This window comes from Ascaphus truei, chromosome 2 (genome assembly GCF_040206685.1).
Source record: "Ascaphus truei isolate aAscTru1 chromosome 2, aAscTru1.hap1, whole genome shotgun sequence".
Classification (NCBI taxonomy): Eukaryota; Metazoa; Chordata; class Amphibia; order Anura; family Ascaphidae; genus Ascaphus; species Ascaphus truei.
This window is the reverse complement of record NC_134484.1, coordinates 7,588,895-7,877,252: the sequence shown is the minus strand read 5'-3', so window position 1 is coordinate 7,877,252 and position 288,358 is coordinate 7,588,895. Positions and strand designations below refer to the sequence as shown.

The following is a 288,358-nucleotide window of genomic DNA, read 5'->3' as shown; positions in this document are numbered from 1 at the left end:
TGTAACTTCCCTGGGAGGGCAGAATGTGTGACTGGCACCAATCATTGTAACTTCCCTGGGAGGGCAGAATGTGTGTGACTTGCACCAGTCATTGTAACTTCCCTGGGAGGGCAGAATGTGTGACTGGCACCAGTCATTGTAACTTCCCTGGGAGGGCAGAATGTGTGACTGGCACCAGTCATTGTAACGTCCGTGGGAGGGCAGAATGTGTGACTGGCACCAGTCATTGTAACTTCCCTGGGAGGGCAGAATGTGTGACTGGCACCAGTCATTGTAACTTCCCTGGGAGGGCAGAATGTGTGACTGGCACCAGTCATTGTAACTTCCCTGGGAGGGCAGAATGTGTGTGACTTGCACCAGTCATTGTAACTTCCCTGGGAGGGCAGAATGTGTGACTGGCACCAGTCATTGTAACTTCCCTGGGAGGGCAGAATGTGTGACTGGCACCAGTCATTGTAACGTCCGTGGGAGGGCAGAATGTGTGACTGGCACCAGTCATTGTAACTTCCCTGGGAGGGCAGAATGTGAGTGACTGGCACAAGTCATTGTAACTTCCCTGGGAGGGCAGAATGTGTGACTGGCGCCAGTCATTGTAACTTCCCTGGGAGGGCAGAATGTGTGACTGGCACCAGTCATTGTAACTTCCCTGGGAGGGCAGAATGTGAGTGACTGGCACCAGTCATTGTAACTTCCCTGGGAGGGCAGAATGTGTGACTGGCACCAGTAATTGTAACTTCCCTGGGAGGGCAGAATGTGTGACTGGCTCCAGTCATTGTAACTTCCCTGGGAGGGCAGAATGTGTGACTGGCACCAGTCATTGTAACTTCCCTGGGAGGGCATAATGTGAGTGACTGGCACCAGTCATTGTAACTTCCCTGGGAGGGCAGAATGTGTGACTGGCACCAGTCATTGTAACATCCCTGGGAGGGCAGAATGTGTGACTGGCACCAGTCATTGTAACATCCCTGGGAGGGCAGAATGTGTGACGGGCACCAGTCATTGTAACTTCCCTGGGAGGGCAGAATGTGAGTGACTGGCACCAGTCATTGTAACTTCCCTGGGAGGGCAGAATGTGTGACTGGCGCCAGTCATTGTAACTTCCCGGGGAGTGCAGAATGTGTGACTGGCACCAGTCATTGTAACTTCCCTGGGAGGGCAGAATGTGTGACTGGCACCAGTCATTGTAACTTCCCTGGGAGGGCAGAATGTGTGTGACTTGCACCAGTCATTGTAACTTCCCTGGGAGGGCAGAATGTGTGACTGGCACCAGTCATTGTAACTTCCCTGGGAGGGCAGAATGTGTGACTGGCACCAGTCATTGTAACGTCCGTGGGAGGGCAGAATGTGTGACTGGCACCAGTCATTGTTACGTCCCTGGGAGGGCAGAATGTGTGTGACTTGCACAAGTCATTGTAACTTCCCTGGGAGGGCAGAATGTGTGACTGGCGCCAGTCATTGTAACATTCCCTGGGAGGGCAGAATGTGCGACTGGCACCAGTCATTGTAACTTCCCTGGGAGGGCAGAATGTGTGACTGGCACCAGTCATTGTAACTTCCCTGGGAGGGCAGAATGTGTGACTTGCTCCAGTCATTGTAACTTCCCTGGGAGGGAAGAATGTGAGTGACTGGCACCAGTCATTGTAACTTCCCTGGGAGGGCAGAATGTGTGACTGGCACCAGTCATTGTAACGTCCCTGGGATGGCAGAATGTGTGACTGGCACCAGTCATTGTAACTTCCCTGGGAGGGCAGAATGTGTGACTGGCACCAGTCATTGTAACTTCCCTGGGAGGGCAGAATGTGTGTAACTTGCACCAGTCATTGTAACTTCCCTGGGAGGGCAGAATGTGTGACTGGCACCAGTCATTGTAACTTCCCTGGGAGGGCAGAATGTGTGACTGGCACCAGTCATTGTAACGTCCGTGGGAGGGCAGAATGTGTGACTGGCACCAGTCATTGTAACTTCCCTGGGAGGGCAGAATGTGAGTGACTGGCACAAGTCATTGTAACTTCCCTGGGAGGGCAGAATGTGTGACTGGCGCCAGTCATTGTAACTTCCCTGGGAGGGCAGATTGTGTGACTGGCACCAGTCATTGTAACTTCCCTGGGAGGGCAGAATGTGAGTGACTGGCACCAGTCATTGTAACTTCCCTGGGAGGGCAGAATGTGTGACTGGCACCAGTCATTGTAACTTCCCTGGGAGGGCAGAATGTGTGACTGGCACCAGTCATTGTAACTTCCCTGGGAGGGCAGAATGTGAGTGACTGGCACCAGTCATTGTAACTTCCCTAGGAGGGCAGAATGTGTGACTGGCACCAGTCATTGTAACATCCCTGGGAGGGCAGAATGTGTGACTGGCACCAGTCATTGTAACATCCCTGGGAGGGCAGAATGTGTGACGGGCACCAGTCATTGTAACTTCCCTGGGAGGGCAGAATGTGAGTGACTGGCACCAGTCATTGTAACTTCCCTGGGAGTGCAGAATGTGTGACTGGCACCAGTCATTGTAACTTCCCTGGGAGGGCAGAATGTGTGACTGGCACCAGTCATTGTAACTTCCCTGGGAGGGCAGAATGTGTGTGACTTGCACCAGTCATTGTAACTTCCCTGGGAGGGCAGAATGTGTGACTGGCACCAGTCATTGTAACTTCCCTGGGAGGGCAGAATGTGTGACTGGCACCAGTCATTGTAACGTCCGTGGGAGGGCAGAATGTGTGACTGGCACCAGTCATTGTTACGTCCCTGGGAGGGCAGAATGTGTGTGACTTGCACATGTCATTGTAACTTCCCTGGGAGGGCAGAATGTGTGACTGGCGCCAGTCATTGTAACATTCCCTGGGAGGGCAGAATGTGCGACTGGCACCAGTCATTGTAACTTCCCTGGGAGGGCAGAATGTGTGACTGGCACCAGTCATTGTAACTTCCCTGGGAGGGCAGAATGTGTGACTTGCTCCAGTCATTGTAACTTCCCTGGGAGGGAAGAATGTGAGTGACTGGCACCAGTCATTGTAACTTCCCTGGGAGGGCAGAATGTGTGACTGGCACCAGTCATTGTAACGTCCCTGGGATGGCAGAATGTGTGACTGGCACCAGTCATTGTAACTTCCCTGGGAGGGCAGAATGTGTGACTGGCACCAGTCATTGTAACTTCCCTGGGAGGGCAGAATGTGTGTGACTTGCACCAGTCATTGTAACTTCCCTGGGAGGGCAGAATGTGTGACTGGCACCAGTCATTGTAACTTCCATGGGAGGGCAGAATGTGTGACTGGCACCAGTCATTGTAACGTCCGTGGGAGGGCAGAATGTGTGACTGGCACCAGTCATTGTAACTTCCCTGGGAGGGCAGAATGTGAGTGACTGGCACAAGTCATTGTAACTTCCCTGGGAGGGCAGAATGTGTGACTGGCGCCAGTCATTGTAACTTCCCTGGGAGGGCAGATTGTGTGACTGGCACCAGTCATTGTAACTTCCCTGGGAGGGCAGAATGTGAGTGACTGGCACCAGTCATTGTAACTTCCCTGGGAGGGCAGAATGTGTGACTGGCACCAGTCATTGTAACTTCCCTGGGAGGGCAGAATGTGTGACTGGCACCAGTCATTGTAACTTCCCTGGGAGGGCAGAATGTGAGTGACTGGCACCAGTCATTGTAACTTCCCTAGGAGGGCAGAATGTGTGACTGGCACCAGTCATTGTAACATCCCTGGGAGGGCAGAATGTGTGACTGGCACCAGTCATTGTAACATCCCTGGGAGGGCAGAATGTGTGACGGGCACCAGTCATTGTAACTTCCCTGGGAGGGCAGAATGTGAGTGACTGGCACCAGTCATTGTAACTTCCCTGGGAGTGCAGAATGTGTGACTGGCACCAGTCATTGTAACTTCCCTGGGAGGGCAGAATGTGTGACTGGCACCAGTCATTGTAACTTCCCTGGGAGGGCAGAATGTGTGTGACTTGCACCAGTCATTGTAACTTCCCTGGGAGGGCAGAATGTGTGACTGGCACCAGTCATTGTAACTTCCCTGGGAGGGCAGAATGTGTGACTGGCACCAGTCATTGTAACGTCCGTGGGAGGGCAGAATGTGTGACTGGCACCAGTCATTGTTACGTCCCTGGGAGGGAAGAATGTGTGTGACTTGCACATGTCATTGTAACTTCCCTGGGAGGGCAGAATGTGTGACTGGCGCCAGTCATTGTAACATTCCCTGGGAGGGCAGAATGTGCGACTGGCACCAGTCATTGTAACTTCCCTGGGAGGGCAGAATGTGTGACTGGCACCAGTCATTGTAACTTCCCTGGGAGGGCAGAATGTGTGACTTGCTCCAGTCATTGTAACTTCCCTGGGAGGGAAGAATGTGAGTGACTGGCACCAGTCATTGTAACTTCCCTGGGAGGGCAGAATGTGTGACTGGCACCAGTCATTGTAACGTCCCTGGGATGGCAGAATGTGTGACTGGCACCAGTCATTGTAACTTCCCTGGGAGGGCAGAATGTGTGACTGGCACCAGTCATTGTAACTTCCCTGGGAGGGCAGAATGTGTGTGACTTGCACCAGTCATTGTAACTTCCCTGGGAGGGCAGAATGTGTGACTGGCACCAGTCATTGTAACTTCCCTGGGAGGGCAGAATGTGTGACTGGCACCAGTCATTAAAACGTCCGTGGGAGGGCAGAATGTGTGACTGGCACCAGTCATTGTAACTTCCCTGGGAGGGCAGAATGTGAGTGACTGGCACAAGTCATTGTAACTTCCCTGGGAGGGCAGAATGTGTGACTGGCGCCAGTCATTGTAACTTCCCTGGGAGGGCAGATTGTGTGACTGGCACCAGTCATTGTAACTTCCCTGGGAGGGCAGAATGTGAGTGACTGGCACCAGTCATTGTAACTTCCCTGGGAGGGCAGAATGTGTGACTGGCACCAGTCATTGTAACTTCCCTGGGAGGGCAGAATGTGTGACTGGCACCAGTCATTGTAACTTCCCTGGGAGGGCAGAATGTGAGTGACTGGCACCAGTCATTGTAACTTCCCTAGGAGGGCAGAATGTGTGACTGGCACCAGTCATTGTAACATCCCTGGGAGGGCAGAATGTGTGACTGGCACCAGTCATTGTAACATCCCTGGGAGGGCAGAATGTGTGACGGGCACCAGTCATTGTAACTTCCCTGGGAGGGCAGAATGTGAGTGACTGGCACCAGTCATTGTAACTTCCCTGGGAGGGCAGAATGTGTGACTGGCGCCCGTCATTGTAACTTCCCGGGGAGGGCAGAATGTGTGACTGGCACCAGTCATTGTAACTTCCCTGGGAGGGCAGAATGTGTGACTGGCACCAGTCATTGTAACTTCCCTGGGAGGGCAGAATGTGTGTGACTTGCACCAGTCATTGTAACTTCCCTGGGAGGGCAGAATGTGTGACTGGCACCAGTCATTGTAACTTCCCTGGGAGGGCAGAATGTGTGACTGGCACCAGTCATTGTAACTTCCCTGGGAGGGCAGAATGTGTGACTGGCACCAGTCATTGTAACTTCCCTGGGAGGGCAGAATGTGTGACTGGCACCAGTCACTGTAACTTCCCTGGGAGGGCAGAATGTGTGACTGGCACCAGTCACTGTAACTTCCCTGGGAGGGCAGAATGTGTGACTGGCACCAGTCATTGTTACGTCCCTGGGAGGGCAGAATGTGTGTGACTTGCACAAGTCATTGTAACTTCCCTGGGAGGGCAGAATGTGTGACTGGCGCCAGTCATTGTAACATTCCCTGGGAGGGCAGAATGTGTGACTGGCACCAGTCATTGTAACTTCCCTGGGAGGGCAGAATGTGTGACTGGCACCAGTCATTGTAACGTCCGTGGGAGGGCAGAATGTGTGACTGGCACCAGTCATTGTAATTTCCCTGGGAGGGCAGAATGTGAGTGACTGGCACCAGTCATTGTAACGTCCCTGAGAGGGCAGAATGTGTGACTGGCACCAGTCATTGTAACGTCCCTGGGAGGGCAGAATGTGTGTGACTGGCACCAGTCATTGTAACTTCCCTGGGAGGGCAGAATGTGTGATTGGCACCAGTTTTTGAAACTTCCCTGGGAGGGCAGAATGTGTGACTGGCACCAGTCATTGTAACTTCCCTGGGAGGGCAGAATGTGTGACTGGCGCCAGTCATTGTAACTTCCCTGGGAGGGCAGAATGTGTGTGACTGGCACCTGTCATTGTAACTTCCCTGGGAGGGCACAATGTGAGTGACTGGCGCCAGTCATTGTAACTTCCCTGGGAGGGCAGAATGTGTGACTGGCTCCAGTCATTGTAATGTCCCTGGGAGGGCAGAATGTGTGACTTGCACCAGTCATTGTAACATCCCTGGGAGGGCAGAATGTGTGACTGGCTCCAGTCATTGTAACTTCCCTGGGAGGGCAGAATGTGTGACTTGCACCGGTCATTGTAACTGCCCTGGGAGGGCAGAATGTGTGACTGGCGCCAGTCATTGTAACTTCCCTGGGAGGGCAGAATGTGTGTGACTGGCACCTGTCATTGTAACTTCCCTGGGAGGGCACAATGTGAGTGACTGGCGCCAGTCATTGTAACTTCCCTTGGAGGGCAGAATGTGTGACTGGCTCCAGTCATTGTAATGTCCCTGGGAGGGCAGAATGTGTGACTTGCACCAGTCATTGTAACATCCCTGGGAGGGCAGAATGTGTGACTGGCTCCAGTCATTGTAACTTCCCTGGGAGGGCAGAATGTGTGACTTGCACCGGTCATTGTAACTGCCCTGGGAGGGCAGAATGTGTGACTGGCACCAGTTATTGTAACTTCCCTGGGAGGGCAGAATGTGAGTGACTGGCACCAGTCATTGTAACATCCCCGGGAGGGCAGAATGTGTGACTGGCTCCAGTCATTGTAACTTCCCTGGGAGGGCAGAATGTGTGACTTGCACCGGTCATTGTAACTTCCCTGGGAGGGCAGAATGTGTGACTGGCACCAGTCATTGTAACTTCCCTGGGAGGGAAGAATGTGAGTGACTGGCACCAGTCATTGTAATGTCCCTGGGAGGGCAGAATGTGTGACTGGCACCAGTCATTGTAACTTCCCTGGGAGGGCTGAATGTGTGACTGGCACCAGTCATTGTAACTTCCCTGGGAGGGCAGAATGTGTGACTGGCACCAGTCATTGTAACTTCCCTGGGAGGGCAGAATGTGTGACTGGCACCAGTCATTGTAACTTCCCTGGGAGGGCAGAATGTGTGACTGGCACCAGTCATTGTAACGTCCCTCGGAGGGAAGAATGTGAGTGACTGGCACCAGTCATTGTAACTTCCCTGGGAGGGCAGAATGTGAGTGACTGGCTCCAGTCATTGTAACTTCCCTGGGAGGGCAGAATGTGTGACTGGCACCAGTCATTGTAACGTCCCTGGGTGGGCAGACTGTGTGACTGGCACCAGTCATTGTAACGTCCCTGGGAGGGCAGAATGTGTGACTGGCACCAGTCATTGTAACTTCCCTGGGAGGGCAGAATGTGTGACTGGCACCAGTCATTGTAACTTCCCTGGGAGGGCAGAATGTGTGTGACTTGCACCAGTCATTGTAACTTCCCTGGGAGGGCAGAATGTGTGACTGGCACCAGTCATTGTAACTTCCCTGGGAGGGCAGAATGTGTGACTGGCACCAGTCATTGTAACGTCCGTGGGAGGGCAGAATGTGTGACTGGCACCAGTCATTGTTACGTCCCTGGGAGGGCAGAATGTGTGTGACTTGCACAAGTCATTGTAACTTCCCTGGGAGGGCAGAATGTGTGACTGGCGCCAGTCATTGTAACTTCCCTGGGAGGGCAGAATGTGTGACTGGCACCAGTCATTGTAACTTCCCTGGGAGGGCAGAATGTGAGTGACTGGCACCAGTCATTGTAACTTCCCTGGGAGGGCAGAATGTGTGACTGGCACCAGTCATTGTAACTTCCCTGGGAGGGCAGAATGTGTGACTGGCTCCAGTCATTGTAACTTCCCTGGGAGGGCAGAATGTGTGACTGGCACCAGTCATTGTAACTTCCCTGGGAGGGCAGAATGTGTGTGACTGGCACCTGTCATTGTAACTTCCCTGGGTGGGCACAATGTGAGTGACTGGCGCCAGTCATTGTAACTTCCCTGGGAGGGCAGAATGTGTGACTGGCTCCAGTCATTGTAACGTCCCTGGGAGGGCAGAATGTGTGACTTGCACCAGTCATTGTAACTTCCATGGGAGGGCAGAATGTGTGACTTGCACCAGTCATTGTAACATCCCTGGGAGGGAAGAATGTGTGACTGGCTCCAGTCATTGTAACTTCCCTGGGAGGGCAGAATGTGTGACTTTCACCGGTCATTGTAACTGCCCTGGGAGGGCAGAATGTGTGACTGGCACCAGTCATTGTTACGTCCGTGGGAGGGCAGAATGTGTGACTGGCACCAGTCATTGTTACGTCCCTGGGAGGGCAGAATGTGTGTGACTTGCACAAGTCATTGTAACTTCCCTGGGAGGGCAGAATGTGTGACTGGCGCCAGTCATTGTAACATTCCCTGGGAGGGCAGAATGTGTGACTGGCACCAGTCATTGTAACTTCCCTGGGAGGGCAGAATGTGTGACTGGCACCAGTCATTTTAACGTCCGTGGGAGGGCAGAATGTGTGACTGGCACCAGTCATTGTAACTTCCCTGGGAGGGCAGAATGTGAGTGACTGGCACCAGTCATTGTAACGTCCCTGAGAGGGCAGAATGTGTGACTGGCACCAGTCATTGTAACGTCCCTGGGAGGGCAGAATGTGTGTGACTGGCACCAGTCATTGTAACGTCCCTGGGAGGGCAGAATGTGTGACTGGCACCAGTTTTTGTAACTTCCCTGGGAGGGCAGAATGTGTGACTGGCACCAGTCATTGTAACTTCCCTGGGAGGGCAGAATGTGTGACTGGCACCAGTCATTGTAACTTCCCTGGGAGGGCAGAATGTGTGTGACTGGCACCTGTCATTGTAACTTCCCTGGGAGGGCAGAATGTGTGACTGGCACCAGTCATTGTAACTTCCCTGGGAGGGCAGAATGTGTGACTGGCGCCAGTCATTGTAACTTCCCTGGGAGGGCAGAATGTGTGTGACTGGCACCTGTCATTGTAACTTCCCTGGGAGGGCACAATGTGAGTGACTGGCGCCAGTCATTGTAACTTCCCTGGGAGGGCAGAATGTGTGACTGGCTCCAGTCATTGTAATGTCCCTGGGAGGGCAGAATGTGTGACTTGCACCAGTCATTGTAACATCCCTGGGAGGGCAGAATGTGTGACTGGCTCCAGTCATTGTAACTTCCCTGGGAGGGCAGAATGTGTGACTTGCACCGGTCATTGTAACTGCCCTGGGAGGGCAGAATGTGTGACTGGCACCAGTTATTGTAACTTCCCTGGGAGGGCAGAATGTGAGTGACTGGCACCAGTCATTGTAACATCCCTGGGAGGGAAGAATGGGTGACTGGCTCCAGTCATTGTAACTTCCCTGGGAGGGCAGAATGTGTGACTTGCACCGGTCATTGTAACTTCCCTGGGAGGGCAGAATGTGTGACTGGCACCAGTCATTGTAACTTCCCTGGGAGGGAAGAATGTGAGTGACTGGCACCAGTCATTGTAATGTCCCTGGGAGGGCAGAATGTGTGACTGGCACCAGTCATTGTAACTTCCCTGGGAGGGCTGAATGTGTGACTGGCACCAGTCATTGTAACTTCCCTGGGAGGGCAGAATGTGAGTGACTGGCACCAGTCATTGTAACTTCCCTGGGAGGGCAGAATGTGTGACTGGCACCAGTCATTGTAACTTCCCTGGGAGGGCAAAATGTGAGTGACTTGCTCCAGTCATTGTAACTTCCCTGGGAGGGAAGAATGTGAGTAACTGGCACCAGTCATTGTAACTTCCCTGGAAGGGCAGAATGTGTGACTGGCACCAGTCATTGTAACGTCCCTGGGAGGGAAGAATGTGAGTGACTGGCACCAGTCATTGTAACTTCCCTGGGAGGGCAGAATGTGAGTGACTGGCTCCAGTCATTGTAACTTCCCTGGGAGGGCAGAATGTGTGATTGGCACCAGTCATTGTAACGTCCCTGGGAGGGCAGACTGTGTGACTGGCACCAGTCATTGTAACATCCCTGGGAGGGCAGAATGTGTGACTGGCTCCAGTCATTGTAACTTCCCTGGGAGGGCAGAATGTGTGACTTGCACCGGTCATTGTAACTGCCCTGGGAGGGCAGAATGTGTGACTGGCACCAGTTATTGTAACTTCCCTGGGAGGGCAGAATGTGAGTGACTGGCACCAGTCATTGTAACATCCCCGGGAGGGCAGAATGTGTGACTGGCTCCAGTCATTGTAACTTCCCTGGGAGGGCAGAATGTGTGACTTGCACCGGTCATTGTAACTTCCCTGGGAGGGCAGAATGTGTGACTGGCACCAGTCATTGTAACTTCCCTGGGAGGGAAGAATGTGAGTGACTGGCACCAGTCATTGTAATGTCCCTGGGAGGGCAGAATGTGTGACTGGCACCAGTCATTGTAACTTCCCTGGGAGGGCTGAATGTGTGACTGGCACCAGTCATTGTAACTTCCCTGGGAGGGCAGAATGTGTGACTGGCACCAGTCATTGTAACTTCCCTGGGAGGGCAGAATGTGTGACTGGCACCAGTCATTGTAACTTCCCTGGGAGGGCAGAATGTGTGACTGGCACCAGTCATTGTAACGTCCCTGGGAGGGAAGAATGTGAGTGACTGGCACCAGTCATTGTAACTTCCCTGGGAGGGCAGAATGTGAGTGACTGGCTCCAGTCATTGTAACTTCCCTGGGAGGGCAGAATGTGTGACTGGCACCAGTCATTGTAACGTCCCTGGGTGGGCAGACTGTGTGACTGGCACCAGTCATTGTAACGTCCCTGGGAGGGCAGAATGTGTGACTGGCACCAGTCATTGTAACTTCCCTGGGAGGGCAGAATGTGTGACTGGCACCAGTCATTGTAACTTCCCTGGGAGGGCAGAATGTGTGTGACTTGCACCAGTCATTGTAACTTCCCTGGGAGGGCAGAATGTGTGACTGGCACCAGTCATTGTAACTTCCCTGGGAGGGCAGAATGTGTGACTGGCACCAGTCATTGTAACGTCCGTGGGAGGGCAGAATGTGTGACTGGCACCAGTCATTGTTACGTCCCTGGGAGGGCAGAATGTGTGTGACTTGCACAAGTCATTGTAACTTCCCTGGGAGGGCAGAATGTGTGACTGGCGCCAGTCATTGTAACTTCCCTGGGAGGGCAGAATGTGTGACTGGCACCAGTCATTGTAACTTCCCTGGGAGGGCAGAATGTGAGTGACTGGCACCAGTCATTGTAACTTCCCTGGGAGGGCAGAATGTGTGACTGGCACCAGTCATTGTAACTTCCCTGGGAGGGCAGAATGTGTGACTGGCTCCAGTCATTGTAACTTCCCTGGGAGGGCAGAATGTGTGACTGGCACCAGTCATTGTAACTTCCCTGGGAGGGCAGAATGTGTGTGACTGGCACCTGTCATTGTAACTTCCCTGGGTGGGCACAATGTGAGTGACTGGCGCCAGTCATTGTAACTTCCCTGGGAGGGCAGAATGTGTGACTGGCTCCAGTCATTGTAACGTCCCTGGGAGGGCAGAATGTGTGACTTGCACCAGTCATTGTAACTTCCATGGGAGGGCAGAATGTGTGACTTGCACCAGTCATTGTAACATCCCTGGGAGGGAAGAATGTGTGACTGGCTCCAGTCATTGTAACTTCCCTGGGAGGGCAGAATGTGTGACTTTCACCGGTCATTGTAACTGCCCTGGGAGGGCAGAATGTGTGACTGGCACCAGTCATTGTTACGTCCGTGGGAGGGCAGAATGTGTGACTGGCACCAGTCATTGTTACGTCCCTGGGAGGGCAGAATGTGTGTGACTTGCACAAGTCATTGTAACTTCCCTGGGAGGGCAGAATGTGTGACTGGCGCCAGTCATTGTAACATTCCCTGGGAGGGCAGAATGTGTGACTGGCACCAGTCATTGTAACTTCCCTGGGAGGGCAGAATGTGTGACTGGCACCAGTCATTTTAACGTCCGTGGGAGGGCAGAATGTGTGACTGGCACCAGTCATTGTAACTTCCCTGGGAGGGCAGAATGTGAGTGACTGGCACCAGTCATTGTAACGTCCCTGAGAGGGCAGAATGTGTGACTGGCACCAGTCATTGTAACGTCCCTGGGAGGGCAGAATGTGTGTGACTGGCACCAGTCATTGTAACGTCCCTGGGAGGGCAGAATGTGTGACTGGCACCAGTTTTTGTAACTTCCCTGGGAGGGCAGAATGTGTGACTGGCACCAGTCATTGTAACTTCCCTGGGAGGGCAGAATGTGTGACTGGCACCAGTCATTGTAACTTCCCTGGGAGGGCAGAATGTGTGTGACTGGCACCTGTCATTGTAACTTCCCTGGGAGGGCAGAATGTGTGACTGGCACCAGTCATTGTAACTTCCCTGGGAGGGCAGAATGTGTGACTGGCGCCAGTCATTGTAACTTCCCTGGGAGGGCAGAATGTGTGTGACTGGCACCTGTCATTGTAACTTCCCTGGGAGGGCACAATGTGAGTGACTGGCGCCAGTCATTGTAACTTCCCTGGGAGGGCAGAATGTGTGACTGGCTCCAGTCATTGTAATGTCCCTGGGAGGGCAGAATGTGTGACTTGCACCAGTCATTGTAACATCCCTGGGAGGGCAGAATGTGTGACTGGCTCCAGTCATTGTAACTTCCCTGGGAGGGCAGAATGTGTGACTTGCACCGGTCATTGTAACTTCCCTGGGAGGGCAGAATGTGAGTGACTGGCACCAGTCATTGTAACATCCCTGGGAGGGAAGAATGTGTGACTGGCTCCAGTCATTGTAACTTCCCTGGGAGGGCAGAATGTGTGACTTGCACCGGTCATTGTAACTTCCCTGGGAGGGCAGAATGTGTGACTGGCACCAGTCATTGTAACTTCCCTGGGAGGGAAGAATGTGAGTGACTGGCACCAGTCATTGTAATGTCCCTGGGAGGGCAGAATGTGTGACTGGCACCAGTCATTGTAACTTCCCTGGGAGGGCTGAATGTGTGACTGGCACCAGTCATTGTAACTTCCCTGGGAGGGCAGAATGTGAGTGACTGGCACCAGTCATTGTAACTTCCCTGGGAGGGCAGAATGTGTGACTGGCACCAGTCATTGTAACTTCCCTGGGAGGGCAAAATGTGAGTGACTTGCTCCAGTCATTGTAACTTCCCTGGGAGGGAAGAATGTGAGTAACTGGCACCAGTCATTGTAACTTCCCTGGAAGGGCAGAATGTGTGACTGGCACCAGTCATTGTAACGTCCCTGGGAGGGAAGAATGTGAGTGACTGGCACCAGTCATTGTAACTTCCCTGGGAGGGCAGAATGTGAGTGACTGGCTCCAGTCATTGTAACTTCCCTGGGAGGGCAGAATGTGTGATTGGCACCAGTCATTGTAACGTCCCTGGGAGGGCAGACTGTGTGACTGGCACCAGTCATTGTAACGTCCCTGGGAGGGCAGAATGTGTGACTGGCACCAGTCATTGTAACTTCCCTGGGAGGGCAGAATGTGTGACTGGCACCAGTCATTGTAACTTCCCTGGGAGGGCAGAATGTGTGTGACTTGCACCAGTCATTGTAACTTCCCTGGGAGGGCAGAATGTGTGACTGGCACCAGTCATTGTAACTTCCCTGGGAGGGCAGAATGTGTGACTGGCACCAGTCATTGTAACGTCCGTGGGAGGGCAGAATGTGTGACTGGCACCAGTCATTGTTACGTCCCTGGGAGGGCAGAATGTGTGTGACTTGCACAAGTCATTGTAACTTCCCTGGGAGGGCAGAATGTGTGACTGGCGCCAGTCATTGTAACTTCCCTGGGAGGGCAGAATGTGTGACTGGCACCAGTCATTGTAACTTCCCTGGGAGGGCAGAATGTGAGTGACTGGCACCAGTCATTGTAACTTCCCTGGGAGGGCAGAATGTGTGACTGGCACCAGTCATTGTAACTTCCCTGGGAGGGCAGAATGTGTGACTGGCTCCAGTCATTGTAACTTCCCTGGGAGGGCAGAATGTGTGACTGGCACCAGTCATTGTAACTTCCCTGGGAGGGCAGAATGTGAGTGACTGGCACCAGTCATTGTAACTTCCCTGGGAGGGCAGAATGTGTGACTGGCACCAGTCATTGTAACGTCCCTGGGAGGGAAGAATGTGAGTGACTGGCACCAGTCATTGTAACTTCCCTGGGTGGGCAGAATGTGAGTGACTGGCTCCAGTCATTGTAACTTCCCTGGGAGGGCAGAATGTGTGACTGGCACCAGTCATTGTAACGTCCCTGGGAGGGCAGACTGTGTGACTGGCACCAGTCATTGTAACGTCCCTGGGAGGGCAGAATGTGTGACTGGCACCAGTCATTGTAACTTCCCTGGGAGGGCAGAATGTGTGACTGGCACCAGTCATTGTAACTTCCCTGGGAGGGCAGAATGTGTGTGACTTGCACCAGTCATTGTAACTTCCCTGGGAGGGCAGAATGTGTGACTGGCACCAGTCATTGTAACTTCCCTGGGAGGGCAGAATGTGTGACTGGCACCAGTCATTGTAACGTCCGTGGGAGGGCAGAATGTGTGACTGGCACCAGTCATTGTTACGTCCCTGGGAGGGCAGAATGTGTGTGACTTGCACAAGTCATTGTAACTTCCCTGGGAGGGCAGAATGTGTGACTGGCGCCAGTCGTTGTAACTTCCCTGGGAGGGCAGAATGTGTGACTGGCACCAGTCATTGTAACTTCCCTGGGAGGGCAGAATGTGAGTGACTGGCACCAGTCATTGTAACTTCCCTGGGAGGGCAGAATGTGTGACTGGCACCAGTCATTGTAACTTCCCTGGGAGGGCAGAATGTGTGACTGGCTCCAGTCATTGTAACTTCCCTGGGAGGGCAGAATGTGTGACTGGCACCAGTCATTGTAACTTCCCTGGGAGGGCAGAATGTGAGTGACTGGCACCAGTCATTGTAACTTCCCTGGGAGGGCAGAATGTGTGACTGGCACCAGTCATTGTAACATCCCTGGGAGGGCAGAATGTGTGACTGGCACCAGTCATTGTAACATCCCTGGGAGGGCAGAATATGTGACTGGCACCTGTCATTGTAACTTCCCTGGGAGGGCAGAATGTGTGTGACTTGCACCAGTCATTGTAACTTCCCTGAGAGGGCAGAATGTGTGACTGGCGCCAGTCATTGTAACTTCCCGGGGAGGGCAGAATGTGTGACTGGCACCAGTCATTGTAACTTCCCTGGGAGGGCAGAATGTGTGACTGGCACCATTCATTGTAACTTCCCTGGGAGGGCAGAATGTGTGTGACTTGCACCAGTCATTGTAACTTCCCTGGGAGGGCAGAATGTGTGACTGGCACCAGTCATTGTAACTTCCCTGGGAGGGCAGAATGTGTGACTGGCACCAGTCATTGTAACGTCCGTGGGAGGGCAGAATGTGTGACTGGCACCAGTCATTGTTACGTCCCTGGGAGGGCAGAATGTGTGTGACTTGCACAAGTCATTGTAACTTCCCTGGGAGGGCAGAATGTGTGACTGGCGCCAGTCATTGTAACATTCCCTGGGAGGGCAGAATGTGTGACTGGCACCAGTCATTGTAACTTCCCTGGGAGGGCAGAATGTGAGTGACTGGCACCAGTCATTGTAACTTCCCTGGGAGGGCAGAATGTGTGACTGGCACCAGTCATTGTAACTTCCCTGGGAGGGCAGAATGTGTGACTGGCACCAGTCATTGTAACTTCCCTGGGAGGGCAGAATGTGAGTGACTGGCACCAGTCATTGTAATGTCCCTGGGAGGGCAGAATGTGTGACTGGCACCAGTCATTGTAACTTCCCTGGGAGGGCTGAATGTGTGACTGGCACCAGTCATTGTAACTTCCCTGGGAGGGCAGAATGTGAGTGACTGGCACCAGTCATTGTAACTTCCCTGGGAGGGCAGAATGTGTGACTGGCACCAGTCATTGTAACTTCCCTGGGAGGGCAGAATGTGTGACTTGCTCCAGTCATTGTATCTTCCCTGGGAGGGAAGAATGTGAGTGACTGGCACCAGTCATTGTAACTTCCCTGGGAGGGCAGAATGTGTGACTGGCACCAGTCATTGTAACGTCCCTGGGAGGGAAGAATGTGAGTGACTGGCACCAGTCATTGTAACTTCCCTGGGAGGGCAGAATGTGAGTGACTGGCTCCAGTCATTGTAACTTCCCTGGGAGGGCAGAATGTGTGACTGGCACCAGTCATTGTAATGTCCCTGGGAGGGCAGACTGTGTGACTGGCACCAGTCATTGTAACGTCCCTGGGAGGGCAGAATGTGTGACTGGCACCAGTCATTGTAACTTCCATGGGAGGGCAGAATGTGTGACTGGCACCAGTCATTGTAACTTCCCTGGGAGGGCAGAATGTGTGTGACTTGCACCAGTCATTGTAACTTCCCTGGGAGGGCAGAATGTGTGACTGGCACCAGTCATTGTAACTTCCCTGGGAGGGCAGAATGTGTGACTGGCACCAGTCATTGTAACGTCCGTGGGAGGGCAGAATGTGTGACTGGCACCAGTCATTGTTACGTCCCTGGGAGGGCAGAATGTGTGTGACTTGCACAAGTCATTGTAACTTCCCTGGGAGGGCAGAATGTGTGACTGGCACCAGTCATTGTAACTTCCCTGGGAGGGCAGAATGTGTGACTGGCACCAGTCATTGTAACTTCCCTGGGAGGGCAGAATGTGTGTGACTTGCACCAGTCATTGTAACTTCCCTGGGAGGGCAGAATGTGTGACTGGCACCAGTCATTGTAACTTCCCTGGGAGGGCAGAATGTGTGACTGGCACCAGTCATTGTAACGTCCGTGGGAGGGCAGAATGTGTGACTGGCACCAGTCATTGTTACGTCCCTGGGAGGGCAGAATGTGTGTGACTTGCACAAGTCATTGTAACTTCCCTGGGAGGGCAGAATGTGTGACTGGCACCAGTCATTGTAACTTCCCTGGGAGGGCAGAATGTGAGTGACTGGCACCAGTCATTGTAACTTCCCTGGGAGGGCAGAATGTGTGACTGGCACCAGTCATTGTAACTTCCCTGGGAGGGCAGAATGTGTGACTGGCACCAGTCATTGTAACTTCCCTGGGAGGGCAGAATGTGAGTGACTGGCACCAGTCATTGTAACTTCCCTGGGAGGGCAGAATGTGAGTGACTGGCACCAGTCATTGTAACTTCCCTGGGAGGGCAGAATGTGTGACTGGCACCAGTCATTGTAACTTCCCTGGGAGGGCAGAATGTGTGACTGGCACCAGTCATTGTAACTTCCCTGGGAGGGCAGAATGTGAGTGACTGGCACCAGTCATTGTAACTTCCCTGGGAGGGCAGAATGTGTGACTGGCACCAGTCATTGTAACTTCCCTGGGAGGGCAGAATGTGTGACTGGCTCCAGTCATTGTAACTTCCCTGGGAGGGCAGAATGTGTGTGACTTGCACCAGTCATTGTAATTTCCCTGAGAGGGCAGAATGTGGGACTGGCGCCAGTCATTGTAACTTCCCGGGGAGGGCAGAATGTGTGACTGGCACCAGTCATTGTAACTTCCCTGGGAGGGCAGAATGTGTGACTGGCACCAGTCATTGTAACTTCCCTGGGAGGGCAGAATGTGTGTGACTTGCACCAGTCATTGTAACTTCCCTGGGAGGGCAGAATGTGTGACTGGCACCAGTCATTGTAACTTCCCTGGGAGGGCAGAATGTGTGACTGGCACCAGTCATTGTAACGTCCGTGGGAGGGCAGAATGTGTGACTGGCACCAGTCATTGTTACGTCCCTGGGAGGGCAGAATGTGTGTGACTTGCACCGGTCATTGTAACTTCCCTGGGAGGGCAGAATGTGTGACTGGCGCCAGTCATTGTAACATTCCCTGGGAGGGCAGAATGTGTGACTGGCACCAGTCATTGTAACTTCCCTGGGAGGGCAGAATGTGAGTGACTGGCACCAGTCATTGTAACTTCCCTGGGAGGGCAGAATGTGTGACTAGCTCCAGTCATTGTAACTTCCCTGGGAGGGCAGAATGTGTGACTGGCACCAGTCATTGTAACTTCCCTGGGAGGGCAGAATGTGAGTGACTGGCACCAGTCATTGTAACTTCCCTGGGAGGGCAGAATGTGTGACTGGCACCAGTCATTGTAACATCCCTGGGAGGGCAGAATGTGTGACTGGCACCTGTCATTGTAACTTCCCTGGGAGGGCAGAATGTGAGTGACTGGCACCAGTCATTGTAACTTCCCTGGGAGGGCAGAATGTGTGACTGGCTCCAGTCATTGTAACTTCCCTGGGAGGGCAGAATGTGTGACTTGCACCGGTCATTGTAACTGCCCTGGGAGGGCAGAATGTGTGACTGGCACCAGTTATTGTAACTTCCCTGGGAGGGCAGAATGTGAGTGACTGGCACCAGTCATTGTAACATCCCTGGGAGGGAAGAATGTGTGACTGGCTCCAGTCATTGTAACTTCCCTGGGAGGGCAGAATGTGTGACTTGCACCGGTCATTGTAACTTCCCTGGGAGGGCAGAATGTGTGACTGGCACCAGTCATTGTAACTTCCCTGGGAGGGAAGAATGTGAGTGACTGGCACCAGTCATTGTAATGTCCCTGGGAGGGCAGAATGTGTGACTGGCACCAGTCATTGTAACTTCCCTGGGAGGGCTGAATGTGTGACTGGCACCAGTCATTGTAACTTCCCTGGGAGGGCAGAATGTGAGTGACTGGCACCAGTCATTGTAACTTCCCTGGGAGGGCAGAATGTGTGACTGGCACCAGTCATTGTAACTTCCCTGGGAGGGCAAAATGTGAGTGACTTGCTCCAGTCATTGTAACTTCCCTGGGAGGGAAGAATGTGAGTAACTGGCACCAGTCATTGTAACTTCCCTGGAAGGGCAGAATGTGTGACTGGCACCAGTCATTATAACGTCCCTGGGAGGGAAGAATGTGAGTGACTGGCACCAGTCATTGAAACTTCCCTGGGAGGGCAGAATGTGAGTGACTGGCTCCAGTCATTGTAACTTCCCTGGGAGGGCAGAATGTGTGATTGGCACCAGTCATTGTAACGTCCCTGGGAGGGCAGACTGTGTGACTGGCACCAGTCATTGTAACGTCCCTGGGAGGGCAGAATGTGTGACTGGCACCAGTCATTTTAACTTCCCTGGGAGGGCAGAATGTGTGACTGGCACCAGTCATTGTAACTTCCCTGGGAGGGCAGAATGTGTGTGACTTGCACCAGTCATTGTAACTTCCCTGGGAGGGCAGAATGTGTGACTGGCACCAGTCATTGTAACTTCCCTGGGAGGGCAGAATGTGTGACTGGCACCAGTCATTGTAACGTCCGTGGGAGGGCAGAATGTGTGACTGGCACCAGTCATTGTTACGTCCCTGGGAGGGCAGAATGTGTGTGACTTGCACAAGTCATTGTAACTTCCCTGGGAGGGCAGAATGTGTGACTGGCGCCAGTCATTGTAACTTCCCTGGGAGGGCAGAATGTGTGACTGGCACCAGTCATTGTAACTTCCCTGGGAGGGCAGAATGTGAGTGACTGGCACCAGTCATTGTAACTTCCCTGGGAGGGCAGAATGTGTGACTGGCACCAGTCATTGTAACTTCCCTGGGAGGGCAGAATGTGTGACTGGCTCCAGTCATTGTAACTTCCCTGGGAGGGCAGAATGTGTGACTGGCACCAGTCATTGTAACTTCCCTGGGAGGGCAGAATGTGAGTGACTGGCACCAGTCATTGTAACTTCCCTGGGAGGGCAGAATGTGTGACTGGCACCAGTCATTGTAACGTCCCTGGGAGGGAAGAATGTGAGTGACTGGCACCAGTCATTGTAACTTCCCTGGGTGGGCAGAATGTGAGTGACTGGCTCCAGTCATTGTAACTTCCCTGGGAGGGCAGAATGTGTGACTGGCACCAGTCATTGTAACGTCCCTGGGAGGGCAGACTGTGTGACTGGCACCAGTCATTGTAACGTCCCTGGGAGGGCAGAATGTGTGACTGGCACCAGTCATTGTAACTTCCCTGGGAGGGCAGAATGTGTGACTGGCACCAGTCATTGTAACTTCCCTGGGAGGGCAGAATGTGTGTGACTTGCACCAGTCATTGTAACTTCCCTGGGAGGGCAGAATGTGTGACTGGCACCAGTCATTGTAACTTCCCTGGGAGGGCAGAATGTGTGACTGGCACCAGTCATTGTAACGTCCGTGGGAGGGCAGAATGTGTGACTGGCACCAGTCATTGTTACGTCCCTGGGAGGGCAGAATGTGTGTGACTTGCACAAGTCATTGTAACTTCCCTGGGAGGGCAGAATGTGTGACTGGCGCCAGTCGTTGTAACTTCCCTGGGAGGGCAGAATGTGTGACTGGCACCAGTCATTGTAACTTCCCTGGGAGGGCAGAATGTGAGTGACTGGCACCAGTCATTGTAACTTCCCTGGGAGGGCAGAATGTGTGACTGGCACCAGTCATTGTAACTTCCCTGGGAGGGCAGAATGTGTGACTGGCTCCAGTCATTGTAACTTCCCTGGGAGGGCAGAATGTGTGACTGGCACCAGTCATTGTAACTTCCCTGGGAGGGCAGAATGTGAGTGACTGGCACCAGTCATTGTAACTTCCCTGGGAGGGCAGAATGTGTGACTGGCACCAGTCATTGTAACATCCCTGGGAGGGCAGAATGTGTGACTGGCACCAGTCATTGTAACATCCCTGGGAGGGCAGAATATGTGACTGGCACCTGTCATTGTAACTTCCCTGGGAGGGCAGAATGTGTGTGACTTGCACCAGTCATTGTAACTTCCCTGAGAGGGCAGAATGTGTGACTGGCGCCAGTCATTGTAACTTCCCGGGGAGGGCAGAATGTGTGACTGGCACCAGTCATTGTAACTTCCCTGGGAGGGCAGAATGTGTGACTGGCACCATTCATTGTAACTTCCCTGGGAGGGCAGAATGTGTGTGACTTGCACCAGTCATTGTAACTTCCCTGGGAGGGCAGAATGTGTGACTGGCACCAGTCATTGTAACTTCCCTGGGAGGGCAGAATGTGTGACTGGCACCAGTCATTGTAACGTCCGTGGGAGGGCAGAATGTGTGACTGGCACCAGTCATTGTTACGTCCCTGGGAGGGCAGAATGTGTGTGACTTGCACAAGTCATTGTAACTTCCCTGGGAGGGCAGAATGTGTGACTGGCGCCAGTCATTGTAACTTCCCTGGGAGGGCAGAATGTGTGACTGGCACCAGTCATTGTAACTTCCCTGGGAGGGCAGAATGTGAGTGACTGGCACCAGTCATTGTAACTTCCCTGGGAGGGCAGAATGTGTGACTGGCACCAGTCATTGTAACTTCCCTGGGAGGGCAGAATGTGTGACTGGCACCAGTCATTGTAACTTCCCTGGGAGGGCAGAATGTGAGTGACTGGCACCAGTCATTGTAATGTCCCTGGGAGGGCAGAATGTGTGACTGGCACCAGTCATTGTAACTTCCCTGGGAGGGCTGAATGTGTGACTGGCACCAGTCATTGTAACTTCCCTGGGAGGGCAGAATGTGAGTGACTGGCACCAGTCATTGTAACTTCCCTGGGAGGGCAGAATGTGTGACTGGCACCAGTCATTGTAACTTCCCTGGGAGGGCAGAATGTGTGACTTGCTCCAGTCATTGTATCTTCCCTGGGAGGGAAGAATGTGAGTGACTGGCACCAGTCATTGTAACTTCCCTGGGAGGGCAGAATGTGTGACTGGCACCAGTCATTGTAACGTCCCTGGGAGGGAAGAATGTGAGTGACTGGCACCAGTCATTGTAACTTCCCTGGGAGGGCAGAATGTGAGTGACTGGCTCCAGTCATTGTAACTTCCCTGGGAGGGCAGAATGTGTGACTGGCACCAGTCATTGTAATGTCCCTGGGAGGGCAGACTGTGTGACTGGCACCAGTCATTGTAACGTCCCTGGGAGGGCAGAATGTGTGACTGGCACCAGTCATTGTAACTTCCATGGGAGGGCAGAATGTGTGACTGGCACCAGTCATTGTAACTTCCCTGGGAGGGCAGAATGTGTGTGACTTGCACCAGTCATTGTAACTTCCCTGGGAGGGCAGAATGTGTGACTGGCACCAGTCATTGTAACTTCCCTGGGAGGGCAGAATGTGTGACTGGCACCAGTCATTGTAACGTCCGTGGGAGGGCAGAATGTGTGACTGGCACCAGTCATTGTTACGTCCCTGGGAGGGCAGAATGTGTGTGACTTGCACAAGTCATTGTAACTTCCCTGGGAGGGCAGAATGTGTGACTGGCACCAGTCATTGTAACTTCCCTGGGAGGGCAGAATGTGTGACTGGCACCAGTCATTGTAACTTCCCTGGGAGGGCAGAATGTGTGTGACTTGCACCAGTCATTGTAACTTCCCTGGGAGGGCAGAATGTGTGACTGGCACCAGTCATTGTAACTTCCCTGGGAGGGCAGAATGTGTGACTGGCACCAGTCATTGTAACGTCCGTGGGAGGGCAGAATGTGTGACTGGCACCAGTCATTGTTACGTCCCTGGGAGGGCAGAATGTGTGTGACTTGCACAAGTCATTGTAACTTCCCTGGGAGGGCAGAATGTGTGACTGGCACCAGTCATTGTAACTTCCCTGGGAGGGCAGAATGTGAGTGACTGGCACCAGTCATTGTAACTTCCCTGGGAGGGCAGAATGTGTGACTGGCACCAGTCATTGTAACTTCCCTGGGAGGGCAGAATGTGTGACTGGCACCAGTCATTGTAACTTCCCTGGGAGGGCAGAATGTGAGTGACTGGCACCAGTCATTGTAACTTCCCTGGGAGGGCAGAATGTGAGTGACTGGCACCAGTCATTGTAACTTCCCTGGGAGGGCAGAATGTGTGACTGGCACCAGTCATTGTAACTTCCCTGGGAGGGCAGAATGTGTGACTGGCACCAGTCATTGTAACTTCCCTGGGAGGGCAGAATGTGAGTGACTGGCACCAGTCATTGTAACTTCCCTGGGAGGGCAGAATGTGTGACTGGCACCAGTCATTGTAACTTCCCTGGGAGGGCAGAATGTGTGACTGGCTCCAGTCATTGTAACTTCCCTGGGAGGGCAGAATGTGTGTGACTTGCACCAGTCATTGTAACTTCCCTGAGAGGGCAGAATGTGGGACTGGCGCCAGTCATTGTAACTTCCCGGGGAGGGCAGAATGTGTGACTGGCACCAGTCATTGTAACTTCCCTGGGAGGGCAGAATGTGTGACTGGCACCAGTCATTGTAACTTCCCTGGGAGGGCAGAATGTGTGTGACTTGCACCAGTCATTGTAACTTCCCTGGGAGGGCAGAATGTGTGACTGGCACCAGTCATTGTAACTTCCCTGGGAGGGCAGAATGTGTGACTGGCACCAGTCATTGTAACGTCCGTGGGAGGGCAGAATGTGTGACTGGCACCAGTCATTGTTACGTCCTGGGAGGGCAGAATGTGTGTGACTTGCACCGGTCATTGTAACTTCCCTGGGAGGGCAGAATGTGTGACTGGCGCCAGTCATTGTAACATTCCCTGGGAGGGCAGAATGTGTGACTGGCACCAGTCATTGTAACTTCCCTGGGAGGGCAGAATGTGAGTGACTGGCACCAGTCATTGTAACTTCCCTGGGAGGGCAGAATGTGTGACTAGCTCCAGTCATTGTAACTTCCCTGGGAGGGCAGAATGTGTGACTGGCACCAGTCATTGTAACTTCCCTGGGAGGGCAGAATGTGAGTGACTGGCACCAGTCATTGTAACTTCCCTGGGAGGGCAGAATGTGTGACTGGCACCAGTCATTGTAACATCCCTGGGAGGGCAGAATGTGTGACTGGCACCTGTCATTGTAACTTCCCTGGGAGGGCAGAATGTGAGTGACTGGCACCAGTCATTGTAACTTCCCTGGGAGGGCAGAATGTGTGACTGGCACCAGTCATTGTAACTTCCCTGGGAGGGCAGAATGTGTGTGACTTGCACCAGTCATTGTAACTTCCCTGGGAGGGCAGAATGTGTGACTGGCACCAGTCATTGTAACTTCCCTGGGAGGGCAGAATGTGTGACTGGCACCAGTCATTGTAACGTCCGTGAGAGGGCAGAATGTGTGACTGGCACCAGTCATTGTTACGTCCCTGGGAGGGCAGAATGTGTGTGACTTGCACCAGTCATTGTTACGTCCCTGAGAGGGCAGAAGGTGTGACTGGCGCCAGTCATTGTAACTTCACTGGGAGGGCAGAATGTGTGACTGGCACCAGTCATTGTAACTTCCCTGGGAGGGCAGAATGTGAGTGACTGGCACCAGTCATTGTAACTTCCCTGGGAGGGCAGAATGTGTGACTGGCACCAGTCATTGTAACGTCCCTGGGAGGGCAGAATGTGTGATGGCACCAGTCATTGTAACTTCCCTGGGAGGGCAGAATGTGTGACTGGCACCTGTCATTGTAACTTCCCTGGGAGGGCAGAATGTGAGTGACTGGCACCAGTCATTGTAACTTCCCTGGGAGGGCAGAATGTGTGACTGGCACCAGTCATTGTAACTTCCCTGGGAGGGCAGAATATGTGACTGGCACCAGTCATTGTAACTTCCCTGGGAGGGCAGAATGTGTGACTGGCACCAGTCACTGTAACTTCCCTGGGAGGGCAGAATGTGTGACTGGCACCAGTCACTGTAACTTCCCTGGGAGGGCAGAATGTGTGACTGGCACCAGTCATTGTAACGTCCCTGGGAGGGCAGAATGTGAGTGCCTGGCACCAGTCATTGTTACTTCCCTGGGAGGGCAGAATGTGTGACTGGCACCAGTCATTGTAACTTCCCTGGGAGGGCAGAATGTGTGACTGGCACCAGTCAGTGTAACTTCCCTGGGAGGGCAGAATGTGTGACTGGCACCAGTCATTGTAACGTCCCTGGGAGGGCAGAATGTGAGTGACTGGCACCAGTCATTGTAACTTCCCTTTGAGGCACATTTTCAGCAGCTGCAATTTCCAGAATAAACTACATGATTAAAAACGGTCAGCATTACCAAGAACATCAACATTGATTCATGATGGTAAAAACATGGCAAACATATATATCTTTTTATGTGAGCAGATTACTGGCTGAAAGCCAACGTCCTTATGTATTTTTCCCAGTTGTTACAGGACAAAAGACTACATTGAAGATTCATTAATTAGATTGTAAGCTCTCTGGGGCAGGGATTTCATTTCCTATTGTCTGACTCTTGTGCGTATTGTTCCCTGTACTGTTTTGTCTGAGTAAGGAGCTGAGTATACTGTGGGCACTACTGTATATAAATAAAAATATACATACATAAATGCAGACTCTAATACACAAGCTCCAAGTGTGTTCTAGGTTATTTACTTTTGAGATGTTGCTAAACATGAATATAATTTGACTGTGACACTGTATTCTTGATAGTTGCATATTTCTCCAATCACCAGTCCATGGTGGGTAAAGTGACCCAGTGAGCACTATAGAACTCTATGTAATATGCTTCCGCACTGAAAGGGTAGACTCACCCTGCCATACCTGACCTAGTTTCCCATCTGTGTGCGCTGAGGTCATTGTGCATGGAAACTGGGGCAACATTCCATCTCCATGCTGTCTGGCTGGATTGATGTTCATATCCCAGACACCCACAGGAACCTTCCTTTTTCAGAGAGCCTTTATAGAGCGAGTTGTCTATTCAGATCGTCTATTGTCACAGTGATTGCACAATGTGGGGAGGCTGTGAAGGAACAAGTATGACAGAGAAGTAAGAGATGTCAGAGAAAGGCTGGCTGCTCCCCCTCCCTCCCTAGCCTTCTCTGCTACTCCCCCTCCCTCCCCAGCCTTCTCTGCTTCTACCCCCTTTCTCCCCAGCCTTCTCTGCTGCTCCCCCTCTCTCCCCAGCCTTCTCTGCTGCTCCCCTTCCCTCCCCAGCCTTCTCTGCTGCTCCCCTTCCTTCCCCAGCCTTCTCTGCTGCCCCTCCCTCCCCAGCCTTCTCTGCTGCTCCCCCTCCCTCCCCAGCCTTCTCTGCTTCTACCCCCTTTCTCCCCAGCCTTCTCTGCTGCTCCCCCTCTCTCCCCAGCCTTCTCTGCTGCTCCCCTTCCCTCCCCAGCCTTCTCTGCTGCTCCCCTTCCCTCCCCAGCCTTCTCTGCTGCCCCTCCCTCCCCAGCCTTCTCTGCTGCTCCCCTTCCCTCCCCAGCCTTCTCTGCTTCTACCCCCTTTCTCCCCAGCCTTCTCTGCTGCTCCCCCTCCCTCCCCAGCCTTCTCTGCTGCTCCCCTTCCCTCCCCAGCCTTCTCTGCTGCCCCTCCCTCTCCAGCCTTCTCTGCTGCTCCCCTTCCCTCCCCAGCCTTCTCTGCTGCTCCACTTCCCTCCCCAGCCTTCTCTGCTGCTCCCCTTCCTTCCCCAGCCTTCTCTGCTGCTCCCCCTCCCTCCCCAGCCTTCTCTGCTGCTCCCCTCCCTCCCCAACCTTCTCTGCTGCTCCCCCTTCCTCCCGAGCCTTCTCTGCTGCTCCCCCTCCCTACCCAGCCTTCTCTGCTGCTCTCCCTCCCTCCCCAGCTTTCTCTGCTGCTCCTTTCTCACACCATTCTGACACTTGGGGTCTTATAGAGCATTGCTCTGCTGCTGGGATGCAGTAGGAGCAGGTTTCAGGAACCTGCGAGAGACAGGAGAGGCTTGTGTTTTAGTTACTGCAATCTATACAGCTAAGAGATTATTTTTACCCCCAGAACCGTATTGTGTTAACACAATCATCGGATAATTACTAGTGACCTCATTAACCTGTGTGTAAAGCAGCCCTGCTCAGTCTGATAACACTAAAGGACAGATTCATCAAGTGCTTGCCCGGGTTAGAGCTCCTGATTCAGGCCCAGATTCACAACATGGTGCAAAACGTTAGCATGTCCTTACCCCTAATCATGGTGCTGGGATTAAAGGCGTGCTCACCCTTTTGTGGATCTGTGCCCTAGTGTTAACTCCCATTGACATGAATTGGAGGTAACGCCAGATCTGGTGCACTAACCCGTGCCAGCTCCCGATGACTATGCCCCTTTGGACGGAAGCCACTAAGCTCTGATACGATGTATGGCAGCGATATCCCGAGGTCACTGCCACGTACTTCCCCCGTGCGATACATTGTATCGGAGATTAGGGTATTGTATCTCCTGCTTTGAGATTGCAATACAGTTAAAGCACTAACTCACTATGGTTAGCTCCATGAAATGCATGGGTCATTTCTCGTTACAACCAGCTAGACACAGTTTCATTATTATGTCCACAATTAACAGTATTTACAAAATCCATTTAGAAGGTGGTTTCATTCTCACTGCATGGAAGTACACAGTAATTGCATGAGGAACTGTACAGAGAAGTCCCCCCCCCCCATCACCTCTTCTAGCTGCTCTCTTGTCTTTCTCTACTTCTACTTTTTCTCCTTCCACTTTAATCATTCTTCCGTGGTCCCTCTCCCTTCTCCCTCTCTTACTGTCCTTGTCTCTACCCATCACTACCCCTCCATATTTCTCTCTCTGATTATCTTAATCAGTTCTCCCTCACCGCTTACTTCTTTACTTACAATCCCTTTGCTCTTTTTCCTTTATTCATTCTGTTTAGGGTTTGTTTTCCTCTCTGAAGCTGGCAGTCCCCTTTTCTCTCACTCACTTTCCCCCATTCTCCCTCCTTTCCCCTTTTTGCCTGTATCTCCCCCGTGCATTGTATAAGCTTCCCACTTGGATAGGGACAATTGAGTCTCCTTTACCGCTCCACAGTTAAAGAGTTAACCACTACACAGTGAACTAGAATCCTGCAGCACAAAACTGAACAATGCACTCCAGGACCCCGAGGCAGGGAGTGGGTTAGTGTGGGCACAGCAGAGGCAGCGGAAAGAGCTGTATAGACCTTGTGTTTCAGGGATGCCTTATCACTTTCTGTGATCGTTGCTTAGCAACTTGTCAACGTGGTTTCATGTACACAGCACCAAATTACCAGGTGTCAACATAAATATCCAGACTTCCTACCCTACGGAGTGCTACATCCACTTCATCATCGTCAGTAAGGGTTGAAAAGCTATTGTCCTCTTTACAGCACCCTCATTGTGGCCAGCCCTCCTCTTCCCTCACCCTCATTGTGGCCAGCACTCCTCTTCCCTCACCCTCATTGTGGCCAGCACTCCTCTTCCCTCACCCTCATTGTGGCCAGCACTCCTCTTTCCTCACCCTCATTGTGGCCAGCACTCCCATTCCCTCACCCTCATTGTGGTCAGCACTCCCCTTCCCTCATCCTCATTGTGGACAGCACTCCTCTTTCCTCACCCTCATTGTGGCCAGCACTCCTATTCCCTCACCCTCATTGTGGACAGCACTCCTCTTTCCTCACCCTCATTGTGGCCAGCACTCCTATTCCCTCCCCCTTATTGTGGACAGCACTCCTCTTTCCTCACCCTCATTGTGGCCAGCACTCCTATTCCCTCACCCTCATTGTGGCCAGCACTCCTCTTCCCTGACCCTCATTGTGGCCAGCACTCCTTGTCTCTCACCCTCATTGTGGCCAGCACTCCTCATCTCTCACCCTCATTGTGACAGGCACTCCTCTTTGCTCTTCCCTCATTGTGGCCAGCACTCCTCTTCCCTGACCCTCATTGGGGCCAGCACTCCTCTTTCCTCACCCTCATTGTGGACAGCACTCCTCTTCCCTCACCCTCATTGTGAAACCTTGAGCTCACATGCCATAGGTCTGAGTGGGATCCCCACTTGAAATGTCACGATCATCCTTATAAAAAACAAAAACAGTTAACTTTGTAGTCTTTAAGTGTATCAGCATGCTGGAAAGTCAGGATTACGCTCTTGCATACATTTACTCCACAGATTTCCAGGGCTGAGCATTATTCCTTTGGAAGTCAGGCTGATAAACTTTCAGCTGTCTTCAAAAACCGCCACAAAATCAACCATTTGCAAACATCATTTACCCTCAAACACTTAATGTACATCCTTTTCAAAAGTAATACCTCCCCCACCCATCTTACATAGGGAGGCCAGTAGGCTAATCTTGCTGCAACTTTAACAGAAACAAACATCCAAACCTCCGCCTTCTCAGGCACTCTCCCCACCTGAGGATGGAGGGTTTTGCATAAGTGACCCTGTTCTGGTGCAATGATAACATCCATAGTTACCGTGACACCAGAGGGCTACAGCCCCTCATGCATGTAGCGAACACGTGATCACTCCACGGCGATCACTTGTTTGTGTCGCCTTTGCAGTAATGCTATCAGATCACAATCTCCCTGTTATAAATGGGCAAAAAGGTGACAAAGCTCGATGACATACTCAGGATTTGGTAAATCTAGGATTAATCTTAGTGAGATTACACCTATTCGGTGTCTTGATGTTCTTATTTATGTTGTGTCTTTGTCCAACATTATTTTATTAGTACTACCTAATAAAGGTTACATTTGCATTAAATCATATTACTTGATATTGAGTGCTGAGTATAGGGCTCTTTTCTTCTTCTTCTCTACAAGATGTTATTTTCTAAATAAAATGAAGAACTGAGTGAGGAGTGTTTGTAACAGCTCATACTGTACTTTGTGGCAAGCTCACTCAACATTTTCAGTATTTCAAATCAGAATAGATAATAGTCCAGAAAGGGATATGTGGGGCTCCAAAAAATGCTTAAACACCATATATCTAATACATCTTCTGAAGACAATGAATGGACGAGGTATTCCTTTAGTATGTAATTATCACAGGGAAAAAAGGGGGCTGGTTAAATTGGAGATAGCACCTGCTTAGAACAAACAGATAATACCAAGCATTTTATATAAAGGTGCACACGGTTTCCCCTAACCCTATTCACATGCAGCTTTCCCCCTCCACTTGGGTTAATGCATAAATATGTCAAAAGGAGAAGTCTTTTACTCACTTCTTGCGTGGGAACTGTGTTCTGAGGATTACATTGGAGACAGGAATACTCCGGCGCGCAGCTCCGCTGAGTAGATGCAGGAGAATAAGAGAGAAATAGCGACGCACACCATCCCATCAAAAGAGGGCGACCAAAAGGTTAAAAAAAATACTTGGTTTATTGAGACATGTAGTACAGAGGAAAACGACCTACATGTTTCGTACTACACGCTTGTTCACTGTCTGTAAACCGGAATCCAAATCTCTAAACCGGAATCCAAATCTCTAAACCGTAATCTGAATCTCTAAACCGGAATCCCAATCTCTAAACCGGAATCCAAAACTCTAAACCGGAATCTGAATCTCTAAACCGGAATCCCAATCTCTAAACCGGAATCCGAATCTCTAAACCGGAATCCAAATCTCTAAACCGGAATCTGAATCTCTAAACCGGAATCCCAATCTCTAAACCGGAATCCAAATCTCTAAACCGGAATCTGAATCTCTAAACCGGAATCCCAATCTCTAAACCGGAATCCCAATCTCTAAACCGGAATCTGAATCTCTAAACCAGAATCCCAATCTCTAAACCGGAATCCCAATCTCTAAACTGGAATCCCAATCTCTAAACCGGAATCCCACTCTCTAAACCGGAATCCCAATCTCTAAACCGGAATCCCAATCTCTAAACCGGAATCCAAATCTCTAAACCGGAATCCAAATCTCTAAACCGGAATCCAAATCTCTAAACCGGAATCCAAAACTCTAAACCGGAATCCAAATCTCTAAACCGGAATCCCAATCTCTAAACCGGAATCCCAATCTCTAAACCGGAATCCCAATCTCTAAACCGGAATCCCAATCTCTAAACCGGAATCCCAATCTCTAAACCGGAATCCCAATCTCTAAACCGGAATCCCAATCTCTAAACCGGAATCCCACTCTCTAAACCGGAATCCCAATCTCTAAACCGGAATCCCAATCTCTAAACCGGAATCCAAATCTCTAAACCGGAATCCAAATCTCTAAACCAGAATCCGAATCTCTAAACCGGAATCCAAATCTCTAAACCGGAATCCGGTTGTCTAAACCAGAATCCAATCTGTAAACCGGAATACAAATCTGTAAAGTGGAATCCCAATCTCTAAACTGGAATCCCAATCTGTAAACCAGAATCCCAATCTGTAAAGTGGAATCCCAATCTGTAAAGTGGAATCCCAATCTGCAAAAAATGGAATTATGGGAGGAGGAGTACTGTATATAAATAAGGATGCAGCCTCAAATTTAGGGTAAGGGCTTTCTCTTTATACATCCGACTCTCTCCCTTCCCCAATCCCCAGCACACCCTTTCCTTTCCCTCCCTCACCAGAGTGGGAGTAACAGTATATAGACCTGCGATTTTGAATTGTTTGGAATCCGCAGAACGGGTGCAAGTGGAATCGAGCGATATTTCTTTAAAATCCACGCGACTGAGACCCAATGACAGATTTTGCAGAATCCGGGTGGTTTTAAGAGGAAGCAATCCGACTATGGATTTAATTCCATGATCAGATTGTGGCGGGAAGGTCCGGGAAAATCCACGGAACTGATTCAGCCACATGCGCCCATCCCTACCTTGACCTCAGGTCTTGCGGAAGGTCCCAGTGACAGCAGAAATATTGACTCATTTAACCATTTTTGGAGTGCCTGATTATCAGCCTCACAGAGCATTGGTGGAAGGTTGTTCTTGAGAATGGTCCACTACTGGACATTCATTCAACACTTTGCACCATCATAATACCAGCAGGAGTGCTACCAGGAGTGCTACCAGTCGTGACCACCAATACATGCTAAGATAACAGCACAAGGCAAGATTCACATTGTGACCTTCAATACTGCAACCAACACGGGGATTCATTGCAACTATTAACCCTTTCATGTTTCTTAGTCAATCACAAATTGTGACTTATTTTCTTACGTATTGCGGACATAAAGTGAGAAGCTGTCACGCATTGTTAAATCAAGTCTTATATTATCGGCTTGTTTGTTGAAGGTGCTAGAAGCCTTATTGGGCATAGAAAGAGTAAGATACTTTGTTGGTTGTGATACCTTTTAATGGATTAACATCTCAAATGTAGAAGGTTTTCTGGTTCCGTAGCTTTGTGGACTCAGTCCAGAGATGTCCATCAGATGTAAGTGGAGAAGGAGGCTTTAATACAGCACATGAGGTTCATCAGAGCAGAAGCCTTTCCTCTGGGAATGAGGCGTTTAATTAGCATAGTGTAGCTGAGGTATTGTCATGTGGTGTATTCATCCCTGAAGGAGGTGTTGAGAGAATAAATACGCTGAGGGAGGGGTATTGTCCTCAGGTGTCAATGGGAAGTGTGAACAGGCAGAGGTGTGAATAGGGCTGTAGACTGTATGTTTTAGGCTGTCCCCAGTGGAGGCAGCTGCATTTGCGCCTGGCGTCCTGACGGCGCGTGCACAGCTTAAAACTGCGATCGGTTGGGAGCCATGGGATCCGCGGGGGCGTGGCCTGCTGCACTCCACTGCTGCTGCGCTCCCATTGGTCCTAGTATATCTGCCCTCGTATTGGCACCCAGTGCACCACGTGACCACGTCGCAGCACTGGAACACAATTGTGTTGTATCCCCTGCTGGCGGACACACCACAGCACCGTGTGAGCCAACACGCGAGAACACACTGGGGCCTGCCACTATTGAGGTGAGTGTTGGTGTGGGGCGCGTGCCGCCGTCCCGACCGGGGACCTAGCCTAACTCGGCAAAGCTTCTCTGCGGCAAAAACTAGATTTAAAAAACCCAGCAAAACTGTTTTTTTTTTATCAATTTTATCAATTTATCAAAAAGAAAAATCCTATTCCTTCCAGCAGGTTTTCTTCTTTGATAAACTTGTTGCACACTTCCAACGTAGCGGGGTGGTGCTCTGTCGATCCAAATTTCCTGGATCTCCCATGGTCAGCCAGCAAACAGCGTCTAGAAGTGTTGGCATCTGTGTATGAATGGGATATGCAGAGTTGTTTTGCCAACAAACAAACAGTGCATCAGGGGGAACATCGGGAGACACACTCATTAAATGTTTCATGAGTACAGTGTCACCACGTCTGAGATTTGTCTTCAATTTTGCAGTATTCTCTTTATCTCTTAATCTGATTAGTTGAATCACTCCAGATTCTGTCAGACATTCTTATGGAGCGAGACAATCTCTGGGGTTTATATACAGTAACAATGCAAAGAAAACCCTGCTTTGTCACACTGCAATTTCTTTTGCTCGTGGTTGTGTCAGATGTAAGAAGCTTGTATAAAATGTTTATTAGATTTGATTCACGTTGTTAGACAGAGCGGTGTTACAATTACAACACATAAAGTTAAGACGAGAGATACAGTAAAACCGGGACCTTCTAGCCCCCCGCCCCCTCGCACAACAACCAAGGTGCCCATGTCAGTACTCTATCCTGGACCCCGTAAATGCTATCAGTGGGCCTGGTACCACAACCTGGACTGCCTCTCCCCTCAGTCAATCAGTTCCAGCAAACCATAAAAATATCTCAAATTCTTCTTCATACTCTACTTATTTGTCCATCTCAAGCTTCATAAACCGCGTTACCTTATTTTATCATTCTTTCGGATTCGCTTGAAAATGGCATAAATGCCAAAAACAATTCCAGATTACAGGATGTTACCATTTTCTTTAATGAAATTCCCATTTTCCCCGTAATCCAAAAACAAGAAATAATTTTCACACCAAGTGCACAACATTACTGCTAAGTAAATATGGACCTATGTCTTAGAGGAGCAATTAAAATATGCATTTTACCTGAAAATAGTTAGTATAAATTTGCATTAATTTTATCTTTTAAGAAAGCTTCTGACCGTTATATTTTAGAGTTTTGTTTTGTTTGGCCTGAGCTTGTGTTATATTCAAGTTCCTTCGTTGATGAAGTGATAGATTTAGTGAAACTCGTTGGGTTCTGTACAGGTAGCAGCTGACTCTGTTTTGGGTCCATTGTGGCTTCCATAACGGGTTCACTATAACATCATTCCGAAGATGCAGAGTTTTGGACGTCGAACCGCAAAGACCCTATATGAGTTACATAGTCGCATAGTTACATAGTTACATAGTAGATGAAGTTGAAAAAAGACGTACGTCCATCAAGTTCAACCTACAGTATGCTAAATTTAGAAGAGATACTTTATCCTAAATTTGTACTTACAGTATATTGATACAGAGGAAGGCAAACAAAAAACCCCAGTGACACATTATCTAATGATATCTCATAAGGGGAAAAATAAATTCCTTCCCGACTCCAAATATTGGCAATCGGATTAATCCCTGGATCAACATCTTTCCCATGTTTACTTATTTGGTATATCCCTATATACCTTTCCTTTCTAAAAAGATGTCCAACCTTTTTTGAACATATCTATTGTATCTGCCATCACAGTCTCCATGGGTAATACATTACACATGGTAACTGCCCTTACTGATCCCTTTCCTTTGTTGCTGGTGAAATCTCCTTTCCTCCAACCTTAAGGGATGGCCCTGTGTCATTTGTACTGCCCTTAGGATGAATGGTTCTTTTGAAAGCTCCTTGTAATGTCCCCAAATATATTTGTATATAGTTATCAAATCCCCTCTTAGATGCCTCTTTTCTAAAGTAAACAAATCTAATTTAGCTAGCTTCTCCTCATAAATCAGATTATCCATCCCCTTTATTAATTTGGTGGCTTTCTCTGCGCTCTCTCTAGTTCTATAATGTCTTTTCTAAGGAATGGTGCCCAAAATTGTACTCGATATTCAAGGTGTGGTCTTACTAATGCTTTGTAAAGGGGCATCATTATGTTTACTTCCCTTCCATTCATTGCCAGTTTAATGCAAGATAAGATCTTGTTTGCCTTTGCAGCTACTGCATGACTTTGGGTACTATTGCTAAGCCTGCTGTCTACAAGCACTCCTAAATCCTTCTCCATCAAGGATTCCCCCAATTTATCCCCATTTAACTTGTAAGTTGCCTGTTTATCCTTGTTTCCCAAATGCATAACCTTACATTTATCTGTATTAAACCTCATCTGCCATTTACCTGCCCACGTTTCCAGTCTCTCCAAGTCCTTCTGAAGAGAAATTACATCCTGCTCTGATTCTGCTACCTTACACAATTTAGTATCATCAGCAAAGATGGAGACTTTGCTCCCGATCCCAACCTCAAGGTCATTAATAAACAAGTTAAAAAGCAGGGGTCCCAGTAGCGATGCCTGAGGTACTCCACTCACGACTTTAGGCCAACCTGAAAAAGTTCCATTAACTGTATGACAACCCTCTGTTGTCTGTCCTTTAACCAGTTTTCAATTCAGGTGCATATATTATTACTGAGTCCAATTTTCTTTATTGTGTACACCAAGCTCTTGTGTGAAACCGTATCAAAAGCCTTTGCAAAATCTAAGTAGATCACATCAACTGCATTACCCTGGTCTAAATTCCTACTTATAATAATAATAATAATAATAATGTTTATTTCCTGTGTAGAGCTGCACATATAATGTTGCACACACATTTAGTCCCTGGTCCAGAACAGCTTACAATCTATGTTTTGGGACACGTAGAAGTAAAGTGATGCCCGATGTCAAAAGGAGCTTCACCCCAGTTCACTGCGAGATGTTCCTTAACAATGTGGTCCAGGCTCCTTTGCCAGTGAAGAGTTAACTAACCAAGGCTCTAAAAACTCCCAATGATTTGTGACAAGCACCTTTCAAGTATCTCTAATCAGTAGAGAAGACTTGTTCGGAGGTGCCCTCACAAGAAGGCGTTGGCCCCTGGCTGATCCCCCTGCTTATCAGCAGAGACTGGGCTTTGACAGCTGCCCATGTCCCTATCCCTGAGGATGGGCAGAAAGCCAACAGAATGAGAAATGAGAGTGAGCAGTGGTATAAATCAGTCAGCAGAAGGAACGCTGACAGCTTGGCAGGTCTACATACGCAGCAGGCTGGAGAAGCCTGCAGAATCCTGATGGGGAATGTCCATTCATTGTGCGATATCAAGCTAAATCAATACAAAAGACATGACCCTTTCCAGCGTCATTCTCCAGTGTGACAGGAGCAGCGGTACCTAGGTTGATACTTTGTGTCTGGCCCAAAGGACAATGGTATTGTTATATGGCGCTGGCAGTGTCTGTAGAGTTGCACAGGATGCAATGATACAGGGATGGCAGAGGCTCAAATCTAAATTTCAGCATGTGAGGGAAAGGCAGGTAAAAGTGTGTGTGTCCCCCAGTGGATATCTCCCACTTCAGAGGTCAGTATTCACAACTACTTTTATTTGTAGGAGTCTGTTGATCAGACGGTGGTAAGACTTCGGGACCTTCATTTATTCTGAAGCTGCGGTTTGTTGTCCCTCTGGCAGTGAAGGGGTTAATGTGTGTTTATACCGCAGAGAGGAAGGCGTGTGGACATGTGATAGAAACCTTTACAGAATGAAGATTATTAACAATGTACGTTTGACACAGAGAGAGAAGCGTTGGGTGAGAGGCTCATGGGAAATGTGAGGAAGTCCTTCTTCACTGAAAGGTTGCTGGATACATGGAACAGCCGCCCAGCAGCAGTGGTAGAGGTTGGTGCAGTAATTGCATCCAAACTGTGGCACATTGACCAAGCATCCAGAAGATAGACACAGCCAGAAATCACCCGGGGTCTGAGACTACTTTGGTACACAGGGATATAGCTAATAAGTAAACATGGGAAGGATGTTGATCCAGGGATTAATCCGATTGCCAATTATTGGAGTCAGGGAGGAATTTATTTTCCCCTTATGAGATATCATTAGATGATGTGTCACTGGGGTTTTTGTTTGCCTTCCTCTGGATCAATATACTGTAAGTACGGATATAGGATAAAGTATTTGTCTTTATAAATTTAGCATAGGTTGAACTTGATGGACGCATGTCTTTTTTCAACCTCATCTTCTGTGTAACTGTGTAACTTCACACAGGCAAAATCTGCAGGGTAAAGGCCGGATCCATAAAGCCCCATTAACCACTTCAGTGCTGAAGGGTCCTGCCACCTTCAGGGTCACTACCCCCTCCAGCTCTTTCTGATCATGCGGTCACTCCAGAGCATGGCCTTCATGTCCTTCCAGTAACATTGGTGGAAGAGCAGGTCCTACCTTTCCATGCATATCACTCCAGAGCATGGCCTTCGTGTCCTTCCAGTAACGTTGGTGGAAGAGTAGGTCCTACCTTTCCATGCAGATAACTCCAGAGCATGGCCTTCATGCCCTTCCAGTAACGTTGGTGGAAGAGCGGGTCCTAACTTTCCATGCAGATCACAGGAACAGACGTTCGCCATGTGTGATATGCCTGGCGAATAGGAATTGTTGTCACCAGTTACTCGTTTCTCTGGCATTATTAGGTACCGTTTGCCAGAATAGACACGTTTATTATTTTCTTTGCCCTGTCTTCTATGCCTGTGATTTTCACATATCCTGTTTATGGTCAAACCGTAGACACAGATTTCAGCCGTCACTTTTACACTGAACACGGGAGGCTGAGTGTTTACATGGAGTTGTCTAACAACCACTGGGACCAGTCGTGGGTGTAGCGGAGGAGGCAAGGAGTTAACTGATATGATGTTCAGTACTGAGTTTATGCCCCTGCTTCAGCCCCAATGTCTGTCCCCCCCACAAATGTATATTGTTTCCATTCTCAGTCTTTGCACCCACCTAGGCACTAGGATCAGGTCGGGAGGGAAATGGTTAATGATATGGGTGTGTTTATACCCCTTTCTCCCCTTTCCCGCCTTTGCAGTCTCCATTTTGCAGCATCTCCATAGGCCGCCATGGGAGCCCCATGTAACCCTATGGAAATTCCGGCGATTTGGGACCAATATCCCAAAAGACCTGCAGGTGGCGCCAGAGAGAAAGAGCGGCGGTTCCCCATTGAAAGTCAATGGCGCAATGTGTTTCAATGGGGATTCCTCGATGCCGACTTCCGGAGACGAACTGGCAGCCAGCCAGCCCGCAAAACCACAAGAGCGGAAGCACTATCAAAAAAAGCTTTGATCAATCCCCGGTCAAGTTCACGTGCAATTGGCGTGGGAAACTTACAGTAGCGACATTATTTATTCTTACACTTCCTGCACGGCAGGATGCGTGCGGGAAGCGTGGTGACGCGGCTTGTTGCGGCGCACTGTGTCATCACAGTCACGTGCGCGCCCGGCTTCCCCGGCTTCCCCGCTTCCCCGACACCCCTGGAGTTTAAAGTGAGGTAAGCGGGGGTGCGGGGAAGCAGAGGGGCAGAGCAGGAGCCGGGTTCATGGTCGGGAAGGGGGGCTAAAATGCACCCGAAGTGGAGGGGGGGTGCGTGGAGGAAACACGGCGGTGCGCGGTCTAGACTGGCGCCAGCCGGAGTAGATCCCGGCATGCTGCCGGCATTGGTAAGAATAAAGGATGCCGCTACTGTAGGTTCTAGGGAACCCCGGAATAAAGTTTTTTTTGCCCCTAGATCCTAGGAACCCCCCCACTCGACCACAACACGGTCCGACGGTCGATGACCCCGGGAAAGTGTCGCGCTAGACCGGAGGGTCCTACCATTGACTCGTATGGTAGCGGAGGTCCCATTGAATCCTATGGCAGCGCCGACCCATGCATTTCCTATGGCGGCGCCGGCCCTATTGATTCCAATGGAGGTAAAAGCCGCGTGTTTAAATGGCTAAGTAAAAAGCAGGTAAAACTGTAGCCCCGTAACTCCGGTTCTGTGGAAACTAGAGAGCCAGGATTTGGCCAGCAGGTAGTCATAGCACCGGCTTGATTGCATGGCAAATCCCGACCCTCTCTGATCAGCAGAACGGAGTTGTGGTAATTGTTGAATTGTGTGATTCTGCCATTGACTTCATGGGCAGAGAAATGCATCTTTAGACAAAGGGCATTTAAACCCATTTTCTGTAACTCCACTTCGGTGGGTCCTAGCGAGCTGAAATTTGGCCACAATGGAGAGTACCCTCCGGCATTAGGGTCTGGTAAGTTCTAGCCCGCTCGGCCCAATGGAATGGATTATTTTGATATAACCATGATTGTCAACATATATTGTATTTTGTGTCTGGCATAAAAGCCCAGGAAAAGAGATGGGCTCTGTAATATGCTAATGGCCAGGGTGCGACAAGTGGTCTACAATAGGCCCCTCGTCAAAGGCTCTCCCCCACCCTGCTTGTGAATGCCAGGGCGGAGGAGAACAATCCCTGGGTACTTGTGCAAAGTATTGTGGGTCACACCTTTAACAAAGGCTATTATGGGCCAGTGATCAGTCTGGTAGACCCAAAGACGCCTTTGATTTAGTGTGTTGAAATCCCATGCTAGGGTATGGGACTCAAACCCTATATAAATAAGGGTCAGACCTATACCCAGTGTTAATCGTTGTGACTTCGTTTTGTATCCTGAATGAATTGCCAGTCCTGTACCTGATTGCTTCATTTCCCAAATCCTAAGTAAGTGTTCATATCTTGTGCGTTAATTGTATAATTCTGTGTGTTCATCCTTTTCCAAGGAATAAACTTTCTTTATTATATCTTACTTGTATTCAGTTCAACCCAGTGAAATATTTTTGATGTGTATATTATAACCTTGTCCGATGCTACCGTCACAGTGGGTCACTGGCGTTTCCCTGCACACCAACCTAGGAGTTTGATCCTCAGAAGATACACATTTTTTTAACGTGCCGTTATCTCAATTTAACGTATCCATATCCGTAACACATTTCCCCACAGCTGTTTAACACTACGATGTCCTGGCTGCCCTTACTCACATCCACAACCTGCTCATCATGGCGTTATTTCTTGGAATAGCCTGAAAGCAATGTAACGAGGATTGATGGACAACCTTCATTTATTTTAACAGTACATTAATTAATAAATGAAATATTAATTCATTTTGTTGAGGTATGCATGGATATGCATAGTTGTACACTTTATACAGTCATTGTTACATTATATACACTATATGATTAAGTTGAAGAAGTGAATCTGTGTAAAAATGATACATTTGTAATACAAGAAGATTTGCATTAGCTTTTGGTAACACACATGAACATTTCAGGTCATAACGTGCCTTAAAGTTTGACCCATACGCGGTGTATTGGAGAACAAGTCTCAGCACTACGATCATCCCCGTTCCTACAGGTAACGGAAAAACGGGGCTTTTGCTAGCGGACCTTATTTATGCATATGATGAACTTTAGGATCCCTGTTAAATGAAGGAGAAATAACCTCCGTTAGCTAATAAGTTAGTAGCACACCCCACAAAGTAATCATTGAATGCATTTGCAATGTCGGTGGGGGTTTGTCAGAGTAATATCGCCCTTAGTGATATTACTTGGCTGTTGAAGGTTAGAAGGCTGGAATATGTTGTTGATAACCTTCCAGAAGTTAGCTGGGTTTGATATATTCTGAAGGAGATTATCAGAGTAATATTGTGCTTTTGCGTGCCTTGTTTGCCTTGTGCACATGTTCCGCAGGCATCTGTAGTGATTGAGATCCTTGGTAGTGCCAGTTACTTTGTAGCTTTTCCACAAGGTGTCCCTGAACTGGTAGAGTGCTATAAGGTCAGGTGTAACCCATGGAAGGTGAGCACCCCGTACCCTTATTCTGCGTAGTGGAGCATGGGTATCACAGAGTTTTAAGAACTCGGACTGGAAATAGTCGAGCGCAGAATCAGGGTCAGAAATTAAATCGATTCTGTGCCAAGGGCAGTTGGTAAGGTCATCCAGAAACTGTTGTGGGTTAAAGTTTCTAAATGTTCTAGTGAGGAGAACTTTAGAGCTTGATTGGGGCGGTTTAATTTTTCTTACACAGTACACTATTGCATGGTCACTGAAAATGTCAAGAAGGATGCCAGAGCATTGGACTCTGCTGGGATTTGAGGAGAGAATCCAGTCAAGCAAGGAATGGGTGTGCGATTTCAGGTTTGTCCGTGTGGGTTGGTAAATGAGTTGCGATAGGTTAAGCGATTTAATTTGTGTGTGGATTTTGTGGATTTTAGGGTCAAGCCAATTGAAGTTGAAATCCCCAAGAACTAGCAGCTCACTCTTCTCATTCAGAGAGGAAATGGAGCCAAGAAACTGGGTGATATCAGTCAGGGACTGTTGAGGGGCTTTAGGGGGGCAGTAGATGCAAGCAAGCAAGACGGGCTTAGAAAAGGGGAGGCATATTCTACCAACTAGGATTTCAAAAGAGGTTGGGCTTGGGGGGCAATTTAACAGTGTAACTTGTAGGGTGTCTGCAATATAAAATAACACCCCTCCTCCTCCTCTTCTCGTTGACCTATCTCTCCTAGAAATGGAGTATCCCTGAATGGCAATATGTGCATCAGGGGTTTTAGGGGTTAGCCATGTTTCTGTAAGAACGATGGCTTTGGGTTTATGCATAAGGCACAATGCTCTTAGTTGGTCCAGCTTGGGCAGCTGGCTCCGGATATTTATATGGGCGACAGATAGCCCTTTTTGGAATTTGAAGGGGGTATTCTCAGGGGTGTGGGACAGAGTTGTAATGGGAGGGCCTTGGTTTAAATTGTGGCGTTACCTCCTATCCAAACAAAAGTCCTATTTCAGTGTCTGGATCGCAGCAATGCCAAGTTTAGGTATAACACAACGATAAGCGATATGATATGGAGAGGAGGATATGAGAGTGGATATAGTGGATATGAGAGGTTATGATAATAACTCATTTAATGTCATTTTCACGAACATATTGCCCCGTTACCGTCATGCTCTTTACGGGGAAAAACATGGCTTCATGTTAACTTATTGTCCTGCGAGCATACACAACAGGTCCTAACACCACCTTAAGTTAGGTTAATGCCACATGAAATGACTCAGCGCTTAGTAGATCGGGACCTAAAGAAGCGAAGAGATTCGTAACTAGCTCCAGCTCTGGAGGCCATGTACGTGCAGGGAGACACTACCTGGGTTACTTACTAAACTCTGTGCCGCAGACAACAGCTTTGTATCAAAAAAATGAACCCCATAGAAAAACAATGGCGTTTCCCCTGTAATACATCGGGGGCTATTTGTTTACTTTGGTTTTGCGTGAGATTTGCAGTCGGGAGACTTAGTAAAATATTATTACTTGGTATTATCATTTATTTGTAAAGTGCCAACATATGCCGCAGCGCGGTACAATGGGTGGTACAGAGTTATGTATATTACATAATCAGAGTTATATCCCAACTAAAGACAAACAAGAGCAGACACATACAGAAGGGAATGAGGGTCCTGGTCCTGAGAGCTTACACTCTAGTAAATGACCCCCTAGTTTCTGCAAACTCCAGTCCTCAAAGGCCTCCAACAGCTCAGGTTTTCAGGATATCCCTATTTCAGCACAGGTGTCTCAATTAGTCTCTGCTTCAGCACAGGTGGCTCAACCAGGCTCTGCTGCAGCACAGGTGGCTCAGTCTCTGCTTCAGCACAGGTGGCTCAATCCATCTCTGCTTCAGCACAGGTGGCTCAATCTTCGACTGAGCCACTGATGGAGCCACCTGTGCTGAAGCAAGGATTTCCTGAAAACCTGACCTGTTGGCGGCCTTTGAGGACTGGAGTTGGCCACCCCTGGCTTAACAGGTAACCCCCGATGCTTTTATATAACACCTATCTACTGGTGCCAAACAACAGCCCTTCTCCCTTGACAGTGAACGGGATACAGGTGCCGCTGCTGGGCCAATGTCTTCGCCCACCGATCCTGCACCGTGATGTGAAACCCTGTGCTCGTTACTTACTGGATATATCGACGTCCAGTCACTTTTTCAGGGACTCATGCAAATAGCCCCGGGGAATTGTGTAAGAACTGCTTTTGATCAATGCAAATTTGGATTTGCTGGGTCAGTCTTTCTGTCCCGTTAATCAGCTCCTAATCAGTCCTTTATACTCTGTGATTTCAGTTAGGTTTCTGGGTGGGATATCCCACACATTAACTCCTTAGCTACCAGCGACGCATCGCTTTCTGACAACACATTTAGTCTAAAAATATTAAAGGAGCAGTGCCTCCTACTAAATTCCTCCGAATTAATTGTTGTTCTTACCCCCCTAGGGTGGGAATTGGGGGTCGGGGGGTTCAGTTTCCTTGAGACAAACATTACTATTTTCAGCCGGTTCCCAAAATGCTTGCCTGCGAAGTTACCGGGTTTAGATCTCCCTCAGGGGAAACAAAATGGCGTGCAGATCTCGGCCCAATAGGAAGCTGCGACATCATCGGTTGCGGCTTCCTATTGGACGGCTATGTAAATCCCCTTTAAAAACCACAAAGTGATACCAGGAACTTCCCCAGTAAGTATATCGGGAAAGCAGTGGGTCCCCAGAACTGAAAATAGTGCGGACCCCCTTTCCCAATCCTGTAATAAGTAAATAAATAAAATGTACGGTATACCTGTGAACACATGACTTGTTATGTGACAAGGGTTAATACACACAGCTATCCGCCGTATCCTTAAAATGAGTGATATCTCCCCTCAAACCATCACAATATAACCTTTAACTCGCAGCCACCACCAAGGATAAAAAAACCTTGTGATAGATAAAAAGACCATGTGACAGAGGCTTGGGGGAGAACAGATATGACGTCATTGAAAGCCTGTCACATGGTACTAGAGCCAATCAGAGTAGGGATAGACTTCCCAGGCTCTGATTGGCTGCCGTACCATGTGAGGCCGGCCATGTTTGTTTTAATGACGTCATCTTAAAGGCAATTGAAGCAAAGCCATTCTGATTGGCTGTGCTTTCATTGCCTTTAAGTGACGTCATCATTTTTTTTTTTAATCGGCCAAAGCACATGCTTTTCACGGCCCAATCATGGCCGTGAGAACCATGACGAAAATGTGACGTCGTAGGCCTTTAAAAGCCTATGTCGCCTCATTTTGAAGCCAGGCGCCGAGGAGGAAGGACCTCCTGAAGAAGAAGAAGACAAGGGCGTGGCAGCAGACGGAAAGAAGACCCCGGAATAGAGCCGAAGCTGAAAAAAAGAAGAATACAGATTAAGATGGATTACAAGTAGAAGACCCGTGGATTGTTTTGTTTTATTATTTTAATGTTTATTATTTTATGGGTTCCTGTTCGTGGATTGGTTCGCGAGTAAGCTGTTCAACGGGAGTCGGTGAGTGGGTCAAGTAATGGTAAGTGAACAAAAGAAATGTATTTTATGTAACTTGTTTTTTTTTTTTTTTTTTTACATGTGTTGGTTTTTTTGGGTACATCATTTCTTGCCACTGTATGTATTTATGTATGTATGTCTAGAGAGATATATACATACAGGGTAAGAAATGATTGTGTTTTAAAAGCTTGCTTTGCATTAATTGAAATGATTTTGGCTATGCTGCTATGCATAGATGTGTGTTGAATGTATTTTATAATTAGATAGATGTAATTTTTGGGCTTGTATGCTGTACTTTAGGTAATGGTGCGGCTTGTTTTTGTATTGTATTTTTTGGTGTCCTATTTTGTATTATGGTAACTTGTTCTCTTTAACGGTTGCTATAGTTAATTGTGTAATTGTATTGATGCTATTTTAATTATTTTGGGATGTAATTAATGTATGCAAATTGATTGATGGTGACTTTCTTGGATTACATAGTATACTTATTTTGATGTTATGCTATTTTCTTTGGAATATTGTATTGTTAACATTGATTTGCAGCGTCTACATGTAGCTTAAATATTATGCATCACGTATACAATGTAAATGCAATGTTTAGAGTGGCATTTAAGGCTTTTGATGGCATTTGATGCTTTAGATTGGATGATTACATTTGATTTGTTTAGGAAATAGCATTGTATTTCATTGTGGATGTTATGGAGAAGTGGTATTTTTATTTAAGTATGTTTTTGTTAACCCTGAGACATTTATTTGTATATTGGATCATCATGTGCATATATATATATATATATATATATATATATATTTATTTTTTTTCACGATGAAGCCACTGTACAAAGGAATGTGTGAAGGGTGGGTATGTGGCTAGGATGGCTTAACCTCTTAATTACCTTTGCGGTTAGTACCCGGTAAGGTGATTAAGGGGTTCATTGATATGTGAATGTCATTGCAATGTATTGGCTATGTATTATTTTGGCAACGGACGACAATGATGATGCTGGCGACAGGGCCTTCTTATTGATGAGGTCAGTAGAATTTTCTTTATTTTACTATGCTAGTTAATGTGTTTAATAATGGCCAAATAATGTATTATCCCTATCTGGATAATAGTTATTTGGCACATTATTGTACTGTATGTGTTGGGGTGGGGGGAGGGGGTATTGGCCCCAAGGGTATGTGGTAGGCCTCCCTTGTGGGTAGTGGGTGAGGGTGGTTAGGCCTCACGGGGTGGGGGGTTAGTGTGAGAGGGTATGTAGTACTACCGAGTGGTGGGTGAGGATGCGTTAACCCCTTAATGACTGTAGCGGTTAATAACCGCTATGATGATTAAGGGGTTAGGGGACATTACATTGGATGTTTTTATTCTTGTGTCTGTTTTGCAGAAGCAGATGGGGCATTAGCAGGATGAAGATGAGGATGGCCTTCATCGTGGCAGCCGGACATGGGTGAGTGCTATATGTATTTAATGTATTTATTGTTCTTTATGTATTTTAAATGGACAACTGCACTATTATCCATTTGTGGATAATAGTAATGTTGCCCATTACTGTATTGTATGTTGTGTTTTGCAATGTTTATTGGGGGAAATAGTCCCCAATAAATATGCTATTATGCGTTAACCCCTTCATTGCCTTAGCGGCTATCCGCTATGGTAATGAAGCAGCATTAATGTATTTTAATAATATTGTGCGGGAGCAGGGGGTCCCCTGAGCTGAACCGCATTGATTTGTGACTCAGAGACCCCCTGCTTCCCAAGTTACAGGCCCCAGTTTGGGGCATCGGTTACAGTGTCGACGCTATCTTTATTGTGTCCGAGAATGCAATTACTCTCTTCAAAACGTGCAAACTTCAATAAGAGCCCAAAAGACAATACTTATTACATTTTAGATTTAATATCCAAAAGTAGAAGTTACAGAAAATAATGCTACAAGAAACATACAGTATAATATATGCAGACAGATTAATAAAATAACAGGGTAAAACAGAGAACCTTATACGTTATCAGTCATCAGTTCCCTCCCAAGAAAGTTCTTTTGCGTTAGGAAGGTAACAATTCACGTGTCTCGTTGGCATAAAACACCCCCCTTATTGAATTCTCATTTCTCAAATGCGTAGTTTCTATCCAAAAAGCTCTGTAATGGGAAGAGAATTCATACTTCCCTGTGGGGCATGTCCTTACACCCGATTCATACCTCCCTGTGGGGCATGTCCTTACCTCCCATTCATACCTCCCTGTGGGGTATGTCCTTACCCCCCATTCATACCTCCCCATGGGGCATGTCCTTACCTCCCATTCATACCTCCCCATGGGGCATGTCCTTACCTCCCATTCCTACCTCCCTGTGGGGCATGTCCTTACATCCCATTAATACCTCCCTGTGGGGCATGTTCTTACCTCCCATAAATACCTCCCTGTGGGGCATGTCCTTACCTCCCATTCATACCTCCCTGTGGGGCATGTCCTTACCTCCCATTCATACCTCCCTGTGGGGCATGTCCTTACCTCCCATTCATACTTCCCTGTGGGGCATGTCCTTACCTCCCATTCATACTTCTCTGTGGGGCATATTCTTACCTCCCATTCATACCTCCCTGTGGGGCATGTTCTTACCTCCCATAAATACCTCCCTGTGGGGCATGTCCTTACCTCCCATTCATACCTCCCTGTGGGGCATGTCCTTACCTCCCATTCATACTTCCCTGTGGGGCATGTCCTTACCTCCCATTCATACTTCTCTGTGGGGCATATTCTTACCTCCCATTAATACCTCCCTGTGGGGCATGTCCTTAACTCCCATTCATACCTCCCTGTGGGGCATGTTCTTACCTCCCATTCATACCTCCCTGTGGGTCATGTTCTTACCTCCCATTCATACCTCCCTGTGGGGCATGTTCTTACCTCCGATTCATACCTCCCTGTGGGACGTGTCCTTACCTCCCATTCATACCTCCCTGTGGGGCATGTCCTTACTTCCCATTCATACCTCCCTGTGGGGCATGTCCTTACCTCCCATTCATACCTCCCTATTTGACATTTCCTTACCTCCCATTCATACCTCCCTGTGGGGCATGCCCTTACCTCCCATTCATACCTCCCTGTGGGGCATGTTCTTACCTCCCATTCATACCTCCCTGTGGGGCATGTCCTTACCTCCCATTCATACCTCCCTGTGGGGCATGTCCTTACCTCCCATTCATACCTCCCTGTGGGGCATGTTCTTACCTCCCATTCATACCTCCCTGTGGGGCATGTCCTTACCTCCCATTAATACCTTCCTGTGGGGCATGTCCTTACCTCCCATTCATACCTCCCTGTGGGGCATGTTCTACCTCCCATTCATACCTCCCTGTGGGGCACGTCCTTACCTCCCATTGATACCTCCCTGTGGGGCATGTCCTTACCTCCCATTCATACCTCCCTGTGGGGCATGTCCTTACCTCCCATTCATACCTCCCTCTGGGGCATGTCCTTACCTCCCATTCATACCTCCCTGTGGGGCATGTCCTTACCTCCCATTAATACCTCCCTGTGGGGCATGTTCTTACCTCCCATTCATATCTCCCTGTGGGACATGTCCTTACCTCCCATTCATACCTCCCTGTGGGGCATGTCCTTACTTCCCATTCATACCTCCCTGTGGGGCATGTCCTTACCTCCCATTCATACCTCCCTGTGGGGCATGTCCTTACCTCCCATTCATACCTCCCTGTGGGGCATGTCCTTACCTCCCATTAATACCTCCCTGTGGGGCATGTTCTTACCTCCCATTCATACCTCCCTGTGGGGCATGTCCTTACGTCCCATTAATACCTCCCTGTGGGGCATGTCCTTACCTCCCATTCATACCTCCCTGTGGGGCATGTCCTTACCTCCCATTCATACCTCCCTGTGGGGCATGTCCTTACCTCCCATTCATACCTCCCTGTGGGGCATGCCTTACGTACCATTAATACCTCCCTGTGGGGCATGTCCTTACCTCCCATTCATACCTTCCTGTGGGGCATGTCCATACCTCCCTGTGGGGCATGTCCTTACCTCCCATTCATACCTCCCTGTGGGGCATGTCCTTACGTCCCATTAATACCTCCCTGTGGGGCATGTCCTTACCTCCCATTCATACCTCCCTGTGGGGCATGCCTTACGTACAATTAATACCTCCCTGTGGGGCATGTCCTTACCTCCCATTCATCAGTCTCCTGATTTTTATGATGGGGTGACAGGTTCTTTAAAACGAAAAAGGCTCAGAGTAAAAATTACCCCCTAACTTACTTTCTGTAGCTCCCAGAATGATGGGACCCGACTTACTGCATTCAGGGGAGTTTGCCGCAGGCATAGAGGTGAGTTTTTCCAGGACTACTCCTAATTTTGAGGGACAAACAAATATCTGACCTTTGCACCCTCTCAATTGTGGATTGTTTAGTATAATTTAATCCGTCAGATGTCAAATGTCGCAACGATATATTTTTTGTGAATGATACAAAATCCCAAATGTCTTATATTTAGTACACTGGTGCAGACATGGGAGATGTCTTCTTGGCCCCACCCATATCACTTGACGGATTCCTGTTAAGTTAAGAAAAAAAGACTGCTAATTTCCACTGTCAAAAAGAGTTGTGGGCCTATGTTTTGAATCACCCCACAATCCCAGACCAGGTAGCTCTTAGTTAACCCCACGTTTAGACAAACACAGAAAACTAGACCGGGGTCATTTTGGCCTGACCTCAATAAAACAAAAACATGTCATTTTAAGAAGTAACTGTGCAAATCAAATTAACCCATTGTGTGCCGAAGTGGTAGAATACTGAATGTAGACAGGGCCGCTCGTCACGAGGTTAGTTAGGATTGCCGGATGGGAGCCCTCACTCGGCATGTGACTAACACCTTTATGGATATGGACACCTTTTTAATATGCTGTGAAGTCACCTTCCCCATGCTGGAGAAGATTTAAGCCTTATTCCTTTGAGCAGCTCTGCAGTATATTGAAGAGAATGGTTGAATGCCATTAAATGCGCTGATAACAGTGCGTTACCCTAACTGAAATAAATACCTGAGACAGGCACCTTGAGACCCTGAGACCCTTTATAATCCATCAGGAAGGACGGACGAGTTCTGATGGTTAGCAAGAAAATCCATCTCATGAAGGCTGGCCAAGAAACAGGCTGATTTATACTTTTAATGCATGTCCTATTTCTACCTCCTTGCTATAAACCAATTGTGACAGGGCCTTTCCCTGGTTTAAAAAGGCAGCACACATAAAGCCTGTTCTGTAGCTGATGAGTCCAGCTGGGAGCTGGTCAATTGTAGCTAGAGTCAATTTGCCAGTCTCCACCTGGCTCATCAAGCAGGTTTCAAAATGTGCTGCACAAACGGCATGGTGCCTTAGCACAGAGGGACTGTGCTGCCATAGAGAGATCCCCAAAAAACAGATCTCTCTCCAAACACTGAATGTACCCTATTTATTTCATTCACATGCAACACACAAAAACTATTTGTGATGTATTTTAGTGGATTTATTAAGGGCGCTGTTATTAAAAGTTATATCTTAAATATGTCATCACTTTTTATGCCACCAGAGTGTATTTAAGATATAACTTTTAATAACAGTGCCCTTAAAATAAATCCACTAAAATACATCACAAATAGTTTTATTTCCAACTTTCACAATTAAATAATAATAATAATAATAATAATAATAAAAATATATATTTGGTGCTGTCCCAAGTGTGGCGGCTGCGGGGGGCCTGGTCAGCTGTCACTGAAAGTTGGGGCCTGGCTGCCGGGCCTCTGTGTCCTGCTGCCTCCCTTGTAGGGCCCACCTCGGCGTGCACTCCACCCGTGGAATCAGCGTGGTACCAGAAATGCCCCCCCCAAGGTATGTGTGATGGAGGGAGAAGTGTGGGGGGGTGGGGAGAGAGAGATGGGTGGGAGGGGGAGAGAGAGGTGGGGGGGGGGGAGAGAGAGGTGGGGGGGGGAGAGAGAGAGGTGGGAGGGGGAGAGAGAGGTGAGGGACAGAGGGAGAGAGAGTTGGGGGAGGGGGCAAGATGGAGAGAGAGGTGGGGCAAGAGGGAGCAGGCGAGAAGGGGGAGAGAGAGGAGGGGCGAAAGGGAGAGGATGAGAGATGGAGTGAGAGAGGGAGGGAGAGAGGGAGGGGTGGTTGTAGGTGAATGGGAGGGGGAGAGAGAGGTGGGGCAAGAGAGAGGTGGTAAAGAGATGGGGACAACAGGGGGAGAGAGAGGGGGGGGAGAGGGAGAGAGAAGTGGGGGAGAGAGAGGTGGAGGAGAGAGAAAAAGTGGACGACAGAGGGAGGTGGCAAGAGGGAGAGAGAGATGGGGGCGGGAGAGGGAGGGGATGAGAGGGAGGTGGTGAGAGGGAGCGGCAGAAAGAGGTGGGGGAGAGAGGGAGGGGGCGAGAGGGAGGGGGAGATGTGATGGCTAAAGGGAGAGAGAGAGAGGAGGGAAAGAGAGGGAGAGGTGGGGCAAGAGGGAGAGAGTAAGGTGGGGTGAAAGAGAGAGGTGGGGAAGAGAGAGGTGGGGAAGAAAGGGAGAGAGTTGGGGAAAGAGGTGGGTGAAAGGGCAAGAGGGGGGGGTGAGAGAGAGGGGGACGAGAGGGAGAGAGATAGGGGGCGAAAGGGAGAGAGATGGGGGCAAGAAGGAGAGAGAGGGAGGGTGAGAGAGAGAGGGTGGGGGCAAGAGGGAGAGAGAGGTAGGGTGATAGGGGTTAGAGAGAGGGGGTGAGGGGGAGAGGGAGGGTGCAAGAGGGAGAAAGGGGGGGCAAGAGGGGGGCGAGAGGGAGAGAGGGGGGCAAGAGGGAGAATGGGGGGAAAGAGGGAGAGAGAGAGGGGATGAGAGGGAGAGAGATGGGGGCAAGAGGGGAGAGTGGGTTGAGATGGAGAGAGACTGGTGGGGTGAGAGAGAGAGGGGGACAAGAGGGAGAGAGACAGGTGGAGGTGATAGAGAGAGAGAGGTGGAGGAGAGAGAGAAAGAGAGGTGAGGGGGAGAGAGAGGTTAGAGGGAGAGGAAGGGATAGGGAGAGAGGTGGGGGAGAGAAAGATGGGGGCAATAGAGAGACAGAGAGAGGTGGTGGTGAGAGAGGTAGGGCGAGAGAGAAAGAGGTGGGGGTGATAGGGAGAGGTGGGGGTGAGAGGGAGAGAGGCTGGGGCAAGAGGGAGACAGAGAGAGACAGAGGTGTGGGGGTGAGAGACAGAGGTGGAGGGCGAGAGAGAGGTGGGAGTGAGAGGGAGAGACAGGTGGGGGCAAGAAGTTGATAGAGGTGGGGGTGAGAGGCAGAGAGAGACGTGGGGGAGAGAGGGAGAGAGAGAGTTGGGGCGAGAAAGAAAGAGCTGGGGGGTGAGAGAGAGAGGGAGAGAGGTGGGGGCGAGAGGGAGAGAGAGGTGGGGCAAGAGGGAGAGAGAGGTGGGGGCAAGAGGAGGAGGGAGAGGGAGAGAGAGGTGGGGGCGAGAGGGAGAGAGAGGTGGGGGCGAGAGGGAGAGAGGTGGGGGTGAGAGGGTGAGATAGGTGGGGGCGAGATGGAGAGAGAGATGGGAGCGAGAGGGAGAGAGAGGTGGGGGTGAGAGGGGGAGAGAGATGTGGAGGGGAGATAGTGATGGGAGTGTGAGAAGTGGAGGGGAGAGAGAGAGGTGGGAGTGAGAGAGGTGGAGGGGAGAGAAAGAGGTGGGAGTGAGAGAGGTGGAGGGGAGAGAGGTGGATGAGAGAGGGGATAGACAGGTGGGGGAGAAAGAAGTGGGGGCGATGGGGGGGAGTGAGAGATGTGGACGGGAGAGAGAGGTGGGGGAGTGAGAGAGGTGGGGGCAAGAGGGGGTGAGAGGGATGGGGGTGAGAGGGAGAGAGGTGGGGACGATAAGGGGTAACCAGCACGTGTAAAACTATTGTATTATTAGAAGTGCAGTGTGTGCTCAGTGTGTGCTCAATGTGTGCTCAGTGTGTGCTCAGTGTGTGCTCAGTGTGTGCTCAGTGTGTGCTCAGTGTGTGCTCAGTGTGTGCTGTTGGGTAAACAAGAGAGATTTGCACATTTCCATCTCTGAGTTACAGTAGGTTCCCAAAATCTCTAACATTTCTTCTGTAAATACATCCCTTTTATAACCATGCAGTAACAGAGGAGGGAGAGGGAGTAGGGGGTATGATACATTTCATTTGACCAACAAGTAGCAACCTCTCAGGGTCCTTCATCAGGGTTTCCTGAGAGGTTGGAAAACTTTTAACAGGTCAACTTCTTGTTGGTCTAATAAAAGGTGCCACACCCTCTCCTCCCTCTCCCTCCTGTGCTACTACATGGAAGAGAGGACCAGCATGGATACCCGCCCTTCTTTGTATAACCTTGTGGGAACGTGAAGTCCCTGCGTTACTGTGCAATTTTATGATAACACCTTATTTATTTATCATCGGATTATAAGGCCGTGGGCACAGCATGCTCCAGGACCATTGAGTAGCCAATGTTTCATGCTCTTTATGGTAATGGAATAAACTGTATCTTTATACTGATTTCAAGTGCTGTTATCTAAAAAAAAATATCCTGTGATTCATGGGAAATTGGATTAGTTACGCTCGCTGATTTCGAGCAGTAACAATTTTATTCGTCTTCAATTTTTCAAGACAGAGGTGAGAGAGAAGGGGGGAGGGAGAGAGAGAGGGGAGAGAGAGAGGGGGGAGAGGGGGAGAGAAAGGGGAGAGAGAGAGAGGGAGGAGAGAGGGGGAGGGAGAGAGAGGGGGAGAGAGAGAGGGGGGGAGGGGAGAGAGGGCGAGAGAGAGAGGGGAGAGAGAGGGGGGAGGGAGAGAGGGAGAGAGGGGGAAGGGAGAGAGAGGGTGAGAGAGGGAGAGAGAGGGAGAGAGGGAGAGAGGGAGAGAGGGAGAGAGGGAGAGAGGGAGAGAGGGAGAGGGGGAGAGAGGGAGAGAGGGGGGAGAAAGAGAGAGGGGGGATGGAGGGAGAGAGAGAGGGGGAGAGAGAAGGGGGAGGGAGAGAGAGAGAGGCAGAGAGAGGGGGAGAGAGAGAGAGGGGGGAGGGAGACAGAGAGACAGAGAGAGGGGGGGAGAGAGAGGGAATGCTGGGGTGTTCCTTGAAAGGCTTGACTGCCCAAGCCATACATATTACAGTATTATTAATACACAACCTTTCAGCATTCGTTCTATTTTTACTGAATGGCCCATAAATGCTTGTATCCATTATCATTAATACCCTTTTCTTACTGATTTCTCTTTAATGTTCTGCACTAAGCCTGATATTCCATAAGCTTATTAAATTGGGTATCAGATTTTTATGCAGTATTGAACTCAGGAATATATGGCCTGGGAGTGTAAAAGGCAGCATGCTTTCTATTGCAGGTGTGTTGCAGATGCTTTTAAACCCTTAAAAATTGGGTATAAGGCAAATGTATTGTTCTTAATCTCAACACACACTGAACACACACTGAACACACACTCCCTCATGTACAGATGATAGCAAAGATACTATATCAGTGGGGGCCCTCATCCGCTTTCATTCCCCCCATTGTCACATCATATAGTGCAGGACTGGTCAAATCCAGTCCTCAAGAGCCATCAAAAGGTCAGGTCTTCAGGATAACCCTACTTCAACACAGGTGGCTTAATCAGTCCCTGCCTGAGCACAGGTGGCTTAATCAGTCTCTGCTTCCGCACAGGTGGCTTAATAAATCCATGCTTTAGCACAGGTGGCTCAGAGGCTCAGACGTCTAGAGTATATCTTCAAACATCCAGCAATGTCGACCATCTCCATCCGCACAATGCATCTCTGTCCTCTCCATCAGCACAATGCAACTCTGTCCTCTCCATCAGCACAATGCATCGCTGTCCTCTCCATCAGCACAATGCATCTCTGTCCTCTCCATCAGCACAATGCATCCCTGTCCTCTCCATCAGCACAATGCATCGCTGCCCTCTCCATCAGCACAATGCATCTTTGCCCTCTCCATCAGCACAATGTATCGCTGTCCTCTCCATCAGCACAATCCATCGCTGCCCTCTCCATCAGCATAATGCATCTCTCTGTCCCCTCCATCAGTACAATGCATCGCTGTCCTCTCCATCAGCATAATGCATCTCTCTGTCCCCTCCATCAGCATAATGCATCTCTCTGTCCTCTCCATCAGCACAATGCATCACTGCCCTCTCCATCAGCATAATGCATCTTTCTGTCCTCTCCCTCAGCACAATGCATCTCTGCCCTCTCCATCAGCACAATGCATCGCTGTCCTCTCCATCAGCACAATGCATCACTGTCCTCTCCATCAGCACAATGCATCGCTGCCCTCTCCATCAGCACAATGCATCGCTGTCCTCTCCATAAGCACAATGCATCGCTGCCCTCTCCATCAGCACAATGCATCGCTGTCCTCTCCATCAGCACAATGCATCGCTGTCCTCTCCATCAGAACAATGCAGCGCTGCCATCTCCATCAGCACAATGCATTACTGCCCTCTCCATCAGCACAATGCATCGCTGCCCTCTCCACCAGCACAATGCATCCCTGTCCTCTCCATCAGCACAATACATCGCTGCCCTCTCCATCAGCACAATGCATCGCTGTCCTCTCCATCAGCACAATACATCGCTGTCCTCTCCATCAGCACAATGCATCGCTGTCCTCTCCATCAGCACAATGCATCGCTGTCCTCTCCATCAGCACAATGCATCGCTGTCCTCTCCATCAGCACAATGCATCGCTGTCCTCTCCATCAACACAATGCATCGCTGCCCTCTCCATCAGCACAATGCATCTCTGCCCTCTCCATCAGCACAATGCATCGCTGTCCTCTCCATCAGCACAATGCATCGCTGCCCTCTCCATCAGCACAATACATCTCTGCCCTCTCCATCAGCACAATGCATTGCTGCCCTCTCCATCACCACAATGCATTGCTGCCCTCTCCATCAGCACAATGCATCACTGTCCTCTCCATCAGCACAATGCATTGCTGTCCTCTCCATCAGCTCAATGCATCACAGCCCTCTCCATCAGCACAATGCATCTCTGCCCTCTCTGTCAGCACAATGCATCGCTGCCCTCTCCATCAGCACAATGCATCGCTGCCCTCTCCATCAGCACAATGCATCGCTGTCCTCTCCATCAGCACAATGCATCGCTGTCCTCTCCATCAGCACAATGCATCGCTGTCCTCTCCATCAGCACAATGCATCGCTGCCCTCTCCATCAGCACAATGCATCGCTGTCCTCTCCATCAGCACAATGCATCGCTGTCCTCTCCATCAGCACAATGCATCGCTGCCCTCTCCATCAGCACAATGCATCGCTGTCCTCTACATCAGCACAATGCATCGCTGCCCTATCCATCAGCATAATACATCTCTGCCCTCTCCATCAGCACAATGCATTGCTGCCCTCTCCATCACCACAATGCATTGCTGCCCTCTCCATCAGCACAATGCATCACTGTCCTCTCCATCAGCACAATGCATTGCTGTCCTCTCCATCAGCTCAATGCATCACAGCCCTCTCCATCAGCACAATGCATCGCTGTCCTCTCCATCAGCATAATGCATCGCTGCATTCTCCATCAGCACAATGCATCGCTGTCCTCTCCATCAGCACAATGCATCGCTGTCCTCTCCATCAGCACAATGCATCGCTGCCCTCTCCATCAGCACAATGCATCTCTGCCCTCTCCATCAGCACAATGCATCGCTGTCCTCTACATCCGCACAATGCATCGCTGCCCTCTCCATCAGCACAATATATCTCTGCCCTCTCCATCAGCACAATGCATTGCTGCCCTCTCCATCACCACAATGCATTGCTGCCCTCTCCATCAGCACAATGCATCACTGTCCTCTCCATCAGCACAATGCATTGCTGTCCTCTCCATCAGCTCAATGCATCACAGCCCTCTCCATCAGCACAATGCATCTCTGCCCTCTCTGTCAGCACAATGCATCGCTGCCCTCTCCATCAGCACAATGCATCGCTGTCCTCTCCATCAGCACAATGCATCGCTGCCCTCTCCATCAGCACAATGCATCGCTGTCCTCTCCATCAGCACAATGCATCGCTGTCCTCTCCATCAGCACAATGCATCGCTGCCCTCTCCATCAGCACAATGCATCGCTGTCCTCTCCATCAGCACAATGCATCGCTGTCCTCTCCATCAGCACAATGCATCGCTGCCCTCTCCATCAGCACAATGCATCGCTGTCCTCCACATCAGCACAATGCATCGCTGCCCTCTCCATCGGCACAATACATCTCTGCCCTCTCCATCAGCACAATGCATTGCTGCCCTCTCCATCACCACAATGCATTGCTGCCCTCTCCATCAGCACAATGCATCACTGTCCTCTCCATCAGCACAATGCATTGCTGTCCTCTCCATCAGCTCAATGCATCACAGCCCTCTCCATCAGCACAATGCATCTCTGCCCTCTCTGTCAGCACAATGCATCGCTGCCCCCTCTGTCAGCACAATTCATCGCTGCCCTCTCCATCAGCACAATGCATCTCTTCCCTCTCCATCAGCACAATGCATCGCTCTTGGTACATGTAACAGGGGACTTATCCCTGTTCACAAATGTGCCTCTAATCCAGCAGTGTGGTGGTTAACTGCTGGTAGGCAATTAACTAACACCACCTGGTTGATTGCAGGTGGTAGAAAAAGCCTGCCTTTGAGACAGGAAGAGAGACTCCTTAGCTCACACCTGAGCTGAACTAGGAGACAGAGCAGAGATTCCTTAGTCCACAACTGGGCTGAACCAAAAAAGGACAGATGTCTTGAGTGACAAGCTGACCACAAGACAAAGGGGACAAGATTCTAAACTTGGAGACATTTCCTGTGCACACAAGGGTGCGGTTCCAAGAGAGTAGAGAAGCTTCACCTACAGCAGCCCAGCTAACAGATAAGACTTTTCGTATAAGACTATTATCTATGTCTATGTGTATTGATAAATGTCTCCATGATTTGGGGCTGGTAAATAGGTTAGCTAACCAACCCTGTCAGAGAGGGCTGAGCTACATGTGTAGATAGTCTCCAAAGCAGAGATAGGTTTTTTTTGTTTGGCTTATTCTCTTATGTTGATTTTTGCTGTGTTTAAAGTGACAGGCACAATAAAGCTTTGTTTTACTTTCACTGTAAAACAGTCTCCATTGTGTACCTCTGCACATGTCCTCCTACAGTACACTTCCTTGCAATTCAACACTTGAGAAGCAGTAGTGACAAGAATGTTGTGTCTGAGAAGCAACTATAACACTGCATCAGAGGACAGGCTATATAGGGGCTGGGATGGACTTTACAAAAGTCTTCAGGGAACTGTGCAGAATATGAGTCATGTGAAGGTCACCTGGGAAGGTCGTCAGTAAGACTTCATGATGAAATGCTGGATGCTCACATAGTGACTTCCTGTAGCAGGTAGTGAAGATGCTTTTGAATTCTTTGTGAAAACACCTTTAAGGCTACAGAGCATAATCTCTGGCACAAAAATGTAGTCCTCCTGCTTTAACCCCTTCCAACGACACCAGAACCAATGTGGAGAATTCCCTCAGGCCCAGATCCACAGGGGTCCGTTACTGACTTAATGAGGAGTTCATCTAAGTTACCACCTCGTTCGGTGCTAATGGGTATCTTCAAAGCTCACTCGCATTGTGTTAGGGGCGGTTTGTGGCCAGAAAGGGCAATGTGTTAAATATAACAGCCATTAGCGGTAGTTATATATGTAGCACCTCTACCCCCACCCTATGTGAGATTGGGTCACTACCTGTATGTTTCATGGTGCTGTGCATACCTGTGAGGCAACAGGAGAGCTGAGTTGCTCCACAATGGTGTGGGGAGAATCAGGACAGGCTTTTAGGATACTTAATGATTTGACAGTGCCTCCAGTCAGTATGGATCCTGTGACTTATGCAGGATGGACCATGATGACACTATGTTCTTTCCAGACGGTAAACCACACCTTGATATAGTTCAACCGGTATTGCACTTCATATATTCAGTTACAGCCTCTTTGCTTCCCCTTGAAGGTTACTTTAAGGCTTGAGGCCCATCAAAGTTCCCTTCTGGTGCTCGTCCTGTATCCCCTTGTGGGATACAGGATAGATGCTGTCCACTCCACAGGGGGGAGGGGGAAGAGACAAGAGACCCACTGATTTCTGAGAGTGCCAGTATATACCCTGGGGTTGGGATTGTAACCCTGCCCCATAACAGGGCAGGTCTGTTACTGATAGGCATCATATATTTGCATATGACCCAAACAGAATCCTGCCCCAGGCTGACACTCTCAGGCAGTTGCTAGGACTGCCCCTGGATGCAGGAAGTGCATCCAAGGCTGCAATAGCAAACAGGGTCTCCATGAGGAATTAACCCCTCCAGTGCCTGACCCTAGCAGGACTTATACTGTTAGGGCCCAGAGGAAGAGGTAGCGGCCCAAGGCTATGCTACATATATATAAAATAAAATAAGTGGTGTTCTCCTAACAGCGCATGTCCCCAGGGCTCTGTTGTAGTTTAACGTAGGGATTTAACCAGACACTAGTTTAGTTTGGTGAGAGAGAAAGCGCATTCAAAGAATGTATATAACTGCATATTTTCCAGGTATCTCATGGCTCTCAGGTGCCTCAGGTGTATACCTTTTTGTGCAGTAATCGCTCCACATATTATATAAAGGTGTGTTTGGGAAAGAACAGTATATAGGTAACTTTGTTCTCTAGTAAAGAAGTTTCTCTCCCTCCCCAGCCGAACCTCTATGTCTGGGTCTGGATGGGAGTGAAGCCACCTGTAGGTAAGAGATACTTAATGTGAGGGGTGTCATTTGAAGGTAACGCAGGGCAGTGTTAACTTAACATGGCGTTATGCTGATGCTAATGGGATATATGACGTCTGTTGGTTTTGCATATAAATTTGCATATAAATTAGCTTTGCTGATATGCATTAAACTCAGGAAATAATCTCCGTAAAGGATTTTGATAACAGTCGGTGTTAGCTCTGAGCTGACAGAGCTCTATGGAACTGGGCCAAAGAATACAACTAGCGCAGTACAGAACCCACAGTGAGCATCCATTATCTCCACGCCTGCATTGTTAAGGATATGATCTGAATGCCTTTTCTTTATTCTCTTTTGCTTTCGCTGTTAATTATTTAAGGATGTAGTGTTGAATACATCGTTAAACGGTTACAATTAATCTATGATACATGTGCAGGACTGCCTATTTCGCAGCCTTCTGTAAGTTTAAGATTATTTTTGTTTAACCAGTTTTATGCTTTGTTTTTTTTTATTGTTTACTGTATCAATAGACTGCACAATACTTTTCAATCTGAAATGTTATATTGCACTGTTTATTCCCTATGTTTTTCATCATCTATTTATTATTTGTAACTTACCTGGAGTGTGGCCAGGATTTCTCTGGTATTCTTTTTTGCTGTACTGTGTATATATTTTTATGAGGATTTCTTTCTGGTCTGCACTCATTTCAATGTTTAGACAACAGGAATGGTAAGAACAGCTCATATGGAGTAAAGCAGGAGGTGTATTTTCAGAGCCCTGTAAATCCACCCTGGGAAGCAAATAATTAAAAATGTAACCCCTTCTCTGCATCAGCCTAATGCATCACTGTCCTCTCCCTCAGCACAATGCATCTCTGTCCTCTCCATCAGCAAAATGCATCGCTGCCCTCTCCATCAGCACAATGCATCGCTGTCCTCTTCATCTGCACAATGCAACGCTGCCCTCTCCATCAGCACAATGCATCGCTGTCCTCTCCATCTGCACAATTCATCGCGGTCCTCTCCATCAGCACAATGCATCGCTGTTCTCTCCATCTGCACAATGCATCGCTGCCCTCTCCATCAGCACAATGCATCGCTGTTCTCTCCATCTGCCAATGCATCGCTGTCCTCTCCATCTGCACAATGCATCGCTGTCCTCTCCATCAGCACAATGCATCTCTGTCCTCTCCATCAGCACAATGCATCGCTGTCCTCTCCATCAGCACAATGCATCGCTGTCCTCTCCATCAGCACAATGCAGCGCTGTCCTCTCCATCAGCACAATGCATCTCTGTCCTCTCCATCAGCCCAATGCATCGCTGTCCTCTCCATTAGCACAATGCACCTCTGTCCTCTCCATCAGCAAAATGCATCGCTGTCCTCTCCATCAGCAAAATGCATCGCTGCGCTCTCCATCAGCACAATGCATCGCTGTCCTCTCCATCAGCACAATGCATCGCTGCCCTCTCCATCAGCATAATGCACCTCTGTCCTCTCCATCAGCAAAATGCATCGCTGTCCTCTCCATCAGCAAAATACATCGCTGCGCTCTCCATCAGCACAATGCATCACTGTCCTCTCCATCAGCACAATGCATCGCTGCCCTCTCCATCAGCATAATGCATCTCTGTCCTCTCCATCAGCACAATGCATCGCTGTCCTCTCCATCAGCACAATGCATCGCTGCCCTCTCCATCAGCACAATGCATCGCTGTCCTCTCCATCTGCACAATTCATCGCTGTCCTCTCCATCAGCACAATGCATCGCTGTTCTCTCCATCTGCACAATGCATCGCTGCCCTCTCCATCAGCACAATGCATCGCTGTTCTCTCCATCTGCACAATGCATCACTGTCCTCTCCATCTGCACAATGCATCGCTGTCCTCTCATTAGCACAATGCAACTCTGTCCTCTCCATCAGCACAATGCATCCCTGCCCTCTCCATCAGCACAATGCATCCCTGCCCTCTCCATCAGCACAATGCATCGCTGTCCTCTCCATTAGCACAATGCACCTCTATCCTCTCCATCAGCACAATGCATCGCTGTCCTCTCCATCAGCACAATGCATCTCTGTCCTCTCCATCAGCAAAATGCATTGCTGTCCTCTCCATCAGCAAAATGCATCGCTGCCCTCTCCATCAGCACAATGCATCGCTGTCCTCTCCATCAGCACAATGCATCGCTGCCCTCTCCATCAGCACAATGCATCTCTGTCCTCTCCATCAGCACAATGCATCGTTGTCCTCTCCATCAGCCGGGCCATAAGAGCTAGGTTAAGGCAGTCCTATTGGTATCACTTTCACTATGTCCCTGAACCCATCATGCAGGACATAGAGGACCATCGCCATAAGTGGCTGAGGTTAGCTGTTATCGATTACCTGCAGCGTAAGACTAGCCATAAAGTGTTTATTACTGAGTCACTTATTTGCTCTAACATGGGATAATGGGAGATAGGCACCTGCATTTATATGGATAGGGTGGAGGTCCGCCAGCAAGCTGGTGTCCCCAAAGTCTACTCAGTATGGGTAGAAGACTATGACGGACAGCCAATTAAAAAGCTGGATCCTCGACATTACCACTAGGGTAATTCAGTTAGTAGTGATAAGTATGTTGTATATTGTATGATTTATATTAACCTTGTACAAATGTATGTCATTCTGCAGATTCCAGGATGACAGATGGCGCAGCAAATTTGGACCCAAGCGGGGTCGTTGGGAGTTTCACCCAGGGGAGAGTGTAACATGAATGTCCATAAGTACCTCTCTTTCCTCCACAGTGTATCTGTGATGTAAGTCCCTAGTAAGTTTAGGGCCTTCATGGGTTAATCTATGTGCCATTGACTCACCTTTTAACCCACTTGTAAGTGATGGAAGTAAGGTGGTGACTCATGGCCTGTGTAAGCCTATCAGTGATGGGTACAGTCCACGAGCCCGCCCCTTCCTTAAGCTAGTGAGTAGGTGTTGCAAAGTTAGAGCTGTCTTGCTCTGCCTTCCAAGGTGAAAGCATGGGCTGTCAGCCTCTCCCATGGCGTGGATGAGCTGGCCCACCGTAGGCCGAAAGGCCTAGGGACCATCAAGACTCAAGGCCCCATACTATCAGGGTAAGCACCATCCTGAAGTCCTGGGACATTGGACTACAAGAACTATGCTGTGTGAAGAGGTGATGCAGCATGTCCAATAAACCTACTTGTTCACTATACCTGTGCCTGGTGTCAGTTCCTGGGCAGGAGGGGTAGGGAGCGCTGTGAGGGAGCTGACATCCTGCGTCCCAGGGGCCCATCATAGCTGGAGGCGCTGAACCAAGGAACAAGAACCCAGAGACCACCCAAAAGCCTGTCCTATTGCCCCTTACTATCGCGGCTACTCAGCTCTCCTGAACCAGCAGGTACGCTTCAGCACCACACTACGATAGTAATTCAGTCCTTGTCCCAGAGGGGGGGGGGGCATGTGTTACATAACCTTTACCCCTCCCTCAGATACTGAGCAGATTAAGGGGTGGTCTTAACTTTAGACAGAGCCATCCCCTACAGGGTGACTCTTCTGGCAACTTCCAGAAGCAGGGAGTGGCATGCACCTGACTTTAAACTGACACATAAAATATGTTACATGGAAAATGCAACATAAAGCCCTGGAAATTAACCCATTAACTCCCGTTAGCCCCAGGACTGGAGTAGGATCCCACAAGGGTGCTACATATTTATATACAGTCTATATAGAAAAGGGGGCGACAGATAAAACGGAGTGTCGGTGAACAAAAGTCGGATAAACGAGAGACTACTGTAGCATCCGAACCCTGAGTCTGTATATAGCATCTGGTCCCTGGGTCTGTATATAGCATCTGAACCCTTAGTCTGTATATAGCATCTGAACCCTGAGTCTGTATATAGCATCTGATCACTGAGTCTGTATATAGCATCCATATTTCTTCCTGTGATTTTGATCTCTTGATCTTCAGACCTTATTTATGTGGCTATTCAACAGAGACATTCGATCTCTGATTACATCTGTGTCCGACCCAATGACGGTTTTAGTGCATTTGTTTGTGGGGGCTTTGTCTGGATCCCATCGCAGGGGATCAGTTTTCTGTTGTTAACCAAGAAGTAACTTGAGAGAGCCACTTTTATAGGGATTGCTTGCGTACCCCCAGCACATCGAAGAAATGTCACTGACGTACGGTATGAAGAAACAACCAATCTTGTGATTGGACCCATGTGTACATGCATGGACTTATGCTTGGAAGTCAAAATAAATGTCTGATTTTTATGAAAAGGTCCTGGCGCTGTTTCATTTTACATGGTCACGTTGTCCGTCCCGTTGCCAAAACCAAAGCCCCTGAGAAGATATGTACTAGTGAGGAATGTTCATTGATTGTTTATCCCTATTGCTGGGTAAGGACAAATCTAATACCAACAGGGTACAACATGTCCAAAAATGGGAGTAACTGGGGACATCAAGGGATTCCGGAATGGCAGGAGCCACTCCTTCCAACCCTATATACATACCTGGGGTTCGGATGCTATATACACTCAGGGTTCGGATGCTACAGTAGAGTCTCGTTTATCTGACTCTTGTTAACCGACACTCAGTTTTATCTGTCACCCCCCCCCCCCTTCTCGCTTACTGGTGGCAGAAGAAGAGGAGGACTGCAGACCACAGGAGCGGCACCGGAGGAAGACAGCTGGCGGCCGGAGAAGAGGACTATGTCAGCGGAGGAATGGATTTAAGACAGTGGGCGGCGGCAGGCAGAAGACCAGCAGACCCTGTGTGCGGAGCAGGAGCAAAGTGGCATAGGAGAACAGCCGGGGGGTGTGGGGGGGAGAGTGCTGGAGAGGAGCCAGTGTCTGACTTCTGGTGTTACAGTGCTCTCCTCCCCGGCCATTTTCCTATGCCGCTCTGCTCTTGGTCTGCGCACAGGATCTGATGATCTTCTGCCTGCTGCCACCGCCGCCCACTGTTTTAACTCCATTCCTCCGCTGACATGGTCCTCTTCTGCTGCCGCCGATAAGTGAGGGTGGGGAGGGATAATACTTTCCGTGTTATCTGTCATTTTTAGTTATCCGCAATGGTATCAGTCTCGGTTAGGTTGGGTAACCGTGACTCTACTGTATATATATACTCAAGGTTCAGATGCTATATACAGATTCAGGGTTTGGATGCTATATACAGATTCAGGGGTCAGATGCTATATACAGACTCAGGTTTCAAATGCTATATACAAACTCGGGGTTCAGATGCGATATACAGACTCGGGGTTCAGGCGCTATATACAGACTCAGGGTTCAGTTACTATATACAGACTCAGGGTTCAGTGTGATGGTGAAGGGGTCCCCAGGCCACCAATTAAAGCATTATTCCCAGGTGGAGGGCCTTGAGTCATAAAAGGTGACTGTGGAGTGTCAGTTCTGCAGCCCAATTGTGGTATATAACTGTTGGTATAATAAAGATGTATGTGGTTTTACTGTTCCAGAGGTTGCCAGCAGGGATGTGCAGGGTGTGAGTTTTCGGGGTGATTTGATGGTAAAATGTTGTCAGGGTCTGTTTTGGTAGACGGGGGCCATTGTTGTGGGTTACCCCGAAACATGTACTCAGGAATCCCCCCAGATACCTGAGGACATGAGAAACACAGACCACCGGACAAAATCCTCCCCAGAATGCAGTTTGCAGCTCACCGTCAAATCCCCCTGCTTCAGCACAAACCAGGACAGTAAAGCCAGTCAGGGAACTGAATTGCATTAAAGGTTCTCGGAATATGCCCAAACCCCAGACCCCAGTGTGGGGTTCAATACATCTCTCACCAGGGATAAGGTGAAGAGAGTTATAGGGGTTTTAAGTTAAAATGTAGAATGTCAGCTCTTGGGCCCGGCCATTGTGTTTGCATTACTGTGACTGTGTGAAAAATACCTATAACCTACACGGGGCATAAGGGGATATTTATCCCCACACTCTAGTCAGGTCTAAGACTGAGCAGGTTTGTTTTATTAAAATAAAAGGTAAATGGATATGAAGGGGTTAAAATATCTCCGCAGGTATAACAGGGATTCCCCAGTATAGCAGAGGTACCCACATAAATGCACAGGTAACCTGAATCCAGTGTAGGGGTTCAGGGGGGAAATCATATCATGTGTTAAATGTATGAATTCTGATAACAATGTTTTCTGAATGAGGGGAAAAAATTAAAACCACATGAAAGCTTTCCTGAAACCAGGGTCACGAATGATGTATGAATAGTTCCAGTAAGCTTAACTCATGTCTCCCCTCTTCAAAAAGCACAAACAAGTCCTTTTCTCTTTCTTAGTTTTATTGAGGGAAAATCACAGGGAGATAGGTGCTTGTAGATGTAATGTAGGTAGAGAGTGCTTCTCTGTCTGAAGTGCAGTGTATCAAGGATGAGACAGTGTAAAACAAAAAGGCCTTGCTGGGGTAAATAGCAGGCAGTTACTCACTCAGAGGGTGAAAATTAAGTGAGGAGCAAGGGTCACACTAGATGGGAAGTGAGACTATACTAACTGTCAGCGAGGACAGGGGGGTAGGAATAGCCCACTCTCAGCTAGGAGAATATGAGCTGCAGGCAACCAACACAGGCTGTGTAAACAACATGTAGCAATAATGTTGCCTTTTCACATGCAGCAAGCTGCTGAGACAGGGAAAATAACAGACAGACAAACTAGGGAGAAATAAATCCCAAGCTGTAAAGGGGAACAGAGGAATGTGGAATCTGGTTCCAGGACAAAAGCCAATAGCTGACTTTAGTTAGGAGCATCCTCGAAAGATGATATTTGGTGTGTACATTACTGAGGTACGAACACATAAAGGGATTATTTTTTTGAGCATTAATGTTCAATCCCAATATTACATAAATGTCTCCTCTAATTTTGGTATTTTAAATTTATAATTGTAACGAAATTAACATTATAGACAGGAGGGGATTCGCCTTCATTCAGTCCAGAACAGGAGATGACACTTTGGGTGTGTAATCCTGGTCTTTGAAATGCAGGATAAGAAACCTCTGAGCTTCAAAGAAATAGAGGTGTGAGAGCCATTTGTTCAGAGGGGGGCTTATGGCTACTAGATCAAAGGAACATTTGTCCAAGAGGTGTTAAACCTATTGTTAGCAGGAAAGGCTAATTGGAACACCGTTATCCTAACTTCAAAGGGTCCCTTTGGCCTAGCTAGACTGAGCGGAATTCATTAAGAAGGCCGGATGCCATATGCCCAGTGACAGGTGGGCGGGTTCGAATAGTGAGTGAGCAAAATGATGGTTCGTGCACATGCTCTCTCACTATTCTGAAGCCAGCGATGCCAGGAGTTATCAGCCTGGCAAAACCTTGCTATAGGTGGGATAATTGGTTCCCACGCAGTGATTTGCTGCAGACTGAAAAGATAGACTTTAGGAGTTTTTAAAAGTTGGCGCAGCAATCAGAGGTCAGAGTCATCCGAGATTAAGATTCATCTAAATTCCATCTAAGGTCCATCATGTAAAGAAGATTCCATCATAACCAAAGATTTGTATCCGGTTTCCAGTATTTGTAAGGCCTAAGGATTGGCTAATTAATCCTGCATTGGCAGAACGAAATTCTTTTATTTGGCTGAAATATAGGGGTGGCAAGTTGCGCCCCTAGCCAAAAGAGTGTCCTGTTTCCTGCTTGCTGTCAACCCCGCGCTGGGAATTGATACCTGGAGACCGGATTGCATGAACTTTCATTCCAGAAACCCTTTATTTCGTTAGAGTAAGTGTGCTATTCATGATATTTTTGTAATTCAAGCTGTATGTGTTCTTTATGTGAATACTGTAAATACAATTTATTTTATGCTTTATTCAATCAAAGGATCCAGACATTAATGTTTTAATAAGCTTGGTCTACCATGACATTCAGTTGCTATATACAGACTCAGGGTTCAGTTGCTATATACAGACTCAGGGTTCAGATGCTATATACAGACTCTGGGTTCAGATGCTATATACAGACTCGGGGTTCAGATGCTATATACAGACTCGGGGTTCAGATGCTATATACAGACTCAGGGTTCAGATGCTTTATACAGACTCAGAGTTCAGATGCTATATACAGACTCAGGGTTCAGATGCTATATACAGACTCAGGGTTCAGATGCTTTATACAGACTCAGTGTTTGGATACTACTGTATATACAGACTCAGGGTTTAGATGCTATATACGGACTCAGGGTACAGATGCTATATACGGACTCAGGGTTCAGGCGCTATATACAGACTCGGTGTTCGGATACTACTGCATATACAGCCTCAGGGATCCGATGCTATATACAGACTCAGGGTTCAGATGCTATATACAGACTTAGGGCACAGATGCTATAATATAGACAGACTCATGGCTTAAATGCTAAACAGTCCAAGATGCCTCCCCCCTCTTCCTTCCCTCTCCCCCCACCCCCTCCCTTTCCCACCCCCCTTTTTCTTTCTTTCCATTTCGTTTCGTGTGTGTATATGATCAATGACATATCTTGAATAATCAACGACATCCAAAAACTTGTTCTGTTAATCTATTAGACTATGGTACGCATCCAATATATGTTATAAGTTTATATTTCATGTAGACATACTACAACTTTTGTGTCTTGTTCTGTTGTATATTACATCTGTAAAACTCAATAAAAATTAAAGTTATAAAAAAAAAATGCTAAACAGACTTCTGCTCTCCAGTAGTACAGGGGTTAACAGGCAGCGGCACTGTAAAGAGCATTGACATCATACAGCTGCATTACGGTTGGCCAGGCCAGCGACTGATGTCATCCCATGTCACCAATCAGGTTAAAAGGCACTGCAAAGGATTGTCTGGTTTATGGGTTTAGTGGGGGAGATGTGAGAGGCTGGAATAGAAGCTGCAGCTCAGGGACACTGGGTGCAGCAGCAAGAGCCCGGGGACACTGGGTGCAGCAGCAAGAGCCCGGGGACACTGGGTGCAGCAGCAGGAGGCAGAGCCCGGGGACACTGGGTGCAGCAGCAGGAGGCAGAGCTCGGGGACCCTGGGTGCAGCAGCAAGAGCCCGGGGACACTGGGTGCAGCAGCAGGAGGCAGAGCTCGGGGACCCTGGGTGCAGCAGCAGGAGGCAGAGCTCGGGGACCCTGGGTGCAGCAGCAGGAGGCAGAGCCCAGAGACCCTGGGTGCAGCAGCAGGAGGCAGAGCTCGGGGACCCTGGGTGCAGCAGCAGGAGGCAGAGCTCGGGGACCCTGGGTGCAGCAGCAGGAGGCAGAGCCCAGAGACCCTGGGTGCAGCAGCAGGAGGCAGAGCTCGGGGACCCTGGGTGCAGCAGCAGGAGGCAGAGCTCGGGGACCCTGGGTGCAGCAGCAGGAGGCAGAGCCCAGAGACCCTGGGTGCAGCAGCAGGAGGCAGAGCCCGGGGACACTGGGTGCAGCAGCAGGAGGCAGAGCTCGGGGACACTGGGTGCTTCTGCGGGATAAGAAGGGTATCTCCATCTAATTACCCATCACAGAGCATGCCAGCGGGCTCCCCAGTGACAGCTGTGTATGAGAGGCTGGCACACTCCGTTAGCTGTTCCAGCTCTAGAAAGCTGAGGCTTTGGCTCTGAACAGTGTGTTTCCCTGAAGGCGGGCGGGTTATGGAGGGGGGAACGTGGGACTGGCTGGCTTCCTACAGAGGCGGATTCTTCTGATGCTGAGCACACACCGCTGCTGCACAGGAGAGAAGTGCCCGGCAGGATACAGGAGAGCAGTGCCCGGCAGGAGAGGAGGGGAGCAGTGCCCGGCAGGAGAGGAGGGGAGCAGTGCCCGGCAGGATACAGGAGAGCAGTGCCCGGCAGGATACAGGAGAGCAGTGCCTGGCAGGATACAGGAGAGCAGTGCCCGGCAGGATACAGGAGAGCAGTGCCCGGCAGGATAGGAGGGAGCAGCTTCTGATGCTGAGCACACACCGCGGCTGCACAGGAGAGCAGTGCCCGGCAGGATAGGAGGGAGCAGCTTCTGATGCTGAGCACACACCGCGGCTGCACAGGAGAGCAGTGCCCGGCAGGATAGGAGGGAGCAGCATGCGAGAGCCGGAGAGCAGCCTCTCACCGGTCAGTCTCTGCCTGTCCCTTGTGCTGCTTTGTGTTGGACCGACATGGAATGCGTCCGGGGATTGTTCTACATGGCTGTGTGTTACTGTGTGTTACTGTGACACTGTGCGGGGCTGTGTGTTACTGGGACACTGTGTGGGGCTGTGTGTTACTGTGACACAGTTCTGTGGGTCTGTGTGTTACTGTGACACAGTGCGGGGCTGTGTGTTACTGTGACACTGTGTGGGGCTGTGTGGGGCTGTGTGTTACTGTGACACAGTTCTGTGGGGCTGTGTGTTACTGTGACACAGTTCTGTGGGGCTGTGTGTTACTGTGACACAGTTCTGTGGGGCTGTGTGTTACTGTGACACTGTGTGTGGGCTGTGTGTTGCTGTGACACTGTGTGGGGCTGTGTTACTGTGACACTGTGTGGGGCTGTGTGTTACTGTGACACTGTGCGGGGCTGTGTGGTACTGTGACACTGTGTGGGGCTGTGTGTTACTGTGACACTGTGCGGGGCTGTGTGTTACTGTGACACTGTGCGGGGCTGTGTGTTACTGTGACACTGTGCGGGGCTGTGTGTTACTGTAACACTGTGTGTTACTGTGACACTGTGCGGGGCTGTGTGTTACTGTGACACTGTGTGGGGCTGTGTGTTACTGTGACACTGTGCGGGGCTGTGTGTTACTGTGACACTGTGCGGGGCTGTGTGTTACTGTGACAGTGTGTGGGGCTGTGTGTTACTGTGACACTGTGCGGGGCTGTGTGTTACTGTGACACTGTGTGGGGCTGTGTGTTACTGGGACACTGTGCGGGGCTGTGTGTTACTGTAACACTGTGTGTTACTGTGACACTGTGCGGGGCTGTGTGTTACTGTGACACTGTGTGGGGCTGTGTGTTACTGTGACACTGTGCGGGGCTGTGTGTTACTGTGACAGTGTGTGGGGCTGTGTGTTACTGTGACACTGTGCGGGGCTGTGTGTTACTGTGACACTGTGCGGGGCTGTGTGACACTGTGCGGGGCTGTGTGTTACTGTGACACTGTGCGGGGCTGTGTGTTACTGTGACACTGTGCGGGGCTGTGTGTTACTGTGACACTGTGCGGGGCTGTGTGTTACTGTGACACTATGCGGGGCTGTGTGTTACTGTGACACTGTGTGTGGGCTGTCTGTTACTGTGACACTAAGTTCTGCGAGGCTGTGTGTTACTGTGACACTGTGCGGGGCTGTGTGTTACTGTGACACTGAGTTCTGCGGGGATGTGTTTTACTGTGACACTGTGCGGGGCTGTGTGTTACTGTGACACTGAGTTCTGCGGGGATGTGTGTTACTGTGACACTGTGCGGGGCTGTGTGTTACTGTGACACTGAGTTCTGCGGGGATGTGTGTTACTGTGGCACTGTGTGGGGCTGTGTGTTATTGTGACACTGTGTGGGGCTGTGTGTTACTGTGACACTGTGTGGAGCTGTGTGTTACTGTGGCACTGTGTGGAGCTGTGTGTTACTGTGACACTGTGCGGGGCTGTGTGTTACTGTGACACTGAGTTCTGCGGGGATGTGTGTTACTGTGGCACTGTGTGGGGCTGTGTGTTATTGTGACACTGTGTGGGGCTGTGTGTTACTGTGACACTGTGTGGAGCTGTGTGTTACTGTGGCACTGTGTGGAGCTGTGTGTTACTGTGACACTGTGTGGGGCTGTGTGTTACTGTGAAACTGAGTTCTGCGGGGCTGGGTGTTTCTGTCAGTGACTGTATATTACAGCGCTAACGCTACTCTCTGTTCTAATGAGAGCCTGTCTCTTACACTGAACGTAACTCTACTCTACTGAGGACCCCCACCTCCATCATCAGAACCTCTGACCTCCTCCTAATACACAGACATCAGGGACACGTACCTCCCAACTACTCCTAATACACAGGCATCAGGGACACGTACCTCTCACCCCCTCCTAATGCACATCAGGGACTCATACCTCTCACCTCCTCCTAATACACAGACATTAGGGACACTTACGTCCCACCTACTCCTAATACACAGGCATCAGGGACACGTACCTCCCACCTACTCCTAATACACAGGCATCAGGGACACATACCTCTCACCCCCTCCTAATACATAGACATCAGGGACACGTACCTCTCACCCCCTCCTAATACATAGACATCAGGGACACATACCTCTCACCCCCTCCTAATACACAGGCATCAGGGACACATACCTCTCACCCCCTCCTAATACATAGACATCAGGGACACGTACCTCTCACCTCCTCCTAATACACAGACATCTAACTGTGCATGCAATGTGTTCATTTATGTAACTGTATTTGTAACCATGTATTATTTGCCATATTTGTGCCCAGGACATACATTGAGAGTTACCTCTCGTTTCATGTATTACTTCCTGGTAACACATTTTATAAATAATAAATCAGGGACACATACCTCTCACCCCCTCCTAATACACAGACATCAGGGACACATACCTCTCACCACCTCCTAATACACAGACATCAGGGACACGTACCTCTCACCCCCTCCTAATACACAGACATCAGGGACACATACCTCTCACCACCTCCTAATACACAGACATCAGGGACACGTACCTCTCACCCCCTCCTAATACACAGACATCAGGGACACATACCTCTCACCACCTACTAATACACAGATATCAGGGACACATACCTCTCACCCCTTCCTAATACACAGACATCAGGGACACATACCTCTCACCACCTCCTAATACACAGACATCAGGGACACATACCTCTCACCACCTACTAATACACAGACATCAGGGACACATACCTCTCACCCCCTCCTAATACACAGACATCAGGGACACATACCTCTCACCACCTCCTAATACAGAGACATCAGGGACACATACCTCTCACCACCTCCTAATACACAGACATCAGGGACACATATCTCTCGCCACCTCCTAATACAGAGACATTAGTAACACATACCTCTCACCCCCTCCTAATACAGAGACATTAGTAACACATGCCTCTCACCTCCTCCTAATACAGAGACATTAGTAACACATGCCTCTCACCTCCTCCTAATACAGAGACATTAGTAACACATGCCTCTCACCTCCTCCTAATACACAAACATTAGGGACTCATACTGTCGCGGCCGAGTTTATTCTATCATTTGCCCGGTCTCGGCCGCGACAGATACCGGGCGCGCGCCGAGGTGTCCCGTGCGCGCGCCGGAGCCTCGGAGGATCGGTCCTCCGATCGGGGCTTCCCCCTCCCCTCTCCGGGTCCGCCGGGTCCCCCGGAGCCCCCCACCACCATCCCCCACATTACAGCAACCGAGGGAGCCCTGGGCACGCGCGCCATGCGCGCACGCTCCCAATGAAGCGTGACCGCGCATCGATGACGCGCGGCACGCGAGGGAAAAAAACGACGAAACCGGAACACCACGCGGCTTGCGGCTCGAGCCGAGTTAGAATAAAGTGTGCCGCTACTGTACCTCTCACCCCCCTAATATACAGACATCAGGGATACATATTTCTCACCTCCTCCTAATACACAGACATTAGGGATGTATACCTCTTACCTGCTCCTAATACAGAGACATCAGGGACACGTACCTCTCACCACCTTCTAATACACAGACATCAGCGACTCATACCTCTCACTGCTTCCAAATACACAGATAGGGGCACATACCTCTCATCGCCTTCTAATACAGAGATATTAGTAACATATACCTCTCATCTCCTCTTAATACACAGACATCAGGGGGACATATCTCACCCCTCCTAATACACAGATAGGGGCACATACCTCTCATCGCCTTCTAATACAGAGATATTAGTAACATATACCTCTCATCTCCTCTTAATACATAGACATCAGGGGGACATATCTCACCCCTCCTAATACACAGATAGGGGCACATACCTCTCATCGCCTTCTAATACAGAGATATTAGTAACATATACCTCTCATCTCCTCTTAATACACAGACATCAGGGGGACATATCTCACCCCTCCTAATACACAGATAGGGGCACATACCTCTCATCGCCTTCTAATACAGAGATATTAGTAACATATACCTCTCATCTCCTCTTAATACACAGACATCAGGGGGACATATCTCACCCCTCCTAATACACAGATAGGGGCACATACCTCTCATCGCCTTCTAATACAGAGATATTAGTAACATATACCTCTCATCTCCTCTTAATACACAGACATCAGGGGGACATATCTCACCCCTCCTAATACACAGATAGGGGCACATACCTCTCATCGCCTTCTAATACAGAGATATTAGTAACATATACCTCTCATCTCCTCTTAATACACAGACATCAGGGGGACATATCTCACCCCTCCTAATACACAGATAGGGGCACATACCTCTCATCGCCTTCTAATACAGAGATATTAGTAACATATGCCTATCCCCTCCTCCTAATACACAGCCATCAGGGTCTCATGCCTCATCCACCTCCTAATACACAGACATCAGGAACACAGACCTCTCACATCCTCCTAACATACAGACATCAGAAACACATACCTCTCACCCCCTCCTAATACACTGGCAACAGGGACACATACCTTTATCCTCCTCCTAATACACAGATAGCAGGGACACATACCTCTCACCTCCTCCTAATACAAAGACATCAGCGACAAATACCTCTCACTGCCTCCTAATACACAGATATCAGGGCCACATATCTCTCACCCCTTCCTAATACACAGGCATCAGGGACACATACCTCCCACAGCCCCACATGGACAACGGGGACACTTACCTCACAAATACTACGGGGAAATATACCTTAGCACAGGGGCGCGCAAACTTCTTGAGCTGCGGCCCCCTTCCCGGGAGCCGCAGCTTTCGCGCCCCCCCCCTCCCACCTCCCAATAGCTCAGCGTCAAATTACGTCGCAGGTCATGTGACGTCGCGTCACGTGACCACATCGCATCATTTTGATGTCACATGACACCGCGGCATCATTTGACGCCACATTACCATGGCGACGCTTCGCCGAAGACCTGGCTGGCAGCAGGTAAGGGAGTTACCGAGGCCTCACGCCTCCCCGGTATTTAATTTAAATGCTGTGGGGAAGAGCGCGGGGCCTCTGTAACCGCTCGCGCCCCACCATGAAATTCTCCCGCCTCCCTGTGGGGCATGTCCCCCAGTTTGTGCACCGCTGCCTTACACAGCCACACATGAACATCAGGGACACATACATCACACAGCCCCACATGGACAACGGGACACATACCTCTCACAGCCCCACATTAACATCAGGGACACATACATCACACAGCCCAACATGGACAACGGGACACATACATCACACAGCCCCACATGGACAACGGGACACATACATCACACAGCCCCACATGGACAACGGGACACATACATCACACAGCCCCACATGGACAACGGGACACATACATCACACAGCCCCACATGGACAACGGGACACATACATCACACAGCCCCACATGAACATCAGGGACACATACATCACACAGCCCCACATGGACAACGGGACACATACATCACACAGCCCCACATGGACAACGGGACACATACATCACACAGCCTCACATGGACAACGGGACACATACATCACACAGCCCCACATGGACAACGGGACACATACATCACACAGCCCCACATGGACAACGGGACACATACATCACACAGCCCCACATGAACATCAGGGACACATACATCACACAGCCCCACATGGACAACGGGACACATACATCACACAGCCCCACATGGACAACGGGACACATACATCACACAGCCCCACATGGACATCAGGGACACATACATCACACAGCCCCACATGGACAACGGGACACATACATCACACAGCCCCACATGGACATCAGGGACACATACATCACACAGCCCCACATGGACAACGGGACACATACATCACACAGCCCCACATGGACAACGGGACACATACATCACACAGCCCCACATGGACAACGGGACACATACATCACACAGCCCCACATGGACAACGGGACACAAACCTCTCACAGCCCCACATGGACAACGGGACACATACATCACACAGCCCCACATGGACAACGGGACACAAACCTCTCACAGCCCCACATGGACAACGGGACACATACATCACACAGCCCCACATGGACAACGGGACACAAACCTCTCACAGCCCCACATGGACAACGGGACACATACATCACACAGCCCCACATGGACAACGGGACACAAACCTCTCACAGCCCCACATGGACAACGGGACACAAACCTCTCACAGCCTCACATGGACAACGGGACACATACATCACACAGCCCCACATGGACAACGGGACACATACATCACACAGCCCCACATGGACAACGGGACACATACATCACACAGCCTCACATGGACAACGGGACACATACATCACACAGCCTCACATGGACAACGGGACACATACATCACACAGCCCCACATGGACAACGGGACACAAACCTCTCACAGCCTCACATGGACAACAGGACACATGCCTCTCACAGCCTCACATGGACAACGGGACACATACATCACTCAGCCCCACATGGACAACGGGACACATGCCTCTCACAGCCTCACATGTACAGCGGGACACATGCCTCTCACAGCCTCACATGGACAACGGGACACATACATCACACAGCCCCACATGGACAACGGGACACAAACCTCTCACAGCCTCACATGGACAACAGGACACATGCCTCTCACAGCCTCACATGGACAACGGGACACATACCTCTCACAGCCTCACATGGACAATAGGACACATACCTCTCACAGCCTCACATGGACAACGGGACACATACCTCTCACAGCCTCACATGGACAATGGGACACATACATCACACAGCCTCACATGGACAACAGAGACACATACCTCTCACAGCCTCACATGGACAATGGGACACATACATCACACAGCCTGACATGGACAACAGGGACACATACGTCTCACAGCCTCACATGGACAACGGGAAACATACATCACACAGCCTCACATGGACAACAGGGTCACATACCTCTCGCAGCCTCACATGGACAACGGGACACATACATCACACAGCCTCACATGGACAACAGGGACACATACCTCTCACAGCCTCACATGGACAACGGGACACATACCTCTCACAGCCTCACATGGACAACGGGAAACATACATCACACAGCCTCACATGGACAACAAGGACACATACCTCTCACAGCCTCACATGGACAACGGGACACATACCTCTCACAGCCTCACATGGACAACGGGACACATACCTCTCACAGCCTCACATGAACAACAGGGACACATACATCACACAGCCTCACATGGACAACGGGGGCACATAGCTCTCAAAGCTTCAAATGGACAACGGGATACATACATCTCACAGACTATGATGACACATACCTCACATGGACAATGGGGACACATACATCTCTCAGACTATGATGACACATACCTCACATGGACAATGGGGACACACCCCTCTCATAGACAACAGGCACACATACCTGTTGTCTCACAGACTATAGGGACACATACCTCTCACAGCCTCACATGGACAACTGGAACACGCCTCACAAAGTCTATGGGAACCTCTCATGCCCTCACATAAGCCACTCTGACAATGTCAGCAGGTCATATACCTCTCACTCCTGAACACAAGGACATTGGGTCACATAGCTTTCCTAACCTCATGTGTCCCCTTTCCACTTCACTATCTGAGATCAGACACATTGTAAGGAACCCCAACCCTCTCTAATAGTGCGTCGGAGATCAGATGCATTGTTATGAACCCCAACCCTCTCTAATATCGCGTCTGAGATCAGATGCATTGTAAGGAACCCCAACCCTCTCTAATAGCGCGTCTGAGATCATGCATTGTAAGGAACCCCAACCCTCTCTAATAGCGCGTATGAGATCAGATGCATTATAAGGAACCCCAACCCTCTCTAATAGTGCGTCTGAGATCAGATGCATTGTAAGGAACCCCAACCCTCTCTAATAGCGCGTCTGAGATCAGATGCATTGTAAGGAACCCCAACCCTCTCTAATAGCGCGTATGAGATCAGATGCATTATAAGGAACCCCAACCCTCTTTAATAGTGCGTCTGAGATCAGATGCATTGTAAGGAACCCCAACCCTCTCTAATAGTGCATCTGAGATCAGATGCAATGTAAGGAACCCCAACCCTCTCTAATAGCGCGTCTGAGATCAGATGCATTGTAAGGAACCCCAACCCTCTCTAATAGTGCGGCTGAGATCAGATGGTAAATTCTTCTGTATTTTGTAAATTTTTCAAATGACCTGAAATTTACAGGGAACTCTTTAGGGATGCCCGGGGAACGCAAGGGCTCCTAGGAACGCTGGTCATCGAGAGTAATCAGAGACTCAACAGAACGTTACTCCCAAACTATTGCTACAAAGATGTGGCACACATACAGAACACTTCCTAAATAAGTGCACTCAGACACGTGGCCCACACAACTTACACAATAAACAGGAACGATGTGGTTTCGCCTGCAGAAAAACATTAAACATTCAGCACATATTGTCTTTGCATGCACAAAGCTGTATACAAAGCCAGGTGCCGCTTGGCTCTCAGTTATCAGAGACTATATACAGTATAACGCCGGAGGGATGAGTGCTGCATTACTGAGCAGTGTGTGCCGGGTTACCTCCGGCAAAACAAACCATTACTAAAAAGAGTGATCTGTTTTCTAGTTGAACCTATTTTTAACAGACATTTCTAGCAATGTGGTTGTCTGACTCCTTCCAGGAGAAGCCAGCCAGTAATTATCCCGTAGCCTGTTTTGTATGAGAAGTGACGGGGTTTGTGCAGCGAGGCAGAGGTGTTTGCAAATTGTCACATTATGAGCGTCTCCGCTGTCAGATGGAACGGCGCTGACACGCTACACAAACCGGCGCTACAGAGGCTAATGTCACCTCAGGCACGGTGTAATTAATGGAAGCAGAGGAGGCGGAAATGCGTGTTTGTGAGAGGAGCAAAGTTGCGTTATAATGAGGAGCCAGCGGTTCCTCCCGTAAAGTCCCCTATAATAATCCCTTAAATCTCTCACTGAGTGTCCCGTCACCGCGAAGCAGGGCGGCCAGGAGACGCGGAAAGGAGATGACTCTGCCCGCTTCAGATAGACATCCAACTATCGTCTCCTTGAGGTGGCCTTGGGTGTAATACACTGCTTATTTCCCTGTCTAACTCTGCGGGCAGAGCGCGAGCCGCAAAAGTCTCAAACTGCTTCTTTGTGGTTGCGCTAAAGGCGGGGCGAAATTATATTAGCGGATGTAAGATTTCATGCAACCCGGTATTATTATTGTCCTTTTTTTTATCACTGAGAAGGCAACAGCATGTTCTGAGCGCTGTACAATGGTGATACGAGATATACATAACAATTTGTCCTGCAGAGGTTATAGTTTAACTTAGATTGTAAGCTCTTTGGTGAAGGGGCTCCTTTTCCTACTGTTGCATGTTATATTATTATGCAGGGATGCCACTGTCTATGGAAGGCTAACTCAGAGACTTTTTGCAAATAACATTGTTCACATTTATTTATATATTTATTTCTCTTACCTGCGGCATCTCCCGACAAATGGCGCGCGTTGCCATGACAATCACGCGGTGTGAAGTTGCCATAACGGGACGCCTTATGGTGCCGAGGCATCACGTGACGCCCCGTTGTCATGGCAACGGAATGCCTCGTGGTGACGTCATGTAGCGCCCCTTTTTCATGGCAATGGGTCCTCGGGTGACGCCACGTAGCATCCCGTTGTCATGGCAACGCAGCACCATTTGACATCGCGCTGCCATGTTGACGGGATTTGCAGGGGGAGATGCCGCCGCCGCCGCCCGGAAATTTTACAGGTAAACCCATAGCTCGGAGATACGCGGGCGAAACCTGTAGTCTTCGGGTCAAACCCCAATTCACGTGTACACTGGCGACACACTTTATTCGAGCTCGGCTAGTCCCACGAATTCGGGTATACCCGGGTGTATTGAGGTTTGTGACTGTTTTCTGCCCGAGTGCATTGAGTTATTTTCCGGCAGGGATTGAAGCATTTTATTCCCGCTGGCTGCAATACTGCACAGTACATATATATATACTGCATTACAATTCATGAATTTATGCCATCTGGTAGACACGCGAAGCATTGCAGCCTATTAAATCCTAATCATTATCATTTAACAGATCAGCCGCCCGTCAGCCAGGCATGAACCCAGGCTGGGAAGGCAAATGCAACGGGGCTTGTCAGAGGTGAGGAGCGGCGCATTCCAGGTATCTGCCAGGTACATACCGGGTATTTGCTCGAATAAAGTGTGTCGGTGCAGTATTACTGCTGCGAAGCGCTGTGTACAGGAGTGGCGCTAAATAGAGATATACATACACACATAATGGGAAAATATGGGTGTCAAGAAATCTTCCCTCACTACACTCGTTAATATTCCTTAAATTGCTAATTAATGCAAGCAAGTCTATGGGGTATATGCGCATATCTGCCAACTGACTCCAGGTTTACAATGATCCAGTCCTTTATATCCGTCACCTCGTCCTGTGAATGTTCCAGACGTCAGAATAACCAGGAAATCAAACCCAGGACTGGATCGTTATCCCACTGTGAACCTGGAGTGTGTGTGCGTGCGTGCGTGCGTGCGTGCGTGTGCGTGTGTGTGTATTCAGGCCACGGTGGTGCGATTATGGGGCCAAATATCTCTACCATATGTATCAAAGAAAGCAATCCCATTGAGATCACTATGATTTTTTGTTTGATACATATAGTGCAGTTAAATATATTATATATCAAGCTCTCTGCGTTCTGTTTGACGCGTTGCTCTGCGTTCAGTGTGATGCGTTGCTCTGCGTTCTTTTTGACGCATCGTTCTGTGTGACGCGTGGCTCTGCGTTCTGGTTGATGTGTTGCTCTGCGTTCTGTTTGATGCGTTGCTCTGCGTTCTGTGTGACCATTGCTCTGCATTCTATTTGACGCCTTGCTCTGCGTTCTGTGTGACGCATTGCTCTGCGTTCTGTGTGACCGTTGCTCTGCGTTGTTTGACGCTTCGCTCTGCGTTCTGTTTGATGAGTTGCTCTGCGTTCTGTTTGATGCATTTCTCTGCGTTCTGTTTGATGAGTTGCTCTGCGTTCTGTTTGATGTGTTTCTCTGCGTTCTCTATGATGCATTTCTCTGCGTTCTGTTTGATGTGTTTCTCTGCGTTCTGTTTGACGCGTTGCTCTGTGTCCTGTTTGATGCATTTCTCTGTGTTCTGTGTGATGTGCTGCTCTGCGTTCTGTTTGACGCGTTGCTCTGCCTTCTGTGTGACGCGTTGCTCTGCCTTCTGTTTGACGCGTTGCTCTGCATTCTGTTTGATGCGTTGCTCTGCATTCTGTTTGATGCGCTGCTCTGCATTCTGTTTGACGTGTTGCTCTGCGTTCTGTATGATGCATTGCTCTGCGTTCTATTTGATGTGTTGCTCTGCGTTCTGTTTGATGCATTGCTCTGCATTCTGTGTAACGCGTTGCTCTGTGTCCTGTTTGATGCGTTGCTCTGCATTCTGTGTGATGCGTTGCTTTGCATTCTGTTTGACGGGTTGCTCTGTGTCCTGTTTGACGTGTTGCTCTGTGTCCTGTTTGACGCGTTGCTCTGCATTCTGTGTGACACGTTGCTCTGTGTCCTGTTTGACGCATTGCTCTGCGTTCTGTTTGACGCATTGCTCTGCGTTCTGTGTGATGCATTGCTCTGTGTCCTGTTTGACGCGTTGCTCTGCATTCTGTTTGACGCGTTGCTCTGCATTCTGTGTGACACGTTGCTCTGTGTCCTGTTTGACGTGTTGCTCTGCATTCTGTGTGACACGTTGCTCTGCGTCCTGTTTGACGCATTGCTCTGCGTTTTTTTGACGCGTTGCTCTGTGTCCTGTTTGACACGTTGCTCTGTGTCCTGTTTGAGGCGTTGCTCTGCGTTCTGTGTGATGCGTTGCTCTGCGTCCTGTTTGACACGTTGCTCTGTGTCCTGTTTGACGCGTTGCTCTGTGTTCTGTTTGATGTGTTGCTCTGCGTTCTGTTTGATGCGTTGCTCTGTGTTCTGTTTTGCGCCAAAAGTTCATGTTTCTTACGTTTGGTGCAAAGTTTTCGCCGCCTCAGACGTGGCAAATGTTTTGATGCAAATAAAAGATTAAAAAAGACGCAGTTTTATACATCTCACGATAATCTCCACATCGTGTAACTCTTCCCCAACTCCTCCTATTGAAAATCACAAGCATATGGCATGTCATACACTGACACACTGTCGCAAAGAGACACAAGAGGAAAATGACACAATATTCAACAATGTTACACCAAATTTGCCTTGATACTGTACATCACCCCCTTTCACTTTACGCCACTTGGCTGCCATTCTGCCCAGTCTCCGATTTAGGGAGTGTCCTTAGGTTTTACTTACAAAAGTCTCCTGGCTGCAAAAACTGGGACTAAACCAGTGTAAAGAAGCAGTATAGGAAAAGAAAGGGCGCCCATGGAAAGCAGGGGTTTGTCTGCTGGGAGACTTATTTACAAAGATATAGAAAGGAGACTTGGCTATATAGTATTGATTTTCAATCACTTGTACTTAAAAGGTTAGTACTCTTAAAAGGTGAAAAAATAAACAAACCAGCAGAAGAACGTGCAGTCAGCAGACGCGCGATGGGCACGCGACTGGAATGCAGAACAGTAACCAAAGGGAAAAGTCTCAAGGATCTAGCATTGCATTGAGATAGTTATTAAAGAAGCAGGTACACGCAAGATTTTTCCATGTTGAGCACACGGCGCTTTTCCTTGCTAATCACAGACCTCTTTCTGTTATGGAGAAACATCAGTGAATAGGATTACTACTCCTTCCCCATAAGCCCACAAGGTTTAAACATGAGACAGAAAATGTAGAAAAGGAATAATGAACAATAGAAAGCCAGATTATTTAAAGTGGCTAATGCTCAGGTGGCATCCGCCACTCGCGTCAAAATAACGACATCGCAAAGGTAAGTGGAGCGTGAATCACAAGTAAAGATAACAAGACCCCAGAAGATGGTTACCAGTATATTGAATACAGAATCACATTGTAATTGGATAACAGCAAAAGTATCAAATGATCACACAAAGCCAAAATAGCATAAATCGGACAAGTAAATATTACATTTCAATGATATCATATACATATGAAGTAGAATATTAATGTGCTATCTGATTTTGGAGCCTGTGAGAACGTTCCCCTTCCCTCCCCGCAACCCGCATATAATAAATAAACACACAATGAAGGTCTGGAGGTAACAAGGCCACGGGTTTATATCCACAAATAATAAAACCTGGTAAGTGCCAACCCTGCCAGTGTGCTCCCCCTGGGTAAAGGCTGACAGCACCCCAACTATGGCCCGCAAGACCCACCAAGCCGGGCGCCCCACCGGCCTGGCCGTTAAGCGAGACTGGGCCCCAAGGAATCACACACAAATGAGCCCTGCCCACTCGCTGCCCCCAGCCACCAGAGAGCTTTATCGCACCATAGAGTCCCCCCTGGCAGCATTAATGCGCACTTACCCCCACTCCCCCAACAGCTGCCGCGAGGAAGGCAACACACGCCTTGGAATGCCCACCTCAAACATGGCGGACAGCAAAGTCTCGCCTTCATTTTCTTCCTTTGTACACATACAGTATTTTATTTTTTGGGGAAAGGGGACATCAAAATACAACACAACCATATACCAATATAACCATGCAATTGTCATGGTATCACACAAAACAAAAGGGACGGCTGGGAGGGAACTTCTCGGCAGGGGGCGGACTTCTTTCCGGACGCCTGCCCTCCTTTGAATCCCCTTAGCCCCGCCGCCTCCCCCGCGTCAAACCGTGATGTGGTGAGGAAAAGGGGGAAGGGGAAGCAGCGCGCGGTCCGGCCAAGCCAAAGTGAGGAGAGGGGGGTAGGGGGGGGGGGGAGAGGAGCCTTGCCCCTCAGGTGCCCCGTCGCCGAGGGGCTGCCGGCTGCTTTATCAGATTATAGAAACAATATTGCAAGCTGACAGCTGAGGAAAGACTCAGCGTTTCCGGATGAAATGAATGCCCTTTTCCAGACTCTTAAGGGCATAGTCTCGCAGCCCTGAAGTTGTCAGCGGCAGACCGCGGGGTCTCGCATGTTCACAAGTCGTCGAATGAAATGTGAGGAAAAAAAATCCTTTTCTCTGTTTCTTTGCAAATTTCATGGTTTAAACTGCATTTGTACAAAGGTGACAAGCAGCCCGGTGTAACAGCCACGACGCCGGCGTGTACGTGCTCTAGAAGCGGAAGGACCTGAGGTGATGCTAACTCCATCCAGAGCCTGACTTATGGGTGTGGCTGAGATAATGGGTGGTGCTCTCTCCCAGCATGACCCATATCTCAGGCTCCGCATGGAACTCGCAATACCAATGTCGCCACCCGAGAGGCGTCTGGATAATGGAGCCACGTGAATTCCAGTTGACGTAAAGAAATGAGAGTTGGAGGCTTTTTGGACAAACCGATTGACAGAGCCGGAGTGAAACTGCTTCTAAAACAAAAAGCCTTGTCCGCACGGATTGGACGTGCGAGAAGGAATTGCAGCAAAGCAAAGTACGTCAATCCCATCTGAAAGGGGTCTGACACTGCGGTGCTAGGAGAATAGGCCCCTTTGTGGGGTAATATTACTATGTGATTCTCTATTTGACATATTTTTGAGCATCTTCTAATGTCTTGTTATCTTTATTTGTGAATCAAGCTCCGTTGACATTTTCGATATGGAGAAATATTATAAAGTGTTATTATTTGTGCCATTATAATTGTATCCCCCGCTCTGATCACTGATTTACATGTGAGATTCCCACACGCCTCTGATAAGAGGCGTGTGTTTCAAATAGAATGATAGCTGGGTATTATGTTTTTGTATTCTGTGTGTTGGGCCTATATTTGCCATGTTGTAAACAGTAGCAAAGGTGTTTGTTACAAGCAGTGTTCGACAAACCTATACATTTGCTCGCCCCGGGCGAGTGGATTTAACCCCCGGGCGAGTAAATATTGGCCCAAGCAGCACACGTTTGATACTAGGTGGCGAGTAGATTTTTTTGTGTGGCGAGTAGATTTTTTGGTGATTTGTCAACCACTGGTTACAAGTAAAACTTTATTGACTTAAGAGTAGAGTTGCAAGGCGGTTTTTCCAGAAATATTGGACACAATGGTGAAAGGTGCGACGCGCTCGAGTCACACACACACCCCTCTCCGCTCCATGCTGTTTCCTTCTCTCCTTGTCCCCACCCACAGGCTCCTGACACTTCCTCTTGTTTGGCTGCGTTATCCAGCAGCAGCCGCCAATCAGGACAGAGGAAGCTGACCAGCCCCCTAGCAACAGCCCTGCTCAGGGAAATCCCGCGGCACCCCACGCCGGTCAGGTCACTATGTCTGAGAGGCAAATAAACAAAAGAGATACCGGCGCCTAATGAGTCCAAAAATAATGGAATCCTGGATATCCAGTAGAAATAGTTCCAGTTCCAAGGAAATCAACAGTCTCTGTATCTTGTGGTATTCAGATATGACTTGATGCAGTGGAAGTAGAACATGCAATGAAAAAAGAAATATTTAGTGCAACACAGTTAAACAATTTATGCAGACATAATTGCAACTGGCTGACATAAACAGACAAAACAAACAGACACAACTAGACAAACAACTCTTAAGCAAAGCTAATGATAAAAGTTATTTATTAAACTAGATGATAAAAAGGACAAATGGCTAACAGACCGCTCCGGTGGGTTAAAACCTAGATAACACTCACAGGACGGCTGCTGGTAATTCGCATAGTACCAATGGGGGCTGGTGACCGCGTGTGGGGGATATCCCCTGAGGAAGTGTGTTTAGACACACGAAACGCGTAGGGGATTTTTTATCTATATATAGGACATTTGGTGGCTTATATTTACAAGCAGTACAAGTACTGAGTGCATTCTTCCAACGACTGTGGGGCAAGGAGGTGCAGATCGCCGTTTCCTGTATCTTCCACTGGAGATTGCCAGGTTCTGACGTCACATCCGGCAACGTCATTTCCGGTCCGCCACGAGGACGGCGTCACTTCCGGTTTTTGCCAGTAGAGAGACGCAGAAGGAATACAAGGCGTCTGAGGCACCCAGCGGATCCCCCACACGCGGTCACCAGCCCCCATTGGTACTTTGCGAATTACCAGCAGCCGTCCTGTGAGTGTTATCTAGGTTTTAACCCACCGGAGCGGTCTGTTAGCCATTTGTCCTTTTTATCATCTAGTTTAATAAATAACTTTTATCATTAGCTTTGCTTAAGTGTTGTTTGTCTAGTTGTGTCTGTTTGTTTTGTCTGTTTATGTCAGCCAGTTGCAATTATGTCTGTATAAATTGTTTAACTGTGTTGCACTAAATATTTATTTTTTCATTGCATGTTCTACTTCCACTGCATCAAGTCATATCTGAATACCCCAAGATACAGAGACTGTTGATTTCCTTGGAACTGGAACTATTTCTACTGGATATCCAGGATTCCATTATTTTTGGACTCATTAGGCGCCGGTATCTCTTTTGTTTATTTGCTGTTTATTCTGATTGTACTGTCAGGTTACCACCAGGCTGCCTTGCGACCATAGGGCTCACCCTTAGAGTAGGGTCAATTGTTTGTAATCCCCATTAGCGCTATTATACATCACTCCCCTTTCCCATTATGTCTGAGAGGCAATACTGGACACATACATGTCCAGAATTACCTCTAATTTTTTCTGGACAGTGTCCAAATACAGGACAGTCCGGTTCCATACTGGACACCTGGCAACCCTACTTAAGTGATTATTACAAAAATGTGGTTAAGGCGCTCCTCTATGAGGCAATATATATATAAATAAATGGTGCTATGTGATTATAACCGAATACTTAATTCAAACAATAAATAATGCTTATCTATTAAATGTGCAAATGTGTTCAAACAATATGAAATATGGAAAACGCAGCTCAACCCTTTTGAGACGGTCCGAATCTCCTTCGCGGATATCCAAAGTCAGGTGTGGGGAGAGCAGATTTCAACATATGTGAAAAAACAAAAATAATATAGTGCGATCTATTTGTTAAAAAAGAGACATCTTGGTAACAGCAGAATTAGGGACTCACACTTTCCCAGTGGTAAAACAGCAGTGGATGTTTATAGTAATCACAGCTCAGGATGATCCCAAGGGGTAGATACTCAGTGTCTGATCAGCAGTAGATGTTAATGGCAATCTCAACTCTGCAGGATCCCACAGGGTGACTCTCAATGCAAGACAGAGAAAGTACACACTTAGTGCAACTTTGTTTGATCAATACTGCATTGTATTAAAATGATAAGTATCACACTTACATGGTATCAGTGTGGCAAATTCATATAAAGATTACAGGTGGCACAGAACCTCTGTGCTCTCCGACCGCGTCACGTCACTTCCGGCAACAATCCGCGTCACTTCCGGTCACGGATCCTTCCGTTGTATGGAGCCACGGATGCCGATAGTGCAGGGCACTTCTGGGAGCTTGTGTAGCCTAATTGCTTGGACTTAACACGTTTCGCTCATGGAAGAGCTTCATCAGAAGTCGTTCTGATGAAGCTCTTCCATGAGCGAAACGCGTTAATGCAGTATTGATGTAGTGCAGTATTGATAAAACAAAGTTGCACTAAGTGTGTATTTTCTCTGTCTTGCATTGAGAGTCACCTTCAATTAGTAATACCCAAAATAAAAGGATTAAAGCATTGTTAACTCGTCGTCATGAGTCAGAGGCAGACATCTTTGATTGGCAATGCCAAACATTATGCTGCATGTGTGCGAGTGGTTAACGTGCATTAGAACCCCTCACCCGTTATTATTGCTTCTGGGTCTCCCGAGCGGCACAGACATTGATGCTGTCGCCCAAAACAAAAGATGAGGACAGGTTTGTGCTGCTCGATGAGAAGCAGAAGTCGGGTGGTAATGAATGTCAGTGCCCTTCAGCATGAATAAATGACATCACAAATAAAAGATGGCCGCCTCCTGGCTCCTGCTGAGGGTGTAGCCTGTCTGGGACTATTTTAATTGTTTCTACTTCTAGAAATAAACGCACATGGCAGACCTGATATGATAATGAAATGTAACAATTCAGGGTTTTTTAACCGCCTTCCTGGCACTTCATATTTATTAACAAAAGCCCCCCTCAGTTTTTTACTTTGACTCATTTTATGAGCGGTTCCCATGACATTTAGGTAAAATTTCCAGTACAATTAGAGGGCTAGAAATGAGCCTGACTATTTCACGGAGATGTCAGCAGGAATCGGTGAGGCTAACGGAAACCCAGCGATTTATATCTGTGAGGCCCTGTGGATGTCAGTGGGATTGCTTATGCTAAATATCCATGAGACTCCCTGTAAATCAGCGAGCACTGGCACGCCTGGGAGACACACAAAGCCTTGCTGTGTGTTACTCGTATTATTAACGGGGTAGAAGTGCTCTGTCACGAACAGATTTGCAGTTGGTGATTTCTAGCGAAGGGGCCCTGATCGGCACTACCACCGTTTATAAAAGTCCCATAAACTTCAACAAAAACTGTATTATCCCCCCAAAATTCAAGTTTTTAAATGATGGGTTTTTTTTGTTCAGAAACCCCAAATCTCCCGGACTTGGTTCATTGAGGGCTTGTTTGCCAAACCTGGTTACAAACAAATGTTTCCTCCTCCCTCTCACCTGGGAGATGAAGCGTTAGAATAAGAAAAGATCGATATATCACTGTTAATAAAACTAATTACACAAATGAATGGCAATTAAAAAAAAAAAAAAAACTCATAAATTAACTCGATATTATATTCATGAGGAATAAATAGCAAAGTACACTGTAGAAAACATTTACGATGAAATGATATACTGTATAATTCAAAGTCATGATTACGGAAGTTGATCCTGACGTCCATTGGGGCCTAACGTTGGTGTTGGGACCACCCGTGGCCTCCCCTCTCCACCCGGGGGCCTACCTGTGGAGCGGTTGCGGGGGCTGAGGCCAACCCAGGCGGTGATTACGGAAGTTGGGCCTGACGTCCTTTGGGGCCTCACTTAGGCCATGCCTATAGTACCGTCGATGGCGACGGCGACACGGCGGGTGACGTCGCCCATCGCCCCCGGTGAAAGTTATGTTTCGCCGGGCGGCGGAGTCGCGGGATTCCGGCTATTTGATTTGTTCAAGGCCCGTCACGTGACACGACAGCCCTTGAAAAATCAAATTTTGCCGGCTTCCAGTCTACGCGAAGTCGCTCCGTTGCTTTGTCGCCATCGCGCGCACTAAGAGCGCACGCGGCAGCAATGTATTTGTTTTCGCGTCGCGTCGCCGGCACTATAAGCGCGGCCTTTGGTGTTTAGCCCACCTTTGTGGGCTGCTGCAACTTCTGGGCAAGGTCATGGATCACAGGTAGGGCCCGGGGAGCAGATGTGGAGAGAGGGGGGCCTTTAGAAATAAGTGCGGAATATTTTCCGCCACGTGGAGGATGGGGCCCTATAGGTTGGGCCCTATAGGTGCTGGGCCCAAGTAGTTTAGTCGCTGGTGGAAACCTCACGGCTGAGTCCTGTAAACTGGAGTATCTTTAAGAAATGTCATTTCTTTTTTTGGGGGGGTTGTGGCCAAAGGGGGATGATGCTGCACATCTGGTGGAGCTGCCCTCTGATTAGCACTCTCTAATCCTCTCTGGTCTCTCTCTGGTCGAGGTCCTCATCCTCATAAACAGGTCCATAGAAATAATAATTAGAACCGGACCCCTGGGTGGTACTTTTGAACAAACCACCCCAAAACATCACATTTAATGGCCGCAAACTTAACTCACATATCCTTGCAGCCGCTAGAAAAGGTCCAACCCCACACCGCAATAAGATAATGAATACAATCTGGCAAACACGTCATTCCCCCTCTTCTCTACCCCCCCCCCCCCCCATAGTGTAATAAACTCCTTAGAACTATAAATAAAGGATGAGTATTTTGGACAATTAGAGGTTAGCAAAGGTTAAACTTGATCGATAAGAGGTTGCATTGAATATTGTGTGGCCGGGGGAGATTGATTAGCTGGTAGGACGTTGGGGCCTGGTTAAGGGCATGGTTGTTCTATTTTGAACATGGCATATTCTTTACAACGGCAATGTCTCTGAGAGTTGTGCTTCCTTCCATCGGACCAACATCTGGAGACCCCCATTTCCCACAGGGTTAGTAACACGAAGCAGTGGGGTGGGTGATTGAATTGGAGACTTACTTGTGATTACTGAGAATCCTTTCCTGTGTGGACACCAGCTGGCATTCTGCCACGAAGACAATATGTGCCTGAGAGCAGAGCAGGTGGATGGATACAGTATATCAAGATAACACCATTTGTAAGAGCATTTGGCTGAACACCAGGAAAAAATAGACTTCTTAACGTGACCGTGGTTCCCTAAGTACCAGGAGATATTTCCTAAGAGAACATTAACTGTTACTTTGTAACTTTTCAGGAAATCTTTACACTGTCTAATTGAACAATGTAACTATGTTTAAATATAGTGTGTCCGTGACGTTTCATACTTCTTGTTGAATGATTGTACCTGAGTAATTCCAGTATTGTTTGAGATCAGCTAGTTAAGGAGGTCAGGGAGTGACCTTGTGATAATTAGCATTACCTCCCAAGGAAGATAACCTTGTTAACCCATTGTGCCTCAGCTCTGCAGCCTAAATTTTCTCTATACCGCGCAGTGTACTCTGTTCAATAAGAAACATCTGAGGGGTTTACGAACCGAGGCAATTTTGAAGCATAACTGGAACAAAAAGATGTATTTTCATCTTGAGTCTCTGCATCATTATGCAGGTACTTTCCAATGCTGCCCAGCGTGCCGCTGTGATTTGGAAAGTGTCAAGTGAGGAATAGCACAGTAGAAAACAGTTCCAATAAAATGATATATGATTAGAGGTATCAGCAGTGGTGTTTCCGCTGTGACTTTTCCCTTTCCGTGCGGGTAATGTATGTCAGGGGGGCGCAAACTTCCTGAGCTGCACCCCTTGCCTGACTGCCCCAGCGTTCCCGACCCCCCCCCCCCCTCCTCTCCAAGGACGCAGAATCATTTGACGTGTGTTGCTTGGCAATGCGTCACGTCACATGACCCCGCAGCGTCATTTGATGCCACGTTGACATGGCGACGCGTCGTGAAGAGCCGGCAGAGAGCAGGTAAGGGCCTTACACAGGCCTCACGCCTCCCCCGCCATTTAATTTAAATACGTCTGCGCACCCATGCTGTAAGTAATGGGGTTTTCATGGTATCTGCAGCAGTAAATATGTATTTCTATTTAATTCCAGTATACACCAGCGGGACGGATCTCTCCTTGTTCAATCTCACCACAGACTTGTTATACATGTTAGAGCAGAATAGGTACATCTTATTGCAGTATAACCCCAGTCCTGTTATAACCCCAGTCCTGTTATACATGTTAGAACAGAATAGGTACATCTTATTGCAGTATAACCCCAGTCCTGTTATACATGTTAGAGCAGAATAGGTACATCTTATTGCAGTATAACCCCAGTTCTGTTATACATGTTAGAGCATAATAGGTACATCTTATTGCAGTATAACCCAGACCTGTTATACTGTACATGTTAGAGCAGAATAGGTATATCTTATTGCAGTATAACCCCAGTCCTGTTATACATATTAAAGCAGAATAGGTACATCTTATTGCAGTATGACCCTAGACCTGTTATACATGTTAGGGAAGACTAGGTACATCTTATTGCAGTATAACCCCAGACCTGTTATACATGTTAGAACAGAATAGGTACATCTTATTACAGTATAACCCCCAGACTTGTTATATATGTTAGAGCAGAATAGGTACATCTTATTGCAGTATAACCCCAGTCTTGTTATACATGTTAGAGCAGAATAGGTACATCTTATTGCAGTATAACCCCAGACTTGTTATACATGTTAGAGCAGAATAGGTACATCTTATTGCAGTATAACCCCAGTCCTGTTATACATGTTAGAGCAGAATTGGTATATCTTATTGCAGTATAACCCCAGTCCTGTTATACATGTTAGAGCAGAATAGGTACATCTTATTGCAGTATAACCCCAGACTTGTTATACATGTTAGAGCAGAATAGGTACATCTTATTGCAGTATAACCCCAGACTTGTTATACATATTAGAGCAGAATAGGTACATCTTATTGCAGTATAACCCCAGTCCTGTTATATATGTTAGAGCAGAATAGGTACATCTTATTGCAGTATAACCCCAGAACTGTTATACATGTTAGAGCAGAATAGGTACATCTTATTGCAGTATAACCCCAGACTTGTTATACATATTAGAGCAGAATAGGTACATCTTATTGCAGTATAACCCTAGTCCTGTTATACATGTTAGTGCATAATAGGTACATCTTATTGCAGTATAACCCCAGACCTGTTATATATGTTAGAGCAGAATAGGTACATCTTATTGCAGTATAACCCCAGACCTGTTATACATGTTAGAGCAGAATAGGTACATCTTATTGCAGTATAACCCCAGTCCTGTTAAACATGTTAGAGCAGAATAGGTACATCTTATTGCAGTATAACCCCAGACCAGTTATACATGTTAGAGCAGAATAGGTGCATCTTATTGCAGTATAACCCCAGTCCTGTTATACATGTTAGAGCAGAATAGGTACATCTTATTGCAGTATAACCCCAGACTTGTTATATATGTTAGCGCAGAATAGGTACATCTTATTGCAGTATAACCCTAGTCCTGTTATACATGTTAGTGCATAATAGGTACATCTTATTGCAGTATAACCCCAGACCTGTTATATATGTTAGAGCAGAATAGGTACATCTTATTGCAGTATAACCCCAGACCTGTTATACATGTTAGAGCAGAATAGGTACATCTTATTGCAGTATAACCCCAGTCCTGTTAAACATGTTAGAGCAGAATAGGTACATCTTATTGCAGTATAACCCCAGACCAGTTATACATGTTAGAGCAGAATAGGTGCATCTTATTGCAGTATAACCCCAGTCCTGTTATACATGTTAGAGCAGAATAGGTACATCTTATTGCAGTATAACCCCAGACTTGTTATATATGTTAGCGCAGAATAGGTACATCTTATTGCAGTATAACCCTAGTCCTGTTATACATGTTAGAGCAGAATTGGTACATCTTATTGCAGTATAACCCCAGTCCTGTTATATATGTTAGAGCAGAATAGGTACATCTTATTGCAGTATAACCCCAGTCCTGTTATACATGTTAGAACAGAATAGGTACATCTTATTGCAGTATAACCTCAGACATGTTATATATGTTAGAGCAGAATAGGTACATCTTATTGCAGTATAACCCCAGACCTGTTATATATGTTAGAGCAGAATAGGTACATCTTATTGCAGTATAACCCCAGACCTGTTATACATGTTAGAGCAGAATTGGTACATCTTATTGCAGTATAACCCCAGATCTGTTATACATGTTAGAGCAGAATAGGTACATCTTATTTCAGTATAACCCCAGTCCTGTTATACATGTTAGAGCAGAATTGGTACATCTTATTGCAGTATAACCCCAGTCCTGTAATATATGTTAGAGCAGAATAGGTACATCTTATTGCAGTATAACCCCAGTCCTGTTATACATGTTAGAGCAGAATTGGTACATCTTATTGCAGTATAACCCCAGTCCTGTTATACATGTTAGAGCAGAATAGGTACATCTTATTGCAGTATAACCCCAGACCTGTTATACATGTTAGAGCAGAATAGGTACATCTTATTGCAGTATAACCCCAGACCTGTTATACATGTTAGAGCAGAATTGGTACATCTTATTGCAGTATAACCCCAGTCCTGTTATATATGTTAGAGCAGAATAGGTACATCTTATTGCAGTATAACCCCAGACCTGTTATATATGTTACAGCAGAATAGGTACATCTTATTGCAGTATAACCCCAGTCCTGTTATACATGTTAGAGCAGAATAGGTACATCTTATTGCAGTATAACCCCAGTCCTGTTATACATGTTAGAGCAGAATAGGTGCATCTTATTGCAGTATAACCCCAGACCAGTTATACATGTTAGAGCAGAATAGGTGCATCTTATTGCAGTATAACCCCAGTCCTGTTATACATGTTAGAGCAGAATAGGTACATCTTATTGCAGTATAATCCCAGACCAGTTATACATGTTAGAGCAGAATAGGTGCATCTTATTGCAGTATAACCCCAGTCCTGTTATACATGTTAGAGCAGAATAGGTACATCTTATTGCAGTATAACCCCAGTCCTGTTATACATGTTAGAGCAGAATAGGTACATCTTATTGCAGTATAATCCCAGACCAGTTATACATGTTAGAGCAGAATAGGTGCATCTTATCGCAGTATAACCCCAGACTTGTTATATATGTTAGCGCAGAATAGGTACATCTTATTGCAGTATAACCCCAGTCCTGTTATACATGTTAGAGCAGAATTGGTACATCTTATTGCAGTATAACCCCAGTCCTGTTATATATGTTAGAGCAGAATAGGTATATCTTATTGCAGTATAACCCCAGACCTGTTATATATGTTACAGCAGAATAGGTACATCTTATTGCAGTATAACCCCAGTCCTGTTATACATGTTAGAGCAGAATTGGTATATCTTATTGCAGTATAACCCCAGTCCTGTTATACATGTTAGAGCAGAATAGGTACATCTTATTGCAGTATAACCCCAGACTTGTTATACATGTTAGAGCAGAATAGGTACATCTTATTGCAGTATAACCCCAGACTTGTTATACATATTAGAGCAGAATAGGTACATCTTATTGCAGTATAACCCCAGTCCTGTTATATATGTTAGAGCAGAATAGGTACATCTTATTGCAGTATAACCCCAGAACTGTTATACATGTTAGAGCAGAATAGGTACATCTTATTGCAGTATAACCCCAGACTTGTTATACATATTAGAGCAGAATAGGTACATCTTATTGCAGTATAACCCCAGTCCTGTTATACATGTTAGTGCATAATAGGTACATCTTATTGCAGTATAACCCCAGACCTGTTATATATGTTAGAGCAGAATAGGTACATCTTATTGCAGTATAACCCCAGACCTGTTATACATGTTAGAGCAGAATAGGTACATCTTATTGCAGTATAACCCCAGTCCTGTTAAACATGTTAGAGCAGAATAGGTACATCTTATTGCAGTATAACCCCAGACCAGTTATACATGTTAGAGCAGAATAGGTGCATCTTATTGCAGTATAACCCCAGTCCTGTTATACATGTTAGAGCAGAATAGGTACATCTTATTGCAGTATAACCCCAGACTTGTTATATATGTTAGCGCAGAATAGGTACATCTTATTGCAGTATAACCCTAGTCCTGTTATACATGTTAGAGCAGAATTGGTACATCTTATTGCAGTATAACCCCAGTCCTGTTATATATGTTAGAGCAGAATAGGTACATCTTATTGCAGTATAACCCCAGTCCTGTTATACATGTTAGAGCAGAATAGGTACATCTTATTGCAGTATAACCTCAGACATGTTATATATGTTAGAGCAGAATAGGTGCATCTTATTGCAGTATAACCCCAGACCTGTTATATATGTTAGAGCAGAATAGGTACATCTTATTGCAGTATAACCCCAGACCTGTTATACATGTTAGAGCAGAATTGGTACATCTTATTGCAGTATAACCCCAGACTTGTTATATATGTTAGCGCAGAATAGGTACATCTTATTGCAGTATAACCCCGGTCCTGTTATACATGTTAGAGCAGAATTGGTACATCTTATTGCAGTATAACCACAGACTTGTTATATATGTTAGCGCAGAATAGGTACATCTTATTGCAGTATAACCCCAGTCCTGTTATACATGTTAGAGCAGAATAGGTACATCTTATTGCAGTATAACCCCAGACTTGTTATATATGTTAGAGCAGAATAGGTACATCTTATTGCAGTATAACCCCAGTCCTGTTATACATGTTAGAGCAGAATAGGTACATCTTATTGCAGTATAACCCCAGACTTGTTATATATGTTAGCGCAGAATAGGTACATCTTATTGCAGTATAACCCCAGTCCTGTTATACATGTTAGAGCAGAATTGGTACATCTTATTCCAGTATAACCCCAGACTTGTTATATATGTTAGCGCAGAAAAGGTACATCTTATTGCAGTATAACCCCATTCCTGTTATACATGTTAGAGCAGAATAGGTACATCTTATTGCAGTATAACCCCAGACTTGTTATATATGTTAGCGCAGAATAGGTACATCTTATTGCAGTATAACCCCAGTCCTGTTATACATGTTAGAGCAGAATTGGTACATCTTATTTCAGTATAACCACAGACTTGTTATATATGTTAGCGCAGAATAGGTACATCTTATTGCAGTATAACCCCAGTCCTGTTATACATGTTAGAGCAGAATAGGTACATCTTATTGCAGTATAACCCCAGACTTGTTATATATGTTAGAGCAGAATAGGTACATCTTATTGCAGTATAACCCCAGTCCTGTTATACATGTTAGAGCAGAATAGGTACATCTTATTGCAGTATAACCCAGACCTGTTATACATGTTAGCGCAGAATAGGTACATCTTATTGCAGTATAACCCTAGTCCTGTTATACATGTTAGAGCAGAATTGGTACATCTTATTGCAGTATAACCCCAGTCCTGTTATATATGTTAGAGCAGAATAGGTACATCTTATTGCAGTATAACCCCAGTCCTGTTATACATGTTAGAGCAGAATAGGTACATCTTATTGCAGTATAACCTCAGACATGTTATATATGTTAGAGCAGAATAGGTGCATCTTATTGCAGTATAACCCCAGACCTGTTATATATGTTAGAGCAGAATAGGTACATCTTATTGCAGTATAACCCCAGACCTGTTATACATGTTAGAGCAGAATTGGTACATCTTATTGCAGTATAACCCCAGACTTGTTATATATGTTAGCGCAGAATAGGTACATCTTATTGCAGTATAACCCCGGTCCTGTTATACATGTTAGAGCAGAATTGGTACATCTTATTGCAGTATAACCACAGACTTGTTATATATGTTAGCGCAGAATAGGTACATCTTATTGCAGTATAACCCCAGTCCTGTTATACATGTTAGAGCAGAATAGGTACATCTTATTGCAGTATAACCCCAGTCCTGTTATATATGTTAGAGCAGAATAGGTACATCTTATTGCAGTATAACCCCAGTCCTGTTATACATGTTAGAGCAGAATAGGTACATCTTATTGCAGTATAACCCCAGTCCTGTTATATATGTTAGAGCAGAATAGGTACATCTTATTGCAGTATAACCCCAGACTTGTTATATATGTTAGAGCAGAATAGGTACATCTTATTGCAGTATAACCCCAGTCCTGTTATACATGTTAGAGCAGAATAGGTACATCTTATTGCAGTATAACCCCAGACTTGTTATATATGTTAGCGCAGAATAGGTACATCTTATTGCAGTATAACCCCAGTCCTGTTATACATGTTAGAGCAGAATTGGTACATCTTATTCCAGTATAACCCCAGACTTGTTATATATGTTAGCGCAGAAAAGGTACATCTTATTGCAGTATAACCCCATTCCTGTTATACATGTTAGAGCAGAATAGGTACATCTTATTGCAGTATAACCCCAGACTTGTTATATATGTTAGCGCAGAATAGGTACATCTTATTGCAGTATAACCCCAGTCCTGTTATACATGTTAGAGCAGAATTGGTACATCTTATTTCAGTATAACCACAGACTTGTTATATATGTTAGCGCAGAATAGGTACATCTTATTGCAGTATAACCCCAGTTCTGTTATACATGTTAGAGCAGAATAGGTACATCTTATTGCAGTATAAGCCCAGACTTGTTATACATGTTAGAGCAGAATAGGTATATCTTATTGCAGTATAACCACAGACTTGTTATACATGTTAGAGCAGAATAGGTACATCTTATTGCTGTATAACCCCAGTTCTGTTATACATGTTAGAGCAGAATAGGTACATCTTATTGCAGTATAAGCCCAGACTTGTTTTTCATGTTAGCGCAAAATTGGTACATCTTATTGCTGTATTACCCCAGTTCTGTTATACATGTTAGAGCAGAATAGGTACATCTTATTGCAGTATAACCCCAGTTCTGTTATACATGTTAGAGCAGAATAGGTACATCTTATTGCAGTATAAGCCCAGACTTGTTATACATGTTAGAGCAGAATAGGTATATCTTATTGCAGTATAACCCCAGACTTGTTATATATGTTAGAGCAGAATAGGTACATCTTATTGCAGTATAACCCCAGACATGTTAGAGCAGAATAGCAGAATAGGTATATCTTATTGCAGTATAACCACAGACTTGTTATACATGTTAGAGCAGAATAGGTACATCTTATTGCAGTATAACCACAGACTTGTTATACATGTTAGCGCAGAATAGGTACATCTTATTGCAGTATAACCCCAGACATGTTAGAGCAGAATAGCAGAATAGGTACATCTTATTGCAGTAGAACTGCAGACTTTTTATGTGTTGTACCTTCTCTGTTTCTGAAAGCCCTGGAGAATTGACTGTATTTTAAAGACAATCAAGAAATCCTAAGTCATCCTGCCAACTGCGATTCATTGTCAGAGGGTTTAAATAGGAGCCCTGCTCATTCCTTGGCAGCTGCATGCGGGTGTACAGGTTACTGCTTCACAGCTGTATATCATCTCCTGGCGTTTATATCTTGGGAATGCAGGTCCAGTCCCGCTATTATTTTACTGCTGTTTTATGTATAACAATATAACTGCAATTTAATTCTTACACACAACAGAAGTCAATTAAAGACACTGTCCAGCTGTGAAATATATGTTACTAGCTAAAGTTCCCGGCGGGGCAGCTCGGGAATGCTGAGAAACCAAAAAATACTGAGATTTATAAATCGGGAATTATTTTTTTTAGTTTCTTCATGTGAAATCCCTGACTAAAACAACAACTCCACACACAATACTTTCACTGCCTCTGAGGTCCTGAAGTGTGCGAGCTAGAGCCTCTAATATATGTGTGTGTGGGACATGGCACTCCCATCCCAAACACTCAGGGGCTTATGCAGAGAGGTACGGTAGGGTATAATTAGGCACGTTTGCGCCAAAATTTTGTGTTTTGTAAGAGATAGTGGCGAGAATTTGGTGGGGCTATTCAAATTCGGCAGACGTGTGGCGAGAATCGTGATCTCGCCACTACGTAATAACGCTAGATTCCATTAGCTCCGATGCGCATGAACGCGCCAATCGGAGCTACTATATGGCGCGTTTTGTTGAAATTTTGCCCGCCAACAAAAGTTGGCTGTATTGTGGGCTATTACCGCGCGGCTCAGAATGGCGAGTTTCACGCCAAGTGAAACTCGCCTAATGAGCTATTTCCTACACTCCGAGCTACCGAAGTTCCCTGCATACCATCACAATATATTCAAATCCTGTGGCGAATTTTATCCGTACCTCTCTGCATAAGCCCCTCAGTCTGGAAGAACTTTGGCTGCTCCGGTATTTTTGCTAATGTTGCCAATTGGATTTTCAGAGAGACCAAGATTAAGTGGCAGCCTGAGGGTTGTGTGATGGGATCATGTAATTTGTGCTATCATATGTGATGTCATTGCTGATGTCATTTGTGAACAGAAAAAAACCTGCTCCTTGATGTCAGGAACCATCATGCAAAATTTTGTTACGATATCTTAAGAGGTGTCCAAATGTATACGACAAAAGACAAAAAATATCCAATGCTACATCCAATGTGACAAAATACATAGTTAAATACTTCAATGTTAGAATTCTCATGAGTAAGAGTCATTTAGTTAAACCCTTTGGCCAAAGCTTTATAAGCCTGCACCCATAGCACAGCATGACCAGTATGCAGGTCCTAACACTACCTATGAATATTCTCATTTACCTCTGCAGTGGTCTCAGTTGACCTGTCCTGCACAGGTACATGGAAAATCCTGCTACTTAAAAAGTGGGGAGGGGTGAGCTTAAACCCGGGGAGATGTCCAAATGCATAGCGAACAGACAAACAGATTTCCAAAATATACAGTAGATAACTGCACTATAGCAAAATTATTGACCCCTACTAGTCTCATGCAGTAAGCACAATGTGGTTGGGAAACAATGTGTCTAGGTTATTGGGTTCCTTGGACAGTTTCAGTGACACCTAGGGGCAGAGACACCAAGTGCGGTTATGGGTTCTGGCACCAGTTCCAATGTTAACCCAACGAGTGTGATAACCTGAGTCTGATAACCCAACGAGTGTGATTACCCAACGAGTGTGATAGCCCAACGAGTGTGATAACCCAACGAGTGTAATAGCCCAACGAGTGTGATAACCCAACGCGTGTGATAACCCAACGAGTGTGATTACCCAACGAGTGTGATAGCCCAACGAGTGTGATAACCCAACGAGTGTGATTACCCAATGAGTGTGATTACCCAATAAGTGTAATAGCCCAACGAGTGTGATAACCCAACGAGTGTGATTACCCAATGAGTGTGATAGCCTGTACCGGCACTTCATGTATGTGCCACTTTAAAGTGAAACTTGTCCGTGTCCAGAAATGTGTTCTCATCAGATAACTGTTATCTTCCACTCTTACGCACTCCGAAATGACCGCTCGTGCTTCTGTCGGTCACCAAACCTTGTTGCCGTTTTTGGAGATTTTCAGCCGATAGCGGCCGCTTTGGCATATATAGAATTAACCCCTTAGGGATCTAAAGGGGAAACCCAGAGCAAAGCATCAGATTTCAATGGGATTCCTTTCTTTGATAAATATGGGGCATTTTTTGCACTAGTTTTGTTCCAGTTTTGCAACCGTGAAATGTTAGCAAATAGACACCCTATTCGATATGCTGCTTTTCCATGTCAGGGAAGCTTTAATCAGTCTATACTTGTATACTAGTGAATCAAATATAGTTAGGTAACACTGTTAGGTTGGTATACACATACTGTATACCACCACCTGACTACTCCACGTGTCTCCTCTACTCTTCTAGTATTAGTGAGTCAGTTTGTTACGGGGGAGCTACTGCAGGGCTGGAGTCCAGCAACTGGGACAATCTAGCAGGCGGGTAGCCAGGGTCAGTGGACAGGTCGGAGACAAAGGCAGGCGACAGAGAAGCAGAGTCGGGATCACAAGTGAAGGTCGAGGCAGGAGGTAGAGGATCAAAGTCAGGGTAACATGTGGGGTCACAAGCAAGGGCCGAGGCAGGCGGCAAGCAGTTAATGGTGGTCATCAACAGATAGAGGCCAGGGCTGGAGAGAAGCAAGTGAAGATGGGTCCGAGTAGGGTCTGAGCAAGGGCTGAGCAAGGGCTGAGCAGGGGCTGGTACACAACAACAAATTAGGTATTGCGCTTGCTTACAAGGAATAACCAAATAAACATGCATAGAGGAACAAGAAGGGGAGGTTTATATAGGGCTGCCTACTGACGAGGGACAGGTGCTTGTAGTGAAGTCATAGAATCCTCCGAAAGTTATCTGTAGGAATCAGCAGAAGGGAACAAAGCCCCTGTGGCTCAGAATGAGACCTGCTGACCAGGAGCAAGCAATACCAGCGTTCTAATCCTAAAGACATCCCTGGGACGTCCCGGACACGGTTATAGTTGGGTAACACAGTTGGGTTACCTGTGTTGAGTTAGCAAATAGATATTCCACTATCTGATCACTGTGTCTGTTTACTTAATCCAAGAGGGATCATTGCTAAGACTTCTATATTTGGCAACATCTTTCAAGCTACAATTGTACGATAAAGAGTACTAAATGTGGCCATTTTTAGGGTGACTTGTGTGGTACTCAGTGACGTTACCAGTAGAGCTGAAAACTCAAGGTGTTTTTTGCCATATCATTTATACAGTGGCGACACACTTAATCCTGCGTTGGCTGGAGCCGCAAGCCGTGTGGTGTTCCGGTTTCATTGTTTGTTTCCCTCGGCGTGCCGCGCATCATCGATGTGCGGTCACGCTTCATTGGGAGCGTGCGCAGGGCGCGCGTGCCCAGGGCTCCCCAAGGGAGCCCTGGGTTGCTGTAATGTGGGGGATGGCGGTGGGGGGTTCCGGGGGACCCGGCGGACCCGGAGAGGGGAGGGGGAAGCCCCGATCGGAGGACCGATCCTCCGAGGCTCCGGCGCACGCCCGGGACACCTCGGCGCGTGCCCGGTATCTGTCACGGCCGAGACCGGGCAAAGGTAAGAATAAACTCGGCCGCGACAGTAATTACTGTATGTTACTTTTTAGTGATATTATTTTAGTTTCCTAATTGAATTTATGATTTTAGACTTATTTGATGTACTTTTTATGCTTTATTATGTTATTTTACCATTTCCTGCTTATTTTGATTTCTAGACAGAATTTTGTAAAAACCAAAAACAAAAAAAACAAATCAAGTTTCGGCAAATCCCAAGCAGGAAAATATGTCTGAACCAGAACACCAGTGAAAGTAGTTCTATTTAACTGGCTAGAAATGTAATTTAAAGAGGCAATTGAAACGGCACGTATTAAAACAAAACTTTTTATTTATTTTCAGCCTTTGATTACCTTTATTGAAAACTAATTACCTAAGCTGCCGATCGATTAGTTCTCCCTTGATCGATCATCAAAGATCCTGCATCCCCGGGCTCACTAAATGGCTGCCTTTCAGTTTCAAACCAATCCTTCATTCAGCAGCTACAATGTATTCATATATTACCATGGCAACATTATCTATTGTTACAGTTTGCAGCTCAAACTGCTGGGAACATTGGCAACACATTATCACAAACAGGAAAGTGTTGCAAAGATCTTGCCCGGCTAGGGAAGTGCGCTAAAACCTACTACAGAAATCAAAGGATGCTCGGTGTATTAAATCTCGTTAAAAAATGGCATTAAGAGTTCAATTTAAAAAAAGTAGTAGGTATTATCTAATGCTACAGAACTGATTTATTAAAAAAAAAAACACACATATTGGGCTTGGATTTCTCCTTTAAATATCTCATCTATATGCAAGTTTACAATATTTTAATGACAGAGTTTGTAAATGCAATAGAAAACAGCTACAGCCCTTCATTAGGGGGTTTTATGAATAGTGATAACATTGCCGCTTTGAAGTGTCCGCTTCTTCTGATCTTGTTCGAATTGTTTTATCTCTCCGTCCCAGCGGCTGTAGCTATAATTATATCGGAAATTACAGCGCCATGAAAAACAAGCGTATATGTCTGCCCTGTTATCGTAGACGTAAAGCAAAATCTTTCTTCTACACTACACTGAAATCCCGCAACACAGTTTGCTTTCTCACGAGGAGCCCTTCGTGTGAGTTTGAGACACTCTTGGGTGCACGGGAGACGCAGGTGACACTGAATTTAGATCAATCTTCAATCTATTCTATTTTAATAGGATTCGAACGATGCCATCCTCCAGAGCTACGCTGCACTGTTTTTAGCACCAGTGACTCCTGGGATCACAACACATAGTTTGCGCGCCGTTGAACTTACTTGTTCTATAAAGATGGCGCCGGCCGCCAGCCAATTCATTTCCACTTCCGGACTCTACGAGGAAGACTGTTCCAAAGAGTGGGGGCAGCGCGGTTAAAAGTTCGGGCGCCAAAGGAAGTCACGGAGATTCTGGGAGCTGTTAGGAGTCCTTCCCCTGCAGGTGGAAGTGAGAGAATGGGAGTGTAAGGAACTAGAGGCTCTCTCAGATAGCGGGGGACCACGATCATGTAGGGATTGCAATGTCAACAAGCCAATCCTGAAATACAATCACCATTTTCACGTTTTAAAGAGTTACTAGGAGAGCCAGCTCCAGAAGGAACGATTTTGAAATCATATTAGTGTTGGGTTTTCCCTACAATACTATATATATATATATATACATATATATATATAGTTTAAACGTTACAATGCGGATGTGGTTTGCAATATATAGGGAGAACTAAGCGACCGCTCAGAAAGTATTTATTGGAGCACAGAGGTAATATTCTAGAAGGATTTTTGCTCCATGGGGGTTTTCGGCATTTTGTGCTGAACTACAGCAAAGATCCAAGCAATCTGAAACTAGTTCTTGCAGCCCCAGGGGAGGGAATTGAATCGCAAGTATCACACACTAACTAGCTCAATAAAGATATTGAATTAGCCTCCTTTTTATACGTTTATTCATTTTTGATCCATCTACAGTATATATTTATTATAGGGATTCTGTGCAAATCTATTTTATGTCTGGATTTGGTTATTATAGAAATATATATATTTATGTCTATTTATTACGGTCACCAACATACTGTATGTATACTTATATACATAGATTACAATTGTATTAGATTATGTTTTTCATCTTAATATATATATATATATATATATATACTGTATTTAAATACACCTGGAAATGTGCAATACGATTTTATACAATTTGAATCTCTACTGAAGATTTTAGTTATTAACATTTACATAACTCTGTTCCCCCATTGTATCGCGCTGTGGAATATAGTAGCGCTTTGCAAATTAATAATAATAATAATACTTTATACATGTTTGATTTCTATTGAAATATTTATTGTTAAATTTAAGCTTTTCATTTTAAAATGATTTGATTATACACTGCGAGTACTTTTTAAGGGGATATGGGATAGATCCTCAGAAGGCCGCTAATTTTACACAAATAACGTAACGTTCCCGAAATAGGTAACGGACCTTAATTTACTCCTTTTTAATGGGTATCCTCAATGTTAATGAAATGCAGAAGTAAAGTCCGTTAGCAAAACGACCGACGTAACGTTACCTGTAGGAACCGTAGCCTAAAAATATACACTGCGCGCGGATCAAACTTTAAGGAGCGTTATTAACGCTTTGCTTTTACATTTCCAAAAGCACATTCGCGTTTATCCGCAGTTCTACACGTGCGCTCTAAATATAGTAACACGCATGCGCATTAGCATGTTAATGCGCATGTGCGTTACATGACAAGCTGTTTTCAAGTTATAAATACGACTTAGGCTGAGTCCATGGTGACTCAGCCCGTACAGAGGCGCGCTGAGGCTGAGAGAAAGCGGGTGCTTTCCCTGGCCTTGGTTAACGCACCGTCCGAGGGTGTGTCGGGGGGCGAGCCAGTGACGTCACGGAGCTGGTTCGCCCTCATTGGGCGAACCGCTCACGTGACAGGCCCTGCGCTCCCTTGAGCGCTTGAATGTAAAAAATTTCTAAGACTTACGCTTCCGCAAGCGAGACCCTGCTAAAGCCGCTCTCATTGCGGCTGCAGGGGCTCACTGCAGCGCGCCTCAGCACGGGTCAGCACATAAGCGCTGACCATGCCCGAGGCCTAACACATGTCCCATAATGAAATGAGGTCAGCAACATGTGGGACTTCCATCCAGACAGGTGGGACTTCCATCCAGACAGGTGGGACTTCCATCCAGGCAGGTGGGACTTCCATCCAGACAGGTGGGACTTCCATCCAGACAGGTGGGACTTCCATCCAGGCAGGTGGGACTTCCATCCAGGCAGGTGGGACTTCCATCCAGACAGGTGGGACTTCCATCCAGGCAGGTGGGACTTCCATCCAGGCAGGTGGGACTTCCATCCAGGCAGGTGGGATCAGAGGAGCTTAACAGTTGCAAACTATGTAAAGATATTTGGAGGGCACACAGGCATACAGAATGCTATCTGGAGAGACATTCTGGGGGCTTGTAATTAGGGGTGCAAGGTGGCTTCTCCAAAAATACTGGACACAATAGTAAAAGGTGTAACACGCTCGAGACACACACACACACACACACCTCTCTCCACTCATGCTGTTTCCTACACTCTTTGGCCCCACCTACAGGCTCCTGACACCTCCTCCAGATTGGCTGTTGCTGGGTAATGCAGCCAATCAGGGTGGAGGAAGCTGCCCAGCCCCCTAGCAACAGCCCTGCTTGGGAAAATCCCGCGCTGTGCCCCCAACCAGGTCAGGTCACTAAGTCCAGAGAGGTAATACCGGTATACACGTACATGTCCAGTATGACCTCTAATTTTTTACTGGACAGAGTGTCCAAATACAGGACAGTCCAGTTCAATACTGGACAGCTGGAAACCCTACTTGTAATCTTTTCTGTAATGCTGTCAGAACCACTGACAATTTCCAAACACCCGTATGGCTGTGCAAATGCAGAAAAACTAACATGAGCTGGTCCACCTGGAGCCATATGGGTATGGATGATGGAGGTGATTTCTACACCACAGCTGGTTAACTCCTGCAGAACTGTGGTTAACTCCTGCAGAACATTGTGACCTGTAGCTGGAGGAAGCAGTAACGTGATTCAAATAAAACATGGAATAATCCCCCAAATCTTCAAATCATACCCCACACACATTCATCTTGTGTATATGTATATATGGCCATATTCACCAAAGGGTGCTACAGATTTGTGTGCATTTTGTACCATTTCTCAGATTATTCACTCCCCTTTCATCATCTGTCCCACATCTTGTGATTATTATAGAATAGTATTTTATTCATACCTAATTTAGCTCTCCATACATAGGGTCATCTCATCGACTCAGTGCATTCTACGTCCTCAGATGGAGAAATTTCAAAGGTGGACACTTCTCAAGAATAGGCTGAGAAGCCCTTTATTTAAGTGGGATGGTGGTGGAAGCTCTCGGTCGGACTCCTGCAGTGGATCACCGCATTGTTATGATGTTATTCCGCTGTGTCAGCAGCTCTTGCTAGCAGGAGGAGGATTCAATTTTTGTTTGTCCTATTTTGTACCATTAGTAGTTTAATAAATCGTTTTTAATTTTACCTACCTCTGGTGAGTTCTGTATCAATCAGCGACGGCTGTGTTACTGATCTTCTATTTTTTTATCTACTACTTTTGATCGGAGAGATGCCACAAGGGGACACGGATCGCCCTATCCAGGGTGCATCAGGTGGCTATCGAGGAGAGGGGAACGGTGACTGATTGTGAGTAATACAGTTACTTCACTCCGGACATTCATACAGAGGCACGGGTTCCTATACTGTGAGTAATACAGTTACTTCACTCCGGACATTCATACAGAGGCACGGGTTCCTATACTGTGAGTAATACAGTTACTTCACTCCGGACATTCATACAGAGACACGGGTTCCTATACTGTGAGTAATAGAGTTACTCCACGCCGGACATTCATACAGAGGCACGGGTTCCTATGCTGTGAGTAATACAGTTACTCCACGCCGGACATTCATACAGAGACACGGGTTCCTATACTGTGAGTAATAGAGTTACTCCACGCCGGACATTCATACAGAGGCACGGGTTCCTATACTGTGAGTAATACAGTTACTCCACGCCGGACATTCATACAGAGGCACGGGTTCCTATGCTGTGAGTAATACAGTTACTCCACACCGGACATTCATACAGAGACACGGGTTCCTATACTGTGAGTAATACAGTTACTCCACGCTGGACATTCATACAGAGGCACGGGTTCCTATATTGTGAGTAATACAGTTACTCCACACCAGACATTCATACAGAGACACGGGTTCCTATACTGTGAGTAGTAGAGTTACTCCACGCCGGACATTCATACAGAGACACAGGTTCCTATACTGTGAGTAATACAGTTACTCCACGCCGGACATTCATACAGAGACACGGGTTCCTATACTGTGAGTAGTAGAGTTACTCCACGCCGGACATTCATACAGAGACACGGGTTCCTATACTGTGAGTAATACAGTTACTCCACGCCGGACATTCATACAGAGACACGGGTTCCTATTTTGTGAGTAGTAGAGTTACTCCACGCCGGACATTCATACAGAGACACGGGTTCCTATACTGTGAGTAATACAGTTACTCCACGCCGGACATTCATACAGAGACACGGGTTCCTATACTGTGAGTAGTAGAGTTACTCCACGCCGGACATTCATACAGAGACACAGGTTCCTATACTGTGAGTAATACAATTACTCCACACCGGACATTCATACAGAGGCACGGGTTCCTATACTGTGAGTAATACAGTTACTCCACACCGGACATTCATACAGAGGCACGGGTTCCTATACTGTGAGTAATAGAGTTACTCCACACCGGACATTCATACAGAGGCACTGGTTCCTGTACTGTGAGTAATACAGTTACTCCACGCCGGACATTCATACAGAGGCACGGGTTCCTGTACTGTGAGTAATACAGTTACTCCACACCGGACATTCATACAGAGGCACGGGTTCCTATACTGTGAGTAATAGAGTTACTCCACACCGGACATTCATACAGAGCCACAGTTGGATTGTTGTAGAGATCACTTTCCTTCATCCAGCGCAACAGGTCTGACTTTTATGGTTATACCCTAACTCTAACCCCTCATTACCTCGTATCACAACATTGCCGATTCCCCACATATCCCCGTCAGTGCCCCGCTTTTATTGTCATTCCTTCGGGCTGGAATTAGCCACAGTATCTGCCCCTTTGAGTTTATAGTCGGTTTTTTTCTCCTCTTGCTAGCAGTGCATTAGAAACGATGTAGGAACACACAACACCCGCAATGGGGTGTCTTTGACTGAGCCTCTGATTGAGCCACCTGTGCTGAAGCTGGGATATCTGAAAACCTGATCTGTTGGGGGGGGGGGGGGGGGTGGGTTGAGGACTGGACTTGAGCCCCTCTGCTTCAGATCACCCTGTTTTATCAAAACACCTGAAGCAACTTTTCAACACTCCAAACGCCCGCTCAATGACCGGGTGCGCCGATAAGTGTGTGCCGCACTGTGCCGGATTTCTGCCTGAGGATTGGCAAGGGGACCCCGAGTCACCTGTGTCTTTTGGAACACAAGAACACCTGTTTGAAGCGTTGCGACACTTTATAATGTCTACAATACGTATTACCTCAGTAATTTGTTTGTCACAAAGTGAAAATCAGTTCTACGCACTTGTGCTTAAGAAATCACTAACGAGCCACCGTGGGCCCCCCTCCCAAACACCGAGCACCGGAGGAGGGACTCAGGATATGTACCGCGCAACATGATTCTGGAAAGCCAGCCGCCACGTTCAGAATTAGCATTGCAACGTGACAGCACCGGCACACAGAGGGAGTATTTTCCCTGTTACGGAAATCCATTTCCCTCTCTCTGGGTGGGATTGATGCTACACGTGTGCAGCCGATCGCACCAAACACATTAGGGAAGCCTGCTGTCTGATTGGGGGGAAAAAACAGTTTTTATCTTGCATCTCAGACCTCTCACGGGGGAATCCTGCTCCCCAGCTGCGGGCCGCCCTCACTGTCCCGCGCAGGGCCTCTCTCTGACGTCGGTGCGTTTGTTAGTCTTTTTCCTGTAGACCTTTAATAAAATACAATACTATGGAACATGCTCTTTCTCATTTATTTGTAGTATTTGAAGAATTGGGTGGATTTACTGTGAGCATATTAGAGAGTAGGGAAACAGCTATAGGCACTTTCTGGGACTCAGACAGTATGAACTAGAATCCTTCTTAAACCAGTGTTTCTAAACCCGGGTGCTGTGGCACCATGGCCCACCATGACCCTCTGCCAAAATTGCAGCGACCCCTGCAGGAAACACTCTGCGGCCTGCTCTGCTTGCGTGTTCCGCGAGGTCTGGAGACTAAGGCTGAGGCCCCCTGCTGCGGTCGGCGGCGTGCGCGGCCGCGTGCGCACTGGCCACCAGCCCCTTACCTGATGTGTGCCTGCCCCCGCTGCCTCCTTCCGACAGGGCTGACTGCGTGCTGTGACGCGTCAGCCTGCCGGAACTACCAGCGGCTTGTGTTCTGCAGGTCTGAAGCGTCACGTGGTGCACGTGTCAGCCAATGAGGAGGGGAGGAGGGAAGGAGGGGAGGAGGAATTAGCTACGAGAGGGAAGTCTGTTAGTTAGGCAGCCGTGCATAGCTCTCCCTCTCCCCCCTCCCGTGCATTGCTCTCCCTCTCCCCCCTCCCCCCTGCCCCCCCCCCCCCCACATCTCCATCCAGTGCCTGCTTCGCAGCTTCCCCTGCTCTATCTTTTGGGCCGCCCCCCGACCCGTTTGACACGCCACCCGACCTGTTTGACACGCCCCCCACGCCGGAAAAAGTTATCTGCAGACCGCAAATCGCGGTGCAGTAACTTGCACGCGCCACCAGCAAGCAAGGCGGCCGTGCGGGCGCGTGCAGCGGGGCCTTAGCCTAAGAGATGGTGTGATCCGCTGTCAATGTGGAGTGTGTGATAGAAAAAGGGAGAGTGTGCTCCGTGACAAGTGGGGGTGAGGGGGGGGGCGGGGAAGGTTAGGGTTGGGCGATAAACTGGTATGTTAGTAATACTGCGATAATGCAAACTGACAGAATGATGTCAAATCTGTGTATATCGAAGTATTACTGTCTGCTGCCGGTCCACGCGTCTCCTTCCTACTCCAAACTAATTTTGTAGCTCCCCTCTGCTTCCGGCCGGCTGGAAGGCAGGAGCGAGGTAAGAATGTCGCTTACACCTGGATTAAACTTTGCTGCATTGCTATCTTCGGTATGGGAATAAATACTTTTTGCTTCAAAAAGGATTTGACTGTTGCCCCATACTGTTTTGGATCTATGCATATTTTGGGTTAAGGGTCTGTGTAGGAGCCTATCTGTACCAGCGCACCTCTACGAGGAACCCTTTAAGTGCCGGAGGGGCTCCGGGACCTCCAGCACTCATGATCACATGATCTCTCCATCACGGAACAGAACGGGAGTCCTCCTTCCAGATCTCTCCTGGTAAGATCATGTTCTGCGTTCCGTGATCGCCCCTAGCAAAAAGAGTAGGTACATTATGATGTAGCTACTTTGAGATGGGACCACTGGATTGCCAGACCCCATGAAATAGTAACAACATCAAACGGCACAAAAAGGATTAAACTGACTATATTAACTACTAGCTGAGAGACCCGGCGTTGCCCGGGATGTAAATGCGTAATAGGTAGTATTATTTATAACTCGTGGAACAATAGGTGAGTATTTGTTGTAAAGGTTTCGGGGGGGGGAGAAAGGGGAGCGGGGGGGAGAAAGGGGAGCGGGGGGGGAGAAAAGGGAGCGGGGGGGGGAGAAAGGGGAGCGGGGGGGGAGAAAGGGGAGCGGGGGGGTAGAAAGGGGAGCGGGGGGGGAGAAAGGGGAGCGGGGGGGGGGAGAAAGGGGAGCGGGGGGGGAGAAAGGGGAGCGGGGGGGGGAGAAAGGGGAGCGGGGGGGGAGAAAGGGGAGCGGGGGGGAAGAAAGGGGAGTGGGGGGGGGGAAAGGGGAGTGGGGGGGGTGGAGAGCAGTGGGCATATGTATTGTCATAATTTATGTATGGGCATTTCCCCCCCCCTCCTCCGTGCGTCCGTCCCCCTGCTGGTTCGGCTGGTGGCCCCCCCCGTTCCCCGTGACTCCCCCCCCCCCGTTCCCTGTGACTTGCGCTCCCCTCCCCCCCCCGGCGCCCGCTTGGTCCCCCGATTGTGCCGTCCTGCTGAGTGAGGCGTGCAGGCAGCTGCAGGAAGCGCCCTGCGTGGGCCTAAGACTCGCGCTCCCCCCCCCCCCGGCGCCCACTCGATGTGGCGTCTGGCTGAGCGGCGGTAGGAAGCGCCCTGTGTGTGTGGGCCTGAGGCTGAGGCGGGACGCGCAGTGGGCCTGAGGCTGAGGCGGCATGCGCAGTGGGCCTGAGGCTGAGGCGGGACGCGCAGTGGGCCTGAGGCTGAGGCGGGACGCACAGTGACTTACCTGAGCGGGTGGTAGCGCCGGGGAGGTAAGGGAGCGGCTGGGGGTAGGAGGGCCGCGCTTCCCATCCGGAGCCAGTGCAGGACGGCGCACGTGAGGGGGGGAGGGGGAGGACAGAGGGTGTGTGTGTGTGTGTATAGAGCTGCTGTGTTGTGTGTGTGTGTGTGTGTGTGTGTGTGTGTGTGTGTGTATAGAGCTGCTGTGTTGTGTGTGTGTGTGTATAGAGCTGCTGTGTTGTGTGTGTGTGTGTGTGTGTATAGAGCTGCTGTGTTGTGTGTGTGTGTGTGTGTGTGTGTGTGTGTGTGTGTATAGAGCTGCTGTGTTGTGTGTGTGTAGAGCTGCTGTGTTGCGTGTGTGTGTGTGTGTATAGAGCTGCTGTGTTGTGTGTGTGTGTGTGTGTGTATAGAGCTGCTGTGTTGTGTGTGGTGTGTGTGTGTGTGTGTGTGGGCCGTCACTCCGCCTCAGGCCAATGAGAGGTGTGCGGGGGCGGGCGGCCCAAGGGACCACTGAGATTTCCCCTAGGGACACCGGACATCCAGGCAGGCAAACATACAGTGCTTTCACTAATATAGTATACTAGCTGAGAGACCCGGCGTTGCACGGGATGTAAATGCGTAATAGGTAGTATTATTTATAACTCGTGGAACAATAGGTGAATATTTGTTGTAAAGGTTTCGGGGGGGGGAGAAAGGGGAGCGGGGGGGGGGGAGAAAGGGGAGCGGGGGGGGGGAGAAAGGGGAGCGGGGGGGGAGAAAGGGGAGCGGGGGGGAGAAAGGGGAGCAGGGGGGGAGAAAGGGGACGAGGGGGGGAGAAAGGGGAGCGGGGGGGGGGAGAAAGGGGAGCGGGGGGGGGGAGAAAGGGGAGCGGGGGGGGAGAAAGGGGAGCGGGGGGGGAGAAAGGGGAGCGGGGGGGGAGAAAGGGGAGCGGGGGGGGAGAAAGGGGAGCGGGGGGGGGGGGAGAAAGGGGAGCGGGGGGGGGAAGAAAGGGGGGGGGAAGAAAGGGGGGGGGAGAAAAAGGAGCGGGGGGGGGAGAAAGGGGAGCGGGGGGGGAGAAAGGGGAGCGGGGGGGGGGGAAAGGGGAGCGGGGGGGGGGGAGAAAGGGGAGCGGGGGGGGAGAAAGGGGAGCGGGGGGGGAGAAATGGGAGCGGGGGGGGGAGAAAGGGGAGCGGGGGGGGGGAGAAAGGGGAGCGGGGGGGGAGAAAGGGGAGCGGGGGGAGAAAGGGGAGCGGGGGGGGAGAAAGGGGAGCGGGGGGGAGAAAGGGGAGCGGGGGGGGGGAAAGGGGAGTGGGGGGGGGGGGAAGGGGAGTGGGGGGGGAAAGGGGAGTGGGGGGGGGGTGGAGAGCAGTGGGCATATGTATTGTCATAATTTATGTATGGGCATTTCCCCCCCCTCCTCCGTGCGTCCGTCCCCCTGCTGGTTCGGCTGGTGGCCCCCCCCCCCCGTTCCCCGTGACTCCTCCCCCCGTTCCCCGTGACTCCCCCCCCCCCCCGTTCCCTGTGACTCGCGCTCCCCCCCTCCACCCCCCCGGCGCCCGCTTGGTCCCCCGATGTGCCGTCCTGCTGAGTGAGGCGTGCAGGCGGCTGCAGGAAGCGCCCTGTGTGGGCCTAAGACTCGCGCTACCCCCCCCCCCCGGCGCCCGCTCGATGTGGCGTCCGGCTGAGCGGCGGTAGGAAGCAAGCGCCCTGTGTGGGCCTAAGACTCGCGCTCCCCCCCCCCCCCCCCGGCGCCCGCTCGATGTGGCGTCTGGCTGAGCGGCGGTAGGAAGCGCCCTGTGTGTGTGGGCCTGAGGCTGAGGCGGGATGCGCAGTGGGCCTGAGGCTGAGGCGGGACGCGCAGTGGGCCTGAGGCTGAGGCGGCATGCGCAGTGGGCCTCAGCCTGAGGCGGGACGCGCAGTGGGCCTGAGGCTGAGGCGGGACGCACAGTGACTTACCTGAGCGGGTGGTAGCGCCGGGGAGGTAAGGGAGCGGCTGGGGTAGGAGGGCCGCGCTTCCCGTCCGGAGCCAGTGCAGGACGGCGCACGTGAGGGGGGGGGGGGAGGGGGCGGACAGAGGGTGTGTGTGTGTGTGTGTATAGAGCTGCTGTGTTGTGTGTGTGTGTGTGTGTGTGTGTGTATAGAGCTGCTGTGTTGTGTGTGTGTGTGTGTGTGTAGAGCTGCTATGTTGTGTGTGTGTGTGTGTGTGTGTGTATAGAGCTGCTGTGTTGTGTGTGTGTGTGTGTATAGAGCTGCTGTGTTGTGTGTGTGTGTGTGTGTGTGTGTATAGAGCTGCTGTGTTGTGTGTGTGTGTGTGTGTGTGTGTGTGGCCCGTCACTCCGCCTCAGGCCAATGAGAGGTGTGCGGGGGCGGCCGACCCAAGGGACCAATGAGATTTCCCCTAGGGACACCGGACATCCAGGCAGGCAAACATACAGTGCTTTCACTAATATAGTATAAGATATTGCATAGTTTTTAGATGTTGTACTTTCTTAATTAAAGCACCTTTTCCATATACATATACATATACATAGTTAAGTTATGGTGAGTAAAAAAAGTGACAAAAACCCTCCACAGCAAAGCATATAACAAATGTAAATACAACTGTATGCTCATTTGCATGTCTTAGGCAGGTCTGCAACCCCGCCTTTCACCATTATCACCCAGCACACAGCACTTCCACTGCAGCAAGGGATTCTGGGAAATGACATGCAAATGAGCACACAGTGCCACTTTTTGCTTCAAAACCATTTTTAACATGGTTCCCTATAGGCTTAAGCTTGCTGCATGGTCACAGCTTTGAGCACAGCCAGGGTTAAGATGTGACCATGCAGCAAGCTTAAGCCTATAGGGAACCATGTTAAAAATGGTTTTGAAGCAAAAAGTGGCACTTTGTACTCATTTGCATGTCATTTCTCAGAATCCCTTGCTGCAGTGTAAGTGCTGTGTGCTGGGTGATAATGGTGAAAGGCGGGGTTGCAGACCTGCCTAAGACATGCAAATGAGCATACAGTAATATTTCCATTTGCTATATATATATAATATATATATATATAACCTTTGAAGAGTAAAAGAGTTAAAAGAAATAAATATTCCCCAGAGTGTTATTTCCCTTTAGTTAACTCCAGTATATGGCTGCAGCTTTGAATAAAGATGTTCTCCTGAGAGGACTTAGACATTGTCAAGAAGCATTTAGTCATTGGTTAGGGAACATTGCACTTTGAATCACTTTAATCCTGCATTGCCGGCAGCTGTAATTGTGCTAAAGGCAGCATGATGATTGAAGTTAGCTCAGAAAAGGGAAGAGATCAGAGTGAGCTTGTTAGGAGGGCAGAAGGGTAACTGTCACGGTAGACCAGGTCTTTTAACACATTTATATTTAAGGGATCAGTCACAAGGCAAAACAAGGCAGTGAAATAAAATGAGGTTTATTTGGATAAGACCTTGAAAACACACATAAATACAAAATACAGAGAATATACACACTTACTGGGGTCTGAGGGTTGAGATCTAGCCCTTTCCTAGTTGCAGGGCACCTGCTTCAGCAAAAGGCGTTACCCGGTTCACTCCGATTGGTTCCAGCCTGCTGGCTGGGCTTCTCCATGCTTCTCTGCCAGTGTGAATAGCTCTTTCACCCAAAAGCATCTGTGAGGAGCCCGCCAGCAGCTCCTTGTGTCTTCAAATCTCCAACAAAAAGAGAGAGCTGCTACACTGCACTCCCTTATATAATGATTGATCCATATCTAAATCATTGAGGGGGCTGGCAGCCAATTAGAGCACGGATTGTGGTTTTCCATTCAATGATAGGAGGGGAAAATTCAAAACTTGCCAATGGAAATCGTCTATGAGTTTGAAAACCAGCAACCATTTTCCTGGATAGCCCCATGCCCCCTGTTTTCCTGGCTCCCCTGTGTCTAGGTGAAACAAAGGCTTTCTCTGAAGATAGCAAGTCCACAGCCATGTCCCCTCACCATGTTGCAATTAACACAGGGAATCCCTATACTTGGGCTGGTGGCATAGAAATGCTAATTCACATCTGGCTGCCTTTTGTCCTGTATGCAGTCCAGCTCACAGCACAAACACAAAATGCATTGTAGTTTTAAAGCACTTTAAAACTAACATTTGGTCCCTAGAGCTTGCACTCTACAATTTGGACCTAAAATGTGGGGTCTGTGAACTGAGGCTCTAAAACCTGTTCTAGGACACCAGCCCCTACACCCAATACAGTAACAGTTGATCCCTAGAGCTGACACTCTAAAACTGGGATCTGCGAGCTGGGGTTCTTAAACCTGCGTTAGCATACAAGCCTTCTAGACCCAGTGCTAATACCCTGCTGGCAGGCAATATAGGTTAACCCTGTTTGACCCCAATATCCCCCTTTCCCCTCATGTTCTAGAAGTCTCCCCTGCAGCCACCCATGCAAGGCAACCCACTTTTAAGCTTGCACAGGCAGCTACGGGACCATGAGTCAAAGGGAATACAGCACAGAATGCATTAACTGGCCCACTGGGCTTACATAGTTACCCCACACACACGGTTCCTAGCTTATAACCCTATGGGGGACCGTATAAGGGGAACAGATTTACAGGGCAACACGATAAGGTACAATATTAGATCCCAAGAGCTGACACTCTCAGCCCTTGCCATACGGTTTCAGGGGCAGCCGGGCTCCACCTTTATTAATGAAGGCCGACTACCCCCTACCATCACAGTAACTACAGCTTCCATTAACCAATCCAACTGTGGGGCCTTCTGGACAGACAAGAATGACAAGTAATCTGAATAAAACACAGCTGGAAACACCCGTGATCACTCGGGGTGCAGCTTGAGCGCTCAAATTCTGTATGATTTTGTTGTAATGAGACCACCCTCAACAGATGAACCCCTTTCACTGACAGAATCTAAAGAGATGCCTCCTTTAAAAACGCAACATATTAAAAAATAAACGTTGGGTTGTTTAATGGTTGAACTCGTTGGAAAAGCTGAACTCGATAGGCATGTGGCTTTATTTTGATCCTAAACTACTGCTGTATGTTACTGTGTTGGAAATATAGACATGGTGGCTGGATTACTTCCAGCTGTGCAGTCGTTGGAACATTTATGGCTAGGAGAACTAGACGTTTAACATGGGGTCTCCTATACTAGTCGTCGTGCACTTTCTTTTAGTTGTGGTCATCCACAAAAACAAGCTTATGTACAGGATTTCACCTCTGTATAAGGGTAACCATTTTAGCAACACTGGTGCTAATTAAAGATAGACAAAATGTTTGCAGGAGTTCACAAGCAGAGAATGTCCAAAATATGTGAAGTCGTCAACATTCGCATGTCTACACCCCAGCACTGGCAACTTGACCAGGGTTATTCATGGCGCTCCGATATTGGGTATCCGGAGCTGGATTGGCGTCAGCTGCCATGGATTTGAATGGAAGGTAATGCCGATCAAGCTTCGATACCCATAATCTAAGATTTCTCAATCCCTCCCCGTATGCATGAGACATTTCCCCTGATAAACCGCTGCCCAATATTTCACAGAAACCGGCAGAAATGCCACGCCTCTGGCGACTTTGTTTTTGCGAGCGCCAGAGCAAAGACTTCTTTTGCAAAAATTGAAAGAAAAAAAAAAAAGGTTAAAGTGTGAAATTGAAATGAAAGTTTCACAAACTGAACTGTGGGGGATTTGTATGTTTTGTGTGTTTCCTGTAAACCTCACTTATATTGTACCCTTCCCTAGAATTAGTGAGCGCTGGAGCAACTCGATGACAGCTTACATTATATAGACTCTGGCTGACAGGACTGCACAGTAGACACAATCTTGTGTTGACTGCCATTGACTTGAATGTTGAGTGTGTGGCCCTCTGCTTTTACTTGTTATTAGGTGTGGGCTGATCTTCTCTGTAATGGCACTGGTACTGGTCCAGGGTTTCCAGTAGAAAAACATGCAGAATCCACTGTGTTCGGAGAGACTGTGATGCTATAATATTTTTTGTGGGCTGTGATACTTTTCAATTGACCGACATGGACATTCTTTATAGGTGAATGAAGAGTGTTCTTCCCAGACTGGACTGTCCATGTACTAGGACAGATGTGGACAACTCCAGCCCTCAAGGGCCACCAGCAGGTCAATGACTGATTGAGCCACCTGTGCTGAAGCTGGGATATCCTTAAAACTTGACCTGTTGGTGGCCATTAAGGACTGAGGTTGGCCACCTCTGTACTGGAGGATCTTCGAGAAGACTGATCCCTAGGCAGGTAGCTTTCTGCATCGTAGGGTAGTCACAAACACCCTCACCACTACACAGAGGCAAACTGCAGTGTGGAGGACTGTGCTATCAAACCGTGGTATGTTTACAGGTATCCACAACAATGAGACCAATGTTCACCTTTGCCAGTCTGTGCTGTGGGAGAGCTGCGAGTTTGATTTTTTTTTGTTGTGTAAATGAACCTGTATCCCACCGTGGACACTTATTTTATACTGTGACAACTGGGTTGCTATCCTGACTAGGTTTCTTCATCTCGTGTCTTCTTCAATGCTGAGGTTTGGAAGCTCACACTTTACATCTACGAAGGATTCTTGTCCCCAGATTCATCCTGGATAGACGGTAACTCCCATTCAAGTCAATGTCTCCTAGACGAAAAATGTTTTTAGAATGTTGAACTACATCATTGAGACAGGAAGAGTTGGTGTCTGGTGAATAGGAGTTAGAACCGGGACAGAGCTGTAGAGACAGGCGGAGCAGAAAGGAGGCATATCTGGGTAGAGCACAGGAATCTGGGAATAGCATTAGGTTGGAGGTAATATAAGGCTTACATAAGGTTTATAATATAAGGTGTATAATGCTTATTGTACACAGAAAGCTGCCTGTGAAAGAGTTCACATAATAATGTGTGCTGCAGCGTTCCTGATAATTGTGCTGTGATTGTAAGTGTGCTGCTTTAGAAATACAGAATAGAGCGTATACAGCGAGCGTGAGAAGTGTGAGTATGAATAAATGTTTAGTGCTTATATACAGCTGCATTGGGTTTCCTAATATTGTCTCGAGAATGGTTTTCATCCTTGAAAAAAAAAAAAAGAATCCCTTTGAAAATAAAATACAATGACACATCCACAGAGTCTGAGGCTGCGTCGCCTGTATCCTCACAGATTATATTACGCCCACCACTGCCTTTGATTGAGTGAATACAAAGGATAGATTCAAGCAACTCTTGTTTATCATGTGCACATATAAAGCTTTTTGCACATGCTTACCATGATAGGAGAGTGATAACACCAGCAGGCCCATATTACCACTACACCACTGTTAACCCTCTCTTATTTCTTAAGGAAGGAGTTTAATTGGAAGCACTAATCAATGCTGCTTGACCCAGAAATCGAATGTTTTAAACAAAGCTGCAGTCCCCACTCCTTTGAACTCTCAGTTCCACCAACCCTAAGCATGCTCCTGTAACACCCATCCCGGAGAAACCTTCTCTCGGTCCCGCCTTCCTTCCACTTTCCGTCCTATTTGCCTTCTGCCAATTCTATCCAAACTTCTTGAACGACTCTTTTGTAATCGCATGCTGGACTTTCTCTCTTCTAACTCTTCACTTAATACCTCAAAGTCTGAATCCTGTCCTGACCACTCCATAAAGACGGCCCTAACTATAATCTCTTCTACGCAAAATCACAAGCACCGTTCTCTTTACTCATTCTATTGGGCCTTTGTGCTGCTTTTGATACCGCTGACCTTCTGCACATCCTCAGCTCCATTGACCAGCGTAACCTCTCCTGGTTTACTTCGTACCTTGCCGGCTGCTCCCTTATTGTCCCCTTAGCAGGCATATCTTCCTCTTCACTCCAATTCCCAGTTGGCCCTAGGGCTATGTTCTAGGACCTTCTCAATTGAAAGCTCTTCCCTTGGAAAATTAATACAGTCACTCTGTTTTTACTATTACCTCTATTCTGATGAAACCCAAATCTACCTCTTCCCTCCTGAACTCTCCCCTTCTCTTCAGTCTCGTGTCACTAACGATCTTTCTGCTATCTCTGTGTCTTTATGGATGTCCCCTCACTACCTCAAACATAACACACCATTAGGGATAGCCTGGGAATTTACTGATGGGCCTACAGCTCTAGTGGGCCTTCAATCAGGACCACCAACGGACGGGAGAGCTTGGACAGTAATCCTGAGCACCTTTCCTTGGCTGGGAGCACTCCGCCACACCTCCTGAATGGGCTCGAGCTGGCAGAGTTCGAAAGTGGCTCCCCTCCGACCTGCTTTACAATCGTCCTCCTGCACACGCGGTAGGGCCCTACAATCATGTTCTCCAATTGGCCCTCGGTGCCCCAGTCTGATACCGCACACTGTTACAAATGCAGTAACTTATATGGCAGCGAATCCATTGCTAAATGTGTGATGTGCATTCTCCTTAAACTGAAAAGGGAACCAGAGAGAGTGAGAGAACAGAAGCTCGTATTCAGTATGGGGAGAAGAGGGGCAATAGTGAAATAATTAGATGTTACTGCATCGTTAACAGTGGAAAAGTGAGAGGTAAAGAGATATAGGGGTCATTTATAAACATCTCAGCTTCAAAATGGGCAAAAAAAAACGGCACCAAATTTGTCGCTAAAAAAGTTTCATATTGAAATGGAATTTTTGGGGGGGTAAATCTGGCACGGGATTTTTTCAGGGTACATCTGGTGCGGGATTTTTGCCCCCGTTTTGCAGTCCAACCCCTAATTTTTTGTAAGTCTTCTCCCTTTACCCAGGAAGATTGAGGCTCCATTCAGATGAGTGCAGCGATTAACCCTTGGAGTGCCGGGGGGGCTCACGGTACCTGAGGGCCACGGCCCCGCCGGCACAGTGCGGTCATGTGACCGGGCCGCCATTTCCCAGGGAACGGAAAAGGAGGACTCCTCTGTGTCACTACTGTGGCAGCTCCCGTCGTGCGCGCCACGGGAACGCCGTCTAAGCAGGAAAAACAAACCTATTTTTGGGCATGACGTAGTCACTATATCATGCGGGCCCCCCGGAGGGCCAGTCCCAAATGACGTAGTGACTATGTCCTGTGGCATCCAAAGGGTTAAGGTGGCAGCCCCACGTAGCAGGTAAAAAAGAAAAAAAAAACGTAACATACCAATATACATCGTTATTTTTCTTTTCAATCAATCATTAAAAATGCCAAAATAAGCATTTGTTACTCAAACTTCCTCCCGTTGGCTTCCATTGGGAAAATGGCAGCCATCAAAATCAAGAAGGGAACAACATCACTTTACAAAGCCCGAGGAACTCTGTTACCCAACAAAGATGTAAAGTTAAATACCCGGAACTGAGGGTCGGAAGAGGGAGAGAGACGTCCCACTGCCCCATCTGGTGTAATAAGTATATGATAATCCTTGTACATAAGGGAAAACGGCATTTACACCATTTTATTATATCTGGTAGCATCACGAGGGAACAGCAATCCCCGGCGTAATTAGGATTATTATTTTTGTTATTCTACTAGACCAGTGGTTCCCAGCTTCAGTCCTCAAGAACCCCCAACAGGTCAGGTAGAAAGGATATCCCTGCTTCAGCACAGGTGGCTCAATCAGTCCCTGCTTCAGCACAGGTGGCTCAATAAGTGGCTCTGTCTAGTTATAATTGCCATACAGGGAAAATAATACATTGTGTTTGCGTATTTAATGAAACGTCCGTGCTGCATCAAATCCATTTTTGGATGGATACAATTCTGCGATTTTAGCCTTTTTCGGGTTTACATGACGTTGAAAATCGGCCGCTGATTTTGACGCACTTTTAATTGATTTTGTGGCTCAGCGAAACATCTGCCCTTGTTTTCCAATTTCTTTTGGCATTCACGGTTGCCAAAAAAGTATCCTGTGTTCCCCCCCGCCCCAGTGTTTCTCCCCCCCCCCTCCTCCTCCCCCTTTTCCATCACACGCTGTATACGAACAGTCAGGGTTTCCCGAAAGGGTCTGGTACATTAACCTCTTCCCTACCAAAGAGGACAGCCTAGCATTAAGTAGGGGGAACTGAGAGACGGTCCTCGGCTAATCCCGATGGCTTGGTGTATATCCCATTACTATCAGTTATCTGAGGCAGAGCGCTTTCTGCTGTGTGTAAGACTGCGTGAAAATCATTTTGACGCTTCAAGCATTTCCTCTCCCTAATGAGAGCCTTCTCCAGATGGACCGCAGCGCCCTGCATTCCATATGGGCGTTTGATGAATGTTTAATAAAGTGAGTGCTATTTTCTTTAATTACTTATGCATTAAAAGTGCAATAAAAACACTAGGCAGGAAAATAACCCTTACAGACACTCTGCTTTTATGCTTTTGCCTTTCTCCGTAGAAATGGTATAATATGCAGTTAGACAGTGTATATATAGAGAGAAACTGCAGTACTTTTATTTTACACAGAAAATAAAACCTACAAGTGTATCACTACAGAGATGCTCATACAGTAGATGTAGCCAATTTTTCAGGCCGTTAAACTGACTGACTGATTGGCTAAGTCAATGAATCAACAGCCAACATCTGGTTGGTTACCAATGGGGGCGCCAACCAGGAAAGACAACCGTCTATAGACTAAATTATAACGGAAACCAAACCGGTGCCCCTGCAATGAAACATAACGTGCACTTAAATAAGGAGCTTAACAGAAACCAGATGTGGGGGTACCGTGCAGCGTACCCCACTTAAGGACCACTGGGAGATGGACGCTGGTTCAAGCCCGGTGGCCACAGGGTGGGTGAGCACAGCTCGGAAACGGGCACCCGGACCAGAGCCTGACAGGGAAGGGGAGCCTCCCCAGCCAGGCACTGCTTACTGGACTTCTAGATCGCCAGTTTAGCTAAGGCCCGGAGCAGGTTGGCGAGGGGGTCCCCGGCCCTATTGTTCTGGTAAAACTGAGCACCCCAAAAATACAAGCGAATATTGAGTATTATTATAATTTATTTATTAAGCGCCAACATGTCCTGCTGTCACGGTTGTGCTCGCCACAAACCAGGGTCGGGCCGCGTGGCTGAGATGGGGTTGTATAAGCACCGACCTTAGACCGTGCAGGCTGATCCGGATTGCGCAGTTCGTAGTCGTACATAGCAGGGTCGGGACTGGAGAAAGCAGCGTAGTCAATGGACGCGCCAGGGTCAGGATTGGAGACATCATGGTAAATGTAGTCCAAGCAGGGAGTCGGCAACAGGAGATCAAGCAGGTCTTCCTGCTTCAGCGAAATTCCTGCAGGTCGGGAACGGGGTTTGCGCAAGTGGCGTCTACGGCCCATGGAGCCGGTCTCAGGAAGGGGAAGGCTGACCGGAGTGGGCACACTGCCAGGTAGCGCTGGTAAAGCAATGCTTCAGCGCAAGAGTCCAGAACGAGCCTGTGCGGGGAGAGAGAGCTACAGGACTCAGGACTCAGAGACAGACCTCTGCTATGGGAAGGGCAGCAGGTCTCAGGAAACAGGGAGCTGAAGTTACGCTGGAGATCCACCGCTTCAGCACAGGAACCAGGACACGGCCTCTGCAACGGAGGGAGAGCAGCAGGCCCCTGGAACCAGAGACAGGCCTCTGCTATGGGAAGGGCAGCAGGCCTCAGGAAACAGGAAGCTGAAGTTACGCTGGAGATCCACCGCTTCAGCACAGGAACCAGGAACATGAACTAGGACAATAACAGAGTTAGTAACAAGAGAGAACAAGCCAGGGGCTTGTGGCAGAACACTTGGCGACATCCAAGAAGGATTATGCTCGGCAGAGAAGCATTGTGGGAAAGCTGCATTTAAAGGTCAGCGAACCTATAGCAGAAGGGGCGTGTGAGAGCATTGCTCTAATGACTGAGCCCAGGCTGGGGCTGCAGTAATAGCTTGCACAGCTGCAGAATATATCATGGGGAGTGTTCCAGCACTGCACAGGTCTGTAAGGCAAGGTAAGTAGTAAACCGAGGTGTGGATTCCTTACACCTGCAGCGTGGAACATGTAGCAAGGCAAAAGCGGTGCGATTCTGAGAAACAAAGGTAGGGTGACCAGACGTCCCGGCAAGCTCCGACCGCGCATGCACACGAGCGGTTGGCAAGTGCCAGTCGGTGCACAAGCGGGCGGAAAACGCTGATCGTGCCTGCGCAGTCGGCGCTCGCCCGGCCGCACATACACAAGACAAATAGTCACCCTGCATAAAGGCCCTTGTTTACTAAGTGGTGCTATTCCGTAAAATGCCGTTAGCCGTTGGAAGGCCCGTTGTTGTCATTGATCAAAGTCTCCAGGAGCAAAACATAGTGTGCCGGATGTGCCAGGGGAAAACACTTCCATTGGGTGGGAGTCTCTTCCTTTAGTCTGTTTGATGCTGGGAAACTTTGATAAATAATCCCCCAGACTGCTCGGAAACGGCTCGTGCTGAAGGTCAGCGAGACACAGATAACCTGTCAGAGATAACACATCTGAGGGGGAAAAGGAGAAAAATCACAGTAAAAAATGATGAAAACTTCTGTCAACTAATCATACCATTTCATTGCAGACTCCCATGAGGCTCCCAACATGCCACTTAGATTGCAAGCTCTTTGGCGCAGGGTCCCCCTGTGCCTTATGTCAGGGGGGCTCAGCTCCAGTTCTCAAGCCCCCCAACAGGTCAGGCTTTCAGGATAACCCAGCTTCAGGTGTCTCAATCAGTTCCTGCTCCAGCACAGGTTGAAGCTGGAATATCCTGAAAACTTGACCTTGGGGGAGGGGAGAGGGAGAGAGTGAGTGAGAGTGTGAGTGAGAGGGATAGTGTGAGAGTTTGAGAGAACCTGCAGAGAGTAAGTTGCTCGTAAGAGTACAGAACGGATTTTATTTCATCCAATGTCCGTACTGTAAATGTACTGTGCATGCTTATATTCTTAGCCAATCAGAGCGGAGCTGAGGTTTTAGCTCGGCGAGCCAGCAGGTTAGTTGCTGGTTGCAGTATGGCACAGGACCTCTTTCAGCCAATCAGAATGCAGTTAGGTCCATTCACTGGTAAGCAGCTGGCTAATGAAGCTCTGTGATCTATCGGATCTCCCACGTTGGGAGATCTCTGCAGACAAGGCATTCGGAAATCCAGGGTTCGTTCAGACCGATAAATGAAAACTCACATCATGCCGCTTACTGACATGGGGGGGGACTATTATTCAGGGAGAAAGTATCAGACAGTTCTCTCTCAGTGGTTAATATTGCTCAGGGCATTTCTATCACTGATTGCATCTCTCGTTATTTTGTATATTTATTTCGGGGGTACACATTCTCTCCAGGCTTATTCATTCGAATATCTCCTCCATCCAGGCGCCATTTTTCGTGTGCCCAGCATTAATATTATTACCGGGTTGCAGTGTCCGCCTGGCCCTGAAATGACCTTCCATCTGTTTTCCGCAGGACAGCGGGAGTTGAACCCTTTCAGTCAAGCCCTCCTAACACGAGGCACAGTGCCACTACTTTTTAACAACACCAACCACTGTCCCGGCTGAATCATTGTATTGTACGTTTTTATTTGTATAGCGCCATTAATGTACATAGCGCTTCACAGCAGTAATACACGTGGTAATCATATAAATAACAGATAATACAATATAAATAACAGATCATGGGAATAAGTGCTTCAGACATAAAAGTAACATTTAGGAAGAGGAGTCCCTGCCCCGAGGAGCTTACAGTCTAATTGGTAGGTAGGAAGAACGTACAAAGACAGAAGGAGGGAGTTCTGGTAAGTGCGTCTGCAGGGGGCCAAGCTTTATGTATCATGTGTATAGTATTAGCCACGGTGCTACTCATATGCTTCTGTAATCAAGTGTGTCTTAAGGTGAGTCTTAAAGGTGGATAGAGAGGGTGCTAGTCGGGTATCGAGGGGAATCATTGGGGGAGGATTCCAAGGCGAGAGTTCGCTGGCCCCTGCGAGCTGCGGTGAAGCGGAAACGCGCTTCGCCAACACGCGCGCGCGTTTTCCCTCGTTTGCGCGCTGCTTGTAATCCCAGCTGGCGTTTCATTAGGGAGGCAGGAGTTTAGCCACAGCTGTAAATCTGTTTGTAGCTGTAACAATAAATTACAGGCAACAGTGAACACATATCGACATCTGGTTGTGTAAGAAGAGAAGTTAATTCTCTGGGAGAGAAACATTTACCTCCGCAGCCGCGCGCAGGCAGCATCTGAGCGCAGAATCCGATAATATCCGGAGGGCGGCTCGGGGAAAGTCAATATCCCACTGGGTTTAATGGGCCTAAAAATGGAATGAAGCGCGTCTTATTCTTTACCCAACGTTGACACAATGGGTATTTTTTTGTCGTTGCTGAAGCACTTCGGGGTTTCCCGAGCGCATTGCCGGCGCCACGGGCAGTCCAGGGTTAATGCAGCGACCGTTGCGGCGCACTCATTGGTTTCTTTCACGCGATTTACTGTTTTATTACTGGGGGGGGGGGGATACACGGTGCGCCGCAATACTCGTAATCCCGGAGCTGTGGGAGTGGGGGATGCTATGTGCTGCAGGGAGTGGGGGATGCTATGTGTTGCAGGGAGTGGGGGATGCTGTGTGCTGCAGGGAGTGGGGGATGCTGTGTGCTGCAGGGAGTGGGGGATGCTATGTGCTGCAGGGAGTGGGGGAAGCTGTGTGCTGCAGGGAGTGGGGGATGCTGTGCTGCAAGGAGTGGGGGATGCTGTGTGCTGCAGGGAGTGGGGGGTGCTATGTGCTGCAGCGAGTGGGGGATGCTGTGCTGCAGGGAGTGGGGATGCTGTGCTGCAGGGAGTGGGGGATGCTGTGCTGCAGGGAGTGGGGATGCTGTGCTGCAGGGAGTGGGGGATGCTGTGTGCTGCGTGGCGTGGGGGATGCTGTGCTGCAGGGAGTGGGGGATGCTGTGTGCTGCAGGGAGTGGGGGATGCTATGGGCTGCAGAGAGTGGGGGATGCTGTGCTGCTGGGAGTGGGGGATGCTGTGCTGCAGGGAGTGGGGGATGCTATGTGCTGCAGGGAGTGGGGGATGCTGTGTGCTGCGGGGAGTGGGGGATGCTATGTGCTGCAGGGAGTGGGGGATGCTATGTGCTGCAGGGAGTGGAGATGCTGTGCTGCTTGGAGTGGGGGATGCTGTGCTGCAGGGAGTGGGGATGCAATGTGCTGCGGGGAGTGGGGGATGCTGTGTGCTGCGGGGAGTGGGGGATGCTGTGTGCTGCGGGGAGTGGGGGATGCTGTGCTGCAGGGAGTGGGGGATGCTGTGTGCTGCAGGGAGTGGGGGATGCTGTGCTGCAGGGAATGGGGATGCTGTGCTGCAGGGAGTGGGGGATGATGTGCTGCAGGGAGTGGGGGATGATGTGCTGCAGGGAGTGGGGGATGCTATGTGCTGCAGGGAGTGGGGGATGCTATGTGCTGCATGGAGTGGGGGGTGCTATATGCTGCAGGGAGTGGGGGAGGCTGTGTGCTGCAGGGAGTGGGGGATGCTGTGCTGCAGGGAGTGGGGGATGCTATGTGCTGCAGGGAGTGGGGGATGCTATGTGCTGCAGGGAGTGTGGGATGCTGTGTGCTGCAGGGAGTGGGGGATGCTATGTGCTGCAGGGAGTGGGGGATGCTGTGTGCTGCAGGAAGTGGGGGATACTATGTGCTGCAGGGAGTGGGGGATGCTATGTGCAGCAGGAAGTGGGGGATGCTGTGTGCTGCAGGGAGTGGGGGATGCTGTGGGCTGCCGGGAGTGGGGGATGCTGTGCTGCAGGGAGTGGGGGATGCTGTGCTGCAGGGAGTGGGGGATGCTGTGTGCTGCTGGGAGTGGGGGATGCTATGTGCTGCAGGGAGTGGGGGGTGCTGTGTGCTGCAGGGAGTGGGGGATGCTGTGTGCTGCAGGGAGTGGGGGATGCTGTGCTGCAGGGAGTGGGGGATGCTATGTGCTGCAGGGAGTGGGGGATGCTGTGCTGCAGGGAGTGGGGGGATGCTATTTTCTGCAGGGAGTGGGGGATACTGTGTGCTGCAGGGAGTGGGGGATGCTGTGTGCTGCAGGGAGTGTGGGATGCTGTGCTGCAGGGAGTGGGGGATGCTGTGCTGCAGGGAGTGGGGGATGCTGTGATGCAGGGAGTGGGGGATGCTGTGCTGCATGGAGTGGGGGATGCTGTACTGCAGGGAGTGTGGGATGCTGTGCTGCAGGGAGTGGGGGATGCTGTGCTGCATGGAGTGGGGGATGCTGTACTGCAGGGAGTGTGGGATGCTGTGCTGCAGGGAGTGGGGGATGCTGTGCTGCAGGGAGTGGGGGATGCTGTGCTGCAGGGAGTGGGGGATGCTGTGCTGCAGGGAGTGGGGGATGCTGTCCTGCATGGAGTGGGGGATGCTGTGCTGCAGGGAGTGTGGGATGCTGTGTGCTGCAGGGAGTGGGGGATGCTATGTGCTGCAGGGAGTGGGGGATGCTGTGTGCTGCAGGAAGTGGGGGATACTATGTGCTGCAGGGAGTGGGGGATGCTATGTGCAGCAGGAAGTGGGGGATGCTATGTGCTGCAGGGAGTGGGGGATGCTGTGCTGCAGGGAGTGGGGGATGCTGTGCTGCATGGAGTGGGGGATGCTGTACTGCAGGGAGTGTGGGATGCTGTGCTGCAGGGAGTGGGGGATGCTGTGCTGCAGGGAGTGGGGGATGCTGTGCTGCAGGGAGTGGGGGATGCTGTGCTGCAGGGAGTGGGGGATGCTGTCCTGCATGGAGTGGGGGATGCTGTGCTGCAGGGAGTGTGGGATGCTGTGTGCAGGGAGTGGGGGATGCTATGTGCTGCAGGGAGTGGGGGATGCTGTGATGCAGGGAGTGGGGGATGCTGTGCTGCATGGAGTGGGGGATGCTGTACTGCAGGGAGTGTGGGATGCTGTGCTGCAGGGAGTGGGGGATGCTGTGCTGCAGGGAGTGGGGGATGCTGTGCTGCAGGGAGTGGGGGATGCTGTGCTGCAGGGAGTGGGGGATGCTGTCCTGCATGGAGTGGGGGATGCTGTGCTGCAGGGAGTGTGGGATGCTGTGTGCTGCAGGGAGTGGGGGATGCTATGTGCTGCAGGGAGTGGGGCATGGTATGTTCTGCAGGGAGTGGGGGATTCTGTGTGCTGCAGGGAGTGTGGGATGCTGTGCTGCAGGGAGTGAGGAATGCTATGTGCTGCAGGGAGTGGGGGGTGCTGTGCTGCAGGGAGTGGGGGATGCTGTGTGCTGCAGGGAGTGGGGGATGCTGTGCTGCAGGGAGTGGGGGATGCTGTGTGCTGCAGGGAGTGGGGGATGCTGTGCTGCAGGGAGTGGGGGATGCTGTGCTGCAGGGAGTGGGGGGTGCTGTGCTGCAGGGAGTGGGGGATGCTGTGATGCAGGGAGTGGGGGATGCTGTGCTGCATGGAGTGGGGGATGCTGTACTGCAGGGAGTGTGGGATGCTGTGCTGCAGGGAGTGGGGGATGCTGTGCTGCAGGGAGTGGGGGATGCTGTGCTGCAGGGAGTGGGGGATGCTGTGCTGAAGGGAGTGGGGGATGCTGTCCTGCATGGAGTGGGGGATGCTGTGCTGCAGGGAGTGTGGGATGCTGTGTGCTGCAGGGAGTGGGGGATGCTATGTGCTGCAGGGAGTGGGGCATGGTATGTGCTGCAGGGAGTGGGGGATGGTATGTGCTGCAGGGAGTGGGGGATGCTATGTGCTGCAGGGAGTGGGGGATGCTGTGTGCTGCAGGGAGTGGGGGAAGCCGTGTGCTGCAGGGAGTGGGGGATGCTGTGTGCTTCAGGGAGTGGGGGATGCTGTGCTGCAGGGAGTGTGGGATGCTGTGCTGCAGGGAGTGGGGGATGCTGTGCTGCAGGGAGTGGGGGATGCTGTGTGCTGCAGGGAGTGGGGGATGCTGTGCTGCAGGGAGTGGTGGAAGCTATGTGCTGCAGGGAGTGGGGGATGCTGTGTGCTGCAGGGAGTGGGGGATGCTGTGCTGCAGGGAGTGGGGGATGCTGTGTGCTGCAGGGAGTGGGGGATGCTGTGTGCTGCAGGGAGTGGGGAAGCTGTGTGCTGCAGGGAGTGGGGGATGCTATGTGCTGCAGGGAGTGGGGGATGCTGTGCTGCAGGGAGTGGGGGATGCTATGTGCTGCAGGGAGTGGGGGATGCTGTGTGCTTCCCGGGTGTGGGGGATGCTGTGTGCTGCAGGGAGTGGGGGATGCTATATGCTGCAGGGAGTGGGGGATGCTGTGTGCTGCAGGGAGTGGGGAATGCTGTGTGCTGCAGGGAGTGGGGGATGATGTGTGCTGCAGGGAGTGGGGGATGCTAAGCGCTGCCGGGAGTGGGGTATGCTATTTGCTGTAGGGAGTGGGGGATGCTATGTGCTGCAGGGAGTGGGGGATGCTGTGTGCTGCAGGGAGTGGGGGATGCTGTGTGCTGCAGGGAGTGGGGGATGCTGTGCTGCAGGGAGTGGGGGATGCTATGTTCTGCAGGGAGTGGAGGATACTGTGTGCTGCAGGGAGTGGGGGATGCTGTGTGCTGCAGGGAGTGGGGGATGCTGTGTGCTGCAGGGAGTGGGGGATGCTGTGCTGCAGGGAGTGGGGGAAGCTGTGTGCTGCAGGGAGTGAGGGATGCTATGTGCTGCAGGGAGTGGGGGGTGCTGTGCTGCAGGGAGTGGGGGGTGCTGTGTGCTGCAGGGAGTGGGGGATGCTGTGCTGCAGGGAGTGGGGGATGCTGTGTGCTGCAGGGAGTGGGGGATGCTGTGCTGCAGGGAGTGGGGAATGCTGTGTGCTGCAGGGAGTGGGGAATGCTGTGTGCTGCAGGGAGTGGGGGATGCTGTGCTGCAGGGAGTGGGGGATGCTGTGCTGCAGGGAGTGGGGGATGCTGTGCTGCAGGGAGTGGGGGATGCTGTGCTGCAGGGAATGGGGGATGCTGTGCTGCACGGAGTGGGGGATGCTGTGTGCTGCAGGGAGTGGGGGATGCTGTGCTGCAGGGAGCGGGGAATGCTATGTGCTGCAGGGAGTGGGGGATGCTGTGCTGCAGGGAGTGGGGGTGCTGTGCTGCAGGGAGTGGGGGATGCTGTGCTGCAGGGAGTGGGGGATGCTGTGCTGCATGGAGTGGGGGATGCTGTGCTGCAGGGAGTGTGGGATGCTGTGTGCTGCTGGGAGTGGGGGATGCTATGTGCTGCAGGGAGTGGGGGATGCTGTGTGCTGCAGGGAGTGGGGGAAGCTATGTGCTGCAGGGAGTGGGGGATGCTGTGCTGCAGGGAGTGGGGGATGCTGTGCTGCAGGGAGTGGGGGATGCTGTGCTGCAGGGAGTGGGGGTGCTGTGCTGCAGGGAGTGGGGGATGCTGTGCTGCAGGGAGTGGGGGATGCTGTGCTGCATGGAATGGGGGATGCTGTGCTGCAGGGAGTGTGGGATGCTGTGTGCTGCTGGGAGTGGGGGATGCTATGTACTGCAGGGAGTGGGGGATGGTATGTGCTGCAGGGAGTGGGGGATGCTATGTGCTGCAGGGAGTGGGGGATGCTGTGTGCTGCAGGGAGTGGGGGAAGCTTTGTGCTGCAGGGAGTGGGGGATGCTGTGCTGCAGGGAGTGGGGGATGCTGTGCTGCAGGGAGTGGGGGATGCTGTGCTGCAGGGAGTGGGGATGCTGTGCTTCCCGGGTGTGGGGGATGCTGTGTGCTGCAGGGAGTGGGGGATGCTATGTGCTACAGGGAGTGGGGGATGCTGTGTGCTGCAGGGAGTGGGGAATGCTGTGTGCTGCAGGGAGTGGGGGATGCTGTGTGCTGCAGGGAGTGGGTGATGCTGTGTGCTGCAGGGAGTGGGGGATGCTAAGTGCTGCAGGGAGTGGGGGATGCTATGTGCTGTAGGGAGTGGGGGATGCTATGTGCTGCAGGGAGTGTGGGATGCTGTGCTGCAGGGAGTGGGGGATGCTGTGCTGCAGGGAGTGGGGGATGCTGTGTGCTGCAGGGAGTGGGGAAGCTGTGTGCTGCAGGGAGTGGGGGATGCTATGTGCTGCAGGGAGTGGGAGATGCTGTGTTGCAGGGAGTGGGGGATGCTATGTGCTGCAGGGAGTGGGGGATGCTGTGTGCTTCCCGGGTGTTGGGGATGCTGTGTGCTGCAGGGAGTGGGGGATGCTATGTGCTACAGGGAGTGGGGATGCTGTGTGCTGCAGGGAGTGGGGAATGCTGTGTGCTGCAGGGAGTGGGGGATGCTGTGTGCTGCAGGGAGTGGGTGATGCTGTGTGCTGCAGAGAGTGGGGGATGCTAAGTGCTGCAGGGAGTGGGGGATGCTATGTGCTGTAGGGAGTGGGGGATGCTATGTGCTGCAGGGAGTGGGGATGCTGTACTGCAGGGAGTAGGGAAGTTGGGTGCCGCAGGGAGTGGGGGATGCTATGTGCTGCATGGAGTGGGGGATGCTATGTTCTGCAGGGAGTGGGGGATGCTGTGTGCTGCAGGGAGTGGGGGAAGCTATGTGCTGCAGGGAGTGGGGGATGCTGTGCTGCAGGGAGTGGGGGATGCTGTGCTGCAGGGAGTGGGGGATGCTGTGCTGCAGGGAGTGGGGGTGCTGTGCTGCAGGGAGTGGGGGATGCTGTGCTGCAGGGAGTGGGGGATGCTGTGCTGCATGGAATGGGGGATGCTGTGCTGCAGGGAGTGTGGGATGCTGTGTGCTGCTGGGAGTGGGGGATGCTATGTACTGCAGGGAGTGGGGGATGGTATGTGCTGCAGGGAGTGGGGGATGCTATGTGCTGCAGGGAGTGGGGGATGCTGTGTGCTGCAGGGAGTGGGGGAAGCTTTGTGCTGCAGGGAGTGGGGGATGCTGTGCTGCAGGGAGTGGGGGATGCTGTGCTGCAGGGAGTGGGGGATGCTGTGCTGCAGGGAGTGGGGATGCTGTGCTTCCCGGGTGTGGGGGATGCTGTGTGCTGCAGGGAGTGGGGGATGCTATGTGCTACAGGGAGTGGGGGATGCTGTGTGCTGCAGGGAGTGGGGAATGCTGTGTGCTGCAGGGAGTGGGGGATGCTGTGTGCTGCAGGGAGTGGGTGATGCTGTGTGCTGCAGGGAGTGGGGGATGCTAAGTGCTGCAGGGAGTGGGGGATGCTATGTGCTGTAGGGAGTGGGGGATGCTATGTGCTGCAGGGAGTGTGGGATGCTGTGCTGCAGGGAGTGGGGGATGCTGTGCTGCAGGGAGTGGGGGATGCTGTGTGCTGCAGGGAGTGGGGAAGCTGTGTGCTGCAGGGAGTGGGGGATGCTATGTGCTGCAGGGAGTGGGAGATGCTGTGTTGCAGGGAGTGGGGGATGCTATGTGCTGCAGGGAGTGGGGGATGCTGTGTGCTTCCCGGGTGTTGGGGATGCTGTGTGCTGCAGGGAGTGGGGGATGCTATGTGCTACAGGGAGTGGGGATGCTGTGTGCTGCAGGGAGTGGGGAATGCTGTGTGCTGCAGGGAGTGGGGGATGCTGTGTGCTGCAGGGAGTGGGTGATGCTGTGTGCTGCAGAGAGTGGGGGATGCTAAGTGCTGCAGGGAGTGGGGGATGCTATGTGCTGTAGGGAGTGGGGGATGCTATGTGCTGCAGGGAGTGGGGATGCTGTGCTGCAGGGAGTAGGGAAGTTGGGTGCCGCAGGGAGTGGGGGATGCTATGTGCTGCATGGAGTGGGGGATGCTATGTTCTGCAGGGAGTGGGGACGCTGTGTGCTGCAGAGAGTGGCTGTGTGCTGCAGGGAGTGGGGGTGCTGTGTGCTGCAGGGAGTGGGAATGCTGTGTGCTGCAGAGAATGGCTGTGTGCTGCAGGGAGTGGGGCCTGCTGTGTGCTGCAGGGAGTGGGGGATGCTTTGTGCCACAGGGAGTGGTTGTGTGCTGCAAGGAATGGGGGATGCTCTGTGCTGCAGAGATTGGGGGATACTGTGTGCTGCAGGGTGTGGGGGATACTGTGTGCTGCTGGAAGTGGAGGATGCTGAGTGCTGCAGGGAGTGGGGGTGCTGTGCTGCAGGGAGTGGAGCATGCTGTGTGCTCTCAGGGAGTGGAGGATGCTGTGTGCAGCAGGGACTAGCTGTGTGCTGCAGGGAGTGGGGGATGCTCTATGCTGCAGAGAGTGGCTGTGTCCTGCAGGGAGTTGCTGTGTGCTGCAGGGAGTGGGGGATACTGTGTGCTGCAGGGAGTGGGGGTGCTCTGTGCTGCAAGGACTGGTTGTGTGCTGCAGAGTGTCTGTGCTACAGGGAGTGGGGGATGCTGTGCATCAGGGAGTGGCTGTATGCTGCAGGGAGCGGGGGATAATGTGTGCTGCTGGGAGTGGAGGATACTGTGTGCTGCAGGGAGTGGCAGATGCTTTGTTCTGCAGAGAGTAGCTGTGCTGCAGGGAGTGGGAGATCCTGTGCTGCATGGAGTGGCTGTGTGCTGCAGGGAGTGGGGGATACTGTGTGCTGCAGGGAGTGGCTGTGTGCTGCAGTTAGTGGGGGATACTGTGTGCTGCAGGGAGTGGGGGTTACTTTGTGCTGCAGGGAGTGGGGGTACTGTGTGCTGCAGGGAGTGGGGCGTACTGTGTGCTGCAGGGAGTGGCGGTACTTTGTGCTGCAGGGAGTGGTGGTACTGTGTGCTGCAGGGAGTGGGGCGTACTGTGTGCTGCAGGGAGTGGGTGATTATGAATTGTTTTGGGTTAGGCATTGTGATGGATACTACGGGAGAGCACTCAGGCCCATTATTCAAAGCAGCGCTGAGCCATACTGCACCCTACAATGAATAGAATTGGCTTCAGGGTGCTTGTAATGTCATAGCACCACTTAGTAATATGCCCCCAGGTTTTATCAGTCCCACTTCCTTGTTGCAATTGGGATTTTCTTAAAATTGTAATTAATTAGATAAAATGTAATGTTTCTTTTCTTAGCATTTTCCTCAATTTTTCCTGGAAAAAACATCACTAATTAGACCCGCAGCGTGTGATTGTCTGTTTTTATTGGTTGGCCTCTAAACTCAGATATATTCAGCGGTGTAATTTCTGTGATGTGATGACAAGCAAAGATAAGAAACACACAAGAAACTCATTTATTAATGACCTTCAGGTTGGAACAGAGAGCAAAATCTCCATCTTTGCTGGTGACACTAAATTGTGTCAGGTAGTAGAATGTAATTTCTCTTTAGAAGGACTTGGAGAGACTGGAAATTTTGGCAGGTAAATGGCAGATGAGGGTTAATACAGAGAAATGTAAGTTTGTGCATTTGGGAAACAAGGATAAACAGGCAACTTACAAGTTAAATGGGGATATATTGGGGGAATCCTTGATGGAGAAGGATTTAGGAGTGCTTGCAGACAGCAGGCTTAGCAATAGTGCTCAATGTCATGCAGTAGTTGCAAAGGCAAACAAGATCTTATCTTGCATCAAACGGGCAATGGATGGAAGGGAAGTAAACATTAGTAAGACCACACCTTGAATATGGAGTACAATTGTGGGTACCACTCCTTACAAAAGACATTATGGAACTACAGAAAAGCCACCAAATTAATAAATGGGGTGGAAGGTCTGATTTATGAGGAGTGGCTAGCTAAATTAGATTTGTTTACATTAGAAAAGTGGCGTCTAAGAGGGGATATGATAACTATAGACAACTATACTTGGGGACAATACAAGGAGCTTTCAAAAGAACTATTCATCCTAAGGGCAGTACAAAAGACTCTGGGTCATCCCTTAAGGTTGGAGGAAAGGAGATTTCACCAGCAACAAAAGAAAGGGTTCTTTACAGTAAGGGCAGTTACAATGTGGAATTCATTACCCATGGAGACTGTGATGGCAGATACAATAGATTTGTTCAAAAAAGGTTGGACATCTTTTTTAGAAAGGAAAGGTATACAGGGATATACCAAATAAGTAAACATGGGAAGAATGTTGATCCAGGGAGTAATCTGATTGCCAATATTTAGACTCAGGAAGGAATTTATTTTTCCCCTTATGAGATATCATTAGATGATATGTTACTGGGGTTTGTGTTTTCCTTCCTCTGGATCAACATACTGTAAGTACGGATATAGGATAAAGTATCTGTCATATAACTTTAGCATAGGTCAAACTTGATGGGCATATGTCTCTTTTCAACCTCATCTACTGTACTATGTAACTATTAAACCATAATTTAACCATGTGCGTGTCCATGTTCTCCAAGGGCTCCCAAAACCCCCGTTATTCATCCCAATAACACGTGTCATATGCTGGTTAAAGATTCTGGGCAACGTACAGGAGCGGCTCAGTGGGTAAAGACACTGACTCGACGTTGAGTGTGAAGCAGCAGGACCCCACACCCGGTGTTAGCTCTTTGTGACCTTGGGAAGATCACTGTGTCATTATGCCTCAGGCACCAGGAAAGTAGAAGATTCTGCATTGCGAAGTTGCTGGTGGTTGCAAATCAGTCACAGGGTCCTGCAGCAAATAAGCAGTCAGATAGTCATTTTAATAGTGTGGAAATAATGCACAAGTCTTGCATTTATTTCCACCTGAGGGATCTCCCTGAAACATTGCACATTACGTCCACACTATCAAAAGGACTTAAAACGCCTGTCTGGCCAGTGATATATTTTGGGAGTGTAACAGGAACCTGGTTCTTATTGAAGTTTAAAGAGTGTTTTCTGCTGGGTTTTCTGCTCCGCGGCTTGCAAAGTGACTACAACCACCATTTTAAACGGAATTGGAACGCGCCCGCTATTTTAGGATCTTTAGATGCAAATCAGAATACAGTCAGGACCACAATGACAGTGGGGTGTCGTTATTAATTATTATTATTAATTATTAATGCATTACTATTATATATGTAGCCAGGTCCCCCCCCAACCCCCTCGGGACACTCACCGCGGCGGTAGGGAGGTTAGAGCCGCTCGTGGGTAGGTGCAGGGGCGTGTGCGGCTCTTGTGCAGGCGGCCGGTTGCCAGGAACGCGTGCGGACGCGTTGTCAGGGCTCGGTCGTGTCCCAGTGCAGGGCGCCGCCATAGGGGATTGCGCACGCATGCGCAGAAGGGATTTCGGCGCGGGGACAGGCAGGGAGGTTCGCGCATGCGCAGGACAAGCGCGGGAACCCTAACCTACCAGGGAAGGCTCTTGGAAGGGACTACAAGTCCCATGAGCCTCAGCAGCGCCCCACGTGACGCCAGGGAGCCAATAGGGCTGAAGAATCTCCCTGCAAGGGAGATTTAGATACATTTCGCGGGCTGGCAGCACGTTAGTTGGTGACCGGAGCAGCTAGGGGAAGGAGGTAGGGTGCAGGAGTCAGTGACTCCCTGCACTAGGCCAGCAATCCCCCTAGGCCCCAGATAGCCCTGAGTCACCCTAGTGGAGTGTTGTAGGGACAGGCCCTAGGTTAGGGACTTTGCCCCATTAGCTATTTGATAGTAGGGAACAAAGAACATTGCGTGTCTTGCTGGGAGAGAGCTGGACTATTTTCAGGGTGGGATCGCCCCTGATGGATCATCCTACGGTGGATCACGGATATCGTGCAGGAGCTCGCCTTGACCCTTTGTGAAGCCCGTTGCAGGTCCGAGCACTGGAGTGCTCGGGAGGTAACCCCTAACATCAAGTGCACCAACAAGGCCTATCACCAGACATAGTGGCTGCGCAGTCACACACACACCTGTATCTGACTTGGTAGTGCGGGACATTGGGTGGGGTTATCGGACACGGGGTGGGAGCATTCATAAAGTGTTAGCGTCCGCCGTGGCGCATAAAGTGTTAGCGTCCGCCGTGGCGCATAAAGTGTTGGCGTCCGCCGTGGCGCAAGATAGCGTTAGCGTTGTGAGAGACACAGTGGTTAGTGTCTCCTCTAGAGAGGGACACCCGTTATCTAGTGTGATAATATATATGTTGTATGCTGTTCACAAGTAAAAGGTATTTGGTTATCTCACATATCGTGTATATGGTTATTGTATGAGGTCCTGCGAGGAACAATTCCTGCTCTGCTAGGAACCATCGCAGGTGGAGGCGCTGCACCGAGTAAGTGGTTACTCATAGTATCATAATTGCCCCAGGTTCCCCGTGGCGGAAGCTCAGCCCTCCTGTGAGCCAACAGGTAAAGCACCACACACCGGGTAACACTGTATGTTCTCCGCACCCACACTATAATCTGCGATTGGGTGGGGGAATACCCGTTACATATGCATAAATAAAAACAATATTTCCAAATGAATGGACCAAGCTCTGTTTAGCAGAACCCCCCACAAACCAAGTTCCGGGACAGATGCTCTTATAGAGACAGGCTGCAAGCTGGGAGGACTGCCAAATACGGTTTTGGGAATCACTAATAATCCAGGAACCCCAATTTCAGAATCCTTGACCTCTGGGACACTTGTAAAAACAACCAGAGGATCATAAGGATTTTTGAATTTTTTTATCCCGTGCATTTTTCCATTTCTGGTTTGTTGCCTGGTAACCAGATGCTTTGGGGAGTTCATGATGCATCGTTATCTATTCTTATGATAAGACTGTTTGTAGGACATATCTTTTCATTGACAAAGTGTCTCCACTTCATTATTTCCCTTTTTTTCCTCCTTGAGAAGTCATTAAAGTGCCATCATTAGTGACATAGCCAATGCAGAAGTGGCTAATTACAGCTCAACCCCCTAATAACGCTGTGCTTGGGGTCCAAAGAATCACATCGGGTTATAAGCGAATCGCGTTAGAAATAATGTATAATTGTATGCATTGTACAATAAAGTACTTAAGATACCAATAATCGTGTTGTAAAGTATCCATAATTACGAAAATTGGGAGCCACGCGTGCATCGCGTTATAAGCGGATTCGCGATGTAACGGATCGCGTTATAATGGGGTTTAGCTGTATATGGATAATATTCCTTTTGAGAAGAGAAACATGATCGTTTTCACAGGACACAAAAAAGTGGTACTGTCACTTTCAGGGTGCCTAAACCCTTCAAAAAAGGCAATTATAAGGGGTCTGCCGGCACTGGTATGTGTCACCAGGAATAGCTGTGCTTACTAAATATAGGCCTTAACCCTTAGGGTGCCCTTATGATGGGCTGGGATGCCAGGGGTGTTAACGATTTCTCGAGACCGCCATGTGTTCACCATTCTCCTGGAGCGGTGGACACCATGAGAATGGAAGAGCGATGGGTTGTGACCGTGTGCGTGTTACGGGAGAGTTCATGTGCTCACAAGGCCCTCTGACATGGAAGTGGAGAAGTCTTTGGGTATCATAGAATAGACAAATCGAACTTTGCTGTTGGCGCTCGTATCTCACGGACGACATGCAGCAGAAATGCCCGATCTGCAGTGACCTGCGGATAAGGTTCAATGTGTGTTATTTAATGTGCTGAAGAAAAATCAGGAGACAGAAAATCAATATAACATTTTTAAAACACAAACAGATAATACGTGGAATTAGTCATGTTTGGGATTGAGGATTATGAGATTTCATTTTATACTCAGCAATTACCAGTCAATTTTCTAACTCAGGGGTGGCCATCCAGTCCTCAGGGGCCACCCCAGTCACCCAACTCCAGTCCTCAGGGGCCACCCCAGTCACCCAACTCCAGTCCTCAGGGGCCACCCCAGTCACCCAACTCCAGTCCTCAGGGGGCACCCCCGTCTCCACTCACCCAACTCCAGTTCTCTGGGGCCACTCCCGTCTCCACTCCAGTCACCCAACTCCAGTCCTCAGTGGCCACCCCAGTCACCCAACTCCAGTCCTCAGGGGCCACCTCAGTCACCCAACTCCAGTCCTCAGGGGCCACCCCAGTCACCCAACTACAGTCCTCAGGGGCCACCCCAGTCTCCACTACAGTCCTCAAGGGTCAGGTTTTAAGGATATCCCTGCTTCATCACAGGTGGCTCAATCAGTGGCTCAGTCTTTGACTGAGAAACAGTCTCAGTCTTTGACTGAGCCACCTGCGCTGAAGCAGGGATATCCTTAACACCTGATCTGTTTGGTGGCCCTTGGAGACTGGAGTTGGCCACCCCTGTTCTAACTCATAAGTTTAGGTTCTCGCTCTGTTTTTAGTGTAAGCAAACGTTACCCCTTAATGTTACTTTACATGCCTCCACGGGACAGGATTATGGCGTCACTGACGCGAACAGGAGAAGGGGAGTCTCCTCTTCTGTTTCTCGCCCCTGGTCACCTCAGCGCCAAACCCGATTTCCACTACCAAACGAGGAAAAAAAGCCTGTGACGCAGCTACTAGACCACGAAAAGGTAGCAACGCCACGGGGGAACTCAAGGGGTTAATCCACTGTACAAAACTAGGTTTGTTACAAGAACTTTCAGTCACTGTGGAAGAAATAGGCCTTACAAAGAAAATTAATTCATTCAAACGTGATACACGTGATTGAACCAAGACTACAAGTGTACGGGAACGTGACAGCAGTATCGCCGACAAAGGACATGCGATGAGTTTCCATAAATAAATATATATATTTTTTTTTTCAACAAGGTACAGGAGAAGCTAGAACAAATTCTATGTTTCTATTGTAACCATGCTGTAAAATGGCTACAGTCATCTCTTCTGCTGACAGTAAGGCCCGGTAAGTTATGGGCATGCCAGCAGTAATTATGGAGGTTTGCCCTCACACCCTGGTGAGGTGCCCTATGTATGGATGGGAGTGGTCACATGTTCTGAATCCATGATTAGTGATGTCAGAGTTGTGCCAGCCCCCAGAGGATACATAAGGCACAGCACTGCTCAAAAAGTTAGATCATCAGTAGAGTTCAGTTGGTTGGTTGTAGTAGGAGCAAGTCTGAGTGCAGGCTTGGGAGGAGACAGCTTATGAGACTGTGACCAGGGACCTGGCACAGGGGCTATCTCCCTAAGGGGAGATAGGGAATCCACCAATTTGGGGAAGGACACCTTTCAAAGGGAAGTGCGGTGAACATGAGCGGCTGAGTACAATCACTGTGAGGGGCAGCTGGCCCGCCGCAAGTCAATAAAGATGATCCTGTTAAATCATACCCTCGTGTGTAAGTGTGGAGTGATTACACAGAGGAGTGCACCACGGAGGAGTTCCTCACCAGGACCATCCACAAGCGGACGCTGGGATCCTGATGAGGTGGAGGTGCTGCACTGGATATAGGTAGGACTCAAGCACACTACCTCAGCTGCCTGTCTGGGTTGGCAATCCCCACACAACATCATGCGGGAGACTCAGGAGTCCTGTTGCCAACAGGTGCACCACCAGACACTACACTGTAATGGGGGCTGGTTAGACCACAGGGGCCAATATGAGATTGGGTGGGTCAGGCCAGGCCAGAAAATCCGTTACATTTGGAGGCGCTGCTGAGATACCTGTCAACAGGGCAGGCTTTTGCTAGGTCACTTGGAAACAGGGAGAGTGTCTGCTGCCACTTTGTGCTGCGTTGGGACGGACCTAGGGGTAGTCAGGGGGCTGATGGAGTTTGTCAGTTCGCAGGGACGACCTAGGGGCCTGAAAGGAGTTGGGGGTTTGGAGCCGGGCTATAGCTGTCCTAGTCACCTTGAGGCAGTGCTAGTTGGTAGGATGCCTAAAGGGATAGCCTGTTAACGTGGTCAGGAATTCTGGAGAGGGTCTGCGCTAGGCTAGCCAACAGTAGGTAGACGCCCAAGTACTGCATGGAAGAGCCAGAGTACTCTAGCCCATTCCAGACCACTTACCGAAGGGAGCACAGACTGGGAGGAAGGAGATACAGCAGAAACTGAGAGAGTGAGCCTAGCCTGAGGTAGTGCAAACAAGAGTCCAGCCTACATTAGGTACATAAGGTGGTGCATCAAGGCAATCTTTATTGTACCGGTGTGGTAGCTGCCCCGCAGAGAGGAGCTCCATGTACAATAATCCTAAGTACAGTGAAAGAATGGCGACCGCAAGAATGGAGGATCCGCGTGGTGCGGAAGGTCCAAGATGGCGGACGGAGGCTAATGGAGAGAGCGCACATGGCGTGTGCGGGTGAAGAGCATGCTACGGAAATGACTTTCACGAGCCTGCTGTGGAGTGGCGCCAAGGCTGCGGCCGCACCGTTTTGGTCCTGCCTAGGGCCGCGGAGTATTACTCCGGATGATAGTGAGGAGGACATTGTAGTAATGTGTGGGGAGAATGGTGAATTTGGTGACTCTTCTTCTTCTATACACATTGAACAATTTAAACTCTGCCGATCCATTATTAATAAAAATGTTTTTCTGTGATGCTCCCAGAACAGATCAACCATACCAAAGAAACATACTTGTTACCCGGTCTAGTACATTTGGTCGCCGCAGTTCTCGCCACCGTCATTTTACCGCCACTGACCTCGCCGCAGGAATCTTCTGCCACAGGCAGCTTCGCCGTTATGGTAACTCACTAACTTTAGCCCTTATCCTAAAAAAAACTAATCTTAACCCCTAATAACTAATGCTACCCCTACCCTAAACCTTAACCCTTACCCTAAAACTCCTATAGTTAAACCCCTACCCTAACCGCTAAAACCCCTAAAGTTATCCCCCTTCCCTAACCACTAAACCCCTAAAGTTATCCCCCTTCCCTAACCGCTAAAACCCCTAAAGTTACTGTTGAAGTGTTATTGTTTGAGAAATATGCGGCTTTAAGAACATTACAGGAAAATGACAAACCTATGATGAAGAAAGCTGACCGAAGGATAGCAGTAATTCTTATGGACATATCTGTATCTCAAGCCAAACAGTGTGTAATTCTGACCATTATCTCAAACTTGACAGGAAGCCTACAACAGATACCGCTGACACAAATCTTGTGTTGATGGCGCTTTAGATCTTTGCTGGGGGAACAGGCTTTATCTGTACATTTTTCTTTCTCTGGGTTTTTTTTTTTTATAACTGTGCCTTTTTAACACCTTCATTTTTCTTAGCGGATCATACATTTAATCCATAATCCAAAAGTCAAAATGTCAGTTAAATCCGGGTATGCCGCATTATACAGTATATTAATAACATACAGAGAGCACTGTCGTCTGCTCACAGGTTTGTTCAAAATGCATGACATGTAGTCAGCAAATATAAATGAAAAGGCTCGGAGTGGGGAAGAATTCATTTCAAGTTGGGCAAACATCAGGAGCTGGAAATCGGAAATTATTATGGGGATTATGCACTCCAAGAAGGTTATACAGCAGAGGTGCTGGGTAAAGCTTCATACAATGCCACTGCATAGAGATTATATATATATTACTGTATAAAATAACAAAGGGATAGGCACATCAGAAATATACAAAAAAAGGATTTTACAGTGTTGCGGCCGCCCTCTTGATAAAGGCTCCAGAAGGGAGACGCCGAGTCGTTTACATTAAAATACATTTGTGCATATTTATGGTGCACCTATCCTTTGTTATTTTTGTACAGTATATGTATAAGATATATATATATATATATATATATATATATAGTGGTCGACAAATCACCAAAAAATCTACTCGCCGAACAAAAAAATCTACTCGCCACCTAGTACCACACGTGTGCTGCGTGGGCCAATAGGAGCTCGCCACGATGTTAAATCCACTCGCCCGGGGCGTGCAAATGTATAGGTTTGTCGAACACTGTATATATATATTCCACACTTTTTTTTTTTGTATTTTATGAGGTCATAAATGTATCCTTCTATTTTTCTAACCTTGAAGTGCCGGGGATATCTTCTATTTCTGTATTGTTTTCATCTGAATAGGTGAACACGGAGCTAACTTTCTAAGTTTAATATATATATTAGCCGTGACAATAGTTCTTGCAATAGCCTTTAGCTTGTATCCCTTCTGTCTGAACGATTCGTCAGGGTTGTGAGATGCCTGTTTCTGTCTTCAGTGTCAGAGCCTATGCGGTGGTATCTTATAGCCTGGCTGTGTATGATACCTTGTTTGTATGAGTGGGATGGGGGATGGAAGCTGGAGTTGTGGAGGTAACTGCATCTCATCTGTCTGTGGGTTTCTTGTATACAAATGTGTGTAGTTTGCAATTTTTCAGTGTTACTGTTGTATCTAGAAAGATTACTAGGTTTGCTGAATAATCCATTTTGAGTTTTTTGATGGATGGAATGAGTTCAGGGACTCGTGGAATTGTTGCAAACTACACACATCTGTATATAAGAAACCAACAGACAGATGCAGTTACCTCCACAACTCCAGCTTCCATCCCACTCATACAAACAAGGTATCATACACAGCCAGGCTATAAGATGCCACCGCATATGCTTGGTCAATGAAGACAGAAACAGACATCTCACAACCCTGACCGAATCGTTCAGACAGAAGGGATACAGGCCAAAGACTATGACAAGAACTATTACATCTGCACTAAAAGCACCGACCTCAACATTTATCCATCGTCGCCTGGTGGCACTAAACTTAAAGTGACAAGAGAAACCTGCGCTTTTCCTGCTTTGTGTAACGTGTGTAAGTCACTACTTGTTTTGAGAGCTTGCAATCTACGAGATCTTCTTTATGCTACAAATCCCTGCAGGACTTTATAGCATAAAGCTCAATGATCCCACCTCTGCCACCAGTAAATAAGCCTGTCACGGGAGACCAGGTTACTTACACCTTTTTATCAGGATGGAGCAAAACACCTTTTTATCTTCATTGAGCAAAACAAGATAGAGAAATAAATTGTAATTTCATCGCCATAAATTTGCTTACACACAGTGAAACACAAAATACAGACAAACCCTATACTGGTTGTGGGTCACCTTGGCACTAGCTGGGGTACCCCCCTTAACTCAGGGATTCCCTCAGCTACAGGAATACATGTTTATCCCTGTGCCTCATTCTCCTTTCTGGGCTGTGCTGAAGCAGGGTACCGTAATGGTGAGTCGTGCTTATGTTTTCAACGGGAGGTATTGCTGGGACAATGTACCTACATGTATCCGAAAATTAGCCATGATTCCTGGGTACATTTATTGGGGAACCGACAACTCCGGACCCCAACCTCCTAGGCACATTCTGTCAATGGTGCCTCCGCAAACCCCCCTGGAAACTCCCACCCTAGCAATCCCTGCTAGCTTGCATGCCCGGAAAGGGAAAAACACAAAAATGGTTTTATTACGTACAGTTCAATGTGATCATACAATGTTACTGGGCCCAAGAGCTAACTCTCTTGGACCCTTATACACGGAGCAGGGGTAACCAAAACGGGCTTGACCTTTATTTTATAGCCTGGTTACCCCCTCCCGTCACAATGTGACATTAAAAGAAATCTTTCCCAAACCTCCCATTCTTGCGTTCCGGCAACCTCCAAACCTCAAACAGAAATTAATCAACAGAAAACTTTATAAAGAACTTAAAGACACTGATAATGGCACAAAACCGTGCAACAACAAACGCTGCAAACTCTGCAAACATATATACCAAGATCCCACAGCCAGTCACAACCATGGAACACTCAATGTTAAAGGATCATACTGCTGCACATCCAGGAATGTGGTTTATATGATTCAATGCAACAAATGTGACCAAGGATGCTACATTGGGGAAACCAGCCAAAAACTACAAGGCAGAATGAATATGCACAGACACTCCATACTCCATCACGAAGAAGGAAGGTACTGCTCACCTGTGGGACATCATTTCTCACAACCAGATCATTTTATAAATGGAATGTTTAAACGCACCAAGAACGGAAAACATTTGAACTCAGAATGATAAGACTCTGACACCAAAACAAGAGGACTTAATGCGGATATGGGTTTCTCACACACTATCACAATTGTTTGTGATCCTGCCTGCCTCTCTGCCAATGTTCCTATCCACAGATGATATGTAACAATATTACTACGTGTAATACATTGTTACAACTTCAAGAGTAATAGACAATGTGCTGTTTGGAACACAGCAACAGATCTGTTTGTGATACTTTGTTGCCAAAGTGCAGAGCTCAAAAATGTGTGTGTCAGAGCCTGTTTCGAAATAGGCAGCAGATATGACTTTCTAAATGGTTGCCGTATCAACCAAAGGGTGATCAGTACATAAAAGAAAAATTCATTAAAAATGACATTAGGAATTAAAAATAAATAAATAATGCAGACAGTGTTATCTGATACCCCAGGAATGATTTGTTAAAAAAAAAAACAAAAACAAAAACAAAAAAAAAACCCCATAGGATTTTTCACATTTTGCTGCTTTAACAGGGGGGTGCGCAAACTTTTTTTCCCAAGCGCCCCCCTACCTGCTCTCCTCCCCCTGCTCGCGCCCCCCACCCCTTTCCTTTTCTCCAGCGTCAAATGACATCACGTGGCTGGTTCGCCCTCATTGGCTGAACCGCGGCCGTGACGTGGCCAATGCTCGGCGACGCACCAAAAAAGACAAAAATCTTGTCTTTTGGCCATGGCGGCCGCGCATCGCGGCTTGTGACCGCACACACCGACTGGGGCCTCCGTCATAGAGGGCTGTGCCGTGTTTGCGGTGCGGACGCCATCGCGCGCGCTGCCGCGGCGACCGGGGACCCAGCTTTACACTGACTGAAGGATTGATTGAAACTGAGAGGTGAACCCTGGGAAGCAGGATCTTTGCTGACCGATCACGGGAGAACTAATCTATCGGCAGCTTAGGTAATTCATTTTCAATAAAAGGTAATCAAAGGCTGCGTATATTAAAAGAACAAAACAAAAATGTTTTTACGCGCCGCTGGGATTGCCTCTCACCCCGTAACACAATAAGGGGGGTGCCGGGTTTAGCTATGAGAGAGGACCCGGCTGGTATGTTTAGTCACTCCATGAGAAATGGGTAACCTTGCTCATTGCATATCAGCGGGGCGTACCCCCGCGGCGAGGGCTGCTTTCTCCTGCGCCGCTCTGCTTCCGCCAGAGAAGGCAAACCCTGATTATCTCAGCAAGCCTCCTGCGCTCCCCGCTAATGCCTGTCTTTACGCTTTAACACAGTGCCATTCAAAGCACGGAAATGAGGTTGGAATCGCTCCGGCTTTGTTTCCAACTGACTTCTCCTGGCTTCATTTCCCAGCCGTGAGAGCCATGCCTGTGTCAGGCGCGCCTCGTGCGTCAAGATGCCAAAGTGGCTGTTTTCAGTGAAAATTAGTTTTAAAAGCATCATTTACCATGCACGTCTCCTAATGGAAATGCCCAGGTACCCCGGGTCGCGTTTATGAGCAATCCGAGAGAGAGAAAAAGTTATGTTCGCACTTAATTATTTATACTGTGCAGTAATATATCAAAAAGTAATGAGAAAAGCAGCATTAGGACAACCCCCCCCTGCTGATAACACAGGCAGAATAAAAAGATAAGCACAAGGCTAATGCCAGTTTATTTAACCTACGTTTATCTGAGCTAGCCATGGTGGGAATGGTTATATAGAGTTATATAGGTGGTGAGTTACTATACTTTATATGGTTTCTTTAAATATCTATTATATAATAGTATATATAGTATAATAACTGTTATTTAAGCTCTTCGGGGCAGGGACTCCTTTACCTAAATGTTACTTTTATGTCTGAAGCGCTTATTCCCTCTATGTGTTATTTGTATTATTTGTTATTTATATGATTGTCACGTGTATTACTGCTGTGACGCGCTATGTACAGTAATGGCGCTATATTAATAAAGATATACATACATTATTCTAGTATAATATTGAAGAATATTAAATGATTTCATTCCATGTGCTAAATGTAATAAAAACAGTAATAAAAAAAGAAATAAAACCCAGATCCGTGCACTTGACTTCCTTAGAAAAATCTGATGTACTGTATGCACTGTATGCACTGTATGCACTGTATGCGCTGTATGCGCTGGATGCGCTGGATGCACTGGATGCACTGGATGTACTGTATGCACTGTATGCACTGTATGCACTGAATGTACTGTATGCACTGTATGTACTGTATGCACTGTATGCACTGTATGGACTGTATGCACTGTATGCACTGTATGTACTGTATGCACTTGATGCACTGGATGTACTGTATGCACTGTACTGTATGCACTGTATGCACTGTATGCACTGTATGCACTGGATGCACTGGATGCACTGTATGTACTGGATGCACTGGATGCACTGGATGCACTGTACATCTTTATATACCACCCAGTGTGCTTGGGCAAGCACTCGACAGGGCACCAGGAGCTGTTGATAGAGGGTTTGCTTATACTTGTTCACTGATTGATATCTGATATCTGCATATGTTCTGTGTCTTTGACAATACTCTTGTATTTACATTTATTGTTTGATATTTGATATCTGCTTATGTGATTTGCCCTCTCTAGACTTTAGATTTATATCATTAGCTGAGTGTGGGCTTATTTGACATTGGGGAGGGAAGGCTTAGGGAAGTACCTCTGGGACCCTTTGGGACCATGGGGAATGGGCCAGATGAAGAGGTCACCCCTCGAAACGTCGCCCCCCTAGTTTGCTTTCCTTTTTCCATTTTTGTGATTTTTTCCTTTTCTTTCATGTTTTTTTCCCCTTCTCTTTCTTTCCCCTCTACCCCCTTTAATTTTTGATTTTCTCTATGGTGATATTTATTCTAGCATTGGCGTATTGGCTATTGTTGCTATATTTTCAATTTATTATTAGTGTCATTAAATTATTCATTTTCCCTACACTGGTATTTGCCTATATCTATAGCTGTGAGACAGAGAGTGCTGGTACTATCTTTTGGTTTGTAAAAACCTACATCCTATTCAAGAAATAAAACAATGCACAGTGTACCCTTCCTGCTTTGCTGTATTATAGCCGTTTCATCCTGTAACGACTGTCTTCTCAAATGAGATAAATAGATAAACTTGGCAACTGTCAGTGAAAGCAGAAGGCAGGTCGCGGTACGGAGGGATGCTAATCTCAATATATTATATATGAAAAGTCTACTAATATATGTTTATGGTGGGTAAAGAAGTGGCAGAATTACCCTACTGCCTCACGCAGAATACACACGGAAAACTCTCAGTACCAATCTGATATCTTCCATGTATGTATCATTTTATGTATATACTGTAGCAGCGCGGTGCAAAACTCCAATACAAGGAAAATAAGTACAAATAGTGGGGATAATTGTAGCAAGTGAATGATAACAGAGAGCAGAGGGAGACCTGTGCCGAAGAGCTGACAATCTAAGGGACTTACTCAACACCGTTATCGTCCAAAAACTCCCATTGACTTTAAAAGGAGCAAAGACGGTGATATTTTTTAAAGGTTTTTATTTGATGTGAAAGTGACGCAGGGGGTCTCCGGAGTTAACCCCTCAGCTCCGGGGACCCCCTGCTTCCGGAGATACTTACCTCCAAAGTAGGTGCCGCTAGGGGCTCCGGCTCAGCAAGCAGAGCTTTCAAGTTTGAAGCTCCCGCGTCACGTGAGCCACTGATTGAGCCACCTGTGCTGAAGCAGGGATATCCTGACAATCTGACCTACCCGTGGCCCTGGAGGACTGGAGTTGCCCACCGCTGCGTTAAACCAGAGGGGCCAGCAGTGCCTTATTATTCCCTCAGGCAGCGGCGGGGTTAATAGTATTTCCACAGGGGACATAGTGAGGAGCAATTAGAAATGAATCATGGAAAGTGCAGAGAAATATTCAATGAAACCCTAAGGAGGTCCAACGATACAAAAAAAATGCTTTATTATACAAGTGCCAATGTATTCCTCTCCTAGCAGGATATCCACTCGGACGGATGTGCTTTATAAATGTAATCTTCAGCCACATGCTGGTGACAGTGATATTGTATATTCATTGTAATGATAAGGTTCACGGAACGCGCTGGGCGCCTTCCTGGGGAAGTCTCCCTATTTATTTATTATAAAACGTTTTCCCGGGAAGTAATACACTGAGCGTTACCTGTCGTTATGAGGTACGTCCTGCGCACAGAGTGAGGATGACAGATACATGGTTACAAATACATCGTTACATTAAGTGGACAGGCTAATACATTCAAGGCTGCATTTGTCTCCCCTCCGTCTCACACCCTCTTCCTCACTCACCCCCTCTCACTCTCCCCCCTCCCACCAAGGCTGAGCCACTGGTTGAGCCACCTGTGCTGAAGCAGGGATATCCTAAAACCTCATCTGTTGGGGGCCCTTGAGGACCGGAGTTGGCTTGAGGACAGCCGTTGATTGAACCACCTGTGCTGAAGCAGGGATATCCCAAAAACCTGACCTGTTGGTAGATCTTATTGCCTGGAGTTGGCCACGCCTGTCTTATGACAGAACCCCATATAGTAAATATGGATATTAACTTCTCCGCAGGAGGGCTCAGCCGTGCGGTAATTCCGGAAGGGGGGTCGAGATCACCGCAAGACCACACCCGAGCTCTTAGAAACTTACCTAAGGAGATAGAGTTCAAACCCCCTATACGCTGTGGAGCCGCTCTCCCGCGCCGGAGAAGTGATCAGCTTCATGTGGAGCCACTCTCCTCGCGCCGGAGAAGTGATCAGCTTCATGTGGAGCCGCTCTCCCCCGCCGGAGAAGTGATCAGCTTCATGTGGAGCCGCTCTCCCGCGCCGGAGAAGTGATCAGCTTCATGTGGAGCCGCTCTCCCGTGCCGGAGAAGTGATCAGCTTCATGTGGAGCCGCTCTCCCGCGCCGGAGAAGTGATCAGCTTCATGTGGAGCCGCTCTCCTCGCGCCGGAGAAGTGATCAGCTTCATGTGGAGCCGCTCTCCCGCGCCGGAGAAGTGATCAGCTTCATGTGGAGCCGCTCTCCCGCGCCGGAGAAGTGATCAGCTTCATGTGGAGCCGTTCTCCCGCGCCGGAGAAGTGATCAGCTTCAAGTGGAGCCGCTCTCCCGCGCCGGAGAAGTGATCAGCTTCATGTGGAGCCGCTCTCCCGCGCCGGAGAAGTGATCAGCTTCATGTGGAGCTGCTCTCCCGTGCCGGAGAAGTGATCAGCTTCATGTGGAGCCGCTCTCCCGCGCCAGAGAAGGGATCAGCTTCATGTGGAGCTGCTCTCCCGTGCCGGAGAAGTGATCAGCTTCATGTGGAGCCGCTCTCCCGCGCCAGAGAAGTGATCAGCTTCATGTGGAGCCGCTCTCCCGCGCCGGAGAAGTGATCAGCTTCATGTGGAGCCGCTCTCCCGCACATGAGAAGTGATCAGCTTCATGTGGAGCCGCTCTCCCGCACATGAGAAGTGATCAGCTTCATGTGGAGCCGCTCTCCCGCGCCAGAGAAGTGATCAGCTTCATGTGGAGCCGCTCTCCTCGCGCGGGAGAAGTGATCAGCTTCATGTGGAGCCGCTCTCCCGCACATGAGAAGTGATCAGCTTCATGTGGAGCCGCTCTCCCGCGCCGGAGAAGTGATCAGCTTCATGTGGAGCCGCTCTCCTGCGCCGGAGAAGTGATCAGCATCACGTGGAGCCGCTCTCCCGCGCCGGAGAAGTGATCAGCTTCATGTGGAGCAGCTCTCCTGCGCCGTAGAAGTGATCAGCTTCATGTGGAGCCGCTCTCCTCGCGCCGAAGAAGTGATCAGCTTCACGTGGAGCCGCTCTCACCCGCCGGATAAGTGATCAGCTTCATGTGGAGCCGCTCTCCCGCGCCGGAGAAGTGATCAGCTTCATGTGGAGCCGCTCTCCCGCGCCGGAGAAGTGATCAGCTTCATGTGGTGCCGCTCTCCTCGCGCCAGAGAAGTGATCAGCTTCATGTGGAGCCGCTCTCCTGCGCTAGAGAAGTGATCAGCTTCATGTGGAGCTGCTCTCCCGCGCCGGAGAAGTGATCAGCTTCATGTGGAGCCGCTCTCCCGCGCTGGAGAAGTGATCAGCTTCATGGGAAGACGCTCTCCCGCGCCGGAGAAGTGATCAGCTTCATGTGGAGCCGCTCTCCCGCGCCGGAGAAGTGATCAGCTTCATGTGGAGCCGCTCTCCCGCGCCGGAGAAGTGATCAGCTTCATGTGGAGCCGCTCTCCTCGCGCCGGAGAAGTGATCAGCTTCATGTGGAGCCGCTCTCCCGCGCCGGAGAAGTGATCAGCTTCATGTGGAGCCGCTCTCCTCGCGCCGGAGAAGTGATCAGCTTCATGTGGAGCCGCTCTCCCGCGCCGGAGAAGTGATCAGCTTCATGTGGAGCAGCTCTCCTGCACATGAGAAGTGATCAGCTTCATGTGGAGCCGCTCTCCCGCGCCGGAGAAGTGATCAGCTTCATGTGGAGCCGCTCTCCTGCGCCGGAGAAGTGATCAGCATCACGTGGAGCCGCTCTCCCGCGCCGGAGAAGTGATCAGCTTCATGTGGAGCCGCTCTCCTGCGCCGGAGAAGTGATCAGCTTCACGTGGAGCCGCTCTCACCCGCCGGAGAAGTGATCAGCTTCATGTGGAGCCGCTCTCCCGCGCCGGAGAAGTGATCAGCTTCATGTGGAGCCGCTCTCCCGCGCCGGAGAAGTGATCAGCTTCATGTGGTGCCGCTCTCCTCGCGCCGGAGAAGTGATCAGCTTCATGTGGAGCCGCTCTCCTGCGCTAGAGAAGTGATCAGCTTCATGTGGAGCCGCTCTCCCGCGCCGGAGAAGTGATCAGCTTCATGTGGAGCCGCTCTCCCGCGCCGGAGAAGTGATCAGCTTCATGTGGAGACGCTCTCCCGCGCCGGAGAAGTGATCAGCTTCATGTGGAGCCGCTCTCCCACGCCGGAGAAGTGATCAGCTTCATGTGGAGCCGCTCTCCCGCGCCGGAGAAGTGATCAGCTTCATGTGGAGCCGCTCTCCTCGCGCCGGAGAAGTGATCAGCTTCATGTGGAGCCGCTCTCCCGCACTGGAGAAGTGATCAGCTTCATGTGGAGCCGCTCTCCCGCACTGGAGAAGTGATCAGCTTCATGTGGAGCCTCTCTCCCGCGCCGGAGAAGTGATCAGCTTCATGTGGAGCCGCTCTCCCGCGCCGGAGAAGTGATCAGCTTCATGTGGGGCCGCTCTCCTCGCGCCAGAGAAGTGATCAGCTTCATGTGGAGCTGCTCTCCCGCGCCGGAGAAGTGATCAGCTTCATGTGGAGCCGCTCTCCCGCACCAGAGAAGTGATCAGCTTCATGTGGAGCTGCTCTCCCGCGCCGGAGAAGTGATCAGCTTCATGTGGAGCCGCTCTCCCGCGCCGGAGAAGTGATCAGCTTCATGTGGAGACGCTCTCCCGCGCCGGAGAAGTGATCAGCTTCATGTGGAGCCGCTCTCCCACGCCGGAGAAGTGATCAGCTTCATGTGGAGCCGCTCTCCCGCGCCGGAGAAGTGATCAGCTTCATGTGGAGCCGCTCTCCTCGCGCCGGAGAAGTGATCAGCTTCATGTGGAGCCGCTCTCCCGCACTGGAGAAGTGATCAGCTTCATGTGGAGCCGCTCTCCCGCACTGGAGAAGTGATCAGCTTCATGTGGAGCCTCTCTCCCGCGCCGGAGAAGTGATCAGCTTCATGTGGAGCCGCTCTCCCGCGCCGGAGAAGTGATCAGCTTCATGTGGGGCCGCTCTCCTCGCGCCAGAGAAGTGATCAGCTTCATGTGGAGCTGCTCTCCCGCGCCGGAGAAGTGATCAGCTTCATGTGGAGCCGCTCTCCCGCACCAGAGAAGTGATCAGCTTCATGTGGAGCTGCTCTCCCGCGCCGGAGAAGTGATCAGCTTCATGTGGAGCCGCTCTCCCGCACATGAGAAGTGATCAGCTTCATGTGGAGCCTCTCTCCCGCGCCGGAGAAGTGATCAGCTTCATGTGGAGCAGCTCTCCTCGCGCCGGAGAAGTGATCAGCTTCACGTGGAGTCGCTCTCCCGCGCCGGAGAAGTGATCAGCTTCATGTGGAGCTGCTCTCCTCGCGTCGGAGAAGTGATCAGCTTCACGTGGAGCCACTCTCCCGCGCCGGAAAAGTGATCAGCTTCATGTGGAGCCGCTCTCCCGCGCCGGAGAAGTGATCAGCTTCATGTGGAGCCGCTCTCCCGCGCCGGAGAAGTGATCAGCTTTATTTAAATTGCTGGGGCTGCAATCTTCTCTAGCATCGGTAAGCAGCTGGGTGGCATAATAAATAAGGATGCAAGAATCTGTAGGAATACAGAGGAGCTCAGTGTCATTATATACTGCGGAGTTTACTTGCCTCGGACGGGGGCTATAGTTCAGTCTGTGGGAGTTATATCGCCAGCCTCCAAAACCTGTGAATAAGATGCAAATACAACAAATCAAAGAACGTACCCGTGGGATGCAATAGGCGGTGTATATATATATATCATCCCCCCCGCCTCACCCCACAGAGCTTCATGTACTGTACACACACAGTGCTGTGCTGATTTATACAGTCAGTATACACTGCGCTGTGCTGATTTATACAGTCAGTATTCACAGTGCTGTGCTGATTTATACAGTCAGTATACACAGCGCTGTGCTGATTTATACAGTCAGTATACACAGAGCTGTGCTGATTTATACAGTCAGTACACACAGCGCTGTGCTGATTTATACAGTCAGTATACACAGCGCTGTGCTGATTTATACAGTCAGTACACACAGCGCTGTGCTGATTTATACAGTCAGTATACACAGCGCTGTGCTGATTTATACAGTCAGTATACACAGCGCTGTGCTGATTTATACAGTCAGTACACACAGCGCTATGGTGATTTATACAGTCAGTATACACAGCGCTGTGCTGATTTATACAGTCAGTACAAACAGCGCTATGGTGATTTATACAGTCAGTATACACAGCGCTGTGCTGATTTATACAGTTAGTACAAACAGCGCTATGGTGATTTATACAGTTAGTACAAACAGTGCTGTGCTGATTTATACAGTCAGTATACACAGAGCTGTGCTGATTTATACAGTCAGTACACACAGCGCTGTGCTGATTTATACAGTTAGTACATTCAGAGCTGTACTGATTTATACAGTCAGTATACACAGTGCTGTGCTGATTTATACAGTCAGTATACACAGTGCTGTGCTGATTTATACTGTCAGTATACACAGAGCTGTGCTGATTTATACAGTCAGTACACACAGCGCTATGGTGATTTATACAGTCAGTATACACAGCGCTGTGCTGATTTATACTGTACAATCAGTATACACAGCGCTATGGTGATTTATACAGTTAGTACACACAGCGCTGTGCTGATTTATACAGTCAGTACACACAGCGCTGGGCTGATTTATACAGTCAGTATACACAGGGCTGTGCTGATTTATACAGTCAGTATACACAGCGCTGTGCTGATTTATACAGTCAGTACACACAGCGCTGTGTTGATTTATACAGTCAGTATACAGAGTGCTGTGCTGATTTATACAGTGAGTATACACAGTGCTGTGCTGATTTATACAGTCAGTACACACAGCGCTGTGCTGATTTATACAGTCAGTACACACAGCGCTGTGCTGATTTATACAGTCAGTATACAGAGTGCTGTGCTGATTTATACAGTGAGTATACACAGAGCTGTGCTGATTTATACAGTCAGTACACACAGCGCTGTGCTGATTTATACAGTCAGTATACACAGCGCTGTGCTGATTTATACAGTCAGTACACACAGCGCTGGGCTTATTTATACAGTCAGTATACACAGCGCTGTGCTGATTTATACAGTCAGTACACAGAGTGCTGTGCTGATTTATACAGTCAGTATACACAGAGCTGTGCTGATTTATACAGTCAGTAAACACAGCGTTGTGCTTATTTATACAGTCAGTACACACAGCGCTGGGCTGATTTATACAGTCAGTATACACAGCGCTGTGCTGATTTATACACTCAGTATACACAGCGCTGTACTGATTTATACAGTCTTTATACACAGCGCTGTGCTGATTTATAGAGTCAGTATACAGAGTGCTGTGCTGATTTATACAGTCAGTATACACAGAGCTGTGCTGATTTATACAGTCAGTATACACAGAGCTGTGCTGATTTATACAGTCAGTATACACAGAGCTGTGCTGATTTATACAGTCAGTATACACAGAGCTGTGCTGATTTATACAGTCAGTATACACAGTGCTGTGCTGATTTATACAGTCAGTATACACAGCGTTGTGCTGATTTATACAGTCAGTATACACAGCGCTGTGCTGATTTATACAGTTAGTACACACAGCGCTGTGCTGATTTATACAGTCAGTATACACAGGGCTGTGCTTATACACAAGGCTGTGCTGATTTATACAGTCAGTATACACAGCACTATGCTGATTTATACAGTCAGTATACACAGCGCTGTGCTGATTTATACAGTCAGTACACACAGCGCTGTGCGGATTTATACAGTCAGTACACACAGCGCTGTGCTGATTTATACAGTCAGTATACACAGCGCTGTGCTGATTTATACAGTCAGTATACACAGAGCTGTGCTGATTTATACAGCCAGAACACACAGCGCTATGGTGATTTATACAGTCAGTATACACAGCGCTGTGCTGATTTATACTGTACAGTCAGTATACACAGGGCTGTGCTGATTTATACAGTTAGTACACACAGAGCTGTACTGATTTATACAGTCAGTATACACAGCGTTGTGCTGATTTATACAGTCAGTATACACAGCGCTGTGCTGATTTATACAGTTAGTACAAACAGTGCTGTGCTGATTTATACAGTCAGTATACACAGAGCTGTGCTGATGTATACAGTTAGTACACACAGCGCTGTGCTGATTTATACAGTCAGTATACACAGGGCTGTGCTTATACACAAGGCTGTGCTGATTTATACAGTCAGTATACACAGCACTATGCTGATTTATACAGTCAGTATACACAGCGCTGTGCTGATTTATACAGTCAGTACACACAGCGCTGTGCGGATTTATACAGTCAGTATACACAGCGCTGTGCTGATTTATACAGTCAGTACACACAGCACTGTGCTGGTTTATACAGTCAGTATACACAGCGCTGTGCTGATTTATACAGTCAGTACACACAGCGCTGTGCTGATTTATACAGTCAGTATACACAGCGCTGTGCTGATTTATACAGTCAGTACACACAGCGCTGTGCTGATTTATACAGTCAGTATACACAGTGCTGTGCTGATTTATACAGTCAGTACACACTGCGCTGTGCTGATTTATACAGTCAGTATACACAGCGCTGTGCTGATTTATACAGTCAGTATACACAGCGCTGTGCTGATTTATACAGTCAGTATACACAGCGCTGTGCTGATTTATACAGTCAGTATACACTGCGCTGTGCTGGTTTATAGTCAGTATACAGAGGTTCCTCTCACGGCTTTAGGCAAAATCGGACTCTTCTAACCAAAGCAAACTAATCCCAGGAGCCACTTTTGCAATGTTCGTCCCACATAAAAGAGGCAACCACCACACCCTGCCATTCACCGTGAGGCCACCACCACACCCTGCCATTCACCATGAGGCCACCATCACACCCTGCCATTCACCGAGGCAACCATCACACCCTGCCATTCACCGAGGCAACCATCACACCCTGCCATTCACCGTGAGGCCACCATCACACCCTACCATTCACCGAAGCAACCATCACACCCTGCCATTCACCGAGGCAACCATCACACCCTGCAATTCACCGTGAGGCCACAGCCACACCCTGCCATTCACCATGAGGCCACCATCACACCCTGCCATTCACCGAGGCAACCATCACACCCTGCCATTCACCGAGGCAACCATCACACGCTGCCATTCACCGATTCAACCACCACACCCTGCCATTCACCATGAGGCCACCATCACACCCTGCCATTCACCATGAGGCCACCATCACACCCTGCCATTCACCGAGGCAACCACCACACCCTGCCATTCACTGTGATGCCACCACCACACCCTGCCATTCACCGAGGCAACCACCACACCCTGCCATTCACCGTGATGCCACGACCACACCCTGCCATTCACCGAAGCAACCACCACACCCTGCCATTCACCGTGAGGACACCACCACACCCTGCCATTCATCATGAGGACACCACCACACCCTGCCATTCACAATGATGATACCACAACACCCTGCCATTCACCATGAGAATTCCACCACACCCTGCCATTCACCATGAGAATACCACCACACCCTGCCATTCACCATGAGGACACCACCACACCCTGCCATTCACCGTGAAGACATCACCACACCCTACCATTCACCATGAAGACACCACCACACCCTGCCATTCACCGTGAGGACACTACCACACCCTGCCATTCACCGTGAGGACACTACCACACCCTGCCATTCACCATGAGGACACCACCACACCTTGACACTCACCATGAGGCCACCACCACACCCTGCCATTCACCGTGAGGACACACCACACCCTGCCATTGACCACGAGGAAAGCACCTAACTCATAGTACTGTAAGTCAATGTACAGTACATGGGTTTTATATTTCCCTTGCAAGTAACCCTTTATACACTGCAACACTAGGACAGCTGAATAAATAAATATCAGGCAGGATAGAAATGTATGCTAAAATCACAATTCTACCCGAAATTGGTTGTACTATATACATCGACAACTGCGAAAGCAGAAATAGATCGCTCAAAAGTCATAAATAATTTAGCTCCATTCGGCAGTGGCAGCTGCATTGAAAGCTCCAGCAGACTGTAATCACCACAGCTATTACTCTGCCTCTCTCCCTATTTATGTAATATGCTATAATTAACGTCAGGCTTGTGCAAATTGAAGATAACCTGCATATGATGTACGCCAGACCCTATTCCATTCAAAGTCACCCTTAACATGAACAAAAATTACATCCAATTCGCTGAAAACCCTGGTGCATCACCTATGCATATAAACCCTATAATTGCCATTTAAACACTTTAGAGAACCCACTTTGAAAACCATTGCAACTCAAATATATTGTCATTTAAAGACTGAGCAAAACTCTTCATCCTAGTTCATAGAAATTCGCCTCTAATTTTTATATATATTTTTTTGCAATAATCGTGTATTCAGGAACAACATTATGTGCATGTTTGACAAAATCTACCAAATTTATAGATAGGGGGCCAGAGGCCACTTCTGTTTCAACTTGTGTATTTGTTGGGGTTGGAACTGGGGTTGAAGCTGGGGCTGGAGCTGGGGCTGGTATTTGGGTTGGAGCCGGGTTTGGAGTTGTGGTTGGATCTGGGGTTGGGGTTGGAACTGGGGTTTTGGTTGGAGCAGGAGTTGGGGTTGGAGTTGGGTGGTATCAGCAGCAGCTTCATTATCTTCATTACTAAATATATTAAGTTGGGGCTGGGGTTGGAGTTGGGGTTGGAGTTCATTACTGAATATATTAAGTTGGGGCAGGGGTTGGAGTTGGGGTTGGAGTTCATTACTGAATATATTAAGTTGGGGTTGGAGTTCATTACTGAATATATTAAGTTGGGGTTGGAGTTCATTACTGAATATATTAAGTTGGGGTTGGAGTTCATTACTAAATATATTAAGTTGGGGTTGGAGTTCATTACTGAATATATTAAGTTGGGGCAGGGGTTGGGGTTGGAGTTCATTACTGAATATATTAAGTTGGGGTTGGAGTTCATTACTGAATATATTAAGTTGGGGTTGGAGTTCTTTACTGAATATATTAAGTTGGGGTTGGAGTTCATTACTAAATATATTAAGTTGGGGTTGGAGTTCATTACTGAATATATTAAGTTGGGGTTGGGGTTGGAGTTCATTACTGAATATATTAAGTTGGGGTTGGGGTTGGAGTTCATTACTGAATATATTAAGTTGGGGTTGGGGTTGGTGTTGGAGTTCATTACTGAATATATTAAGTTGGAGTTGGAGTTGGGACTGGAGTTCATTACTGAATATATTAAGTTGGGGTTGGGGTTGGAGTTAGGGTTGGAGTTCATTACTGAATATATTAAGTTGGGGTTGGAGTTCATTACTGAATATATTAAGTTGGGGTTGGGGTTGGAGTTGGGGTTGGAGTTCATTACTGAATATATTAAGTTGGGGTTGGAGTTCATTACTGAATATATTAAGTTGGGGTTGGGGTTGGGGTTGGGGTTGGAGTTCATTACTGAATATATTAAGTTGGGGTTGGAGTTCATTACTGAATATATTAAGTTGGGGCAGGGGTTGGAGTTGGGGTTGGAGTTCATTACTGAATATATTAAGTTGGGGTTGGAGTTCATTACTGAATATATTAAGTTGGGGCAGGGGTTGGAGTTCATTACTGAAAATATTAAGTTGGGGTTGGAGTTCATTACTGAATATATTAAGTTGGGGTTGGGGTTGAGGTTGGAGTTCATTACTGAATATATTAAGTTGGGGTTGTGGTTGGAGTTGGGGTTGGAGTTCATTACTGAATATATTAAGTTGGGGTTGGGCTGGAGTTCATTACTGAATATATTAAGTTGGGGTTGGAGTTGGGGTTGGAGTTCATTACTGAATATATTAAGTTGGGGTTGGAGTTCATTACTGAATATATTAAGTTGGGGTTGGGGTTGGAGTTGTTGTTGGAGTTCATTACTGAATATATTAAGTTGGGGTTGGAGTTCATTACTGAATATATTAAGTTGGGGTTGGGGTTGGGGTTGGAGTTGGGGTTGGAGTTCATTACTGAATATATTAAGTTGGGGTTGGAGTTCATTACTGAATATATTAAGTTGGAGCAGGGGTTGGAGTTAGGGTTGGAGTTCATTACTGAATATATTAAGTTGGGTTGGAGTTGGGGTTGGAGTTCATTACTGAATATATTAAGTTGGGGTTGGGGTTGGGGTTGGAGTTGGAGTTCATTACTGAATATATTAAGTTGGGGTTGGAGTTCATTACTGAATATATTAAGTTGGGGCAGGGGTTGGAGTTGGGTTTGGAGTTCATTACTGAATATATTAAGTTGGCGTTGGAGTTCATTACTGAATATATTAAGTTGGGGTTGGGGTTGGAGTTGGGGTTGGAGTTAATTACTGAATATATTAAGTTGGGGTTGGGGTTGGAGTTGGAGTTTATTACTGCATATATTAAGTTGGGGTTGGGGTTGGAGTTGGGGTTGGAGTTCATTACTGAATATATTAAGTTGGGGTTGGAGTTCATTACTGAATATATTAAGTTGGGGTTGGGGTTGGAGTTGGGGTTGGAGTTCATTACTGAATATATTAAGTTGGGGTTGGGGTTGGAGTTCATTACTGAATATATTAAGTTGGGGTTGGAGTTGGGGTTGGAGTTCATTACTTAATATATTAAGTTGGGTTTGGAGTTCATTACTGCATATATTAAGTTGGGGTTGGGGTTGGAGTTGGGGTTGGAGTTCATTACTGAATATATTAAATTGGGGTTGGGGTTGGAGTTCTCTCTGCCATTCTTTCTCTACATCATCTGCCTTATGTTGTCATATTGGATTTTACATCCAGTTAAACTCATGGAATCTCTGTAAATCTGTATCGCTGACCTGAGGAAGAGAGAAATCTTGTCCTTAAATATCAATTGTTAGTCCAATTAAAAAAGGTCTAATCTAATACTGAAATACTCTAATATTTATACAAATGTATTAAATACTTTGTCGGGTGAATTACCAGGTGTTTCCTGATATTTTACAAACTAAGAAACTTTTAATATTACAGTATGATTGGCCTCTACCTACAATTGCTCCTTGCTCCCCTAAAAAAGCCACCCACATTTTTGCCAGCACCACATATAAATTCTCATAATTTAAAAGACACATACTGTATATGTTTAATTGGGGAGCTTTTATATCCAACATTATATGTATATATACACATTGGATAGAGAGGCAAAATATGTAACCAATGCCCCCTATTTATAGGAATTGATCTCACATTAGCATTCTGAATTCCCTAGCACTTCTAACTAGAGTCCGAATTGTAGATAGAAACCTTTTTCTTTCCCACTAGACTCGGGTATCGCTGTATTTCCCCTAGAAAGTATTAAAGCTTCTTCTCCCAGTGTTTGCCTCCACTTGCTGTCGGTGATGGCAGGGGAAGGGCAGGTGGGAATATGTGCAGAGAATGGTAGAGAGAGGCCTCAGGGGTAGAGAGTCAGATTAACCAACATGGCCTATATACCTGCAGTTGTGTCCAACCAACACCTTTGCTCCCAATTCCAACTCAAGCATTTGAGGGTTTATTGAATAACTGGTTAAAAGCAACAGGTTATCACCTAGTCAGTCCTGGGGCACAGTCTTTTGGTTGTTTAGGATGGGTTCCCAGGGTTGTGTGCATAGTACCAGGGTCCCAGGGTCGGAGTGCTGGATGTCCCAGGGTTGGGGGTGGAGGGCTGGTTGTCGCAGTGTTGGGGGATGGAGTGCTGATTGTTGCAGGGTCGGGGTGGAGTGCTGATTGTCCCAGGTTTGGGGGGTGGAGTGCTGATTGTCGCAGGGTCAAGGGGGGGGGAAGTTTGGTTTGTCGCAGGGTTGGGGGGTAGAGTGCTGGTTGTCCCAGGATCTGGAGGTGGAGTGCTGGTTGTCGCTGGGTCAGGGGGGGGGTCTGTTTGTCACAGGGTTGGGGGGTGGAGTGCTGGATGTTGCTGTGTGGGGTGGAGGGCTGGTTGTGCCAGGATCAGGGGGTGGAGTGCTGGATGTCCCAGTGTCAGGGGGTGGAGTGCCAGCTGTCCCAGGGTAAGGGAGGGGGGGAGTGCCGGCTGTCCCAGGGTAAGGGAGGGGGGAGTGCTGTTTGTCCCAGGGTCAGGGCATGGAGATCTGGCTGTCCCAGAGTCAGGGGATGGAGTTCTGGTTGTCCCAGGGTAAGGGGGAGTGCTGGTTGTCCCAAGGTTAGGGGCTTGAGTGCTGGTTGTCCCAGGGTCAGGGAGTGCTGGTTCTCCCAGGGTAAGGGGGGAGTGGTGCTTGTCCCAGGATCATGGGGTTGAGTGCTGGGTTTCCCAGGGCCGGGAGGTGGATTGCTGGTTGTCCCAGGGTCAGGGGGTGGAGTGCTGGTTGTCCCAGGGTAAGGGGGTGGAGTGATGGTTGTCCCAGGGTCGGGGGGTGGAATGCTGGTTGTCCCAGGGTAAGGGGGTGGAGTGCTGGGTGTCCAAGGGTCAGGAGGTAGATTGCTGGTTGTCCCAGGGTCAGGGGTGGAGTGCTGGGTGTCCCAGGGACAGGAGTGGAGTGCTGGATATCCCAGGACCAAGGGGGTGGAGTGCTGGTTGTCCCAGGATCGGGGGGTGGAGTGCTGTTTGTCCCAGGGCCGGGAGGTGGAGTGCTGATAGTCCCAGGGCTGTGAGGTGGAGTGCTGGTTGTCCCAGGCTCGGGAGGTGGAGTGCTGGATGTCCCAGGGTCGGGAGGTAGAGTGCTGGTTGTCCCAGGGTCAGGGTGTGGAGTGCTGGATGTCCCAGGGTAAGGGGGTGGAGTGATGGTTGTCCCAGGGTCGGGGGGTGGAGTGCTGGTCATCCCAGGGTAAGGGGGTGGAGTGCTGGTTGTCCCATGGTCAGAGTGTGGAGTGCTGATTGTCCCAGGGTCGGGGGTGGAGTGCTGATTGTCCCAGACTTGTAGCTCATCAGCTTCCTATTACTCCTACACTATAGTTTCCAGCATTAGCAACAACATACTGTATATCCCATGGCCTGGCTGCCTCCGGGCGCCTAACCAGGAACCTTTGCTAACCCAGAACATCTCCTTAGTTGTTCCTAATTAACTTGGCACAAACACTTCTATTTATAGCATTGCCTGAAGCCACACACCTAGCTAAGATTGGCCAAATGCTAATGAGGAGACATTATCCCTTTGTACTGAGGCATTAACCCAATACAGCCCTAGGGACTGGCTAACTGGAGGTCCATTTGGGGACAGAAACTTTGGTTTTGTGATGGTTTAAATATACTTTCTTTAATACTTACCTGGAATCCTATATCCTTCTTCTGAAGCAGTTTTTGGGTGACTGTAAGAGATGTGAGCAGTGGTACACAATGGAGACCGTTTAATTTTAAACTAAAAAGAGGCTGTATTGCGCCTGTTCCTTTAACAAAGCAAAACATTCAAAAGAAACAAAAGAAAGGCCTACTCCGCTTTGGAGAATATCTACACGTTTAGTCCAGCCCTCTATAACCGGGTGGATAGCTAAGACCCAAACATATATATATATACACACACACACACACACACAGTTATACAGATATATAACCAGGCCCGCCAACAGGGGGGCCTGCTGGGGTTGGCATCCCGGGCCCCGTAAGTCAGGGGGCCCGGCCGCCCGGACCCCTGCGCAGCCATGCCCATTTTTTTTTAAATGACGCCAATTCCTGTGCGCATGCGCAGAGCCGAGGTCCCAGCGCGCATGCACAGAGAAAGCAGGGTGGCCGGCCGGCTGCCTGTGGGACCACCCACCCCCACCCCCCGCTCCATGCTCACCCCCGCTCCCAACGCGGGACGGAGGGAAAGCACCGTGGCGGGCCTGCGCCCGCCAATCCAGCTTCCCCCGTATCCCCGCCAATCCAGCTTCCCCCGCCCGAATCTGACCGTTCCGTCAGAGGGTCTGCGAATGGGCCCTGGAATGCCGAGCACATCCCTGCCACGTGGTCGCCATCAGCCATGTTCCTATGTCCACCTACTTAGGTGATGTGTGTTTAACAGTGGGTCAGCTCCCGGGGTTCGCTGATGCCCACATCATAGACCTAGACTGGGACCCCACCCTCCAATGGAGCCTGGTTCTATTTAGCTGCGGCTGTGACGTGCAGGAGGAAGATGGCCCACGGGCCTTGCCGCTCCATGGAGCACCGCCCGGCGGATGTCCCCTCATATACCCTGACCTCCCGATAAAATGTTTATATGTTAGTCATGGACCAGCACCTGAGGTGCCTTTGGTGGCTGAACTCTTCTACACCTCGGATAGCCCCAGTAAGAACATCGCTAGCCCAGGGTCAGTTCAAAGCCACCGGTCTGGCCCAGCAGTCACCGCTCGCGCAGAGGTTCGGACTTCGGGGAGGCCATACAGCAACTGGCTGACAAGCTTGCGCAGTCATCCCAAGCCCCCCACTATCGCAAGCTAAAGGCTTTCTCTAGAGTACGGCCTGCGCCGTTAGGAGAAAAGGAGTTTGAGGAGTGGATGGACCACGCAGTGCAAGTGCTGTCAGAATGGTCCTGCTTTGACGCAGTCAAGAGACAGTTCCGCGGTGTTGTGGGGAGAACAGGACAGGTTTACAGGTCACCTTAGTTCTTTGGTGCAGCGCCTCCAGTCAGCATGGATCCTCTGTGATAGCAGCAGGATGGCCCAGACTGGCACCTTTCTTTCAGCAGCAAGACATTGAAACACACTGGTGATGGTTCCATGGTATTTATTGCAATCAGAGCAGATGTACAAAGCAGGTGCATTCTTCTCCCAGCTCCCCTATTGAAGGCACTCTGGTTAAGGCTTGAGGCCCAGACCAGGCCTTCTGGACTCCTCCTCACATCCCCTAGTGAGATGGAGGATAGATAGTGCTCACTCCCCAGAGGGAGGAAAGAGAGAGAGACCCCCCACTTTAGGAAAGTGCAATTATTTATAGCCTGGGGTGTGACTGTAACTCTGACTCATAACAAATCCGATCTGGATACTGATAGGCCCTCACATCCAGTGTGTGGTCCAATCAGTACCCACCCCTCAGGCTGGCACTCTCTGGCTGTTGCTAAGGCCTGCCCTTGGATACATCTAATGAATACAAGGCTACAAAAGCACACAGGGCCTTTATGAAGTAATTATCCCACCCACTGCCTGCACGTAACAGGTCTTACACGTGTAGGGCCGAGGAAAAGAAGTAGCGGCCGGAGGCTAGGCTACATACTATTTGTAGGCTTCGTGGGACTTGGTATATACAATTCAAGTATTCAATTTGAATTCCCAAATCATTACAAAAAAATTACACATTTCTTTATATAATTAAATTTTCCATGGTAACCAAATCCTTTGTATCATTGTATAGATTATCTAATGTTTTTGGGGGGGAGGGAGGATAACGTTTTGGGGTTCTTACACTATATATGCTTCTAGTTTTACTTTCGAATTCCCACTTTTCTATGTCAGGGGGCTCAACTCCAGTCGTCAAGCGCCCCTCGAACAGGTCAGGTTTTCTGGATATCTCAGCTGCAGCAGAATCAGAGGCTCAGTCTGAAGCAGGGATTGATTGAGCCACCTGTGCTGAAGCAGGGATGTCCTTAAAACCTGGCCTGGGAGGGGGCGGGAGGCTTGAGGACTGGGATTGAGCACCCTGCTTTATGTGTAACGTACTGTATAAAGAGCATCTTTAGTGAAACAGATAAAACTGGAGCAGGATGATAAACAATACAACACATTTCCACACACAGGGTGGCCACAGTTTTCTAAACTCAGCAAATGACACTTATTTTGACATGCCACGGTGCAACGCCCTCGTGCAAAATGCATGTGTCATGTCTGGAGCACTCCTCCTCTATATGAGCTATTTGTATTATTTGTTATCTATATTTATTTATTTATTTATAAAATATTTTACCAGGAAGTAATACATTGAGATTTACCTCTCGTTTTCACGTATGTCCTGGGCACAGAGTAAAACAAATAATACATGGTTACAAGTACAGTTACATAAATGAACAGGGTATACATTATATACAAGACATTGCATGCACAGTTAAAGAAAATATATATTATGAGCATATGAAACAGTTACAAACCAGGTCAAAATGTGAGACAGCCTTAGATTTGAAAGAACTTAAACTGGTGGTGGATGTGAGAGTCTCTGGTAGGTTGTTCCAGTTTTGGGGTGCACGGTAGGAGAAGGAGGAACTTCCGGATACTTTGTTGAGCCTTGGGACCATGAACAGTCTTTTGGAGTCTGATCTCAGGTGATAAGTGCTGCAAGTGGTAGGGGTGAGGAGCTTGTTCAGGTAGCTGGGTAGCTTGCCCATGAAGAATTTAAAGGCAAGACAGGAAAGGTGAACTTTGCGCCTTGACTCTAGTGTTGACCAATCTAGTTCTTTGAGCATTTCGCAGTGATGTGTTTTGTAGTTGCATTGGAGAAGAAAACGACAAATTGAATTGTAGAGGGTGTCAAGTTTGCTAAGGTGGGTTTGAGGTGCCGAGCCATATACTATCTCTCCATAGTCAATAATTGGACTTGGAGTTGGGTTTGGAGTTCATTACTGAATATATTAAGTTGGCGTTGGAGTTCATTACTGAATATATTAAGTTGGGGTTGGGGTTGGAGTTGGGGTTGGAGTTAATTACTGAATATATTAAGTTGGGGTTGGGGTTGGAGTTGGAGTTTATTACTGCATATATTAAGTTGGGGTTGGGGTTGGAGTTGGGGTTGGAGTTCATTACTGAATATATTAAGTTGGGGTTGGAGTTCATTACTGAATATATTAAGTTGGGGTTGGGGTTGGAGTTGGGGTTGGAGTTCATTACTGAATATATTAAGTTGGGGTTGGGGTTGGAGTTCATTACTGAATATATTAAGTTGGGGTTGGAGTTGGGATTGGAGTTCATTACTGAATATATTAAGTTGGGGTTGGAGTTCATTACTGCATATATTAAGTTGGGGTTGGGGTTGGAGTTGGGGTTGGAGTTCATTACTGAATATATTAAGTTGGGGTTGGGGTTGGAGTTCTCTCTGCCATTCTTTCTCTACATCATCTGCCTTATGTTGTCATATTGGATTTTACATCCAGTTAAACTCATGGAATCTCTGTAAATCTGTATCGCTGACCTGAGGAAGAGAGAAATCTTGTCCTTAAATATCAATTGTTAGTCCAATTAAAAAAGGTCTAATCTAATACTGAAATACTCTAATATTTATACAAATGTATTAAATACTTTGTCGGGTGAATTACAAGGTGTTTCCTGGAATTTTACAAACTAAGAAACTTTTAATATTACAGTATGATTGGCCTCTACCTACAATTGCTCCTTGCTCCCCTAAAAAAGCCACCCACATTTTTGCCAGCACCACATATAAATTCTCATAATTTAAAAGACACATACTGTATATGTTTAATTGGGGAGCTTTTATATCCAACATTATATGTATATATACACATTGGATAGAGAGGCAAAATATGTAACCAATGCCCCCTATTTATAGGAATTGATCTCACATTAGCATTCTGAATTCCCTAGCACTTCTAACTAGAGTCCGAATTGTAGATAGAAACCTTTTTCTTTCCCACTAGACTCGGGTATCGCTGTATTTCCCCTAGAAAGTATTAAAGCTTCTTCTCCCAGTGTTTGCCTCCACTTGCTGTCGGTGATGGCAGGGGAAGGGCAGGTGGGAATATGTGCAGAGAATGGTAGAGAGAGGCCTCAGGGGTAGAGAGTTAGATTAACCAACATGGCCTATATACCTGCAGTTGTGTCCAACCAACACCTTTGCTCCCAATTCCAACTCAAGCATTTGAGGGTTTATTGAATAACTGGTTAAAAGCAACAGGTTATCACCTAGTCAGTCCTGGGGCACAGTCTTTTGGTTGTTTAGGATGGGTTCCCAGGGTTGTGTGCATAGTACCAGGGTCCCAGGGTCGGAGTGCTGGATGTCCCAGGGTTGGGGGTGGAGGGCTGGTTGTCGCAGTGTTGGGGGATGGAGTGCTGATTGTTGCAGGGTCGGGGTGGAGTGCTGATTGTCCCAGGTTTGGGGGGTGGAGTGCTGATTGTCGCAGGGTCAAGGGGGGGGGAGTTTGGTTTGTCGCAGGGTTGGGGGGTAGAGTGCTGGTTGTCCCAGGATCGGGAGGTGGAGTGCTGGTTGTCGCTGGGTCAGGGGGGGGGGGGTCTGTTTGTCACAGGTTTGGGGGGTGGAGTGCTGGATGTTGCTGGGTGGGGTGGAGGGCTGGTTGTGCCAGGATCAGGATGTGGAGTGCTGGATGTCCCAGTGTCAGGGGGTGGAGTGCCAGCTGTCCCAGGGTAAGGGAGGGGGGGAGTGCCGGCTGTCCCAGGGTAAGGGAGGGGGGAGTGCTGTTTGTCCCAGGGTTAGGGCGTGGAGATCTGGCTGTCCCAGAGTCAGGGGATGGAGTTCTGGTTGTCCCAGGGTAAGGGGGAGTGCTGGTTGTCCCAAGGTTAGGGGCTTGAGTGCTGGTTGTCCCAGGGTCAGGGAGTGCTGGTTCTCCCAGGGTAAGGGGGGAGTGGTGCTTGTCCCAGGATCATGGGGTGGAGTGCTGGGTTTCCCAGGGCCGGGAGGTGGATTGCTGGTTGTCCCAGGGTCAGGGGGTGGAGTGCTGGTTGTCCCAGGGTAAGGGGGTGGAGTGATGGTTGTCCCAGGGTCGGGGGGTGGAATGCTGGTTGTCCCAGGGTAAGGGGGTGGAGTGCTGGGTGTCCAAGGGTCAGGAGGTAGATTGCTGGTTGTCCCAGGGTCAGGGGTGGAGTGCTGGGTGTCCCAGGGACAGGAGTGGAGTGCTGGATATCCCAGGACCAAGGGGGTGGAGTGCTGGTTGTCCCAGGATCGGGGGGTGGAGTGCTGTTTGTCCCAGGGCCGGGAGGTGGAGTGCTGATAGTCCCAGGGCCGGGAGGTGGAGTGCTGGTTGTCCCAGGGTCGGGAGGTGGAGTGCTGGATGTCCCAGGGTCGGGAAGTAGAGTGCTGGTTGTCCCAGGGTCAGGGGGTGGAGTGCTGGATGTCCCAGGGTAAGGGGGTGGAGTGATGGTTGTCCCAGGGTCGGGGGGTGGAGTGCTGGTCGTCCCAGGGTAAGGGGGTGGAGTGCTGGTTGTCCCATGGTCAGAGTGTGGAGTGCTGATTGTCCCAGGGTCGGGGGTGGAGTGCTGATTGTCCCAGACTTGTAGCTCATCAGCTTCCTATTACTCCTACACTATAGTTTCCAGCATTAGCAACAACATACTGTATATCCCATGGCCTGGCTGCCTCCGGGCGCCTAACCAGGAACCTTTGCTAACCCAGAACATCTCCTTAGTTGTTCCTAATTAACTTGGCACAAACACTTCTATTTATAGCATTGCCTGAAGCCACACACCTAGCTAAGATTGGCCAAATGCTAATGAGGAGACATTATCCCTTTGTACTGAGGCATTAACCCAATACAGCCCTAACTGGAGGCTAACTGGAGGTCCATTTGGAGACAGAAACTTTGGTTTTGTGATGGTTTAAATATACTTTCTTTAATACTTACCTGGAATCCTATATCCTTCTTCTGAAGCAGTTTTTGGGTGACTGTAAGAGATGTGAGCAGTGGTACACAATGGAGACCGTTTAATGTTAAACTAAGAAGAGGCTGTATTGCGCCTGTTCCTTTAACAAAGCAAAACATTCAAAAGAAACAAAAGAAAGGCCTACTCCGCTTTGGAGAATATCTACACGTTTAGTCCAGCCCTCTATAACTGGGTGGATAGCTAAGACCCAAACATATATATATACACACACACACACAGTTATACAAATATATAACCAGGCCCGCCAACAGGGGGGCCTGCCGGGGTTGGCGTCCCGGGCCCCGTAAGTCAGGGGGCCCGTCCGCCCGGACCCCTGCGCAGCCATGCCCATTTTTTTTTAAATGACGCCAATTCCTGTGCGCATGCGCAGAGCCGAGGTCCCAGCGCGCATGCACAGAGAAAGCATGGTGGCCGGCCGGCTGCCTGTTGGCCCACCCACCCCCACCCCCCGCTCCATGCTCACCCCCGCTCCCAACGCGGGACGGAGGGAAAGCACCGTGGTGGGCCTGCGCCCGCCAATCCAGCTTCCCCCGTATCCCCGCCAATCCAGCTTCCCCCGCCCGAATCTGACCGTTCCGTCAGAGGGTCTGCGAATGGGCCCTGGAATGCCGAGCACATCCCTGCCACGTGGTCGCCATCAGCCATGTTCCTATGTCCACCTACTTAGGTGATGTGTGTTTAACAGTGGGTCAGCTCCCGGGGTTCGCTGATGCCCACATCATAGACCTAGACTGGGACCTCACCCTCCAATGGAGCCTGGTTCTATTTAGTTGTGGCTGTGACGTGCAGGAGGAAGATGGCCCACGTGCCTTGCCGCTCCATGGATCACCGCCCGGGGGATGTCCCCTCATATACCCTTACCTCCCGATAAAATGTTTATATGTTAGTCATGGACCAGCACCTGAGGTGCCTTTGGTGGCTGAACTCTTCTACACCTCGGATAGCCCCAGTAAGAACATCGCTAGCCCAGGCTCAGTTCAAAGCCACCGGTCTGGCCCAGCAGTCACCGCTCGCGCAGAGGTTCGGACTTCGGGTAGGCCATACAGCAACTGGCTGACAAGCTTGCGCAGTCATCCCATGCCCCCCACTATCGCAAGCTAAAGGCTTTCTCAAGAGTACGGCCTGCGCCGTTAGGAGAAAAGGAGTTTGAGGAGTGGATGGACCACGCAGTGCAAGTGCTGTCAGAATGGTCCTGCTTTGACGCAGTCAAGAGACAGTTCCGCGGTGTTGTGGGGAGAACAGGACAGGTTTACAGGTCACCTTAGTTCTTTGGTGCAGCGCCTCCAGTCAGCATGGATCCTCTGTGATAGCAGCAGGATGGCCCAGACTGACACCTTTCTTTCAGCAGCAAGACATTGAAACACACTGGTGATGGTTCCATGGTATTTATTGCAATCAGAGCAGATGTACAAAGCAGGTGCATTCTTCTCCCAGCTCCCCTATTGAAGGCACTCTGGTTAAGGCTTGAGGCCCAGACCAGGCCTTCTGGACTCCTCCTCACATCCCCTAGTGAGATGGAGGATAGATAGTGCTCACTCCCCAGAGGGAGGAAAGAGAGAGACCCCCACTTTAGGAAAGTGCCAGTATTTATAGCCTGGGGTGTGACTGGAACTCTGACTCATAACAAATCCGATCTGGATACTGATAGGCCCTCACATCCAGTGTGTGGTCCAATCAGTACCCACCCCTCAGGCTGGCACTCTCTGGCTGTTGCTAAGGCCCGCCCTTGGATACATCTAATGAATACAAGGCTACAAAAGCACACAGGGCCTTTATGAAGTAATTATCCCACCCACTGCCTGCACGTAACAGGTCTTACACGTGTAGGGCCGAGGAAAAGAAGTAGCGGCCGGAGGCTTGGCTACATACTATTTGTAGGCTTCGTGGGACTTGGTATATACAATTCAAGTATTCAATTTGAATTCCCAAATCATTACAAAAAAATTACACATTTCTTTATATAATTAAATTTTCCATGGTAACCAAATCCTTTGTATCATTGTATAGATTATCTAATGTTTTTGGGGGGGAGGGAGGATAACGTTTTGGGGTTCTTACACTATATATGCTTCTAGTTTTACTTTCGAATTCCCACTTTTCTATGTCAGGGGGCTCAACTCCAGTCGTCAAGCGCCCCTCGAACAGGTCAGGTTTTCTGGATATCTCAGCTGCAGCAGAATTAGAGGCTCAGTCTGAAGCAGGGATTGATTGAGCCACCTGTGCTGAAGCAGGGATGTCCTTAAAACCTGGCCTGGGAGGGGGCGGGAGGCTTGAGGACTGGGATTGAGCACCCTGCTTTATGTGTAACGTATAAAGAGCATCTTTAGTGAAACAGATAAAACTGGAGCAGGATGATAAACAATACAACACATTTCCACACACAGGGTGGCCACAGTTTTCTAAACTCAGCAAATGACACTTATTTTGACATGCCACGGTGCAACGCCCTCGTGCAAAATGCATGTGTCATGTCTGAAGCACTCCTCCTCTATATGAGCTATTTGTATTATTTGTTATCTATATTTATTTATTTATTTATAAAATATTTTACCAGGAAGTAATACATTGAGATTTACCTCTCATTTTCAAGTATGTCCTGGGCACAGAGTAAAACAAATGATACATGGTTACAAGTACAGTTACATAAATGAACAGGGTATACATTATATACAAGACATTGCATGCACAGTTAAAGAAAATATATATTATGAGCGTATGAAACAGTTACAGACCAGGTTAAAATGTGAGACAGCCTTAGATTTGAAAGAACTTAAACTGGTGGTGGATGTGAGAGTCTCTGGTAGGTTGTTCCAGTTTTGGGGTGCACGGAAGGAGAAGGAGGAACGTCCGGATACTTTGTTGAGCCTTGGGACCATGAACAGTCTTTTGGAGTCTGATCTCAGGTGATAAGTGCTGCAATTGGTAGGGGTGAGGAACTTGTTCAGGTAGCTGGGTAGCTTGCCCATGAAGAATTTAAAGGCGAGACAGGAAAGGTGAACTTTGCGCCTAGACTCTAGTGTTTACCAATCTAGTTCTTTGAGCATTTCGCAGTGATGTGTGTTGTAGTTGCATTGGAGAACAAAACGACAAATTGAATTGTAGAGGGTGTCAAGTTTGCTAAGGTGGGTTTGAGGTGCCGAGCCATATACTATGTCTCCATAGTCAATAATTGGCATTAGCATCTGCTGTGCGATACGCTTTCTGACCAGGAGACTTAGGGAGGATTTGTTCCTGTAAAGTACCCCTATTTTGGCATAGGTCTTGGTTGTCAGGGTATCAATGTGCATCCCGAATGTTAAGTGGGAGTCGAACCATAAGCCCAGGTATTTAAAACTAGTGACAGGTGTTAGGGTGGTGTTAGCGTTGGTTCTAATCAGGAGCTCAGTCACTGGAAGCTTTACAAATTTAGAGTTGGTCCCAAATACCATTGTTACAGTCTTGTCAGTGTTTAAAAACAGTTTGTTTTGGGAAATCCAGTTTTCGAGTCTCAAAAAGTCAGACTGAAGTGTGTGTTGAAGGTCAGAGAGGCTATGGCTGTGTGCATATAGGATTGTGTCATCTGCATACATGTGTATTGAGGCTTCCTTACAAGCTGTGGGAAGATCATTAATGAACACTGAGAAGAGTAGGGGCCCCAGAACAGAGCCTTGCGGGACACCACAGGTGATATCCAGGGTGTTAGAGTTAGAGCCTAAGATGGACACATGTTGGGATCTTCCTGATAGGTAGGACTGAAACCAGTTTAAAGTATGCTTCCCTATTCCAGAGCTCTGGAGTTTGTTAAGCAGGATAGCATGATCAACTGTGTCAAAAGCCTTTGAAAATCTAGGAATACTGCACCAGTGAGTTGTCCCCGTTCCATTCCACACTGGATTTCATTGCAAACTTTTAGCAGGGTAGTTACGGTGGAGTGTTTGGGATGAAAGCCAGATTGGAATTGGCTAGGGAAATTTGTCTTGGTATAGAAATCGCTTAATTGGGAGTGGACACATTTTTCCATGACTTTGGATAGAATTGGGAGAAGTGAGATTGGCCTGTAGTTTGAGACAGTGTTTTTGTCCCCACTTTTGAAGATTGGGACAACTCTGGCAGTTTTCCAGGTCTTAGGGATATGGCCTGCAGACAGGATAGAGTTGACTATGGACGCAATTGGTTTGGCAATGGCTGGGGCACCAAGTCGTAGGAACCTAGATTGTAGTAAGTCGGGTCCACATTGGCTGCTTAGTTTTAGTTTGAGGAGCGCTTGTATAATCTCCTCTTCAGATACTGGGCCAAATTGAAAATTGTGGGCAGTGTTGGGAGGGGGTGGGACTATAGGGGTACTCCCAGGATGAGATTCAGGTTTGTGGTTTGGGCTGCGTTTCGCTAATAAGTTAGTGGCACACCCCACAAAGTAATCATTGAATGCATTTGCAATGTCAGTGGGGTTTGTCAGAGTAATATCCCCCTTAGTGATATTACTTGGTTGTTGATGGTTAGGAGGCTGGAATATATTGTTGATAACCTTCCAGAAGTTAGCTGGGTTTGATGGATTCTGGTGGAGATTGTCAGAGTAATATTGGGCTTTTGCATGCCTTGTTTGCCTTGTGCACATGTTCCTCATGCATCTGTAGTGATTGAGATCCTTAGTAGTGGCAGTTACTTTGTAGCTTTTCCACAAGGCATCCCTGAACTGGTAGAGTGCTATAAGGTCAAGTGTAACCCATGGAAGGTGGGCCCCCCGTACCCTTATTTTGCGTAGTGGAGCATGGGTATCGCAGAGTTTTAAGAACTCAGATTGGAAATAGTCGAGCGCAGAATCAGGGTCGGGAATTAAATCGATTCTGTGCCATGGGCAGTTGGTAAGGTCATCCAGAAACTGTTGTGGGTTAAAGTTTTTAAATGTTCTAGTGAGGAGAACTTTAGGGCTTGAATGGGGCGGTTTAATTTTCCTTACACAGTACACTATTGCATGGTCACTGAAAATATCAGGAAGGATGCCAGAGGATTGGATTCTGCTGGGGTTTGAGGAGAGAATCCAGTCTAGCAAGGAATGGTTATGCGATTTCAGGTTTATCCGTGTGGGTTGGGAAATGAGTTGCGATAGGTTAAGTGACTTGAGTTGTATCTGGATTTTGTGGTTTTTAGGGTCAAGCCAATTGAAGTTGAAATCCCCAAGAACTAGCAGCTCACTCTTCTCATTCGGAGAGGAAATGGAGCCAAGAAATTGGGTGATATCAGTCAGGGATTGTAGAGGGGCTTTAGGGTGGCAGTAGATGCCTGCAAGCATGATGGGCTTAGAAAAGGGAAGGCAGATTTTGCCAACTAGAATTTCAAAAAAGGGTGGGCTTGGGGGGCAATTTAACAGTGTAAATTGTAATGTGTCTGCAATATAAAACAACACCCCTCCTCCTCTCTTTGACCTATCTCTCCTAGAAATGGAGTATCCCTGAATGGCGATATTTGCATCAGGGGTTTTAGGGGATAGCCATGTTTCTGTAAGAACGATGGCTTTGGGTATATGCATAAGGCACCATGCCCTTAGTTCGTCCAGTTTGGGCAGCAGGCTCCGGATGTTTATATGGGCGACAGATAGCCCTTTTTGGAATTTAAAGGTGGAATTCTCAGGGGCATGGGACAGAGCTGAAATGGGAGGACCTGGGTTAGGTTCAATATCACCTGCTAAAGAGAGCAACAGTATGAGTAGAAATTTGGGTAGTTGTTTGCAAGTTGTAGATTTGTGGTGTTTGCCATTAGAGTGAGCAGTGGTTGGTGTGCTGGTTTTTAGAGTTCTCCACCAACATTCAGTAGATAGTGCAAGGTTTTTGAGTAGTCCATGGTGTATGGAGATGTTGGGTGTGGGCCCGGATGGAGGAGTTTGTAGTGGGTAGAGGGAGTAACATCTCCATGAGGCCAGGAGAAAGAAAAAAGTTAAAATACATAGCAGGTTCATGATGCCAGAGGTAGGCAGTGCTGCAAGGAGCTGTTGTGAGCAGAGTGGGTGTGAGCAGACTAAACAGCAGGTGTGTGCCTGTTCCTTGTCAGATGTTTAGCTGTATTGCAATGCTAGAGTCAGTTCAGGGTTTCAGTGTATTGTGCAGTCAGTTTTGGGAGAGACTGCAGTGAGTAAGTTGTAAAGGGGTGGGGGGTTGAAATAGGCAGGTTGGCAAGCTTGGGATCATAGTGTGATCTGAATAGCTTACCGTTTGTTGTCTTGAGTAAAAGAGTTTTCAGTAGATCCAGTCCCCAGTCACCTCTAGTCAAACTGTAGTCTAACTGTATTTATCACTTATAAAGCTCACTTTAAATGCCTCACGGTAATGCCAATTGCAGTTCCATGATGTGATACGATTGTCACGCGTTTTACTGCTGGGCAGCGCTATGTACATTAATGGTGCTATATAAATAAAGACGTATAATACAATACAATGTGTCATTGGGAAATTAAAAACAAATCCTGCAACATCTGCGTGTCTCGTAGGGGGCAGGCATAAGAGATAAAGAGATCATTTTGCACAATCATTGAGGGCAGGGGGGGGGGGGTGTTCAACCATCTGCCCAAAAAACAGAACGCCCGCCCTACGGTGAGACTGAGGCGTTCCTCCATCGCTTCACTCAGGGGCGGCCAAGACCAGTCCTCATGGGGCCACCAACAGTTCAGGTTTTCAGGATATCTCTGCTTCAGCACAGGTGGTGCAGTCTTGGACTGAAGCTGGGATATCCTGAAAACCTGACCTGTTGGTAGCTCGTGAGGACTGGAGTTGGCCACCCCTGTTCTAGCTCCTGCGAAGGTGAGTGGGACACAGAAGTCTTCTTCTGCATCAGTCTCCAGCTCAGTAGATGTCCGTATTTGAGCCTCTAATCCCCACCTACAGCCGTGTAGAGGTCACTGTCACCTCTCTGGCCGGCTTTCCCCTCACCCCTGTCATGCCTGTCGGGGACGGAGGACATGTATTCCTAATCAGCACATTTCAATGACAGGCACGTGGGAGGGAAGGGGAAAGAAGACGGAGAGGCTATCTGCTCACGGGAAACAAGACGGAGAGGCTATCTCCTCACGGGAAACAAGACGGAGAGGCTATCTCCTCACAGAGGCGACAAAAACTACGGAAATCAATGGGAGCGAGTAATGGCCCATTAGTGAGATGGGTTTGTTAGTCTTGGCCCAGTTCATCCAGATGCCTGTCACAGTAACAGGGCGGCTAAGTGAGAAATGCTCTGCTTATAGGTACACGTTTTATTTCTATCTCCCTCCCTACTCCCCCCCCCCCAACCCTTTGCTTTCTTCTCTCCCCCTTTGCTTTCTCCTCTCTTCCTTTGCTTCTCCCCCCTTTCTTTCTTCTCTCCCCCTTTGCTTTCTTCTCTCTTCTTTTGCTTTCTCCTCTCTCCCTTTGCTTTCTCCTCTCTTCATTTGCTTCTCCCCCTTTTCTTTCATATCTCCCCCTTTTCTTTCTTCTCTCCCACTTTTTTTTCTTCTCTCCCCCTTTGCTTTATTTTCTCCACCCTTTGCTTTCTTCTCTCTTCCTTTGCTTTCTCCTCTCTCCCTTTGCTTTCTCCTCTCTTCCTCTGCTTTCTCCTCTCTTCCTTTGCTTCTCTCCTTTGCTTTCTTCTCTCCCCCTTTGCTTTCTTCTCTCCCCCGTTGCTTTCTTCTCTCCCCCGTTGCTTTCTTCTCTCCCCCGTTGCTTTCTTCTCTCCCCCGTTGCTTTCTTCTCTCCCCCGTTGCTTTCTTCTCTCTTCCTTTACTTTCTTCTCTCTTCCTTTGCTTTCTTCTCTCCCCCGTTGCTTTCTTCTCTTCCTTTTCTTTCTTCTCTCCCCTTTTCTTTCTTTTCTCTTCCTTTGCTTTCTTCTCTTTTCCTTTGCTTTCTTGTCCCCCCCATTTGCTTTCTTTTCTTCTACCTTTGCTTTCTTCTTTCCCCCTTGCTTTCTCCCCCCCCCTTTGCTTTCTTACCTCCCATTTTGCTCACTCACTTCCGTCCTTCATTTGATCGCTATCTTCCTTTTCTCCTTCTCTCTTTCCTTAATCAGTTCCCTTCACTATATCTCCCATTTCTCTCCCGTTACTGACCATGTATCTCCCTCCTTGTTCCTTAACTGTTCTCGCCCTTCTCTCCTAGCTCCCCACCCCCCCCCTTTGCTTTCTCCTCTCTTCCTTTGCTTTCTCCTTTCTTCCTTTGCTTTCTTCTCTCTTCCTTTGCTTTCTCCTCTCTTCCTTTGCTTTCTTCTCTCTTCCTTTGCTTTCTCCTCTCTTCCTTTGCTTTCTTTTCTCCCCCTTTGCTTTCTCCTCTCTTCCTTTGCTTTCTTTTCTCCCCCTTTGCTTTCTTCTCTCCCCCTTTGCTTTCTTCTCTCCCCCTTTGCTTTCTTCTCTCCCCCTTTGCTTTTTTCTCTCCCCCTTTGCTTTCTTCTCTCTTCCTTTACTTTCTTCTCTCTTCCTTTGCTTTCTTCTCTTTTCCTTTGCTTTCTTGTCCCCCCCATTTGCTTTCTTTCTCACCCCTTTGCTTCCCCCCCCGCCTTTTGCTTGCTTCTCTCCCCCTTGCTTTCTCCCCCCCCCCCTTTGCTTTCTTACCTCCCCCTTGGCTCACTCACTTCCGTCCTTCTTCATTTGATCGCTATCTTCCTTTTCTCCTTCTCTCTTTCCTTAATCAGTTCCCTTCACTATATCTCCCATTTCTCTCCCGTTACTGACCATGTATCTCCCTCCTTGTTCCTTAACTGTTCTCGCCCTTCTCTCCTAGCTCCCCACCCCACTCCTCCCCTAGAGATGGGCAGTTTTATTTTTGTAGATTTGGATCCGCAGCGGAGCGGCCAGTTCTTTTGGTCCGGGGATTTCAGCGACTCGATCTGAGAAAGGGCGCTTCGCGTTTCGCGGATTTCTTATTATTATTACCGTTACACTCCGCGGATTCCGCTGCCCGCGGACGGATTTTGGAGAATCCAATCCACAGAGTCAGCGATCCGTTGGCGAGGCGAATTGTTCAGAATCCACCCCCAGATGTTGGGGGTAATATCAGCGAAAATCCGGGAAACGGATTTGGGAGGATTCACCCATACCTACGCCACTCCACCCCAGCGCAGATTCCCTGCTTCGTCACTCACTCTGTTTAGTGTTATTCATTCCTTCTTTCCCCTTTCTAAAGCTGCCTTTTAAAAGGCCCAGTAATATCCTACGTGTGTTTTTAATTAATCAGTTCTGTACTAGGAGAAAATACTTGTAGCATTTATTTTTTTTAAACAACTGTGAATGACATTAACCATTTACAAAGTCACATCCCCTTCCTCTTCTGAAACAGGCTCTGTCTGGCACACCCTTTTTTAAGCCCTGCCATCTCTCTAGCAGTGCACCAATTGTATCTAGTGACTGCCTGGTCACATGATCTTCCCCACAGAGCTTTGCATCTTTGGTCCTCTTCTGCTGCACTGACAGCCATTTAGTGCGGAGCCGAATCTTCTCCGATCGATCACAGGAGAACGGATCGATCGGCAACTTAAATAATTACTTATTGTGTGGATTGTTTTGATGCACGTATTAAAGGGAAAAAAATAATACAATTAAAAAAATGGCAGCTTGGACGGCTGCTATAAAAGAGACACTTGCACATTTCAGGGGCTTATATATTATATGTAAAGTGATGCATGTCCCGCTTGGAAAGAAATCCCACTTAAATCAAAAAGATTTCTACTTTGGTACATTTGCTGCAGCTGATTTTGCCCCCACATTACACCACATGATACATAACCCCCATATCTCACCACGTGATATTATAGCCCCCATATCTCACCACATGATACATAGCTCCCATATATCACCACTTGATACATAGCTCCCATATCACACCACATGATACATAGCCCCCATATCTCACCACATGATACATAGCTCCCATATCTCACCACATGATACATAGCCCCCATATCTCACCACATGATACATAGCTCCCATATCTCACCACATGATACATAGCTCCCATATCTCACCACATGATACATAGCCCCATATCACACCACATGATACATAGCCCCCATATCCCACCACATGATACATAGCCCCCATATCTCACCACATGATACATAGCCCCATATCACACCACATGATACATAGCCCCCATATCACACCACATGATACATAGCCCCCATATCTCACCACATGATACATAGCTCCCATATCCCATCACATGATACATAGCCCCTATATCACACCACATGATACATAGCCCCCATATCACACCACATGATACATAGCCCCCATATCTCACCACATGATACATAGCTCCCATATCCCACCACATGATACATAGCTCCCATATCTCACCACATGATACATAGCCCCCATATCTCACCACATGATACATAGCTCCCATATCTCACCACATGATACATAGCCCCCATATCTCACCACATGATACATAGCTCCCATATCTCACCACATGATACATAGCTCCCATATCTCACCACATGATACATAGCTCCCATATCTCACCACATGATACATAGCTCCCATATCTCACCACATGATACATAGCCCCCATATCTCACCACATGATACATAGCTCCCATATCTCACCACATGATACATAGCTCCCATATCTCACCACATGATACATAGCTCCCATATCTCACCACATGATACATAGCTCCCATATCTCACCACATGATACATAGCCCCATATCACACCACATGATACATAGCCCCCATATGTCACCACATGATATATAGCTCCCATATCTCACCACATGATACATAGCCCCCATATCTCACCACATGATACATAGCCCCCATATCTCACCACATGATACATAGCTCCCATATCTCACCACATGATACATAGCCCCCATATCTCACCACATGATACATAGCTCCCATATCTCACCACATGATACATAGCCCCCATATCTCACCACATGATACATAGCTTCCATATCTCACCACATGATACATAGCTCCCATATCTCACCACATGATACATAGCTCCCATATCCCACCACATCATACATAGCTCCCATATCTCACCACATGATAGATAGCCCCCATATCTCACCACATGATACATAGCCCCATATCTCACCACATGATACATAGCTCCCATATCCCACCACATGATACATAGCTCCCATATCTCACCACATGATACATAGCCCCCATATCTCACCACATGATACATAGCCCCCATATCTCACCACATGATACATAGCTCCCATATCTCACCACATGATACATAGCTCCCATATCTCACCACATGATACATAGCCCCATATCACACCACATGATACATAGCCCCCATATGTCACCACATGATACATAGCTCCCATATCTCACCACATGATACATAGCCCCCATATCTCACCACATGATACATAGCCCCCATATCTCACCACATGATACATAGCTCCCATATCTCACCACATGATACATAGCCCCCATATCTCACCACATGATACATAGCTCCCATATCTCACCACATGATACATAGCCCCCATATCTCACCACATGATACATAGCTCCCATATCTCACCACATGATACATAGCCCCCATATCTCACCACATGATACATAGCTCCCATATCTCACCACATGATACATAGCTCCCATATCTCACCACATGATACATAGCTCCCATATCCCACCACATGATACATAGCTCCCATATCTCACCACATGATACATAGCCCCATATCTCACCACATGATACATAGCTTCCATATCCCACCACATGATACATAGCTCCCATATCTCACCACATGATACATAGCCCCCATATCTCACCACATGATACATAGCTCCCATATCTCACCACATGATACATAGCCCCCATATCACACCACATGATACATAGCCCCATATCACACACATGACACATAGCTCCCATATCCCACCACATGATACATAGCTCCCATATCTCACCACATGATACATAGCCCCCATATCTCACCACATGATACATTGCCCCATATCTCACCACATGATACATAGCTCCCATATCCCACCACATGATACATAGCCCCCATATCACACCACATGATACATAGCCCCATATCACACACATGACACATAGCTCCCATATCTCACCACATGATACATAGCCCCCATATCACACCACATGATACATAGCCCCCATATCTCACCACATGATACATAGCCCCCATATCTCACCACATGATACATAGCCCCCATATCACACCACATGATACATAGCCCCCATATCACACCACATGATACATAGCCCCCATATCACACCACATGATACATAGCCCCATATCACACCACATGATACATAGCCCCCTTATCTCACCACATGATACATAACCCCCATATCACACCACATGATTCATAGCTCCCATATCACACCACATGATACATAGCTCCCATATCACACCACATGATACATATCCCCCATATCACACCACATGATACATAACCCCCATATCACACCACATGATACATAGCCCCATGTAACACCACATGATACATAGCCCCCATATCTCACCACATGATACATAGCCCCCTTATCTCACCACATGATACATAGCCCCCATATCTCACCACATGATACATAGCTCCCATATCTCACCACATGATACATAGCCCCCATATCTCACCACATGATACATAGCTCCCATATCTCACCACATGATACATAGCCCCCATATCGCACCACATGATACATAGCTCCCATATCTCACCACATGATACATAGCTCCCATATCTCACCACATGATACATAGCCCCATATCACACCACATGATAGATAGCTCCCATATCCCACCACATGATACATAGCCCCATATCACACCACATGATACATAGCTCCCATATCACACCACATGATACATAGCTCCCATATCACACCACATGATACATAGCACCCATATCTCACCACATGATACATAACCCCCATATCACACCACATGATACATAGATCCATATCACACCACATGATACATAGATCCCATATCATACCACATGATACATAGCACCCATATCACACCACATGATACATAGCACCCATATCACACCACATGATACATAGCCCCATATAACACCACATGATACATAGCCCCCATATCTCACCACATGATACATAGCCCCCATATCTCACCACATGATACATTGCCCCCATATCACACCACATGATACATAGCCCCCATATCACACCACATGATACATCGCCCCCATATCTCACCACATGATACATAACCCCCATATCACACCACATGATACATAGCACCCATATCTCACCACATGATACATAGCCCCCATATCACACCACATAATACATAGCCCCCATATCACACCACATGATACATAGCCCTATGGATGGGCAGAGGCAGTGCAAACGTGTCCTTAACCCCACACCCAGCCAGCCTGTCCATTTCCCTAATTGCTGCAAAACATCAGACCCTATTTGATCGTTGGTGTAAGAGGACATGTTCAGAGGTACGTAATGGAGACTGTTTTAAGGTGAAATTAAAATAAGGCTTTATTGCGCCTGTCACTTTAAACACAGCAAACATGCGAAAATCAGCAAACAAAATCTGCTCCACTTTGGAGTATTGTATTGTATTGTATTGTATGTCTTTATTTATATAGCGCCATAAATGTACATAGCGCTTCACAGTAGATACACTTATAGTCCAGCTCTCTTTAACTGCGTGGTTAGCCCAGCATTTCACCAGCCCAAATCATAGAGACATTTTATATATATATATATATATAAGAAACAAACAAGAAACAAAAGAAACAAACAAGTGTGAAGTAGCGCCTCTATTGAATTGAAGAACTAATTAACCCTACCGTGAAAGCGTTTAGTGGGGGGATGTGATGATAGCAAATTATACCTGCTAAAAACTATAATCTCAGAGTTGGTGTGATGTTAATTTAACACAATACTAATAATTAAAAATGAACAATATATTCAATAATAATAACATTTAAAAATGCAAAAGCAATGACATCCAGGTATTGGCAGCCCGTTTCAAAGGGATCACTACTCCCTGAATATATCTGTGAAAAAAAGAGAAGAGAAAACAGGCGCACACCTAGTGCATTAACGTAATAACAAATGTTTTATAGAACTTAAAATCAAGCAAATGCCCACTCACAAGCGTACTGAAAATATAAGCAGGTATGAGATTGGCTCTATATACATATATATATATATACAGTGCTTGACAAATCACCCACAAATCTACTCGCCGAACCAAAAAATCTACTCGCCACCTAGTCCCGCCCCAACCCCGCCTCTAGTCCTGCCCCTAGTCCCGCCCCCAACCCCGCCTCTAATCCCGCCCCCAGCCCCGCATTTAAAAAAAAACATAAATGAAATAAATTGAATAAATTCCTAGTAAGAACATTCGTTTTTGACATAAGTTTATTTATTGTATTACATTATACTACAATTAGTCCTTGGTGTGTGTGTGTGTCTGTATGTGTGTATGTGTGTGTATGTGTGTGTGTGTGTGCGTGTGTGTGCGTGCGTGCGTGCGTGCGTGCGTATAAAAATGTAAAATCAAGAAAAAAAGCCAGATGTGAATGACTAGTTCCCTGCACTCCTTAACCAGTGCCTGGACGTCCCCGCTTCACAATATTTAAAGCAGCAATCCCGCCTGGAATCTTACCTGATCCGCAGTCCATCAATGTCCAGGTACCTCATTCCCGCAATGTTATACATTGAAGTGGATGTGTTCCCTACCTGTCTTCTGGGTTAGGGAGGGTTCCGATGTCTCCTGTGTGAAGCTTGAGTCAGATCTGGAAGAAAGCAGTATAGGTTATTTCGGTGTAGTATAGGGCAGTTAAGATATACAGGGTAAATAAGATATCCAGATCCAGATTGTGAGACGGAGAGAGAGGGTGAGACGGAGAGAGAGGGTGAGAGAGACGGAGAGAAAGGGTGAGATGGAGAGAGAGGGTGAGAGAGACGGAGAGAGAGGGCGAGAGAGACGGAGGGAGGGCGAGAGAGACGGAGGGAGGGCGAGAGAGACGGAGGGAGGGCGAGAGAGACGGAGGGAGGGCGAGAGAGACAGAGGGAGGGCGAGAGAGAGGGTGAGAGACAGAGAGAGGGTGACTGTGGGGGGATGGGGTGACTGGGTGGGATGATTGGGGGTGTGGGGTGACTGGGTGGGGTGATTGGGGGTGTGGGGTGACTGGGTGGGGTGATTGGGGGTGTGGGGTGACTGGGTGGGGTGATTGGGGGTGTGGGGTGATGGGGGTGTGGGGTGACTGGGTGGGGTGATTGGGGGTGTGGGGTGACTGGGTGGGGTGATTGGGGGTGTGGGGTGACTGGGTGGGGTGATGGGGGTGTGGGGTGATTGGGGGTGTGGGGTGACTGGGTGTGGTGATTGGGGGTGTGGGGTGACTGGGTGGGGTGACTGGGTGGGGTGATTGGGGGTGTGGGGTGACTGGGTGGGGTGATTGGGGGTGTGGGGTGACTGGGTGGGGTGATGGGGGTGTGGGGTGATTGGGGGTGTGGGGTGACTGGGTGGGGTGATTGGGGGTGTGGGGTGACTGGGTGGGGTGATTGGGGGTGTGGGGTGACTGGGTGGGGTGATTGGGGGTGTGGGGTGATTGGGGGTGTGGGGTGACTGGGTGTGGTGATTGGGGGTGTGGGGTGACTGGGTGGGGTGACTGGGTGGGGTGATTGGGGGTGTGGGGTGACTGGGTGGGGTGATTGGGGGTGTGGGGTGACTGGGTGGGGTGATGGGGGTGTGGGGTGATTGGGGGTGTGGGGTGACTGGGTGGGGTGATTGGGGGTGTGGGGTGACTGGGTGGGGTGACTGGGTGGGGTGATTGGGGGTGTGGGGTGACTGGGTGTGTGGGGTGACTGGGTGTGTGGGGTGACTGGGTGGGGTGATTGGGGGTGTGGGGTGACTGGGTGGGGTGATGGGGTGTGGGGTGATTGGGGGTGTGGGGTGACTGGGTGTGGTGATTGGGGGTGTGGGGTGACTGGGTGGGGTGACTGGGTGGGGTGATTGGGGGTGTGGGGTGACTGGGTGGGGTGATTGGGGGTGTGGGGTGACTGGGTGGGGTGATGGGGGTGTGGGGTGATTGGGGGTGTGGGGTGACTGGGTGGGGTGATTGGGGGTGTGGGGTGACTGGGTGGGGTGACTGGGTGGGGTGATTGGGGGTGTGGGGTGACTGGGTGTGTGGGGTGACTGGGTGTGTGGGGTGACTGGGTGGGGTGATTGGGGGTGTGGGGTGACTGGGTGGGGTGATGGGGGTGTGGGGTGATTGGGGGTGTGGGGTGATTGGGTGTGGTGATTGGGGGTGTGGGGTGACTGGGTGGGGTGACTGGGTGGGGTGATTGGGGGTGTGGGGTGACTGGGTGGGGTGATTGGGGGTGTGGGGTGACTGGGTGGGGTGATTGGGGGTGTGGGGTGACTGGGTGGGGTGATTGGGGGTGTGGGGTGACTGGGTGGGGTGATGGGGGTGTGGGGTGACTGGGTGGGTGGGGTGACTGGGTGGGGTGATTGGGGGTGTGGGGTGACTGGGTGGGGTGATTGGGGGTGTGGGGTGACTGGGGGGGTGGGGTGATGGGGTGTCTGACTGGGTGGGGATTACTGACTATGACTGACTATGACTGACTGGATGGGGGGGGTGACTGACTGGGTGGGTGGGGGGGTGACTGACTGGGTGGGGGGGGGGTGACTGACTGGGTGGGAGGGGGGGTGACTGACTGGGTGGGAGGGGGGGTGACTGACACGGTGGGAGGGGGGGTGACTGACTGGGTGGGGGGGGGTGACTGACTGGGTGGGGGGGGTACCTCTGGTGTCCTACACATTCTCTCTCTCTCATACACACACACACACACTCTCTCTCTCTCTCTCTCTCTCTCTCTCTCTATATATATATCTCTCTCATATACCCCTCTCTCTTTCTCCCATATACCCCTCTCTCTCCCATACCTCTCTCTCTCTCCCATACACACACACACAATGTGACAGAGAAACACCCCGCTACTACCTCCCGCCCTGCGTGGGCAGCAGGAGCACCGGAGGGAGGGGGGAGAGACACCCGAGCCGCGCGGGCACCGGAGGGAGGGGGGGGAGAGCCGCACAAGCCGCGCTAGCACCGGAGGGAGGGGGGAGTGACACACAAGCCGCGCGGGCACCGGAGGGAGGGGGGGGGGGAGAGCCGCACGAGCCGCGCAGGCACCGGAGGGAGGGGGGAGAGACACCCGAGCTGCGTGGGCAGCGGAGGGAGGGGGGAGTGACACACAAGCCACGCGGGCACCGGAGGGAGGGGGGGGAGAGCCGCACAAGCCGCGCTAGCACCGGAGGGAGGGGGGAGTGACACACAAGCCGCGCGGGCACCGGAGGGAGGGGGGGGGAGAGCCGCACGAGCCGCGCAGGCACCGGAGGGAGGGGGGAGAGACACCCGAGCTGCGTGGGCAGCGGAGGGAGGGGGGAGTGACACACAAGCCACGCGGGCACCGGAGGGAGGGGGGGGAGAGCCGCACAAGCCGCGCTAGCACCGGAGGGAGGGGGGAGTGACACACAAGCCGCGTGGGCAAGCGGGAGCACCGGAGGGAGGGGGGTGAAGCACCCGACCCACGCGGGCAGCGGGAGCACCGGAGGGAGGGGGGAGAAACACCAGAACAGTACAGTATATATAAATATTTATTACAGTGCATTAAATTCCCCCCCACCTCAAGCATCTGTCCACATCCTCTCCATGACCGGATCAGTGCAGGTCTTGTAAGCAGGAGGTGACACAATTATACAGGAGGATATATAGGAAGAGGAGGAGGAGCAGCAGCAGACACACGCGCGCGCACCCCCAACCCCCCCCCCCCCCCCCCCATTACTTACCCGTGCAGAGAAGGAAGGGCGGTTTGAAGTCCTGGCAACTCCAAGCCGCGTCACAGCCAGAGGGATTTTTTTTTTTTTGCGAGCAGGGGATTTTGTTTTTGCAGAGCAGGAGAAAAGCTACTGGCCACGAGCCAATATCCGATCGCAGCTGGCGAGTTGGCGACCGGGTTTGTCGAGCACTGTATATATATATATATATATATATATATATATATATATACATAAAAGAAAAGTCTTATCTGTCTCTTGTAGTTGTAGGGGAAGGCTTCTCTGTTCTCCTGGTGTCCACACCCTTGTGCGATAAGGCAATGTCAGGATCCAGGTTTAGAATCTTGTCCTCTTTGTCTTGGTGTCAGCTTGCAGCTCAAGACATCCGTTTCCTGGGTCAGCTAAGCTCATGTGTGAGCTCAGGAAGAATCACTCTTCCGGTCTCAGAGGCAGGCTTTTTCTGATACCTGTAATCAGCCAGGTGGTGTTGGTTAATTGTCTACCAGCAGTTAACCTCCACACTGCTGGATTAGAGGCATATTTTTGAACAGGGATAAGTCCCCTGTTACAGTTGGCTTTTATTTTGGATAACCTAATGTCTATCCCAAGCCTCTACCACCTCTGCTGGGAGTCTATTCCATGAATCCACCACCGAATTGGCCAATCCACCACCTTTTCCATGAAGAGCCCCAGTCATTGGGTCGCCTCGATTCTACATGGGACGGACTTTTTAATCTACTAAACATATTACTGCCATTCGTTGACTTTGGCACTACAGTTGTATCGGACGTTACTGCACCGTTATCGCGCAGTTACTCACCAAATCGTGCGATATGGCATGCAAACCGAGCCCCATTTGTACAAACGTAGCCACGGCAAATCGCGGTAACAGGTTATTGTGCAATAACCTTGGCTCCTGTACATCCAAACGTGGGAGTGACCCAATATCCAGTCTCCCTACTCAACGCTATATATAGTGGGTGTGGGAAACAAGGACACAGGAGGCTGTGGGGGCAGCAAGGAGGATAAGGGCCCATCGTCAACAGCGACATCCGGTGACCCTCTGACACACATTTCTGTTTGGCAGTTCAAGCCTTTGGCATTCACTGCTGTGCTGTTTATACACAGTATATGTACAGAGAGGCAGCGGCAGTGTAAGCGTAACCTTCTGACATACACCTTTCTGTGCTATTTATATGTACAGAACATGTACAGCCATTCTAATCTTCCTCCGCTTCTCACCAGAGATAGGGCCCATCAATCAATCATTGCAGTTATGTTACTGCGCTTTTCTGCTGATACCCAGTGCATACCTGCAATTATTAAAGCCATTATTACATGAATAATTTATATTATACAAGCATGTGAATCCCATCTGGTGGCAGCTAGCCCAAAGCTTGGAGGGAAAATCCCCCCTGCGATGTTTTTTTTACTATGTAAATTGGTGTAAACCCAGGGGGATATTTTTATTCCATCGGGTAATGTTAGCTGGAGGAAACAACTTGATTCATATCATAATAATTCAAGCGCAGAGATGTTCCAATGCTTACAAATGTCTTTGCTACAGTATCTACCAAAGAAAGTAACACAGTTACACACCGAGTGTTATGTTTAGTTGTCTCCTCCCCCTTCTCCTCTTCTTATGAGTGATTGATTGTAATGACCAGGGCTGGATTGACCGTTAAGCAAAATAAGCGCGAGTTTAAGGCATCAAGGGAAGGGGAGCACACCACAGAAATCTTCCATTGCCGGATTTACCACGGACCATATGGTGCAAAACTGCAAATGGTGCAGCTGGACCAGGTTCCACAGACAGGGGCTCCCACAATAAATGAAAAAATAACATACATATATATATACAATAATAAAAATAATAATAAAATAGTAATAATAGAGGTTAATGATATACATTAATCTTGGGAATACAACAAAATTAGAATCTGGTAACTGGTAAACTGCCACACGGTCCCCCGAGGCTCACGTGATCATTCTTGTCTTGGTTACAGTATGTCGACTGTCCCGTTAAGTCGTCCACTGAGAGTGAGTGCAGCGGTGCTCGGTACAGTGTTGCCAAATTGGGGGGGGGGGAGAGGGGTTCTCCAAATTTGGAGGTTTTTAAAGGCCTTGGCGAGAATTATGGAGATAACTTTTCTTTGGGGTTTTTTTTTTGGGGAGCAAAATATTAACCGCATAGATTTTGGAGGCAATCGATGTGTCAACTTACGATGAAATTATACGCGCGTCACTATATTAACTAGTCACATCATTCATTTGGATACCAAACGCTATATGTTTGTGATAACTGATAAGGGAATCACCCTAGAGTTTCATTTTATTTATGACCGATTCTAAGGTATCATGTAAAAAGTGAATGACAATCGACTGTCATGTATATAATAGTACTTACATAAAAAGACAACATGTCACTGTCTTTATTTTACGGTTTATTATTGTTTATATTTTGAATTAGATATATATTGGGGCACAAAAAAATCTTTTAAGTGCTTAGTGCCTCTAAAGGTCTTAACCCAGCCCTGGTAATGAGAGTTACTGAAGGTCAGTGCCGGCAGGATGCCGGTGCCACGAGCCCCACGGTTACAGAGGGCCTGCACTCTGCCCCACAACAATCAAGCTGATTACCGGCGGCCGAGCACATGGCCGCGGTAACTGTCTCTTACCTTGTCCCTTTGCCATCTCTTCCTGCAGGGTCCCTCATCATGGGGCCACAACGTCAAATGGCGTCGTGTAGCCATGGCAACGGGACATTACGTGACGTTGCTATGACAAGGGGACACCCCATGGCGCCGCATTGCCATGACAACGCGATGCCGCTTCGCGTCACGGCGTCACGTGATGTCCCGTTGTCATCGCGACGCCATTGATATTCAATAAATACGCTAGTGTTATTTCAAAGCCCTGCGTCGTGTCCTATTAACTGAGCTCAGCTAGTGAGATAGCACCCTCCATAACGGGCCCGTCTTAGCATATAGACGTCAATCTAAGGGAAATAGCTAGGGGTTACAAGTACAACCAACAATGACCCCCTTCTAGCTCTGTGCTGTATTTATGTAGCACTTTGTCCATCTTCTTTCATCTCTTGTATAGAGATTGCTTGACTTGAACAGCAAGTAGCTTCTCTTTGATTATCCACACTTACATATAACCCTACTCTATCTTTTCATCTCCCACGAAGCTATTTACATTGTATTCTCCCTGCGGCAGCTTTCCCCCCTCGCATTCTTCCATTACATTTTATTATGCCTAACCTTGGATTCGTGGTTTTTATCTAGGGTGACCAGATTTTCAAAATGAAAAACGGGAACACATTAAAAAATTATTTATAAAACAAATTACATCACGTGACGCACCCCGTTGCCATGACAACGAGACACTGACGTCAGGCGGTGACATGTTGCCATGACAATGTGGCATTACGTGATGCCTCGGCGACATAATGCGTCCCATTGTCATGACCCACACACACACAGAGCCACTGGCCCACACACACACACAGAGCCACTAACCCACACGCCCACACACACACAGAGCCACTGACCCACACACCCACACACACAGAGCCACTGGCCCACATACAGAGCCACTGACCCACACGCCCACACACAGAGCCACTGGCCCACATACAGAGCCACTGACCCACACGCCCACACACACAGAGCCACTGACCCACACGCCCACACACACACAGAGCCACTGACCCACACACACAGAGCCACTGACCCACACGCCCACACACACAGAGCCACTGACCCACACGCCCACACACACAGAGCCACTGACCCACACGCCCACACACACAGAGCCACTGACCCACACACACACAGAGCCACTGAGCCACACGCCCACACACACAGAGCCACTGACCCACACACACACACAGAGCCACACACACACACAGAGCCACACAGAGAGAGAGACACACACACAGAGCCACACACACACATACACACACACACACACAGAGCCACACACACTCAGAGCCACACACACACACAGAGCCACTCACAGACACAGAGCCACACACACACACACAGAGCTACACACAATCACAGAGCTACCCACACACACACAGCGCCACACACACACGCACACACAGAGCCACACACAAAGAGCCACACACACACAGAGCCACACACACAGAGCCACACACACACACAGAGACACACACAGAGCCACACACACACACAGAGCCACACACAATCACACAGAGCCACACACACACACACACACACACATAGCCCCACTCACAGAGCCACACACACTCACTGAGCCACACACACACAGAGACACACACACAGAGCCACTGACCCCTCCCCCCACACACAGAGCTACCGAAGCACAGAGCCACACACACACACAGAGCCACTGAACCACAGAGCCACACACACAGAGACACTGACCCCCCCCCCACACACACACACACAGAGCCACTCCCCCCACACACACAGAGTCACTGACCCACATACACACAGAGCCACTGACCCACACAGAGAGACACATACAAACACACACACAGAGCCACTGACACACATACACACACACGCTATGAGAAGGAAGCAGCTCAGTGTGCTCTGTCCTCCAACCAGTCCCCTGCGGCCCAGCATCCTACAAAGCCCCGCTCCTGCATCCTCCGACCTCCAACCAATCCCCTGCGGCCCGGCATCCTACAAAGCCCCGCTCCCGCATCCTCCGACCTCCAACCAATCCCCTGCGGCCCGGCATCCTACAAAGCCCCGCTCCTGCATCCTCCGACCTCCAACCAATCCCCTGCGGCCAGGCATCCTACAAAGCCCCGCTCCCGCATCCTCCGACCTCCAACCAATCCCCTGCGGCCAGGCATCCTACAAAGCCCTGCTCCCGCATCCTCCGACCTCCAACCAATCCCCTGCAGCCAGGCATCCTACAAAGCCCCGCTCCCGCATCCTCCGACCTCCAACCAATCCCCTGCAGCCAGGCATCCTACAAAACCCCGCTCCCGCATCCTCCGACCTCCAACCAATCCCCTGCGGCCAGGCATCCTACAAAGCCCCGCTCCCGCATCCTCCGACCTCCAACCAATCCCCTGCGGCAAGGCATCTTACAAAGCCCCGCCCCCGCATCCTCCGATCTCCAACCAATCCCCTGCGGCCAGGCATCCTACAAAGCCCCGCTCCCGCATCCTCCGACCTCCAACCAATCCCCTGCGGCCAGGCATCCTACAAAGCCCCGCTCCCGCATCCTCCGACCTCCAACCTATCCCCTGCGGCCAGGCATCCTACAATGCCCCGCTCCCGCATCCTCCGACCTCCAACCAATCCCCTGCGGCCCGGCATCCTACAAAGCCCCGCTCCCGCATCCTCCGACCTCCAACCAATCCCCTGCGGCCCGGCATCCTGCAAAGCCCCGCTCCCGCATCCTCCGACCTCCAACCAATCCCCTGCGGCAAGGCATCTTACAAAGCCCCGCTCCCGCATCCTCCGATCTCCAACCAATCCCCTGCGGCCAGGCATCCTACAAAGCCCCGCTCCCGCATCCTCCGACCTCCAACCAATCCCCTGCGGCCCGGCATCCTACAAAGCCCCGCTCCCACATCCTCCGACCTCCAACTAATCCCCTGCGGCCAGGCATCCTGCAAAGCCCCGCTCCCGCATCCTCCGACCTCCAACCAATCCCCTGCGGCCCGGCATCCTACAAAGCCCCGCTCCCGCATCCTCCGACCTCCAACCAATCCCCTGCGGCCCGGCATCCTACAAAGCCCTGCTCCCGCATCCTCCGACCTCCAACCAATCCCCTGCGGCAAGGCATCTTACAAAGCCCCGCTCCCGCATCCTCCGATCTCCAACCAATCCCCTGCGGCCAGGCATCCTACAAAGCCCCGCTCCCACATCCTCCGACCTCCAACCAATCCCCTGCGGCCAGGCATCTTACAAAGCCCCGCTCCCGCATCCTCCGACCTCCAACCAATCCCCTGCGGCCCGGCATCCTACAAAGCCCCGCTCCCGCATCCTCCGACCTCCAACCAATCCCCTGCGGCCCGGCATCCTACAAAGCCCCGCTCCCGCATCCTCTGACCTCCAACCAATCCCCTGCGGCCAGGCATCCTACAAAGCCCCGCTCCTGCATCCTCCGACCTCCAACCAATCCCCTGCGGCCCGGCATCCTACAAAGCCCCGCCCCCGCATCCTCCGACCTCCAACCAATCCCCTGCGGCCCGGCATCCTGCAAAGCCCCGCCCCTGCATCCTCCGACCTCCAACCAATCCCCTGCGGCCCGACATCCTGCAAAGCCCCGCCCCTGCATCCTCCGACCTCCAACCAATCCCCTGCTGCCAGGCATCCTGCAAAGCCCCGCCCCCGCAACCTCTGACCTCCAACCAATCTCTGCTGCCAGGCATCCTGCAAAGCCCCGCCCCCGCATCCTCCGACCTCCAACCAATCCCCTGCTGCCAGGCATCCTACAAAGCCCCGCTCCCGCATCCTCCGACCTCTGACCAATCCCCTGCGGCCAGGCATCCTACAAAGCCCCGCTCCCGCATCCTCCGACCTCCAACCAATCCCCTGCGGCCCGGCATCCTGCAAAGCCCCGCCCCCGCATCCTCCGACCTCCAACCAATCCCCTGCTGCCAGGCATCCTACAAAGCCCCGCTCCCGCATCCTCCGACCTCTGACCAATCCCCTGCGGCCAGGCATCCTACAAAGCCCCGCTCCCGCATCCTCCGACCTCCAACCAATCCCATGCGGCCCGGCATCCTGCAAAGCCCCGCCCCCGCATCCTCCGACCTCCAACCAATCCCCTGCGGCCAGGCATCCTGCAAAGCCCCGCTTCCACATCCTCCGACCTCCGACCAATCCCCTGCGGCCCGGCATCCTACAAAGCCCCGCTCCCGCATCCTCCGACCTCTGACCAATCCCCTGCGGCCAGGCATCCTACAAAGCCCCGCTCCCGCATCCTCCGACCTCCAACCAATCCCCTGCGGCCCGGCATCCTACAAAGCCCCGCCCCCGCATCCTCCGACCTCCAACCAATCCCCTGCGGCCCGGCATCCTGCAAAGCCCCGCCCCTGCATCCTCCGACCTCCAACCAATCCCCTGCGGCCCGACATCCTGCAAAGCCCCGCCCCTGCATCCTCCGACCTCCAACCAATCCCCTGCTGCCAGGCATCCTGCAAAGCCCCGCCCCCGCAACCTCTGACCTCCAACCAATCTCTGCTGCCAGGCATCCTGCAAAGCCCCGCCCCCGCATCCTCCGACCTCCAACCAATCCCCTGCTGCCAGGCATCCTACAAAGCCCCGCTCCCGCATCCTCCGACCTCTGACCAATCCCCTGCGGCCAGGCATCCTACAAAGCCCCGCTCCCGCATCCTCCGACCTCCAACCAATCCCCTGCGGCCCGGCATCCTGCAAAGCCCCGCTCCCGCATCCTCCGACCTCCAACCAATCCCCTGCGGCCCGGCATCCTACAAAGCCCCGCTCCCGCATCCTCCGACCTCCAACCAATCCCCTGCGGCCCGGCATCCTACAAAGCCCCGCTCCCGCATCCTCCGACCTCCAACCAATCCCCTGCGGCCCGGCATCCTGCAAAGCCCCGCTCCCGCATCCTCCGACCTCCAACCAATCCCCTGCGGCAAGGCATCTTACAAAGCCCCGCTCCCGCATCCTCCGATCTCCAACCAATCCCCTGCGGCCAGGCATCCTACAAAGCCCCGCTCCCGCATCCTCCGACCTCCAACCAATCCCCTGCGGCCCGGCATCCTACAAAGCCCCGCTCCCACATCCTCCGACCTCCAACTAATCCCCTGCGGCCAGGCATCCTGCAAAGCCCCGCTCCCGCATCCTCCGACCTCCAACCAATCCCCTGCGGCCCGGCATCCTACAAAGCCCCGCTCCCGCATCCTCCGACCTCCAACCAATCCCCTGCGGCCCGGCATCCTACAAAGCCCTGCTCCCGCATCCTCCGACCTCCAACCAATCCCCTGCGGCAAGGCATCTTACAAAGCCCCGCTCCCGCATCCTCCGATCTCCAACCAATCCCCTGCGGCCAGGCATCCTACAAAGCCCCGCTCCCACATCCTCCGACCTCCAACCAATCCCCTGCGGCCAGGCATCTTACAAAGCCCCGCTCCCGCATCCTCCGACCTCCAACCAATCCCCTGCGGCCCGGCATCCTACAAAGCCCCGCTCCCGCATCCTCCGACCTCCAACCAATCCCCTGCGGCCCGGCATCCTACAAAGCCCCGCTCCCGCATCCTCTGACCTCCAACCAATCCCCTGCGGCCAGGCATCCTACAAAGCCCCGCTCCTGCATCCTCCGACCTCCAACCAATCCCCTGCGGCCCGGCATCCTACAAAGCCCCGCCCCCGCATCCTCCGACCTCCAACCAATCCCCTGCGGCCCGGCATCCTGCAAAGCCCCGCCCCTGCATCCTCCGACCTCCAACCAATCCCCTGCGGCCCGACATCCTGCAAAGCCCCGCCCCTGCATCCTCCGACCTCCAACCAATCCCCTGCTGCCAGGCATCCTGCAAAGCCCCGCCCCCGCAACCTCTGACCTCCAACCAATCTCTGCTGCCAGGCATCCTGCAAAGCCCCGCCCCCGCATCCTCCGACCTCCAACCAATCCCCTGCTGCCAGGCATCCTACAAAGCCCCGCTCCCGCATCCTCCGACCTCTGACCAATCCCCTGCGGCCAGGCATCCTACAAAGCCCCGCTCCCGCATCCTCCGACCTCCAACCAATCCCCTGCGGCCCGGCATCCTGCAAAGCCCCGCCCCCGCATCCTCCGACCTCCAACCAATCCCCTGCTGCCAGGCATCCTACAAAGCCCCGCTCCCGCATCCTCCGACCTCTGACCAATCCCCTGCGGCCAGGCATCCTACAAAGCCCCGCTCCCGCATCCTCCGACCTCCAACCAATCCCCTGCGGCCCGGCATCCTGCAAAGCCCCGCCCCCGCATCCTCCGACCTCCAACCAATCCCCTGCGGCCAGGCATCCTGCAAAGCCCCGCTTCCACATCCTCCGACCTCCGACCAATCCCCTGCGGCCCGGCATCCTACAAAGCCCCGCTCCCGCATCCTCCGACCTCTGACCAATCCCCTGCGGCCAGGCATCCTACAAAGCCCCGCTCCCGCATCCTCCGACCTCCAACCAATCCCCTGCGGCCCGGCATCCTACAAAGCCCCGCCCCCGCATCCTCCGACCTCCAACCAATCCCCTGCGGCCCGGCATCCTGCAAAGCCCCGCCCCTGCATCCTCCGACCTCCAACCAATCCCCTGCGGCCCGACATCCTGCAAAGCCCCGCCCCTGCATCCTCCGACCTCCAACCAATCCCCTGCTGCCAGGCATCCTGCAAAGCCCCGCCCCCGCAACCTCTGACCTCCAACCAATCTCTGCTGCCAGGCATCCTGCAAAGCCCCGCCCCCGCATCCTCCGACCTCCAACCAATCCCCTGCTGCCAGGCATCCTACAAAGCCCCGCTCCCGCATCCTCCGACCTCTGACCAATCCCCTGCGGCCAGGCATCCTACAAAGCCCCGCTCCCGCATCCTCCGACCTCCAACCAATCCCCTGCGGCCCGGCATCCTGCAAAGCCCCGCTCCCGCATCCTCCGACCTCCAACCAATCCCCTGCGGCCCGGCATCCTACAAAGCCCCGCTCCCGCATCCTCCGACCTCCAACCAATCCCCTGCGGCCAGGCATCCTACAAAGCCCCGCTCCCGCATCCTCCGACCTCCAACCAATCCCCTGCGGCCAGGCATCCTACAAAGCCCTGCTCCCGCATCCTCCGACCTCCAACCAATCCCCTGCGGCCAGGCATCCTACAAAGCCCCGCTCCCGCATCCTCCGACCTCCAACCAATCCCCTGCAGCCAGGCATCCTACAAAACCCCGCTCCCGCATCCTCCGACCTCCAACCAATCCCCTGCGGCCAGGCATCCTACAAAGCCCCGCTCCCGCATCCTCCGACCTCCAACCAATCCCCTGCGGCAAGGCATCTTACAAAGCCCCGCCCCCGCATCCTCCGATCTCCAACCACTCCCCTGCGGCCAGGCATCCTACAAAGCCCCGCTCCCGCATCCTCCGACCTCCAACCAATCCCCTGCGGCCCGGCATCTTACAAAGCCCCGCTCCCGCATCCTCCGACCTCCAACTAATCCCCTGCGGCCAGGCATCCTGCAAAGCCCCGCTCCCGCATCCTCCGACCTCCAACCAATCCCCTGCGGCCCGGCATCCTACAAAGCCCCGCTCCCGCATCCTCCGACCTCCAACCAATCCCCTGCGGCCCGGCATCCTACAAAGCCCCGCTCCCGCATCCTCTGACCTCCAACCAATCCCCTGCGGCCAGGCATCCTACAAAGCCCCGCCCCTGCATCCTCTGACCTCCAACCAATCCCCTGCGGCCCGGCATCCTGCAAAGCCCCGCCCCTGCATCCTCCGACCTCCAACCAATCCCCTGCGGCCCGACATCCTGCAAAGCCCCGCCCCTGCATCCTCCGACCTCCAACCAATCCCCTGCGGCCAGGCATCCTGCAAAGCCCCGCTCCCGCAACCTCTGACCTCCAACCAATCTCTGCTGCCAGGCATCCTGCAAAGCCCCGCCCCCGCATCCTCCGACCTCCAACCAATCCCCTGCTGCCAGGCATCCTACAAAGCCCCGCTCCCGCATCCTCCGACCTCTGACCAATCCCCTGCGGCCAGGCATCCTACAAAGCCCCGCTCCCGCATCCTCCGACCTCCAACCAATCCCCTGCGGCCCGGCATCCTGCAAAGCCCCGCCCCCGCATCCTCCGACCTCCAACCAATCCCCTGCTGCCAGGCATCCTACAAAGCCCCGCTCCCGCATCCTCCGACCTCTGACCAATCCCCTGCGGCCAGGCATCCTACAAAGCCCCGCTCCCGCATCCTCCGACCTCCAACCAATCCCCTGCGGCCCGGCATCCTACAAAGCCCCGCCCCCGCATCCTCCGACCTCCAACCAATCCCCTGCGGCCCGGCATCCTGCAAAGCCCCGCCCCTGCATCCTCCGACCTCCAACCAATCCCCTGCGGCCCGACATCCTGCAAAGCCCCGCCCCTGCATCCTCCGACCTCCAACCAATCCCCTGCTGCCAGGCATCCTGCAAAGCCCCGCCCCCGCAACCTCTGACCTCCAACCAATCTCTGCTGCCAGGCATCCTGCAAAGCCCCGCCCCCGCATCCTCCGACCTCCAACCAATCCCCTGCTGCCAGGCATCCTACAAAGCCCCGCTCCCGCATCCTCCGACCTCTGACCAATCCCCTGCTGCCAGGCATCCTACAAAGCCCCGCTCCCGCATCCTCCGACCTCCGACCAATCCCCTGCGGCCCGGCATCCTGCAAAGCCCCGCCCCCGCATCCTCCGACCTCCAACCAATCCCCTGCGGCCAGGCATCCTGCAAAGCCCCGCTTCCACATCCTCCGACCTCCGACCAATCCCCTGCGGCCAGGCATCCTACAAAGCCCCGCTCCCGCAACCTTCATTCTGCAAAAGCCCAACCCCCCGACATTCTGCAAATCCTCACCTGCTACCGCATCTTCTCCTCACCGCCCGCGCGCCGCCCCCGCGCATCGTGCAGCGCCCCCTGCATCTTGCTACAAGAACTGGGACCAGGGCCAAAAACCGGGACATTACCGGGACGGACCGGCAACCGGGACAGGAATGAAAAAAACGGGACTGTCCCGGCAAAACCGGGACTAATGGTCACCCTATTTTTAACCCATGTGCATCTCATTATGTACAGTGCTGAGTACATGTTCAGTTGCTTATTAGAATAAAGAATAAAAAGAAGAATGACATCACACACCCTTTTGCTCCGAAACCTTTCTATGCTGGATTACCATACAATCTCATTGGGTTCCCCACTACCCAATGTGCATCACACTTTTGCACTCCACTCCACTTGTTTTTGTATGTAGCATTGTGGCAATGAAAGGGTAAGTGAGTGCGGTGCAGGGCTTCTAGCACAGCACACTCCCAGGCACTGCAACAAGAGCTAATCAGCCTCTCTGCCTGATAAAAGGCTGACAAGAAAAGCACAGGGAGCTCAAACCTGCAGGGAGAAGACATGCAGGAAACTCTGCTCAACTGATTATACATCCAGAGAGGGCTGGAAGCCAGTAATGTGAGAAGGCTCAGACAGAACATTAAGCCGGGACGTAGAAGGTAGCACCAGCTGCATTATTATGTGAGAAGGCTCGGACAGAGCATTAAGCCTGGGACGTAGAAGGTAGCACCAGGTGCATTATTATGTGAGAAGGCTCGGACAGAGTATTAAGCCGGGGACGTGGAAGATAGCACCAGCTGCATTATTACAGTATGTGAGAAGGCCCGGACAGAGCATTAAGCCGGGGACGTAGAAGGTAGCGCCAGCTGCATTATTACAGTATGTGAGAAGGCTCGGACAGAGCATTAAGCCGGGGGCGTGGAAGGTAGCACCAGCTGCATTATTACGTGAGAAGGCTCGGACAGAACATTATGCCGGGGACGTAGAAGGTAGCGCCAGCTGCATTATTACAGTATGTGAGAAGGCTCGGACAGAGCATTAAGCCGGGGACGTGGAAGGTTGCACCAGCTGCATTATTATGTGAGGAGGGTCGGACAGAGCAATAAGCCGGGGGCGTGGAAGGTAGCACCAGCTGCATTATTATGTGAGAAGGGTCGGACAGAGCATTAAGCCGGGGACGTGGAAGGTAGCACCAGCTGCATTATTATGTGAGAAGGCTCGGACAGAGCATTAAGCCGGGGACGTGGAAGGTAGCACCAGCTGCATTAGTACAGTATGTGAGAAGGCTCGGACAGAGCATTAAGCCGGGGAAGTGGATGGTAGCACCAGCTGCATTATTATGTGAGAAGGCCCGGATAGAACATTAAGCCGAGGACGTGGAAGGTAGCACCAGCTGCATTATTATGTGAGAAAACTCGGACAGAGCATTAAGCCGGGGACGTGGAAGGTAGCACCCGGTACATTATTATGTGAGAAGGCCCGGACAGAGCATTAAGCCGGGGGCGTGGAAGGTAGCGCCAGCTGCATTATTATGTGAGAAGGCCCGGACAGAGCATTAAGCCGGGGACGTGGAAGGTAGCACCAGCTGCATTATTACAGTATGTGAGAAGGCCCAGACAGAGAATTAAGCCGGGGACGTAGAAGGTAGCGCCAGCTGCATTATTACAGTATGTGAGAAGGCCCAGACAGAGCATTAAGCCGGGGACGTAGAAGGTAGCACCAGCTGCATTATTACAGTATGTGAGAAGGCTCGGACAGAGCATTAAGCCGGGGACGTAGAAGGTAGCACCAGCTGCATTATTACAGTATGTGAGAAGGCTCGGACAGAGCATTAAGCCGGGGACGTGGAAGGTAGCACCAGCTGCATTATTATGTGAGAAGGCCCGGACAGAACATTAAGCCGGGGACGTGGAAGGTAGCACCAGCTGCATTATTATGTGAGAAGGCCCGGACAGAACATTAAGCTGGGGACGTGGAAGGTAGCACCAGCTGCATTAGTACAGTATGTGAGAAAGCTCGGACAGAGCATTAAGCCGGGAAAGTGGATGGTAGCACCAGCTGCATTATTATGTGAGAAGGCTCGGACAGAGCATTAAGCCGGGGACGTGGAAGGTCGCACCAGCTGCATTATTAGTATGTGAGAAAGCTCGGACAGAACATTAAGCCTGGGACATGGAAGGTAGCACCAGCTGCATTATTATGTGAGAAGGCTCGGACAGAGCATTAAGCCGGGGACGTGGAAGGTAGCACCAGCTGCATTATTACAGTATGTGAGAAGGCTCGGACAGAGCATTAAGCCGGGGAATTGGATGGTAGCACCAGCTGCATTATTATGTGAGAAGGCTCGGACAGAGCATTAAGCCGGGGACGTGGAAGGTCGCACCAGCTGCATTATTAGTATGTGAGAAAGCAAGGACAGAACATTAAGCCTGGGACATGGAAGGTAGCACCAGCTGCATTATTATGTGAGAAGGCTCGGACAGAGCATAAATCCGGGGACGTGGAAGGTAGCACCAACTGCATTATTATGTCAGAAGGCTCGGACAGAGCACTAAGCCGGGGACGTGGAAGGTAGCGCCAGCTGAATTATTATGTGAGAAGGCTCGGACAGAGCATTAAGACGGGGACGTGGAAGGTAGCACCAGCTGCATTATTATGTGAGAAGGCTCGGACAGAGCATTAAGCCGGGGACGTGGAAGGTAGCACCAGTTGCATTATTATGTGAGAAGGCCCGGACAGAGCATTAAGCCGGGGACGTGGAAGGTAGCACCAGCTGCATTATTATGTGAGAAGGCTCGGACAGAGCATTAAGCCGGGGACGTGGAAGGTAGCACCAGTTGCATTATTATGTGAGAAGGCCCGGACAGAGCATTAAGCCGGGGACGTGGAAGGTAGCACCAGCTGCATTATTACAGTATGTGAGAAGGCCCAGACAGAGAATTAAGCCGGGGACGTAGAAGGTAGCGCCAGCTGCATTATTACAGTATGTGAGAAGGCCCAGACAGAGCATTAAGCCGGGGACATAGAAGGTAGCACCAGCTGCATTATTACAGTATGTGAGAAGGCTCGGACAGAGCATTAAGCCGGGGACGTAGAAGGTAGCACCAGCTGCATTATTACAGTATGTGAGAAGGCTCGGACAGAGCATTAAGCCGGGGACGTGGAAGGTAGCACCAGCTGCATTATTATGTGAGAAGGCCCGGACAGAACATTAAGCCGGGGACGTGGAAGGTAGCACCAGCTGCATTATTATGTGAGAAGGCCCGGACAGAACATTAAGCTGGGGACGTGGAAGGTAGCACCAGCTGCATTAGTACAGTATGTGAGAAGGCTCGGACAGAGCATTAAGCCGGGGAAGTGGATGGTAGCACCAGCTGCATTATTATGTGAGAAGGCTCGGACAGAGCATTAAGCCGGGGACGTGGAAGGTCGCACCAGCTGCATTATTAGTATGTGAGAAAGCTCGGACAGAACATTAAGCCTGGGACATGGAAGGTAGCACCAGCTGCATTATTATGTGAGAAGGCTCGGACAGAGCATAAATCCGGGGACGTGGAAGGTAGCACCAGCTGCATTATTATGTCAGAAGGCTCGGACAGAGCACTAAGCCGGGGACGTGGAAGGTAGCACCAGCTGAATTATTATGTGAGAAGGCTCGGACAGAGCATTAAGACGGGGACGTGGAAGGTTGCACCAGCTGCATTATTATGTGAGAAGGCTCGGACAGAGCATTAAGCCGGGGACGTGGAAGGTAGCACCAGTTGCATTATTATGTGAGAAGGGTCAGACAGAGCATTAAGCCGGGGACGTGGAAGGTAGCACCAGGTGCATTATTAGGTGAGAAGGCTCGGACAGAGCATTAAGCCGGGGACGTGGAAGGTAGCACCAGCTGCATTATTATGTGAGAAGGGTCGGACAGAGCTTTAAGCCGGGGACGTGGAAGGTAGCACCAGCTGCATTATTATGTGAGTAGGGTCGGACAGAGCATTAAGCCGGGGACGTGGAAGGTAGCACCAGCTGCATTATTATGTGAGAAGGGTCGGACAGAGCATTAAGCCGAGGACATGGAAGGTTGCACCAGCTGCATTATTATGTGAGAAGGCTCGGACACAGTATTAAGCCGGGGACGTGGAAGGTAGCACCAGCTGCATAATTATGTGAGAAGGCTTGAGCAGAGCATTAAGCCGGGGACGTGGAAGGTAGCACCAGCTGCATTATTACAGTATGTGAGAGGGTTCGGACAGAACATTAAGCCGGGGACGTGGAAGGTTGCACCAGCTGCATTATTATAGTATGTGAGAAGGCTCGGACAGAGCATTAAGCCGGGGACATGGAAGGTAGCGCCAGCTGCATTATTACGTGAGAAGGCTCGGACAGAGTATTAAGCCGGGGACGTGAAAGGTAGCACCAGATACATTATTATGTGAGAAGGCTCGGACAGAGCATTAAGCCGGGGACGTGGAAGGTTGCACCAGCTGCATTATTATGTGAGAAGGCTCGGACAGAGCATTAAGCCGGGGACGTGGAAGGTAGCACCAGCTGCATTATTATGTGAGAAGGCTCGGACAGAGCATTAAGCCGGGTACGTGGAATGTAGCACCAGCTGCATTATTACGTGAGATGTCGGACAGAGCATTAAGCCGGGGACGTGGAAGGTAGCACCAGGTGCATTATTATGTGAGAAGGCTCGGACAGAGCAGAAATCCGGGGACATGGAAGGTAGCGCCAGCTGCATTGTTATGTGAGAAGGCTCAGACAGAGCATAAAGCCAGGGACGTGGAAGGTAGCACCAGGTACATTATTATGTGAGAAGTCTCGGACAGAGCATTAAGCCGAGGACGTGGAAGGTAGCACCAGCTGCATTATTATGTGAGAAGGCTCAGACACAGCATTAAGCCGGGGACGTGGAAGGTAGCACCAGCTGCATTATTATGTGAGAAGGCTTGAGCAGAGCATTAAGCCGGGGACGTGGAAGGTAGCACCAGCTGCATTATTACAGTATGTGAGAGGGTTCGGACAGAACATTAAGCCGGGGACGTGGAAGGTTGCACCAGCTGCATTATTACAGTATGTGAGAAGGCTCGGACAGAGCATTAAGCCGGGGACGTGGAAGGTTGCACCAGCTGCATTATTATGTGAGAAGGCTCGGACAGAGCATTAAGCCGGGGACGTGGAAGGTTGCACCAGCTGCATTATTATGTGAGAAGGCTCGGACAGAGCATTAAGCCGGGGACGTGAAAGGTAGCACCAGCTGCATTATTATGTGAAGAACAAAAAACTAGGCGCTTACCCCAAGTCACGAATCAGAGATAAAGGAATAGTATAATAATATAGAATAGGAAATAATATATCCAGTAGGTAATCTCCGAAATATCCAGAGACAACCTTCAATCCCCTGTGTTTTAACCCTGTATAAGGATCATCCAAATCCCTTAAGATAACATGAAAACAGAAAAAACAGGGGAGCAAGGGGTTAACAAATACCAGCCAAAAAACTCACAGATAATAGGGCCAAACACCTCTAATTAGGGACAGTTATGATGGTGATAGCATTAATAAACTTACACAGCCTTGTGTAAGCATGAGTGCAAATTGGTATCTTGGGTGTATCCTCCAGACTGTCCCAGGAGGAAGAGTAGGGGTGGCAATGATATGATAACAACAAAATACTTACATGGAACTGTGTAAGTAAAGATGTAGTATAGTGGTCTGTGGGGTTCAGCGTAACCCTTCCAGGATGTAGACCAACGTGAAGGCACAAATGTATGTTCTTTAAATGAGAACTGCAATCGGGACTCCGATCTAGAATCTAAGAATCTATTATGTAAGTAGGCTCGGACAGAGCATTAAGCCGGGGACGTGGAAGGTAGCACCAGCTGCATTATTATGTGAGAAGGCTCGGACAGAGCATTAAGCCGGGGACGTGGAAGGTAGCGCCAGCTGCATTATTATGTGAGAAGGCTCGGACAGAGCATTAAGCCAGGGACGTGGAAGGTAGCACCAGCTGCATTATTATGTGAGAAGGCTCGGACAGAGCATTAAGCCGGGGACGTGGAAGGTTGCACCAGCTGCATTATTATGTGAGAAGGCTCGGACAGAGCATTAAGCCGGGAACGTGGAAGGTAGCACCAGCTGCATTATTATGTGAGAAGGCTCGGACAGAGCATTAAGCCTGGGACGTGGAAGGTTGCGCCAGCTGCATTATTACAGTATGTGAGAAGGTTCGGACAGAGCATTAAGCTGGGGACGTGGAAGGTAGCGCCAGCTGCATTATTACAGTATGTGAGAAAGCTCGGACAGAGCATTAAGCCGGGGACGTGGAAGGTAGCACCAGCTGCATTATTATGTTAGAAGGCTCGGACAGAACATTAAGCCGGGGACGTGGAAGGTAGCACCAGCTGCATTATTATGTGAGAAAGCTCGGACAGAGCATTAAGCCGGGGACGTGGAAGGTAGCGCCAGATGCATTATTACAGTATGTGAGAAGGCTCAGACAGAGCATTAAGCCGGGGACGTGGAAGGTAGAACCAGCTGCATTATTACAGTATGTGAGAAGGGTCGGACAGAGTATTAAGACGGGGACGTGGAAGGTAGCACCAGCTGCATTATTATGTGAGAAGGGTCGGACAGAGAATTAAGCCGGGGACGTGGAAGGTAGCACCAGCTGCATTATTATGTGAGAAGGGTCGGACAGAGAATTAAGCCGGGGACGTGGAAGGTAGCACCAGCTGCATTATTATGTGAGAAGGCTCGGACAGAGCATTAAGCCGGGGACGTGGAAGGTAGCACCAGCTGCATTATTATGTGAGAAGGCTCGGACAGAGCATTAAGCCGGGGACGTGGAAGGTAGCACCAGCTGCATTATTATGTGAGAAGGCTCGGACAGAGCATTAAGCTGGGGACGTGGAAGGTAGCACCAACTGCATTATTATGTGAGAAGGCTCAGACAGAGCATTAAGCTGGGGACGTGGAAGGTAGCACCAGCTGCATTATTACAGTATGTGAGAAGGCTCGGATAGAGCATTAAGCCGGGGACGTGGAATGTAGCACCAGCTGCATTATTATGTAAGAAGGGTGGGACAGAGCATTAAGCCAAAGACGTGGAAGGTAGCACCAGCTGCATTATTATGTGAGAAAGCTCGGACAGAGCATTAAGCCGGGGACGTGGAAGGTAGCACCAGCTGCATTATTATGTGAGAAGGGTAGGGCAGAGAATTAAACTGGGGACGTGGAAGGTAGCACCAGCTGCATTATTATGTGAGAAGGATAGGGCAGAGAATTAAGCCGGGGACGTGGAAGGTAGCACCAGCTGCATTATTATGTGAGAAGGCTCGGACAGAGCATTAAGCCGGGAACGTGGAAGGTAGCACCAGCTGCATTATTATGTGAGAAGGCTCGGACAGAGCATTAAGCCGGGGACGTGGAAGGTTGCGCCAGCTGCATTATTACAGTATGTGAGAAGGTTCGGACAGAGCATTAAGCTGGGGACGTGGAAGGTAGCGCCAGCTGCATTATTACAGTATGTGAGAAAGCTCGGACAGAGCATTAAGCCGGGGACGTGGAAGGTAGCACCAGCTGCATTATTATGTTAGAAGGCTCGGACAGAACATTAAGCCGGGGACGTGGAAGGTAGCACCAGCTGCATTATTATGTGAGAAAGCTCGGACAGAGCATTAAGCCGGGGACGTGGAAGGTAGCGCCAGATGCATTATTACAGTATGTGAGAAGGCTCGGACAGAGCATTAAGCCGGGGACGTGGAAGGTAGAACCAGCTGCATTATTACAGTATGTGAGAAGGCTCGGACAGAGTATTAAGACGGGGACGTGGAAGGTAGCACCAGCTGCATTATTATGTGAGAAGGGTCGGACAGAGAATTAAGCCGGGGACGTGGAAGGCAGCACCAGCTGCATTATTATGTGAGAAGGCTCGGACAGAGCATTAAGCCGGGGACGTGGAAGGTAGCACCAGCTGCATTATTATGTGAGAAGGCTCGGACAGAGCATTAAGCCGGGGACGTGGAAGGTAGCACCAGCTGCATTATTATGTGAGAAGGCTCGGACAGAGCATTAAGCCGGGGACGTGGAAGGTAGCACCAGCTGCATTATTATGTGAGAAGGCTCAGACAGAGCATTAAGCTGGGGACGTGGAAGGTAGCACCAGCTGCATTATTACAGTATGTGAGAAGGCTCGGACAGAGCATTAAGCCGGGGACGTGGAATGTAGCACCAGCTGCATTATTATGTAAGAAGGGTCGGACAGAGCATTAAGCCGGGGACGTGGAAGGTAGCACCAGCTGCATTATTATGTGAGAAGGCTCGGACAGAGCATTAAGCCGGGGACGTGGAAGGTAGCGCCAGCTGCATTATTATGTGAGAAGGCTCGGACAGAGCATTAAGCCAGGGACGTGGAAGGTAGCACCAGCTGCATTATTATGTGAGAAGGCTCGGACAGAGCATTAAGCCGGGGACGTGGAAGGTTGCACCAGCTGCATTATTATGTGAGAAGGCTCGGACAGAGCATTAAGCCGGGAACGTGGAAGGTAGCACCAGCTGCATTATTATGTGAGAAGGCTCGGACAGAGCATTAAGCCGGGGACGTGGAAGGTAGCGCCAGCTGCATTATTACAGTATGTGAGAAAGCTCGGACAGAGCATTAAGCCGGGGACGTGGAAGGTAGCACCAGCTGCATTATTATGTTAGAAGGCTCGGACAGAACATTAAGCCGGGGACGTGGAAGGTAGCACCAGCTGCATTATTATGTGAGAAAGCTCGGACAGAGCATTAAGCCGGGGACGTGGAAGGTAGCACCAGCTGCATTATTATGTGAGAAGGGTATGGCAGAGAATTAAACTGGGGACGTGGAAGGTAGCACCAGCTGCATTATTATGTGAGAAGGGTAGGGCAGAGAATTAAGCCGGGGACGTGGAAGGTAGCACCAGCTGCATTATTATGTGAGAAGGCTCGGACAGAGCATTAAGCCGGGAACGTGGAAGGTAGCACCAGCTGCATTATTATGTGAGAAGGCTCGGACAGAGCATTAAGCCGGGAACGTGGAAGGTAGCACCAGCTGCATTATTATGTGAGAAGGCTCGGACAGAGCATTAAGCCGGGGACGTGGAAGGTTGCGCCAGCTGCATTATTACAGTATGTGAGAAGGTTCGGACAGAGCATTAAGCTGGGGACGTGGAAGGTAGCGCCAGCTGCATTATTACAGTATGTGAGAAAGCTCGGACAGAGCATTAAGCCGGGGACGTGGAAGGTAGCACCAGCTGCATTATTATGTTAGAAGGCTCGGACAGAACATTAAGCCAGGGACGTGGAAGGTAGCACCAGCTGCATTATTATGTGAGAAAGCTCGGACAGAGCATTAAGCCGGGGACGTGGAAGGTAGCGCCAGATGCATTATTACAGTATGTGAGAAGGCTCAGACAGAGCATTAAGCCGGGGACGTGGAAGGTAGAACCAGCTGCATTATTACAGTATGTGAGAAGGGTCGGACAGAGTATTAAGACGGGGACGTGGAAGGTAGCACCAGCTGCATTATTATGTGAGAAGGGTCGGACAGAGAATTAAGCCGGGGACGTGGAAGGTAGCACCAGCTGCATTATTATGTGAGAAGGCTCGGACAGAGCATTAAGCCGGGGACGTGGAAGGTAACACCAGCTGCATTATTATGTGAGAAGGCTCGGACAGAGCATTAAGCCGGGGACGTGGAAGGTAGCACCAGCTGCATTATTATGTGAGAAGGCTCGGACAGAGCATTAAGCCGGGGACGTGGAAGGTAGCACCAGCTGCATTATTATGTGAGAAGGCTCAGACAGAGCATTAAGCTGGGGACGTGGAAGGTAGCACCAGCTGAATTATTACAGTATGTGAGAAGGCTCGGACAGAGCATTAAGCCGGGGACGTGGAATGTAGCACCAGCTGCATTATTATGTAAGAAGGGTCGGACAGAGCATTAAGCCAAAGACGTGGAAGGTAGCACCAGCTGCATTATTATGTGAGAAAGCTCGGACAGAGCATTAAGCCGGGGACGTGGAAGGTAGCACCAGCTGCATTATTATATGAGAAGGGTAGGGCAGAGAATTAAACTGGGGACGTGGAAGGTAGCACCAGCTGCATTATTATGTGAGAAGGGTAGGGCAGAGAATTAAGCCGGGGACGTGGAAGGTAGCACCAGCTGCATTATTATGTGAGAAGGCTCGGACAGAACATTAAGCCGGGGACGTGGAAGGTAGCACCAGCTGCATTATTATGTGAGAAGGGTCAGGCAGAGAATTAAGCCGGGGACGTGGAAGGTAGCACCAGCTGCATTATTATGTGAGAAGGGTCAGACAGAGAATTAAGCCGGGGATGTGGAAGGTAGCACCAGCTGCATTATTATGTGAGAAGGGTCGGACAGAGAATTAAGTCGGGATGTGGAAGGTAGCGCCAGCTGCATTATTATGTGAGAAGGGTCAGACAGAGAATTAAGCCGGGGACGTGGAAGGTAGCACCAGCTGCATTATTACAGTATGTGAGAAGGCTCGGACAGAGCATTAAGCCGGGGACGTGGAAGGTAGCACCAGGTGCATTATTATGTGAGAAGGCTCGGACAGAGTATTAAGCCGGGGACGTGGAAGGTAGCACCAGCTGCATTATTATGTGAGAAGGCTCGGACACAGCATTAAGCCGGGGACATGGAATTTAGCACCAGCTGCATTATTATGTGAGAAGGGTCAGACAGAACATTAAGCCGGAGACGTGGAAGGTAGCGCCAGCTGCATTATTATGTGAGAAAACTCGGACAGACTATTAAGCCTGGGACGTGGAAGGTTGCACCAGCTGCATTATTATGTAAGTAGGCTCGGACAGAGCATTAAGCCGGAGACGTGGAAGGTAGCACCAGCTGCATTATTATGTGAGAAGGGTAGGGCAGAGAATTAAACTGGGGACGTGGAAGGTAGCACCAGCTGCATTATTATGTGAGAAGGGTAGGGCAGAGAATTAAGCCGGGGACGTGGAAGGTAGCACCAGCTGCATTATTATGTGAGAAGGCTCGGACAGAACATTAAGCCGGGGACGTGGAAGGTAGCACCAGCTGCATTATTATGTGAGAAGGCTCGGACAGAACATTAAGCCGGGGACGTGGAAGGTAGCACCAGCTGCATTATTATGTGAGAAGGGTCAGGCAGAGAATTAAGCCGGGGACGTGGAAGGTAGCACCAGCTGCATTATTATGTGAGAAGGGTCGGACAGAGAATTAAGCCGGGGATGTGGAAGGTAGCACCAGCTGCATTATTATGTGAGAAGGGTCGGACAGAGAATTAAGCCGGGGATGTGGAAGGTAGCACCAGCTGCATTATTATGTGAGAAGGGTCGGACAGAGAATTAAGTCGGGGATGTGGAAGGTAGCGCCAGCTGCATTATTATGTGAGAAGGGTCAGACAGAGAATTAAGCCGGGGACGTGGAAGGTAGCACTAGCTGCATTATTACAGTATGTGAGAAGGCTCGGACAGAGCATTATGCCGGGGACGTGGAAGGTAGCACCAGGTGCATTATTATGTGAGAAGGCTCGGACAGAGTATTAAGCCGGGGACGTGGAAGGTAGTGCCAGCTGCATTATTATGTGAGAAAACTCGGACAGACTATTAATTCTGGGACGTGGAAGGTTGCACCAGCTGCATTATTATGTAAGTAGGCTCGGACAGAGCATTAAGCCGGGGACGTGGAAGGTAGCACCAGCTGTATTATTATGTGAGAAGGGTCGGACAGAGCATTAAGCCGGGGACGTGGAAGGTAGCGCCAGCTGCATTATTATGTGAGAAAACTCGGACAGACTATTAAGCCTGGGATGTGGAAGGTTGCACCAGCTGCATTATTTTGTGAGAAGGCTCGGACAAAGCATTAAGCCGGGGACGTGGAAGGTAGCACCAGCTGCATTATTATGTGAGAAGGGTCGGACAGAGCATTAAGCCGGGGACGTGGAAGGTAGCGCCAGCTGCATTATTATGTGAGAAAATTCGGACAGACTATTAAGCCTGGGACGTGGAAGGTTGCACCAGCTGCATTATTATGTGAGAAGGCTCGGACAAAGCATTAAGCTGGGGACGTGGAAGGTAGCGCCAGCTGCATTATTACAGTATGTGAGAAGGCTCGGACAGAGCATTAAGCCGGGGACGTGGAAGGTAGCACCAGCTGCATTATTACGTGAGAAGGCCCGGACAGAGCATTAAGCCGGGGACTTGGAAGGTAGCACCAGCTGCATTATTATGTGAGAAAGCTCGGACAGAGCATTAAGCCGGGGACGTGGAAGGTAGCACCAGCTGCATTCTTATGTGAGAAGGCTCGGACAGAGCATTAAGCCGGGGACGTGGAAGGTAGCGCCAGCAGCATTATTACAGTATGTGAGAAGGCTCGGACAGAGCATTAAGCCGGGGACGTGGAAGGTAGAACCAGCTGCGTTATTACAGTATGTGAGAAAAGTCGGACAGAGTATTAAGACGGGGACGTGGAAGGTAGCACCAGCTGCATTATTATGTGAGAAGGGTCGGACAGAACATTAAGCCGGGGACGTGGAAGGTAGAGCCAGCTGCATTATTATGTAAGAAGGGTCGGACAGAGCATTAAGCCAGGGACGTGGAAGGTAGCACCAGCTGCATTATTATGTGAGAAAGCTTGGACAGAGCATTAAGCCGGGGACGTGGAAGGTAGCACCAGCTGCCTTATTATGTGAGAAGGGTAGGGCAGAGAATTAAGCCGGGGACGTGGAAGGTAGCACCAGCTGCATTATTATGTGAGAAGGGTCGGACAGAGAAATAAGTCGGGGATGTGGAAGGTAGCGCCAGCTGCATTATTATGTGAGAAGGGTCAGACAGAGAATTAAGCCGGGGACGTGGAAGGTAGCACCAGCTGCATTATTACAGTATGTGAGAAGGCTCGGACAGAGCATTAAGCCGGGGACGTGGAAGGTAGCACCAGGTGCATTATTATGTGAGAAGGCTCGGACAGAGTATTAAGCCGGGGACGTGGAAGGTAGCACCAGCTGCATTATTATGTGAGAAGGCTCGGACACAGCATTAAGCCGGGGACATGGAATTTAGCACCAGCTGCATTATTATGTGAGAAGGGTCAGACAGAACATTAAGCCGGAGACGTGGAAGGTAGCGCCAGCTGCATTATTATGTGAGAAAACTCGGACAGACTATTAAGCCTGGGACGTGGAAGGTTGCACCAGCTGCATTATTATGTAAGTAGGCTCGGACAGAGCATTAAGCCGGGGACGTGGAAGGTAGCACCAGCTGCATTATTATGTGAGAAGGGTCGGACAGAGCATTAAGCCGGGGACGTGGAAGGTAGCACCAGCTGCATTATTATGTGAGAAGGGTCGGTCAGAGCATTAAGCCGGGGACGTGGAAGGTAGCGCCAGCTGCATTATTATGTGAGAAAACTCGGACAGACTATTAAGCCTGGGACGTGGAAGGTTGCACCAGCTGCATTATTATGTGAGAAAGCTCGGACAGAGCATTAAGCCGGAGACGTGGAAGGTAGCACCAGCTGCATTATTATGTGAGAAGGGTAGGGCAGAGAATTAAACTGGGGACGTGGAAGGTAGCACCAGCTGCATTATTATGTGAGAAGGGTAGGGCAGAGAATTAAGCCGGGGACGTGGAAGGTAGCACCAGCTGCATTATTATGTGAGAAGGCTCGGACAGAACATTAAGCCGGGGACGTGGAAGGTAGCACCAGCTGCATTATTATGTGAGAAGGCTCGGACAGAACATTAAGCCGGGGACGTGGAAGGTAGCACCAGCTGCATTATTATGTGAGAAGGGTCAGGCAGAGAATTAAGCCGGGGACGTGGAAGGTAGCACCAGCTGCATTATTATGTGAGAAGGGTCGGACAGAGAATTAAGCCGGGGATGTGGAAGGTAGCACCAGCTGCATTATTATGTGAGAAGGGTCGGACAGAGAATTAAGTCGGGGATGTGGAAGGTAGCGCCAGCTGCATTATTATGTGAGAAGGGTCAGACAGAGAATTAAGCCGGGGACGTGGAAGGTAGCACTAGCTGCATTATTACAGTATGTGAGAAGGCTCGGACAGAGCATTATGCCGGGGACGTGGAAGGTAGCACCAGGTGCATTATTATGTGAGAAGGCTCGGACAGAGTATTAAGCCGGGGACGTGGAAGGTAGCGCCAGCTGCATTATTATGTGAGAAAACTCGGACAGACTATTAAGCCTGGGACGTGGAAGGTTGCACCAGCTGCATTATTATGTAAGTAGGCTCGGACAGAGCATTAAGCCGGGGACGTGGAAGGTAGCACCAGCTGCATTATTATGTGAGAAGGGTCGGACAGAGCATTAAGCCGGGGACGTGGAAGGTAGCACCAGCTGCATTATTATGTGAGAAGGGTCGGTCAGAGCATTAAGCCGGGGACGTGGAAGGTAGCGCCAGCTGCATTATTATGTGAGAAAACTCGGACAGACTATTAAGCCTGGGACGTGGAAGGTTGCACCAGCTGCATTATTATGTGAGAAAGCTCGGACAGAGCATTAAGCCGGAGACGTGGAAGGTAGCACCAGCTGCATTATTATGTGAGAAGGGTAGGGCAGAGAATTAAACTGGGGACGTGGAAGGTAGCACCAGCTGCATTATTATGTGAGAAGGGTAGGGCAGAGAATTAAGCCGGGGACGTGGAAGGTAGCACCAGCTGCATTATTATGTGAGAAGGCTCGGACAGAACATTAAGCCGGGGACGTGGAAGGTAGCACCAGCTGCATTATTATGTGAGAAGGCTCGGACAGAACATTAAGCCGGGGACGTGGAAGGTAGCACCAGCTGCATTATTATGTGAGAAGGGTCAGGCAGAGAATTAAGCCGGGGACGTGGAAGGTAGCACCAGCTGCATTATTATGTGAGAAGGGTCGGACAGAGAATTAAGCCGGGGATGTGGAAGGTAGCACCAGCTGCATTATTATGTGAGAAGGGTCGGACAGAGAATTAAGTCGGGGATGTGGAAGGTAGCGCCAGCTGCATTATTATGTGAGAAGGGTCAGACAGAGAATTAAGCCGGGGACGTGGAAGGTAGCACTAGCTGCATTATTACAGTATGTGAGAAGGCTCGGACAGAGCATTATGCCGGGGACGTGGAAGGTAGCACCAGGTGCATTATTATGTGAGAAGGCTCGGACAGAGTATTAAGCCGGGGACGTGGAAGGTAGCGCCAGCTGCATTATTATGTGAGAAAACTCGGACAGACTATTAAGCCTGGGACGTGGAAGGTTGCACCAGATGCATTATTATGTAAGTAGGCTCGGACAGAGCATTAAGCCGGGGACGTGGAAGGTAGCACCAGCTGTATTATTATGTGAGAAGGGTCGGACAGAGCATTAAGCCGGGGACGTGGAAGGTAGCGCCAGCTGCATTATTATGTGAGAAAACTCGGACAGACTATTAAGCCTGGGATGTGGAAGGTTGCACCAGCTGCATTATTTTGTGAGAAGGCTCGGACAAAGCATTAAGCCGGGGACGTGGAAGGTAGCACCAGCTGCATTATTATGTGAGAAGGGTCGGACAGAGCATTAAGCCGGGGACGTGGAAGGTAGCGCCAGCTGCATTATTATGTGAGAAAATTCGGACAGACTATTAAGCCTGGGACGTGGAAGGTTGCACCAGCTGCATTATTATGTGAGAAGGCTCGGACAAAGCATTAAGCTGGGGACGTGGAAGGTAGCGCCAGCTGCATTATTACAGTATGTGAGAAGGCTCGGACAGAGCATTAAGCCGGGGACGTGGAAGGTAGCACCAGCTGCATTATTACGTGAGAAGGCCCGGACAGAGCATTAAGCCGGGGACTTGGAAGGTAGCACCAGCTGCATTATTATGTGAGAAAGCTCGGACAGAGCATTAAGCCGGGGACGTGGAAGGTAGCACCAGCTGCATTCTTATGTGAGAAGGCTCGGACAGAGCATTAAGCCGGGGACGTGGAAGGTAGCACCAGCTGCATTATTACAGTATGTGAGAAGGCTCGGACAGAGCATTAAGCCGGGGACGTGGAAGGTAGAACCAGCTGCGTTATTACAGTATGTGAGAAAAGTCGGACAGAGTATTAAGACGGGGACGTGGAAGGTAGCACCAGCTGCATTATTATGTGAGAAGGGTCGGACAGAACATTAAGCCGGGGACGTGGAAGGTAGAGCCAGCTGCATTATTATGTAAGAAGGGTCGGACAGAGCATTAAGCCAGGGACGTGGAAGGTAGCACCAGCTGCATTATTATGTGAGAAAGCTTGGACAGAGCATTAAGCCGGGGACGTGGAAGGTAGCACCAGCTGCCTTATTATGTGAGAAGGGTAGGGCAGAGAATTAAGCCGGGGACGTGGAAGGTAGCATCAGCTGCATTATTATGTGAGAAGGGTCGGGCTGAGAATTAAGCCGGGGACGTGGAAGGTAGCACCAGCTGCATTATTATGTGAGAAGGGTCGGACAGAGAATTTAGTCGGGGATGTGGAAGGTAGCACCAGCTGCATTATTATGTGAGAAGGGTCGGACAGAGAATTGAGCCGGGAACGTGGAAGGTAGCACCAGCTGCATTATTACAGTATGTGAGAAGGGTCGGACAGAGAATTAAGCCGGGAACGTGGAAGGTAGCACCAGCTGCATTATTATGTTTGAAGGGTCGGACAGAGCATTAAGCCGGGGACGTGGAAGGTAGCGCAGCTGCATTATTATGTGAGAAGCGTCGGACAGAGAATTAAGCCGGGGACGTGGAAGGTAGCACCAGCTGCATTATTACAGTTTGTGAGAAGGCTCGGACAGAGCATTAAGCCGGGGACGTGGAAGGTAGCGCCAGCTGCATTATTATGTGAGAAGGCTCGGACAGAGCATTAAGCCGGAGACGTGGAAGGTAGCACCAGCTGCATTATTATGTGAGAAGGGTAGGGCAGAGAATTAAACTGGGGACGTGGAAGGTAGCACCAGCTGCATTATTATGTGAGAAGGGTAGGGCAGAGAATTAAGCCGGGGACGTGGAAGGTAGCACCAGCTGCATTATTATGTGAGAAGGCTCGGACAGAACATTAAGCCGGGGACGTGGAAGGTAGCACCAGCTGCATTATTATGTGAGAAGGCTCGGACAGAACATTAAGCCGGGGACGTGGAAGGTAGCACCAGCTGCATTATTATGTGAGAAGGGTCAGGCAGAGAATTAAGCCGGGGACGTGGAAGGTAGCACCAGCTGCATTATTATGTGAGAAGGGTCGGACAGAGAATTAAGCCGGGGATGTGGAAGGTAGCACCAGCTGCATTATTATGTGAGAAGGGTCGGACAGAGAATTAAGTCGGGGATGTGGAAGGTAGCGCCAGCTGCATTATTATGTGAGAAGGGTCAGACAGAGAATTAAGCCGGGGACGTGGAAGGTAGCACTAGCTGCATTATTACAGTATGTGAGAAGGCTCGGACAGAGCATTATGCCGGGGACGTGGAAGGTAGCACCAGGTGCATTATTATGTGAGAAGGCTCGGACAGAGTATTAAGCCGGGGACGTGGAAGGTAGCGCCAGCTGCATTATTATGTGAGAAAACTCGGACAGACTATTAAGCCTGGGACGTGGAAGGTTGCACCAGCTGCATTATTATGTAAGTAGGCTCGGACAGAGCATTAAGCCGGGGACGTGGAAGGTAGCACCAGCTGTATTATTATGTGAGAAGGGTCGGACAGAGCATTAAGCCGGGGACGTGGAAGGTAGCGCCAGCTGCATTATTATGTGAGAAAACTCGGACAGACTATTAAGCCTGGGATGTGGAAGGTTGCACCAGCTGCATTATTTTGTGAGAAGGCTCGGACAAAGCATTAAGCCGGGGACGTGGAAGGTAGCACCAGCTGCATTATTATGTGAGAAGGGTCGGACAGAGCATTAAGCCGGGGACGTGGAAGGTAGCGCCAGCTGCATTATTATGTGAGAAAATTCGGACAGACTATTAAGCCTGGGACGTGGAAGGTTGCACCAGCTGCATTATTATGTGAGAAGGCTCGGACAAAGCATTAAGCTGGGGACGTGGAAGGTAGCGCCAGCTGCATTATTACAGTATGTGAGAAGGCTCGGACAGAGCATTAAGCCGGGGACGTGGAAGGTAGCACCAGCTGCATTATTACGTGAGAAGGCCCGGACAGAGCATTAAGCCGGGGACTTGGAAGGTAGCACCAGCTGCATTATTATGTGAGAAAGCTCGGACAGAGCATTAAGCCGGGGACGTGGAAGGTAGCACCAGCTGCATTCTTATGTGAGAAGGCTCGGACAGAGCATTAAGCCGGGGACGTGGAAGGTAGCACCAGCTGCATTATTACAGTATGTGAGAAGGCTCGGACAGAGCATTAAGCCGGGGACGTGGAAGGTAGAACCAGCTGCGTTATTACAGTATGTGAGAAAAGTCGGACAGAGTATTAAGACGGGGACGTGGAAGGTAGCACCAGCTGCATTATTATGTGAGAAGGGTCGGACAGAACATTAAGCCGGGGACGTGGAAGGTAGAGCCAGCTGCATTATTATGTAAGAAGGGTCGGACAGAGCATTAAGCCAGGGACGTGGAAGGTAGCACCAGCTGCATTATTATGTGAGAAAGCTTGGACAGAGCATTAAGCCGGGGACGTGGAAGGTAGCACCAGCTGCCTTATTATGTGAGAAGGGTAGGGCAGAGAATTAAGCCGGGGACGTGGAAGGTAGCACCAGCTGCATTATTATGTGAGAAGGGTCGGGCTGAGAATTAAGCCGGGGACGTGGAAGGTAGCACCAGCTGCATTATTATGTGAGAAGGGTCGGACAGAGAATTTAGTCGGGGATGTGGAAGGTAGCACCAGCTGCATTATTATGTGAGAAGGGTCGGACAGAGAATTGAGCCGGGAACGTGGAAGGTAGCACCAGCTGCATTATTACAGTATGTGAGAAGGGTCGGACAGAGAATTAAGCCGGGAACGTGGAAGGTAGCACCAGCTGCATTATTATGTTTGAAGGGTCGGACAGAGCATTAAGCCGGGGACGTGGAAGGTAGCGCAGCTGCATTATTATGTGAGAAGCGTCGGACAGAGAATTAAGCCGGGGACGTGGAAGGTAGCACCAGCTGCATTATTACAGTTTGTGAGAAGGCTCGGACAGAGCATTAAGCCGGGGACGTGGAAGGTAGCGCCAGCTGCATTATTATGTGAGAAGGCTCGGACAGAGCATTAAGCCGGGGACGTGGAAGGTAGTGCCAGCTGCATTATTATGTGAGAAGGCTCGGACAGAGTATTAAGCCAAGGACGTGGAAGGTAGCACCAGCTGCATTATCATGTGAGAAGGCTCAGACAGAGAATTAAGCCGGGGACGTGGAAGGTAGCACCAGCTGCATTATTAGTATGTGAGAAGGGTCGGACAGAGCATTAAGGCGGGGACGTGTAAAGTAGCGCCAGCTGCATTATTATGTGAGAAGGGTCGGACAGAGCATTAAGCCGGGGACGTGGAAGGTAGCACCAGCTGCATTATTATGTGAGAAGTCTCGGACAGAGCATTAAGCCGGGGACGTGGAAGGTAGCGCCAGCTGCATTATTACAGTATGTGAGAAGGCTCGGACAGAACATTAAGCCGGGGACGTGGAAGGTAGCACCAGCTGCATTATTACAGTATGTGAGAAGGCTCGGAAAGAGTATTAAGCCGGGATGTGGAAGGTAGCACCAGCTGCATTATTATGTGAGAAGGCTCAGACAGAGAATTAAGCCGGGGACGTGGAAGGTAGCACCAGCTGCATTATTAGTATGTGAGAAGGGTCGGACAGAGCATTAAGCCGGGGACGTGTAAAGTAGCGCCAGCTGCATTATTATGTGAGAAGGGTCGGACAGAGCATTAAGCCGAGGACGTGGAAGGTAGCACCAGCTACATTATTATGTGAGAAGGGTCGGACAGAGCATTAAGCCGGGGACGTGGAAGGTAGCGCCAGCTGCATTATTATGTGAGAAGGGTCGGACAGAGCATTAAGCCGGGGACGTGTAAAGTAGCGCCAGCTGCATTATTATGTGAGAAGGGTCAGACAGAGAATTAAGCCGGGACGTGGAAGGTAGCGCCAGCTGCATTATTATGTGAGAAGTGTCGGACAGAGCATTAAGCCGGGGACGTAGAAGGTAGCACCAGCTGCATTATTATGTGAGAAGGCTCAGACAGAGCATTAAGCCGGAGACGTGGAAGGTAGCACCAGCTGCATTATTAGTATGTGAGAAGGGTCGGACAGAGAATTAAGCCGGGGACGTGGAAGGTAGCACCAGCTGCCTTATTATGTGAGAAGGGTAGGGCAGAGAATTAAGCCGGGGACGTGGAAGGTAGCACCAGCTGCATTATTATGTGAGAAGGGTCGGACAGAGAATTTAGTCGGGGATGTGGAAGGTAGCACCAGCTGCATTATTATGTGAGAAGGGTCGGACAGAGAATTGAGCCGGGAACGTGGAAGGTAGCACCAGCTACATTATTACAGTATGTGAGAAGGGTCGGACAGAGAATTAAGCCGGGAACGTGGAAGGTAGCACCAGCTGCATTATTATGTTTGAAGGGTCGGACAGAGCATTAAGCCGGGGACGTGGAAGGTAGCGCAGCTGCATTATTATGTGAGAAGCGTCGGACAGAGAATTAAGCCGGGGACATGGAAGGTAGCACCAGCTGCATTATTACAGTTTGTGAGAAGGCTCGGACAGAGCATTAAGCCGGGGACGTGGAAGGTAGCGCCAGCTGCATTATTATGTGAGAAGGCTCGGACAGAGCATTAAGCCGGGGACGTGGAAGGTAGCGCCAGCTGCATTATTATGTGAGAAGGCTCGGACAGAGTATTAAGCCAAGGACGTGGAAGGTAGCACCAGCTGCATTATCATGTGAGAAGGCTCAGACAGAGAATTAAGCCGGGGACGTGGAAGGTAGCACCAGCTGCATTATTAGTATGTGAGAAGGGTCGGACAGAGCATTAAGGCGGGGACGTGTAAAGTAGCGCCAGCTGCATTATTATGTGAGAAGGGTCGGACAGAGCATTAAGCCGGGGACGTGGAAGGTAGCACCAGCTGCATTATTATGTGAGAAGTCTCGGACAGAGCATTAAGCCGGGGACGTGGAAGGTAGCGCCAGCTGCATTATTACAGTATGTGAGAAGGCTCGGACAGAACATTAAGCCGGGGACGTGGAAGGTAGCACCAGCTGCATTATTACAGTATGTGAGAAGGCTCGGACAGAGCATTAAGCCGGGGACGTGGAAGGTAGTGCCAGCTGCATTATTATGTGAGAAGGCTCGGACAGAGTATTAAGCCAAGGACGTGGAAGGTAGCACCAGCTGCATTATCATGTGAGAAGGCTCAGACAGAGAATTAAGCCGGGGACGTGGAAGGTAGCACCAGCTGCATTATTAGTATGTGAGAAGGGTCGGACAGAGCATTAAGGCGGGGACGTGTAAAGTAGCGCCAGCTGCATTATTATGTGAGAAGGGTCGGACAGAGCATTAAGCCGGGGACGTGGAAGGTAGCACCAGCTGCATTATTATGTGAGAAGTCTCGGACAGAGCATTAAGCCGGGGACATGGAAGGTAGCGCCAGCTGCATTATTACAGTATGTGAGAAGGCTCGGACAGAACATTAAGCCGGGGACGTGGAAGGTAGCACCAGCTGCATTATTACAGTATGTGAGAAGGCTCAGACAGAGTATTAAGCCGGGATGTGGAAGGTAGCACCAGCTGCATTATTATGTGAAAAGGCTCAGACAGAGAATTAAGCCGGGGACGTGGAAGATAGCACCAGCTGCATTATTAGTATGTGAGAAGGGTCGGACAGAGCATTAAGCCGGGGACGTGTAAAGTAGCGCCAGCTGCATTATTATGTGAGAAGGGTCGGACAGAGCATTAAGCCGAGGACGTGGAAGGTAGCACCAGCTACATTATTATGTGAGAAGGGTCGGACAGAGCATTAAGCCGGGGACGTGGAAGGTAGCGCCAGCTGCATTATTATGTGAGAAGGGTCGGACAGAGCATTAAGCCGGGGACGTGTAAAGTAGCGCCAGCTGCATTATTATGTGAGAAGGGTCAGACAGAGAATTAAGCCGGGACGTGGAAGGTAGCGCCAGCTGCATTATTATGTGAGAAGTGTCGGACAGAGCATTAAGCCGGGGACGTAGAAGGTAGCACCAGCTGCATTATTATGTGAGAAGGCTCAGACAGAGCATTAAGCCGGAGACGTGGAAGGTAGCACCAGCTGCATTATTAGTATGTGAGAAGGGTCGGACAGAGAATTAAGCCGGGGACGTGGAAGGTAGCACCAGCTGCCTTATTATGTGAGAAGGGTAGGGCAGAGAATTAAGCCGGGGACGTGGAAGGTAGCACCAGCTGCATTATTATGTGAGAAGGGTCGGGCTGAGAATTAAGCCGGGGACGTGGAAGGTAGCACCAGCTGCATTATTATGTGAGAAGGGTCGGACAGAGAATTTAGTCGGGGATGTGGAAGGTAGCACCAGCTGCATTATTATGTGAGAAGGGTCGGACAGAGAATTGAGCCGGGAACGTGGAAGGTAGCACCAGCTACATTATTACAGTATGTGAGAAGGGTCGGACAGAGAATTAAGCCGGGAACGTGGAAGGTAGCACCAGCTGCATTATTATGTTTGAAGGGTCGGACAGAGCATTAAGCCGGGGACGTGGAAGGTAGCGCAGCTGCATTATTATGTGAGAAGCGTCGGACAGAGAATTAAGCCGGGGACATGGAAGGTAGCACCAGCTGCATTATTACAGTTTGTGAGAAGGCTCGGACAGAGCATTAAGCCGGGGACGTGGAAGGTAGCGCCAGCTGCATTATTATGTGAGAAGGCTCGGACAGAGCATTAAGCCGGGGACGTGGAAGGTAGCGCCAGCTGCATTATTATGTGAGAAGGCTCGGACAGAGTATTAAGCCAAGGACGTGGAAGGTAGCACCAGCTGCATTATCATGTGAGAAGGCTCAGACAGAGAATTAAGCCGGGGACGTGGAAGGTAGCACCAGCTGCATTATTAGTATGTGAGAAGGGTCGGACAGAGCATTAAGGCGGGGACGTGGAAGGTAGCACCAGCTGCATTATTATGTGAGAAGTCTCGGACAGAGCATTAAGCCGGGGACGTGGAAGGTAGCGCCAGCTGCATTATTACAGTATGTGAGAAGGCTCGGACAGAACATTAAGCCGGGGACGTGGAAGGTAGCACCAGCTGCATTATTACAGTATGTGAGAAGGCTCGGACAGAGTATTAAGCCGGGATGTGGAAGGTACAGTAGCACCAGCTGCATTATTATGTGAGAAGGCTCAGACAGAGAATTAAGCCGGGGACGTGGAAGGTAGCACCAGCTGCATTATTAGTATGTGAGAAGGGTCGGACAGAGCATTAAGCCGGGGACGTGTAAAGTAGCGCCAGCTGCATTATTATGTGAGAAGGGTCGGACAGAGCATTAAGCCGGGGACGTGGAAGGTAGCACCAGCTACATTATTATGTGAGAAGGGTCGGACAGAGCATTAAGCCGGGGACGTGGAAGGTAGCGCCAGCTGCATTATTATGTGAGAAGGGTCGGACAGAGCATTAAGCCGGGGACGTGTAAAGTAGCGCCAGCTGCATTATTATGTGAGAAGGGTCAGACAGAGAATTAAGCCGGGACGTGGAAGGTAGCGCCAGCTGCATTATTATGTGAGAAGTGTCGGACAGAGCATTAAGCCGGGGACGTAGAAGGTAGCACCAGCTGCATTATTATGTGAGAAGGCTCAGACAGAGCATTAAGCCGGAGACGTGGAAGGTAGCACCAGCTGCATTATTAGTATGTGAGAAGGGTCGGACAGAGAATTAAGCCGGGGACGTGGAAGGTAGCACGAGCTGCATTATTATGTGAGAAGGCTCGGACAGAGCATTAAGCCGGGGACGTGGAAGGTAGCGCCAGCTGCATTATTATGTGAGAAGGCTCGGACAGAACATTAAGCCGGGGACGTGGAAGGTAGCACCAGCTGCATTATTATGTGAGAAGGCTCGGACAGAACATTAAGCCGGGGACGTGGAAGGTAGCACCAGCTGCATTATTATGTGAGAAGGCTCGGACAGAACATTAAGCCGGGGACGTAGAAGGTAGCACCAGCTGCATTATTATGTAAGTAGGCTCAGACAGAGCATTAAGCCGGGGACGTGGAAGGTAGCGCCAGCTGCATTATTACGTGAGAAGGCTCGGACAGAACATTAAGCCGGGGACGTGGAAGGTAGCACCAGCTGCATTATTATGTGAGAAGGCTCGGACAGCACATTAAGCCGGGGACGTGGAAGGTAGCACCAGCTGCATTATTATGTTTGTAGTTTTTTGGGGCAGTTCTGTTAATATGTTTGCACTGCCACAAAGGCTGCTCTGATGAGTGGCTAGTTTAAATCAGCACTACAGGTTGTATTGCTTGCTTTATTTTAATATTGTTATGTTATAGGCTTGAAGCAGGGGGTCTTCGGAGCGTAACCCCATTAATCTCATTTCAGAGGACCCCCTGTTTTCCGAGATATGTACCTCCGTAGCGGTGCTGGTATCTGTGCGGTTTAAAGCCCCGAGTCCCATGGGACAATAGGAAGCCGCAAGGGATAACAGCACAGCTTTCTATTGGCCCGTGGGACGCAGCATATGTAAACACCGCCATTTAGTTAGGCACACAAGTCCCCTGGCTGCAGAGATACTGGAAACCCCTACGGAGGGGAGTATGTCTGGAAGTAGGGGGTCCCTGGAGCTGAAAAGTAATGGGTGCAGCTCCGGAGACCTCCTGCTTCAATCTTATATAAAAAATGTAGCTTCTGGCTGATACTATACATCTCATATGCACAGACCGTGGCCCCCTGCAGACGCACTTACCAGAACACCCACCTCCTGTCTCTGTAAGGGCATTCCACTTATCACTTAGATTGTTAGCTCTTCAGGGCAGGGACTTATATTCCTGTTACTTTTATGTCTGAGCCGCTTCATCCAATGATGTGATATATTATTATGTCACGCGTATTACTGCTGTCTAGCGCTATGTACATGGATGGCGCTATATACTGTAAATAAAGATATACATACATACATTCTGCCTATGTGGTGTCTGCATCTACAACACAGCCCTGAATCCCCCATGTTACAAACATATAGTCACCTGCCAAGTCGTATCAGTTATAATTACTAAACAAATTCAATTCTGGTTGACCTAGCTGCGGGCATGTCACCCGACAGCAAGCTCCCACCATGAGCCTCTCTTATCAATCTCAACCAGATGGGACGCATCCACTGCGGGGCTTAGCTACACATCCATCAAGGACTGGTAATTGGTGCTTAGTACCCAGTGCAAAGGACTAGTAGAGGTAAGTGTCATCTGCACAGCAGGGATATCCAAGGCCATGTCAGCTGATAATGTCTCCCAGTGGCAGCATGTACACTGCAAATAACATAGGAGATAAGGTAAAGCCTAGTGTCACTCCACATGCTGGGGGCGCTGGTGCAGGGGAGTACACTCCTGAAAATACTCTCTGTGACCTGCCAGCGAGAGAATACTTGAAACACCTGAGAACTGTGCCAACCAGTCCACGGAAATCCTGCAGGTGCTCCATTAAGATCCTTTGGTCCACGGTATGAAATGTAGCAGAGAGGTCAAGGAGTGCTAATATTGAAAAGTCGACTCCGTCTCTGTGTACTACTCAGAATGTAATTAAGCACACGAACCAGAGCTCTTTCAGTACTATGCCGTCTTCTGAAGCCTGAATGGAATAGGTTATAGATGTCATGATTTCACAGTTGGGTTGCCACCACTTTATCAATAACATTCCACAGGACAGGAAGGTTTGATACGAGGCTGTAATTAGCCATGCGATCTGGGTCCATGGAAGGCTTTTTTTTTTAGAAGAGGTCTAATGACGGCTTTCTTCAGCGGTTCTAGAAATATCCCCGTCTGGACGAGTTAAATCAACACACCCTATAAGAAGGCATGTTGGGCCAGGATCCAAGTCACGGGTAGTTGGGAGCCACCCCTAGGGGCTACAGTTGGAGGCGCTGCTGAGATAAACAGGACAGGTTTTCAGCGAAGCAGAGGTGGAAGCGCTACGTGCACCTTCCATGTAAGTGCTATGGAAAGTAGGGCATATATGCACATCAGGGGTAGTCAGGGGTGCGTGGACTCTCGCACAGTACGCCCTGGGTGCCCTAAGAAGGTGTAGTAAATTGGGTACATGGCTATTGCTGTTCTAGTCCCTTGAGGCAGAAAGTGTGAGGCAACTGGGGGTTTAGCCTGTTAACTAGTCCAGGAACCATGGCCCAGGGCCTGCACTATGAGTGGCCAACAGTAGGAGACGCCCAGTACTGAGGAGATGCCCAGTACCCTAGACAGCACCTAGAAAGCACACCACAGAGTACTTGTAGGAACCGTCAGCGAGTTCGGTGCACAAGAAGGAGTTCTGCCTAGCCTGGGGTATGCCATACATCATATTCATGGGTAAAAGCAGTCAGAGAGCAGTCAGAGAGCAGTCAGAGAGCAGTCAGTGTCTAGGAACGTGTTACATAGTAGACACTGAGAGTAGCGCTATTGTGGGCTCAGTGGGCTCACTAAAGATGGTGGCCGCAGATACATGTTCTCTGCGGGGCATGGAGGAGTTAAAAATGTTGACAGCAGCATCATTCACGGCCCAGCAGATAGCAGCCGATCCAAAATGGCGACTCCCGCCAAGCCTAGATCGCGCACGTGCCGCGTTGCAAGCAGGCTGCAAGAGAAATATGGCAAGAGATGTGCAGGGGTTTGGCGCCAAACCCAGATCCCCAGCCAAAAGAGCGGAGCGGCCCAAAAGCCGAAAGCCCACCCACCTGTGCAGTGACTGGCCGACAGAAGAAGCCACGTCATGCAGAGCGAGAGAGTGCCCCTCCTCTTGTTTCCACCAGAGGGAGGGGGCACGACCAGAGCCAATCAGAGTTGTCCTCTCCGGAGAAAGGAGGGACAGGAAGTGAGAGCGAGGAACTTCATTTCTGCCTGACTATTGAAGAGAAAAGAGCTGCAGAACTGAACTGTTCAACCCCCGCGCAAAAGATGGCTGATTTGAACATGACCCCATTTCAGTTCCCAGGAGGCTTCCTGGTTGTGGTGGTTGATGGCCAAGAGTATCTCCGGTGCCTGTGTGTGCATTGCAGGACACCCGGACCGGCCCCGAGCATGACAGCACGATGCCCTCAATGTGGCACGTTCTATTTGTGGCCTGTCGAGCCATGGCCTATGATCAAGACGCCGCGGGGTGCCCCTCCAGGAACCCTAACGGAGGTGGCGGAGACGGAGGAGAAGGCTGTCCTGGTTCCCTGTATCACCGCAGAGGTGGGAACCGAGGCTCAGACAAGCAGAGATGTACCCGAGAGGAGCGCGATCGCAGTGGAGGTACCGGAGCGGGCCCGTTTCGTACCACTACCCACTGGCGGTGCGGCAAGAGATCCAGGTCACTCCCAAGCGGAGGAACCGGTAAAGGCGTCTTCGGAGGAAGGAGATGGCCTATCATCGGTGGCGATGCGCCTACCGGCGAACCACCCCAGCTGTAACAAAGATGGCGGTCCACTTACCAAAGAGAGGGAGCAGACGAGCCCGGACACCCCCCAACGGCGAGTGCTGGTGCGGCCTGAGCCGCGTAGAAGTCCCCCGACGGTGGCGACTCCCCGTGCGGTGGAGATGGGATCCGAGATGGCTCCGGAGGAACCAACGATCACCAGCCAGCAGCGGAGCGGTAAGGAGACACCTCCACCCCCTTACTCACGCCAGGCGAAGACAGCACCTGCAAAGGGCGAGAGAGAAAGGCTTGTAGCCTACCTGCCCGTCTGCGGTCCGGATGGTCCACCACCGCCCCTTCCGGTCCTCGATGCACTTCCAGTGTGAGACCACAGAGCAGATGGAGATTCCGCGGCCACCAGCGATGATGTCATTTCCTGGTCCAACTGGCGCAGAGGCCCGGAAGCGTTGTTTTCAAAGAGGAGAACTGCCATGGCAGCCGCGCTTGCAACTCTGAAGGCCCAGGGCGTTACCAGAGGAGCACGAAGCGCGCTGGAAAGGGCAAGTCAAAAGATATCCACTGGTCGTGGCATTGCCCGACTCATAGACACTGTACCGGACATTGCCGATTCCCCAGTTACCGCCCCTAGCGCCATTGCCCCGGCCACTGCCCATGCCCTGTCACGTGTTAGGTCACCGGGTCCTAGCGGGGATAAGCTGAGCAAGAACCCCAAATATTCTACGGATTGGAGGGATTGGGAACTCAGTGATGTGATGGGGAGATACCGTATGCTAATGTTATTCGTGTGCCTAACCCTGTTCAATTTTCTCCTGCACCTAGAGGTAGGGCCCGAGGGTCCCATACTACTGCCGAAGCGGGTTCCGTGAGTACGGTAGTGCATAAGATGAACCCCACGATTTACACCAATGTGATAACTAGTAGTAATGGCGCGGGTAAGGCTTTCTAACTTCCCGCCCATTGTGATCTGTAACTTTTACATAATAGGGATGTACTGACCCATACTCCGGCCTATACACCACGCTATTCATGTAAATACTCCTCCCAACACTCCATGCCCGTATGGCATCGCATACTTTGTCTTCGTTATGATAGGCCGCCCTACCGAACTTAGTCCGAAGATATTTCATAACAGCCTTCCAGAGCCAGGTATCTCTCTGCTCCTCTATTTCTTGCATAATGGGCTCAGGTACATAGGGGAACTCATAGCCATGGGATTGCCTCTACCTGGCCACTATGGCCCTGTCTGCTCTGCTGAGCTTGGTCAGCTTCCGGTTACCTGCCCTGCTTGGCAGTACCCAAAACTGAGTCTCCTCTGGGGCTACATCATCATACAGTACAGCGGGACCCTTGGGAATGATTCGCTTTTGCTCAATGTCCCTATACCGGTTATCCAGTTCGTCAGCAACCTCCTGGGGAGAAAAGGTGCCTACAGCCCACCAATGGTCAACTATATGGTTTTTAATGAGTAAGAACTGGGTACGGTCCATACCTGCATGGTACCCTGTAAACATCAGTGCCCACCACTTGTCTTGATGCTCGTATCCTGATACTACACTCGTACCTGTATCCGATTCTGTTTGGGAGGATACACCTGACGTCGCCGCCTCACATTGGTGTAAATGTGGGGTTCACCAATCACATTACATTGGGGTGGTTGCAGGGACACAGAGAGTACCCAGAGACCATCCTGTGGGTGTGCAGTCTGGCGGGAGTTGACTGCGTGTTGACAGCGTGTTGCTGCTGTTGCTGCTACTCTGCTGCTGTGTACAATAAAGAGCTGCTGCTGATTTTTACAAAGACTGACTGAGACTGGAATCTCTCATCCCTGTGTGGGAAGTTCTTTGTAAGGGTTCCACCCCATATCCCAGGGGCTTCACAGAGATGGAGGCGTTGCACCACTGAGAAAGGATGAAGGCATTCACCCCAGAGACCTGGTCCTGTCCTCCCCCACACCATCGCGGGAGACTCAGGGACTTCTGTTGCCAGCAGGTATGCCCCACTCTCAGACATGTAGCCAGACCTTAGTACACCCTAGGGGGTCCGATCTGCGACTGGGGGGGGGGGGGTGGTCTGAGGGCTACATATATAAGAAAAGATAGATGTAGAAAACGTTATCTCCGGGTTAGCCTTCAATAGTAGGTGGCAACCCTGCTCATCAAAGAACTCACCACAACCGGACTTGGAAAAGTGACACCAGACTGCACACATGCTAAAGTGACTGTGGTGGGGTGAAACAAACCAAAATTCATTTCTAGTGTGAAATAGGTGAGTAAATAAATAATATTAATATATTTAAATATATTTAAAGGTGAAGGTGATGCAGCTCATAGAAAAGACAAGGTTTTCACTTGTCTTGAGAGAAGTGGAGAAAAAAAATTCCAAGGAGCAAAAACACAATTCCCATCTCAAAAAAATGAAATAAGAAAGTGCAACAATACATAAGTGAATAAGCACGTAAATATTCCCCTTACATGGAGTAAGTGAGAAAACAGGCTCGGTCAGGGAAAAACACTTCTATGCTGTTATATGACACCACTGCACACCAGGGCAGGCCTAAGGGCCGTTCTATACTATACTGTGTGCGGCCGTGTGCCTGTGCGAACGCGCGTGCGTGTGCCGCACACTTTTTGTGTCTATGCTTTGTGTGTGTGTGTGTTTAAATAAGTTTTGAAATAAATACTTTCATAAATTGTTTATTAACATTGTACACACACACACACACATACATATACATACATACACACATATACATACACACATATACATACATTTCAGCGGCGGTAGCGGCGCAAATTCTTTATTTTCTCCATCCTCTCCCCTGTCAACCGGTTCCACGCTCACTGCCGTGCGCGTGCGCGGCACCATTATAAAAAGGCTGACTAACCTCAGCCAACTAAAACTGCTGCGCGCACGCAGTATAGAACAGCCCTAAGTCAGGTAAGAAAATGCTTTTCAGGTGGAGATTCTTAAATATCCAAAAAAAATTCGAACGGACACTCAATCAGTGGATTCCTTTGGTGTCAGGTCCAGTCACCCTCTTCCCAATAGACTTCACTCTAAGGCTGGGGCCATAGAGGGAGGGAGCAATGCTGAACAGCGCTGACGCTGAGGCTTGCCTGCTGAAGCTGTGCGATTCCATGCACATGCAGGCGAGCCAGCGGGCACGATCGGGAGGCGGGGGGAGGTGGTGGGAGGCGGGGCAGTGACATCGCTGGGCCAATCGCCCGCGACGCACTGACGTCAACGTCACGGCGCCGATGTCACGGCGCCGTGACGTTGACGCTGCTTCGCGCTGATTGGATGTTTTTAGCCGACAGCGCGCTAAAAAACAGCTTGGCTGTCGGCTGAAAAATCCAGAGCCTCAGCACGCCTGCGGACGCTCGCGTGAGACCCCTCTAAAGACATCCTCATTGAGGATGCAGGGGCTCAGCGCAGAGCGTCCGCACGGCTCAGCATGGCTTGTCCATCTATGGACGCAGCCTAAGGCCGGAGGTATAATAAAACACAGTGCCCTTTATTCTCACTCTCTGTATTCAGCAGCACAGTTGAAATCAGCTTGTAGGGTGTCCACCCACAGGATGTCCTTGGACTCACTCCCAGCCAAAGGGCAACAGGAGCAGTCCTAGCTCTTCCCTTATCCCCTGGTGGGATAAGAGGAAACGGTTTCCCTCCGCTCCCCTAAGGGAGGGCCTGAAACTGCCAGAACGCGCGTTAACGGTTCGCATACAGGAACATGTTCGGAACATAAAAAATGGTTTCCTGAAGCATAGTCTCTCGCGCCATTATGCACTTTATCATAATAAAGATCCCTCGTCCTTGACCTTTAAGGGTATTAAATATATAGCCAGAAATAGGAGGGGTGGTGATAGACTAAAAGAACTTTCACGCCAAGAGACCTTCTGGATACATAAGCTTAATACTATGTATCCTGGGGGTCTAAATGAGGACATTGACATTTGGTCCTTGTACTGATCCTCTAGCCATCCCCCTAGATAATCAATGTAATTTGGTTCATTCCCTCTTTCATTTATTCGAAAAACCATTTTATTTGGTCTATATACCACATATATATTTTATATATTTTAATAATTTTTTGTGCTTTGTATTTGATCCTAATTTTAATCTATTGGTATTTGTTTTATATTATGCTGATTTTATAATGCTATTTTCTTCTTCTGCCAGCTCATTTCGATTAATACCATTCATATTATGTGTTTATTAATGTTGTTCTATATTCACTGTTCCGTTTTTTATATTCAATTTGTAGTAATAAAACTTTATTGTTCAATGTTCTTAGTTAATAGACATAGAAGTGTGGTGCTGGAGGTGCCGCCCGGTTCTCCTCCGATTGGCTGGTGACGTGGGAGTGGCCGACCAATCGGGTGTGAACGGGGAGTATTTCAATAGCCTTTATGTGGTCTTTCTATATCCCCTGATGAAGAAATGCTTACGTTTCGAAACGCGTTGGAAGACTTCTAAGACTTTAGTGAGCTGATTCTATCACATCCGTACAGTACCCCTCTGAAGTAGCTATTACTGTGATGGACCGTGCGACCGAGTGACGTCATCCGAGATGGACGGAGTAGCGGCAGCATACAGTACAGCCCGGATCTATCTCAGTGGAACTGACTTTGTGCTACTATCCTCCTTTATGAAGGACTAAGAGGGTTATTGCTTACCTGGGACCTACCCACCATTTACCCATTCGGCGCCACTGGTGACTGAGCCACAGATCGATCGGGCTGGAACGCCCTGTGGCAGATGTGGAACCCCTCATGTGGAGACCCCATGATATATCAGATGACATCTAAGTAGAGGCGATTCGGCTGGTTGGTGCTTGGGTAATTTGTCCCTTGAAATGCTTCATTAATTCATCCTTGATGTACACAGTTTACTTACCGTTTATTGTGCCTCACATTATATATTTTTAATACACTATGAGCGTTGCGCGCTTTTTTTTGTGTTTTTTCTGTACTAGCTCGGGGGATGTCTGAGCCACCCCCCGCTCTACAGCTGCAGACGCTCTCGTGATTTTCACTATTTTAATTACATTATCACCTTGATCACATCACTTTCACTGGGGTGGTGTATAAGAGTGTTTAAATTGTAGTAGCGCACTGATACCCTGTTTTTTTGTTTTTCCATCAGGTAAGTAAAGCTCTACTTTGTATTTTTGGGGAGTCCTGTTTTTCTTTGTGTATATACTGTACCCACTGTGTGGGTCACACGTACAGGTTATCTTCCTCTGTGAAATGTTGCCCCCATTATTTTTTCTTGCAGAGAAATAAGACACCACCCAGTATTTCCAAAGCCATAACATCCCATATCCTATTTTTATATAGATGAGAGTAGTAGATAGGGGGGGTGGGGGCGGGGTGGGGTAGGTACACTTTGTAGACTTTGCATTTACTCCCTGTTATTAGATGCAGAAGAAGATAATGGAAGCTTCTTGTAACACAGTATCTGGACGGTGTTTATTCAGTCAAAAAGCCTATATATCCCAAGGTGGTAAGATCCAGCTTACAGTATTTATGGCCCTGAACAATATGCCGTGTGGCCGTCCTCCCCGCGCTGGAGAGGAGATCAGCCCCTTTGAAATGCACAGGATTAAATCTTCTTCAGCACAGCATGTTGAATAATGGACTATGGGGAAGACCGGTTATTACATCACAAAGCCGCGGTGACTGCCATGCAAGTGAAAACCCCATTAACATGGGATCACTGTGCGGGAGCGCAGTGAATCCAGGATCTTTGCTCCATTAACTGAATTGATGTGTTGGCAAATTCACATGGGTAGTTGAAAGGTCACACGGGTAGTTGGGTAATTGGGAATGTCACACGGGTAATTGGGAAGGTCACACGGGTAATTAGGAAGGTCACACGGGTAATTGGTAGGTCACACGAGTAGTTGGGAAGGTCACACGGGTAGTTGGGAAGGTCACACGAGTAGTTGGGAAGCTTACACAGGTAGTTGAAAGGTCACACGGGTAATTGGAAGGTCACACGGGTAGTTGGTATGTCACACGGGTAGTTGGAAAGGTCACACGAGTAGTTGGAAGGTCACACGGGTAGTTGGAAGGTCACACGGGTAGTTGGAAGGTCACACGGGTAGTTGGAAGTCACACGGGTAGTTGGAAGGTCACACGGGTAGTTGGAAGTCACACGGGTAGTTGGAAGGTCACACGGGTAGTTGGAAGGTCACACAGGTAGTTGGTAGGTCACACGGGTAGTTGGGAAGGTCACACGGGTAGTGAATAGGTCACACGGGTAGTTGGGAAGGTCACACGGGTAGTTGGTAGGTCACACGGGTAGTTGGTAGGTCACACGGGTAGTTGGGAAAATCACACGAATAGTTGGTAGGTCACACGAGTAGTTGTAAGGTCACACGGGTAGTTGGGAAGGTCACACGGGTAGTTGGAAGGTCACACGGGTAGTTGGTAGGTCACACGGGTAATTGGGAAGGTCACACGGGTAGTTGGTAGGTCACACGAGTAGTTGGGAAGGTCACACGAGTAGTTGGGAAGGTCACACGGGTAGTTGGGAAGGTCACACGAGTAGTTGGGAAGCTCACACGGGTAGTTGAAAGGTCACACGAGTAGTTGGGAAGCTCACACGGGTAGTTGAAAGGTCACACGGGTAATTGGAAGGTCACACGGGTAGTTGGAAGGTCACACGGGTAGTTGGAAGGTCACACGGGTAGTTGGGAAGGTCACACGGGTAGTTGGAAGGTCACACAGGTAGTTGGTAGGTCACACGGGTAGTTGGGAAGGTCACATGGGTAGTTGGGAAGGTCACACGGGTAGTTGGTAGGTCACACGGGTAGTTGGTAGGTCACACGGGTAGTTGGAAGGTCACACGGGTAGTTGGAAGTCACACGGGTAGTTGGAAGGTCACACGGGTAGTTGGAAGTCACACGGGTAGTTGGAAGGTCACACGGGTAGTTGGAAGGTCACACAGGTAGTTGGTAGGTCACACGGGTAGTTGGGAAGGTCACACGGGTAGTGAATAGGTCACACGGGTAGTTGGGAAGGTCACACGGGTAGTTGGTAGGTCACACGGGTAGTTGGTAGGTCACACGGGTAGTTGGGAAAATCACACGAATAGTTGGTAGGTCACACGAGTAGTTGTAAGGTCACACGGGTAGTTGGGAAGGTCACACGGGTAGTTGGAAGGTCACACGGGTAGTTGGTAGGTCACACGGGTAATTGGGAAGGTCACACGGGTAGTTGGTAGGTCACACGAGTAGTTGGGAAGGTCACACGAGTAGTTGGGAAGGTCACACGGGTAGTTGGGAAGGTCACACGAGTAGTTGGGAAGCTCACACGGGTAGTTGAAAGGTCACACGAGTAGTTGGGAAGCTCACACGGGTAGTTGAAAGGTCACACGGGTAATTGGAAGGTCACACGGGTAGTTGGAAGGTCACACGGGTAGTTGGAAGGTCACACGGGTAGTTGGGAAGGTCACACGGGTAGTTGGAAGGTCACACAGGTAGTTGGTAGGTCACACGGGTAGTTGGGAAGGTCACATGGGTAGTTGGGAAGGTCACACGGGTAGTTGGTAGGTCACACGGGTAGTTGGTAGGTCACACGGGTAGTTGGGAAGGTCACACAGGTAGTTGGGAAGGTCACACGGGTAGTTTGGAAGGTCACACGAGTAGTTGGGAAGGTCACACGTGTAGTTGGGATGGTCACACGGGTAGTTGGGAAGATGACACGGGTCGTTGGAAGGTCACACGAGTAGTTGGAAGGTTACATGGGTAGTTGGAAGGTCACACGAGTAGTTGGAAGGTTACATGGGTAGTTGGAAGGTTACATGGGTAGTTGGAAGGTCACACGGTGACACCAGTTTTTTGTTTTTTTTGTTACTTGAATTTTTATTGAATAGTTTTCAAAGATTAGACACCAGTTTTTAATGGCATTTTAACCACTGATCAAAGGCTATTGTAACTAGTCTTCATGCATATAGACATGTGAGGGGAAAAAAGAAAAACGAAAAGATATTTAACAATGTTTTAATTGGGCAAAAGCAGCTGCATATTTTCTTATGAGACAGAATTTACGCCTGCGCGCTGCAAATCGTTACATCTCTGCTGAAGTTTTTTGACAGAAAAATGCACCAACTGCTATTTTGGAGTATAAAAAATGTACCTGAGGTGGGCAACTCCAGTCCTCAAAGGCCACCAACAGGTCAGGTTTTCAGGATATCCCTGCTTCAGCACAGGTGGCTCAATCAGTGGCTCAGTCAAAGACTGAGACAGTCAAAAACTGAGCCACCTGTGCTAAAGTAGAGACTGATTGAGACACCTGTGCTGAAGCAGAGACTGATTGAGACACCTGTGCTGAATCAGAGACTGATTGAGACACCTGCACGGAAGCAGGGACTGATTGACACCTGTGCTGAAGCAGAGACTGAGCCATTCTGTGCTGAAGCAGCGAATGATTGAGACACCTGTGCTGAAGCAGTCTGATTGAGACACCTATGCTGAAGCAGAGACTGATTGAGACACCTGTGCTGAAGCAGAGACTTATTGAAATCTGTGCTGAAGCAGAGACAGCCATCTGTGCTGAAGCAGAAACTGATTGAGCCACATGTGTTGAAGCAGGGATATCCTACAAATCTGACCTGTTGGTGGCCCTTGAGGATTGGAGTTGGCCACTCCTGCCATTGACTATTTCTTTTGAAGCATGCACTACTCTGCGTGCGTGTGGCAGAGTCTGCGTGCCGCGCCCCTGCTGCCGGTGAGAATGGGGGAGCCGGTCACACGCACGGCAGAGTAATAGCTTGCTCAAACACCAGGATGTGCTTGAAACATGTTTCTCTGCACGCGGCTGTTTTATGGAGCGCATCACGGTGGCCCCGCGCGTCCCTCCCACCTCGGTCTCAGTACGCGGGGTGCCTTCGTGTTAACGCCGTGATATATGCATCGCAGGTGCCGTTAATGGCCCTGACAAGGATACTAATAATAGTGGCACACTGATATAGTGAGGCTGTATCCCATTCCCGAGCACCTCCCGGAGAGCTCACAAATCAGCACAATTACTCAATTACTCGCTGTGTACTCCACGCAGCGTTACTGCAGGTACCTTTTTCTTTATTTTTGTTGAAGTGCTTCAGAAAGCATTTGTATAGTTATATAGGAGCAGCACGATCAATATAAGCAGACTGGTACAAGGAGAAAGGAAGGAGAAAAACACAGATTTCATCATTTTTGTTAAATATACAGAAATCGCCCCAATAATAAATACTTTATCACAATAATAAACAGCAAATGGTCACAGTTGACCGTATATTTTGAAATATAACCAATTAGATTGTAAGCTCTTCGGGGCAGGGACTCCTTTTCCTAAATGTCACTTTTATGCCTGAAGCGCTTATTCCCATTATGTGTTAATTGTATTATTTGTTATTTATATGATTATGTCACGTGTATTACTGCTGTGACGCGCTATGTGCAGTAATGGCGCTATATAAATAAAGATATAATACATATAAATGATGGAGAAAGTGCTTTTTCTGTACTTTCCACAGTAGGTGCTGAAATTCTAAACCTCTTGAGATATATTATAGATATAAGGTGACTCGGGGGCACTTTTCTGTATATGCCTCAGGGGCACTTTTCTGTATATACCTCGGGGGCCCTTTTCTGTATATGCCTCGGGGCCCTTTTCTGTATATGCCTCGGGGGCCCTTTTCTGTATATGCCTCGGGGGCACTTTTCTGTATATGCCTCGGGGGCCCTTTTCTGTATATGCCTCGGGGGCCCTTTTCTGTATATGCCTCGGGGGCCCTTTTCTGTATACTGCACCGACACACTTTATTCGAGCAAATACCCAGTATGTACCTGGCAGATACCTGGAATGCGCCGCTCCTCACCTCTGACAAGCCCCGTTGCGTTTGCCTTCCCAGCCTGGGTTCATGCCTGGCTGATGGGCGGCTGATCTGTTAAATGATAATGATTAGGATTTAATAGGCTGCAATGCTTCGCGTGTCTACCAGATGGCATAAATTCATGAATTGTAATGCAGTATATATATATATATACTGTGCAGTATTGCAGCCAGCGGGAATAAAATGCTTCAATCCCTGCCTGGAAAATAACCCAATGCACTCGGGCAGAAAACAGTCACAAACCTCAATACACCCGGGTATACCCGAATTCGTGGGACTAGCCGAGCTCGAATAAAGTGTGTCGCCAGTGTATACCTCGGGCGCACTTTTCTGTATATGCCTCGGGGGCACTTTTCTGTATATGCCTTGGGGCACTTTTTTCGGATGAAGATCCTTATATTGTAAATGTAGATGGAAATGTTTCATCAGAAAGCAGCCTGAATGGCTATATCAGCATGTATATTACCCTACAGAAAAGAGCCCCCAAGGCATATACAGAAAAGGGCCCCCGAGGCATATACAGAAAAGGGCCCCCGAGGCATATACAGAAAAGTGCCCCCGAGGCATATACAGAAAAGGCCCCCAAGGCATGTACAGAAAAGTGCCCCCGAGGCAAGTACAGAAAAGGGCCCCCGAGGCATATACAGAAAAGGGCCCCCGAGGCATATACAGAAAAGGGCCCCCGAGGCATATACAGAAATGGGCCCCTGAGGCATATACAGAAAAGGGCCCCGAGGCATATACAGAAAAGGGCCCCCGAGGCATATACAGAAAAGTGCCCCCGAGGCATATACAGAAATGGGCCCCTGAGGCATATACAGAAAAGGGCCCCCGAGGCAAGTACAGAAAAGGGCCCCCGAGGCAAGTACAGAAAAGGGCCCCCGAGGCATATACAGAAAAGGGCCCCTGAGGCATATACAGAAAAGGGCCCCGAGGTATATACAGAAAAGGGCCCTGAGGCATATACAGAAAAGGGCCCCCGAGGCATATACAGAAAAGGGCCCCCGAGGCATATACAGAAAAGGGCCCCCGAGACAAGTACTGAAAAGGGCCCTGAGGCATATACAGAAAAGGCCCCGAGGCATGTACAGAAAAGGCCCCCCGAGGCAAGTACAGAAAAGGGCCCCCGAGGCATATACAGAAAAGGGCCCCCGAGGCATATACAGAAAAGTGCCCCCGAGGCATATACAGAAAAGGGCCCAGAGGCATATATAGAAAAGTGCCCCCGAGGCATATACAGAAAAGGGCCCCAGAGACATGTACAGAAAAGTGCCCCCGAGACATGTACAGAAAAGGCCCCCGAGGCATATACAGAAAAGGCCCCTGAGGCATATACAGAAAAGGGCCCTGAGGCATATACAGAAAAGGGCCCCCGAGGCATATACAGAAAAGGGCCCCCGAGGCATGTACAGAAAAGGGCCCCCGAGGCATATACAGAAAAGGGCCCCCGAGGCATATACAGAAAAGGGACCCCGAGGCATATACAGAAAAGGGACCCGAGGCATATACAGAAAAGGGCCCCCGAGGCATGAACAGAAAAGGCCCCCGAGGCAAGTACAGAAAAGGGCCCCCGAGGCATACTGTATACAGAAAAAAATTATATGTGCACGTAGCTTCCTGTAAAGGGGTTAAATATTAGAAGATGCCAATGGGACTATGCATTAACCCCTTCAGCGGCAGAAGCCGGCGCCCAACGATCTGATTAATCCTTTGTTATGTGTCCGCTTTTGCCTTTTTTATTATAACTGACTTTTCTGGTTCTGTATTTGTGCAGCAGCTATTTAGATCCGTAATGTTCTGTGTGGTCCAATCTCTCTCCCTCTCCCGGCAGCCGCTGTAATATGGCATCCCTGGACCCCATGCTCATCATCATCGTCTGTTTCCTCCCAACTGTCCTGACGCTCCGGACTCATGGCTGCCCGGCAGAGTGCCGTTGCTACAGCATGACAGTGGAGTGTGGCTCCAAGGGGTTGAAGAGCATACCACCCGACATCCACCCTTCCACTCAGGTATGGGGTTCAGTGTCGCTCTGCGCACGTGGTTGGGTGTGGATGAACCCTATACTTACTGTTATACCCACTTATACTACTCCATCAGGTATGGGGCTCAGTGTCGCTCTACGCATGTGGTTGGGTGTGGATGGACCCTATACTTACTGTTATACTACTCACTCAGGTATGGGGTTCAGTGTTGCTCTGCGCATGTGGTTGGGTGTGGATGAACCCGATACTTACTGTTATACTCCTTATACTACTCACTAAGGTATGGGGTTCAGTAGGGATGGGCGAATGTTTTGGGGCGTTTTGGGTCCTCCGCTGATCGTCCAGTTCCTCTGTTCCGGGGATTTCAGCAGATCGGTCTCAAAAATGGCGATTCGCCTTTTTGCGGATTTGTATTTATTTGAAACACCGACAATCCATCCCGCTGATTGGGCAATCTCCGGACTGATCTGTAAGAATCCAGTCCACGGAATCCATCATCGGATTGTTAAAATCCACCGGCGGGTTGTATCCAGTGGCCGGTTTTGGATTCATCCGCGCGGATTGAAACTGTAACAATCCGTCTATGGATTTTACATGTCGGCATGGATTGTGAATGGCAAATTCGGGAAAATCCAGGGAAACGGGTGGGGACTGGTTCGCCTGTGTCTAGTATTCAGCAATACTGTATATACTGAACATACATCTGAGAAATGATCAGCCTTAGTCTTTTATCTCCAGCACTAATATGCTGGCAGTGAAAATAAAGGCATGGGTGGGAGTTAATTAAGCTGTGATAGTGCCGATCCAGCACTCCCACTCAAGCCAGTTAGCACTATTGAAGGTTAATGAGTCACCCGCATGAACTAGAGGGCAGGATTGACCGAAGGGAATATAGAGGGTAGTGACCTCGTTATTCATCAATGATACCGTTTGAGAACCTCTGCTCTGCGACCTACAATAGTAAAGATAATAACCTCCACGGGTCCTCTTTCTGTTTCAAAATGTGAGCTTATGCCGAGTTCCTACACCCGGAAACCCCCCCATAGGCCATATTTACATTAATGTGAAGGTGCTGCTTAATTAATGTGGGTCTAACACCCCTATTCAATATTGTTACGCCGGTGCTGCCCGCAGACCAGACCCGTTCCTTTCACTGAGGTGAGGAACGTATAGAAGCACGCACCCGCAGCAAAGGGAGCGTGTCCGGAGTGTGGTGATTTTGGCGTTGCCAGGCCAGGTGTATTTCGCTAGCAATACTTGCCGGTACCGGTGTAGAAATGCCGTTGTCGTTGCCGTTAGCCAAGGTCTGGGATTGGAGAATACTGGAAGGTCGTTTGTCCAAGCAGGGGTCTAGAGCCAGAGAGAGACGTCCGCCAAGCCAAGTCGTAACCTGAGTGAATGAGAGAGAAAACGCCAGAGTAGTAATCCAAGTGAAAACTATGTCGAGCAATGAATGATAGGAAGGACTGGCATTATAAAGTGTGGCTGACCAATCAGAAGTGAAGGCAGACCTGGAGGACTGCGTGGAGCCATTCTGGATAGGTTCCCTTGATTGGCAGACAGGTGAGGACTCTTGTCTTGACAGGAGATCATATTCCTGTATTGGAGGCGGGTCTTCACTGCCAGAGCAGTGAATAAATTAACTTCGCCCGGCGCGCGCTGTTCAGGCGCGCGCCCGAGCAACATGGCGGCCGCGTGAGGTACTGCTGGAAACCGGGGACGCCGAGGACGCCGGGGAACCCCCAGAACCGACGGAGGTGAGTGGCGCTGGCGAGGTGTGCGCGCCACGGCAGCAGGAGGGAAAATATCAGCAGAGGAACCAGGGCGCGGGCGCCGCGATCCCTGATTCCTCACAGTACCCCCCCCTTCAGGATCGGCCTCAGGACGATCCTTCCATGGTTTTGATGGAAACTTCTTACGAAAGCGTTTGAGGAGTCCTGGAGCATGAATATCTTTCAGGGGTACCCATGACCTCTCTTCGGGTCCAAAACCTCTCCAGTGGACCAAGAAGTGGACTTTACCTCTTGAAAGACGGGAATCCAGTAGAGCCTGTATTTCATACTCTTCGTTACCCTGTACCATCACAGGATCTGGTTTCGAAGTGTGATCCGGAAAGAGGCTACTGGAGATAAAAGGTTTGAGAAGTGAGGTGTGAAAGACATTCGGAATTCTCATGCTTTGAGGAAGTTGGAGTCGAAAAGAAACCGGATTAACCTGCTCCAAAATGGAAAAGGGACCCAGGAACCTAGGAGCCAATTTGAGGGAAGGCGTTTTGAGACGGATGTTCTTGGATGATAGCCAAACCTTGTCCCCGGGTTTGTATTCGGGTGCCGGACGACGGTGACGATCAGCCTGATTTTTAGATGTCAAGGATGCTTTTTGTAATGCAGATTGTATTCTGGACCAAGAGTCTTGTAGGAGAGCAATATGTTCGTCCACGGCTGGTACCCCAGAGGATTCTTTAGTAATAGGTAGGCGAGCCGGATGGAATCCGTAGTTGATAAAGAAGGGAGTCTCGTGGGTAGACTCATTCCTGGAAGAATTGAATGCGTACTCAGCCCAGATAAGTAATTCTGCCCAGTCATCCTGAGAATTAGAGACGAAGCACCTTAAGTATTTCTCGAGGGATTGATTAACCCTCTCGGTCTGTCCGTTGGATTGAGGGTGATATCCAGAAGAAAAGGAAGACGAGATACCTAGTCTCTTGGTGAAATTTCTCCAGAACTTGGAGACGAACTGGGAACCCCGATCGGACACGATGGATGTAGGAATCCCATGGATCCGGAAAATCTCTTTGGCAAAAATATCCGCAAGGGCGGGTGAGGAGGGTAATCCTTTGAGAGGGATAAAGTGTGCCATCTTGGAAAACCGATCTACTACCACAAGAATGGTATTCATGCCATTCGACCTAGGCAACTCCACAATAAAATCCATCGAAATGTGGGACCAGGGACGCTCCGGAATAGGTAAAGGTAAGAGAAGACCCTGAGGTTTCTGACGAGGAATCTTGTTACGCGCACATACCGGACAGGACCGTGTAAATTCCAGAATGGTTTTAGCCATATTGGGCCACCAAAAGGTACGACGGATGAGGTCCAAGGTTTTCTTGAATCCAGGATGCCCTGCCGAACGGACGGCGTGTCCCCAGTCCAGTATTTCAGGGATAAATTTGGGTTCCACATACAAAGAGTCTTTAGGAACCACAAGACCGGACGGAATGTTCTCTTGAGACTTGATGATCCTCTCCAGATTCTTGAATGCCACAGCTGCTAAGATTCTTTGTTTAGGGAGGATGGACTCAGTGGTTTTCTCTGATCTCTCTTCAGAAGAGTATTGCCGGGAGAGAGCATCCGCCTTGACGTTCTTAGTGCCGGGAATGTATGAGAGAACAAAATTGAATCTAGAGAAAAATAACGACCAGCGAGCTTGGCGAGGACCTAAGCGACGGGCATTCTCAATGTACAATAAGTTCTTATGGTCCGTAAGGATGGTGAATGGCTCTTTTGACCCCTCCAGAAGATGTCTCCATTCTTGAAGAGCCATTTTGACGGCCAAAAGTTCCCTATTGCCCACGTCATAATTCCTCTCTGCCGATGAAAATCTTTTGGAGAAAAACCCGCAAGGATGAAGTTTATCCTGAGAAGAAAATTTCTGCGACAGAACCGCCCCAGCCCCACAGTCCGAAGCGTCAACCTCTAAGGTGAAGGGGAAATTCGTGTTAGGGTGTCGAAGGATGGGAGCAGAGACAAAAGTTTGTTTCAGTGTCTCGAATGCCGTGACAGCTTCTGGAGACCAAGATGAAGGGTCTGCACCTTTTTTGGTCAGTGCCGTGATAGGAGCGACAATGGTGGAAAAGTTGCGGATAAACTTCCGGTAATAATTAGAAAAACCCAAAAACCGTTGAACAGATTTGAGGGAATTGGGTTGTGGCCAATCCATGACGGCCTTTAGCTTCTCTGGGTCCATGGCCAAACCTTTGTTGGAGATGATGTATCCGAGAAAAGAAGTGGAAGACTGATGAAAAATGCATTTCTCCATTTTAGCAAACAACCGGTTCTCGCGGAGGCGTGAAAGCACAAACTTCGTATGGATGATATGATCCTGTAAGTTTTGAGAAAAAATAAGGATGTCATCCAGGTATACAATGACAAATATATTAAGAACGTCTCGGAAGATGTCATTGATGAAGTCCTGAAAAACTGCCGGTGCGTTGCATAACCCGAAGGGCATCACTAGATATTCGTAGTGTCCGCTACGGGTGTTGAAGGCAGTCTTCCATTCATCGCCCTCCCGGATGCGGATGAGGTTGTATGCCCCACGGAGATCCAGTTTAGTAAAGAGATTGGCCCCCTGAAGTCTATCAAAGAGTTCGGAGATGAGTGGGAGTGGATAACGATTCTTCACCGTGATATGGTTCAGACCCCGGTAATCAATACATGGTCTGAGAGTACCATCTTTCTTTTTGACAAAGAAGAATCCAGCCCCCGCAGGAGAATTGGAATGACGTATGAAGCCCCGCTTAAGATTCTCACGAATATATTCGTCCATAGCTTTGGTCTCGGGCAACGAGAGAGGATAAGATTTGGCTTTCGGCAAGGTATAACCAGGTACCAGATCAATCGGACAATCGTAGGAACGATGAGGAGGTAGAAGTTCAGACTGAGCCTTGCTGAAAACGTCCAAGAATTCGGCGTATGGAGAAGGCAACTCCCTCAGAGAACTTGATGTATTGGCTAATAGAAAGGATGGTTGCTTGATAGAGGAAAAGGGTTTCTCTGACCTTGACCTCCAGTTAATAGGGTTAGGAGACACCCAATCGATGAGTGGATTATGCTTCTGTAACCAGGGCAAGCCAAGCGTGATAGGTGTTCCTGGGGCATGAATAACATCAAAACCCAGAGTCTCTTTGTGAGAATGAGTAGAAAGGGTGATAGGTCCGGTCTCTAAGGAGATATAAGCTGGGGTGAGAGGTCGATTATCAATCCCGACCAAGGCAACGGGAGAGTCCTTCCTGGAAAGCGGAATTTGATTTTGCTCAGAAAAGGTTTGATCTATGAAATTCCCTCCTGCGCCGGAATCGATAAATGCGGCAGTGGAGGTGCGGAAAGTCGGTCCTGAAAGGGAGACGGGAATAGTCAATCTTTTGGGAAGTTCCCTTCTGGGAGGGGGACAAGGAGATTCAGTACCCAGAGAGCGCCCCTTCGTACTCACTGGGCTTAGTCGTTTCCCGGAGATGGAGGATGGTTACGGGTACGCTGCTCAGAAGCTCCGCAATGATGGCACGATTCCCCAGTAGAGCGAAGTTGTCGTGACGGTACCCGAGGTTGCTGAACTCCAAGTTGCATCGGCTCTGGAGCCTCCAGCGCCGGTAACGGGGATACGACGGGTCTCTGGTTAGTAGAGAACCTGGAAAAGGAAGCACGGAAAGGCGTAGCCCGGGGAAGCTGACGCTGAGCGCGGCGTACCTGAAGGCGCTGATCCATACGAGAAGCCAGGGTGATGAGATCCTCCAATAACTCTGGCCTGGTGTGGGAAGCAAGTTCATCCTTCAGAGACTCCGATAGACCTTTCCAGAAGGCGGCGACTAAAGCCTCCTGACCCCAATGAGTCTCAGCTGCTACGGTTCTGAATTCCAAGGCGTATTGACCCACAGGCCGACGTCCCTGTGTAAGCTCTAGCAGGGTATCAGAAGCAGTCTCTTGACGTGCGGGGATATCAAAAACCTGTCAAAAGTCCCGTCTGAAGGCCGCGTAATCGCGGGTAATATCAGGGCGTAGTTCCCAGATCGGAGAGGCCCATGCCAGTGCATTACCTGTGAGCAGACTATATACGTAGGCTACCTTTTTCCGGCCAGTAGCATACAGCTGGGGAGCCATCTCGAACTGGATCTCGCACTGGTTGAGAAAGCCACGACAGGTGTGTGGATCCCCTGCGTAGGGCCTTGGAGCCGGAATCTTCGGAACTGAAAATGAAGTGGAAGATAAGTCAGGCTGCGCCGGGGGTGCAGCCGCAGGCGGAGCCTGTAAAGGGCGGTCCGATACCTGTTGGGAGAGGAGAGCCACTTGATCCGTTAAGGCCTGTATTTGTTGGTACATGGCCGTCATCATAGAGTCCACAGTCTGGTCTGCGTCTTGTGGGCTCGACATAATGTTACGCCGGTGCTGCCCGCAGACCAGACCCGTTCCTTTCACTGAGGTGAGGAACGTATAGAAGCACGCACCCGCAGCAAAGGGAGCGTGTCCGGAGTGTGGTGATTTTGGCGTTGCCAGGCCAGGTGTATTTCGCTAGCAATACTTGCCGGTACCGGTGTAGAAATGCCGTTGTCGTTGCCGTTAGCCAAGGTCTGGGATTGGAGAATACTGGAAGGTCGTTTGTCCAAGCAGGGGTCTAGAGCCAGAGAGAGACGTCCGCCAAGCCAAGTCGTAACCTGAGTGAATGAGAGAGAAAACGCCAGAGTAGTAATCCAAGTGAAAACTATGTCGAGCAATGAATGATAGGAAGGACTGGCATTATAAAGTGTGGCTGACCAATCAGAAGTGAAGGCAGACCTGGAGGACTGCGTGGAGCCATTCTGGATAGGTTCCCTTGATTGGCAGACAGGTGAGGACTCTTGTCTTGACAGGAGATCATATTCCTGTATTGGAGGCGGGTCTTCACTGCCAGAGCAGTGAATAAATTAACTTCGCCCGGCGCGCGCTGTTCAGGCGCGCGCCCGAGCAACATGGCGGCCGCGTGAGGTACTGCTGGAAACCGGGGACGCCGAGGACGCCGGGGAACCCCCAGAACCGACGGAGGTGAGTGGCGCTGGCGAGGTGTGCGCGCCACGGCAGCAGGAGGGAAAATATCAGCAGAGGAACCAGGGCGCGGGCGCCGCGATCCCTGATTCCTCACAAATATGCGGCGAAGCAGCTTCTCCATAGCAAGCAAGACTCCCAGTGACATTCACTTCAATGGATCCCATGGGCTTCCCTGCTGGGCAGACGCTGCTTTACTGCATATTGAATACAGGACAAAACCTTTTAAGAAGCAGGCATTGTGGCTTTTTCAAGATGGCTGCCGAGCAGGTTTCTGCCGGCGGGCCAATCAGTGGGGGCGATGTCATCGGTTGCCTGGCTGATGTGTTGCTCACCAATAGCTTTCTGAAGATGGATGTTTGTTTCCATTGCTGACTGGGGGGGAACTGGGAGACATTGCAGTTGATATTATTTACAAATGCAAAGTGGTGTGTTGCAGGCCTGTCTGCCAAGGTAAGACGGACATTGTTCTGAGTCCATGCACGGTACCACTACTTTTAGCGCTCTGGTTAATGTACTTAATGGGATAACCCTTAATCTAGATGTGTGAACTTTGCTCTCCTTTCAGACAGCGTTCCTGCAGGACAATGGCATCTCTCAGATCCAGCAGCATGACCTGTCTCCTCTCACCGGACTTCAGTACCTCTACATCCAGAACAACACCATCTCCGGGTTGGAGCCGGGAGCTTTCAGGGCTCAGCAGCACCTGGTGGAATTAGCTCTCAATGGCAACCGTATCCATCTCATCAACAGCAGCATCTTCAAGGGCCTGGAGCACCTTAGGGTCCTTTACCTGGCAGGGAACCAGATCACCAGGCTCCTGGCGTACACGTTTTGTGAACTGCAGGTAAAAGCGAGTATATACAACTATACTGTGTACTATGTATAGTACTATATATTATGGGGCGTATTCATTAAACTGCTGCGCGCCGACCATGGCACGATCTCCCGGAAACTGCCATTGATAGTGCTGATCGTGGCACTATCACATATTGTTATGTAGAACTGCAAGTGCAGAATAGTATGATACAGGCACGACGAGGACGGCACAGATGCACATTACAAATGTACAAAGCCCTGCATATCTTCCAGCCACCCCTCCCCCTCTGTGAGGAAAGGAAGTTGGGCTGGATTTATATGTTTTAAATTGGGGAAGGATTACATTAGGTGTATCAGATAACACAGGGAGACTAGTATCAAGGAAAATTTGGAGCAAAACTGAATGATTTTGATCTTGGCTTATTCAGGGACGGACTTACCTTATTGTTCATTTCTGTTCCCCCCTTTGCAGCTCTGCCTGCTAGTCCTTTATATTTCAGTTGCATGTTTTCCCTGCTCAGTGCCTGTGTAATCGATACATTATTGTTACATATTCCCTTCTTACACTGCCAGTAGCTGGTTGCCTTGCCAACCTCTTTAATCCCCCTGGCTAAGTGGATTTGTCCATACTCCCCTGTCTGTATTCACAGGTAGCATAGTCCTGTCACTATTCCTGTGTGACAAAGATTACTCACTTCCTTTTCCATCCTAAGCAGGCTGAGTGAGTATCTCTCATGCTATCTACCTCCTGGCAAGGCCATTCCGTTTTTACCTTCCCTTGATACAAAGCATTCCACATAGAGAAGCACTCTCTTACCACTCCACAACATCTACAAGTACCCTTTATTTGCTGTGACTTTCCCAATAAAGTTAAGAAAATACATCCCTGGATTGTTGTGCTTTCAAAGAGGGATGAGTTACGCTATCTTGCCTCATTCACATCCTACACGTGACCCTGGTTCCAGAATACTGTAGTAAAAACGAAGACAGTGTGCTTTGGGGTCAGCACACAGAAGCTGCAGTGACACAGCTTCCAGGGAAATCAGGTACTGCACAAGCAAGCAGCTTTACACAGTACACAGAGAGCAACAAGCTCTATACAGCAATATAAAGCACAGCCTCTACACAGCTAAACAGCAACAGTACAAAAGGCAGCAGCACTGCATACAGATACTGTAGTGCATCACACACAGAACTTTCACTGCCCTATTCTGCCTGAGTCCACCTTCTGCATGGCTACACGGTGAGGTACTAACATAACACCCACCCCTGTGCACGTCCCCACGGCTGAGGTCATCAAGGACCAAAATCCCGCATCTCACACTCAATTCTCCTCCTCACTTTTAATGCTTTACACTCCTCTGCCCCTCCTTACATCTCAGCCTTAATCTCTCGTTATGCACCATCCCGACTCTTGCGGTCTTCTCAAGGATGTCTACTTTCTACCCCCTTAGTATCTAAAGCCCTCTCAAGCCTTAAACCTTTCTCACTGACTGCCCCACACCTCTGGAATGCCCTTCCACTCAGTATCCGAATAGCACCCTCTCTATCCACCTTTAAGACCCACCTTAAGACACATTTGCTTAAAGAAGCATATGAATAGCACTGTGGATAATCCTGGACACATGATACATAAAGCTTGCCCCCCTGCAGACGCACTTACTAGAATTCACTCCTACTGTCTCTGTACGTTCTCCCTACCTACCAATTAGACTGTAAGCTCCTCGGAGCAGGAACCCCTCTTCCTTAATGTTACTCTTATGTCTGAAGCACTTATTCCCATGACCTGTTATTTATATTATTTGTTATTTATATGATTACAACATATATTACTACTGTGAAGCGCTATGTATATTTATGGCGCTATATAAATAAAGACATACAATACCATGCCACCGGACACCCACCAGCGTGATGCCTCTTTAACCGTGGGCCTCGTTGCCGTGGCACCGCCATATACCTGTTTATGCAGTGGTACCTTAATAAAGAAGTGCGCAAAAGTTTCCCCGTGCGCACCCCGGCCTGCTCGCCTCGGCGCCTTGTGCCCTCCCCCTCCCCCCGCTCGAATCTAGTGTCAAATGGCGTCATATATATATATATATGTGTGTGTGTGTGCACACATACACACACAGTCCCTCCAAGCTCAGAACCCAAACACACCACACCATATATATGTGTGTCAAAAGGAGTATTACTGGGATTGTGACCTCATGTACCGGTACCGGTATATAACTAAACACAGGAAACCCCCGGTGCTACACCCAATATGAAAAACGATTTAGTTAAATACTTATCTAATTCATTTTATGTATGTTTGTATTTGTATGGTAACAAAACGTCAAATGACGACGCGTTGCTATGACACACAGATGCCTCTGCGACACTGCAGGGGAAGGGCCACTCTTTAAGATAAGTACCCCCACTACTTCCAACGGAGGGGCAAAAGCTAAGGTCGACCCTGTTGACAGAAACACACAGGTATATATATAGTTGTACAGTTGTATTTACATTTATATAAATATATAAATAAATATATATATATATATATACATGCATACTGTATATCATTCATCTGTTTAGAAGAGTGTTTATTCTCTTTGTTCTAGCGACTGCAGGAGCTGCACTTACAAGAGAACGGCATGGAGAGCCTGCAGGAGCAGGCATTTTCAGGGCTCTCCTCGCTTGCGCTGCTGGACCTCAGCAAGAACAATCTTCGCACCATTAGTCGTGCCTCACTCCGGCCGCTAATCAGCCTGCAGGTGCTGAGACTGACAGGTAACCAGGGGAGCAGGTGTGGGGGCAGAATGACTGATATCAGGAACTGTCACACCCAGGTATATTGCAGACGCAATGAATCTTTTGCAATCAGAGTACATTTAGACTGTGATAGTGTCAATTGCGTCACAGAAACTGCTCTGATCAGCACCATCTGTTTAATGAGCTACCCCCTTAGAAACAAATATTTTTCTTGCCTTTATTCGTGCCGAATAGAAGAAACTTCTTAAAGGAAAGTATCCCCTCCCCAATTATGCATGAATATTTAATTTTTTTATTTGAACTTTGTGGGTGGGAAACCGAGGTGCCAAAAGGGTAAAGGCTGCAGCAGTCATTCCCAATGGGGATTATTGCAATGTTCCACTCACTGTGGGGTTTGCTGCTGCTCATCAAAACATTCCACTTTCAATGGAGTTTGCTGTACCCCAGTGCAATGCTCCACTCTCCATGGGTTTTCTGCTCCTCGTCGCAATGTTTCATGCACTGTGGGGTTTGCTGTTCCTCATCACAACGTTCCATTCTCCATGGGGTTTGTTGTTCCTCATCGCAACGTTCCACCCTCTGTGGGGTTTGCTGCTCCTCATCACAACGTTCCATTCTCTGTGGGGTTTGCTGCTCCTCATCACAACGTTCCACTCTCTGTGGGGTTTGCTGCTCCTCATCACAACGTTCCATTCTCTGTGGGGTTTGCTGCTCCTCATCACAACGTTCCATTCTCTGTGGGGTTTGCCGCTCCTCATCACAACGTTCCACTCTCTGTGGGGTTTGCTGCTCCTCATCACAACGTTCCATTCTCTGTGGAGTTTGCTGCTCCTCATCGTAACGTTCCACTCTGTGTGGGGGTTTGTTGCTCCTCATCGCAACGTTGTACTCTCCATGTGGTTTTCTGTGACCCCTTCGCAATGTTACACTCACTATGGGGTTTGCTGCTCCTCATCGCAACGTTCCACTCATTGACGCCAGCTGGCTACGCTCCACAGGACACTCTGCTTCAAGATGAAAAGAAATACATACAGTAAAAAAATCTGAGTATAGTGAATTGTTGCATTAACCAAGTTCCTTAAATATTTGACAGAATACTAGTCTTTGAGGTTTATACCACCTGCGCCATTCCGCCCATCTCCTTTCGGGGAAGATAGGAGAACTCTCCTGAAATTATAAAGACAAATCACATTGGTACTTTCATGGCAACCGCTCTTTTTTCTATATAACATGGCACTCAGGAATTGGGTCCCCATCATATACAGTATCATGATGCACATTGTCACCGTGCCTAGATCCCTAATTTCCCAGAGAAGCAAAGCACAGTCATAGTATGATTCACCATGACCTATTGGGAATGACTAACAAAGCATTTTTTCTATGGAGGTTTGTGGTATAATGTGAGACATGATAAAAAAGAAGACAACAATGTGAAAACTTTCTTATCGGGATGATAACATTGGGTGTTCGGTGGGTCAAAATGACAGAAAGCGGACAGATGGTCTCCGTGGATCAAGGTAATACAAGATATTCAGGATTGCTCCATATAAAAGATGTGTACTGGGAACCGCCCGGCACGGCAAATCCTACTGTGCGCCGGTCACCCTCAGCCAGAGATGCTGGAGGAGCATGTAGAGAGCCCTCCTCTGCCACCGGCTGCGTGCGTACGCTGTCTCAGTTGATGACATCAGCAGAGAGCGTCAATAGGGAGAGCGCCCTACCTGAGGAAGCTAACTAGCAAAATGCGTAGGGTTATCTCCTTGGATTGCCTGGCTTCACATGTAATGTCCTACTCTTTGCACGAACTACGGGCCAATCAATTGCTGCGTAAGCGCCGTAAGGACCCTCTCTCCCTATGGACGCTCTCTGCTGATAACATCAACTGAGATGAGATGGAGTATGCACGAGATGAGATGGGAGGAGGGCACTCCACGTGCTGCTTTGGCGTCTCTGGCTGTGGGAGACCGGCGAACGGCACACAGTGGGATTTGCTATTAAAGACCGTGCTGGCCGATTCCCAGTACACGCCTTTTATTTGCAGTGATCCTGAGTATCTTGTATTACCTTCATCCACGGAGACCATCTGTCCACTCCCTGTCATTTTGACCCACCGAACAGAGTATTCTACTCATGTGAGATTAAACCACTACACACCCAATGTTATCACCCCGATAAATACATCTACACATTGTTGTCCCTTTTTTTTGTGCATAGGTACTTTTTGGAACATTTCTACTACAGGGATCAAGTGTGGGGCCCTTGGACTTTTAGCTGCATTAAGGGAAAAATCTAGTGTAGTATATTGTATAGTTTAAGTGACTGTGTTTATGTGCTGTTTTATCTCTCTATATCTATCTCTTTCTATCTATATATATCTCTATATACTGTATATAACTATATCTCTATCTATCTACGCACACGCACACACAGTCTAAGAAACCAACATCCACTGCACTTCATCAAGATTTTCTAAATCTGTCCCTGAAAGAATGACAGCTATATTTTGTTCTGTATCCTTAGAAAACCCTTGGAGATGTGACTGTGCGCTGCACTGGCTCAGGGCCTGGATGAAGGAAGAAGGCCAACGTCTCCTCAGTTCCCTGGACAAGAAAATTGTCTGTTCCGAGCCACCCAGACTGTCTCATCAGAGCCTCTTGGACATCTCTGGCAACAGCCTCATCTGCATCCCTCCTGTGGTCCTTGTGGAGCCCTTGGAGGTGACGGCCCGTCTGGGAGATGAGCTTAGAGTGTCCTGTCGAGCTACAGGATATCCCCAGCCACTGGTTACTTGGAGAAAGACTGTCCATGCCCGGACCAGTCCACCCAAGGTCAATGTGAAATCCACTAGTAGCAGAACCTTTGAGCTAAGCGAAAGGAGCGTGGGGGAGCAGTTTGACTCTGACACTGGCAGTGGCATGCTCTTTCTAAACAATATCACCATGTCCCATGCTGGGAAATACGAATGTGTAGCTTCCAACCCTGGTGGAACAGCCAAGGTATTATTCCATCTAACAGTTAACCTGTCCAACCAGCAGTCTCGCTCATACCCTTCTGTGGACATCAGCCAAGAGCCGTTATATGACTTGGAAAGCATGGATTTCAATGCACTGAGTATGGCAACCCAGACTGCCATCGCCATTGGGATCTCCCTGTTGACCCTAACTGCTCTTCTGCTTATTATCATGATCTACAGAAAGCACCACAGGAGAAAAAAAGCCAAGAAGGAGGAGAACATCCTATATGTCAACGACTACTCTGATGGGCCCACCACCTTCGCCCAACTGGAAGAGTACAGGGATGAACGTGGACACGAGATGTTTGTGATTGATAGGAGCAAGGCCCATTTCCCTACCTACAAGGACACTGAAGGGCTGGGCAGTTTCTCTGGACTCTCTGAGCTGGCCGAAGAGCTGCAAGACCAAGGCACTCAGACGCTGGAGGAGGAAGCAGAGCGACAGATCAACGATATATTTATAAATCAGGGGCTTTTGTTTCAGCAGCAGATTGCATATGAAATACACTGTTAAAGGACAATAGATTTAAAAAAACGGTATAATGTATGCTGGTTCATGGTTGGTGGGATTGGAGGTAAAGGTGAATGGGGGATTATGAACAGATGATGCTGGGAATTTTAATATGGTTTAAGTTTTATAGGCCTTTGGAGGGGGGGTTACTAATTAAGCAGGCTGCATCAACACCATGTGGACCATCAGTTATTTAACATTCTGTCCCATAGCTTCAGTACATTTGTTTTTAAGCTTGATGCTAAACTCTTAATCCCTTCGTTGTCAGAGGGATCAGCGACCCTCTGCAGATCAATGCGCCGGTGGTCCCCTCTGGCAGTGAAGTAGCTACACAGGCACGTAAAAACGCTCAAGATATGATCATTCCCACAAGTCTTCTGTATGTCAAGTACATCCTCCTCTAGCTGTGACATAGACGTATCCGCATATTGCTTACTGACACATGTATGTAAAAGTGCAGGGACTCAATGCATGCATACAATGAATTTCAGAGGTGTCATCAATCAATGTGCGTTGCTGGCTCCCAGCACTGAAATCTAGTAAACAGTTGTGTCACTTAATGGCAAGACCCGAATCCCTTCCACTACAGTAACTCCAGTTTGCTGCCTCGGTTCCAGCGTGTGATTTGGGGAGTGTTGGATGTACATGATTCGCATACTGTATTCTACTGAGATGGGTCAAATTCTGAGTCTTTTTATTTATTTTGACACCTTTTCTTTGCATCAAAAAATCCTCCTATGTCTGAGTTGTCAGAAACCCCATGTTCATAAATAGCCCCTATTTTCTCTTTCTTGATTTTATAGGTTGGCATCTAAGTTTCCTTTTGTATATGGTGGGGACCGAAAAGGGGAAATTCTTATCAACTTATAAATGACCCTTATTTTAACTTACCTGTAATTGTATTCCTTTATTTTTGTTGATCTATTTCCTATTTCCTCGCAATTAGTTACACAGATTCTCTGACACTTCACAGACGCCTTGTGACATAACTGCATAAAGACATACAATACTACATCTAATACTTTGGCATCAAAGGGGGTTTACAAACAGGCTGTATTTACATATCCAATTGTAAAGACAGCAGGAGATAGCCACAGCGCTGGGTATAATGGGACACCTTTCTGTGCGTAATGCGTTTTGTTACTGGCCGTTTCATTAGGAGTGTGAGTATTTCCTTTGGGAATAAAAAGGTTTCACGATAGGTTTTATATTGAAGAAAACTCACATAGATGTATTTATTTTTTTAATTCAAAGGGCTCTCCTTCAAAAGGGACCTGCATTCTCTCTTAGCTGAAAGAAAAAAGTGCAAAAGCAATGTAGGGGTCATTGTATATGGACCATTTTCGGACAGAAATCCACATAGACTTCAATGGTGATTTTTGGGCCGAAATTGGCCCTAGTGGCCACTACTTCGGAGTATGAAGAATTGACCCGTTAATGTGATGTAATGTAACCATGCTTAACCCAAACATGTGTCTGTTCTGTGGAAATATAGAACCTATTTCAACAGGGATTATGTATATAGGGGGAGTTTGCCTTTTAAGTGGTTTCTCTAACCCTGCCCTACCCTGACCCATCGTGGCCCACCCTGCCCCTGCCCCTGCCCCTGCCGTCTCACCGTATGGAAGAGCTGGAGGAAATCAAACCCAAAGTGTAAGAAAGGAAATCAAACTGCAGGTGTAATTTTAGGCATGTCACCCTGGTTTTACTCCTGCCTGGGATAAAACAACATGGAAGACTGAATCAGGTTTCATTCCAGTCTGCCCCCAAATTCTTTGGAAACTACCATTCAATTCCAGACTTCTTAGAGTATACATCAGATTTATTTCTTGCTGAAGGCACAGAATGGCAAAATCACAACTACTTCAGAATCCCACAGATAAGAAAGAGACCAGGTTGTACCTACTGTGCCAATAAATCTGTTATACTACCACTGGCACTCCAAAGCCCTTCTTGTCCTATGGAAGTTCCTTTGGGGATGATCCCCTGTCTCTGGCAGGAGCCCTGCAGGTGGAGGCGCTGCACCAACTAGAAGGCTATCCTGTACCCCAAAGCTCCCTACCATCACGGACACTCTGCCTCCTGAGTACCAACAGGTGAGCACCACAGCACCATAAGACCTACCAATCTCCCTTGGGGGGGGGGGGTAAGGTAGGGGTGTTACATATATGTTAATAAATAGATTTGTCAACAGTTGCTTGTTTCTATGGTTACCCAACGTGCAATAAGTCGCAATACTGTCTTAAAGGGGCCGCCCAATATAGGATGGAAGTGAACAAAGGACAGTACGTTAAATGTAGCCGATTGACACTTTTTTTTTGTGATGTGTAGCTCCGGGGATTCCGGCTTCGAGAGGCTCTTGCCACCTCATAAGTCACTATTACTGATTGGTTCACTGGCTCCTTTCTATCGGCAGCCATTTTAAATGTACAGAAGCTCCTTGGATATCAGAGGTAAGTAGCTGCTAAGCCAGGAGGCTCCCACTGCCAAGACAGCTGTGCTTAATGTAGGAAGCCTGGTAGACAAGCGTATTGCATCTTACGCAGTTTGATAACCAGGGAGAGGTAGTAAGCACACACGCTGTATCTCTCTCTCTAATCAAAGAGCTGACAGGAAATTAACATTACAATGACCCCTCTACTGATTGCTGATAGTAAGAAAAGGGGATGAAAGAAATTCCCTACTATGATTTATGATGGTAAAACAATGGGATACGAGACAAAAAGGCCCCAATGCTAAAATCCAACGACAAATCATTTATGATGAAAAAATATAGATAAAATACACACTGTAGTAATGTACTAAATAATGTGTCATATTGGATGTAGCTGTAACGGTGTTTCCCCCACCCAATCGCAGATACAGTAGGGGCCAGTACATGGTGTGTGGTTCATATACCTGCTGGCTACAGGAGGGCTGAGTCGTCCGCCGATGGTAGTGGGGACACAGGAATAGGCTTCTGGGGTTCATACCCCACATATCTCCTTAGCAGTGCAGCGCCTCCATCTGCCGTAGGCTGCAAGAACTGAAGGTGATCTCCCACGGTAGAACTTATTACCTCTCCCCACAGTAAGGTCACACACCAGGCAGGAGGTATATGCAAACAGGAATGGGTTTATTGTTACTGTAGTAACAGTTACTGTTACTGTAGTAACAGTTACTCAGCAGTCTTCTGCCGGATACAGTCTGTCAGGTCAGCTATCACTGAAGATGGTCCCCGGTCTGTCACTACAGGCCAAGGGCACCCGCAGCCGTCCTAGCTCTTCCCCACCTCCCTAGCGGAGGAAGAGGTTTTGGTCCACACTCACTCTCCCCCGGAGGGAAGAGCACATGGGAAGGCCCCAATCTCAGGCTCCCAGTTGTGTGACCTGCCTTCCTCAGAGGGGATGGAACAACTAACTATAGGGCGGGCGGACACACACACACACCCAAATGGAAATATTACTGTATGCTCATTTGCATGTCTTCATTTGCATGTCTTAGACAGATCTGCAATCCCGCCTTTCACCATTATAACACAGCACACAGCACTTCCATTGCAGCAAGGGATTCTGGGTAATGACATGCAAATGAGAACACAGTGCCACCTTTTGCCTCAAAACCATACACATGGTTCCCTATATATACACATAAATACATAGTTAAGTTATGGTGGGTGAAAGTGACAAAAACCCTCCACAGCAAAGCATATAGCAAATGGAAATATTACTGTATGCTCATTTGCATGTCTTACACAGGTCTGCAACCCCACCTTGCAAATGAGCATACAGTAATATTGCCATCATTTGATATATATATATAAAAGATAAAAAAGAACCCTAGGCACTCCGTCTAAATGACGAATAAAATGGGTGCAAATCCTGTACAGAAAGATAGGCAATACGATACCGCACGTGGACGAATATCAGAGGCAGCACTCCAGATGGTTATCAAAAATAATGTATTTGTTCAACAATGATGTCTTTTTGAACAAATACATTATTTTTGATAACCATCTGGAGTGCTGCCTCTGATATTTGTCCACGTGTGGTATCGTATTGCCTATATATATATATATATATATATATATATACAAAAACACAGAAAAAACAGGCGCACTCATAGCGTAAAATTGTATAACAATAAATTTATGGAGTAAGGGATAAAAATGCACACTCACAAACAAAGCTGAAAAAAATGCGTTTTTGAGTACAACTCAGCCCGTTCAGATGCAGGAACCCAAGGAGGAGGACTTCGGTGTGATGTCCGCGGTGTGTCTTGCCACAATAGCCCCTCTAGGTCCTGGCAGGGACCGAGAGCCACGAGGGACGCCGCCTTCCCCTCTCTCCGGTGCTACACAGAGCATACACTGAATAGAGTCTCGCGTGAACTCGATGATGTCAGCGAGGTTTCAGCCGGGGAGAGTTCACAGTGTAAACAGGAACTTGAATGTCTGAATGGCTGGTAGCAAAATGCTAGCAAAGCAGCAGGAGTGCAATAATGTAGATGAGTGCAAATAAAATATATAACCTGGACAGTAGGCTCCACAGCAATCTCTACGCGTTTCGTCTCAAGCGAGACTTCATCAGGAGTGGTAGCATAGGCATTACATACAGTTATATAGTACACATGACCAATAATATCATAGGAGGCAGAGGATTAGTAATGAGATACACATGATGAGTATTAGGGTTGGATTAACCCCTATATATGCCATATATATATATCACAAATAGTAGCATATGTATATATATCACAAACACATATATATCACAAATAGTAGCACTAATTAAGTATCCTATTATATACGTGAATTAAATATATATGTTAATATAATATGTGACGTGAATAAATGTATATGTTCATATATATGTATAAATGTATGTAAAGGAATGGAAATTAAACACGAAATTGATTACATACAATACATTAACTGATATCAAAAACAGTGAATTTATATAAATGTGTCCCAGTACCTGTAGTCCAAACCAATTTGGTAATTCTACTTGGTAAGTAGAATTAGAAATCCAGCCTCAGACAAGCGCTTCACATGGCGACCACTGCAGCTACTTTAGTGGTATAACCAACCCAAGGATACCTACAGAAAAAGGACAAAAGGAAGCGCAGGCTCCATAGCATAAAGGTGTAAAATAAAATAAATGTAATGTTAAAAAATAGAGACCTGGTCTATGGGACCTGCACTCACAAGAGGATCAAAGATATGAGCGATTGAGAGATAATCTCTGTGCGGATGACGTCACCAGATGGGCACTTTGCGAAGTGAACGTGTAGTCTGTCTGTCCTGGAACAGAATGACACATTTTCTGTGTCCCTTTGCAGTTTTGACTATTCCTGTCTCCCTTGTTCAGCTGCCTGTAATTCTCCCTGTTCCAGCAGCTAGCTGCATGTGTAAAGCAACATTATTGCTACATTTGCCCTTCACACAGTTCTAGTTGGTTGCCCTGACAACCCTCCAATCCTCATAGATAGAAGATTGGTTCAATCCTACTCCCCTGTCTTCCTGACAGTTACTTTGGTCCTTAGACCCTTCCTGCCAGCCACAGGAACATGTGCTTTTAGATCTAACGAGCTGGCTTAGTGAGTACATTCTTCCCCCATTACACCCCTGCAAGGCCATCCTTTTTTACCATCCCCCCATAACAGAGCTCCTTCACATAGAGAAGCACTCTCTCACCACACATTACCATCTGCAAGTACCCTTTATATTTGTTTTTGACTCCGCCATTAAAGTTGAAGAAAATAAAAGGACTCTGTGTGCTCTCAAAAGGGGATGAGTTAAACCACTGGACTCACTCACACTCACATCCCACATGTGATCCTGGTTCCAGAAGACCGTCGGTTCCTGCTTCAGATGTAGGTCTTACCTTCGGGGTTCCCGGCTTCTTCCTGGTTGGGGCAAGGGTGGGATGTCCACATACAGCGTGGTCCCTCTAAAGCGGTTCATGGTGCTAACCTTGCTGGATCAGGGAGTCTCTGAGAGCTGTAGGATTTTTAAAGGTCTCTAATAATCCAGCTGAGCCGGCCAATTAAGACAGCCTGCTCTGGAATTAACCTGCTCAGTGCTGGATCAACCTCTGTACAAAGGTTTCCCCTGCATTGCTATCCGACAGGTGATTCAGCCTGTCACTCATTTGAATAAAGATGAAAGATGAAATGCCTCTTTGCTGCACGATTGCCAAGGTGCACCATACTATTTCTCTGAAAACATTGTAAATGTTTAACATCGGAGTCCACTGATGTGAAAAACGTGAAGACAAATTTACAGTGACGCTGGTTGCAGAACTGACCTTTCCCCGGTGACAACTTCAATTCTTCATCTTTGCTCCATTGCCTTGAAAAACAGAAGGGAGGTTTAAAAGAGCGATATCTCCAAAAAAGCATGCAAGACAAACAAAGGACACACACTGTATACTCTAAGCCAGGGGTGCGCCCCCACCCCTCCTTACCTGCTTTCTGGCTTCGGTGACGTCATATGACGTCACGCCGTGCTGACATTTGACCCCGGCGGCATCATTTAAATCTGCGTCGCCGAAGATCCGGCTGAGAGCAGGTAAGAGAAGTTACAGAGGCCTCCCGTGGCATTTCTTTTAAATGCCTTGAGGAAGAGCGGGGGGCATCTGTAAATGCCACGCCCTACCCCCAACCCCCCCCAGAAAATCCCACACCACCCAGTATGCGCACCCCTGCCCTAAGCTACTCCACCCCTTGCTTATATTTCCATTTTTATAACACCTTAAAGCACATAGTGGGGGTGGTATTGGGAGAGAAGTATTATATAATCTAACTAATGTCACTAACAATGCACGAAACTAAGATATACGGCTTATTATAACATTTCCATCTAGTAACTCTTCCTACAACTACTCCCCAGAACACAAGCTGATGAACACAAAAGCGTGTAGTGTTCCTTTAATTTATAGCACAGATTAGATTGTAAGCTCTTTGGGGCAGGGACTCATTTTCCTAATGTTACTTTTATGTCTCCAGAGCTTATTCCCATTGTGAGAAGGTGCGTTACCTGTCTACATAGCTTTTCAGGGACACCTGTATGGGGAGCTCGAGCCCGGCACTGAGCAGGTTAATTCAGAGCACATTGTCCTAATTAACCTGTTCAGCTAGCTCGTTACTCCTTTAAAAAGCCTAAGGCTTAGTCCCCATTGACCGCGGCTGCGCACAATGTACAGCTCTCTATGGGGCATGCCTCAGTCGGCGTGTGTGTGTGCACGCCGTTGCCAAAAGACAGGCACCCCGTCCGCGCGCCCAGCGCGCACACTGGGGCTTTGGCCTAAAGCTCTCAATGCTAGGAGATCTCTAGTCCAGGGAGACACCCGGGACTGCTGGAGAGATCACGTGGGGACTACGTCTCTCTCTCTGATCCAGGAAGGGACCGGACCACGGTGGAGAGAAGCCTGCACTGGGTCTCACCCCCTCCCCCCTACTCCTAGCCAGACTGGAGGAAGCTGGGGCCCGAAGGTAACGGACCTCCACCTTGAACTAATGTATTTTTTATTGTTGGAAAGGGGCTTAGCCTCTCAACCCTCAGATAGGGATGTCCTGGAACAGGATTCATATTTCTGTTTACCCCCCCACCCACACTTTGCAGCTTCTGCCTGTCAGCTCCTTATTTCAGCTGCTGTATATTTGCTCTGAAAACACACAGTGCCTGTGGAACTGATACATTTGTTGCATTTGGGCTTTCCAGTTAGCTCATAACCAGGTTGTCTTGGCAACCCCCTTAATCCCCCTGGCTTAGTGGAGTTTCCCTTACTCCCCTGTCTGTATTCACAGATAGTTTCTTCCTCAGACTATTCCTGTTCCCAGAAAGCCATATACTTCCTTTCCACCCAGGACACTGAGTGAGTGAGTACAGTACCTGCCTGCTAACACTCTTGGCAAGGCCTTTCTGTTTTTACCACAGTCTTACCCGGATATTAGCACTTCATATAGAGAAGCACGCTCTACCCACACACACTACATCTGCAAGTACCTTTCATCCTATGACTTTCCTTCAATAAAGTTAAGAAAGACAAAAGGACTTGTTGTGCTTTGGAAGAGGGAAGGCATGAGTTAAGCTAACTGGGTCCATTCATATCCTACACGTGACCCTGGTTCCAGAATAAGGGACTATGGGCCTCATGCAGTAAGCGTTGATAAGGGAATTATCACCATTTTATAGCCAAAATTGGGTTTGAGATTCAGTAAGCGCCGATAAGTGCTTGATTTCGCCAGGTTTCGGAGCCGATTATTTTGTTATGGCCAGTCGGCTGCCGATAAGCCAGTTTTCGCCACTGATCGCCACTTTTTTAAATCGGCTGGATTCAACAAAAAAAATCAGCTTATCGGGGCTGATCGGCACTACGAAATTGAGATGTTATGGCCGATTTCTCCCGCCAACTAAAGTTGGCAGTTTGGACGGGAGAACGATCGCTAAGGCTGCCGGAACGGCACTTAGAAAAAAAAAATCTTCTGTACATCAATGGAGTCAATGGAGCGGGGACGTATAACAGTATAGTACTGTTTACGTTTCATTGCTCACAATACAAACGTCATTTGCATTACAGTGTGGGGGGCATTCCCTGCATTGTGTCACGGCTGATGTGTATTATTTGCATAACATTATACTTTTACATGTTTTCAGCATTTGCGGGTCACATTACTCATCATGTGATGATGTGGCAAGGGAAAATACTATACTCAACTCTTAAAGGAGAACCTCACATCATAGCACACATTTTACTGAATTGATCGACAATTGTTTACATGATGTTACACATGTCACACATGTCACACATACACCGTATATTCATGTTCCTTTACATTACACAATGCTTGTAATGTGTCACGCATCTTTAAACCTTCATGTACATCTAAATTCTCATGTTTACATCTAGGTTTGGTCCTCCCTATTTTCATGACGTCACTTATTGGACGCGCAATCACATTGCATATTTACATTATAACCGTTGCATTACAAGCACTTCAACCTAACTTATACGCACATGTACAGTAATTCATCATTGGGACACCTTGTAAACTCATTCTATAGCAACTATCCTCATTACAGAAATGCATGCATATGCACACGACTATTCATTGTTGGCAACATGTCACAATAACATGGCTAATTACACATGTTACACAAAACTTTTCCCACATCAATCTCAGCCTTTTTGTCTCATTACATGACTGACTCTTGCGTTCACAAGTTTTACATGCATTGCACATGCAACTATTTATTTGCAAGCAATGTTTGTACAAAGCATCACGTCACATCATTGGCAAATATCATCATTCCCTGCAGAATACACACAACAACTGCACACAGCTTGCCACACAAGTACTTTATTATGTTAATGTAAAACCTTGCATTTTACTATGTCACCTGACATCATCACATACCTATTTAAAGGACGCCCATTACCTGCTCATTCACAGCTACTCATTTCAAAATGTTGAGATTGTTTAGGAGACGGAGGAACATTCTTTTCTATGACATGCTTGATGATGAAGACAATCATATAGGGCAAGGGAGGGACACACCGAGGGACAGTGACAGGGACAGTGACGCGGATACGACAGGGACAGGGAGAGGGACAGGCCGAGGGACAGGGAGAGGGACAGGAGATCAGAGGAGAAGACAGAGGAGACAAGTTGTGCCTCGTCCGCGTCTGTACAGGGAGAGAACCCTGTTAGATGGGATGAGTGAGGAGGAGATTGTAAGTCGCTATCGTTTGAGTTCAGCAGCAATCTTAGCTCTTTATCAGGAGATAAGGGGAGATTTAGATTTTTTCACAGCCAGAGGTCGTGCAGTCCCTGGGCTTGTTAAAATGCTGTGCTCATTACATTATCTTGCTTCCGCGTCATACCAGACAACTGTGGGCATAGTGGGCGGGGTCTCGCAATCTACATTCTCGCGGGCCTTGACCCAGTTTCTCTATGCACTCAATAGACGCGCTAGGAATTATATTCATTTTCCTACAGAGGCGACAGAGTGGCTGGAAGTCAGGACTGGCTTTTATAATATAGCAGGGATACCATGTGTGCTGGGTGCAATCGATTGCACACATGTTGCTTTGATTGCACCTAGTCAGAGTGAGCATGTGTACCGCAATCGGAAGCACTACCATTCACTCAATGTACAGGTGGTATGTGATGCGACGATGAGGATAATGCATGTGGTACCCAAATTCCCTGGTTCCAGTCACGATTCCTCTATCCTGAGGAACTCTTCAGTCTTCCATGCGTTCGAAGAGGGACATTTTGAACATGGTTGGCTGCTGGGTGAGTACACATTTACATGTTATAACACAAAACACATTTTTATTTAGGAATGTTGGCATTGTACAATTTGATCACTAATGTCAGCTTATGTGTGCTCCATTCATTATAGGTGACTCAGGATACGGAATTAGGCCGTGGCTTTTGACTCCGGTGCTAAACCCTCAAACTGAAGCAGAGGAGAGGTACAATGCAGCCCATATATCTACAAGATCTGTTATAGAGAGGACATTTGGCCTACTCAAGACCAGATTTAGGTGTCTGGACAGAACTGGTGGGGCTCTTCTATACAAGCCTCAAAAAGTCTCTGATATTATCCTTGCCTGTTGCATTTTGCACAATGTTGCACTCAGGCACAATGTACAATCAGACCTAGCTGAGCCTTTGGTAGACGAGCATCCCACCCATGTAGCTGCTGAAAATGAACAAACAGCCAGTGGTGGCCAGACACGCCAGAATCTCATCAATTCATTTTTTTCTTGTAAGTAAAAACATATATGTTCCAAGTTCTACTTTTATACTTACATTATGTTATCTTAACAATAATGTTTTTTTATATAACCTTCTGTTAGGACACAGATGAATATGGGTTGCACACCTTTCTTTTCTCTGCTGTGTGCACAAAGGGATGTGGCACCGGTATGTTATTGTTGCACAGGTTATATAATCCCTCTTCAATTGTACTTTAGTTGTGTGTATGTGAATACAACTGGGGTAACAAAGCACTAATATTTTAGCATTGTGTTGTTCCTTATGCTAACACAATACACATATTATGCCCATACTCATTCATGCTTCTAGTATGCTTACATACAATGTTATTGGTGCAGTGTAACATGTACATCCATATGATGTGTACACCAGGCTCATTTACATTTGGAATGTGATTAAATATACATGGTGTTGCACATTTAACACCAAATACACACTTTGCTGTGTTGTTTACGGTACTGAAGATGGCATGTCAATGTTTGCAATTTATATATTGTTCCTTTGCATTATAGGTATATCTCCAGTATGACTGATCATGGTATGTATATTTGCTGACATCTCTCATAAGATGTGCCTACCTCAATCTTCCTATAATTATTTGAAGTAAAAACACAACATATTGTTTTAAAGACAAATGTAACATACATGTACTTTCTGTATCATGTATATGCATTTAGCTACTCTTGAGCTTTCATGTGCATTGTATTAGAAAATGATTACTCACATTTTATCACATTTTATGTATGTTTCCTTATAAATTCCATTCATGTAATATAGAGCTGTTTGGAGAAAAGGGGATAACTGTACTTATTTGTTTACTTACGGGAGCTCATTCATCACGGATGAAATTGACTGATCATAACACTCCATGCATGAATGCCTGTAATCACAACAATGCGTACTACATCTTATATTTAGCAATGTAGGTGTTTTTTAATGCTAGGAATTAATAGTCAACATGAATTTAAATTTGTGACATGTGTATGTATAAGTCACACGTGTGTGGATGTGTCCTACATGTACCAAGTGTAAAACTGTGAACAGAAAACACTATTTTGTTGCAAATGTTACTGTCATTTAGCATTTCTAATTTACCTATATGACAATGTTGGTAATATTTTTGCTATATAATTCACGTCACTTCATCATTATCATGATGATAATTATCAAGTATTCTCACAATTGTAACGTCAATCACGTGCACATTAGCATAGACACACTTTTTAAGACAACTGTTTGTGTCTGAATCAATTTGTGTAGGATCCATGTATAACACCGACAAATGATAACACCAGCTTTATTATGGTAGCTTATATCATCATATTGACTATACGATGTATTTTTAGAAAGTTTAATAAACACAGTAAACTATAGTTAGTTAGGTTAATGAAATATACACAGAAACGTACTTCATTACATGATGTTGATGTCATATTCAGAACATCATGCATTGTAGGGGACCACAACATCTGGCCAATAACATTAATTGCTACAGTCCCAAACCATTTTATCAACATACCCATGTAACAAGAGATTTTTAACAATAAAGGGCTAGTTGGTTGTAAGTGTCCTTTACATTGGGAGAAGGAGTGGCTCAGTGAGTAAAGACACACACTGGCACTGAGAGTTTGAAGCAGGGGAGTCTGGTTCAATTCCCGGTGTCGGCTCCTTGTGATCTTGGCCAAATCACTTTATCTCCCTGTGCCTCAGGCGGCCAAAAATAAATTGTAAGTTCCACGGGCCAGGGACCTGAGCCTGAAAAATTTGTCTGTAAAGCGCTGTGTACAACTAGCAGCGCTATACATGAACATGCTCATATTATAATTATTCTTATTATTCTTATTATTATTGTTACATAGTTTCGACAGTCATACGTTCCATTACACAATAGAATACACAAATGTGTTAGCAGAGTGGGAATGGTTGTTATATATAAAACACACCATGCCATAAAATGATAGTAGTCATTAAAGAACACTCAATAAAAATTCATGAGGCACTATTTTGCAACATCATTATGTTAATTAAGTGCTTATGCAATATAGGCATAAGTGTATCACATTTTTAATTGTTTGTTAATAAGCGCTGCAAGCAATATAAAATTAGTTCCATATGTAGTATAGTAGTCGGTGGCTCCTCCTCACAATCATCTCATATAAAGGTAGACTCTTCTGAAATCATACATTGATCCGATTGTATCTTCCCCGACATCTCTGAAATACAGCAAACACATGATGGTCAAAGATGGCACCTTACTATATATGTATCCGTGACAACGCGTTACACAGCTCTATATGATTGTGTACATACACACGTCACTCACTTATATTTTAGAAGTACAAGTGTACATCAGTATGTAATGTTTCCTTAAATTTGTAGCAGGCATAACTATGTATATGATGTGAACGTTGCCTGTATACTGAAAAATGTGCGCGCACATCTTAGTGTGCGCACGCACTTCAGGCTTGGCTGCACTAACTGTTTGCGCATGCGCAAAACAAAGCGTACGTTGTGCGTTCAATACAGGTTGAAAATATGATTAAACATACAATCTTTATTTCAAATACAATGAATACGAAACTACATTCGTTCTAAACGAGTACATCTGTATTCTTTTTAAACAGACGTGTTTGGACAGAAAGGACGGCCGATAACACAATGCGCAAATGCAATACGTGTGACGTCATGTTAAACCAGCGTGAAACGCACGCTAACACTCCTCCCACTCAATTAACATTCGGCTAACGCCCAGTGTACGCCCCCACTGTATGACACACTGCAGTTACCGTTACTATAACAAAACATGACAGCCAATAGGCTTTGAGGCGCGCACGTCGCTTGGGGGCGGGACTTACATCCGTAATCCTTTTTAAGGACGCCTTGGGCCATGACAAGGGTCCCACGTCATACGTGGTGGACCCGCTTTTAAATGTTGTAGATGTAGCATGATAACAAAACAGGTATGTGTTAGAGTTATGGTAAAATTTTGCTAATATGTTTAAAGTGATAGGAAAGTACGTATATTTATTCCGTCAGCAATGTGTACTACTCTTTCAGGTTCTAATATATTGTATTCGGAAACAATTTGTTTGTGATCGCTACATGTTATGCAGTCTGCTATGTTACGCTGTATCCACGCATTGAAAGGGAAAATGGTGGTTAGACAAAAAAAAAAAATGTAAACGCAGAGTCAACGCATAACGATTGTTATATTTACCATTCTTCTAGAATTAACTCTTCGTCTGCCTGCAACTGGTCACTCCAGAAATGCAAGGCATTTTCATCCACGCTTGACCCAAACGCTGAATCCAGTATGAAACACATCTCCTCCATGAAGCGCTCATAGGAATCGCCACTGCTTTCTTCAAACAATTGGTCGGGAGGTATGTTCATTTCTTCGGGTACCCATTCCAATGCATTTTCAGCTGAAAGGCTTGGTACAGAATCATAGTAGTTATGTTCATGTACAATGTGGGTTTCAGGAATGGAGGGTGCAGATATTGCAGCAGCTATCGATTCACACGGAACAGTAGTAGCGGATCCATTGCTATTGGCATTAGGAATAAATATGCCTTTAACCACAATATATGTGCCTTCTTTCACGGTGAAATGTTTTTCTTTGGCAATCTTCCAGAAACCATAGTTGTGTTCTAGCTTATCCTGCACACGTTCAAAAAAGTCATTTGTTGATAAAGTGAATCTTATTGATGAATTAAAATTGCGCGCATGCCGACGGTTTTGGTAATAAGGATATTTTGCTCGAATCAAATCATAGATTTGGCGTGTGCTTGCTTGATGTCCGCAAGTTGATAAAATAGCTTCTGAAATCATGTATTTATAACCTAAATTCGGATTCATAATTGTCACCAATTCATCAGCCATTGCAGAGTAGCACAAAAGATGTGTGCAGGTATCTGTTCTTTGCTCATCAAAATGAAACTGCTCAGTGGCTAACAAATTGCTGTGTTTCCTTTTCAAGGTCAACAAAAGTATAAACTGTAACTCCTTATTTCAAACGCCAATTGGATTTCTAGTTATAATTGCTTGAACATTTGTGGTTAGTGATAGCCGCATGTGGGACAAACATGTATCCTTTTTTTATCTCGTTTTTGAAAACATTAGTACACTTTTCATTCAGTAACATTGAGTTTTCTTGCAAAATAACAAAGACCACTGTGTGAAAATAGTGCTTAGACAGCCATATCAGTAAATACACACACCTGCAAAATGAAATGTTTTTTTCCCACATACATTTCTGTGTGTATTTGAAAGTCTGGTTAAGTCCCTGTCTGCATGAGTTTAAATACGTGTGTATCTATATATATATATAAATATATCTATCTCATAAATATATATATATATAAAGTGTATATTGTACTATATGTATATTGTGTGTATGTGTATGTGTATGTGTATGTGTATATGTATATATATATATATATTATATATAAAAAAATATTATTATTTTTTTTTTTTTTATATATATATTATATATATATATAAAAAGTAATATTTTTTTTTTTTTTTAAATATTGCTGGAGTACACACAACATATTGATGGCAGTAAGTAGGCCTTGTATGAAACCTATTTAAATGGTGATAAACATGAGTGAATTAAGTAATAAACATTTGTTTGCGCCCAATAATGTTAGAGGCTCACACTTAGTATAGTTGTCAAACATTAGGCCTGTATTATAAAAATACTGTGTTTTCACAAGGAAGCATGAAGTGTATGTTTTTTGTAAATACATCTATACCAGTTTAGATAGCACTATATATATACACACACACACACACACACACAGTGTGTGTCTGTGTGTGTGTGTGTGTGTGCATATATCAATACATACTACATATATATTAGTATCAATTCAGAGATGTTCTTGAAACAAGAACACATAAATGATTAAAGGACAACATTACAATGGCCAGCAAAGGTAAGTAATATTTAACACAAAATCCTGCTGTACACGTACAAGAAAGATGTTTGCAGTTAAATAGGTGCTTTTATAATTGCATGAAAATAATATGCACATGCAATGATTACATCAATTAACACACCCAAATGCAATGTTTTGCTGCTAAGTCAATGGCAGCTTCTCTAAACTTAGCAACTGGCTCCTGGTGGACCATTACTGAACAGACGATTAAAACATAAATATTTATAACACTATTCATTAATTAGGAGTGTTCACATTTCCAAAACTTCACGTGTACAAGAACATACTTGAAAGTTTGGAAACAACACAGTCTTCAGCATACATACAATAGTAATTAGATAATCTGAAGTCAACAAAACAAGGCCAAAGACATATTTTCTGAATTATAACATTTATTTTTTTTGTTCCTTTTGCGAGCGAGTAACAGGCCTGCTTGTTGTCTCTTGAATTTTCCTTTTTCTTTTGCCACCAACTTTAGGCACAACAGAGCCACTTTGACTGGCCTCTGGCACTTCACGGGCAGGGCTTGTGGCCAGTGACTCACCTACAGGGCTTTTGGGCAGTGACTGTTCACCTACGGGGCTTGTGGCCAGTGACTCACCTACAGGGCTTTTGGGCAGTGATTCACCTACAGGGCTTTTGGGCAGTGATTCACCTACAGGGCTTTTGGGCAGTGATTCACCTACAGGGCTTTTGGGCAGTGATTCACCTACAGGGCTTTTGGGCAGTGATTCACCTACAGGGCTTTTGGGCAGCGATTCACCTACAGGGCTTTTGGCCAGTGACTCACCTACAGGGCTTTTGGGTAGTGACTGTGAGCAAGTTGGTAGACACTGCACAAGTGATGGTTGGTCTGTTTCATGTGTGTCTTTTGTTGTTTTTGACCAAAAACTGGTCAGTAGTAACTGCTTGTGTTTTGTTTTTGTGGGCTCCTTTGTAGGTGTCTGCTGCTGAATTTGTACAGATGGCAGCGGTAGGATGTCATCAGGAACCTGCACAGCAATGTCTGCTACTTGACCGGTAACATTTGGGCCTGGTGAATGAATATCAGATGAATGTGGTGAAAACTGACCTGCATGAACAGATCCTGGCTGGGAGGTGTTGAATTGTGGTACATTAGTCATTCTCCAGTAATTAGCTTGTGTTTGCTGAACAACTAATGCTTCGAATGAGGTGTTGATTTTTTGCAACTGTTTCGGCACTTCAATGAAGACTCTGTGGAGATGTGCCAATTGTGAAACTGTTTCTTCCTGCAGTGCAATCATCCTTTCCAGCACTGTCATGAAGTCAGAATGGCGACGATTTTCTGCTTCCACAATTTTTCCCTCAGAAGCTACAATTGCATCGTATGTCGTATTTGCTGGACGATTTGCCGGTAAAACAGTTTCAATTGGAACGTCTTCATGGTCACTTGCTTCTATTTGTGTGTGTATGGCGGTGGCGTCATCATCATCATCATCATAATCCTCTTCATCATGTTCTACAAATAAATGTACAAATTATTAAATGTCATGTTAATCTCTGCTGTGTTACTATGTAATTGTACTGTGTCATAAGTAACAACTAACATGTTTCCATACGTTTTATAACCTCACATTAAAAACTACCTTGACTTAAGAATAATGTTTGGACTCAGTATGAAATATGAGTGAATGAAAACTTGCTGTAAACTCAAAACTCCTACATGATAGTTAACATCACTAACACAATACAAGTTGCCTTACACTTCATTTTCACTGACACTAAGTAATCCTATTTAAAGAAGATGTGCAAAACAAATAATGAACATGACAACATAACATATAGAAGAGCACATATTATATGGCCACCAACTGATACACTCACCTTCTAGGTGTGTTGAGCTGGCTGACCCAGGTGAAGACACTTGTTCAGTCTCAGGTGACACATGTCCTTCAGGGGCAACTATATATAACAATAACATAAGTTTTACATTTACATGTGTAAATATTGAACAAACAGTTATTGTATGTTCTGTATTTATGAGTATCTAACAGCATCATTTCCTTAACCCAAAATGTGTGTGTGAAAGTGAACATAAATAGTTGTAATAACAATGTACATGCCTGTGTACTTAGAAGTTTTGAGTTCCCTAACATACAACATACTATGGTTCTGCAGTAATGCGTGAGGAAAAATACATTAAATTTTTACATAAAAATCATATGTTGTGTAGTGATATCAGTATCATAATGTACATAACTATCATGAGATGACCATTCACAATGGTTATCATGAAGGTGGTCATATTGCAAAAAGTGTTGTTTTTGGTAGAGGATATGTGTGGTACATTAATATAAGATGTGGCACACATGAATGTGGCTGTGACTAAACAAGACAACACATGCAGTGTGTGATAATGTGTCGTTGATAGTAGTTCAACTATAGATATGAGTGAACTAATGTGTGACGTATGGTTTGATAAGTAATGAGTTGTTGGGGCATTTAGTAGCTAAAGTGAAGCTTTCAAATGAGTGTGATTAACTTCAGTTGTGCTAGTGAGGTTGTAAGAACGGTTTTCCCTTCCCCAAAAAGCCTAATCAGCCACACCTTTCAATTACTTGAAACAGGTGAAAATGGTGTGAACTAAGTTGCCCCTAAAATGAGGCTGTAATTAGTGTGTGTGCTGAACCCCACCCCCTCTGTTGAAGTGTATGCTGTGATGAGATATTAATTGCAGCTGCTTTAACACAATGGTAGATGAGCTAAATAGTCGTGTGCAGTTTTTAAGTTATGAAAACAATGACATAAAATATGATACGTGTGCCTCATTATGCTGTCTGTATATGACTTAAATCAAAAATGGACCTTTTCATTAACAACTATAGATGTGTTAGTGCAAGTGATGTTTGTAGGCCGTTGCATGCAATATATTTGATGCATGCTTAAAATAGGCAGTAATGTCATGTTTGTCGGAGTAAAATAAATAAAATACACAATAATATTCTACATATTTCTGTTCTGTACCTGTAGCTAGTAATAATTTCTCATTAACATGTGTTACACATGTGTACTACCCTGTTGTTCCCCATCTTCGCCCACCATCAATTGCTTCCACTGCAGCAATGCATTTTGGGAATTCACATGTAAATGAGCACGCAATGGCACGTGCTATATTAGTTACTGCTTTTAGTAGGACTACAACATATATGTCTATTTTGAGATATATATGTATACAGAATCAGACATATACATATATAGATGCAGGTATGCTTATATTGTGAAGACAGTATAAAAAGCAGTGTAACTATGCAAAATAACTGTAAGCAACGACACGCCTAGTACAGTAATATTTCTCACCTGGTGGAAATTGTGAGGGGTAAATTCCTATATCACGGTCACCAGGTAAGCCTTCCACGACGACGGGAAGTAATTTTGCCCGAAGCAGCTCCTCCAATGGACTTAATATGAGACGTTGTGGTGTGGGCCCACCTCCAGTGCCAGTAGCATGCACGCGTTGGTGTTGTATTTTCTTTTTCAATTTGGACCTAATATCATCAAATCTCTTGTGACAATTCCGCTTGTCCCTCACATGATTCCCACACGCATTGACACCAATGACTATTGTGTCCCACATTTCTTTTCTGCTTGCTGAACTTGTCCGCCCTTGAAAAACATATAAAATATATGAGGTAAATGAATAATAATATAAGCACCAGTTTCCTACACTGCTAGCTGTTCCAAGAGATAGCAAACATGCTGTTTTATGTGTAATATGTGAAGCACATGAGCATTCACTACTAAACCTATACATGTAAGCAAGGTTGCATTCATATTGTATGCAGTTATGGCAAATTGACCGCCTGTGTTTAGTTGTCCTTGTAAGGCATGATAAAAAGCTGTGTTTCCAGACTAATTAACATAGAAAGATATTGTGAAGCCATATTTGCATATGAACAAAACTCAGATGACCTAGGATCACATGTATTTGAATAATAAATGTAAATGTACACTTACCTAGTAAATGTCCATATATACTGTCATAGTGCTCCAGAATGCCAGTGACAAGAGCTGTATTTTCCTGGTCATTGAAGCGAGGATTACGTGGCTTCTCCACACGTTTCTTCCGAGCAGGTTTAGGGTCAGAGCTTGGCTGGTGCTGACTGGACTCTCCTTCTTCCAATGGAAGAGCCTCCAAAAGCTGCCCACCAGCAAGCACGCCACCACCATCCACCCCATCAGCAACTGCGCCACCAGCAGCACTCCCAGCACCAGCACTCCCACTCCTAGCACCAGCACTCCCACTCCCAGCAACAGCACTCCCACTCCCAGCACCAGCACTCCCACTCCCAGCAACAGCACTCCCACTCCCAGCAACAGCACTCCCACTCCCAGCAACACCACTCGCAGCACCAGCACTCCCACTCCCTGCAACACCACTCTCACTCTCAGCAACATCACTCCCCTGAACAGTACGTTCACTCCGACGCGTACTCCCACGAGTAGCACTCCCACTCCCACCAGCATCACTCTTCCCACGCTTTGCGGGCATACTTCCAGCACTCACAAAAAACAGACAAGAAATGTACAGCCAATCACACGAAACACTTCCACATATAAAACAAGACAAAGATGTAAACAAAACAACAATGGACAAAGCTCACCCAATACACAACAAGTCTCTCAGTCAATATGCAAATGTTCAAACAGCCAGCTCTGTGCGTCTCTCTCTCTCTCACTCCCAACAACACAGAGAATGAATAGCAGTACACGTTGCCTTTAAATATGGCGCGCAATCCAAAACATGCTTGTTTCGCCTGATTCAGCAAGATTTGTGATTGGGCAACCTATCAGCACCCCGCCACGCACGCCGATACACCTGTGTGTGATCGGCTAATCATCGTGAGAGTGGGCGGATTTGTTTTCGGGTTGATTTTGAATGTATTCGGCACTTACTGCATACGGAGAGGAAAAAACGCCAATAACATGACTAATCGGTAAGATTGCCGATTTCACATAATCGACGCTTACTGCATGAGGCCCTAAGACTGATGTTAGTCAGAGCTCCCTACAGGAGCCAGGTCTGTTTATTTTGCTGCTCCCTTTTTGCTGAACCATAGGCTGTGTTTCTGTTTAAAACCGCTGACTGATAAAAGCCAATTTTTGATTTCCCCTAAAACTGCTTCTCCTCCTTTAAACCTCTGCACACACATTGTGTGTTATATGATGTGTTATATAATGGTGTCCCGTGTATCACTGCTGTGATGCGCTACGTATAAATAGTGCTATATAAAGACAGGCAGAATCACTAGGTAGAAATATAATTATTTCCTGTAGAGGTATTTTTCTATCGCCAAGAATGTGAAAGATAAAAGCAGAAATCTCCGGCCTTTTGCATCATTTAGAAGGTTAGGGTCACTTCAGGGGGGCGTAAAACATTTTACTGAAGCGTGACATTAACTCAGACTTTCTTTCAAGTAGAGTACCCTGGTTTGCACCTGCAGCACCTTTAAAGTTCGCTGCTCTGTCTCAGCAGCAATCTCCGGGCTGTAACCCAGGTCCCAGCATGCAATTCTCACATTATACAGCGCTAACAGAGGTCAGACCGGGCGCTGTAACTCCTGCAGTGCACCTAAACGTGGAGGATATAAAAGGGGCCGGGGGAACTTTTAAACAACAGCCGTTGTGTCAGTTTGGGTTGTATGTTTTCTAATTACCCAGATATATATTGCAATAAATATCGTCTTCATCGTACATTCTCCAATATCATTATCGTAGGGAATTTGTATTCCTCTTGCCCAACTCTAAGCTGAGCTATGTATGTAAAAGTCGATTGCAGTACAGTACAGTACATGCATCGATAAGTGGGGAAATGGTAGTGCTTCACTTTAAGTACATTTTCACTTTACATACATGCTCCGGTCCCATTGCGTACGCTAATGCGGGGTATGCCTGTACCAACTACAACATATATTGTTTTCTTCTTTGGATATCCATTGTCTGATTTAAACATCTACCTTAAATTCTGGACATTAATATCTACGAAATATACAAACAGAACATCAGCTGCAGCTATAAATATTAGGTTTACCTATAAGCTTTATTAAGGTCAGGGCATACCAATGTGTTAACCCCCCTTCCCCTCCCCCAGTGGGAGATACACAGCTTATGCTACCAAGGGGGTGGTGCATATACCTTTAGGGTCAGGAGAGCTGAGCTGATCTGCGATGGTGGGAGATCAGGACAGGCTTAGGTTCTTCCTATGAGGTGCTTCTCGGGGTGCTTAGCGCCTCCACCCGTAGTGGGCTCCAGGGTGTCCGGAGATCAGTCCCCACTATTGCACACTTCTCTCAACCCTGCCCGGGGACTGACATGCAGGCAGAGGTATGATGAACAAGGAGTCTTTATTGCAGTCACTGCATTAGATGTTTCATGAACAGCGGTGCAGAGACTTAGAGGCTCCAGGCCAATGAATGGTGCTGGACCCCGGTAGTATGGGGTGATCTGTAACAATAAGAAGTTCCCCTAACCCCTATGGACTGGGGGTGGGCACACTCATCCCCGATGGGAGAGGCTCACAGCCCTACTGGTCTTTTCCTCTTCCAGACCAGGACTTACTAAATTTGGCTCTGCCTCCCATCAGGAACCAGAAGGGGCGGGCTCATGGCATATACCTATCCCTGATAGGCTTACACGGGTCATGAGTCACCACCACACTCCTGTCCATCAGAGAGGAGCATGTAGGGGGGTCAAAAGCCCATGGATTAACCTGTCACAGCCCAGACTACTTAGGACTTAGGTGATACAGGGGGAAAGACAAGTAGAATAGACATACCCTGTTATATATGGAAAAAAATTCACGCAGATTCAGAGAAGGGCTGAGTATTTTGAAGGGTAGTCTACAGTGTACAGTGAGGGGTATCTCATGTACAGAATGGAATCAATGTTGCCTTATATAGCGCCGTTAGTGTACATACTGTAGCGCTCATAGCAGTAATATACGTGATTATCATATAAATAACAAATAATACAAATAACACATAATGGGAAGAAGTGCTTCAGATATAAAAGTGACATTTAGGATGAGGAGTCCCTGCTCCGAAGAGCTTATAATCTAATTGGTAGGTAGGAAGAACGTACAGAGACAGGAGGAGGTTCTGGTAAGTGTGTCTGCAAGGGGCCAAGCTTTATGTATGAGGTGTATAGTATCAGCCACGGAGCTACTCATATGCTTGGTTAATATTTTGTATTCCTCCGCTCCTATTATGGATTATACATCAATACATTTTAAAAGGCGGATTTTAATGTATCTTTGATGTGTTCTCCTCGTGTTCCACTTTTAAGCTAAATGCCATCTGATAGCCCATTAGATTGGTTAAGTGCAGCCATCATTAGAGATCAGAAGGCTACGTTTGTTGAGGAGATGATAGGAGAGGCGCCTTCTGAATGCTGCACAGCCTTCAAACAACATGGAGCTTATTCCCGTATTACACTTCCCGGGGTATTGGAGAGATCTCCAGTTAAGGGCTTATCCTATATCCGCCAAAGTGGTCGATAGGGCCCTTTCCCGTCAAAATAGCTTCAGTGGGGACCTTCGGACGAAAACGCCCTGACCGGCAGCTGCAGCAGATATAGAATAAGCCCCTAAGTCAGGGGTGGGCAACTCCAGTCTTCAAGGGCCCTCCCAACAGGTCCTGTTTTCAGAATATCCCTGCTTCAGCACAGGTGGCTCAATCAGTCCCAGCTTCAGCACAGGTGGCTCAATTAGTCTCAGCTTCAGCACAGGTAGCTCAATCAGAGGCTCAGTCAAAGATTGAGTCTCTGAGCTACCTGTGCTGAAGCAGTGATATCCTGAAAACCTGACCTACCTGATATCCTTGATGGCCCTGGCCTACTGGAGTTGCCCCACCTTCTGGTGGCGATTAGAGGAGGGGCACACGGGGACGGGTGTGACTCTGACTCCTAGCTGAGCCAGTCACATCGCTTGGGTGGGGTTCTGGCTTTCATGCCAGACCCTTGCAGAATTTTGCAAGAAGGCGTGCAACTTTCCTCCAGTTCCCATTGTCGGCGGGAACCACCATTTTAGCTAGTGCGACTCACGTGGTGCATTCCCGGGCAAGGGATCCTCCATTTTGAGCACAGTTCTTTCTCTGACCCCACGGGAGTCGCGATTCCATCAGGAATCCGTTTCTTGTAGGTCTCCGCAGCACATGGTTAGCGGTCTACCGAGAGCAGGTTATACCCCAGGCTAGCAAAGTTCCCTCTGATACGCTGCACTCGTTCACAGTCAATCACACACACTCTGGTTTCACAGTCTGGCAACGGCTAGTACTACTCTGGGCGTTCTTCCAGCAGAGGGGTCTAGGCACCTAGTATGTCAGGCACCCCTCCTAAGACACTCCCTAGCAGTACCTTTACACCACCCCATCTGACCTGATCCCCTAGTCCCCTTCAGGTAATCCTGACCCTCTGCAACTATATACGTGTTTCTAGCGGAGACTGACACTTCGGTTGTCACAGAGCGGTGGACATGATCAGAGCAGAAGACCAAGGCTTCCTGTCACCAGGGGTTGTGACGGTGTCATTGTGACACAAGCCACCTCGTGCATACCATGCTGGAATGTCTATGGCGCTCTGGGGCTAAAGGAAAAAGTGTTACGAATGCCTGATACCGGGGCTATAGGGGCACCATATGCACTGTGGTGAAATTATTAATACACGTCCCTTTCCTTGACACCGTTTGAAAGTCTATGATATGTATTTAGTACGTACCTGCTGCCTGCCGATTCCCCGCTGAATCTACATTACGTTTGTTATCTGATTTGACTCAGTCTAGTAATCGGAGATCATGTTTCTTCTCGTTCCTTGTATCATTCCTCCAATTGGTGTTATTGCCTTGTTGCTTGGAAATGTACAGTATTATGGGACACTTGAGGAAAGAGCTGTCATCAGAAGTATCATCATAGAAATATATGAACCTGATTTGCATGCTGATACACTATGATTTCTGTTCTCCATTAATATTACAGCTACCAGTATCCTCTCAAAACCTATTCTCTATTCTCCGGTGCTGCGCATCAGCTCACAAGATGGGCATTTATTTTTTTTGTTTCAATTTTTTTTATTAGGTTTGACAGAATCTAACATATCCATTTGAATAAACATTTTTCTTTAGAAGCGGTACAATTGTGGTCTCTACATATTGCTCTATACAATGTTTGATGGATAAACATATTGTGCACATTCAGCTTTTTGCTTCTACTTTGTGTTTTAGTTTCAGATTATCTTTCAGTGGGATTATATTAATAATTTTAAGATAAACCTTCCATTTTTCCAATACGTAAAAGGACAGAGAGATAGAGGTGGAAGAAAGAGGGCAAGAAGAAGAAGAATAGGGGTAATGTGGAAGTGGTGGATGGGGCGGGATAGCGGGGGGAGCTAGGTTTGGAAGGGGGGGGATCTACCATTCTGTCCCACAAATTGATCCGTTGTATGGGTTGGCTCAGACCGGTTTTCTTGCGTTCTTCTGTTTTATATTGGAGGGCAGGCTAAATCTTTTCTCTGTCACGCTGTGCCCACCACAAACTAGATGAGACCCTCGGTACTGAGGTGGGAATAGAGAAAACACCACCGACAGGCACAGGGATCCGGTCTGGAGTGTGCGTAGTTGAACTCACCGGGTCAGGAGCAGGGAGAGTAGAGTTGTCGTAATACTTGCCAAGGTGAGGGTAGGAGAAGTCCGGAACGTTGGAGGTACTTGTCGCTGGGGTCGGTGCAGGAGAAGGTAGAAAGGTCGAGGTCCGAGAGCCGAGTTCAGGTTAGGAGAGTTGCGGAGGGTCGAGGATAGCCAAGGTCGGGGTTCCAGAGAAGCGGTGGTCCAAAGGCAAGCCAAGGTCGGTACACGGGAGATCAAACAAGACAAGGCAGGATATCTAGGAGACAAGAGAGGTAAGCACAGGAATAGGAAGCTTATGCTAAGCCAATGTGCGGTTTCACACAAGAGGTTGGTGTACAAAATAAAGAAAGTTGGACTCAGTAAAAATATATGCACCTGGATTGAAAACTGGTTAAAGGACAGACAACAGAGGGTTGTCATAAATGGAACTTTTTCAGGTTGGGCTAAAGTCGTGAGTGGAGTATCTCGTGGATCGGTACTGGGACCCCTGCTTTTTAACTTGTTTATTAATGACCTTGAGGTTGGGATCGAGAGCAAAGTCTCCATCTTTGCTGATGATACTAAATTGTGTAAGGTAATAGAATCAGAGCATGATGTAATTTCTCTTCAGAAGAACTTGGAGACACTGGAAATGTGGGAAGGTAAATGGCAGATGAGGTTTAATACAGATAAATGTAAGGTTATGCATTTGGGATACAAGAATAAAAAGGCGACTTACAAATTAAATGGAGATATATTGGGGGACTCCTTGATGGAGAAGGATTTAGGAGTGCTTGTAGACAGCAGGCTTAGCAATAGTGCCCAATGTCATGCAGTAGCTGCAAAGGCAAACAAGATCTTATCTTGCATGAAACGGGCAATGGATGGAAGGGAAGTAAACATAATTATGCCCCTTTACAAAGCATTAGTAAGATCACATCTTGAATATGGAGTACAATTTTGGGCACCAATCCTAAGAAAAGAAATTATGGAACTAGAGAGAGTGCAGAGAAGAGCCACCAAATTAATAAAGGGGATGGACATTCTAACTTATGAGGAGAGGCTAGCTAAATTAGATTTATTTACATTAGAAAAAAGGCGTCTAAGAGGGGATATCATAACTATATACAAATATATTCAGGGACAATACAAGGAGCTTTCAAAAGAACTATTCATCCCACGGGTAGTACAAAGGACTCGGGGCCATCCCTTAAGGTTGGAGGAAAGGAAATTTCACCAGCAACAAAGGAAAGGGTTCTTTACAGTAAGGGCAGTTAAAATGTGGAATTCATTACCCATGGAGACTGTGATGGCAGATACAATAGATTTGTTCAAAAAAGGTTGGACATCTTTTTAGATGGGAAAGGTATACAGGTGTAACGGGTTTTGTGACTTGGCCTGACCCACCCAATCTCACATTGGCCCCTGTGGTCTAACCAGTCCCCATTACAGTGTGATAGTGTCTGGTGGTGCACCTGTTGGCTACAGGACTCCTGAGTCTCCCGCATGATGGTGTGTGGGGATGACCCGTCCAGACAGGCAGCTGAGGTAGTGTGCTTGAGTCCTACCTAGGTCCAGTGCAGCGCCTCCACCTCATCAGGGTCCCTTCGGTCACTTGGGGATGGTCCTGGTGAGGAACTCCTCTGTGGTGCTCCTCTCTGTACACTCACTCCACACATGTACACGAGAGGGTTTGTGATTAAGAGCATCTTTATTGTACGGTGGGCCATGCTGCCCTCCACAATGGGGTGTAATTAGCCCTCCATTGATCACCGTACTTCCCTTTGAAAGGTATAGTTCTCCTTAATTAGGGATTCCCTATCCCAGCCGGGATGTCTTTACTCTGTGCCAGGTCCCTGGACACAGACTCCTGCTTCAGCTACTAGAACATAACTGAACTTGTACTTGAACTAGAAGTAGAACTAGCAGAACTCGCACTTGAACTAACTCTTAGACACAGTGCTGTGCCTTATGTACACTCTGGGGGCTGACACAACTCTGACATCACCAACCAGGGAGTCAGAGTCTGTGACCACTCCCATCCTTACATAGGGCACCTCACCAGGGTGTGAGGGAAAACCTCCATAATTACTGCTGGCATGCCCACAACTTACCAGGCCTTACTGTCAGCAGGAGAGATGACTGTAGCCATTTTACATGACCGCTACATTCTCCCCCTGGTGAATCCCATCGTCCTCGCTGGGACCTAAATTTGCATACCTCCCTCCAGGAAGCACTGTAACACAAAACATAATTGTTAACATCACACAGATTTGCATAATACAACAGAAAAAAATGACTACAGTGACATCCCGCCAAGCCCGCCCCAACCAGCAGCCACGAGCCCGCGTAATGTCTCAGTACCCCCTAATAGTAGTGACTCGGGTCAGGTTTCCTAACCTCTCTACCACCCATGTCCAGGACCGTGACATGATAATGTCTAGGCAGTCCCCTCTCGGGCCTATAGGTCACCTTGTGTTTATATATGTATGTATGTCCCTATACTCCACACTCGCATCAGGTGATCTATCCTGTCCTCTGCCTTCCTTCCTGTGACTGCGCTCCCCTTATTAACTAAATACATCTCGATAGTCTCCCTGAGCCACCTTCCTCGGTTCTCCTCTATCTCCTCCATGAGGGGTTCAGGGACATAAGGGTACTCCAACCCGTGGGAAGACTTATATCTGGCTATTATTGCCCTTTCAGCTCTACTGATCCTGGTCAGATCAGCATTACCTGCCCGCCCAGGCAGCACCCATGACAGGAGTTCGTCAGGATCCACAGGGTCTGATAGTGTGTCAGGACCCATGGGCTCTATCTCCCTATGTTCTATCTTAATCCACCGGTCCTGCAATTCCCTATCTCGTTGCTCAGAGGTGAATTCTCCTTCGGCCCACCAAAAATCTACTACCTCCTCCCTACGGATGAGAAACCGCGTACGGTCCATCCAGGCTACATAGCCTTCAAAGGGTGGGGCCCACCAACGGTGTTCTTTGAACCGGTGCGAATCCCCTGAGTCACGTTCGTCCGCATCCCCCCCAGAGAATACCCCCGATATCCGTGCCGACCGTGGCAAGGACCACCGTGATGATCCCGGGGCCTTCTTCTCGGATCTTTCGGTCGCAGGAGGCAACCACCGGCCCACCGCGGCCTTACCCAATTCTCCCCCACCCCGAGAAATGCCCTCTGTAGCGCAACTGCGCTGTCTCTCCCCAGTCCGTCTCTCCTCCTCCCCCAAAGGTACGTCCACAAGTTCTAGGCTAGGCGGGGACCTCGGGGAACAGGTGATTGGGGCAGGGGTTTTACCTAGGGCGTGGGGTTGGGCGTAAGGGCAAGCGAGGGGGCGCCACGGGGCTACGACCCGTTCCCGGCTGTCCATGGATTGATCCAATGAGGATAGCTCACCCTCCTCAGTCTGCGGTTCGCCCATCCAGCTCTTGGGCCCTTGAGGTGATCGGGGACCTTCACCCGATCGCCGAAGCGTCACTGCTTCCTTCCCGTCTGTTCCGCCGTCGCCACCGGAAGTGATGTCCTCTCCGGAACCGGAAGTGCCGCCATCTTGGGTTGGACCCCCATGCGGGATCTCTTCCTCGATGACGACATCCGGAAGCTCCGCCGTCGTCTCCACCGGAAGTGGTGTCTTCTCCGCACGTGCGTCCTGGGCCTGGCACGGCCTTTCTTCCGCTGCACCGTCTACCGGAGCAAGGTAAGTAAGGGGGCTTCTCTTACCATTCCGCAGGGGTGTAGGCGTCTCTCGCCCGTGGCCGCCATATCTTGGGGCGGAGGGACTCCGTCTCTCGGCTCGCCGATCTGCGGGGGACGCCCTGCTTTCCAGGCTGCTACTCACGCCACGGGGTGTCGTCCTCCCCGGTTCTTTCCTGGGCCCCGATCTCACCGCCGCTAGCTCGCGGAGATCCTCATCTGAGTAGTCTCCCTTCCCCGACTTAGGGGTCACCGATTGGGGCGAGAGTCTCTTTTCAGTTCGGTCGAGGAGTGACCCGACCGCTTCGGTTGCTGCTGACCCAGCCGATTTGATCGACTCCAGTCCCCTTTCTCCGGGACTTGCACGACTGATCCACAGTGCACCAGGGGATTCGGCGGACCGCCTAGCCGTATCCCCCGGGGGGTCAGCATGTTGGATCGGGATGAACGTTGGCATTGGCCACAGATATAAAGTCCCGCAGTGTGGGCAACGTGCCGCTGTGTTAACAGTGCCTCCGGGCAGCCCGCATTGAAGGCAGAGCCCGACCACCGTCTCGGTGTTGGCCACCCTAACTACCAGTAACCCGCCGGGTACCGAGTAGGGCTGTGTAGACACCATGGTGCCCACAGTGGAGGAACAGGCCATTTTTTTAATAGGAGCCACTCTCTGTACTGGTCTCTCCAGGTCGTTGGTTCCTCGCAACTGACTGATAGAAGTTACTGGATCAGCCACTCCCTGCTTCGGCTCCTCCTTCCACTGACATAGCTGGAACCCGCCCCCAGGGGTTGCAATGATGGGCGGGTCCCACAGGGGAATAGCATGCCCCTTAATTAAGGCCGCGCCTTTCTCAGTCCTGGTGGGCGCGGTCTGCGTTTTCGCGCCAGTATCCCCATCAGGGTGGGGTTCTTTTCCCGCGGCTAATTCCCGCCTTCTCCTGGCAGCTGCCCTTTGTGCAAGATAGCCATCCTTTTTGCACTTTACCTCCGCGGCCGGAACTACTTCTTGTAGTGGCGCCGTCTGGATATCAATCACTGGGCCCAGTGGGTGCATTCCCACAGGCCATAGTTGAAAGTCACTCCCCCTGGTTGAAATCAGGGGAGGGTCCCATAGACTAAGCGGTTGACTCAGCACAGGGGCTGAGTGAGTCACTGTCCATGAAGGCGCAGCCATAGCTTTCGCGCCATGCCCCCCATCAGGGCGGGGCTCTGCTGTTCGCACCATTCCCGGCCAGCTTTTTGCAAGTCCTGAATTAGCCAAGTTCTCTGCGACTGGCCCACGCGGTCTCCCTGACAAGCAGGAGCCGCCATTTTGGATAGCATTCGAGTTTGCAATGTCAGTTTGATTTCTTGATGAGGTAGCGTTCATTTGTTTGCACGTCAACTGACATCCATCCTCACTGTGTTCTACCCCAGTTATCACAATGTCCTCACACTCCTCACGGGGGGCACCTCGGTGTCCTAGACAGGACAAAAACGGGGCAGCCACTGCCTTCGCTCCACTCCAGAGCAGATTAGTAAGAGACAGCTCATCAACAGTTTGCTCTTCAGTGGGGCGCACGCCACGGGTGCCTTCCCCATCAGCCTCCGGTCGCCATTTTGGACTCTCCGCACCGCGCGGATCCTCCATTCCTTGGGTCGTCACGCTCTCGTACCAATTATCGTACATGGGGCTCCGTTCTGCGGGGCAGCCACCACACCAGTACAATAAAGATTTGCTCAGATGCACCACCACATGTGTACCTGATCTAGGCTGGACTCATGTTGCACTACCTCAGGCTAGGCTCACTCTCTCAGTGTCTGCTGTAACTCCTTCCTCCCAGTCTGTGCTCCCTATGGTAAGTGTCTGGAATGGGCTAGAGTACTCTGGCTCTGCCATGCAGTACTTGGGGCGTCTACCTGTCTTGGTTAGCCTAGCGCAGACCCTCTCCAGGATTCCTGACCTCGTTAACAGGCTATCCCTTCTGGCGTCCTACCGACTAGCACTACCTCAAAGTGACTCGGTCAGCTATAGCCCGTCTCCAGACCCCTCACTCCTTTCAGGCCCATAGGTCGTCCCTGCGAACTGGCAATACCCTGTCAGCCCCTGGTCCGTCCCAACGCAGCACAGAGTGGCAGCAGACACTCTCCCTGTTTCCCAGTGTGCCTAGCTAGAGCCTGTCCTGTTGACAGATCTGCTCTCAGCAGCGCCTCCAAATGTAACGGGTTTTGTGACTTGGCCTGACCCACCCAATCTCACATTGGCCCCTGTGGTCTAACCAGTCCCCATTACAGTGTGATAGTGTCTGGTGGTGCACCTGTTGGCTACAGGACTCCTGAGTCTCCCGCATGATGGTGTGTGGGGAGGACCCGTCCAGACAGGCAGCTGAGGTAGTGTGCTTGAGTCCTACCTAGGTCCAGTGCAGCGCCTCCACCTCATCAGGGTCCCTTCGGTCACTTGGGGATGGTCCTGGTGAGGAACTCCTCTGTGGTGCTCCTCTCTGTACACTCACTCCACACATGTACACGAGAGGGTTTGTGATTAAGAGCATCTTTATTGTACGGTGGGCCATGCTGCCCTCCACAATGGGGTGTAATTACCCCTCCATTGATCACCGTACTTCCCTTTGAAAGATATAGTTCTCCTTAATTAGGGATTCCCTATCCCAGCCGGGATGTCTTTACTCTGTGCCAGGTCCCTGGACACAGACTCCTGCTTCAGCTACTAGAACATAACTGAACTTGTACTTGAACTAGAAGTAGAACTAGCAGAACTCGCACTTGAACTAACTCTTAGACACAGTGCTGTGCCTTATGTACACTCTGGGGGCTGACACAACTCTGACATCACCAACCAGGGAGTCAGAGTCTGTGACCACTCCCATCCTTACATAGGGCACCTCACCAGGGTGTGAGGGAAAACCTCCATAATTACTGCTGGCATGCCCACAACTTACCAGGCCTTACTGTCAGCAGGAGAGATGACTGTAGCCATTTTACATGACCGCTACACAGGGATATACCAAATAAGTATACATGAGAAGGATGTTGATCATGGGATTAATCCGATTGCCAATTCTTGGAGTCAGGAAGGAATTAATTTTTCCCCTTAATGGGGTTTTTTGTTTGCCTTCCTCTGGATCAATAAGTATAGATATAGGATAAAGTATCTGTTGTCTAAATTTAGCATAGGTTGAACTTGATGGACGGAAGTCTTTTTTCAACCTCATCTACTATGTAACTATGATATCTAGGAGACAAGAGAGGTAAGCACAGGAACAGGAAGCTTATGCTCACCCGATGTGCCAGTGGCACTGCTGAGCCTATATAGGTGAGATGGTCCAATCCGAGCAGGAGGCGGAACCGGGGAGTGTCAGTGCGGAGCCTGTAATAGGCTAAGGTAAGGAAGCCAGGTGAGGGTGCTGAGGGCAATCAGTGCCTGTTGCCATGGAGCTCGGGTGCGTGGCGCCGCGATCCGGAGGCGGAAACTCCCGCTGTGACACCAGCCCGCGTGAGGATGCCGTCCAGCGCGAGGAGCTGCACGCATGCGCGGAGGAAGCGGGAGTTTGCGTTAGAGCGCGCGAGTCCTGAGCCCCATCAGCGGCTGTCAGAGCAGGTAGGGGAACTGTGCGCCTATGGGTGAAGGTGCTTGGCACCTGGCTCCTGACATTCTCCCTGTTTTGGAGGGGTTCCTAGTCCGGTGGCCATAGTTCCCAAACCTTATAATAGTGATCTGATTGATTCAGTTGGGCCGAGAGTCTTTCCATAAGTTTGACATTGTGTACTCTTTTAATCACTGTGCGCCTAAATGGTGGGTTTACGTTTTTCCATGCTGCCGCTATAGCTTTCCGCTCTAGAAGCTGTCTTTCTGCACCTTTTTTCCACTCAATGGAGTTGCCCGTTCAGCTTCTTTGGGATTGAGTTGCAATTCCACATCCACTTCCAGAAAACATCCTACAGTATCTTTTCAGCTTCATCGGCTAAGGATTCTTCTGGTTTTGACGTATACCTTTTTTTGTTGCCCTTTGGGTGGCTGAAGGTTTAGCTAGTGCTTGTTTAGGTGGTTCAGACTTTGCAATCTTGTTTTTCAGATGAGCAGTGTCCCCAGTTCTCACTGTACCCTTGTCTTCATGGGTTTTAGTTGCTGTGGGATACCGATGCTTGGGCAGGGTCAATACCTTTTCTTGTAGTACTGTAATCTCATCTGCGAGAGATCCCTGTTTCTTGAGTGCATCCTGCAATTTTCCTGTCAGGGTCTTCATCTCCTCACTGTGCTTTCTCTGAGCTTGCTTCCACATCTCCTTCATTCATTCATTCACTGTGAATTTCATCGCTCGGGCCACAGCTGCTTGCCTACGTTTCTGGACCTTCTTCTGCTCCCTCTTGTACCGAGTCATGTGGCCTCTAAGCTTGACCTTTAGCGATGCTCTGGTGATGCTCAGGGTAGCTTTCAGTTTCTCGTGCTGCTTTGCGGGGACACACTGGGTAATCAGACGTTCCTGCAGCACTTGTACTTCTATAGCAGCCTGCAGATTTTCTTCCTGCAGAGTTCGCTGCTTCCCCTCGGCATTCTGGAGGTGTGTACGCAAACCTTGCAGTTGGTTCTGCAATCGGTGCTCTGCTTCAAACTTTTCATCTTCCATAAGTTTCTTTATTTTTTCAAGCTCGTGCAGCTTTTCATTCTTTTCATTGATGTGGTTGTCACGGTAGCTAGTGATAGGTTATAATATACAGCAAATATCAGGGTTGAATTGAACACGACTTAGATATAATAAATATAGTTTATTCCTTAAAGAAGGTGAACACACAAGATGGTACAAATAACGGACAAAATATACACTTACTTAGGGGTTGGACAATGAAGCATTCAGGTACAGGATTGGCAATTCATTCAGCAATACAGGATACAAATGAAGACATCACGAAAGACTCTGGGCATAGAGCTTACACTCGTTTATATGGGGTTTCAGCCCCATAACCTAACAGGAGGTGCAAGGCATTGGATGACAATTTACTGCACCCAACCCCTCCTTGCCACCTCATGTGAGAGGTCAAGTAATACCTGCCCACTGGGTGTGCATTATTCTAATCAGGGGCTCATTTCCCTAGCCCCCCTCCCACAAGACTGGCGTCGCCCAATCTGCTTGGGATAGGAAAACTTTTGTCTCAAGGTGTGAAACACAACACTTATCACAAGTACCCACGTCCTGCTTTCCTTTGTGCTAGCATACACAAGCAGGGTGGGGGAGCCTTTGATCGGGGGGTTTATTGTAGACCACTTGTCGCCCCCCTGAGCATTAGCATACCATATGGGCTCTAGCTTCCCCAGGCTTTTATACCAGACCCAAAATACAATACATTCTTTAATATCTACACATATTAAAATAATCCGTTCTGTGGGTCTGAGCGGGCTGAAATTTGCCAGGTCCTCATGCCGGAGGACCCTTGCCATAGTGGCCAAATATCAGCCTTCCACGACCCCCAGAACCGGAGATACAAAAAACAAGTTAAAATCCCCTATTAACTTTAATGCAGGATTCTCCGCTATAAGCTAAAATAAATCACTACATTTCACTCTTCCATTGAAATCAGTGGGCTCCGCCGCTATAGGCTTTCAATGGAGCAACGTCGCCATTTAAGTCAATAGGGAAATCACAATTTTCACATTTGCCCATACTCCGTCTGGTTGATCGGAGAGGGCTGGAAATGGCCATGCAGTCATGCCGGAGCAGTGACTACATGCGACCAAAATCCCAGCTCTCTGGTCCTCACAGAACCGGAGATATAGGCTTACCCTTTTTACACTTTCGGACTTAGCCGTTTCAAAGCCACGCAGCTTTCTTCCATTACAATCAATGGGGCCGACGCGGCCATAGGATTCAATGGGACCTACGCTACCATTGAAGTCAATGGGAAACACACACTTTTTCACAGTTAACCTTACTCCGTTCGGTTGAGGTGAGAGGGCTGGAAATTGCCATGCAGTCATGCCGGAGCAGTGACTACATCCTTGCCAAATCTCAGCCCTCTGGTCCCCACGGAACCGGAGTTATGGGTTTGTAGTTTACCTTGTTTCACACTTAGTGTTTGAAAGCCACGCGGTTTTCTCCGCCATTACGGTCAATGGTAGGACCCTCCAGGCCAGCGCGACCATTTCTCGTCGCCATTAACTGTTGGACCCTGTTGGGGTCAAGTGAGGGGGTTCCTAACATCTAGGGGCAAAAGGCATTTTATTTCTAGGTGCCCTAGAACAAAAGTTCCCACGCCAATTGGCCGTAAACTTGACCGAGGCCCTAGTTCCCACGCCAATTGCGCGATCAAAGCTCTTTTTTGACAATGTTACCGCTCTTGCGGTTTTGCGATCTGGCTGGCTGCCAGCTCGTCTCCGGAGGTCAGCTTCCAGGAATCCCCATTGAACTGCATTACTCCATTCACTTGGGGAACCGCCGCTCCTCCTCTCGAGCGCCACCTGCAGGTCTTCTACGATATCAGGCCCAAATCGCCGGAATCTCCATAGGGTTATACGGCTGTAATGGCGACCTATGGAGAGACTGCAAAATGGAGCCTGCAAAGGTGGGAAAAGGGACAAAGGGCCATAAATACAAAATTAACAGTAACATTTCCCTCCCTCATAGATCCCAGTGTAAGTGTTGGTGCAGACACTGGAATGGGAACAATACATATTCACATGGGGATACACAGTTGATGCTGAACCAGGGGCATAACTACAGTACTGGACATCATTCCAGTTAACCCCTCGCCTCCCAGGTGAGACCAGGGGGTGGCCAAATGGGGTGTAACCTCTTTCATACCGGGCCAAACCCCCTCTCCCATGACAGTGGTCTGTCAAATCAGAATTTTCTTCTTCCAGTCTTAAATTTTCTCTTTTTGCAGTCTCTGTAATATTCAGGGCCTCCTTGTAGTCCTCCTTCCATTTACGCACTTTTGCCTTGAGACTCCCGGTCTCCTGGCGTGAGACTTCCATCTCTAGGTTGAGGGTCTGAAGCTCCTTCTGAGAGACTTTGAGATCCATATTAAGACTGAGGATAGTTTTTGAGAGATGTCCAGCTCTTCAGCGAGACTGTGAAGTTCCTTTTCAGAGACTTCCAGTTTTGTGCGGCAACTGCTCTTGGTGTGAGGCATCCAGTGCTATGCGGAGAGTATGAACCTCCTTCTGGGATATGTCGACATCTGTCTGGACCTGTTGACCTCCTGGTGTGAGGCATTCAGTTCTATGCGTAGAGTGTGAACCTCATTCTGAGAGACTTCCACCTCTCTATGGCATTTGCGAACTTCTTGCTGAAAGACTGTAATCTCCTTCAGTGCTTCCTCATACTTCTGCTTCAGATTAGCAATCATTCTATCAGATTGACTCTACTTTTCCACCATGGTGGCATTAGTAGTGTTTGCAGTAGCTACTGTAGCTCAGTCTTGAGATCCTCCAATTCAGTCCTGGCCGCAGAGTAAATTGCGAGCACAGTATTCTGTAGCTCAGTATTATTTTCTCTCTCCATTTCCAATTCTTCACGGAGCAGATCACAGTTATGCCTGGCAGCTTGCAGTGCATCTTCAGGGCTGGTATGGTTGGTTGAGGGTTCTTCACTCTTAGCACCGGTCAGACACTTCTTTGGGTTACACGACTTCTGCCTTGGACCCTCTGGATATTCTGTCATCTGCGTGACGAATCCTCCATTTTCTCTAGGCTGCAGGGCATCTCGAACAACTTTTTTCTCAGCGGGATCTGCGGATGTGTCTGTTCTATTTACGGTAAGTGAAGAACCGCTTTTCTTTTTCCGCCTTTTTGTTTTGGACGACTCTGTCCCATCAGGGATACTGGGGTTTCCTTCTTTATTTTAACTTTTAGTAGTTTCACTGTATCCGTCAGGCTTTTCTTGCAGTTGCGTTATCTGGCGTAGATATTCAGTGATCTGCTGCTCCCGCTCTTGCGTCTGTCGATCACATTCGTCATCATACAGAGCGGTCTTTTCGGTATGAACCAAGTTCAGGCACCCCCACCATTCTCGGGATGTTTTGTGGGTGTGACTCAGTTCGGGTTCCCCAAAAGAGATGTCTTCCTCCTTATTGGACCGGAAGGGCCACTCTTCCGTGGGGTAGGGTTCATTATAGGAACGCCACATCTTGTCCTCCATTTTGGGGCTAACAGGTGTATTTTTCTTCCTGACCTCAGGAGGCACTATTGCAGCTGTTGTCACTGTATTCGCTAGAACTCCAAATTGTAGTAGTCCTACAGGTGGGCAGCCTTTGCTTGTAGAGTTCGTAGCTCTCACAGGCATCTCTGTAGACTTTTTCTTCTTTACTTTGGTATGTTTTACAACATCAGCAGTATGGTGCACACATTCTTTGTGATACTAGATGTGCACTTGCTAAGTAAAACTTCTGTACCTTTCTTGGGTCCCCAGCACACTGCTTGCTGCTGC

At 48.9% G+C, this 288,358-nt stretch overlaps 1 protein-coding gene across 1 annotated transcript; it reads left to right on the top strand.

Annotated features, from left to right (window-relative positions):
• The first annotated feature begins 67,647 nt into the window (after nt 1-67,647).
• Nucleotides 67,648-251,809, top strand: LRRC24 (leucine rich repeat containing 24). The gene is made up of 5 exons (XM_075581224.1): nt 67,648-68,879; nt 236,875-237,052; nt 244,388-244,666; nt 247,245-247,413; nt 249,916-251,809. The coding sequence occupies exons 2-5, from the start codon at nt 236,885-236,887 to the stop codon at nt 250,920-250,922; spliced, it is 1,623 nt and encodes a 540-aa protein (XP_075437339.1). The 5' UTR covers nt 67,648-68,879; nt 236,875-236,884; the 3' UTR covers nt 250,923-251,809.
• The last annotated feature ends 36,549 nt before the right edge of the window (nt 251,810-288,358 follow it).

What these genes read in the sequence shown, in the direction of transcription:
- LRRC24 (XM_075581224.1), top strand. Translation starts at nt 236,885, where the DNA reads ATGGCATCCCTGGACCCCATGCTCATCATCATCGTCTGTTTCCTCCCA. An exon ending in ACATCCACCCTTCCACTCAG is followed by an intron (nt 237,053 to 244,387) that starts GTATGGGGTTCA and finishes CTCTCCTTTCAG; the next exon opens with ACAGCGTTCCTGCAGGACAA. An exon ending in GCAGGTGCTGAGACTGACAG is followed by an intron (nt 247,414 to 249,915) that starts GTAACCAGGGGA and finishes CTGTATCCTTAG; the next exon opens with AAAACCCTTGGAGATGTGAC.